This window comes from Rissa tridactyla, chromosome 9 (genome assembly GCF_028500815.1).
Source record: "Rissa tridactyla isolate bRisTri1 chromosome 9, bRisTri1.patW.cur.20221130, whole genome shotgun sequence".
Lineage (NCBI taxonomy): Eukaryota > Metazoa > Chordata > Aves > Charadriiformes > Laridae > Rissa > Rissa tridactyla.
Window position 1 is genome coordinate 10,115,924 of NC_071474.1, and position 288,358 is coordinate 10,404,281.

At 43.2% G+C, this 288,358-nt stretch overlaps 6 protein-coding genes across 8 annotated transcripts; 5 read left to right on the plus strand and 1 right to left on the minus strand.

Annotated features, from left to right (window-relative positions):
• The first annotated feature begins 21,261 nt into the window (after positions 1 to 21,261).
• ABHD17C (abhydrolase domain containing 17C, depalmitoylase) lies at positions 21,262 to 53,227 on the plus strand. Its single transcript, XM_054214661.1, has 3 exons — positions 21,262 to 22,236; positions 46,278 to 46,457; positions 50,330 to 53,227. The coding sequence occupies exons 1-3, from the start codon at positions 21,701 to 21,703 to the stop codon at positions 50,547 to 50,549; spliced, it is 936 nt and encodes a 311-aa protein (XP_054070636.1). The 5' UTR covers positions 21,262 to 21,700; the 3' UTR covers positions 50,550 to 53,227.
• A 2,034-nt stretch (positions 53,228 to 55,261) lies between these two features.
• On the plus strand, positions 55,262 to 113,505 carry LOC128914925 (cell surface hyaluronidase-like). The gene is made up of 26 exons (XM_054214642.1): positions 55,262 to 55,332; positions 58,007 to 58,281; positions 61,845 to 61,892; positions 62,525 to 62,605; positions 62,801 to 63,304; positions 63,481 to 64,042; positions 64,293 to 64,462; positions 64,776 to 64,964; positions 65,321 to 65,490; positions 66,341 to 66,550; positions 70,349 to 70,554; positions 72,155 to 72,224; positions 72,880 to 73,008; positions 73,967 to 74,052; positions 75,414 to 75,545; positions 75,666 to 75,701; positions 76,538 to 76,690; positions 78,790 to 78,967; positions 84,270 to 84,485; positions 92,480 to 92,688; positions 103,960 to 104,142; positions 106,067 to 106,280; positions 107,288 to 107,389; positions 109,627 to 109,787; positions 111,082 to 111,191; positions 113,263 to 113,505. Exons 1-26 carry the CDS (start codon positions 55,262 to 55,264, stop codon positions 113,481 to 113,483), a joined length of 4,686 nt encoding a protein of 1,561 aa, XP_054070617.1. The 3' UTR covers positions 113,484 to 113,505.
• CEMIP (cell migration inducing hyaluronidase 1) lies at positions 62,473 to 176,988 on the plus strand. 3 transcript variants are annotated; one of them, XM_054214722.1, is made up of 29 exons: positions 62,473 to 62,605; positions 120,967 to 121,074; positions 123,991 to 124,143; positions 124,823 to 124,961; positions 125,739 to 125,975; positions 126,359 to 126,538; positions 130,585 to 130,655; positions 131,385 to 131,480; positions 132,112 to 132,233; positions 134,463 to 134,604; positions 135,442 to 135,633; positions 144,482 to 144,657; positions 145,214 to 145,423; positions 150,983 to 151,188; positions 154,492 to 154,561; positions 155,431 to 155,559; positions 156,271 to 156,356; positions 159,158 to 159,289; positions 161,275 to 161,310; positions 161,402 to 161,557; positions 163,112 to 163,292; positions 165,015 to 165,230; positions 166,150 to 166,361; positions 166,833 to 167,018; positions 167,726 to 167,930; positions 168,772 to 168,858; positions 169,156 to 169,313; positions 172,297 to 172,397; positions 173,311 to 176,988. In XM_054214722.1, exons 2-29 carry the CDS (start codon positions 120,999 to 121,001, stop codon positions 173,436 to 173,438), a joined length of 4,083 nt encoding a protein of 1,360 aa, XP_054070697.1. In that variant the 5' UTR covers positions 62,473 to 62,605; positions 120,967 to 120,998; the 3' UTR covers positions 173,439 to 176,988. The 3 variants fall into 3 exon arrangements, with proteins under 3 accessions (XP_054070697.1, XP_054070699.1, XP_054070698.1); XM_054214724.1 differs by having other exon boundaries at positions 123,994 to 124,143; XM_054214723.1 differs by lacking the exon at positions 62,473 to 62,605 and adding an exon at positions 114,422 to 114,461.
• Positions 176,989 to 186,252: 9,264 nt separating this feature from the next.
• MESD (mesoderm development LRP chaperone) lies at positions 186,253 to 193,413 on the minus strand. The gene is made up of 3 exons (XM_054214272.1): positions 193,184 to 193,413; positions 188,864 to 189,096; positions 186,253 to 188,134 (listed from the first exon to the last, which is right to left on the minus strand). Exons 1-3 carry the CDS (start codon positions 193,346 to 193,348, stop codon positions 187,870 to 187,872), a joined length of 663 nt encoding a protein of 220 aa, XP_054070247.1. The 5' UTR covers positions 193,349 to 193,413; the 3' UTR covers positions 186,253 to 187,869.
• Positions 193,414 to 202,899: 9,486 nt separating this feature from the next.
• On the plus strand, positions 202,900 to 206,164 carry TLNRD1 (talin rod domain containing 1). Its single transcript, XM_054214271.1, has one exon. The coding sequence runs from the start codon at positions 204,305 to 204,307 to the stop codon at positions 205,370 to 205,372; it is 1,068 nt and encodes a 355-aa protein (XP_054070246.1). The 5' UTR covers positions 202,900 to 204,304; the 3' UTR covers positions 205,373 to 206,164.
• A 67,435-nt stretch (positions 206,165 to 273,599) lies between these two features.
• CFAP161 (cilia and flagella associated protein 161) lies at positions 273,600 to 278,971 on the plus strand. The gene is made up of 7 exons (XM_054215019.1): positions 273,600 to 273,662; positions 273,827 to 273,916; positions 274,090 to 274,325; positions 275,606 to 275,690; positions 276,479 to 276,637; positions 277,747 to 277,820; positions 278,785 to 278,971. The coding sequence occupies exons 1-7, from the start codon at positions 273,600 to 273,602 to the stop codon at positions 278,969 to 278,971; spliced, it is 894 nt and encodes a 297-aa protein (XP_054070994.1).
• Positions 278,972 to 288,358: the final 9,387 nt, after the last annotated feature.

The following is a 288,358-nucleotide window of genomic DNA, read 5'->3' on the forward strand; positions in this document are numbered from 1 at the left end:
GGAACCTGCTCCAGGACCCAGGGTCTCCCTAGCAAAAGAGGAGTCTGGGAAGGGCATGTGTTTGTGACACCGAAACGTGGTGCGCGCAGGCGGTGGCGGGGACCGGCACTGCTGGCACCAGGTGAGGAAGCCTCCAGGGGCTGGGCTGCTTCCAGGATCTGCCCGGCGGGGAGGGAGGATGTCGAAAGCTGCTTTGGGGTGCCCAGGGCTCTGGGGCACTAATGAAAACCCTGATGAACCTGAAAGCCCGCTGATGCAAAAACTGTGTAGGTGTTTAGGGTCCTTCCTGGATGGAGACAGCAATTTGGAGCTGAGCTGTGACGAGCTGTGCTACACAACCATCAGAGACAAGCCCAGCTTGGCCACCCCTTGCCCCCAGCTTTCCTGTTGTGGTGCTGGTGCGTAAGGCAGCACCGGACTGCGCTCCTATGGCGTGTTCATCCTACCCTTCTGCGTCACCTTTTTGTAAGAAAAGAGGAGGGAGTTGTACGTTTGTTGATGACAATATATGAGCATGGCAGAAACGAGATTGACGCACTTTCTGAAGGACCAAGGTCACCATACCAGTGTGTGGATTTGCAGGAATATACGTCTGAAGTAGGTGCGTGTGCATGTATGAATGTATATGCATCTGTCTGTCTGTATATAGACACTTGAGCAAAACATATATGGGCTGGAAAATACCTGAAAGGGCTATGAATAATAGGTATGGTGGACGAGAGAAGAGAGTCCCCTCCTTTCCCTGGGCTCCCGCAGCCGCCCCACCTCTGCCAAAGACAATGGCAGGAAGCCAAGGGGGAAGAAAGGGACCGGGGGGAGCTGAACCAGGCTGGGCTTCCTCTGTTTCACACTGAAAGTACGGAAATTCGAGGCTTAAGACTTTTTTTTTTTCATGAATGTTTCATTTGGAGCGAAAGGGCTCGTAGAGCGGTGCTCACTAGCCATGCCCCTGGGCTCAGGCTGCGGGATTTCATCCAGTCCTGCTGACTTTTCTGGGTGGGGATGAAACACCAATTTCCTCTCAGGAAAGCTCATCTCTTCCTGGGAATGGGGAAATAGTGCTGACAGCGCGTATACCTTCTGGGAGGAACAAGAGAGGAACAAACCCAGCCAGTTCAAGGTTTTGCAAGCGGTGCAGACATCGGAGAATAATCTCTAGTAATGAGAGCCTGATAAGCATTTTGTTACAGCCACTTAATGCATGTGCTTGCCTGATCCCGAGCTCAGATATTCCTGCCCTGGTGTCCCGGTTCAGGCCGGAGAAGGATGACAGATCCAGGCAGCCACAAGTCTCCGTGTGCTCTGGATCTGGCCCGCGCTAACGCTGCCCGCAGGGGTGGATCAGCAGAGACGGCGCCCGGCCTGGGGACAGCCTCCCTGTGCTCCTCTGCCTGTCCTTCCCCAATCCTCACCGCACCGGCCTGGCCTCAGCTCTCGGGTTTTTGATTCACGATTGATCCACGCCAACGCCACGCGGGTCCTCCAGTTACAGCTGACTTCTAGACGGCGCGCAGTCCCGTCGACACGCGTATGTTATCAGCATCGCAAGTCCAGCAGCGCGGGCAGCTCTTCACCACACGCACTTTCGCCAAGATATTCTAGCACAGTTTCCACTTCCTGGCAATCAACTTAGTCTTTCCCATTCAACATCAAGAAGCAGCACTGTGTTTGCAGACAGACAGGTCTGCAGGGTTCGGGAGCTTCTTATTCCAATTTGGAAACCCCAGAAAATTACTGTGACAAAACATTTTTCCTGTCATTTAAACACAAAGAAAAAGACTCCAGGAATATTCCATGAATATAGTTTATCTCCCCTCTGTCTTCTTCCCCCTTATCCCTCCTAAATATAAGACAAGCCTAGTATCATCCAAGCCAAGCATGTACAATGACTTTGAAATTAAATAAAAGTGGGATTGGTTATTGATGGTATCAATGGATACCTATGGATATCTGACAAAGCTTTTCTGTCTCTCTAGTTTTTTGCCATTTTTGTCATAAATGAAATACCAACTTAAGATATTGCTTTAGATGGAGAGATGAAATGCAACTGAACATCTCCTGGAAAAAAAACGCTGTCTTGTATAGCCCTGTACAGGTTTGAGGGGTGTAGAAGATATGAGTAAGAGGGGGAAGATACGGTAGAACCTAAATCAAAACTCTTTTCTTTGCCTTGTATCGTACCAGGAGAGTCACTGGAGCAGATGCCTGCATTTAATGTGAAATTTCTTTTAAGCTTGTGAGGAAGCTGCCAGGAGCACAGCTACAGCCAAATAACTCTTTGCGATGCCGTCATTACCAGCAACAGGTATTTATTGAAAAATCGAGTGAACTCTTTTCTAAATATGTAAATAAAAGACTTGCAGGCTGGTAAAGCATGAGAAGTGGTGTTGCTCAGGTGACTGGGCACAGGATTGAGTTTCAGCCCTGGTGTCCGTGTAGCTTTATCTGTGGGAATTACTAAAGCCGGTGAGGTTAAGCACCAAAACCATAAATCAGATGAGGAGGGAAAGGACGGCTGAAGGTGGCTGGGTTTCCTCCAGCTTTACTGCTGTCCTTCCAGGTAGCGACTCGGTAGCATCCTCCATGGTCAGGGATGGGTACGTTGGACTAGCCTGGGCAGGTTGCACAGATACAATGATCCCTGGTGGCCCTGGCTAGATGGGAAGAGCCAAGTCCCTTAGCTGTGGGTCTGCTGGTGGGGCAGGCCCTATTTATTCGTGTAGGTGGGTTCAATTGCAAAGTTTTTGCGGCCAGGACTGTTTTCAATCTGGTGGCTGTGCCCAGAATAACAGGAGCAGGATGTCAGTGGGAGCCTCCAGAGCTGCTGCAGCACAAATACTGATCAGTCCCTAACAGATAATGTTTCCTGTCTCCAGCTTTTAAGAGAGCCTTGTGGGACAAGGGAATGGAAATGTTCCTCACTGTTTTACTGGTTGCGATCTCCAGTTCAGGCAGGTATAACAGGGAAGCGCCTGTTCACTGCTCCATCGGCTCTGGATGTTCTCCAGATGCCATTGGGGAGACCTGGTGGTTCCTTAGGAAGAAAATATGCCCATGAAAGCTCATTTGAGAGATGACTAGCTCTCCCACACCTTGGGAAGCCAGTGCTATCTGTGGCTCTGCCCTGAGGAAACTAGGTGCCGACTGGATAAGAGCCAGACCTGGGCGAAATGGCCGGGCAGAGCGCGACAAGGGAGCCAGGAGGAAGGAAATGAAGTCAGCCCTGTGATCCACACCAGATGCACGCTCACACTTTGCTATGGGCTCATTACCCCCTCACCATGCGCTGCTCTGATCCGCAGCGGGGGGAGCCGCGGTGTGGAAGCATGGCGATTTGTAGGGACCGGCATGATCCCTCCTGGGCTTGTGTGGTGGCTGAAGCCAAGGCTGAAAATGTTGGGTAGGTAGAAATCGCAGGAAATATTTGCATTATTTATCAGGACGTGCAAAAGTCATGGGGTTTAAAGGCTATATCCACCCGGTACAACCAGTAAGTAGTTGCATAAGACAGCCTGCTGCTGGGACAACCAAATCATGGCCTCAAGGGCAAAGAGGGGAGAAGATCCGGTTCCCCGCAGATCTGCTGGCAGCAGCCCTGGCTCTGTCCTGAACTCCTGCAGGACCGGGATGACCGTGGCTCTGATCCCCGGGGCCGTGGTCGAGCAAAGAGGAGGCGAGCTCAGAGAGGCGGCTCTGCGGGAGCTTCTGACACCAGGAGATGAGGTGAAAGAGCTGGAGCTTGGCCTTTTCGCGACTCTTAGTAGCACTGATTTGTTTGAAGAAGTAGCAGTTGGAAGGAGAGGGAGCGGAGCAGACACAGCTGTGGGGTAGGAGGCCAAAGGAGAAAGAGGCAAGATGAGGGAAGACCATTGCTAGGAGACTCGTTCAGCCAAGCCAGCTGCACATCTCGTGGCGTGGTTGTGTTTTTTTTAATTGATTTTTATACTAACAGACAATTAAGCTGATCTATTTATTTTTTTTTTTATGTTTCTCTAGTACTGAGTCATTTCCTGGGGGGGTGGGAAGAAAATAGCATTTTTCTCAAGGTTTCAAAACAGTGTTTTCGGGTTTGGGTTGAGGATTCTTTCTTTGTTTCTTTCATTTCTTTCAATGAATCAGATATGTTTAAGAAAGCAGGAAAACAAAACCCAGAGGTTGACAACCCCTAAACTTCTGCCGGAGTTGCTCTTTGCTGGCAGAAATGGGTGTCCATGATGGGTAGCCCAAGGCAGGCCACGGGGTGAAGGATGGGACCTGCCAAAGCAGCCAAGCACCAGACCGCCTTGTCATCATATCCACCCGCGGAGCTTGATGCTTTTTCCAGCTCCTACACACGTCACTGGTGTCAGTGCCTGTCCGCTCTGCAGCACGCTGACCTTTCTTCTGGTTTACACATCAAACCGGACTGTTTTGGCAGTGGTTTCCAGTTCAGTAAGCCACATGCTTTTACACCATAGCGGACACAGGGCAAAGCTGCCTGTAGCCCCCAAAGCTTACGTGATAGTAAATGCTGTTGGGTTGGGGAAGCCAAGTGTGAAACAGTGGTGAGTCTGGATCTTTTTTTGCCAGAAAGCTCTAAGTGCAACGTGTTAGTTAGATCTTTGGCTAATAAAAGTGGACATCTGCAATCAAGCTAATTTGCTAGAGATTAGAGCCTAATTAAAACCAAAGAAGCAAAGGGGCTGCCAGCCTCTGAGCTAAGCGCAGGCACTGAGCAGCATGCACTAAGAAATGCACTGGCTTTTTGAAAATAAACAGCAGCTAACCGCCTTGAAGGAGAAGCCACACCACCCACATAACTACCAAGGACCAGCTTCGCTCCGTCCTGTGGGCTGGGGACAGGAGAACCACCAGGCATGGTGGATTGAACAGCAAAAACTTCCATCGACATCAATGGGTCCTGGGCTCACCTCGTGGCCTTTTTTGTTTTTTTCACGCACGTCCTGCAGTACTTGGAATGTTTTATGCGTAGTTTCTCAATGGAGAAGGAAGAAACCACACGCTTTCGGAGTTACTGCTTGTACGTCGCGTAGCTGGCGTGACCGGGACCATTGCTCGTGGTTGGGCATTGGCATAACGAAGCTGGAAGTCAGAGTCAGTGCAGCTACCTCAGATCCAGAGAGGCTTATCTCACTGCAGTATTTAGCCAGTTGTCCTCCCTAAATAGGATGCCGTGAAGCCAGTAGTGGGAGGAAAGAAAACTTTTAGAGGTGTGCTCATTGCCTCAGTGAATATAGCAGGAAGCCGCGAAAGGTATGTTGGGACCACGCGCAAAGCAAACTTGTTCCTGCTTCTACCCCAAGTTTCTCATGTCTGTCTTTCGTGGCGATGCTTTCTAGGACCCTTAGCGCTGTGTGATGTGCACTAACACCTGGAATTAAGCGCTAGCCTGAAGCGCTAACCCTTAGAAGTCAACAGGCATATGGTCAACATCAGGCGCTTGTAAAATACAGCCTGTCTGTTGAAAGCAGCTTGATTTCTTTTTCACAACAGATTGTATTAACCCGTTCTCAACTAAACTGGGGAGGGGCAGTGATTTAACGTTTTAAAACAAAGAGAAGAGGATACTGGTGACTAATTTCCTCCAAACAACGTCATGTTGGTCATCTTCCTCATATGTTGTTTGTTTTGCTGATTAGTCTTTAGGTAGATATTCATATATCAAGTATTATTTTCCGCTGTGAATTGTGGTTTTCTGCACAGCAGCAAGTCCAGTTTCCAGGGTAATTGGGAAGCCAACTCCTTTCTAACTACGCAAGAGATGAACTGTGTTTCCTGCAGCTTTAATGTCTCTCATGTTAGTGGTTGAGTAATAGCCGGACACAACTGTGTCTTCTGCAAGGAAATATGCCAACAGTTGTTGCTTAGAAGTGAATAAAACTTACTCTTTTTTTTTCTTTTTTTTTTTAAACTGTTTTGAATGATTTGAAGCTGCAATAACAGTCCTTTCCAGTCAAAGCTCAACCTTCACAACAACAGGATGCATTGCTCTATTTAAGCAAGTAATAATATTGGTTTTAGTCACTGCACGTGTTTCGCTTCCTGTTGGGAATATTGCACAGAAAACTAACTCATTGCGTATCAGACAACTAACTCATTGCGTATTTACAGATTTTATATACAGGGATGTTTTCTAATACCATCTGTGTGTAAAGAAATCTTTGCAATAAGCTAGCGTGATCTGTTTATTGGCTGTACGAGCGACAATAAAATTAAGGAAAGCAGCCTCTAAAAGACTACGCTGCTCTGTTAGTATTAGCAAAGCCATGTATATTTAGGGTCTCGACGCTTCTGACTTACAGTCAGAAAAATTTACTGTCACAAAACGTTCATTCTGGTTGTACAAGACCTTTCACCTACAAACTCCCGGGTGCTTAAAAGGCAATTACGGGGAGCAATGGCAAGATTTAGCCTAAGGACTTACTTCTGCATTTGCCCCCTGCTAATGATCTGCTGGGATTCTGTCATCTCCCAAAACATAAGCACAGCGGCAGTAATTCTGATGTCTGTCATTGCTTCCTTACTTATATTAACAGTTTATTTCATGGCTGACTTCCCATCTTGCTAAGTTAGTTTCTCCATGTCAGGCTGTACTAATGAATAGAGGACAGATTCTGAGCTCTCTCTCTTCCAGGGGAAAAAAGCACAAGCTGGGCTGACAGCAACGGAGTTGCTCTGCTTTGATGCTTTGACCCCAGCATAAGGAGGACCCTCCTCCGCCTCCAGGTATATGCCCTGGGGCTTTTCTTTCAGCCAGGCAAGCGCTGCTGCTGACATTCTCCTAGAAGCAATTAACATTTCAATCATCCTTGTATTTCAGCAATGCGGTTGCTGTCACAGCGCTGAAGCAATAAGATGCGACAGGCAACGTCCCACGCCTCCGGACTGCGAGGCCGTAATGAGATCTCAAGAACATCCCTTACGGTGGAGGACAGGCTGGATCTCTGCGCTGCACATTTAGTGAGATGCTGGGGAAGTAACCGCACATCAAAGCTGGTGACAAATTTTGGGTGTGTATGTGTAAATCAAGGCTGTGCTGTGGTCTCCATTTGTTTATAGCAATATATATATTTTTTTAATCTATCTGTATGTCAGTGGAGAGGTTTTAATCAAAAAACTATTGGGATTTGCAGATGCAGGGTTTCATTCATCCTCTGAAGTCAGGCTGAACATCTGCCAGCCCAGCTAATTGTTTTATCTTTTTCCTGCCGAGCTCTCCACTGCTGGGAAGAAGAAGGGGGTGTTAAGCCACCATCTAACCCCAAGGGCCGAGTTTCCTTGTTAGTGTAAATTGGGAGCCTCTGCTCAGTCCAGTGGAGTTAGAAATAAAATCGTGGTCAGAATGGACCACGTTTTTCCCCAATGCCAACAGCCAAAAGGGGAACTGGGTCACACTAAGCAGCGCGTGTAGAGGGGAAAGAGGCTCAAGGGGAACCTTGTCATTGAACTCCACCTTTATCCTCTTGCCATGTGAATTACGGTCCCTGAACACTTCAGCTCCAGCCGCGTTTAGCTCCTTTATCACTTCCACCCCTTTTCCATCCTGTTTGTTCCTTTGGCCAGATCTTTCACTGCGGTTAATTGACCTGGTTTCACGGATTTCTGTGAAGATCAGCCAAGCCTCCCAAGCTGGAGAAGTGGGTCACCATGCATTGCCTTCACCAGGGCTTCGGGGGGAGGTTGCCTTGACTCTCTCTCGACTGAGGAGCCTTTTTGCTGGCACGTGAAGCTCCATTTTCTCCTCTGTTTCACCAGACTATGACTGGCTTCCGTAGGAGGAACGCCTGGGAAGTGGTGTGAGGAAAAGGAGGGTCTGGTGACTCAACATCTGTGCGAACCGTGGGTACGTTGCTTCAGATAAATTTAACTCGGGACTTACGCTGAGAAGCTTCAGACAGAAACAGACAATCCAGCAGATTGTAGCTCCCCAGCAAGGGGGTTATTGCCAAAGCGCATCAAGCGCTTACAAGAAACAAATGTATCCAAGAGGGAGAAATAATCCTTCTGTGAAAAATCACTGCAAACAAAACTGCAAACGTTGCCATCAATGTTGAAATTTGAACTGGGACAGAGCGGAATTTCCATCCCTCAAAAAACTGCATTTTGGCCCAAAGTGGGAAGCAGAAAACTTTCTGTTTAAAAAAAAATAAAATTAACAGAAGCCACAGGATCTTCCATTTAAACCCATTTTCTTTTCAGACCAGGCTAAAATTATGCTTAGAGTTGTATTTCTCAGCTAAATGATCAGCTCTAAAAAGACCCAGTCCAGAAAAACAGGACAGTAACTTAGTGTATGTGGACAATTTTATTCATTTCAATGGATATACTGGACTATTTCAAGTTAAGCACCAGATTAAGTACTTAATCAGTTCAGAGCCAAAATTCATCCAATTTCTATAAGGAAAAAAAAAATCAATCCCATCCCAGTACAACTAAGGAAGCGCGTTGTACTTTAACCAGTTTCCCTTTTGAAATACAGAGTAATAGCAACTTGTGAAAACAGACACCTCCCAGGCTGAATCACAAAGATGCTTGGAAGTGAACAATAAAATTCAGGTCAGTGACATTTGCTGTACAACAAAAGAGCCCCACTTCACCCTGCTGCTCCCGTGTTCTCCTGTAATGCCGTCCCCTAGAGTACTGCTGCAAGTGGTTTTCTTAGTGTAGTGTGAATGACTCAGCCCAAAAGGGTTTTTTCCTCTCTTCCCCCCCGGAGTGACCGATGTGCAGGAAGAGGAAAATGTTTTTTCACACACAAAGTTTTCCGGTGTCTTCCTGAACTTACCAGACCTTCCTCCTCTGCTTTCCAACTCTGCAAGGCTTTTGCTGCAAGCTGGCTACGGTTAGACCGAAAAGGGATGGCTAAAGTGGGCCAGCAGATACACAGAGCGATGTACCATATCTTGTCCACCTATTCAACGGTGCCTTCACTGCCGAATAGAACTTCAGTGTCAATATGAAGCTAGCGAGCCCCTGGTCCACACCGCAGCTCTGGCATTTAACATGGTTGCCAAAAGCATGCTGATGTGAATCAGGCTGATAGTTGGTGGGAAGGGGTGTCTTCTCCTGATAACCAGAGCACAGAGAAGATCTGTCAGCGTGGTCACCACCCTGAAGGGTTGTGAGGCACCATCTCCCATGGCATCCAGTCTTTATTACCTGCTGACAGACACGAGCATCAAACTCCCTTTTATTGTTGAACAAAGTGAAAGCAGTGAGATATTCAGATTCTCATGGTCACAGGAGAATAAGGAATATGTGCTTAGCTGTACTATGGCACTCAGCAAATTGTGACCGTCACAGAACTGTTCCAATTACTCCGTCATTATATAGACAGTTAACACGTGAAAGCCAAGGCAGGCAAATATATGCTTTGGGTTTTATCTTCTGCACAAGCCTCTAATCTTTCCTCAGGAAATTACCATGTAGTTTATCAGTACCTTGGCATTAATTTTTAAAAACTCAAGACTTCCAGCAAAAGGAACTGGCCATTTACTGTTTTTCTTTCTTATAAATGTAGTTGTTGTTACCTCATTAACTATTTAGTATCCTGGCAGGTTACTGCAATGAGTTGAGCTTGGCAGAACCTCAGGGTTGTAACCCCTGAAGGAAAATGTCATTGCTCTCCTTATCTGATACATTTTGGTTAGCAGAGATTTAAAAGCAGCAATAACAGACCTTTAATAAGATATGCTTGGCAGGAAGATGCAAAATAACTATTAAGCTGGTTTACATCTGTTTCCTTTTTCATTCATTTTGCAGTATCTAATTGCATACTTAACATTAATCTGCTCTCACTGTAACTTGGGTTATTTTGTTTCTGGGTTTAGCCTCCACATCACTGTCACTGAATTTCATTACTGCTACTTCACGGGTAAATAATGAGTGCCTTTTTACCTACATACCCAGACTCCTGCCGTCAAAGTGATTAGCAGCACATCTCTTTAAACACCCCTGTCAGACAAAAGTATGAGGAAGGACTAGGCTTGCTCCGCTCACTCCTGTATTGCCAGAGTTCAGATGTGTAGAGACTGGTAATTATACAGAAAACAGTCCAAGATTTTGGAATACTGGGGGCAAATCTGTGGAAAGCTTTATGCACTTCAGAAAAAAAGCTATCTTTTGAGGAAGCATATCTCCCCTAAAGTACCTCATATCTAACAGCAGATGTTGCGCAGCAGGTTCATCAAAAAAAAAAGGAGAAACCAGTTAATTTTTCACAGGATGGTAAATAATTTTTATTATTTTTCCCTGGCAATGTGAGTCAAAGAGAAGACAAATCTTTATTCTCTTTAGAGAAGTGTGAGAGTTTGCTTCTGCCAGTCATTTTTCGACATTCAGGTGTAGTGAGCCGACTGGCGCGGTATGGCTTGGGTAGGGTCAGCGTTTTGCCACGCAGCAGTGGGCTTGCTGCCCACCCGTGGCGAGCACAAGTGGGTCTTAGAGAGACCCTGTCCGTCATCCTGGCTGGCCAACAACCATGGCAGTGCGTGTCATCCATAAAGAAGCGGTCTGAAAATAAGATTATTAAGTAAGTGCTTCATAAAAAGGCAGGGCTGACCTGAGCATGGCCCCTGTGTTCAGCGCTGTATTTGTTTGCAACTCTGCAGGTGCCGAGTGTGTTGATTGTGTTAGAAGTGGATAAATGCAACCCGATAAGGACAACTGTGATGTTCAGCGTGTTGGTAGGAATAATCAATTGCAAATAAATGGGGTAAAGAGCCAACAGAGTGAGCAGCAGTTGGCTGAAAAAGGTATGGGGGTTAGAGTGGCCTGCAGGCTCAATGGGAGCCAGCAGCCTCATGCAGCTCTTAATGAAAAAAAAGAAAAAAAGAGGAAAAAAAGGCAAACATCATACTGGGATAGATCAGTGAAAGTGCAGTCTATAAGCTGTGAGATCATCCTACTGTTCCACTCAGCATGAGTAAGGCCACAGCTGGGGTACCATATCCAGCCTGGGGCTACGCGCTCGAGGACAGTTGTGGGTCAGCTTGAGAGAGATGGAGAACAGGAATGACTCAGAAGGAGAAGTTACAATGAAAAGTTGAAGGCACTGCATTAAGCTGAAGAAATGACTGTAAGGGTAATGATAAATATGTAAATAGCTGCCGCGAAGAGGAAAAGAGACTTAACGTTGATTGTAGGAAAGGTAGTGGTGGATTTAAATCATAGAAACACATAGCTTCAAAATTAAGAAAAAAAAAATGCCAACGGGAAGAATGGAGACACAATGGACTAGATTGCCTGAGATTGCCTCACTAGAAGTTTTTAAGGACAGGCTGAAGCATGTTAGTTAGGCATGGCATGGGTTTGCCTCCAAGCGGGACTGGGAGACCTCTTCAGAGGTCACTTGGTTCTATTTTTTTATACTTCTGTGCTTGGATGTAATTGTATTGCTTTTTTAGACATTAGGGACAAATATAGAAGACTTTTCTAGGAAACTTCCCCTAGACTAGGAACATGAGGGTTTGATCTTTCGGAAACCACAATGACTACAAGGCAATGTGTGGTAATTCAGTCTGCCAGCAAAATGACTCTGAGACGGTGCAGGGGACTCTCTCAGCTCAGGGCCCCTTCTGCTGCTTCTCTCTGTTCCACAGAGTTTCTCTTGAGCTAAAAAGGTGCCATATATGGTTTTAAGCAATGGCAACAGTTGTAGGGAGCTGGTGAGGAACAAAGCCAGAATCCGTCTTTTCTGCAGCCTCCCATTGCTCTTCTCACAGAGAGGAGCGTCTCTGCTCCTCTGCTTCTACCCTAAACAGTTGCATCCCTCCTTGGTCCCATACCCATTCAGCCAGTGCTGCACACAGAATATACTCAGATTTACCGCAGCACTTTTGGTAGCTTCGCCTCTTCCCTCCAGATTCATTTTGCCAGCCTATCTGTTCATTCAAAGTTTTCCCCTGCTTGCTGCCAGAACATCAGGCTGGAGAATTCAAGACAAATATTGCAAAAACAAAGAGCAGGCTTGGGGTGGGCAGCAGCTCTAGATGGCTCGCTGTTGTTGCTACAGGAGGCGGAAAGAGTCCCACCAGTATGTAGGTAAAGCAACCCCCAGCAGCACCGCCAGTGAAGAGGGAATATGTTCCGCAGTTCCGTTCCCTGCTTCCTTATGCACTGATAAAAGCATATTACCAGAACAACGGGAGATCAACAGGTTTTATCCTGGTGTCCTAGGGAGAACAGGGGAGGTAACAGCTTAAAGAGAAGGGAGAGAGGAGCAGGTAATGCTTGAGAGTTGGGATATCTGGCTTCCAGCCTCAAACGCATGCTCCAGGTGAAAACACGTTACATGGTTTTCAGATTTACATCTTTCAGTGAGTCCAGGGATGGTCTCAGACTAATGGCTTTTTTTTTTTTTTTTTGGTTTGTATGATTTAAGAAAACAGAGTTTGAGAGATGTTGAGAAGAAAAAAGCAATACGTCTCTCATGAGAAGTGAAAATCACCCTTGGCCCTTCTGTGCTCGTACTTTTTAAAAATGAAATTCAAGCTATTTATAATAGGTTTATTCCAGCTGAAGAATATGGCTCAGGGTTTGGATGTGAAGATTGTTTTCATTTGACAGGCAGTTGGAAGGGTACACATGCTTCAATAAAGCATTGCTGATTTCCGCCAGACAGTAGTATGCATAAGCCTAAATGTACTTTTCTATTTTAATTACATGACCAGTACTCATGAACGGGAGCCTGAGCTTTATCTCCACTGACCTTGAAAATCCCCTGGAGGTTTATGATGAAATGAAACATATGTTTTCTGGTGATTTATGCAAAATGAGGAAACATAAAAACCACTTGTTCTAGCTTTGGGGTTTTTTTCAGGAAAAAATGTGATATACCATCAGAGCTTCCACATTATTGCAGGAGAATTTGGAAGTTCTCCACTGTAGTTCCCGTGACATATATGGGATTTGGCAGTTGCATGCAGACACTGAGATGGGGATTTCATACATGACAGCCTCTCCCCTGAATATCTGCATGAGCGTAAACCACATGAACAGTAATTCTGGCTCTTGCTGATAAATCAGATCATCTTAATAGATGAATTATTGTAATGAATGAAATATATGTCTGCACCTCGGTCACATTAATGACTCTGTAGTAGTGTAGACATACACAAACTAGCTTTACATTGATAGCTTGATTATTGGTCTCGCCACAGCGACGCAGAGCTCTGGCTCTGCCCAGGTTTTGTTTGGTGGCAATGCATCAGTGCTTACTCCAGTTTCAGACCTGAGCGAAGGCACTAGTTTACAGCCTACATCGAGAGGTCCTACAGAGTCTTTGCAGTGCTCGTTACACCCACACTGAACACAGGGATGGGAGTGGAGCGTGAATCAGCTGCTCTCTGAAGGTCACCACGGCTGCTGGGAGCCCAGCTGGAAGCCAGGGCGCCTACTGAGCATCCTGGCTGTATCAGCAGAATAAAAATTCTCACCAAGGGATAGGATGGAAAAAAATGGTGGATAAGGACATGAATGCAAAGAGAAATACATCTACATGAACGTGCTCAGTGGGAACTAATTTGCCTTTCACCCCAAGTATTAGATGACTGCAAGGTAAATAGATAAAGTGGTTTTGATGTGGTTTTCTACAATTAGTATTCCTTTCTATTTTTTTTTCCTATGGGTTTTCTATTGTTTTTCTCATATTTTTTTTCTCTCTCTCATGCACTGTCTTCATATCCATGTCTTACTATTTTTCACACTTCTTTTCCCTAAGGCTTTCACTATGCTTCATCCTATGCAGATTTACAACCCCTTTCATTTCCCATGACACTGCTTACATTCACAGGGCAAAAAAATCAGCCTTTTCTTGCCAGGTTACACAGCCATCCTCCCCGCCAATCCTGAATGACTCTAGACTGCTATTCCCTTGAGGACTAAACTAGATTGGGATTTATTAAACCCTTAGCCCCCTGTTTGAATGATATACGGCCTCAGGCAGTAGGCACTAAGGTGAATGCACACTGCTTCTTTGTAAAGGCCCAGTAAACCACGCTACAGAGTGCACTGCCCCAGGCATTCCTAAACTGTCTTGTCCTGTGTCAGCAAGATGCCTTAAGAACTCTCTATAGAGCTTTCACCGCTTCATTTTCCCTCTGCTCCCACCCTGTGCATTTCAATACAGTAAGGAAAGGATTCATCCTTAATTGAAATTCCTTTCATCAGCCCAGATAGAGCCTGAACAAAGATACTGACATGAAAAAGCAGTCAAGAACATATCTTTAAAATGTCAATTTGCCAGTGACAGGCATAAAATGCAGTCACTGCAAATCAAGGCTCTAAACCCTCACTGTATGTCACATAGCTGCCTCTACCCCCACCACCACTATCCCTCCCATAAGTTTTGATGTTCGTACATCTTTGTTTTCCTTTCCACATTCTTCTCATAGTGTATTCACAGCAAATCCGAGGATAGCTGGGTCTTGATTAAACTCCTGCAAACCTTAGAGAAAGGTCTTTTACACCTTGAATGGTGTCATTTATCTTAGACTCATGAAGAAATCGATCATTCAAGCCTGTGGGTTTTCTCTACTATTTTTTTCTTTTTTTTTAATTCATTCTGCTAAAGTAATTGATGCATTTTTATCCATATAGACCTGTAAGTTTAATGCTACATGGGTTTACGTGGCAGGAAATTGCTACGATCTTGCTCAGCTGCAGAAAGAGAAATAAGAAATTAAAGTTCTTCCCACTGGCACAATGTAGGGAAGGATACACCCAACAGAAAAAACATAAGTATGGGCCATCTACCCAAGGCTATATTTAGCCTACTTACCCTGGGTGACTAATTTAGGTGTTAAAGTCTTGACTCCACAGAGACCAGGATCTGGCACTCTGGCAGCTTGCGTGATCGGAAACATCCACCACCCTCTCGAGCTTCAAGGTCATGCTAAGCGCAAGGACCAGCTTAAGCTATCTGCAAAGGAGGCAGCGGTGTGGGACTGCCAAGGGTGGATGAAGAGCCATGGCTCTGGTGCCTGCTTGGAGAGGAACACAGTGTGCTGCTGCCAACAGGGAGGCTGGTCTCTGCGGGGCGGAGGACCAGTCACGTCCCAGGAGCAGCAGTTACTGCCCTGACTCTCCCTTCCTCCTGGCAGCAGAAGGAGCAGCAAGGCCAGCCCTTGGGGGCTCACTGCCTGGCTCCCCTTCCTTGTCCATCCCTTCCCTCTGCTCTCCGCTTCCCCTGCAGTAGTGGTTTAGCATTAGCCTGGCACTGGTTTGCTGGGGGCAGCAACAGTAAATTTTTACATACCTGTCTGAGAAACCTGAAACTGGCTCTCTGTTTCTAAAGAGCTGCTCACTTTAAAAAACGTAAAAGTTATCGACACCTTTTTATTACTCCTTATTAGTGCCTAGAGTTTTAGCTGTGAAGCTAAGAAGAAAAACACTAAAATGTAATTACAGAATCACAGAATCGTAGGGTTGGAAGGGACCTCTGGAGATCATCTAGTCCAACCCCCTGCCAGAGCAGGGTCACCCAGAGCAGGTCACACAGGAACGCGTCCAGGGGGGTTCTGAATGTCTCCAGAGACGGAGACTCCACCCCCTCTCTGGGCAGCCTGTGCCAGGGCTCTGCCACCCTCAAAGGAAAGAAGTTCCTCCTCATGTTTAGGTAGAACTTCCTATGGTCAAGTTCGTGCCCGTTACCTCTTGTCCTGTCGCTGGACACCACTGAAAAGAGCCTGGCCCCATCCTCCTGACACCCGCCCTTTAAGTACTTATAAGCACTGATAAGGTCCCCCCTCAGTCGTCTTTTTTCCAGACTGAAGAGACCCAAGTCCCTCAGTCTTTCTTCATAAGAGAGGTGTTCCAGTCCCCTAATCATCTTTGTAGCCCTTTGCTGTCCCCTCTCCAGCAGTTCCCTGTCCTTCTTGAACCAGAGAGCTAAAGACAAGCAAATGGAAGAATACATGGAAACAATGAGACACTGCTGGTCAAAGTGCATAATGGACGTATCACTGCCAAATCCCAATTCCCTACCAACTTTAGCTGCATCGCAAGTTCTTTCTTGAGGCCTCTCCAATACAGCCCCATCATATGATCCCTCTTTTCTTTTATTAACTCCACTGCCTAATGCTGTGCTGTAGCATGTCCCATACAGCATTGCTGACTTCACGGTGTGTCCTCATGCATCTTCTCACTAGCACCAGAGTGATACACATCTCCAATAAGTTCTTGATGCCATCATCTGTTGTCAATGCATTGTCTTCTTCAGACACACCACTACATCTTTTGTGTTTGGGAGGGTCCTTTATCCATCCCCAGAGCAAATTAATGTTTCTCTTTCAAATCCTTCCTTCAAGCACACCTTTGCCCAAAAACTGCAAAGAACTTGACAGTGACTTGGCTGATGAGAACACAGCCAAGCACGCTGATTAATATTGCTTCATTATTTCCCCTCCTCCTCAGTTTGGTGGACTCCAGTGTGAGCCTTGAGCTTCAACTGAGAGAGACATCACCTTTCAGTGTTGCTACTGCTTTAACATATTCTAGAACAGGCCTGAGATACAGATACTAACTTACATGAGCAGTAAGAAATACTACTTGCACTCTTCATGCACTGTTTGTCCAGGAAATAAGCAAAAACGCATTGAGGAACTTCCTGGTCTGACTTTGGCGTTTGTAACCAGTCCTGCAATCAGATGATGGCTGCACGTGTGCAGGTATTAGATGTGGACTGTTTATCCAGCTGTAACAGTCACACAGTTGGCAAGCGGCAGCAGGAAGTTAGGCATGGTTAATGTTTAAGATACATAATCTTCAGAGCGCTGCTGCCAGGTGTCATCGTTGGCTTCAGTCTCACCGTCTTCTCGCCTATTCTTTTGTCTATCTAGCGTTCAGGAAAAGGAAGTGGAGTGCAAAGCGCTCTGCCCTTGTCACAGGCATGGTGCGACTACAGGACATGGTGGAAATAATCAAGACATAACCAACCATTGTGTGCTCTATTTGTTGTATTTACCTTTTCGGTAGCTATTTGAAGATGTTTCCCTGGTCACCTGAGGCATCTTTCTAGGTTCATCAGCAGTTAATTAAAGGCTGATAGTAAAAGTCTCATAGATACACATTTTCCTGTGGGTTACTTCCCACCTCTTAGTAGGCTTGACAATTTGTTTATTATTAAATGCTTGCGTATTCTACCCTTGCAGGCCATATATTAACATTTAGTGAAGAAGCAGGGTACTGCACTTGAGTCTTAAGTGTCATGTTCGTTATAAGGCACAGCAGTAGGGACATCTTTATTTACAGATCATTAAAAAGATGAGTTCTGTGGTAACATAACAAGCAGAAATACTTGTTTTTCTTGAGCGTTTTCACAGTATTTGGTCAAGTGAAAACTATGCAGACGCCTGCTGGCTGCAAAATGAAAAGGAGAAGAAAGAGCAGAGGGAAGTACAGGGTTGGGGGAAAAGAGAGTTGAGACAAGAGGGACTGCTGGAGGGGAACACACAGAGGAACGATCCAAAACAGCCATTCTACAAGTAGCAACTTCAGATGCTGAGCATGAGAAATACTGGCACGCTCCCTATCTATTGTCCTTCTGTGCCCACCATACCTGGACACAACGATGTCAGAAGATCCTGGAAACACCCTCATCCCAGCGAAAGTGAGAGGTCTTTAGCAAAAGAGGTGGCTGAAGAAGGAGGGAGCAAGCCATGAGGAACCAAAGCTATCTATGGTGGTGGAAGTAGCCAGCACGGTTGTTTGGCGGGCTACTGGAATTAGGGCAGCTCTGAAACTGGTCTAAAATGTTAGAACAAACCAAGCTCTGGGCAGCGCCAGGGACAGAGTGCGTGTGAGAGGCACAAAGCTGTCTGTGCCCAACTTCTCACAGCCACCTCTTCAGCCCAGCAAGCTGCAGCACAGCCCCCCACAACTACCGTGAAGCCTGGGAGGTTGGAGATGTGGCCACCACTGAAGCAGCACACAAACAGATGGATAAAAATTCTCTCTTAAGCATTTGTTCATTACAAGTCCCTTTTGACAACTCGGGATGCAGGATACACATTAAATGAGTGCTAATTTCAAGTCCCGATTGCTTCACTTTCTTGAGCTGAAAAATCATGGCCATTGTGCTTTCAGCTTGCCATGATGGCAGCAGTGTTCAGGAACTCCTTTTTCTTTCATTTCCACTCTTCTCATCCAGCATCATTTCCATTTCAGTCACTCCCTCTTGCTCCTTCCTTCATTTTGTTCTCCAAGACTTTGGCAAATGTTATCTTCCTTGAGGAGACACCCACTGAGCAGGAGCTATTTTGTTGTATGAGAGAGGGACTGACATTAACGTGAACTACACAGAGTGTATGATGAGAACACTGAAGAAACTAATAAGGTTTGCAGGGCCCAGTTCACTCAAGGAGCAAATTTCATGACACTTCCCCTTGGATTCAAAGAGGACACTTTAATCTCATTACTATAAACATGACCTAAGGAAGGACCAGGGTGGAGCATGGGAAATATTGTCCTTTTAATTGTCTATTCTTTGGAGTAGCAATCTACTTATGATATAACAGGCTCTGCTGACTGGCTCCAGGCGAGTCATACTGCCTTCGAGAGGGCTCTGAGAAATGTTACTTTCAGTTGGTGGGGCATGCCCAAATTCCAGCTCTTATCTTGGTTTCAGTGTGTGTGCAGGGAGAGGGACGCGTAGCGGCAGCACTAGACAGGCTTTTCTCGGATCTCATCAGCCAAATCACTTCTCAGAGTATATCCAGGGTTTTCTCAGGGTTGTATCAGTCTTCCTGCAGAATGTCAATAGTGCCTCTTGTAACGGCGTAGGTGGAGCTCGAAGCCATTTGTGATCCTCAAGGAATTTCACAGGGTTCCTCATTTATCTGTTCTGTATTTTCCTTATCCAGATTTTTCTATCATATTCTATGGAGTAGGAGTCACTTTCATCATTTCATTGGATGTCTGAACAGTCTGTACATAGGGTGCGTTGGCTGTCTCTGCCACCTGAAGGAACCCAGCGTCAGTAGGTGGGACATGCTTCATTACCCTACCCGATCCCTGGGCCCTGTCACCCTCCGAGCAGGACATGACTGGGACAGATGTAATAAACTGGGTATTCTCTGTTCTCTGTAGGAAACAGTCTGTCTGTGCCAGAGGCCACGCTTTCAAGCTGGTTGGAGACGCACAGCCTTCATTTTCTCCCTTAACAGCATAGACACAATTACTGCTGGCTGAATTTAGGATTTCTAAAATTCCCATTGTTAGCAAAACTAAATGAAAGATTGATGTGGATGGGGGTTGGTCCTACTTTTGACATTCCAAAGACAAAGGAATATCACACATGACTGACTCTTTTGTATACAGGTTTTGAACTAACTTTCTTTGCACTGGCAAACATTAGCACTGAAAGAGAAGTTCATCTCAGGCTTGTCACTAATGAAATGACCTCAGCTCAACATTCTTCTTGAGTTTTTGAAACTTTGTTCCTCATAGGTAGCAAGTAGCAATAGGAGAGCACCATAAAGGGGTGGATGTTTGTGGCATTTCTGAGTCTGTTCAGCCTGGAGAAGACCGAGAGGGGATCTCATCGATGCTTATCAATGTCTAAAGGGCGGGTGTCAAGAGGATGGGACCAGGCTCTTTTCAGTGGTGCCCAGAGACAGGACAAGAGGTAACGGGCACAAACTGGAACACGGGAAGTTCTGTCTGAACATAAGGAGGAACTTCTTTGAGGGTGATGGAGCACTGGAACAGGCTGCCCAGAGAGGTGGTGGAATCTCCTCTGGAGACATTCAAAACCTGCCTGGATGCATTCCTGTCCAACCTGCTCTAGATGAACCTGCTTTGGCAGGGGGTTGGACTAGATGATCTCCAAAGGTCCCTTCCAACCCTACCATTCTGTATAGTTAGAACTTGTGTTAGTAACACAACGTTGCACATAAATACGTCGAGTTGTCTTTTACCCACCACCTTTTGCATTCTACTCTCTGGGTCGAGGAACATGTTAGAGACACAGTACCACAACTACTGATTCATGGGTTCTGCCATATGCCCCAAATGATTTGCTAATTTATTCAATAGATTATTTGGAATATGGATTAGCAGCCTGATTATCTAAGGAAATGAGGCTTCCGCCATTGCACTGTGTCTGGAAGTTTTCTGTGGTATCTCTTGAAACCCCTGACCAATTTCAGACAAATCTATCAAGAGATACCAAGGCCTCTACAGCTTTGATGGCTGGCCTGGACAGCACACTTGGTGCCAGGAGTGCGGTGCTGTGGATGCTGTCAGCTGAGGAGCAGCTCTATTCGCATTTCCCCACGACTACTTGAGCAATCCTCTGGGAGAGAGACTCAAGGCCACCGGGCAGTGCCCGGGGAACAGCCTGCCAGCCTGGCCTGACGAGGCAAGCTACCCCTGACGGCCATGCCACGCTCTAAGGGATGAACAGCAAAAGGCCCTTCCCTCAGGGTGACCCGAGCGGGGAGGCTGGGGAACGGCGCCAGAGCATCCCGAAGGCGGCTGGAGGCCGGAGGGGGCCGCCCGGAGGAGGGCACCGACCCCCGAGAGGCCGCCGCCTCCCCACGGGCGGCGCGAAATAGCCCCCGCCGCCCCCGCCCGCCCCTCAGCCGCGGCCCCCGGCCCCCCGCGCATGCGCAGGAGTGGTCGGCGGGGGGGAGGGGGCGCGAGCGCTCCTGCGGCACGTGACGGGGGAGGCGAGGGTGGGGGCGGGTCTGCCTTAAAGGGCCAGGCGGCGCTCCGCGTGCGGGTCGTCGCTTCCCGCTTCGGTGTTACGGGCTCCCGCCCCGCCCCTCCCCGCGCACCTGCCCGCCGTCCCGGCGCGGGGCCTAGGGGGCGGCCGCGAGTCGCGGCGCTGCGGGCAGGGCCGGGCTGGGTACAGCACCTGCGACGGGCGGGCGGGCGGCCCCGCTCCGCGCCCGTAACCCGGAAGCGGTGCGGCTGTGAGGAGAGGAGAGCGCCGGGACATGGCTGCTGCCCGCTCCTGCCTGCGCGCCGCAGCCGGCGTGGCCCTGCCCGCCGCGACGCGCGGCTGAGCCGCGACCTTGCCTTCCCCTTCCTCCTCCTCCTTCTCCTCCCGCCGCCGCTCGGACGCTGCCTGGGCCGGTAGCGCTGAGGGAGGGGGTCCCTTGCTGCCTTGCGGGGGCCGCGGGGCCGGTAGCTGGGTGGAGGCGGGAAGGCGCCGGGGGCCGCTGGGGGTGCCGTGAGGGGGGGGAGGGAAGGAAGGGCCCTGGCCTGCTGCGGCTGCATGAGCCCTGCTGGGGGGGGGCGGCTGCGGGGCGGGGGGCGTCCGCTTCGAGGTCTGGAGCGCTGCATCGAGCCCTAGGGTCTGGGGATTCATTTTGTAAACGCGCACATGTACGTGTGGCGTGTTTTCTTTGAGGGGACGGTGCTTTAGGGGGTTGCGTTTACCGTCGCATTAGTTGTGGGATTATTTTTCTTCTTAAGGGCTGGTTGGACTTCATTTATATTTTGTGGGGTCGATCTTTTTGTTGTTTTTTTTTTTGTTGTTGTTGTTCTCTTTTTTTTATAAGCACATCTTCAGGCTTTGAAGAGCTGCACTGTTCTTGCTGAACTGCAGTTCCTCCCAGGCTGCCGTTGTTTGCTTTCCGGGAGGGCAGCTGGCGGCCTTGCAGGAAGGTGCTGCAGGTTTGCGCTGGAGGAGGGCCCCGGCTCGGCGTGGTTTCACTCCTTTCCAGCCTAGGTTAGTTTTTCTCCGGCGTCTCTGATGCCAGAACAAGGCCCCAGAATGAACGGTTTCTCTCTGGGCGAGCTCTGCTGGCTCTTCTGCTGCCCGCCTTGCCCCAGCCGCATCGCTGCCAAGCTGGCCTTCCTGCCCCCGGAGCCCACCTACACCGTGCTGCAGCCCGAGCAGCAGCAGCAGGAGGCCGGGGCGGCCGCCGGGGCAGGGACCCCCACGGGATCGGGCACCTGCAGCCTGCACTTGAGTGAGCGGGCGGACTGGCAGTATTCCCAGCGGGAACTGGATGCCGTGGAAGTGTTCTTCTCCCGCACGGCTCGGGATAACAGGCTGGGCTGCATGTTCGTACGTTGTGCCCCCACTGGCCGGTACACGCTGCTCTTCTCGCATGGTAATGCTGTGGACCTGGGCCAGATGTGCAGCTTCTATATTGGCCTTGGCTCCCGCATCAACTGCAACGTCTTCTCTTATGACTACTCTGGCTACGGGGTGAGCACCGGCAAGCCCTCTGAGAAAAACCTGTACGCAGACATTGATGCAGCCTGGCAGGCCCTCAGGACAAGGTAAATGGATATTGGGGACAAGTTATTTCTGTATCTGCGTTTAAGCCTAATAAGTCCAGTGTCTGCACAACTAACCTGCTGAGAGGTGGAGGGGAAGGGTTTGTAGATGGTTTCAGTTATTTCGATGACCTCACCAGATGTTCCATCAACAGCTACAATGTGATTTGCTGGATGGCCTTCATCCTTGGCTTTTTCTAGGTTTAGGGGTTCAGTCAGCTGTACCATTGCACGTCTCCATCTTGAGCAGGATGTAGTGCACTGGTTGCGGTTTGAGTTTGCAGGATGGAAAAAAAACCCTTTTATTCAAGACTTGCCTACTACTGTCTATGCTTAGAGGTAACCCAGTTCAGCCAAAACTTTGACTGAATTTGGTGGTAGCCTAGGATAGTGCTTACCGAGAGGCTGCTGGTGGCCTGTGATGCATCTGGGGTTTCACGCAAGCTTGTACGACATAGATGGCTTTCTCTTTTGGCAACCCAATGACTGTTATCAAATTGGGTAGGGTAGCAGGGTGGAAGGAAGAAGTGTTGACAGGTGGAAGTAGAGCTGGGGCTTCTGCCAGGAGGAGATGCCGAAGTAGGTGGCATCCAAAGGGATGGAGCAGCAATGAGAAGGCTCTGCCAAGGCAGGATGGCATTAGGAACAGGGAGCCCTTGGCTTCTAGGAAATCCTGAACTGCTGCCTCTGGCTCCTTGCTACAGCTGATTTCCACCCCAGGCCTCTGTTGCTTCTTTCGTCCACAGAAACAATGAGCTCCTTTTGCTGTTGCATAAGTGGTTCTTAAAGTAGGACCTCACAGAATATATCCTGGAAGAGAGAGCTTTAAAAAGCTTAAATTATTGCAATGGGGCAAGAGAAAAGAATGATGAATGCTTTCTGTTCTTGGCTCTGGGGTTGTGTAGATGAACTTGGCTAATGTGAAATGGGTATTTAATGTCTATTTTAGCGATACGTGCCGGCTTCAAAAATAGTGACAGGAGTTGTTACTAATTTGGATAATTGGCTTTTCAAGGATCCGGGGATTGGTCAGTTGTGGAGTCCAAACGGCTTTTGACATCGGTCTGCCCAAGTCAACTTAAGAGCAAGGAGGAGAAAGGTGTAGTGGGAAGTTACTGTTTCATAGCATGTGTTCTGTCTGTTTGGTGAGCAAGCCAGATTCTGCGTTCATTTTCCAGAACACTCAAACCACAAAAATAAAACCAAACAAAAAAAAAAAACCACCACAACACAAATTTTGCTTGAATATAAATAATATGGTTTTATGTAAAGAAGTAATTTTTATATGGTGCATGCAGAAAAAAATATTAAATGCAGCTATTATGCATGTGGATGATGTAAATAAGGTTTAAGGGAGGAAAAGTGCTATGTCTAAGCTAATCATAGTTAATATTTGTCCTTCAGTTGCTGTGTTTTCTGTTTCACTTAATGTTTAGTTGATGATATTTTTTCATGAAAGCCTTGTAGACCTCTGAAAAAGTGCTTTCACATCTGCCTGGAAGTTCTCCTGTCTTGGCAGGCATGGAGTATGTGTTTAAGATCTACAAAGATTCAGAAGCAAGTGGTTCTTTCACTTAAATGTTTTGAGAAGCCTGACCCAGTGATGCCAACAGGTGCCCAGCTTGCTCTGAGAAAATTGGGCTGTTAAATTGTGACTGGAGGAAATTTATAGTTTTATAGTAGAGTCCTTTCTGTGGTTTATACAAGATCTAGGTTCCGCTTCCCTCCTTAAATTGAGGGGATGAAATTTGCCAACTCTTCCTTTGCCATGTTTGTAACCCCCACCTTGTAGTGCTACCTTGGGAGTACTTGGTAGAGTAGTTGTGTTATCATTGGTTAGATTTTCAGGAGCCAAAGGAAATACTACAGTATTCTGGGTGCGCGACAAAGAAATTGGTTACTGTAAAATGTAAGCTTAAAACAAAAAAAATGTTAATCAATTCTGTGTATTAACAGATGACTGTCTTCATAACAGGTATGAGCCAAAACAATAGCCTTTGTGGTGATGAATTCTCTAAGCAGTAGCGTGAACTTTACGAGACTGATAATTTCTTAGCCCTTTTTAATAAGTCCAAGTGGCTCACAATTAAGTGAAATGTTCTGCTGTAAAAATACAAGTCTGCCTCCTGAGGTAAAGTGTCATATTATGCCATTTCTGCTGCAGTAGTTCATTGGTAGCTTCCAAGAGTTTGTGTATGCGTTCATTCTTAATGCAAATTCCTAACACTTGGCCTATAGTCATAGGGTGGTGAACTGTAATGCAGAGTTAAAAGGGCAGTCTTAAAATAGGAGAGGTTTACTATGCCATCGAAAGCATTTAGTCATCTGTGCTAAGTTCTGTGGGAAGCTGTTGCTCTTCTGAATCCACCAGGCGTTCCACCTGGCAGCAGAAAGGAATCATTAAAATGTTGGAAGTCTAAGATTCTTTCTTTCTTTCTTTCTTTCTTTTTCTTTCTTTCTTTCTTTGTGCCTGTGAAGTACCAATGATACTTGTCAAAGGGTAATTTATCACTGTATTTTGGAAGTTGCTCGAAGTAAGGCGGGAATTAATCCTACACCTGGACAAAACAGGTTGCCTGTTTTAGAATTTTAGAAATGATGGTTGGCTGACTGGTTGCAAACTTGGCTGCAGATTTTGACTGTGTTTTTTTTCAAGGTACTGAAATGAGGATCTTGCTATCACATACGCATTTAGGTGTCTAACCTTACATAACAAATGATTATAAAACAATCTTATAAACAGTAGGTGAAAAATCATTGAGTTTTTTTGTTCGGTTTCAATTATCAGCCTGTCTTTGGAGAATCGGTGTCAACTCTTCTCCGTTCTTTTAGTCTTTGTAAAGAGTAACTTATTTTCCTTAATTTTAATCAAATGAGTATCTCTCCTCATGAATAAAATATACTCTTAAATTATAATTTTACTAATTATTAAGTTTGAATGCTAACTGTCTTTCAGCCCAGGTAAAGATGTTGACATATTTTATTCCCTTGAAATGAGTTTTTATAGATGTTCTTTCAGAGGTCTGACTGTAGCATTGGTTACTCTAGCTCCAATATCAAGTATTACTCAGTAATTAATTTGGGCTTTTATATATATTTATTTCCACTTGATTAACAAATTTCCATCTGGTATCTAAATGTTACTCAAAAAGAATCTTCTGTTTCATTGCTTCAGATGACATTTTTTTTGAGTGTTTTATTTTCGGCAGGTTGGTCTGTTTCTGTTCTGTTTGTTCCAAAACCAGATTGAAGAGAAGCTCTGTTGGACTCTGTCTTCTCACATGGTCCATATGGTTTTAAGTTGCTGCTTTTTATTGAGATGTGATTAACTCTTATCCTAATATCTGATAGAATTAGTACAACATCTGCACAGAATGACTTGATTGTCGTCCTCCTCCCCCCCGCTTTCCTGAATTCCATATGGAAAGGTTGAACTTTCTAACACTTTTACATTAAGACAACGTACAACACTTAAAAACAGGATACACGCTTAGGGTTTGGGTACAGTGCTTAAGCACAAAACCATGACTGCGTTGTTGATTGCATGCTATTTGTATTAAAATCAATTTATTTGTTCTCTAAAAATTTGGAGAGGATTTGTGAAATGTTTTAAAATCCCAGTCAAATGAAAGAAGACACTGCTTTCCTGCTCTCTCTGCTCCTCTAGTAGAGTATCAAAGAGGGGACCCTATTACTTCATCTTTTGGATATTGAAACGAGGTGAAGGAAATGTACTTAATAAATAGCTTAGAAGAGCTGTTGTTGCATTTAACAAAATATAGCTTGTTTTTTCATGGTGCACAATATCAACTAGTGTATTCTGTTTCTGTTTAAGCTTTTGATAAATGACAGATGTTATTTTAATGTTTAAAACATTCATTCTCAAAACACATACATTGGAATTTGTCTTGCAGTCCATAGGACAGCATTGGTTCACTTCCATTTTTCATTGAGCTTCTCAGTCAATATGGCGTGATGAGAGGAATTGAATTGTGAAATGATGTAGTAAAATGCAAGGATTTTTGTTCAATGGATAGCAGAGAGTTCAGAATGTTTACACAGTTTCTTAAACTTTTTCCTCAAATTTAATGTTAAAAACAAAAAAACCAAACTTTTTATTATATTGGGATTTTATTATTTGTGGTGCTGATTTAATTTAAGTCTCCTCTTATTGCTGTTTCCTTTGCAGGAGTTGATGGGAAAGTGTTACAGTTTTCATTTGAGAAAAATTAGGAAACAGACCTCACTGGATTAGACCAGAGTGATAACTAATGTGCTGAGGTTGTGTCAGTTTAGTTTGTCTCCATTCTGATTTGCTGAAGCGGTTACAGCTTTCTAGGTGAATGATAGCTCCAGGGGGTTTTACCTTGATTTATCAAAATAGTCAATTTCTACTTTAATTTCCTCTGCAACAGAATCTTCTTTCACTAGCACTGTGTTTTCTAATCCGAGTTCTTTAGATTGACTATTTAGAGGTTTTGGTAGCAAGTTACCAACTAAGTTCCTGTTGTGGCCAAAGGCAGTGCCTGGCAGAGGCACTGCTGTCCTGCAGTAACAGCGTTCCCCTTGTGCACGGGGCATCACTTGGGAGATTTTTCTTGTCGTTGACTTTGATAGGGTATTTCCCACTCCCACTTTTTTTAATGAAGTCGATATGGTGTCTGCAAAGGATTGTTTAAAGAGACTGTTCTCTAAAACTGAACTTTCTCTACCTGCCATGGTCAGTACTTAAAAAAAAAAAAAAAAAAAAAAAAAAAAAAAAAAAAAAAACCCAAAAAACCGCATACAACTTTGCTCAAAAATAGCAACGTACAGAATAGTCTCCTGTTGTTGTCTATGCAATCAGCAGAGATTAATTCAGATGATCAGCGTCCCAGGGACAAATACCAACAACTGTTTAAAACAGGTGCTCTGATGTTCAAAGTTATTCAAGATGTTTACTGAGCTTTGGTGTCCTATTTCATAGCATAGTCACCGAAGTAAAAGTAGTTTTGTTAAATATTTCCCTATTTCTGTCAGGACTGCCAGATCAAAGCCCGTTTTTTAAAAAAAAAAAAAGATATTTTTTTCTCTTGTCAAGAAGATTTTGCAACGGATGTTATTTGGGAAGAAAAATAAGCTGCGAAAGAGCCTTTGGCTAACAATACTTGTTGTCCTGGGTGTAGATAGTCCTGAAATTCAGCTGCTTGAACCGGAGATGGTGGTTTACCCTGCCGTACAGAGGTTGTAGGACCTGGTTCTCAACATCCTCGGAGCATTGAGCACAAATGTTTCTAGAGAACCATGTTGTTAAATCCTACAAGCTGAAGTAACTAAAGGTTTCTGGCTGCTTTCAGCGCTGCTAAATTGCGTGAATTGTATGAGACAGGGAAAGGCAAGGTTTTTCCTACCTCACTCTGGGTGGAGAAGTGTGTTGCCTCTTGAGACTCAGCCGATGGTTGTGACAGGGTGGCTGTTTGACCTGTCCGTGTTGCTGGTCGCTTAGATTTGTTCGGTTTGTTCCTAACAGCAGAGCATGAGCTGGACTGTGTAAACCTCAGTGGTTTTGCTCTGAAGCTAGGGTCAATCTCCAGTACATCGCAACTTCAAAAACAAAAAAATCCCTACAAAATTCAACCTTTATCCTTTGTTATTTTGCTGTTTTGGAGAGTTTCTAAGTGCTGAGTGAAGTTTATTACTTGTGAACATAAGTAAAAAGAACAAAGAGAAAAAATCCCAGACAATTAGCAATGCTATCCAGGACTTTAGGTACCTGTGAGTATAGGTGGAGAACATTTCAAGCTACAGAAGTGAGTTATCTGCCAGAAACTGGCTTTGTGGGGAAAACTGATGCTTCTTGAGCAAAAGGGTACTTATATTTCCATATTGAATGAAGAAAACAGGTTCGGTTTGGTTTTTTTGGGTTTTTTTTGGCCCTATGATGCTTCCCAATGTGGAGTTAGACTAGTACAAAGCAGTGCCAAGCAATTAGCTGTTTGGAGCCTAACTTTTGTAGCTTATGTCTGAATTTCATATTTTGTTTTAATATATTTGCCTGGTTGAGAGGGCAATGTGATTATAGTAACTGTTAAGCCCTGCCCTCAAAACACTTTTAAGCAAAATATCAATAAAATTATTTCCTCAGTTGCATTCTCTGTTTGCTTCTCAAAATTATGTAGCACTAATAAATGAAATGAACAAATAGCATAGCTTTTTTTTTTCCCCTAAAGCCAGTAATAAATTTAATGAATAACTAACAGTCTCTTCTGCCCTTCCTCACAAATATATATCAATTTCAAGGCTGCATTGGCATCAGTTGAAGTTAGTCAAATGATTCTATAAAATAAGCTGCGAATATGTTGTACCTAACTAACGTGCTTGTGCACATAGAGGCTTGCTTTTGGCAATTAGCCCCTAAACAGGGGCAGAAATATTTCCCTGTTGATTAGGAGATAGTTTCAGTTGCCACTGCGCTTGAGACATTGCAGGCACTTATCTGTGTGCAAGACGAGCGGTTCCTCGTGTTTTCTTGAGTCTAGGAAAGGCAGATCTTTACAATTTTTTGAACACTGGTGGCTCTTAAGTGTCTCTTCATGTTAATTTGAGTATATGTTGACTGTTTATATCGATCTCAAATAGAAATACTTAAGGATTGGGTTTTGTCTAACTCTAAAACCTTGGGTTTGTATGGGCTTGGTTTGTATATTACTGTATACAATAGGTGGACAAACTTTCGTTATCTGTGAGTTGGGGGATAGTAGTTAACTGAGCTCACTAGAGACTAGTACTTGTGAACCGAGTAGGCAGTTTCAGTGACCCATTTGCTACTAATTCATCTTGACTGTCCTGCTTTCCAGTTTTTAGACAAATGACTTAGGCTGAGCATGCAAGACCAGTGTTATATCTGATGATGAAGCTGAATTTCATTCCCACTCTCAATCTGAGCGTGTTGTTGGTGTGGGTTTTTTAATTTGTCAGGTTTTGTGAGCTATGGAAGTGTGTGATTGTAAACCCAGAAAGCCATATGAACACAGGAATAAAAGTGCTTTTAATAGGAGGCTAGGAATGTAGAATGGGATGAATAGTGCATAGTGTCAGCTTAAGGACTGAGGAACATCTTTGCATTCTTTATTCCAAAGGCTAATTTGAGAAAAATGGGTTATTGTGGCATGTTTGCACATGAGGCTGTGCCACCTGCAAACAATCTCAGAAAGGTGCAAATGTAGGCCAGTAGTATAATGGCAGTGTTATACTCGCATTATCTATATCCCTATCTTTATTCTATATTTTTTAACCACTTTGTTAGTTTCACAGAACAAAGCTTTTCCTATTGACGTTAAACACTGTGGTTGGATTTGCTGACCATGAGACCAACCAATACAAAGGCACAGAATTGTGCTAAACAGTAGGATCTGGCTCAGTGCCCACCTTCCCACTCTTTGTTTCATGTCTCCTGATGAGCACACGCATGTCTCTGGGAAAAATCCTGAAATCACAAAGTAAATCTGTAACATCTCAACTTTCAAAAAGGGGAATTCCACGTGGGTTCATAAACGAAGAATGATGTTGATGTGGAAAATGAGGTTTTAAGTTAGCACACTTGCCTCAAAGTCCAGAGGGAAGCATTTAAATTATAGATAAGCTCAAAGTAAAGTGTTGCCTCTGTTTTTGTTTTGTTTTTTTTTAATCAAAAATTTGTTAGAAGATCTTCATGTATGCTTTCCTGACAGTAATATTACTTACGGTAGAGTCTCTTGAAATTCTTTCTAGGTACACCTTTCAATATGAAAATGCTTTTTTTCAACTGTTAATTTGAAATTAATTGTTGGTTTAGACAGTTTGGGGTATGCTTTTAGGAAGACCTGTGTTACCACACCTGATTAAAAAATCCTCCTTACATACAAAAATGTTACTTTAGGAACTTTGAATCTTGTGGGCCTTGTTTATAAGCCAAGGCATGTTGCTGAAGCAAGCTGCATACATCAGTGTCTGGCAAATAACCCTTCTCAAGGAATGTGGTGTCAGATTTTTTTTTTTTTTTAACAGGATGCTGCCAAATTTCTTAAGATCCCAGTATGTTAGACCAGTTAAGTTTAACTTTTTGACATGGCATGGCCACTTCTTTTTGTGTGCAGCAAATGAACAACTCTGGAATAATGGATAATGGGATCCAACAAGTCTGAAAATTCTGAGACCAACTTCAACATGTTTCTCGGGAAAGCACCCTTTAAATAGTATGGTTTGAAATGTTTTTCTTGTGATAACATTGTTTAGAAAGGGGTTTGCTCTGATTATAGGATCTTTCTGGACATTCCTCCTCTCTGCTGGCTTTTAGTTAGCTTTGCTTTGGATGTTCTCATAGAACTTGAAAAATGGTGTTCAATATCAGCAAAGAAGCAAAAGCAGCTATATACTTTTTCCAGTGTACAGATAAACTGAGATAAGGTTCAGATTATTTCATCATTATACCATCCATCTTAATGGCTATTTATAGTAAATTAAACAAGGGAATTTATCCTAACTATTACACCATACAGTAAGTTGCAAGCCTTAATAATATACAAAATAAAAGAAAAGCCAACAGTAATACAGGGGGTAGACTTCTGTTAAGCATTTTGCAACCAAAATGGTGTATGGAACCATTTACGCCTTAAAGGAAATTTTGAGTAGTTAACTTGTCCCCTTAAGCATTGGACTGGTTTGTTTGTACAGATCTTAATCTCTGTCCCGTCTCTGTGTAGTCTTCCCCAACATCTGATGAATTTATTTAAGCGGGATGTTGGCTGTACGACAGTCTGGAAGTGGCACCTTTCAAGAAAGTTTTTGAAGCATGTTCTCTGGGGCAAATTTACAAAAAAAAATTTCTCCAGTGTTCTGTTTGTTCTTTACAGATCCATTTCTCACAAAAGTGTGTGTATGTTTTATGTTTTGGGGTGTTGTTTTCTTTTTTTTTCTTTTTTTAAATTGAAGTAGCTAATTTGGTATAATATTTATTTTGGAGGTGTTCCCTGGACAATTCTTACCTTGAGGCAGCTGGTCAAGAGCCAGTCAGCTTCCTCATTCCCTGAAGACTGGAATGTACCTTGACTTGCATTTTAAGTCGTATTACACATTTTCTTCATAGTATTTTTTTGTTGTTCCCTGCTGTAAAAAGCTTGTATATTTTTCTAGTAAAGCATAGTTTTTAGTGTGTCTTAATAATATTACAGAAAAAGTTAGTGTTTCAGTCTTGGTATGAGCATCTTATCAAGTTTAACCAAGTGTAGAAGTATCAGAGTTGTAGGAAGAGGTGGGGTAGTGTTTCAGCTACAGTTTTGCTGGTTTTATGCATACTAGTTCATGAACGTGTAACCTTTGCCTCAGACTGGTTAATAATTACACTGTGACTTAGCATACGTTGCAGGCATCTCTTCCTGATGCAAGAAGCAGCCTTTGCCTTTCAGGAGTCAGTACAGTAGTTGAAGATATGAAGTGGTGTTTTAACCTGAAGCCTGCCCAGCATGGCTAAAAGCTTTTGACTTTTGCTGAATCTCTGACAGCTGCCAAACTTCTGTTTCTCAGAAGGGCAGAAACCCTCTGCCCCCTCCTCTGAGCTCTTGCTAATTACCCACGTAGTGTCATGTTCACTTCTAAAGCCCCCTATGCGTAAAACCAGTACAAATAGTTCTTTATCCTGTTTTTGACATCTGTACTAAAAATCAATCTGATCATGCAGAAACTACTATCTGTGAAGGAATGCAGGCACAAATATAGTTGTCTTTTAAAAGAAGAAATGATTGTAATTTGTATTTGATTTAACAAAGAACGAAGATGACAATGTTCTTGAATATAACTTGGATCCAAACTCTTCATGTAAAAGATAAGATTGTCATAAATTCTCAATGTTCACCCAGTTTTGTAGAGGGTGAGAGATTGGAAAGTCTCCTTGGTTTGAGTTCTTTTCTATCCTTTATTACTCTGCTGAGACTAAGCAAGCTGGTGCCAAATATACTACCCTTCCAAATTGGACGCCTTTCTGTCAAAGCTCATCTAAGATCTGTAGACAGCTTTGTGTAGAACATTGAACAGACTATTGATCTAAATGAGATCTGGCACCTTCCAATTATTTAAGGAAATTTCCCGATCCATCCAAAAGTCCACTTAGTAACGCTCATAATGAGGAACATTAAACATGAGGATCTTGGATGTTTCTTACCTGGATGTAGTTCTAAACTTGTCACATTTCAGCAGCAGGCAAAACGGAACCAAATATCGTCTCTTCGGTTGGACATTCAGAACAAGTTTCTATTTTTCTTTTTTATTATGAAATGGGTGTTAATTTGGAATAAACTGGGATTTTGAGAAGGAAAGGAGGAACTCAATTTAGCAAGCATTGTTTGTCCTTGGTTACTCTTTTCTTCTGCGATTTCCAGTGCTTCTGGGCAATAGTCTAATGTGAACTGTGTTCTTTCCTGCTCTTCGTTGTAAAACTGATCAGACTTTAAATATTTTTAAAAAGTTCTCATTAAATATTTCTATTTTGCCTCTGTTTTGGAAGCTTTGTGGTACTAGGAGAAAGGGAAACACTGTAGCCAAAACGTTACTATCCACATTGGCATTTGGCCATAATGTAGACATTAATACACCTAGTCTTCCAAGCACTGCACTGTTATCTGTTATTTCAGAAATAGAAACTCCAACATCACAAGGCTTCTTTATGCTGTGCTGGTTTATTGGTAGGCTGTTAAGTGCCGGTGTGGCATGTACTGGAATTGCAAACATTTTTTCCTGCATAACCAGTTGTTCTCTAGTCATACTGCAATCAAGTGAAGAGCCCGCTTGCTTTACAAGGACTGCATCACAAATAGAGGCAAATAGAACACTGAATAACGTCATAGGAAGCTGTTTTGCTTTTCCCTTTTATTTTTATTTTTTAAATTTTCTAAGATTCATCTGCAGGTCAGTTTCTGCCTTTAACATCAGCTGAAATAATGCACTTAAGTGATGACATTAACAGTAGTCCTTGATCTACTGCTAGGTACTTCTGCTGCTTATGGAGTAGCTAACTGTTAATTGGTAAGCATCCTTTTTTGAGGGGAAAAAGTTGACTAGCATGAAATCTTTCCCCAAAAAGCCTACAAAAGCAATTGGCCCTGTTAACTAGGTATGTTGGCAAAAAACAAAGTGTGCAAGAGTGATGTTTGACCATTATTAAAACCTCTTGATTTGCAGTCTGGGCAAAAATGTCTTTTACTCCATAGAAGCTCAGATCATGCCAAATAAGATAGCTGGATAAACTGAACGTATGACCTGGTTTTAGGATCGGATTTTCTGATGTGAGTTTAGAAAAGTTATGAGAAAGTTAGTACTTTTCTAAATGTGCAGAAATACTGTTCACATTTCTTAGATTAGTGTCTGTTACTTTAAAATAGATAAAATCTACCGATACCTAATGTTTTGCATATAATTAAACACAAACATCTGTTTTGGTAATAAATTACTTTTTTTGTGCTATGTTGTCAAGTTCCTGGAGAGCGCAAAGCAGGTTTCATGAGCACTCCAACTGAACAGAAGTGCGCAGGAAAAACTTTGACTCTGTGCTAAATTTTATTGTTCACAATTCTAAGTAGTATTTACTGGGAGAAGGGATTTAGCCCCTGGGTTTGTGATGATAAAGGCTTTGGCTAGGAAATTTGATTTTTAAGCTCTGAACTAGTTATCTGTGGTCTGCTGTTTTAGAACATCTGGTACTGTTAATCCTGGTGATTGCTATATATTTTTTTTAATCAGCTTTATATTGACTGTTACTGGAGCCTGAACATTCAGCATCCTAAAAGTTCATTAACGGAACATGCACAAGAGGAAAATGAAGTATAAAACAGTGCAGGTTTAAATATTGGCTTGCTAATGTATAGATTTTGTGGAACAACAGATCTTTAATCCTGGTAGAGTCAAGTCAGCCCGTCTTTGAGCGACAGGAATGGAAGCACTTGAAGATGCTTAAGAAGAAAGGAATTGATGAGTCTGATTTAAAAGTCAGAGTGCCAATATAAAAATGGCACAGAGAAAGAGAGAACTGTGGCGTTTTCTCGTTTCTGAAAAGATGCTGGAAAATTCTTTTCTAGTAATAGATTGCTTTCATGAAACTACTGTTGTCTTCCATTTGGCCGTTATCTCTCCTGGTATTTTTTAGAATATTTAACGAATCTAGCTGAAAATGGATAATGAGAGAAGGCAGGAGAGACTCATCAGGAGAGTAGTGCTTCTCTGTGAGGCTGTGAATTCGCCACTACTTTGAAAGCAGACGCTTAAGTGCATATGGATTCACACTGCAATAAAGCTCAGTCTTTGGAGCAATTATAAAATTGGTGTGTGTTTTTCCTACTTATCTGGGAATGGGGGAAAAATAGAGGTTACAGTATCACTTATCCAAGTAGGATTTCTTCCTATTTATGATTCAGAAGATGTGTCAGTGCAGAGGAATCACCAATTGTTCTGTTTTTTAAATCAAAAAAAACCACTGCCTTTCTTCTTTAAATCTGTGGAAACGGTTAGAGTAACTCAAACATGAAATATTTCCAGAGAATTGAAGAGGACTATCCAAGCAGGATGTGTAGTCTCCTGGATAACATGGGCCATGACACTTCTTCGCTTGGCTTCTGCATAGAGCACATCAGTGTTTATGAGGTATTGCATATCTTTGAGAGGAGCCCAGTCGTATTTAATAACTTTGTTTGCCCTTCTGCAGTGCTTGAGCATATTAATATCAGTATATAAGGGAAGGAGAAAGCCTGCTGCCAGCTGAGTCATCTTCATATAATGCTAGCTGATAAAAAATTCATATACTGGAGACAGATGCAGTCATCTGCTGTTGGTCCTTTTTAGGAAATTGGACCGGTTCATTGGTACTAATGACTTTTGTATCAGGACCTCTCGGCCATTCTTGTCCTCCATCCTGCCTTTCTGACCTCTCGTCGCCTTTCTGTCGGAGACTCTCAGATCACTGCCAGGGCTATGCTGATGCTTCTGGATGGGAAGAAATGATGTATCCAGTTTGTCTGGCCTTATCCCCTCCAGCTCCCGTGTAATCCTCTTGGACTCTGGCTTTGGTGCTCTGTGGGAGAGACTGCGTTCAGATTTCTGGGGGTCTTGGAAGAACAGTGTGAAAATGGCTTTAACTTTGTCTGCTGTAATAGGATTTTGGATACAAGCACCTGCTGTTTGTTGAGACTGGTCAACTTTTTCTCTGTTCTCCTCTGTTAGTGTTATGAGCGTAATACTTGAATCTTTTTTTTTTTCATCAGCTTGTTTTCTGGATATAGTTACGAATGTCTGTAGGTGACGTAAGGAAAATGCTGTATCAATGCCACGCATTTCACATTTAATGGCTTGTAAGCTGTATCAAAGAATCATAGCAAAACTAGTCATTTAATGCTGTTAATCTTCGAAAACATTAGGTTATGTGTAAAACCTGTAGATGAAATAGCTTTTACTTAGAGACTGAGGCTTAAATAAAATTACAATAAATAGGTGGAAGAGAATGCAAAAGAAAGGCAAGAATGGAAAAAAACCAAAAAACAGCAAAACCAAACAAACCACAAAACAGAAATCCCACACACAAAAGAAAAAGTTAAATAGTTTCCTCTTAAGTCAGCGGTGGGAGGAGACCTGGGTAGTTCCAGGGCCGAGCCCTGTAGGTATCACAGATTTTTGAGTGGTCTGCTTTGAATTTTTTTTTTCATCTAGCCTTCCTAATGTTTGTCTCCAAAGGATTAATTCCAGCTTAGCAAACCATTTAATTCTTCTAGAGCATGTGGGCAATTGCCTTCAGCAGAATTTACATATACTTTTGTTTTAAGATTTTCAGGTTGGCAATACCTTTTTTATTAAGTTATAGCGTCTAGAGCTAATCAGCTGTTTAAACCTAGAAGTGTGAAATTTTAGGTGAGCTTTGCAGTTTGACTACAATTCAGGGTTAGTCGTGTTTTCTTTATGTGCTTACACAGTGAGAACTGTATTTTCAGAAACTACAGCCTGTTACATTTAAAGAAAACTGAACTGGTTCCGTTTCTTTTTGTCTTGCCTGTTCTGGTTTGTGCGCTGCAGGAGTTATTCCCCGCTTTGGGAGCAGCTGAGCTGTACCTGGTGAAAGGGTGGAAATGCAGGAGGTGGGTGGAGCAGGCAGCAGCTCGGGTCAAAAGCCACCGCTTTCCTTCTCTGATAAGTAATCCCAGCTCCTCAGTCAGAGGCTGAAGCCTTGCGTAGCTCATGGCAATTAGTGCTGCGGTAGGATGGCCTTAAACTATTGGGTGGTGCCATAGTATGTAGAGGTGAGGAAAATATATCGGAAAGAAGTTAATTTAGTTTTTGATGTGGAGTGCAGGGTAAGTGCAGTGCTCCAAGATAGAGGTGTCAGAGGCGCCGCAATAAGCAGATGGGAGTACTAAAAGAATAATATAGTGCTCCCGAACAAAAATGCTTTGAGAACTGTTGGAGAGCAGCAAGATCGCTTCCTCCAGGCTTGTAAACCCTCAATCGCCCAGTGCTGAGCCAAGGATGGCGAGGAGGGTTATGTGATGGGCTTGGGAGGTGAGCCAGAATGCACTGGCTCACTGTGAATTTTCAGCCTCAGGAGTAAGGCAAGGCTCTCCAGTTTGGAAATAACTGCAATCTGAGAAACAGCTATGAAAGCACAAAACTTGTGGGAATGCATAACCAGTGTTAATATTTGCACTCGGGTTTTTGACATTTCCTATGGAATCAGAGGACACTTTATTTCAAGCACAGTTTCTCTGTTAGTTGACACATACTTGTTTTACCCGAAGTCTTTATATATAAAGATACTGTGTTTAGGTACGTGGATATCGTGAAATCTTTCTTGTTCTTCGTAACAACCCTCATGGGAGTACAATTTTAGGGAATAGTATTCTGGTTTTGAGTGCAGGATATGTAAAGTGAAAGTGCAGGCTTTTTGCAACAGTAAAAGGATTGTGAAAGTTTTAATGTCTTGTTGTTAAATGCTGTGAGGAGCGTGCTCATCTGTCTTAGCTCTGCTGCATTACAAAATACAGAGTACGATGGGTGCAGCTGAAATAAAAATACCACAGCAGGTTAGAGATGAGATACAAGCTGGGGGTGAAGGTAATGAATTCCTCACTCCAGAAGATACTACAAACTGAGCTTCTCTGTGAAAGCAACAGAATTTTATCTGCTGTCTCAGGTTATTGAAATGTACCTCAGAGACTGGCAATATAGATTTTGTATACTGGTTACAGTAAAGAATATATAATAGAATGTAGCTGACTGAGTTTTTTTTAAATTATTGATGCTGTGGTCAATCAAGACAGATCTTAGTCGCCGGTAAAGGTTTCCTGTCTTTGATAAATAAAGCTTAAGACTTTTGTATTCCACGTTTATTTGCTAAAGAGCATCTTAATTAAATGCAAAATACTTTGTTACAGTTAACTCCAGTGCTCTACTTTTAAAATAACTGGAGTGAGAGATTCATTTTAGTATGCCATCTACCTGTTGTGTCTTGGGACTAAATGGTGTAAATCAAGATTGCTCTAAGAAAGTGCTTTGAGAGAATCACAGCATGGCAGGGGTTAGAAGGGACCTCTGGAGATCATCTAGTCCAACCCCCTGCCAGAGCAGGGTCACCCAGAGCAGGTCACACAGGAACGCGTCCAGGGGGGTTCTGAATGTCTCCAGAGACGGAGACTCCACCACCTCTCTGGGCAGCCTGTGCCAGGGCTCTGCCACCCTCAAAGGAAAGAAGTTCCTCCTCATGTTTAGGTAGAACTTCCTATGGTCAAGTTTGTGCCCGTTACCTCTTGTCCTGTCGCTGGGCACCACTGAAAAGAGCCTGGCCCCATCCTCCTGACACCCACCCTTTAAGTACTTATAAGTGTTGATAAGATCCCCCCTCAGTCGTCTTTTTTCCAGAATAAAAAGACCCAAATCCCTCAGCCTTTCTTCATAAGAGAGGTGTTCCCGTCCCCTAATCGTCAGAAGCAAGAAACTATGAAGAGTAGAGAGCACGTGTATGTCTTCAAAACCATAACCTTGTGACACAGTGCTGGCCTCAGAACTCTAGTTGATTTCTAAGGTTGCTAAAGCAAAGAAAGTTGGGGGGGTGGGAATTAGGTTTGAATGTACCCATGTGTTTAACTCCTGTTACTGCTACTAACTTCTTGTCTTTCAATTTACAGAGTGTTTGGATTGCTTTTGCCCCTGTGATTAGGGAAATAAAATAAACCCCCAACGTTTAGGGGGGTTTATTTAGGAATTCATTTAGGAAAGTGTTCCCTTCATCTCCTTGCATGAATGCGCACCGAATGTTGGAGTGTAATTCACCTCTTGTCATAAAGTACTGGTATGATAAAGGTAGGAGTGCAAACAAAGGCTGATTTTTGTTGGATGTCCTGCAAGCATCTGGTTTTGTTTGTCAGTGGCCTTCTTGCTAACTTCCACTCCCTATGAAAGAATTAATGAATGTAGAGGCAAAGTTACTCTGTTCTTATATCAGCATGCCCATGGCACAACTTTCTGCTTAAATTTCAATGCATGTTTAATGAAAACTCTTGTTTCCTCATTCCCTGCTGTCTGGAGGGAAAAAAAAAAAAACAGCAAACCCTCAGTCAGGCAGAAGCAACTGTTCCAAATCTGTTTGTTGTTTATACATATAACTGCTATTTCATGTGGTAGACAAATGAGCAACCTAACATAAACCAAACACCAAAATTTAGTGTTCTGGGTCATTGTGGTGGTGAAAAGTTGTGTTGTAAATACAGCTGAGCTCTTAGTACAAGAGAAAACAGAGGTGGTTTTACTTTGTCACTCCTTTTTAAAAAAAAAAAAAAAAAATTATCTGCAAGCACAGATTGCATATTTTCTGCCCATTCTGTCTTCTGTATGACAGTGTTTTGCTACTGTTCAGCTAGCTTGGAAGAGATTTCTTCCAGAACACAAGTTTGCAGAAGTCTCCTTTCCTGGCTGATGATGCGTACCATCTATTATTTTTGTATGCTCTGATAGCTCACTTCTCATTTGACTGTTAGTTCTGAAAAATGCTTGAAAAATTAGAATGGATAAGTGCATTTGTCAGACAGTCTCTGCTGTGAGATCACTAACTCCAAGTGGTTGTGAGGCTGGAGCCTGATTTATGAGTAACAGAAGATGGACCGCAGACCAGACCTGCTGCTTGGCTGTGGTGGGAAGCTGGCTCAAGAATGGGTGGTGCAGGACAAGCAAGGCGAAGTGCTGCAACGGTGTGGTATGAAATATCCCAACAAAACGGATGTTGAAGGGGCAGAAGAAACTCACTTGCAGCAGTGAAGCTGGGGAAAAAAGGAGGGGAATGGATTTACTGTTCAAGAGTGCTTCATTTTGCTTCGAGTCCTGAGCAGAAGTGCTTTAGTTAGAGAAGGTGTTTTTCCACTTTGAAACATGACATCTTCAGGAGCCGATGTTCAAGGCAGATGAACACAAGGTAATTTAAGGTGGCATTTGAAAAAGGCGCAATTTTTTTTAGATTAACTGGTATTTTTTGGATATTGTTTAAAAAAAAAAACCAAAAGACACTCAACCAACACTCCAAATCTACTCAGTGTAGGTTAGCATAATTCACTTAATTTAAAATGTAATTTTATTACAGTTTGTAGCAGAGAATGCCATGAAATAGCCTTTCTTTACCTGCCCTGGTTGTTCAGGGCAAACTCGCAGTGGCTTCACGACTCGACAGCATGTAGATCATCTGTTTTTTTTCTCATGGTTGCTTGAGCTCGCTAGTGATATTTAATATCCTTGTTAGGGCTTGGTTGAACTTTGAGCACAGTTCTCGGTATTTGATAACAGGTCGCTGGTTATCACAAGACAGTAGTCAAGAAGCAGTTGTAGTGATTCATGTTTTGGTATAATTAAAGTTACTGCAATGCAAATGATCATTCTAAGAAGTGCCTAGAAGTTGCTTTCATTAGTTCCATTTATATGAAAAGAAGAGCTGGTGCATCACTGGAATAGTGCTACAATCACATAGTCCAGCAAGGCTGTAGTAGTGTGGTATTTGCAAATAATGAACTTGCAAAATAGCCTTTAAGAGGGCATTTTCAAGAGTCATAGGTTCATTCTGTAACTCCAGTATTAGTTAGCCTATATTGATTAGCACTGAGGTTTCTCCATGGTGTAACCAAGTAACTATCAGGTGTGGCAGTAAAATAATAGCGTTATAAACCCGTGGCAGGTTCCTTGATTAAATTTCTCTGGCAGCCAGTGAAATTATTTTGAGTGTGAACATATTTGTGGAATTATTTGTCTGCTCCTGTGACAGTGTGCTGGGATATACGCCAAAAAAAATTCTTTTTTTTTTTGTAGCTTCATAAACCAGAATATGTAAACCATTTTTGGCTCGTGCTACAATGAAAATGCGAAGTCAAAGAGAGTCTGATGTACCTGAACTTGAATCACATAGTACTTGTAGACTTGGACAGGAACGAGGCATAGGGGGAAGAAGACATTGCATAATTTAAATAATCAGTGTCTAATGTGCTCAGTAAAACTGAAGAATTTTAGACCTATGCTTGTGTGAAATCAAGGAAACTGGAGTGAGAAACTGGCACAGGGACTCTTGCTGTGTGCCAGGGTTTCCTGTGAATCTTGAAAAAATTCTGATTTTTCTCATTTGACAGTTGATGTTATGGTTAACACCAAAAATCCTTAATCTAATGCCTTGCTCTCAATTTAGTGTTGGCATTTAGGCTGAAAATCTGCTGTGATTTCTGTGGTATTTTGGCTGACATGCTGGAGTGGTACTTGCTGAAGCACAATGTGAAATTCAGTGTTTTGTTCTGATACTGTAAATCACTTGCAATAATCCAAACTTCTCTTGTTGAGTTTTTTTTTTAACATGAAGGTCCTACAACATAAATTTTTGTTCAAGATATGCGGTCTCTGTGTGGGGTTTTTACTTTATTGGGGATTTTTTGGTTTTCCTTTCTACTGCCAAAATTAGATTTTTAGATTCATACTGGATTAAATAACCACTTATTTCTGAAAATGTAGACCCATATCTTATGGAAGAGTATAGTAATGCTATAGAAAAACCTATTTGTGTTTCTTAACAAGCGATCTAAATTCCCCTGGATTATAAATTTAGAGGTAATGCATTTTGAAAAGGAAACAAATAGTACGTTATGACAAATGGGTTTGTATAAGCAGGAAGAAACAGACTTGAAGAATAGCCTGTGAAGGTCATGTAACTGAGGACACATATGTTCTAGTAAAAGTGCTCTAGAAGTCACTACTGCCTCCAGATGTGGCGTGGTTTGTGTCGCTCTTGAGCATGCTGGATTTTCTGTGTGTCTTGAAAATGAATCGTTTCGTTGTGGTGTTTCCCTTGAGAAGGGAGTGCACAGTTTCAAACTGTCTTCTTGCAAGAAGGAACGAGCCAGTTACCTGGTTTTCCTGGCCTTTTACCTTTATATGCTGTGTTTTAAGGAAAACTTGACCCCCAGTAGCTGCCTTAGTTTAGTAGCAGTTAGACAGCAGGTCTTGACAGCATTATGAAATGGGGTTTCTGTAGTCAAAATGCTCTGCCTGGGTAGCTACAGTGACTGGTTTTGAGAACTGATTTGTTGTTGTTGCTGTATCCGTGCTGTTCTATCTGCTTTCCAGTTTAAGTAAGGGATATTGGAACAACAAATACTGTGAAACTTCAAAACTGAAAATATAAGCTGTGTTTAACTTCACTGATTCAGTAAGCCTGAAAAAAGAACTGGCCTCATTAATGAATATGTATTTAGCACCTTTGAGGATTGGCACAGATGCTGTAACTTTGGCCGAGAGCACTGCAGGGCTTCAGCTGTGTGACACATCTGTGGTCCCCGCAGCGGTGTTCCACTGCCGCTTTCAACAGAGTAAAAATAGCAACAGTAAGCTTTCCTTCTCTGTCACTCAGAACTGGAGCCTGGGGAGGGGCAGGGGCGAAATCAGTATCTTACGCTCATAATTAAAGATGTTTTATGATAATACACAGTTTGTACATAGTGCTGCCAGCCAGAAAGCTTTAAGTGCTTTACAAAGGCAGTTGATGCAATCATCTGTGTTACATGAGGAAGCTGATGAGGGACGTGGCCCAAGCCACAGCCATACGGCTCAGCAGAGGGAACTGGAAGTGGTTGTGTCCCATCCTCCTTCGTTGAACTCCCTGTCAGTGATATTCCCGCTCTCCGTCGTCCCGCTGAGCTGTTGTGTGACTGAGGTCTCTCTGTGCAGGAGTTAAGCAGAAAAGTCTGGGATATGGATTCAGAACAGCCAGCTTCTGTGCATGTAGTTCATGCCAGCATAAGGAGACCAGAACTACTGGTAAACCTAATTTGTATAAATTGACTCAGTAGCACGGGGTGTGGGGGGGAATAAAAATCCCTGTGTTACTATTAACTGTGGAGTGTGTTGGTGCCTTGGCTAGACCTGGCCTGGATGGGCGAGGTGCCGGTAGCTGTTGGTTGGGGTTTTTTTTTTTTTGCACACCTAAGAAATGTAATCCCTAATCCAGATAATCTGCTCGTGGGTTATTGAGAGCAGACTGGGCTGGAGAACTTTGCCACCTGATAAGTGTCTGTGGGTAGGAGGGAGTAGAAATGCTTGCATGGTTTTAAATGGCAGTAGCTTTGTGCTCCTCAGTAATTGACAAGAAAGCATGCCTGCCTTTTTTGTTTTATTTTTCTTCTCCCTTGTCAAATCAGTGTTTTACAGGTGCCCACGGTAACTGTTTGAATTGCTTCCTACTTTGCTTTTGCTGAAGGCTGGTTTCCATGTTGCAGTGTGGCCTTGCTTGCTTTGAGCGCTCTGATGGGCTCCACGGGAGAGGTGCAGGAGCAGACCGAGAAATTTAACTTGGGTCTCCTGCTCCGTCAGTGGAGCTCTGTTTCCACAGAGACCAGAGCTTGTGTGTTTCTAGGAGGATATTTTTAGGAGATGCTGTTTAGCTGGTGGAAGAACTTTCTTCCTTAATAGGAGAGGAGATTGTAACAGGATTCCTCTTTTCTCAGAATGTCCTTTGCCTTTTTCCATCATATTTGTTCCTTTTTCCTATATCACTTTAGCTTCCCTTTCATTGCCGCCTTCTTATCCATGTCTGCTCCTCCTCTCTTCTCTTTCCCTTTCTGTATCACTCTTCAAGTTGCACAAGAATCTAGAACCACAAGGGAGTTTGCAGAGTGAGGAAGGGGCCCAGCCTTTGCTTAAAGGATACTGTATTTTAAAGATAAAATCCCCAGGCCGTATCGTACCCCATCTGACCAGTGCCTGCTGAGTCCCCAGTTCCTGAAGACACGGAGAGAGTATCATGGAGCCAAGCCCTGGCCTTCAGCTTCAAGAACCTCGCGTGTGTCAATTATTCATGGCCCTTGCTTATGAGTTGTCATATGTCCTTTGGCCTCGCAATAAATAAATTTTACATGTAGCTGTTTCCGCTGATGTTTGCGGTAAGCTTGATATGTCTCACCTTCTGATTGATGGCCTAATGGTAAAGGGCTTACAAAGATATATCTGTTACAGTAGCTCTTCCATCTGGAAAGTTGGACTCTCCCTAACTAAAATGGTCCAAGAGATTCTTTTAGTTGTCTGTCAGTAGGAATACGAAGTAGAAAAGGCATTTGACCTAATGACAGGCTACAAGTGCACTAACTCAGTGTCCTAATACTTTTTTAAGATTTTTTTTTTCCCCCCAAAATTGGCACTTTGTCTTTCTGCGGAGTTAGACACTGGATAGTTGTAGCATTTATTTAGTGGTGGAAGGCTACTTTTAATTTAGAGATCTCGGTTGTGTATTTGTTAATGATGCTGTAGAATGTACCTGACTTTAACTTTAACTGGCATACTATGAAATGGAGATATTTTTTTTTCCTAGAGTATCTATTGCAACAGCAGCAAGGTGTTCCACTTGCAATATGAGCTGTTTCCAGAAACAAAATAGCATCAAAAGGCGTGAATCCAAAGCAGATAAACGTTGAAGAAAATATCCTAAGGCAATTATACATGTTGAAGGAATTCTCTTGCTACCCTATGGTGTCCTGTTATCCTGTGATTCTGATTCAGACATCTATTTCCGTATTCTGATTAGATTGTAAACCTTTTAGAAAGGAGACTTTACATTTATCATGATACTGGAGTTCAGGGTAGTATTGCAAAACCTACCAGCATTAATATAACTCCATCCCTACTTAAGTGCTGCATAGGAGATCTTGCTCCAGCCCCGTTGTCTTGCATAGCCCAATGTTGATGGATTTCTGCTTGTCTTTAATACGATGCTACTATGATGGTAGATCAACAGTTTGGTTGCATGTGTTGCCTTCAAAGGTACATGCCTCCAGCTCACCCCACTCAACAGCTGGAATGAAGTCCATGAGGACAAAGCTTTGCTCCAAGGTCCTGTTACCGTATATACCAAAATCAACTAGGCTCTACTGTGTGCTGGACTATTTCTAACAGTAAGGGATAAAAAATTCTCCTAAAAGAGCTTCACAACATCTCTTTAAAAACATCAGGCCATGGCTGTGGTGATAGACCACCAACGTGAGCTGCTGCTTGGTTACCAAGAGGGTAAAATTTTCCTCCAGGGAGATATTTTTATACAGTTGCTTATTCATACTACAGCAGATGCCAAAAGCACCCTTATGCTCAGCAGTATAGAAATATTAAGAAAATTCTAGTTTCACAGAGGCTACAATCCAGTGTCGTTTTACTTCATCATAAAACCCAGCAATCTTGACAGCCTGTAGTTGGATGATTAGTACTGGGTTATTCTTCTATTGTAACTTTAATTATTAATTTGATTATTCTTCCGTTGTAATTTTCGCTCTTTTGCCCATACCCAATCATTTAGCTGCGGGAAACTCAAGTAGTATCCAGGCCTGCCATACACCTCGCTGTCAGCTTGGCAAAGAAGTTAAAACCTTGTAGGTGCACGTTGGGTATAACCTACACCGTAGGGTTTGATTTTCATTATCGTAGCAGTGACAGCAGGACTGTAAATGGTGTAGACTGGCAAAAAAACCAGTTCTGCACAAATCTTCTACTACAAATGTGTTCTTTTCTGCACTTCATTATTCTTCATATAGCCTGCATTAGGAAGTATAATTATACATAGAAATTTCTGGGTAAATATTTTATAATTAACTGAGTAACAGCTTTGATTTTCAGCTTTCCTAACAAGTTGTGGCGACCAAATACTACTGTACTCGTCACCTCTTCCTAGCCACTGTCGCCGCTTCCTGTGCCCCTTCCAAATTCCTTTATATTTTGCGTACTTTAAATAAAAACTGAATTAGTATCACCCTCTTCCTGCAGCTGTGAAACAGCACATAAGCTATGACAGTTTTATAGAGCAGATGGGAATATTGTGGAGCCATCCAGGACTCCCTGTGAACCCTGAATTTTATGGAATGATGTATCTTTTTAGTTACAAAATAAGCTTGACATATTTTAAACTGGAAAAGAAAAATGGGGAATAATTTACACTGATCAGAAATTGAAAAAATTAACAGAACTATCCTCTCAAATTTTTATCGTCTTTGGTGTCTTTGCCTACACTAACAATTTTGTTCTAGTTTGGTCTTTTTGTTCTAGCTGTGTGGAAAGAAAGGTGGGCAGAGGAGTAACTGTCTTGTTTAATGGTGGAGAGGTTGTTAGCCTCTGGAATACCTAATTGAAATTCCTGAGAGTGACTCTGGGTAGGGGGGAAGTCTAATTTATAATTTGCTGTGCTGTGGAGTGAAAGAGGTGTTCATGAAGATGGTGAAGATTAACGAACAAACTGACGTTCCTTCTTTCAGGATAGCTCTCTTCAACCTCTGAAATGGTTTATTTACTTCACTGTATTGTTTTAAATTTTAGACTTGTAAAGTAATTTCTCCTAGGAACAGATTTTAAAGAGCTACAGTGGGCAGGAGGGATGCTTTGGTTTTTATCCACCCCCCCCCCCCCCCCCCCCCCCCCCGCCTCCTTTTTGTTTTTTTTCTTTGGGTTTGTTTTTTGCTTTTGTGATGTGAAATGTGGTCTCTTTAAAGCGATGTTTCTTTTCTCTACAGGTATGGTGTTAGTCCTGAGAACATTATTCTGTATGGTCAGAGTATTGGTACTGTCCCTACAGTCGACCTGGCGTCTCGGTACGAGTGTGCAGCAGTAATCCTTCATTCTCCCTTGATGTCTGGATTACGGGTAGCTTTTCCTGACACTAGGAAAACCTATTGCTTTGATGCTTTTCCAAGGTACGTATAAGCGCTGCAAAGAGGGTTGTTCTGTACTCAATATGCTCTTTAGTATTTAAAAGGGACTGGTTGTGTAACTTTCCAGGGGACTTTACTGAATTGTCACCTGCATTTTAAACTGTAGGTATGTGCACCTAAATCCAAGCAGAGAATCACCATGTAAGAAACAGGCTGATGTGAGTCTCAAACTGATGTGAGAGTCAGCTCAACGAACAAATAAAGTCTTCGTGTTTACAGCTAACTTTTTTTCCTCCTGGTTTTTGTGTTATGGGTTGTTAATTTCAGAATTTTTATGCTGTCAAGTTTGGAGTAGTAGCTTAACGACTGATAATACACTATTAAGTCCTTCAGGCTAACAAACTAGTAATTGTACACTCTTAACATGTCAGTCAGCTTTGATTTAGAAGGTAATGTGATACCATGAAATGGATGTGCTCTTTTCAAGCTGCTTGGTAAAATATTGCTATAGGCTTACCAGATCAGCAGAAGAAAAGGTATAACTAATTTCTGCTTTTAAAGGGAGAAAACAAGAGGGTCACAGGATAGAGTGTTAGACTGGTGTGGTTCACTTTTCAGCTTTTTTCTGTATTTCATGGATCATCTTGAGGGAATGCATTTAGTGTTTCTTTGCCTTTGGTCCCTGTAAGTAAAAAACACTTCTGCATCTTTAGTACGCTGTCCATATAAAATCACTAAAGATACTGAGACTTGTTCCTCCCTGATGGAGATCATGTAAGATCCTAATGTCTGTGACCAAAATAAAGTAAGTTACTGTCCCTCTTTTGGAAGATTTTAAGCCTCTTTCAAGCAGCTCTGGAATATTTTACATGCAGAAAGCTGTATACGAGTGGTTTCAAGATAAAGCAGTTGCCTTTATAGCCTAGTGTTTCATTTGAAAAGCAATTGCAACAGACCTAAATTAGAGTATCCAAATATTTGGGAATGGTATCGGTCTTGGGAATAGCAGATGTTCTAGGAATATTTTAAAAGTTCTCATTTCACCCAGTTTAAATTATGGGAGAATATGAGAGGGGAAGCCAGTCTCTTTTACAGCAGTGTATATAGACTTGGGGGTGGGGGGTAAGGAGAGGCACAGATAAAAAGCTAAGTGGCCTGTGGAAGGGACAAGACAAAGCAGAGGCTCTCTGAAGTCTTGTGCAAAGCTTGGCTTTGTTTCCGAAGGTCATGTTTGCAATAAATGTAGTAGGGCATATTCATAGCATTTATGTTTCCTTTATTTTAGTTACAACAGATTAAAATTAGAAGGTGGGGGAGGCCATAGGTATAAATCTGTATGCCAGACCAGCTAGAACAGTGACAAAGTGACCGAGTAATAGCAGCTCTCATGGTATCAGTGTCCAGTCCCCATGTTTAGAATTCTTCCAAATAAGTTATTAATTAAATAAATAATTAAATTATTGAAGGTGCAGATGGAATTTGAAACACACTCCAACTCGTTCATCATCCTTAAACGTGAAATCCAACACTTAGAAATGCTTCTGCTAGAGGGGAAAAAACCAAAGCCTTAAAAATAGCTTTGATTACAAAAGTAACAGTGATTAGCTGATATCAGCCAAATGAAATAAGAGTTTAAAAAAGAAAAAATGGGAGGGGGGAGAACAGTGACAACAGATGTACTGTGGCGCTTGAGTATTTTGTTCTTGTCCTACTGAGCTGTTCATTGCTGTCAGCCTGACTTCGCTCGGACTGTAAGCAGTGAAAATAAACAGCAGTGTACTTCTCTGAATGTGTGCAGCTCAACTGTCTGTCTTCGCGGCGGGAAACAAATAGATCTGTGTGCACCTACAGTGAATTGCTATTATGTGCATTTTATGTTGGGGCTCCGTGAGAATTTGGTCTCTGTAGATTTCGCTAGCTGCAGGGCGGTATGGCTAAGAATACTAAGTAAATCTAACGTGCAGTTTAAATACTGCCTTATGAGTCGCTGAGTTGGCAATGGGACGCTTTCCAATTTTCTGCAAAATACAAATATTATCTGGCTTAATGGTCTGTGACTATATGTGAAAAAATAGTTTCATTATCTGAATGCTGAAGTGAAAGGAGTTTCCTGGTTTCCTACAATAAATGAGAACTTAGTATCTAGCCACTAAAATTACATATAAACATCTCTGTAGCTGACGTGTCTGTCACATCGTGGAACTCGGGGACAGACCCATCATGGGCTTAAGACTTCAGTTTATATAGCTTGTTGATTATAAAGTATTTACGTTTGGCGATGTTATTGATTTGGGGATGAAAATTATGAGGAAAAGAAATCTGCATTATTCTGGTGTCTCTCTTATGTTCTTGGGATATTTTTCTGTATTCAGCATAGTTGCACACAACTCAAGTTCCAGACAGGAAAAATGAAATAGGCTGCATTTTAATTTTAAATAACACTTTTCCTCTTTAAATGACATGAAGCCTGTTTTTTTAGAGAAGTATTGAGACAGAAATGTGTTTACTCTCAGCTGTTTACTGGAATATCAATGATGGTTGTCTAGAATACTAAATGCTGAGATTTATATGTGTGAGGTTTAGTGCTTCAGCCTACATCTTAATTTTTAATTAAGTTTATATTTTCATAAAGCTTCTTTAAACCTGTTTTTAAGCCAATGTATGTTGGCATCCATATTTTTTAATCATTTTAAGCAGCCTGGATCACTTCGTAAAATCTCTAGTCTTACCAAAATTGCGTGCTTTCTTGTTCTTCAGGAGCAGGAAAATCCAAGCACCTTCTATCAGATAGCGTAAAGAAATAGACTTGTCCTTCTGTCAAATTGAATATTACTAACATTCATTTTTCCACCTACTTTATCCCATACTCTGCGTAATGTCCTGAGCCAGTTCCTCCATTTGTTGATGTAAGCGGAGCTGGTAGGAAACTGAGAGTTCATTAACGCGCTGTGCCTTTATACTCATTTGGGATTAGTGGTACCTACCAATGTGAAATGGCTGGCTGGAAATAAACGCTGGTGCCTGCAGGAAGGCAGTCAGAAAGCTGCTGCTGACCACTCTGAAGCTCCTGGGCTACCAGTATGCTTCGTAATTAGGGGGTTCTGGCCTGAACTCGGAGGTGTGAAGGTGTCTTTGTCACTCTTCCCTTTCCTCTGAACCCCTTCTCCTGGGAGAGGTGGCCACTAGCTATACCTGTCTGCTAAATGTAGCCGAACAAAAGGGGAAAAAAAAAAAATTTAAGGCCACTTTGCAGAAGTTGTTAGTTGCATGACTTAAAATCCTCTGTATTTCTTCTGGTTTGCAGTTAAATATCCTCGTGTAATGCTGTTCTCCCCAGTTTATTTTCTTGCCATCTGAACGCAGACAATCAGGACAAAGAACGAATTGTTTTTCTTGAGCTGAATCTGCCTTAATTTGTGGGGTTTAAAGACAGGCTCAAACCTCATGAGCTGAGGTTTTTTTTTTTTTTGCATGAGTCTTATGACTGGAATGTAATTAATTAGTTCCTAATCTGTTAAACTGGAAGTTGATAATGTGTGATGTGAAGAGTCCGCACTGGCAGCGCATCCTGTGGAATCTTGTTTTGCCTCTCAATGTTTTTTGTGATTCATATACTCTATGTTTTGGAGGGGGGGGGGGGGGGGGAGGAGGGGGGTTGGTTGTGACCATTTGAGCTTCTTGTCATTAGAACTGGTGGGATGATGGTGATGGCAGTGCAGGCTCCTGTTTCCACGTGCATTTGGGGAGTGAGCCTGGTTCCATGTCTCTTGGGCACAATTCCAACATTTTGCAGACGCTTAAAAACGTGCAGTGGTAACTGGGTCGTGTGTCGATAGTTAAGCTTGCTTTCTGTGATGGTGTGAAAGTTAAAGCCCCAAGCTGAGCTCTGTTTCTCTTTTTTTCCATCTCCCCAGCATTGACAAGATCTCTAAAGTAACCTCTCCTGTGTTGGTAATCCACGGTACCGAAGACGAGGTGATCGATTTCTCCCACGGCCTGGCCATGTACGAGCGATGTCCGCGGGCCGTGGAGCCCCTCTGGGTGGAAGGGGCTGGGCATAATGACATAGAGCTTTATGCACAGTACTTAGAGAGACTAAAACAGTTCATATCTCATGAACTTCCCAACTCCTGAAGAAGCCTACCTGATTTTACCTCAGTTACTGTGAACGGAAGAAATTACCTGGTTTTGCACATGCTTTAACTGGATAGCTGTAATAGCTTTATACTATGAAGAAATACCCTGTCTTTAGGGTGTTCTAATCAAACATCTGATGAAATTTGTCTTTTATATCTGGAAATTATTCTACTAATGCACACAAATATGGTCAACTACTGTAATTCCAACAATTTTTAGCTTCGTTGCCCTGAAGGAAGTGGGAATACTAGCTGCTTATGGGGACACTTTTTACCTAGTGCTGTATTAATCGAAGATCAGTTTTCTCTGTCTCGCTTCAGATCGTTTATAATTCTGTCCTACAAAGACTTTTTTTTCCAGTGTTCTCAGCGTGGAGAACACAACTGTTACGAGCTACAGCTTGTTCTGAACAATCAGTCATGGGTTCAATCTAAGGGAGCGCTTTCTCTGTGAAGTTTCTAGCTGTGGTATTGTAACTGGGAAGTTATTGTGATGAAGTTCCCCCTCCTCCCTTCTAGTGTTCTTTTGTTAACTTACTGATCTTCCTGAGTAAATTATTTAAATATACTTTTTCCTGAAGATAAACTACTATATGGGGCTAAACTCTGTAACGACCTCTCCATTACCTGTATAAACATAACTGGAATATTCTTAAAGGAACTAGGGACAAATTTGCTTTTGTTTAAAAATAAATGTGTAAATTTACTACTAGAAAACTCATTTTAATATTCAGATGGTCTGAATAATAGCCATAACAGACATTTCCTTCTGTAAAGCATTCCTGTAGACTTTTTAAAAGTACTGTACATATTTGAATTTACATTGTGCATAGATTCTTAATTGGTAGTTTTAATTTAAGTCTAGTTACAATAAACTGCAAAATTCTGGTTTGTATATGATTGAATACATTTTGTTAAAATATGTTTTTATCCCTATATTATTTTGCTATTAAAGTTTTATAAAGTTTCCAGGACAAAAAAAAAATTTACACATTTATGTTTTGATGAATTTATGTAACTAAATTTTCATTGAGCTGATCTTTTTAGTTTAGAAGTAATTTGATTCTTTGACACTGGAATCGCACAGATTATGCATCAGAAATGCAAGACACTTAAAAATTGTTACACTACTAGCATAGGTCTAATTTTTCCAAATTTAAAGGCCTTAAATGTACTGTAAGCCTCAGATTGTTGTATAAATTGATCGCGATTGATTGCAGTTTGTGTCCTGTTGCTAGAATGCAACACAGTGATTGTAATGGAATAAAGGATGCATGGATTAGAGCTTGCTGAATTTTTGAATCTTATTTGGTGCATAATTTTCATACACAAGGAAAGTGTAAAGTATGGATTACTGGATAGAGTAACTTGATTTTGATTATTTAATTCCTTCCTTTCAAGGAAAATTCTCCTGAAGTACAAAGCCACATTTCCATGAAGCTTGGTATGTAAATCAAATGTAAAAGAGATTCGTTTTAGATGGTGTTCAGCTGGTTTTAAGTAACAAAAAGTCATGATTCATTGCCTAGAAGAAATGCTGGAACATAGTTGTCATGAGTCCTTATAAGAGGCCTGTAGTTAATTGTCAAGTGAGTCTGTTGTCTTTGATTATTGACTTGGCCCTGTTACTGTAAAAGGAGGAAAACTGGTATTTTCACTTACAGCGGGGGGAAATGGGGACACCCGTCCTGCTCCACATCATCTGCAGCCTTAGAATTCGGGTCTGTGCATCTGTGTTGTCCAGTCGTGAGTTTTAAGTGCCCCAAGCCACAGGCTCCCAGCTCTTCTCTTGGTGGCTGTTCCAGCCAAAATTGGCAGGTTTTGCCTAATCATCAGCTCAAGTTTGCTGCTTCCCTCCTGTATGTTAAATAAATGTTCACATACGTGTCTCTCTCTGTTTTTTTAATTATGTTTTATTTTGCACCTTCATAAATCCGCGGTGGATTTTCTTCCATTTCCGCATGTGTTCTTCCTGAGACTGTAGCCCTGTGGAACAAAGCTGATGTCTATGGTGTAGGTGTTCAAGGTAACCTTGGAAAGTGTCAGCCTGTCCAGGTAGTGACTTGGGGAATTTTTAGTTAATTAGGCGATGTTTTTTGATACCCACATTGATCTTTGTGTTGCTTTAAAAACTTCAGCCTTCAATGTTTCCTCCCCTTGTAGCTACCCTTTTACTTCAGCAAACTGGTACTTTTAACCTTTTCCCTATAAATTGACTTATTATTTTTTTTAATTACTGCTTTTCTAACTCCTGCAGTCATTTTGTGACTTGTCTTTGCATTTGCTTTGCTTATTGTTGGTATTCCTCTGTTAATGAGACCCCCCCAATCTGAATTCAATGTTGTCGTGTGTCCCACAGTCTCTGCACATGCAGCCCGAGGTCACAATGTTCTGGCTGAACATGAATTTCCACTTGTGCTCTCTTTTCTTTGCCCAAATTCCTGCCGAACTAATTCTCAGAGTTCGCCTCACTGTTCTTCGGGCTTTTGTGTTGTCTGTTTTGCTTTGTGAAGTTCATCTACATTTAACTAACACAAATGTTTTGCTGTTAATTAAAATGTTACTTGACCTATCAGCGATCTACTGGTATGGATCTTCTTCCCACCCTTTTGAGTCAATAATTTGTTTAGCTGTTTGCTCCCTTAAATAACTTTCCTTGTATCCCAGTTCCTGTGGAATAGTTCTTAAATGAATTCTGAAATTTTCATAATTTTCTGACACTTGCTTTATACAAAATAAAGCAAATAGTACTAGTGAGCTGCTTCATGTTGTAAACTTGTATCAAAGTATCATTATTTCAGGTATTTACAAACACTACTGGTCAACATTAGAAGTATTATTTGAAAAAAAAAACACAACAGTGGCCAACTCATGAAACTAATAAGACAATGGACTTCAGCTCTCCATTTGCTTAAAGAAAAAAGGTTATAACCGAATTTTTAAATCACGGGAAGGGGGATGATGTGAGGTTACGAAGGAGAAACTTTGGATTGGGCTAAAAAAATAGTCTGTTCCAGCAAACTGCTGACATTCTGTCATGTAAATGTGTAATGTGGGCCTTTGCGAGGACTTGTTATGCATATATTAGAGCTATCAAGGTGTCGCTGTAAAAAGGGCTGGCTGGGCCTGAATAAATTATGCAACGGGTCTTCCAAGGGTGTAAATGATCATGAATATTTTTTCTTGATGTGGGTGCTCTCTTTGTTTTTCCTGTGTGACTTTGTTCATATAGTACAGCCATCTGGGAAGAGCGGCTTTTTTTCAGGAAGGTAAGATGTGGCACATCTGCTTTTCTGTCAGTAGTTGTTTAACGTTTGTGCTTTGAAAAGCCAGAGGGAAACATTTGTCACAGCTTTAAAGGTAGCATTTTTCAGGGAATTTGCTTTTTCAGTTTATGTAACTGTTACAAATTTAACTCGTATTCACATGGAGACCTGTTACCCCGAGTTGCCTCTGCTGCGTTTTTCTTCCTTGTTCTTCCTGTAACTTGTGGCAAGTCTGCTCTGGGTGCTGAGCCTTTAGCTTTCTAAATGCCCAAACCTGTGTTTCCACTTGGTATTGTGCACATCTTTTATAAACTCTGCATCGTATTTGCTTTTTCTGAATGATGCTGAACACAGAAGTCAAGAACCAATGCATGTTCTTCCTCTGGTGATTCCTTCAGCAGTAAACCTTGATTGTTCTCATTTGGAAAAGGTTTTCTTCCCTGGGTCTATTCTCGTGAATGTAAATTAATGATCTCGTTTAAGTCCATTTACCTTATTTCTCTGTATCCTTTGTGGAATTCACCAGCCATTTTAGCTCTGAAATGCCTTGAGTTGCAGACGTCATCGTTTTGTACTCCCAGCACTGGTTAAGGGTCCGGTGGCTGTTTGATGGTGGCCGATCCGCTCTGGGGGATGAGGTCAAGCACAGAAACTACCTGCTTAGTATTTATTGCTTTCCAAGCCCAGCAGTAATTCTTGGATCGGATTGGGATGAATTTCGAAGAGGGAGGTTATATGTGCAATATTTGGGTCTCATAACTGTTACAACAGTAAAAAGGATGAGCCGGTCCTTGGAGCAGGAGAACGAGCACCACTCCTTTCACATGCTGCCTCTGGCAACATCTGGGTTTGTAGCTGGGTGCCTGTGGTACTTTGCAGGAAGTGTTAGAGTAACATGCCTAGAAAATAAAAAAAGAAAAAAAAAAAAAAAAGAAAAACGTCAAAGAAAGAAGAAATCCCAAGATGACCCCTACACCTTCAGCATGTTAATTGTACAGTGTCTTCTGCTTCCTGTAAAGGTAAAAAACCTGCTTTATTCTGGATTGCCTTGTGCCCCAGTGGCGTGGTGGGCTACCTTGCTTTTATAAAGTAAAGCTCTGGGTTCCTGTAGGTTTGCTGGGGAATGGGCAATCTTCTGTCCCCTGGGCTTGTCGCTTTACCCGGGGCCTGCCGCACACAAAGGTGCGCTCTCCCTTCTGCTCTGTGTGGCACCTGGACAAAGTTTTTTCCCATTCGGCGGAGACCGGAGCATCTCTGCTCGCCCTGCGCCCGCAAGTGCCGGCTGGCGGCAGCTCCCGACATAACCAGCCCTTGTCTCCGGCCAGGTGGGGGAGAAAAAAATCCCTCCTGCCGCAGCCCGGGCAGCCTCCCAGCCCCCGGGCTCGGCGCCGGGGGGGAGCTGGGCTTGCAGCGGGGCCCGGGCACGAAGGGAGCGCCGCCGGCCATGCCGCTCCGCCGGGCGCCGACGGGTAAGGAGCCGCCGCAAGCCGCGGTGCGCGGGCGGGGGGCAGCCGGGTGAGGCGGGGGCGGCGTTCTGCGGGGCCAACCCCTCTGTCTGTGTTGCAGGTGGCCCCCCCGGGCGGGGAACCCCGGGTCCCCCCAAGGGTCCCCCCGCCGCCGCCCGGATGCTGCTCCCGCTGCTGCTGCTGGTGGGCGCCCGGCCCGGGGCGCAGGCGACGAGCGTCAACAGTCAGTAGCGACACGGTGACGGTCCCCCGGCGGTGGGGTGGGCAGTGCTGGCGGGGAGGAGGAGGATGGAGAAGGAGGAGGAGGGGGCCGGGAGCGGTCCGCCCTCCCCAGCTGGCCCAGCGTGGGCTGACGCCGCTCCGGCCGGGCCGGGCCCGGGGCTGCCCCGGCTGGGGGTGTCCCGGGCCGGGAGGAGGAGGAGTGTGGCTGGAAGGGCTAACCATGACTTTTATCTGACAAAAAAAACAACGGAAGGGTAACAGGCCTCTCGTTTCCAGTTTGACTCGGAGGCGTAGATAAACGGCGCGGTTTGACCGTGGCTTTGGAGGTGACTGCATGCAACGGGCCCTTAATTTATTTTTAATTAGTTCCTCAGGCCGTTTTTGGTTTCAGGGCTGCCTTGAAGACACGGTATTGATCCAAAGTTTTGTTTATTCTAAACAATGTTTTACACGGCAGTTTGTTCTGGAAAGCTTGCAGACGTACTTAAAGATTTAACATTGCTTACATCTCGAGTCGCTCCGCTGCGGCCGTGCCATGAGGTGCACTTAAGGACGCTTTGGGTCTGCCCCAAAGCCCTTTCCCTTCGGCTCAGACGGGCGCCAGTCGGATGGCAGCGGTGTGTTGGTCCTCCTCCACACGGACCATCTGCCCCGCAACACATCTGCGCAGGAGGAGGGGGTCATAGGGACCCCCCCCGATATTACTGGGGTCCTCCTCCCTCTCTCCTTGTTCCTCCAGAGGATCTTGCACAAGCAGTTTGCTCCCCTTCAGGTCAACCCATCAGTAAGCAAGTGGAAGAGCTCATTGATCTCTCAGGGGTCTTATGAATAGGGTTCTTGCAATGGCTATTGATTGCTCTGAATGAAAGATACAGTAAAGATGCAAAATGCTGCTTTCGTTATGGCATATTCCTGAGTTATCCGCTGCCATCTAGTCCTAGCAGTCATATTTTGCAGTTTCTAAGCGCTACAGGGTTATGTTTCAGGGATGAATTACAGCCATAAATGTGCATTTTGACGTGTAAAATTCCAACATAATAGTAGAACACTTAACTAATATGATTACAATATGCAAGCAATCCCCTGGACCGTAAGTCACAGCTACTTCAAGCTGATAACCTTAATCTTGAATCAAATAAAAAAAAATAATACCTGAAGCTTCTCAAACATGCTGTACTGGGATCCACCTCTAAGAAACAGAACAACATTCTTAAAAATCTTGTTGTCTGCTAAGAAATGAAGGGGAAGGCTGCAGGCACATTCCAGGGCTCCCGGGGACGTGACCTCCAGCCTTTAGCAGTGTGCCGTTACGTTAAAACATTAACTATTTCAAACACTTTTGGCAAGATGCAATTAAGTTTTGGGTTCCTTGTCCCTTTTAGTTATTAGAGCTTTCTTGTGTGTTTGCAGCCCAACTCATCATGGAGTCCCAGCCTCCTTACGTTGCGTTTAATTGCTTTACTGATCAATTCTCAGGGCACAAATTGAACCTTCAGGCTCAGCCCGAATGAAGGGGAGCTGTGTAGGGGCACTGCCTTAGAAGCAAATTTAAGCTTCAGAGAGTCTGGATTCTCCCGTAGCGGTACCTCCTTGTCCGCAGGATGAAGCTACTGTGGCCTTCGAGCAGGGGCAGCTTAACCCTGGTACACCAGGCTAATTAATGGCTTTAATCAGCAGGCGGAGTCCAGCGAGGTCACCTAGAAAGCGAAACTGAGCCTTTCATTGAAACCCAACCTTTATCTGTTGGAAACCTGGGGGCTGTGCTGGGCCCTGGGGCTGGACCCAACGTGCAAAGGGCCCAGTGGGAGCATAGAAGTTTCCTTTCTTAGTCATGCATGAAAAAGGCTTTTGTAGTCTTTAATAGGAATCATTATTTTTCCTATTTTTCAGAAAATGCATATGGAAAAGCGCATACTTTTTTGGTGATTGGCATTTTTTTTTTTAGGAATCTGGGTACCCTGGAGTGTGCGTACATATAACAAAGATAGTTTTCCAGAGCATTACAGAAAGCATTAATTTGAACAAAATATTACAAATAATCGTTATTACATTGTAGTACCTAAAAATTGCAAATCCATTGATTTGGCCTGTCGAAACATTCAGTAAGTTTGTCAAAGTAATGTAGCAATCTGCATTCTATCCAGGGCTACAGCAGAACATTGATAAATGGAAAGAAAGATATAGTTGAGGGTTGGTTTTTTTTGAAGAAACAAACCCACTGGGATTCTTTGCTGTTTATGTTTAAGAGCTTTTACTGTATTTACGATTATTTCAGAACGTAGCCTGAATCCCAACAGTTCTCTGTGGGATCCGGATTATGAAGGACTGTTGCACAGTCAGAAAACCCTTCCCGGGACCGTGGGCTCATACAAAGCCTCCAGCCTGCTCGGGAGCAGCTCCCTCCTGGGTCACCAGGGAAGGAGAAGTTTGCCAAGTCAGAATCTGGGCCAGAAACCCCAAGAAAAGCAGTTGTCCTGTGACATGCTCCTTAAACTTTCCAGATATATTTTGATGGACACCTTTGGACCTAGCTTGGCCTGGAATCTCTTTCGGTTTTACAACTGTGGTCGAGAAGTCAACCTGCCCAAAATTCACAACAGTCGTCTCAAGGTGGCCCAGCACAAGGCGAAGCCGTTCTTGCTCCACAGGGTGCTTCGGCTCCTCAGGAATATGGGAGTGTTGTCTGAAGCTCAGCAGTCCAAGGCCTTCTCTCTGCTCAAGAAGCAAATGCTTAAACCGAGGAAAACACCGTTAAAGCCCAAAGTGGAACAAAGTGGTAGGTATATAAGGAGGAGATGTGGGTTTGGTGTCTCAAATGCATTCTGGTGCTGGCTGAGTTGAAGGCGTGGGGCCGGGCTCCGTGCTGCAGGGCGAGGGGTGCCGGCAAGGGTGGACATCACAGGGTGCAGTGGGTACGCGGTGGTCCTGTGTGGTGGTCCCCATGGTCCAGGGCTCAGAGTGCTCAGCCCCCAGCGGGAGGTCTGTGATGAGGCAGGTGGGAAGCAGTCGGTGTCTGCGGGAGAGGAGACGCTGGACGAAGGCTGGTCTGGCGTGCGGGGGACAGTCACCGCAGATGGGCCATTGTAAGGAGACAGTCTGTGGGAGTCAATACAGGCAGTAAAAGCCATGTTGTGGTGAGGCAGTGCCCGGCTCGGTGTGGCCCCTGAGTGCAGCTCTAATGCCAGCGTTAGCTGTGTGTTCCTCACCGCTCCCCAGCACTTCCAGCTCCCACCAGAAGCTGGTGTGATCCATTCCCCTGCTCCGAGCTGGGGCTTGCCTGTGGGAAACACAGCTATGCTATATTGAAAACGTAAAATTAATTAAAAAAAAAAAAAAAAGGTTAAAAAAATAGTGGAGAATTACAGGATCTGTGGCTGGGAAGAGGAGCAAAAAAAAAAAAATTAAAAAATATCATATGCGTTAATTAGTATAACGTAGGAGCTAATGGCCTACGTCCGTCACTTCCAGGATGTGCAGGTTTGCCCAGACCTGGGGGGAGTGTGGCGGGCAGGGGACAGGCAGGGGACAGGCAGGACACAGGCAGGGAAGACAGCAGGCAGAGCAGAGAACAGGCAGGGGACAGGCAGGGCAGGGGACAGGCAGGGGACAAGCAAGGCAGGCAGCAGGCAGAGGAGGGGACAGGCAGGACAGGCAGGGGACGGGCAGGACGAGCAGGGCACAGGCAGGGCAGGCAGGGGGCAGGCAGCAGGCAGGGGGCAGGCAGCAGGCAGGGCACAGGCAGGGCGGGCAGCGCGGGCAGCGGCTGTGCAGGGGCGCCCCCCCCCGTCCGTCCGCGGCGCCGCAGGGTCCGGGCGCGCCCCGCGGCCGCTGCCCGTTCCCCCCCCCCCCGCGGTGTGGGGGCTCCGGGCGGTCGGAGGGTTTGGGACAGCCCGGTCCGAGGTGTCGCTGGCCCTGCTGCGGGAGCCCCGGGCCCCGCACGGCCGGAGTGAGCCCGCGGAGCCGCCCTGGGAAGGGGGTGCTGCTCGGGGGATGCCGACTCGGCTGCTCCTTCCTTTCCCCGAGGAGCCAGAAGGAAGCAGGAAACGGCGCAGGGAGGGAGCGTGCCCGGGAGAGTCACCCACGGAGGAGGAACCCTCCTTTCCGCGTTGGTGTGCGAGATCTGGGTCTCTGGGAAGAGGGGTCTGGGGGTCCATGCACCCCCCGCCCGCTCCCTTACAGCCGCTTTGCGTTGCGCCGTGGCCTTAAAGTGGATCCTCGCCAGCCATCGGTATTTGTTATTGACAAATGTCGTCGCGTTTGTAGGCAAAGTGTTACCGTCATTGCGACACGCCGAGACACGGTCGAGGTTGCCTCATACCTGGTAGCCCATTACGGAAAATGACCCAGTTTTGTTTGTTAGAAAGGTAAACTTCAGTTTATAACCAACAATAACACTCCAAGGAGGGTTTGGGTTGGTTATTTTTGCCAGGAAGGGTTGCACCAGCCGTATGTTTGAGGCGGTGAGCGTTAGTCATGGTTTCCCACTTGCAGGTGAGAGGATGTTTTGGGAATGCGCTTGTGCTGAGGATGCGTCCCGTAACCCAGTGCTGTGGTGTAAGCATCAAACCGGTGCTGCCGCAAAGAAAAACCGTCTCAAAAAATGAAATTTGGAGAAGAGTGAAAGGAAAAGAGCTTAGCTCCCGAGCACCAAATTCCAGATAACAATAGGCACTTCTGTGTGTTTCTTAAAATGAGATGGGAATCTTCAGAAAACCAGGATGATGTGTCCATTCGCATTTACTCTGAAATTTTCTTCCTCAGGCCACTGAGAACTTAATACAGGGGAAAACGGCACTGAAATCATTCACCTGAAAGTAGTTATTTCAGAAAAAGAATCAGACCAGTGTATTTATGTGGACCAGTGTATTTTTGAGGGTTACAGAGGAAAAATGGCTTTGAAGGATTTAAACAGTGCTCACACCTTAAAAATAATTGGGTTCTTGTTCGGGAAAAGTCCCGTGTAAACAGACGCGAGTTTGGCTTTACTGATCATTTCATAAGGCCTGCACAAAGTTTATCCCGAACCAAAGCCTGTGCCACATTTATTTCCACTATTACTGTGTTAGATTAATCATTGTTGCCTTTTATTTAGATTGCAAGTCCATGAAATCTTTTGCACAGAGTAAATATTTTAAAGAGGTACAAGATTTCTAGGGCCCCGACCAGTGTAAAATAAAGGTTCAAGGCCTCTTCTACCTCAAATTTTGCACTTCTAGAAGTGTTGAATTCAGAGAATTTAGTTAGTGTATTTTAAGACAAAATACTCCTATTTGTCTTGTCTTGCCTGAAACTTTTACTGGTAGATAAATCCGTCTCAAAAAAATTTGAGCCCAGCCTCCTGTACCTCTGATAACAGCTCAGCTTTCCCATGACCTGCATTCATGTGTGTCATATTCAGATAAGGAGGAGGCACAACGCTGACTAATGCCGCTTTTTTGGAAGGAAAATGAGAAAAGCTATTTGAGACAGGAATAGAAGTGCCAGCACTAAATGATAGATGAACAGCCGGTAGCAAAGGTGGCAGCTCTAACGTTTCCCTGTATTTATGGGGTATTGAAGTGAGAGGTGTGTTATCTGGATTTGTTTCTCTAGGCTGGATGCTTATCTTCAGATTCAGCAATACCCTGGGTCCCAGGACAGGCTGTAAGACAGGGGTTGGGTTTTGTTTAGCCCAAGCAAGTGCTGCTCCCGCTCCAGAGCTGTTGTCTGGAGTGTGGGGCACGGACGTGCCCCTTGCCCACCCCCCTGCTTCCAGTCTGTTCCCATATTTTGTCTGACAGCACTTGCTCCTGATTACCATAACTATAGCCTCTTTGTGCCCTCCGTCAGAAGAAATCCTGCACCAGAATAAATTTCAGAGGTGACAGATTGGAACGGTTTGACCAGATGATGGCACACAAATGTCTCTGAGATCGGCAGCACCTGTGGCTTTGCACCTCGTTGGCTTTGGCCTTGGGCAGGGGCAGCAGTTGGCACTGTTGCCTGCCCGCTTCTGGCTCGTCCTCTCTGGATGTCGGGCTCTGGAGTGGAGGTGAAGGATTATATGTAGACTCTGGGAGGGAGAAGGCAGTGGCCAGAGTGAGTAGTTACCTGTCTTTATGGGTCACCTGGAAGCTCAGTTATGCTATATTTTAGAACCCATAAAAAAATGTGATAGTTTGGTTCATGGAAAACAAACCAGTGTGTGATGGTCCTTCTGCAGGCAGTGCCATGTCCACTGAGACTGGAGTCTGGACAGGAACCTGCAAACCCAGGCCATGGGGCTGAAAGCACATGGGTTTCTTTGAGGCCGTGTCATGTGAGAGCACCTTCTAAGGCTTTTCCTCTCTTTCACCCCAGGCTCTGACTATGGGTTGGTTCAGCGGGTGATGAGAGGTGAAGTGGCAGGTACCTCTCTGCTCACCCAATGTCAGGGGAACTTTTGCAGTTGCTGGGTTACAGCGTTCTCCGTAGATCTGCCCGATGCAAGAAAGCACAGGGCAAAACACCGCTGCGGGAAGGTGCCGGAGCGTCCCTAGAAGGGCCAAGGCATGCCAAGCCCCAGTGACCACATCGAGGTCTGGGGGCTGGCGTGCCTCAGCCTTCTGCCTTTCTTGGGTGAGGCGGCTGGCCCCCAGCTGCACACTGCATGGGGCTTTTAAGCCCGACGAGGGGCGGGGGGGGGGCTCTGCTGGTCTCCACGGAGCCCCCAGGGCCCTCCCCGGGCTGGGACTTCCATGACCCCAGGGGAGAGTGGCGAGGAGCCCACAGCCCCCGGGGCTGGGAGCCGGGGAAGACCTTTGCGTGCGGGCAGCGGGGCTCTCCCCGGCCCGGAGCATCTGGGCGCCGGTCGCAGATATACGTCCAGGCTGGAGGGATCGTCCCCGGCTGGGAGGAGCCAGCAGCTCGGCTGCTGTAAACAGTGCGGGCACCGCCAGCGGTTGGAAGATGGATATAAATAGGGAGGCGGAGGGGAGGCAGCCGGAGCGGAGGAGCGGGAGTTGCCTGCGCCTGCCTGCCCCTGTCTCTGCCGCCTGCAGCCGGGGGTGCCCGGGCAGCCCGCGTCGGGAGCTCCCGAGAGGCGACGTGCAAAGTTTGCGGCTCGTCGCTGCCGGGGTTAGGTAAGGGGATCTTTGCAGCCGAAGTTTCAAACCCGCCGGTACTTCTCCGTCGATCTGCCGCTGGGCTTTTCTCCTCGCCGGCTCGTCTCTCTGTTCGTACTGCTGCTTGTGGTTGCCTCGCCGTGGCCGGGGATGTGTGGAATCGGGGAAAAGGGGGCGGGAGGGGATTTGTGTTTTCGGACTCGCTCGGTTGAGTGAAGGGAAAAAAAAAAAACAAAACCACCAAAACCCGTCAAAAGCAAAATGTGCCTTTGCGCCGTCTCCGTGCAAACCCGCGGGGAAGGAGCCGCCGCCGCACACGTGTTGCGGGCGGGGGCGGCCCCGCGGCTCCGCGGGTGCGGGCAGCAGGTACCGACGGCGACCGCGGGGAGCCCCGGGCAGCCGCGGCTCCTCCTGCCCTTCGCGCCGGACCCGGACCCGGTCCCGGTCCCGGCGCCGCCGCGGGACGCGTCGGGGAGCAGCGAGCGGTGGCAGCGCATCAGGTCGGTACCGCGCCCCTCCGCGCCCTCCCGCGCCCCTCCGCGCCCCGCTGCTGCTGCCGCCATCCGTCTCTTGCAGGGCCCTGCCCGGAGGCCGCCCCGTACCTCGCCCCGTGGCGACCCGGCTCCGACACCCGCCGAGCCGCTGTGGTGGGCCGGGGGGTGGCCCTGCGCCTGGAGAGCTCCGCCGCCTTCCACTCCCTCGTCATCCGCGACGGAGGTAAGCGGGGCCGCCCCCCCCCCCCCCCCCCCCTCCCCCCTCCCCCCCCCATCCCTTCCCGGGGCCGCCGGCTGCTCCCGGAGCCCGGACGCTGCGGGGGGCGGCCCGGCTGGGTGGCACCTCCCGCCCCCGGCGGTGCTCGCCCCCAGTCCTGCTCCTCTCCCTTCGCTCGCCAGGGAGGCTGGTGTTCGCCGACCGCCCCCACGGGCCGCCCATCACCCTGCGGGCCCGCTACATCCTCATCCACGACGGCGGGGAGCTGCACATCGGCTCGGAGCGCTGCCCCTACGGCTCGCGGGCCACCATCTCGCTGTACGGGCGAGCCGCCGAGGGGGCGGCAGTGGAGGGCTTCGGGCAGAAGTTCGTGGGCGTGGGTGGCGGCGGCGTGCTGGAGCTTCACGGCCGGCGGCCCCGCTCCTGGACCCTCCTGGACAAGACCCTCCACCCCGGCGGGCTCCGCCACGGCCCTTACTCCTCCGAGAAGCGGTGGGGCAGCCGCGGGCTCAACCTCCGCATCCTGGACGCCGGTACGGGGCGGGTTGTGGCGGCGGGGCGCTTCGACACCCACCTGCAGCCCGGCGAGTGCCGGCGGCTGCTAGCCTTCCTGGCCCTCCAGCCCGCCGGCAGGCTGGTGGCGGCCGCCGTGGGGGACTCTGCCGCCCGCAGCCTCACGCTGGAGACGCGGCTGCTGCTGCGGGACCGCCTGGGCAGCAGGTTCATCGCCCGCCTGGGCTACAGGTGAGGCGGGAGGCGGTGCGGGGCGGGGGCTGGGGGGGGCCGGGGGCGGTCCCGCCGCGCCACCATGGACAGCTCCGCCGCGCCGCCGCGCCCGCCCGGGGCTCGCCCCGACGGAGCGGAGAGAGCGGGGGCTCGGCCGGGCCCGGGGGGCAACCCCGGCCGGGGGAGGGTCGTTCCCTCCTGCCCGAGCTGTTTAGGGGATGGAGGGTTGGGGACGTCACTTGCTTTGCTCCTTCCCCGTCTCCTCCAGGCAGCCCTGGGCGCTGGTGGGGATCCTCGGAGGGGATCAGGGGTCCACAGCGGAAGAGAAGCGGGATTATCACGGGAATGGAACAACGGGGTTAGCCGTAGCCCGAAGAGATTTCCTTACCTACGACGGCACCCGTTTTACTGTTACCGCTTTCAGTGGATGGATAAAAGGTTTAGTCTTCCCCAACAATCGCTTGTCTTCTGTTGCTTTGCTCTGCTTTTTCTGGCCGCTGGGAATCTGAACAGTGCAATGACAATAATACCGTGGTCTTTTCTCATATGGACGGTGATCACACTAACGGCATTGCTCTCACAAAGTAACGTTTTAGCTGCCCACAAGGAGATGGCACTGACATATTTAACAGCTAGAGCACTTCTATCACACACAGTTATTTAGGTAAAAACTAACCCGATATGCTCTTTGGCTGGTTGCATCGTTTTGTCATGCACAACTGTAAAAATAATTGACTGCTTCATTTTTCAGGAGTGCCTCATAATGGATTTAAAGTGGAAGTGTCCAAAGGAATAATTCTTCATTTGGTGGATGAGGTTACAAGTTGGTTACCTGGTGACCGGATCGTCGTTGCCAGTACTGATTATTCTATGCATCAGGCTGAAGAGTTTAATCTCCTTCCTTGCCCTGAATGTAAAAGTAATCAAGTGAAAATCGACGGTATGAAGTAATTTTTTTAAGCCACTCATTTGTGGTAAATATTTATATTTTCTTGTCTCTATTGTTCTACATTTACTTGTCTTTTTAGCTAGTTTTTGTGCCATAAACACATGGATGCTTGTCATATGAGAGCTGAAAGCCCCAGTATTATATTGGGACTTTGAAGTTTGACCGAAGGCAGTAGTTCCTTGTCAAAGCTAGGGGAAGTGCTGATCTCCTCTGGGATCAAATACTGACAACTGGGCATGTCCCCAGACTTTGTGATTGCTTAAATGAAAGGCAAGTGCTTGCTTAGAACAATACCATGATGAAGATGCTGTGCTCGCCCTGAATGAAGAGGTTTCTGATTTTCACAGGCAGCCCACTTTATCTTCATATTGGAGAAGTCATAGATGGCGTCGATATGAGGGCAGAGGTTGGTCTTCTGACAAGAAATATACTTATTCAAGGAGAAATGGAAGACTCCTGTTATGGACAAAATCAATGTCAGTTTTTCTCCTTTGACACATTTGGAGGACATATTAAAGTGAGTGATTTTTAACGCATATGCCTCTAGGTGGTTTCAAATCGTTCCTTTCCTGGTGTGTAAACAAGCAATATAATGCACGAAACTACCATTGCTTGTGGGAAAAAAAGGTATACTTGTCTGTAAAGGAGGGAAACGTTTGTTGGCCTGTTTTGCAAGACTAGACTTGCGATGAGGCTATGCCGTTTTGGTCACCGCGTGTGCAAAACCGTACCCTTCCCTGGGTTAGAGGGGATTCTTTAGTGGCATCGCTGTCAGTAGGGTCAGTGTGAAGTGACACAGTTTGTGAGATGTTGCTGAAGAAATTGTGCTTCCTGCAGAGCAACCCTGCTCCCTTCATGGCTCAGAGAAGCGCTGGGTCTCACCCTGTTGTGCTTTGCCTCCTCTTGGTTGTCCCACATGTTCTTGGTGGACGTGCAAAGTCTTGCTGTTCCAGGGGCTCTGTGTAGAATAATTCCTCTACCAGTTGGTGGAAATCGGGGAGCTGTGCAGGTCTTGCCTGAAATCATTTGACAGAGGTAAAGTTGCCAGGAAACAGAGCCTGGTGGCAAATGTAGCTGACAGGAGGACCTTACCCATAGCCGTGTCACACACAGCTGTTGCAAAATGCCGCGCAGGGTGTTTGGCAGCTGTACGTGGCAGCCCCGTGCCCGTTGGTGTGCTCTGCAGGTGCTGCGCTGCCGTGACTCAGAGCAGGGAGCTGACGCTTCCTTCTGGGATCAGGCCCTGGCTCACTCTGCAAACGTATTGCCTAATGAGAGAAAGAAGAAGAAAAAAAAAAAAAAGCGTTTTTCTTTTTGCATGTGTTTATATTGTAATGCCTTATTTGGTTCTATGTTTGTCTCAACAGATCCTAAGGAATTTTCGCTCTGTTCACATGTCAGGAGTGGAATTAAAAAACATGGGGCAGCAGATCCTGGGCAGTTACCCTGTGCATTTTCACCTGGCTGAGGATGTGGATGAGAGAGGAGGCTACGAACGCCCGACCTACCTCGATAACCTGGCTATCCACCACTGCTTCTCTAGGTGTGTTGCCATACATGGAACTCATGGCCTTCTGGTAGGAGACATATTTTATTAGTACCAAGTTAATTTCTTTGCTTAGGCACTGCTAAACAGTAAGAGCCATTTGTGATGCAAAGAGAAAGCAGAATGTTGAAAGAAGGCATCTTTTCCCCAAGAAATGTCCTGACTTGTCAACTTCATTTGACTGGTGTTCAGGTTAGGACCATTGCTCTGGTAATGCAGCTCTTTGAAAGGAGTTTCAGCTTCTTAGTATTGCCTAATTAATATTAGTAGTGGTGTGATCAGATACAGTGGTAGCTTTGCCATGGTTATTCTGGACAGTTTGTGATAATAGGAACTTTCTTTTAAAAGGAAAACAATGGACCTTTACTGGACCTGACTGAAACAATGGACCTTTAATTTGCAGAGGAGATAAAAAAGACAGGGGTTGTTCAAGTCAGGGCAATGTGAAATATATCCCAAAATATTCACATGACAAAGGGAGTGAAATATGAGAGGGACAGACCCAAATGTCTGCTTCGGTGCCAGAAAAGCCCTCAGGAACTTGGCTTTGACCTAGATCCTCACAAGGGCGTTGTGGAGAGGAACGTAAAAAAAAACCAAAAAAAACCCCAAACCACAAAAAAGCCATACGTGTCCCAGCTGGAAAAAGACAGATTCCTGCTCCAGTCCTGACACGTCCAATTGCTGTGTGCTCTGCAGGACCCTGAACGGTGTTTTGGTGTCCGTGGGCATTTCCTCATCCACCCGATGTGCGCTCAGGCAGAGACACTCCCTGAACTACCCGTCACCTCCCGCCTTTGCCCTGACAACTTTTTATCAACCCTGGGCATAAAGCTGTGTAAGACACAACCTAGCTGCGCTCCGCTGGGCCTCTTGTGTGAAGGGCTTCCCCCAAAAGGATGCGTTCACAAAAACGTGATGTTGGGCTTGCACAACTGGGAGTACTTTTCATGTACCCTAAGCTGGATTTGTATTGTCCAGATGACTTAAAATTTCTCACTGCCTTCTCATATACATGATTTGCTCTGGCTGTAGAGCCTGCTTTTGTGTACAGAGCCATTAGGTGGTAGGAGACTTGCCCGGTATGTGCAGATATGGTTTAACTTGCTTTTTCTTCTTGTTGGTATTAAACCTCTGGAATTGAAGGAACCTGCCCGGGGTGAAAAATTAAGCCTTATGTTAATATTGGTCCTGAGAAGAATGGTGTATGCTCTTGCTCTTTCTCAGAAGTGAGGTTGTCAAGGGTTTATCTGGATGCGTGGGATGCACTAGTTGTGAAATCAAGAATCCAAGGGTGGGATCCACCTCCCCCCCGGCATCTGGCTGCTGAGGGCTTTGAGTCCATGAATCGGTGAACAGATTTTATAGCAAAGGTTAAATATGTGATTCTGCAGAAGCATTGTGTGGTTTCGATACAGTCATTAAGATAAAGAATGATTAAAATGTAATAAAAAGCCCTGCATTAAGAATAAATAAAAATAATTTACAGTTCCAGAGAAGAGCGTGTGTGTCAGCGCAAGGCAGTTAAATAACGTGGATGGCTCCCTCTTTTAGCATCGGGTTATGAAACTTCATCCCTTGAGGCAGAATAAATCAGATGGGTGGTTTTTCCCTCTCCTGTTTCGAGGGTTTAGAGGATGTAATTGTAGAAGTACGTTGCAGGAGTGCGGTGGTTTGTGCCTTGCTGTGTCCGGGCCATGTGGCGCTGTCTGCAAGGCCCTTCTTCCGTCTGCTCTTCCCGTGTGCCAGCCTTGTGCTGCTTTGCGAGCCGGTGGCACGCACAGCTTGGGCGACCCGCCGTGGCTGGGAAGCAGGCTGCGACATGCCGCTGCTGCCCTGGCACACACAGACCACTGTAGCTTCGTGTCTAACGTTGCAGCGCATAAAGGTCACTTATATTGTGTTGCTGAGCTATATATAATTCGGTGTTTGGAGGCACCTTCATCAGCAGGTGTCGGGCCCAGCGGCGGGGCTGTCGCCTGCGCGGTGGGCAGTGTTTCATGCTGACACGTACAGTAACACGCCGCTGTTGCCGTGCCGCAGGTGGGCTCTCCTTCCCAAGCTTTTAGTTTCTATCTGTGACATGCCAGAACTGCTCAGTGATTGGGGTTGTGATCTAATGGCACGGACCCTTATCCGTCAGTGCAAATGTAAGCGACCCATATATTATGTTATTTTTGGCTAGGAGAGGGCAATCAATATAGTTTCGTGTACTTAAGTTTTCTGGGCTGCCACGTGTTTCTGAAGCTGTGACAAATCACATGAATTAAAGCTAAAATCTGGTTTTGGATAGAAGGCTGGTTTTTAACACAGCTGTCTGAAGCACAGATTAGCCGAACTTCAGCTAAATTCAGAAGACTGAAACTCTACAATTGAAATGCCGTTTAAAACAGCAGGCGGTTTGCTGTTGCAGTTTCTTTCCAAAAATAGTCTCCCATGGCCTCCTTAGCGCAGCTTCTGCCCGTCATTTGGAAGGATAGAAGTAGCCAGGCTTACTGTTCTTAGCAGGCTGGCAAGGACACTTGCATTTTTATCTAAATCCATTTCCTATCTGTATTTCCAAGACTCAGCTGGTAGGGATGTGTTCCGTGTCGCTGCACGTGGGTTCTCTGTTACCCTCCTTATAGCTCACCCGAGCTACTGCACCTGCCTGCAGGGTCTGGGTGGCTTTCCAAAGCTGTATCGGGTAGGAGTTGGGTACCTGCTTGTGTTGTGCTTTATTTTTAACTCTTTCTTGAACGCCTCATTAGGGCAGAAACAAGAGCAGCAGGTGAGAAGTCTGAGGGGTGACTGCCAGGGAAACAATGAAATCCAGTAGGGATCTACCTATGGGGACTATACTGCTCGTGACTCCAGATGTTATGCACGGTTCCAGCCCATTAAGGGGAAAGCACAGGATATGAATCTGAAATGAATTTGGTTCAAGTGTCCCTCTGTATACGGAAATAACCAAGTAGGTTAATATCAGTTAATCTTGCAGTCTTACACGGACATACCCCTGACGTCAACAGGAATTTCGTATGCCTGAAGAGTGAATAAATACGCTGACAGGGATCACTGGACTACAAAGTTAGGTTTCCATAAGATTTAGTAACAAATAGCTGGTATTTTAACTAACCTGATTTAGTATTTACATTTAAAAGAAGGATTTCTGAATTTGTCTTCGTAAGACTGTACATCAAAGGAGGCTTGTGCTAAGTCCTCTTGGTCAAATTAGGGTTTAACGCAATATCCCCGTGCATGTCAGTTAATCTTAAATAGGCTGAAAGTGTGAAATACCATCTCTGCCCAAGCTGATCATTACAGGAGTGATGTGGCCCTGCACCTTCTGAGTGGAGGAGCAAGAACAGAAACCTCGTTAACATAAATTACTTCACATGATGCATTTTAAAGAATTTCTGATTTTATTTGGGAAGTGTTGCGGTCATGAAAATTTCTGGATTAACCAGGCTAACTCTTTATCATGCGAGACGCGCTTATCTTTACGCAGATATTTACTCCTCGACACTGAATCGAATGTTCTCTCCTAGAGCTGAGGGCAGTCTTAAATCCAGTATTTTGCAATTTTCCTTTAATTATGCATGCGACCTTCCTCGGAGTAATTTTAACATCAGTTTTGCTGTCTAAGAAGATCAGCCCCCAGTTATGCAAACCGCACGTAGTTTGAGTTACTCCAGGACGGGCGCCTACGGAGGCACTGCTCGCCGAGCAGAGGGGTGGCAAAACCACTCCATCAGCATTTCGGCAACTTATTGATAAGCAAAGCACGTCACTTATAGTCCCTACTGCTGTCAGCATTGCCATCTATGGCCTCTATACTTTTTTCCAGGTAAAAGACACCATTGGCTATGACACTCTGGGGCACTGCTTCTTCCTCGAAGACGGGACGGAGCAACGCAATACGTTTTATCACAACTTGGGCCTCCTCACGAGGTCAGGAACGATCTTGCCTTCGGATCGCAATGAGGCCATGTGCCTTGCCATCCGCAGCCACGTCTATGGGAACTACGTTCCTGTGCCGAGCACCGACTGCATGTAAGTGCTCTGGGAGCTGGAGTCAGGCTTCGAACTTACGTTGCTCTTTATAGCCGGGTCCCAAAGAATGCTGTGGTGAAACTTTTGAAAAGTGCCATTTGATATTAAATGAAAAATTGTGGCTTTTTCTACCATTTCTCATTTTAAGATAATTTAGCTACTTGACCATGTTTTGCATGTGAAGATATGTGTTAACACCTGCATGAATCCTAAGTAAGGAATATTTGCTGCTGGTTATTCCTGCTACTGTTTCCTGAGAATTGCAAATATGTTAGAGCACTTTGCTCGTTTCTGAACCCCTTTCAATTTTTATTTCTTTTTACGTTGAAAGCTCCATGAGATCTGGCCGATAAATGCAAGCTGCTTCAGCCCTGGTGTAGGCTGGCAAAAATATCACTACAAAGTGAGTTTTTGCCGTATTTCCCCAAGGTTGAATTGGGGCCGGAGCATCTAGAGTAAATTGGTCAATAGTATGTGAGTGGATGAATATCTAGAACACATCAGGAGATTTAGCGAGAATGTAGAGATTAGCGTAAACTACGGTGAGCATCATTTAACAATAAACAATATCCTGCTATAGCTGACCCAAGTTAGCCTCTATTTTGGAGACTGATTAGCTGTGACATGGGCACCTGGGGGGACGCAGGCACTTGACTGGCTACGATTTGCAAGCAAGAGCATAGTTTAGGCAAGGAAATTTCTATTTTCATGTTTTCTGGAAAAGGATCCAGTGGCCAAACCCTATATATTTAAATTTGTGTAAATAAACCTACAGATTAATTACAGTTATCGTTGAAATGCTAAGGTTGCCTATATGGTTAATACAGATTTATTTTGTGCCGATTTAGCAGTTCTGTTAATCCAAAGGAGTGTGGGTGCTTGACAATGTAATTGTTAAGGTGGCTAAAAAATTATTGAGATTTTCTGCTTAGAATGATCAAATTAATTGGTAGGGTAATGAGAAAAGATTTACAGTGTTTTTACGTGTGGTCTTTATTACTGCAAAAGATGTTATCAAATGAAGTAAGACAACAGATGATATTTTCATAGCTATATCTGGCTTCTGTTTGTGCCACTACTGATCTTCCCTCTAAAGCAGAAACTCCTTATTTGAACAGACGTCAAAATAATATCTCCTTAATCTCCTGCTTAATGAGCCATTTGTGGCTTGCAAGGCCAGTTGTTTTGTTTTCCACGTTGAAGCTTCAAAAATCCATAGAGATTCCCATACCTCCTGCCACTGCCCCTGAAGTTCCAAAAAACAAACCAGAAGTTCACTTTTCAGGTATTTTTCCAAAGCTGCCTAACTTTTTTTAAAAAAAAAAGTGACATCGGGTTTCCTTAAGCTGCCTTTAACAGAGCATGGATTTTGTGTTAACGGTCTCATATAATTTACAATAGGTTCAGCATGTGGCTCCATAAATGAGCACGTCTGACATCACTAGATGGTTTCTTTTCCTTAAAGAGTATCATTAAAAGGTTGTGTGGAGTTTTAAAGTCAATAGGAGAGTTGTGGCTCAAGTCCAGCGCAGTGCTATGAAAATGTATCCCTTCCTGTTTGGTAACTGCTTAGGATCATTTTGATTTTGATTTTTTTCAGGGCTGTCAGCACATTCTGGATTGCAAATCCGAACAACAACTTAATAGAGAATGCAGCAGCTGGTGCTCAGGTAAAACCATTTCACAGCAAGAGCTGTGCTTTGCATCCAGTTCCCATATGTTCGACTATTATTGATGTCACCAGTGTGAGGGCAATGAATTTTTCGTAAGCCATCGTAACATTTAGATATGTATTTTGGCAACCTTTGTCTCTGTTAAGAACAAGTTTTTGCCTACAGTTCTCACACTGGTATTGCCGAGACTGATTTCTCTTGCAACTGTGGCTGGAAATGGTGTGTGGTGCCTCTTAGCCAACGTTGATTTTTATTAGTAGTTAATAGTTAAATGCACAATAAAGTTTTATATTTGTATATATAAATACATACTCTCTCCTTGTTATTATCTCTGATGTTTACCCAAGTCATGTTTGTGTCTAATGTGCCTGTATAGAGAAGGCCGTGTTTTCTAATAAACCACCTGAATTTCACCCACAATATATGCATTTCTAAAAGCAGTGTGTGCGTGCCTTGGGGCCCATTGTGCATGCCAAAGGATAAGTCGGGAGGTGTAAGAGTTTGGGCTGGTGTGTGTCCCCTGGGACCTGCATGTGTTTGGCAGGCTCAGGTTAGGAATCTGGCCAGCACAGTGGGAAACCCTAAGTCCCCGAGATAAATTGTGCTATTAATTGTAAGTATCCTGTTTCTTGGACCTCCCTTTCTCCTTTAGGATGTCGGGATATGGTACATCTTCCACCGGGTTCCAACTGGACAGTCCGAGGGGCAATATCCAGAGGGACAGGCTGAACATACCCCCTTGGGAGTATTTTACAACAACAGAGTCCACTCCAATTTCAAGGCACGTTGGATGATTTTTATATGTTACTACCAATATAATAGCATGGCGTGGGGCTGGCTGTGTGTGGTGCTCTGAAATCGTGGGTATCTCACGCTTTGATAACGGTCTTTTGACACTGTATCAAGAGAAAATCAAAATTTGGGGATGATTATCTTTCTAATGGTTAAAGAGGGAGCTGAGCAGAATGGGGGCTCCCATTTCAGCACGTGTTAGAGGGGATGTGCCCAGGCCATAGATACACCTACTACTAAGTGAGATTTAAGGAATGACAAGCAGGACACTGAGCACTGCTGTTGGCCGCAGTGGCGCAAGGATATGGGGGGATGAGTTGTTTGTGCCAGGGCCGGCTCATCACCTTTGAAAACTGAGGGTAATTCCAAGAAAAACACTTTCCTCCAAATATACTGTTGACATGAAAACATAACCTGTAAGCTATAAAAAGTATTTTTAACTTATTTCTCAGGATTCTAGATTGAAATCAGTGCTTGTTCTCTGTGCCTTGCATATTTTACATCTCAGTCCATGACAACTGCTGCTCTAGCCCAAAGTCTTTAACTTGGCTACAGCAGCTCATGTTCTCTTTTGACTGTCGGGGGACTCGTCACTCTTTATTTAAAGCCTTACTCCTTAACAGCGCTCTTTTTCCAAAAAGTTATCAAGAGCTTGGCAGAGTCCCTTATTGCTTTCCGCGAGGGAGAGAGGGAGAGCGGGAGTTCGGTGCCTTGCTCTGGGTCAGGAGGCAGCCCAAGGTGCTGATGCATAACACATGGCAGGGCAGGCTCTGTCCTGGCTTCAGCCTCTGCTAATGTCACGCTGAGCCTAGGGATGCCGAAAGGGAAGAGAAAGCCCAGGCTGCAGGCGCTCGCTGTGCCTGCACGCACTGGCTGCCCGCGTCCATTGATAAAAGTCTGGGATCTCTGGTCTCTGTTAAAATAATTGGAGTCGGGTGCATTTTCAGGCTGGTTTGTTTATTGGAAAAGGAGTAAAGACAACGAGAGCCAGCGCTGAAGATCCCAGAGAGTATCTCACTGTCGATAATGCCAGGTAAGCGCACGCTGTATGGCTAAGTATTTTGGATAGTTGCGTTGCTTCTTGGCTTCTGCATTGTATTTAGCAGATCATTAATGTCTCATTATGGCTGGAGCATCTGAAAAAAAAAAACACCCACAAGCTATCTCTGATGTGCAGAGGGAAATACTGCATAGCTGTGCACTGAATTGTTTGTGTTATTGCTGATCAAACGCGATACACGTGCACTTGGGGTTATGAGGACTAAGCAGTGAAGCACGTGAAAGGGGATCCAGATCCATTAGCGGGTTTGTAAACTCCAGCATTTCTTATTAATTACTTAGAGGACTGTACATCTGAAAAATGATGTAAGAGCCTGCTGAGACTGCTCTTGGATTAATGAGGAAAATAAAGTAGCCTCAAAGCTTTCTGTCAGCTGCTTTAAAATATCTGAGCTTCCTTTCGCGGAGTGGAAGCAGATAAATCAAGGCCATTTTCCCACTCACTGCAGCCTGATGGGTTTATGTGAGAAGGATGTGTCAGAAATCAGCTCCTGGTGAAACCTTGAGTTTTTTCGTCCTCCATCATATCCTATCAATGCCACATATAATGCTCCCATATGGCTGGAAGGAAAGGGGGACTTTGCGTCCCTTTGTGAGACTTCCCTGCCAAGGTCACCCCCTTGGCACTGAAGGGGCACCTCCCTTAGTACATCGGCTGGAAGAAGTAGGAGGTGAGGGTAGACTCAGAAAAAGCAATTGTTTTCCAAACACGGCACAAATATCCCATTAACAGCCAGTGTGGCAAGAAATAGCCACACCACTAGTAACTGAATAGTAATTGAGAAGCACCCGGTTCCCAGGGCAAATCCTTTTTTCATATGACAGCTTCTCTTTCAGCAGAGACAGAGGCATATGGAGGTCTGGTCTGTACATGCGGGGAAAGCAGCTCCAATTACTCCCTTATCTTTGCGGAATGAGATTCTTGAAAGCACCTAATTGATTTTCTAGCATCAATCCAGGGATTCTCAATGGGCCTTGTAAGGACAATTACAAAAGGACCCAAGGGACTGGGGAAAAATGTTTTCTGTGCCTCTAAATCACACTGAATCAAATTAAGGAGTAGCAGTAGGCCCACTGAAGTCTAGTGAGAAATCTCCTGTTGATTTCACTGGGGCCAGAATTTCACTGTTATGAATGGTTATTGTTTTCTGCTTTGTACCAAAGCACAGAGATGAAATCAAGCTAATAGCCTGACTCTCATCCAGGGCGTATCACCTCTTTAGGCCCATCATGATGATATTTAGAAGCCAAACGAGGTCTGTGAGGCACAACCTCCCCTGTCTGAGGTCGGTTCCTATGTCTCTTGTGCCCCATTAACTAAGCTCCTTGCTTCAGGTTTCGCCCACATCAAGATGCTGATCCTGAAAAGCCGCGAGTTCCTGCCGTGATTGATGGTCTTATTGCTTTTAAAAATAATGACCATGGGGCCTGGGCCAGGGGCGGCGACATTATTTTCCGCAACTCGGGGTAGGTTACTGTAATTACGTGTTATATCACTCCCCTCGCTGCAGACATAAATAGGTCTGTAGGCCAAATTCACTGCAGACATTCCTCCTCATTTACACCGTTGTGTTTCTTCTGTCCCAGGTTTTCAGACAATGGAATTGGACTCACTCTGGCAAGGTAATTTCTTAAAATCGACCTCCTTCCAGTTTTTTTCCCCCAATGTGAGAGGCTCAAGAATGGAAGCCGAGACACTCCCCTGGTAATTCCTGTAAGACATGAGAAAACCTCACGTTTCCCTCCCAGACCACATCAAGTCTTGCCTGCACAGCCGTTAATACAAGGGGCAATTTAGCCTTTCATTCTCTTTGCCTCAGCGTGTCTGGGGAATACATCATAATTGCTGAATATTTCCTTTTGGACGGTAGGTGCTGAACCAGTAGACTAAACATCTGGTTCTGCATTCGGGGAGACTTTTCTTCTGCTCTAGCCCAGTGGACCAGCATTGCCCATAGCTCACGTGCTGCTGGCGCAGGGCGGCTGGGATGGTCCCACGTGGTGGCACAGCAGGTCTCCTGCCTCTTCTGCTGGTGTCTGCCATGCTCCTGCTGCTCTCGTCTCGACCCCTCTTGCAAAAGACCTGCAAAAATAAGCCATAGCCGAAGCCCACTGCAGGCAATGAGAATCAGTGATATTTGGTTCTTGCTTCAGGGATGTAGCCAAAAATTTATAAAGGAACTCAGTATACAGCGTTTATTTTTATATACATACATATATATATATGGTTGAGCTTACCCTGACTGAGTTACCTGTATTAGTGACGCCCGAGCACTAAGCTACCCCAGCACTAACTTGCTGGTTTCCAAAGAGATTTTAAGAGCAGGCTGTTATACCACCGCGTGCACTTTTTTTCCAAATTAAGAAAGAAATTCTAATGTGTCTGTGGTGTAATTAAAAAGTGTTAATTAATCGGTTGCGCTGTGCTGCACAGTTACCTGGTGTTTCTTTGCTTGTAGCGATGGAACTTTCCCGACAGACGAAGGCTCCAGCCTGGAGGTTACACGCTCCGTTTTTGTTGGAGAAAGCAGCAACTTTGGCTCCCAGGGAGGCCAAAACAGCTACTGGGGAAAAGGGGCAAATGGAGAATACAGAACACTGCCCAGAAACAAGTGAGTTATTCTTCTGCCATTTCTTCTTGGTGTTAGCATAAGTTAGAAGAAAAGCCTCAGGAATGAACGTGACTACCAACAAGTAATTTATAACAGGTGTTTAAATTATTGTACAGGCCAGAAACAATAAGCATCCGAATAAACTCACTCTTCAAGCCAACAGCTTGAGAGCATTCTTGACTGGATGTGTTTGATTTAATTTTCTGCTTAATTTATTAGTTGCTGGAGAACGGATTAGAGAATCTGAAAGATACCAAGTGGCTTTTGTTGTAGCGCTTTGGTGGCGCAGCTCCCATCCGCCATGCCACCGTCCCTCCTGCCAGCATAGCTGGGCAAACATGGCCAGTTTGACAAAGGAGAAACCATTTTTCATTATTGCATCTTATTTCTCTTTCAATACCTGTATGTTATTGTCTATTTTGATAGCAAATATTTGATTGCTCCTGCCGAGCAACCGCAGTGCCTACCCACATCCCCATAGCAAGGTGTGGCTTCCCCAAGCCTAAATTCTACCCTAACGTATGTTTTTGGTGATGCTAACCATCATTAACCCCTCTACGAGGAATATAAAATTAAGGAATAAGCAGTACTCAGCAGACATGCCCTGCACACAGCCCCGACTATACATGTCTCACCCATAAGTGACACAGGAATGGGATCTGTGTAGGGCAGTAAGATTAATCAGAGCTATCCTCAGTTATTATCAGTGTTGTTATTTTAATTGCAATTGCAGAAAAAGCTCCTTTGCAGTTCAAACAAGGTCTAATCATCTGCGATATTCTTAAGCAATGTGCTCTTGGAAAGAAGTATGCCAAAATGTCTCATATCCGTCCTTTCATTACACCTTAGTGCAAAATGGGATGTGGGGTTGTACCAGATCAAACTACTGCGATAACAGCTCTGGAAATTGAAGAAGAATTATTTGGTCAAGAAACACTGTTTGTGCCTGGTGTTTCCAATAGGCAAAGTGTTTCTGGATCTCTGGAGCCAACCAGCAATAAAAAACATCAGGGCTCGGGGGGAATCTGCATCTCAGTGACCCCCAGGCTGGAGAGAACCCGTGTGCCCATGTGATGTCCACTTTGTGGCTTCCATGCCTGAGCAACCCTTTCTGGATTCAGTAAGCATTGACCTACCCTTCCATGCTACTACTAGCCAGCTTCATTACCATCTACGAAGCCGCTGCAGGCCACCTTCTAATTAAACGCTACGAGGGACAAGCAAAACTTGGCACCTTCTCAAAACAAACCATGGAAGGCACAGGTCCTTACCTGTGACTCCAGTGGCGTCTCCTTCAACTCTGACATGTCTTGACAACATGTCCATGGACTGATGCTGCAGGAATTGCTTTCCTGTATGAAATGCTGTGGACTAGATCTTAGGGATCTCCCGTGACATGGCTTGTAGGGAGAGAAGAAACTGTGCTGCACCATTTGGTACCTGCTTCCAAGGAGACACTTGCCTCCAGGGAGTCTGACTGATGTTTTTTCAATCATGCTGATGTTTTTGTGAGAAACCCTTCCACCCTGGAAAAGGGAACCGGATGGCTGTGCTGCCACACAACCCTTTGGGTCTTCCTTGTGGTGATGAACCCTGGGTGGCTGGGGACAAGGGTTTTGAACTGCGTTAGCCCAGCTTACAAGCCTTAGGCAAGCTTACGAGTCCTTTCTTTTGGCTCTTGAACCTTATCCTGTAGAGGATGTTCGGCGGAGTTTCATCTTTCATTAACTGTGTGATGAGAGTCCAGATCCCAGTTTTGGGAAAGGAAAGGTGGTTTAACTACTTGTTAATATCTTTCTGATATCTTGTTAATATCTTTCAGAGCACTGGAACAGGCTGCCCAGGCAGGTGGTGGAGTCCCCTTCTCTGGAGATTTTCAAGACCCGCCTGGATGCAGCCCTGAGGGATGTGCTTTAGGCAATCCTGCTCTAGCAGGGGAGTTGGACTAGATGATCTCTAGAGGTCCCTTCCAACTCTGAAGATTCCGTGATTCCGTGATTCCGTGATTCCGTGATTCCGTGATTCTGCGACTTTAGGAGAAGACTCAGGGTTTGCCCAAACTTTTAATGCAGGACTGTATTTGTTCTTAAATCTCACAGGACATTCCCTATACGTGGATTCCAGATTTATGATGGGCCTGTCAGGATGGCAAAATGCACTTTCAAGAAGTTCACCCCGACTGTTGACAGATACTCAAGTGCCATTGGGTTCTTCATGAAAAACTCCTGGCAGATAAGCCCCCAGAATAACGTGTCACAGATCCTGATGGAGAAAAGTGTGAGTAAGAAAAGCAGGAATGCATGCTGTTAGATGTGCAAGTTTTTGAAGTTTTTAGAAGCGGTGAGAGATTTATCCTAGGGCAGGAATTTCCAGGTAGTGATGCATGTTACATTGGTGCATACTGCATACCATTGATTCGTTTGGCAACTTTTTTCTTTTTTTTTTTTTTTAACGAAGGCTATTTATAAGCCAGTGAAGTGTGAAGGTATCTTATGCCTGGGCAGACATACGTTAAAAAAAATCTGTGTTAGATGAAGATTTCTTGTAACCAGAAAATCCAGAACATGAGTCTCAGCTGGTGCAGCATTACCAGCTTCCACATGCTGAGGACCTGGTGACGACCTGGCCTCAGAGGTTGAGGAGACCACAAATGAGATGTCAGGAGGCAGTAAGCTGCAAAACAATTCTTACACAGAAATAAGCAAATGCATGGCCCAGTTTCTGGCGTCAGCATTGAAATTCCTGTTGAGCACAACAGGGACTTCCCTTGAGCAGTGACAGCAGAATGGGGCTCTCTATCTCTGCCTTGACAGGAGCTGTAGGATGCTGAGCAATTCCTGTCCCTGTCCTGGATTCCTGCAGGGATCGTGACCCCGCGTGCTTGGCTTGGGAAATGATAGATTCCACCTGGCACACTCCCAGGGATCACAACTACTCCTTAGCTTTTTTCAAACAAGGTTCATGCTTGTTAGGATGTTCATGAACTGTAGTAACTTCGGCTTGAGGTTTGGATTTTTTCTTGAGAAAAATTTCCATTGCTCTGGGCTTGACCAATATCACTCTCTCTGGCAAGCAGTTAGTTTGTCTGTCCCCTCTCTGGTACACTTTAGACCAACAACAGGAGGGTATTTCACGAAAGGATGACGTTGATTGCAGACACTTGACTGCTCCTCTAAGGAAAACACAGTGCATTTCAGTAAAGATATCTTCGTTACCTTAGATGCTTTAGGGAGCTTTGGAACACGAATAAAGGCTAATTTGCCATACCTGCTTTATGTCCTCCCTTGGGGAAACGGTTATAAGATGATCATGGGGAATATGAATGAGAAAATCAACCTGGAACCAGGGAGGGGATCTTAGAGAAAAATGTACGATGGAAAAAGTTCGATTGGTGGACTGGAAGAGAGTGGAAATTTTCCTCCAGTAACCGGTGTAGGACTCTGTCCAACAGAATGGTTTCAGACAGATGCTATCTGTGCACGTTAGCAGAGGGGATGATTACCTCCTGAATGGCTGAAAATGCAGCTCTTTAGTACAGTTGCACCGTTTGAGGCCAATGAGCCTGTTAAATATCCCAGCATTTTTCATCTGAGAGGCAGTTTAGTACTGCAATGCCTTTAAGATCTGAGGTTTTCAAGGTAAAAATGGTCAGAAGGCTTACTAAATACTTCTGCAAAGCAAATTAAAATAATACACTGTCAGCTTATTCCGAAAAAACTAATGACATTATCCCAATAACTAGTTCTTGCATGTACATTTCCAAGAAATACCCATTTCTGAAGTTGGTGTTTTGCCAACTTAAAAACCATTTATGTTCGTAACCACCTGCATCCCAGCACTTTTCACTTTGGTTCTATTTTGTCTGGATTGAACCCAGATGTGCTAAATCCGATTTCAGACTTGAAGGACCACGATTAGTTTATTGTTTTGTTGCTAATTGCTATATGGGACAATATGTCTTTGACTAGTTAAGATAGAGCCTGCAGACCGCTTTAATTAATTTTCCATCTCCAGGCTTCATTTTATTACTTTTTAAAGGGTAGCTAAGTACTAATTCCCTGAAGGACAATCATTTTACAGTTGTGTTTTAAGAAGAAATTAAACGTTACTGCAAGTTGTATAGTGATGACAAAACTATTAGTCATGCTGAAGGAATAGTTGTATAATTAATCAGACTAATCAGCAGATTGGTTAGACAACAAAATAATAAAGCCAGTCAGGTCTTGTTTAATTCCAGCATAAAAGTAACAGTCAAGTAGAACAGAAGACCTAAACATGATGCTGCACAAAACATATTCTAGTTGCCTTTCTGTTATCAAACCTAAATCTCACATATTAATATATCTGTGCATTTATCAATAGCAACATTATTGATATTGATATAGCTATTTTGTTTGTTTGTTTGTTTGTTTTTAAAAAGGGTGCTTTTTAAAAGTTATTTCGAAGCAGTGGAAGTGGTAGTTGGTCTTAACCCAGCCGAGGGCATGACGGATGGTTGTGGTCTCCTGTAGACCTGGTTACTGTCAGTCAGTGGGACTTGGAGAACCCAAAGGAGAGGGCCCCAGCCCAGAACAGAGCCATGCCCGAAAAGGACACTTGTGCGGCATTTCTTAAGAAGACCTCACATGTCTCTTTTAAGTCATAAAATAGCAACCCATTCATCCCTCTCCCTTTTTGATGCACAGCTCCTGTAGAGTGAGGTGAGGAGCAAGAGGTTGTACGTGCCCTTTTGGGCTCCCATGATCCAAGGCCACCTCCAGCAGGTGCAGAAGACTCACAAACTTTCCCAGTTCATATCCATTGCTAATAGACCCTCTGGTTATTTTTTTTGCTGCAGCCAGGAGCTTAGGGTGGATTCAAGCCTATTCTGCTCCTAGCTGTGCCAACACTATGGCATCTCTGAAATCCCTTGTGCCAATGAAATCCCAGCGGTCCGTGTCGGGTGGGTTTGTGGTCCTCAGAAGAGCTCAGAGGAGCCAGAACTGGCTCCTGGCTGCGGTCTAGAGACTCCCATGGGATTGCAGTCTTGCCTAGCTAAGAGATGGCGCTTCCTAATGTTGTCTTTACTATATTCAGCCTGTGTTGTCTTAGCGTGGGGTTTCTGCGTCAAAGCAGAAATTTGCAAACACTTCACGATGGGAAAAAGAAAAGCAGACACTGAGCTAAAGTGCAAGTCTGTTGTCCCCTGAAAAAGAGGGCAACAAAAAAACCCCAAACCCAAAGAGAGTCCTGACCAACGGCAACTTGCAGGATGAGGGCTTGCATCACTCCATCGGAGTAAAAGCCGTGCTAACGAGGGCAGAGTCCTGGGGTGGTAAAACAGAGGAAGATTTACACTGGTTGAAAGTGGTTTCCTTAAAATGATAACAGTGATATGGCGCTTTTTTGGCAGCTTGTGCCAATACTTGAATTTTAGAAAAGGTTGCAAGTTAATATGATGTTTTCTAGTGTATTATCAATTTTTAATATAGAAAGTGTTTTCCACTGCAGTCTTCAGGACTTGTCTGCAGCTGGGTTTGGTGTGCTGCCTTTGGACAGGTTGAGTTAGCACGTTCCTAAGAGATTACGTACTCACATAACCATCATCTGTCAAGTCCCCCTGTCAGGCTTCAGACAGGTAATTCAAGTAACCTTTCTACCATATCACTCCCAGGTAGTCCACACCTAATGAAAATTACGTGTCTGAATAGTAGTGTGGTAGCTAGACATGACCTGTCTCTGCACCCTCTTCTAGCTCCCTCCTAGCTCCGCATGGACGTACCTGACCAGCTGAGTCTTTTCTCTGTTCATGTGTATTCAATTAGAAGAAAATATATGTTGCCATAGCTGTAGCTGCGAACCCGGGGCACCCCTATCCCTCAGCGTACAAAAGTAAGGTAACCTTGAGACTTATAAAAGAAGCGACACTGCTCATTAACATTTCCATTTCATTGCTGACTTTCAGACTTTTTTCAGAGGAGGATGTTAGAGACCAGATTAGCGTTAGCACCAAACCTGTCTGCTGCTGGGTGGAAAGACTGAGAGTGACTAATGTAAGCTGCGCTGGCTGTGCCTTGGTTTGTTTTGAAGTACAGCTGACTTTGTTCTGCCTCCCCGGCGAAGTGCCCGTTCCCATATGCAACCCCAGAAGTGCTCTGTCGCAAAGTATTTACAACGGAGCTTTGAGCTGCAGCACAGTGTTTACATTTTTTTAATATCTCCTCTTTTATAAATTGAAAAGAAAGAAAGAAAGAAAAAACCCCCAGCTTTTGGGATCCTTCTACTTTGCCAAGTAGCCCTTTGGGCAAAAATTTCCTGCGGTGCAGCAAGAAAAGGTTTTAAAACGCTCAAAAATACACATTAAATTTCCATGTGTTTGAGCCTCCTTTAAATGAGACTGCTGCGGGTATTTGTTTATGGGACTCATACTTAGAAAAGAAGGTGGCAGAAAAATGGTTCTAGGCTGTAATTTAATTTTGAAGGAATAAAGACTTTTATTCTGCAAGTAGTTCTTGCTGCAGTGGTCATCCTTTTTAAGGCGATGGGACTTTCCATCTAACTCAGAATCACAATGACCCTCCTATTCTCCTAAACTGTTTATTATTGTTAAAATAAAGCCTTTAAAGCCCTTAGTAAACTTGCAGCCTAATCCTGCTGACCCTAATTCTTACTCATGTGCACAGTCCAATTAAAATTAGTTGGGCTAAATGAAACAAATTACAGTCCTTTGAGTCGGCGCGATCCAGCCGCTATTTATGCCGTCTGCTTTTATACACGTTGCTGCAGGATTCATTCAGTGTGCTTGACCTGGAGTAATTATTTTCTTGATTACTTCAGAACTTAATCGTCACACACTGTAATAATTTTCTCTGCAGACATTAAAATGTTCCATGCCTTTTTGCCGAACATCTGCAGTTTCCTTGTTTTGCTGGATTTTCATATCAGGACAGATTCTTTTGCTTAGCTGATGAAAAATCTTGAAAACAGAGCTGCGCGTAATGCGGATAATGCTGCTTCCTGCTACTTCTCTTTCCTAAAAAAAAAAATCTTCAGGGGATATATTAGAACGTGCACGAGAGCCAAGTCTGAGAATCGCTGTCGCTTTTATGAGTTTTATAAGGTTTTAGGGGAACAATTAGGAAAAAATGGCACTCTCAGAACCCTCTAGAACAGCCATTGCAAATATATGAGAAAATTCACCCAATATCTAGTAATTTCTGTTTCTTGATCACAGCTGTGATATTCCTCAGTAAATGTCATAATCTTCCAGTACTTCCCTACCCTTTGAGTCATCCTCTTCCTTTTGCCACCGCACGATTTATTGCTGTGTAATTACAAGGAATACATGGTTATGAGAGTGCATTTCAAAGAACTGAAAGTCTAATTTTTGTGAAAATATCTCCTGGGATTAAGAAACGAGGGGGAAAACCAATACAGCTGGAAATTTTTCTAAATAGATAAGGCAAAACAAAATTCTTTCCTCAGACAATAGAGCTTTCTAGTCCTAACCGTATCACTGCTTTGGCTGTAAAAAACACCGCAAACCCAAGTCCTTCCTTGGAGCTAAGCAGTCATTTTTCTTCTTATTTTCTCCTGCTAGGTTGGACTCAAAGTGTTTTTTGGCAGATCGGGAGAGTGGTTCGGAAACAATGATAATGATGGTGACAAAATGTCTGTCTTCCATGACCTGGACGGCTCGGTGACAGGCTATCCAGACACTTTCATAGGCAGAGCGGACAACTACTTGCTGCGTCATCCCGGGTGTCTCACCGTCCCGCGCTGGAACGGGGTGATGTGTACCGGGAAATTCGCACAGGTAACGGGGGGTGTCTGCAGGCAGCATGGCTGGGCGTGTTGGGGGGGTGTCTCACTCACTCTGAGGGGGTGATGGAGTGAAACCTACTCAACACTCCATAAGATAAGAGGTGAATAATAAATTGGGTATAATTTTACTCCTCTCGGTGTTACCTGCCTAATTCCAAGGGCTTGGTAAAGCTCCTGTTGTGCCGCTGCCTGCAGCCCATGGCTGTAAGGAGCCCCGTCTCTTCCCATTGCCCACAAGAAGCTGCAAGTTGAAATTGAGTTGGGGAAAGTCTGGTGTTTTCTAGTTCTTGCTTCCAGGCGTTTGTCCACTCTATCATGGGGCTCTGGTGGATAAGTCTGGTTTCAAATTTCAGTAACGGAAGATGTTACTCCTCTGACACGTCCCACTGCGTTCAGGATGGTGAAATGGGTGGTTGAGACACAAACTCACACTTCTTTCTTATTTCCCATGCAGAAATCACTGTCTAAGGGATGGTCAGTCTTAGGTCAGGGTGGTCTTTAACCTTCATCGCAGTTTTCTATAGCACACTTGAGTTAGAGACCTTAGCTGAGATGGCAACAACTTTGGTAGAAAAGGCTACAAATCCCAGGTAACCTTTCAGTAGGGAAAGAAAGGGGGAGGAGATTGTAGATGGAGGGAAAATATGACCTCAGAATCAGATTGTGGTTCTTTCTATGTTGCTCAAATTTCAACAAGGCCTTTATGTGTGGATAGAGCATACTGTAAATACGTGACTCACCACAGCTTTCACAGTCATCTGTAAGATACTGCAGACAGCTCTCCTTGCTCCTCCACTTCTAAAGGATATTACCATATTTACAAAAAAGATATCCAGGCCTGTTTTAAAACTCCAGTTACTTGGACATCCTGACAGGTCTCCTCTCTACTTGTGTTGAACAAGCCAAATATTAAGACTGTGTCTGGAGGGCGCACACAGCACCACGTGGTGTGAGGTTGGAGAGTGGGTACTGGGAGCCCTCGCACAAGATGTGGCTTTTAGAGGGACCATTATGTTCTCCTGACCCCTGGGAACAGCCCTGCACTGTCAAATAAAGACTGCAGTGGGGTGCACTGCTGGATAGGAAAGGCAAGAATGGAATACGAAGTGATCTTAGAATGAGATCAAAGTTTGTGAGGTACAGCAGGTGTTATTTATTTATGTATTAAGAGTCTTCGGTGCACTTGGGAGCATGCTGCAGACTCTTGCCCCATTGGGAGTCAGTAGGCATTGCCCAGCCATCAGTAGTTGTGGCCCAGGAGGAAACTCTGCCTGAAGTCACCGAAGACAGGGCAGCATTAAAATTGCCCCAACAGGAGCAGGCTGTCAGGTTTCCCTTTGTAACATGCAATTTTGTGAGCATGGGGATTAAGAGAGCCTGATTTCCTACGTTTGCACCTCATACGGGTTTCAAACGTGGACTCACGGATTTTCCACATTGGGAGATTTCTGAAGGCAGTTTCTCTGTGGCTTCTCTGATGTGTAGTAAAGCATGGGCTTGCACTTTGGGTGGTCAGACACAACGGTCTGCTCCCCTTTCTCCAAGAAACTTTCAGGTGTGCAATTATCTTTGAGACCTCTATGCCTACATAATATTTGCACAGTCAAATCCAGATTATGCACGTCTCTTTAAGCTAAAAAAAAAAAAAGTATGTGCATTTGCTTTAGCTGCACAGCAGAGAGCAGGAGTTGCTATTTCAGTGTCTAGACACTGGCCTTGCATCCCCTGGTTTGCCATTGACTCGGCAGAAGCAGGATTGGGCTCCTGTGAAACACTCCCAAGTGCTTGGCACTTACATTCTGCTCTGTGTCTCTAGAGAAATTATATTCTCTGCTCTGGCAACCGAACAGTTAAATTCAGAACTGTAAACAAGCAGGCATTTATATTTTTATTTCTATTAATACCCTCCCAGTTATGGCACTCTATGTGGTGAGGCGGTTTTTCCACCATAGAAAATTTCCTTGGCTAGGTTTAGGCAAGCATAAACATTTGCTTCTCTGGGATCCGTTACTTACCAACATTTTTCAACTAATCAGCATCCAGCAGGATGAGTAAAGCTCATATTAAATGCTTCATTTTATGGGTTTTGGGTAGGGAAATATATATATGTGCAGGGTAGAAGAAATTGGTCCCGTGCAGCAGTGTTTGATTTAATTTGGAGGGTATATATGTTGGAGTATTTCAGCTCAACCCTGGTTCTCAGCACCTCGACAAACCAATGATTTGTTTGTGTGCTAAATTCTGAGTGTCATATTTTAGATCAAAAGCCTAAAAGAGTGAATCCAATTATGGAGAAAGATGGTTTATTTGATCTTAGCAACTCTATTACAAAATCTGTTTTTCTTTTCCTTTCCATGCAGCTCTGGTAGAGAAGAACTTTTATTCTTCCCTAGCACAAGCAGGTGAAAATGTCCTTTCAGTTCAAGGAAATAGTGACTCTCGTGTTACTGCTGAACTGGGCCCAAGATAGTCAGCCTAGGGATGGGCTCCTTGGTGTGGAAAAATGAGATCCAAGTCCTTCAGCTAATATTGCAGGCAAATCCTTTTTGAGGAAAGTGTCTAGAGTTCAGTTAATTCCTTTTTGCTTGGTTTCTTTCATTCACTTTTCATGCTCATCTTCTCCTGGGTGTAATTTCCCCAGGAAAGGAAATGCCTGGGGAAAACCTATTCCTCTGGCAGCATATCCAGTTCCACAAAATCCTGGGGACAGACTTTCCGGAGGGCGTTTTAATCTGGCAACTCAGGTTGACATTCCCACCTTCCTATGGTTTGTTCATGGTCCTTCCTTCTCACCGTCTCCGAGAAGCATCATGCCACCTTCCCCACGTGGTGTCCGAGAACTTCCTTCAGTAGGGAGCACTAAGAAATGCCTCGTGCTTTGGCTCCAATGTTGCCTTTCAGTACCAAAAAAGGGTTCTGGAACCAGCTTAAAATGACGAAATTTACACATGCAAGAAGTATCAGGTCTTTTTGTCCTCCCCATTTGATTCTGAAGCCTGTAGGGTTGGTGTTGCCCAAACAAGACCAACCCCTTTTCTTTTAAATGATGACCAAAAGTCTCATGTTGGAATGTAAATAAAGTGAGGCGTTGAGGAAGACCACTAAATAGAGGGAGACTCACAGGGAAATCACAAGAGTTGGCAGCACCACATCTTCTGGCAATCTCTGTGAGTCACTCGGACTCCGTCAGCAGGGTGCTGAGGTCCCCACTGTCCCATCAACCTGACTTTCAGCTGTTGCAGAGGCCAGTAATAAAAGAAAAATGTAGGGAGAGGCTCGTCCTGTAGTTCTTGCCATGTAGGTGGGTAAGATTTCCAAATGTACTGAACTGGAGACTCCTCAACGCCTTCATTACTTGTTAAAATGTAAATGAGATTCCTCAACCATTTCTGATTTTTATATAAATGGTAAGACAAGTGCCTGGGCTCCCACTGGGCAGCTGAAGCTGTGCACTTACTGCTTCCTTGCAGACTTCACAGCAACTCACCAGGAGCGGCGGTGAAACTTCTCTTTTTTGGTATTAGTCTTCATTAAAATAAGCAGAGTTTTTGGCACTACGTGCTATTTTCTTTTATAAGCTTAAAAAAAGGTGTTAGACAGTCGTGACTGCCACATAGCTAAATTACTGTCAGTTTTGAATTAACAAAAAATGGATGCCTTGCTCTTATAAAACACTTTAGGAAATGCTCTTGGTTTTTCACCAGGTCGCTTCGTCACTACCTTACTGCAGGCGGCTGAAAGAGAAATTATTCCACTTCTAGTAATTCTGTTCTTGCAGTGAATGTTTGCAATTGCACTGATCCTGCATCTCCAAGTTGTACACCTGCAGCTGGTACTGTGTTTTCAGTGCCTGTGTAGCTGGTTTTGGTACTAACGCTTCTAAACGTGAAGCAAGAGATGCAGTGGGTAGCGAGCGGTGCTTTTCTAACCACAGGCAAAACTGTACAATCCCAGGGTACCTGCAGTGCTGAAGGACTGTCAGCACCTCACAGCCTGGGAAGAAGGAAAAGCCCGCAAGATATTTTTCAGCTACTGGTGTCCACGTTTGGACAAAGAGGTCCAATTTTGATCCCTGGTGTACACCAATGGAAAAATCAAAGTAGTCAGTGACATCCTAGCATGTCTTAGAGAAAGAAAGATACATATCTTTTTCTTTCCAAAATAATTTAAAAGTCTTCACTTGGAAAATTTCATAGAGAAATGTATTGCCCTGGGAAATTAACCTTTGTTGAACAGTCAAACAACCAGAAGGGGAGAAGGTATGTTTTGAGCGTCTCATTTTTAAGGTATTTTGCCCCAGTTTGACAGCTGACAGCACAAGCAGGACAAAAGCCACGTTAAAGAAACTAGAAAGCAAGCAAACCTTTTCTCAGAAACCAAGATTTTCTGTTCCGATGCTTTGCGTGTTGCTTATCTTCATACTCGCTATCCAGTTGAATGGCAGATCCCCCATGAATTGTAAAAGAACTTATCTTCTCAGTTTCACAATCTACTTGGGAAAATTGCCATGTAAGCACAGGGAAATCTGACACATCTTTTTAGCATGAAGTGTTAGCAGCTAAAATGACAACTATGTCCATTAAACCATCCAGGCAAGTGGAAGGCTCGTGCTTTATAACGTTTTAACTAGCTCTTCTTCTCATACTACATTAAGCTGTCACCACTTCTCATATTTTAAAGTATCTTTATGACCCACTTTCTTCTCTTAAATATTTTGATAGAGCTAACCAAAAGTTATGGAGGTGTTGCTAAGGAAGATGTATTTTTCATTGTAGAAAAAAATTCTCTTGTTACCCTCCTTTTCACTCCTATTCACAAGTGTTTACCCCTGCAAAGGTTAGATACAAGGAAGAAAAGTGATAAATTTTTTCCAGTTCAGTTCAAGTGAGTAAACATGTCACAGAGTAAAGGCTGAGGAAGAAAGAGGCTGCATTGTGACATCCTGAGAACACTGCGCTAGGACAGTGGCTGATGTGTCACCTACTTGGGGCCAGTGGAGCTCAAAGGGTTCTTTTTACTTCATTCATCTCATTGGGAATTAAAAGCAGCCTTTTGGTGGATGACTCTTCTGGGATTGGATTCCTCTCTTGTCCCTTGTTCCCCCAATTGAGGCCCAGAGGATGAATGGGAAAATGTAGGGTGCTGCTTTCTGTGCAGCTTGGTGTGCTCAAGAAGGACCAAGCCACCAGGACAGTCGTTCCAGAGATGAGCCCAGTTGCTGCAGGAAACATCTCAGCCAGTCCTTGCTCCCAGTCCAGAGTCCTGTTGACTTAGCGATGGTCCATGTGGGCAAAAGAGTCTCTTTGTGTAGGATCTAGATTGCTTGATCAGGGCATTTACCTACTGTGACCTCCTTTAGTGATAAACATTTTGCAAGGTCCACTAGATATACTACTCTGTTTCTGTGGGACTGAAAATCACATCCTTGGTGGCTTGCAATTCTGGAAGGCGTTCACTCAGTGGCCACTGTTGCTCATTGCAGGAGACAAAGTCCATTTACAAATATTTATATCAACATAGAAGTGTCATTTTTCCTTGTTCTAGTAATTACTGTTTCATTCTCAGAACAGCTGTCTCCATTATTCCTTAACGTCAGACCTGTGACTTGGTCCCTAGTCACTTGGGGAAAAGTGTCTCTGGCACGCTTTCCCCATTATCTTATTGAAGCCCACTGCAAACTCTTCCGGTGCTTTCTTGAACTCATTAACACTCATTGTAGTGAGCAGCTTAGGCCATGCACAGCCTTCTCTCTCCCTCTTTCTCTCTCTCTTTTATTCCTTTTATGCAAATACCTTAATGTATATGGGAATCTTTTGTTCTTGGTAGTCTGTAGTTTAGGAACTTTTGGGACTGATCGAATGCTTCCTTTCTTTCTTGGCTTATTTTATCATTGGTACATTTAATTTTGTAGTAAGTGTACAGCAGCCACTTTAATATTCAGTGTTTGGCTGGAGACATATGTTGGAAGGAAATAATGTCAAAGTTTGCAGTGATAGGACAGAAACTCTTGCCTCTTATCCAGAAAGACACAAGTGGGCTATTATTTTGCTGTATTAGAGTTCATTCCAACTGTTCTTTGTCAGAAAATGCTGTTTTGATTGAGAACAATTAATACATTGATGGGATTTCAGGTCCGAAGGGACCTTACTGATCACCTGCTCCAATCTCAGCACTTCCCCATGCCGGTGGGGACAAATGAGATTGAAAATTGCTTTATTGCATTGCATGTTACTGACCTTCCAATCATGGTTTGAATGCGAAGGGAAAATAGGTTTTCCTCTTTGGTTTCATAAATAAAAAAGGTCTTTTATCAGACTGTAAAAATAATTTTTTCTTCCTTGAACCATCAAGAATGAGCAAATGGGCTGCTGCTCAGAGATTGTTTGGGGTGAATTACTTGACCAATAGCTTCAGCCATCAGGAAAAATTTCCATTTAATGCAATTCTGGGATCCACTTTAATCTTCAAGGATAGGATAGGATAAGTTTTCATCATTAAAGTGCAATGGTGTGAAAGGAGGAATGGACTGAATATCCAAGAAACATTTACAACCACTTTTGGATTACTTCTTTGACGCAAGACCCAGCGTGAGGCTGCTGAATTCAGGGGTGAGGTGAGGGGTAGGCAGAGCCGGCCTGTCTTTTGGAGGTCTTGAGGAGCTCAAACTCAACACTGAGAGCAGGCCCAAGCGTAGAGTTCTGCTGAGCATGAAACTGGAAATGGGAGCTGAACTGGCTAGAAACCACAACTAAAATAAGCCTGTATATAAACCAGTGAGAGACAGTCTGAGACAGTCTGTTTTTGCAGAGCTTTCAATCTGTGTAGACAAGAGGAAGAGAAGCAGATACAGAGATGTCAGGGGCCAAGGTCTCATAGCCCTGCCTTAGAAGGTGGATATCCTGATAAATGGAGTCTCCCTCTCTCTGCTAGTCTTGGCTGTGCTTGTATCCTTGCCTGCAGTCTTAAAATCTGTTAAGAGACTACTGCCTCCATTTTGATCTACCTCAAAGACAGAAATTGAGTTTAAAAATAGTTTTGCTGGATGGATGCTCATGTAGAAGCTTAGACTTTTCTGAGCTAACATGGATTTTCACGTTGGGTCTTTTAAGTTCTTGATGCAGAGAGTACTATTCTACACTGCAGGAGAGTGAAGGAAGCAGGATTAAAGGTGTCCTCACCTGTCCTCAGTGCATTTGGAACCCTTCAGGGGATATGACAAGCTGTCTGCTACGACCCTGCGTGCTGAGACAGATCTGTATGACTAGCTGTGCATCCTCCTTTTGCACTGGAATTTCACACGGGGCAAAGCAGGTGAACATCATGCGTTCAGCCTTAAAATCAGTGTTTGCCACATGACTTGGTCTTCATTTGAGTGATAGCAGGACAGAAAAAGCATATAACAGGCGTGTAGTTTGGAGTTGGTCTGTAGAGTTGAACTAGGGGCCAAGGGCATCTGTTGGTCCCTGCACAGCAGAGCTCTCTGTTGAAGCTTGTGGAATGTGGTACTTAGTCTATAAGATTATATAGTCAGGCCATCAAGTTTTAGCCCCCAAAATTACTTGAGCGCAAAGATGTGGATTCCATTAGATACCTGGATCTAATCCAAAGCCTGTTGAATTAACTTAAGAATTCTCTGTATTTTCAATGGAATAAGCCTGTTTTTAAAGCGTAGTTATTTGAATTCATAAAATAGAGTTACTTTGCGATATTTCCTTGATTACCCTTCTTCCATAAGATTTTAAATACTGCATGTTTTTATGGTGCTGTACAATTCATACCTCACTTCACGGTGTCCCCATGAATGGTTGCGGATGCTATTTCTGTTTTACCTTTTTATTTGAACTGGAAATGTTTCAGTGACTTTCCAAATGTTCTGAGCTCTTCATTGGCAAAAACCATTTACAGGCAACGATGATCAAATGCACATGTTATGGCTGAGCCTGGCTGCTTTAGTGGATATGTTTGTCATTTTCCTTTCACCCTCAGCTTTATATTCAGGCCAGGCGCCCTGAGAATCTGACCTTATCCATTGCCAGAGCAGCATACCATTCCCATCCCTTGCGGTTGCAAGGCGTGAACAGAGGAGCACCGTACCAGCAGTACCAGCCCGTCGTCATGCTGGAGCAGGCTTATATCATCCGGTGGGATGGCAGAGCACCTGAGGACGTCATCCTGTACCCCATCAACTTCAACAGGTACTGCCCTATGTTGTTAGAAAAAAATGTTCTCTTTCCAAAAGGTCTGGGGCTATTTCCGAGGTTATTCGCAAGTGACCTTTCAAATGCCTCAGTGATTTCCAAGAGCGCGGAAGCAAGGTGTTAATGGCTGGCACTTACTGATGCAAAGAGATGCCTCTGCTTTCACTTTATTCCAGCTTTTTTGATGTGCAGAGGCATTTCTCTTTCCAGAAAGTTTTGAAACGGAATCCAAGTGAGTCCTGGCCTGCTGTCCCTGAAATCCCTCCAGAAGAGCTCTGGCTCTTGTTCGTTTGTTTGTACTAGTTGCTGCACACATAATTTATCTCCTACATATATAAAGTGCAGAAATACATCAGAATGAGCACAGAGCTTTGCATCTTCTGTAATCCAAAAGGCACTACAGTCACTATTTCTTTTTACATAAAGTTTTAAAATGTTAGGACTCAGTACAGCAAAATTACAGGTTGTGCTGTGTTTATTTTTACATGTTTTCTTCTAGTGTTATATAAAAGCAGAGTTTATCCATCTTAGATACTACTTTTTTCCCTTGCAGCCTGTTTCATTTTGCATAATTTTATTTACGGTTTTCAGTACTGTTTTTTCTTACTTCAGTGAAACTAGTTGTGCTTTGCACTGGTACACTGTTAGACTGTTAGGAGACAGTCCTGCAATCCAGCCAGTTTAGCAGTGACAAACATTGCCACGGTTTGCACAGATGTGCCGACAGAGATGAGCGCCGCAAAAAAAATCTGACCGTCACCTTGGCCTCTCCGGTTTGTGTGACTCCTCAGTTATTGATAAAAATGCGATGCTGCAGAAGGACAGAGTTGTGCAAATGAAATTTTCCATGATTACACACAACCCAGGCACGCACAGGCTCAGATTTGCAAAGCAGGTTTCAGACAGCTGAGATGAAAGAAGTCAGAGCCCCTGAGGGCATGAAGCAGCACGTACCGCTGGTAAATCTGGTGGGTTCCCAAGTCCCACCAGTGTTACCCACCAAACCCCACAGCCACCTGCTGCTCCTCCAGCAGAGCATCACTGCCGTGGGTTTAGCTTAGGATAGTTGGCAAAAGCTTGAACTCTATTTGGTTCCCCTTAACTTTGGAGCTGAAGAAATCTGGGGAAAAATACTGTCCTTAGTTCCCATTAAGAAGCCATGGGGAAGGCAGCCATGGAGGGCAATATATCCTCTTTATAGATGCCCATTATAGCAAGTGCTATACCTGGTCCTCTTGATTTAAAGATGTAGTAGCTGTAGGGCCATGATTAAGTCACTGGAAGATCAGTGTTTTGACACTCTGGTCACAGAGTAATTACTAGAATTAAATCACTGTTTTCCATATTAATACATCTTTGTACAATTTAAGGAAGAAGAAGACCCATTAGTCACTCTCAGACAAGCTGAGCTTTGCAATTATTATCTGTCTTAAAATGATTAGCTGTTTCCTTGCAATTGCAGAGCTAAATCTTCTGCTGGGTAACTGGTGGTTGCTCTGTCGTTGTGCCGATTGATACTTGCCAAAGCTTTGGCCCTCGGCCTTCAAGCACAGATTCAAATTTGAAGGCAGAACTGGGTCTTTGGTCAAGCTGGGCTTGAAGTTTAGCTCTTGTTCTAGCAGCAACTTAACTACATTTTGCTGTTGAAAACCACAACGTGGTTGTGGTTCTCTTTGTCTTGTGTGAAAGCAGTTATTTGAACAGGGCAAAGGTTCGTAGCTTTTTCTGATCCAGAAACAGTTGGCAAGGTGTGCGTTTTGAAAGACTGTAAACAAGAAATATACTGTAATGAAGGAAAACCACAATTGTACTTCATTTCAGTTGGAGCATCTTGCTAAGAAATAATTGGGAATGAAATGTGTGGTTGCTCTGCGTACACCTCAAGTATGCTGGATGCTAACTGATGTGACTCAAGGCTGATGCAATGGCAATAGTGAAATGTCCAGACTGCCTGCAAAAACATGGAGAAATGAGACTCCTGTGGAAGGGTAAAGGAATTGAGGTGAAAAAGAGGATTTAGGAGTTTGAAGGAAAACAAGCGCCTGCCTAAGCAGTGCCATGTATGACCTTTAGTAAACACTCTATTCCAGTCACTTCTGGAATGGAAGAAATCTCCGATTGTGGAGCCCAGAGTAATCAGTTAGAAAATCAGGGAAGACTCTTACCTGTCTCAAGTGGCTTTATGTTTTGTTTGTTCTTTTTTAATCCAAAATACCAAATAATCTGCCAAAAAAACGAGCTCTTAACATAGTAACATCTGTGCAGAATATGCGATGTAAGCCAAAAAATGTTTGATGAACTTTAATAGAAATATTCTAGGATTAATGACTTCAGACACAACCTGAGTGAACAATTAAACTATTTTTAGTCTGGTCATTGTAAAATGATGGATAGATATATCCGGGATGCTGTCTGTGCAGCTGGACAGCCCTCACACTTCTGGAGCGATTTGCTCCGCTCTGGCTAAAGGAAGGTCAGCGGGGAAATAAGGAATTTGACGGGGAGATGTGTCAGGATTTGGATTTCTGCGGAGGTCAGGCATAGCACTGATGTTGAATACTTGCATGGTTAACGCTTTGCCTGCCTCTGAAGCACTGCAGAAAGGCCCAGGAGAAGTCATGCCAGTTCAGATGTCTATTAAAAGACTGGAACGTCCGGATTCCTGGGGTGGGCAGGAGCTGGTCGGGATGAATTCCCATGACTCAGCTGAAATTGGCAGCGCTGCTTTCTGTGAACCGCGGATCTTGTCCAGGGAGTTCAGAGGCACCGCTCGGGTGGCTTTAAGTCAGCGGAGGGGGACACCAGTCACAGCACGGTCACTGGGATCTTTTTCTTTCTGTCGTGGGCACCTGAAGGGTCGCTGCAGTATTTGTGTCTTCTTCGCACTGATTCAAACCATGTTTAGAGTAATTCTGCAGTTTCTTCACTTCCATCAAAATCTGAGGCTAAAGCAAGCAAAACTGCTGTGTCTCCACATGCAAATTTCCGCGTGGTGCAAACGAGCTCTTTAACGCACGCCAACTCCCCTTCCAACGCGAGGTGTACGTGTTTGCGTTCGGCACTAGCTGACTGATGGGCAAATATAAAGCCACGCGGAGACCCGCAGGCTGTGTTTTCAGGCTGCTGGGGGACGTAGCTGTCTCGGCAGAAATGCCCTTATTAAGCCATAGATAGGGCTGTCTGTGGAACGGCTGGGAGTTTCCCTGTCAGGATGGGAAGGCAGCTGGGTATTGATGCTTCTGCAAAGAGGTAATGCGGGACAAGTAACTTGGGAACGTTTTGGCAAGCCAACAGAAGGAGAGGGCCGGCTGGAATTTTAATGACCGGGAATAAAGCATGCTCCAGATCTGCCGAGGATGGCTCTCATCGGGCATAAAGCATGTGCGAAACCTTCATTGAATGGGGACCTCAGACCCCTTCTCCATGGGCTTCATCTCTTTGTGGGGGCGGTTTACGCCCCCTCGGAGCTGTTTGTATGTTTTCTTGGGTGGGTTTTTTTTCTGCTTCACAGAAGTACGAGAATTGTCTGTAAGACTGAGTTAAGGGCTTTCCTCAAAATTAGTCTCCTTGAAGCACACAGGCCCACAGAGAACACTGAGCTTGTTCCGGGAGGGGTGAGAGGCTGGCAAGCCAGGAGGAGAGGATGGAAAACATTATTTGGTTGCAAGTGCGTGCCTCCTTTCAGGTGCTGGAAAACAGTACAAAGATTGGCACTTCATACAGTAAGCAAAGTCAGAAATGAAGTCCTTCAATTTAACGAGCTAGGCTTTGTGCCTGTGCAAATTTTCTAATCGCAGAAGCAGCAAAGGCAAATACTGTTATCAAAGGCACAGCGCTGTTCAGTAAATGAGCCAGGCTTCTTTGTGCTATCAGCAAATCTAAAGATAAGAATTAAATCTCCTCAAAGCACATATCTGAAGTATAGTGTAATAAGTTGTGTTGTTGAAGCAGCCTGAAAAGCAGTGGCAATTAGACGAAACATTCCTTGCTTTAAATGAGCCCAGGCAAATCTCTATACTTGGCCTGCTAAGGCTCAGAGGGAAGGGTTTTCCCTTATTAGGGCTCTCTGCTGTGGCTCAACAGAGAATTCAGGGAAACGTGAGCAGCTAATAGTATAAAAAGGGTAATTTTTGTAGGTAGATTGCCACAGTCCTGCCTGCAGGGGCTTTGCTTTGTACTGCACCTCTCCCGACAGATGCTGTCTCCAAGGCCAGCCCAGGGCAGCCCTCCCCAGGCTCGCTTCATCCTCACTCTCTTGCTTCACCTGGAGGGGTACAGTGAGGCTCGCAATATTGATGTTCTTTGGTGCCTTGTTGCAGGAGTTGGATCCTTAGGAGAGCCTTTAAAAAAAAAAAAAAAAAAAACAACACAAAAAATTGGCAGGGGAGGGCCAAATTTGTTGTCAACCGCAAGCAAAAGGGCAGATGTCCATGTGTGTGCCTGGGAATGCGTCCAGCCTTTCCCCTGCCGCGGTGTTTGTGCAGGGATGGGCACAGGTGTGCTGCTCGACTCCTGTATTTGCCAGGCTGGAGTTCTGCGTAGGGCTTGTTGTCATATTCACCAGTGAATAATCTAAATTATCTGAAAATTCAAGGGCCTGGAATGAGTTTGTGTCTAAATTCTTCATTTAAAATAGTGGAGCCTTTGGGCGTTGGGTGATGTGAAGCCTCCAGGATGCTGCAGCCCATCCAAAAGCGGAGATTTCAGTGCAAGCAAACTTACGCAGCCCATGTCTGCCCTGAGACTCTGGGGAACTTGTTATATTTGTATTTGTTGGGGTTGTGTAGGTAGGTGTTTTTCCTACGGCTTCTTATTCAATGCCAGTCTGATTCATACTTTCAGCTACTTGTAATTTTTGCGATTAAATTCCTCAGCGGTGATAAGGTCTGGCGGAAAACAAAGATAATGAGACAAGGCTAGAATGTGCTTGTTGCAGACTTGCCCGGTTTATGGATATTTCCTAAATTGTTTATTTTTCAGATTAGTTCTAAAGGAGCTTTTCCTCTTGCTTCCCAGATTGATAAATGCACAGGAAGGCAAAATTAGTATTTCAAAGGGGAGCTAACAGTTTAAGGCTGTGACTGCTTTTTTGTTCTTGTACGTACATGAATTCTGATCTCGATCCCCCAGATCTGGATGTAATACAAGTAACACCAGCACTATTTCCAATAATAATAAGTAAAGTGCTACTTGGGTTTCATAGCCTGCCCCTTCTGATAACATCTGTAATTCAAAGTTAATCATCCACACGACACAGAAGTCAGCAGATACATTTGAATTCCCTTCTGTCTATTTAAAGCCCTTAAATTACCCACAGGTCAACCCATGGATGAAAGCCACGGGGTTTTTTTAAAAAAAAAAAAAAAACAGGAAAGAAGCTAAAACGTTTGCCAGAGCACCAGGTTGCAGATTGCACCATTTTAGTACAGCTGGGCCAAAGCAGGTGCTGGCATCACCCTGTTCGAGGGATCCTGAAGCCCCGTCTTTGCCTCCCCGCCTGCAGCCCTGGCTGCTCCCTGTCCTCCGTGGCTCCTGCTTGCAGCTGGCCCCGTGGATTACCAAGGTGACTCTGAGGAGAGACGTCCTTCCCCAGCTGATCATTTTACAGCATGAATTAGAGCAATCTGAGCATCCGACAGTCCCCAGATGGCCATGGCGAACTGGGCTGCTTGTCACTTTGAAGCCTGGCACATGAAACCCGAAGGTTTTCCCTTGCTTTCAGCCTTCTACTGGTCCATGGAGCGGGGCTTGGGGCTCCTCAGGGCCACCAGCCGCTCCTGACCTGATGTGCATCCAAGGCACAGCAGCAGGAAAATACAAAATACACAATAGTCAGTGATAGAGTACTTGGAAACGCGTTAAAAAAAGATACAAATTGAATTGGGGTGCGATTTCTCCATGAAAGCATGTAGGGTGGGAAAAAACATGATAAGATGATGTACTGTATTTAAATGCAGGAAGTTCTTATTTTTGCTTGAATCCAATTGTCTGTGAGCCAAATGCTGTCTGAGTCAGACCCAGGTTTCATGAGTATCAGCAGAAGTGTACCTCAGGGCAGGATCCCTTTTATAATTTGTTGAGCTTCGCAAAAGCAAGAATCATTCTTTTTGCCTAAGGAGGCACATGGGTAAAACCAAAAATTTTAATTTATATTAAGAGATGGCCTATGCTTTTGAATTTTTAATGGCATTTCCTAAATGGCAACATTTAGGAAAGGCATTTAAATCCCAATACACACAGCTCCAGTTAGCTACACACATACCTAACTTGTTACTATCCCTGCAGCAAGCGGTCTTCCAGAAAAGTCAATCCTTAATAACAAGGTCTTGAAAAAAGTTGCTGGATGTTTGCCCAGTAGCCGTGCTTGTCATCGCGGGGGGTTTGGATGTGTTTAATGGACTTGAGTTGAAGGCAGAAAATTAAAAAGAAATCTAGAAAAAGAGAAGGAGCGAGCAACAGCTGAAGGGAGCCGGTGGGAAACCCGGGTTCAAGGGAAAGATCTTGAACTGAAAGAAAGTGGTGAGGATGTGGCCAGGTTCCTTGTAGCTCTTTCTCCACTCTTCCCAGACCCTGTAAGGTGTGTGGGTATTTCTCGCTCCATTTTCCCCACCAGGGATGCTGGTTGGAGAGGAGGTGGCTTGTCCTGAAAGCAGGTTTTGTGCCAGAAGAGATTCATCCCGGTGCTGGGTAGGTTGTTGTGAGGTTGGGAGACATTTTTGGAGAGAAAAAACAGCTGTATCCTGACTGAGAGCAAGGAGCGTTGACCTCCTGTGATTTGTTCTTGGGATAGGTTGGAGGTTGAATGGCGGCTTTGCATTTTTTTGTCTTTTGAAGTTCAAAATTCAGCCTGTGAGAGACAAACTTACCAAAGCAGCACGTGGGAATTTCTGCTTAGTTCCCGTATTATGAAAAGGAAAGTTTCAAATTCCCAGTTGTCTCACTCGTTTTGAAAGTTCAGCTCACGTAGTTGTTCACCAAAATGTCAGAGGGGTTGTTTTTAAATAGGAGTAATAACAGTTGGGGGAGACTGACTCACTGGATGAAAGTCTCTTGTTTTTTCAACCTCAGGAAAAAATAAGTAATTTGTAGTTGTACTCTCCGGCATTCCCTCATTAGCTTACCCCAGATTTTCATCAGTGAGATCAGGATTTGGACTGTGCACTTCCATGGTCATCAGCTACGTGACGCACCATGTCAATAAACGTGGTGGAGATGTTTTCTAGAGTAATATTCATCAGCCTAGAAGTTCCCTTAGAAAATACAGCCTGGATTGATGTCCAGCACAACCAGCAACCCCAGCACTAGATCATACCCATTTGCCCAGGACTGATATTCCATCCTGTGCAGTCAAGGGGTACGTTCACAATATTGACCGAGTGTTATTTGTCCTCTCCCAGGCGGTGGGAGTCCCAGGCATGCACTCTTTCTGTGCTTACTCCGGCCAAATCTCATCTCCAAGTTACATGACTCACTTCACATCCCACCATTCACAAAAATCTCCCCTCCTTCGCCTGCTTGATCGCATTTCTCTGAGTGGCTTTGCCTTTGGGAGTTTGGGGTTGAGCTGGGGGGGTTGCTCTGAGGGTTGTGAATGAGGTATGTATGTGTCTACGTGCAGATCTGTATCTACCACATGTCCAAGAACAGGAAACCTCTTGCCTGCTTTTTTTTTGCCTTTCCCTCGTCCTTTTTTGCTTTTGCTTATCCCAGGAAGCCTGCTCATTGCCAAAACATAAGGATAGTTTTTTAACACTTTGCCTTATGTTTTTGCTTCACCTGAAAGAGCCAGAACTGCAAGTGCCAATATCCTGGTGAAAAAAGAAAGTCGTTTTGGGTTTGTTTCACCCAGTCATTTCCAAAAGGATATAAACAGGCTAAATACATTCATAAAAATGCATGAATCACACTGTGGGGATTGTTGAATGACAGTAGCAGAGGGGCAGAAGTGTCAGGTTTTATACATGCTGGTGTGGTCAGACTCTCAAAAATTTTCCAAGTGGTGTTTGAAACCGTTAGGACCCACCAAACGCTGACTTTTTGCTAGTGCATATTTAGCTTTTCTCCTTCAAATGCCAATTTTTCTTTTGTAAAAACACATAGGAAAATGTTGGCCTGATTAAGAACAAGAATGAAAAAAGGAAAGAAGAGTGTTCCTTACTTCAAAAATGAACTGAACTTTATCACGAGAAAAGGCTGTGAACAGAGTTACTTAGTTTGGGGATGAAAATATCTTAAATAGCTCAAGTTAGTTTCCTACACATGTGAATATGGCTTTCCCTTAAACCGACAGCTAATTCCAATGTCAGACTTTCCACCTGAGAATATTTTTATTTGTTTCTCTTGCAAGAAACTCCTAAGAATGAAAGTTTAAAACAAAAAACCAGTCCTGCATATTGCCACATTGGAGAGCATTTTGTGTATCGATAGCCTGACTTCTACCCCTTGTGTTTTAAATTATTTTTTTCCCCGCTTTGTGCTGATCTTTAAGGATATGAGCATCTAACAGATGTTCCCACCGCATTCAGGCAAGGGTCTGAAATTACTCTGAATTTGTAATTTGGGAGGTACTGTGAATTCAGTGTTTTCTCTTCTTGCTAGTGCTGCGTGTTCCCCCAAGCCTCCAGAGCACCTGCAAAGATCCAGGCTGACGTGCCGGTACTGAGATCGGCAGAATAAGGACTTATATTTTTCTTATTCTGTCTGCAAATATTCACCCCAGGTTATCAGCTGGTAAATAAGACAGAATGGAGAGGTCTAGGCAGAGAAATAAAGCAGGAGCCGCAGTTTATTGACCACCCTGAAAAAGACGAAGGCTTCCTGCACTTGAGCCCCAGCCAGGAGGTCCTTGGTGGCCAGTGCAGTGGCTGAGGAAGGCACACGCACATCTGTTTGACTTTGGACGCCCATGTCCAAGCCCTCCCATGCCTGATTACTGCTCGTTGCCTGCGGTTGCGTTTCTCCCTCGGTTTTGGCGGTGGCTGGAGAACAGGCGTCCGACCCCCGGCCGCTGCCAGCGGGGAGGCAGAGCCCTGCCGACCGTCCCGCCGCCGCCGCGCTGCTGCTGCTCGCTTTGCTTTTCCCGGAGCCAGGTCCAGCCACACAGCCAGGTATTTGGGAGGGCTTACGGCGGATTTTGTACAAGCTGAAGAAACAGAACTGAAGTAAAGAACTAAATAGGAAGCTGTTAAAATACTACTAAATTAAAGAGAAAATAACCACCTTATTCTCTCCTATATTTACAAAAAGGATAACTTCTAATGCCTGCCCTTCTCACATCTCCTCCCAGGCCCTTTGTTGTGGGAATGCACTTATTTCCATCTCTCTCTCCACAAACTCCAAAGTAGGTGCTTTTCATTTGATCCTTTCAATCTTGATATAATTTATTGCAGCCTGCTCACATGAACGATAGGCTCTAGCACTCATATTCCCAAATGCTCCAGCGACTCAAGATGGTCACAGCTGTGGGGTTTTTCACGCTTTTTTTTTTTTTCTCTCTCTCTTTCACCCTCCAATTGCCTTTTCTAGTGCCTTTCTTGTTCCCCGGGGAGGTGGCAGTCAGCGTAGCATGGCACCGAAGCTGGTTCCCAGCATCTGAGGGAGATGACAAGCCCTTTTTGTGATGGCGTCTTCAGGGGATAAAATGTGCTAACGCAATGCAAATCACCCTTATGAAACAGCCAAATGTCTTGGGACTCTGTCCTAAAAATATTCCACAAACATGGCTCTGGTGCATTTCTTTCATTTCCTCTAGTCGGAGGCCAAATCATCTGAAAATATATCCGTTTTCTAGCTGTCCTGTGTTATGACACAGCTGGAGTTGGTTAAAATCTAGAGGGCAGTATCTGGCTTACGCTGATGGGTCTTTGTGCAGCTTTGATTTATTATTCTAGAACAGCCTGTCCCCTCTTCCATCCTGTAGATAGTTTTGTTTTGTTTTAATGAGAAAACCAGAAAAAGGCTGAAATAGCTTTGCTTTTGTGCTCTCCATGTGTAATGCAAAGTAGAGGTCTAGGCATGTAGATTCCCAGATTTCTCCAAATTGAAGCGGTTTCCCCCCATTTATTGCTCCGCGGGCAGGGATGGTGCAGGTCATTTCAGGGGAGCCTTTGGAGAAACTTTGTCTTCCTCAGCTTCTTAGGGCCCAGAAAGACAGCTGATGAAGGTGCTATTTGTCTTTCTCTAAGCCAAATATATATTCTCACATTCTAACCAGAAAGCCAGCTAATTAAAAGAATACATTTAAAGCCTGGATGGTTTGGGTAATATAAGGAAAGCTAACCATGGTACTGGTTCAGGCCCTTTGGTGTGGTCCACAGAGCCACTTCAGAGGATGGAAAGAAAAAAAAATAATTAAGCTAATTATCTTGGTATTTGGTTTTCCTTTTCAAGTGTAAACTTCTTGCGGCTTCCTGCTTTGTACAGCACAAGTGCGTCCTGCAGACAGGAAAGGGTGTCGGGTTTTGTGGAAGATCCTTCCCATCAGTATCCCGAGTCCACCGCAGCAGCATCTTTCGCCTCTGAGTCGTGTCACAAAGGTTTTTAGTTCGCAGCCAGTTTTTCTCTCCATGAGGGTGGCGATGCAAATCACGGGATAAAGGAAGGCTACAGGGGCAAATTTTTGTAAACGTGCACGCTGAAATTGCGATACACAAGGGTTAAAAGATGATTGAACTTTACCCTTAGTTATTCTAAACTGCCGTTGAAGAGAGAGCAGAGGAGAGGGAGATTTTAATGGGAACCATAATAATAAACTTTGCTGTAAAGTGGAGGAAGCAGGTCTCTTTAGACCGTGGCTCTGGTTCAAGTCAGAGATTACTTTCTAATTCCTCAATCTGTGCCCCCGGTGAAACGTCTGCTGGATGCCGGTTCCCTCTCCCGCAGCAGCTCCGGATGAACTGAAACAAGCCCCGGCTGCCTCGGGAGAGACGAGTGGGTATGTGACTGGTTGTACCGCAGCCTTACGGGGCGAGGAAGGGAAAAATCTCTGGTTTTAAGCCATCCTGGCACCTGACTCAAAGTCCTCTGAGGTCACCCGGGGTCCCTGGATCAGACCTTCGTAATAAGCAGCCGTTGTTTCCAGACAAAGCAAAAAAAATCTGATTTTCTTTGGCTTTGAGGATTTGTTGTGTTTTTTTTAAAGGAGGAAGAGAGCCTCAAAGGACGTTTTGTTGTTTTCCCCCGAAGACTGTACTCTTGGCTGCAGACCATCTCTCCCGTACTCAAGCCCTTAAGTGCATTTTCTCTGTTTCCCCCCCTTTTTGCCGACAGAGGAGACTGGCTGCGCGTTGCCCTCTGCTATCCCAGGGAAGCTGTTTTCCAGGTGGTGGCTGATATCTACCAGCGCCGGACGGGGACGGTACACAGCGTGAAGCACTACTTCGCCGCCTCTTCCCGGGCCAGCGCTCTCAACGGGACCGGCCAGCGGCTCTTCTTCTTCGACAGAGCATCGGGGTGAGCCCTGCATTGCCCCCCCAGGGTCCCTCAGGGAACGGGCAACAAAACCCTCGGGGCCTTTCTCGTGCCAGCCCCAGCACCTCCTCTTTCTTTCTCCGGGTTAAAATTTGGGCCCATCCACCCTGCGTGGTCTTTGCACTGGTTTCAGGTCAAAATGGATTTACAGGCTGGAGTACCCGGGTTAGGTCTGGGTTTGTATCACCAAGCAGCGATTTTCATTGCCGTTAAGAAAATGACTGATTTCTTGCCTGGATTTAGCTCCTTTGAGGCATCCCTGCTGCTCAGATTGCTGCAGCTGTGGGTGCAGGGTATTTGTCAGAATCTACTTTACCTCAAAGGGTCATGGAAAAGAGCCCTCTCATGACTGCTGCAGCTCCAGCACTGAGATAGCCTGGGAAGTTTCAACTTCTTCGTATTCCCATAAAGACAAATTTCTAAGATCGTCACACAGTAAAAATTAGCTTTTTGTAAATAAAGGAGAGCACCATAATACATGTCTCAGTTTGAAGGCATGAAGAGAGTCCTAGAGATGTTGCACTACCTTTATAAGACTCTAGAACACCTTTGGTTAAAAAAACATATTACGAAACTCTGTTTCTCAGTCAGCTGAAATAGGGAGGAAAAAAGTGTTTTGTGGTCTAACCATGGGTCCCATGACGCTTCACCTGACTAAGTAGCTGCTTCAGGAATCAATCCACAAGTGCCAGATTTGAAAATAAGATGGGATATATTTACTCATTCAACCAAACACATGAGCAATCGCATCCCGGAATGCTTTCCCTGCTAACCAGGCTCTTTGCTGATGGCCAGGTCTCTCTCATCATAGGAATTGTGAAATAACAATTCGCTAATTAATCCTCCTTCCTTTTTTTTTTTTTCTTTTTTTTTAGAAAGTTGCCCAGATTCTGTAAATAGGTTGTTTACTACTAAATAGTGGGGAAAATGGTTACACATGTGGGTGTGGGGGGGAAAGAGCCATTAGCTGCCAGCAGCCATCTGGACCTGGTAGATGAGGACTGATGGGTCTAACCTAACTTAATTCTGGCAGTATCAGCCTTTTGGTTCTCTGTTGAACTCAGCAGTGATTTTTTTTTTAGCCTTTCAGAACACAGAAGCTAGGGGATTGGCTTTTTTCTTTTCCTGTTGTTGTTTTTTAGACTTTATTTCATAATAAGTGGGATGTTTCCCCTTCTTTTTTTAACCCCACACGCTGGATCCTTGGAAAGGAACCAAGCTTACTCATTCTTTCTTCCAGACAAATAGAAACAAATATTTAGTTTTAAAAGAAATAGAATGAAAATTCCCTTTAAACCTCGTGTATCTTTTTGATCCTGGAGCCGAACTGAGCTGTTTATATAATTTCCTCAGCCTGAATTGCAGAACGGACACGATTGAAAACATACTTAGAACAGCTAGCAAAAGAAAAAAAGAAAAAAAAGAACTCCAAAGGCTAGAAGACCTGGCTGATTTCGGGTTTTAATCGTGCATGTCTAAGGCTAAGCTCTGCCTGGGGGCCAGGACGGTGTGGGAGATGCTGATATTTCCAGGCAAACCTGTCTCCTCCTGCGGAGCAGCCTGAGCATCGCCGCTGCTCTTTCTCTGGTGGGATGCCACCGCGCCTGGGGGCGACACGGGGTGCCTGGGGCTGGAGGGGGTGTCTGCCCCACACCACGATTACCTGGTGAAGGCAGCTGGCATAGGGGCTGCGAGTGCCGCAGGTCTCGTCACGCCAGGATGAGAGGGGAGCTCGTCCTCCATCCTTGCCGGACCCGTTTTGCAATGGCTGTGCCGTATTGCACCGGTCTAAGACAGAGCTGGTTGGTGATGTTGGGCACTGGGAGGGATAATGCAATTTAGGAAGCGGAGACCCTGCCTCTAGGCACACGGTGGCTCTGATCCATCTGTTTGCTCTCATTTGTAGGTACCTCTTTGTTCACCTGCAAGCCCGTGAAGCTCGGAAGGGACACAGTTACTGCTCTCAGCAAGGCTGCGAACGTATTAAAATCACGGCGCATATGTACCCGGGGGACTCCTGGAGCTGTGACCCGAACCCCTTCCCGCAGAGGCCAGTGTCTGCCCAGCGCCCCGTGTCCCAGCACCTGGCAGGGGGGTGCCAGGTGTGTGGGGCCCCGCAGGTACCCCCCGGCCCCGAACAGCATCTCGGGTTCTGCAGTGTACGCGCAGCCCCCTGAGGTCAATTCATTTTCACAGCGTACAAGGAAAAGCCTTAGGGAATTCCCCCTCGTGACTCTGCCTGGCATCACGTAACCTGTGTAGAGGGAAGGGTTTTGCCTGGAATTCCTGCAGCTTTTCCTAAAATCATAGAACGGTTCAGGTTGGAAGGGACCTTAAAGATCATACAGCTCCAACCCCCTGCCCTGGGCAGGGACACCTCCCACCAGACCAGGCTGCTCCAAGCCCCATCCAGCCTGGCCTTGAACACCTCCAGGGATGGGGCATCCACAGCTTCCCTGGGCAACCTGTTCCAGTGCCTCACCACCCTCACAGGAAAGAATTTATTCCTAACAGCTAATCTAAATCTCTGCTTTTTCAGTTTAAAACCATTACCCCGTTATCTTTGTACTATGCTTCAAAGATAGCCTCAAAGAAATTGCTCACCTGGAAGCATGTGAATGCACATTCATGGCACCTTTTCTCGCCCGTTTCTTTCTTTTAAACAAGAAAAATAGTACTCTTGAGAGGGCTCGGATTGGATTGGCTTTGAATTCCAAAATCCGACATTCCTGCTGAATTTCAAACTGGGAAGTAATTCTGGTTAATAGGAATAACTGGAAAATTAGAGCCAGGTTCTCTTCTCATTTACTGTAAATTCACCCCACTCTAAATCCTGTAGAATTGTTTCAGGCTAATGGCTTGAGTTTACAGCCAGGCAAAATATATGAAATTCATATTCAGGTCTTAAACTTAGTGGCAGAGTGACCATCGGAGGTCCCTTCCAACCAGCGTTGCCACGATCCTTTGGTTAGCGGTGCCTTAACAATAGGCACTTACTTGTGAACTAGGATCACAGTTTGAAAAAAGAATTCTTCAAGTTTTGTGATCATACATGTATACATGAGCATTGGTGTCATTTTGTTGTTGAAAAGCAGCTTTTAAGTTTCTGTCTCTGGTGTCACTGCAGCTTGCTATCACCAGCACACCCTCAGTCAAGTACGTAAGGATCCAGATCCAGTCTCTCAGCAGGGCAGACGTACAAAACCGCTCGACATCTGCATTCATTAAGGTACGTTGTGTTATACCGCATTTGAAATGATGATTAAACAGGGGAAACTTTATCTCCAAGGAAAGTTACTGCAAAATCTCGCTGAGCCTTGGCAGAAGGAAACGGGAAGTTCCCCTGGAAGAGGCAAGTGCATTGTTCTCCCTTACAATTAACGCCATTAAAGTCATGGGGAGTTCGTATTCTATTCAGATGAGGATTTGAGCCCTCAGGGAAAAAAAAGGCTTTTTATCACCTCAAAAGAGAATTAACACCACCACTCTAATGTAGAGGAAGGTGGGGGGGAAGCACACCAGAAGTCATTGTTTACAAAGGATGTGGGGGGAAAAAAACAAGTTTGTTTTTCTGATTTTCTCTGCCGGCATTGCAGTAAAAGATAAAAACAACTATATTTCACTACTGAAGGGGTTTGGGCTGTCAGGTTGTCCCTGCACATGCCTTATATGTCTGTCCAGACGGTGAAGGGTGACTGAAGTCATGCTTGCAAGGACACTGTCCAGGCTTTCATGCCTGTGTGCTACTGAATTACAATTAATGCTAACAAATGCCAAGCAACACTGGCACAGCATCCTTAAGGAGCCTGAGCAGCCAAGGTCTCTTGCCACGTGCACTGGCTGCATCATCAAAAATTTATCCAAAACCATTAGCAAGCAGGTGTTACTGGAGGCAGCATCCTCACCTGCGGTGAAGTGCAGAGACTTGTGTGTGTGCAGCACTCGTGGGACAGGCATGGGATCCTCAGACCTTCTTTGCCTTTTCTAAAGCTTTAATGCAAAGCATTGTTTTTCAAAGGGAGTTTTATTTCTGACGCATGTACTCCTCGCTGAAGGAAAGGCTGGGCTGGGCAAATGATGAAGATTAATGTCTAAAGGAGGATTTTTACCTTAAATCTTAAAAGGTGGGGAAACTTTGGAAATAAAGAATTGAAGCAGAGAAGCGCCCACCACCAAAGCACAGGTTTTGTTCTTGTTTTGCTGAATGGAATGCCAAAGCCAGAAATGTTTGAAATTTATAACCCAAGCTGCCCAAGGACTGGGCGCCCTGCTCCAGCCCCCCGTGGGGCGGTGCGAGCCCCTGTGCTGGCTCCTCAGCGGGTCTGCAGCATGCGGAGAGGGGCAGGACACACTGCCGGGCTGGTTCTTTCGCCAGCAGCTCAGGTTTAGGTTGGTTTGCAGTGGTGGTTTCTCTCTGCTCCACGTGCATCCAGACTTTGACACACTTCCCAGGCTTAGGAGTGCGAGACAGCCAGGAGCGGGCAGAAGATTTAGTCTGTCTTTGCTCCTCCTCACTCCCCTCTGCCCACCCATGGCTGGGACAGTCATGTTTCCCTTACCCTTGACCCCCTATTGCATTCAGCATCCTCCGACATCTTGCAGAAGCCACTTTTTAACACTTGGCTCCCTCGTTCCGTCTGGCCCTATATTCCCTGGAGGCGTACACATGTCTCAGATTGATGGGATGTATCTGAGCTCCCTGGTGCCTGCAGGCTTTGGACGGTGATGTGTGTTGTGTATCCTGGGCTCAGCTTTCTGATATCCTGACCTTGGTGTGTTGTTTCTCTCCTTGTCAGAGGTTGTGTCCTCCCAGCCTGGATGCTGGGGAGATCCACCAGAGCTGGGCACCTCAGAGAGCCTTTGCCTTTCTCAAGGCAAAGACTGTGGAGCACCCTGAGGGGTGTAACCTGAGGAAGGAGCCCTTGCTGTAGGAAAGGAGAGGTGTAGGAGCCATTTGTGCTACAACTTCTTTGAGGCATTTGGAACAGCCCTACCAAGAAGGGATATTTTGGTTTTGATATTTACATTTCCAGGGAAAACAAAAAAAAGTCCATGTGTCGCCTCTATTCCCTCATCTGCTGTCTCAGCACCTCTCCCTTGCTCCGTGGTCAAATCTGCTTTGCCAAGCGACAGTAATTTCCCCCACATGGAAAGAAACTGTATGAAGACTGCACTAAGCATTTTACTCCCAGCTTCCCGAATGTATCTTCCTAACACACGAAAGATACCAATGACCTCATTTCTCATGTTTTTGTACCCCATTGAGAACTAAGGGGTTTGCTCCCTCCTGCCACTGACCATCTATCAGTGATGTCACTTTGTCTGTACTAATTATATATTTAAAATTACAGGGTGTACGCCCTTGCTATTTTCCTTGCTTGTAACTCCCTTGTACGGAGAAGCAGGATGAGAGCCTGCAGCTCCCCAGCCTGCCTCCATAAAACCTACCTCTGTTCTTTGTTGCAGGTAAATGACACGGTTTTCCTCTTCGATAGCCGTGGGATATTCTTCCTGGTGCTGGATGCATGTTCAGGAGCAGTCATGAGTAGGTGGCACTTTGACACAGTCACTGGTGAAAACGCCACCAGTGCAGTAGCTGATTATGTTCTAACGGTTATAAAAGAGAGGTAAGCAAACTGCTAAAAGCCCAGTTCACGTAGCAACCCGTGGCTGATAGACAAAGAAAGGAAAAAATCACCCACTTTCATAACCAAACCTGTGCTCTGAAGAAATCTGGCCCAGATTAAATATGTACAAATCCCAAATATCACCCGGATAATAAGAGAAGCAGCTTGTCTCTTCCAGGATTGTGCACATTAGAGCAGAAAGAAACAGATTTTCTGGAAAACTGGCAATTCCTTCTAAATTAACCATTCATTTTCCAGCATGGAGTAGATAAGGTCCTGGCAATGACATTTGCAGTCCTGCGCACCCATCCCGGTGTCCAGTAATTTCCTGGCAGCTGATGATTCAGTTTTCCATTTCTGAAATGAGTTGGCTTCTGTTTACTCTTACTGATTGTTTTTGCCTCTTGTGACAGATGAAAATCTTAGGTGTGCCAGATTTTCCAATAGGACTTTTCTTGGGCAAGCCAATGAATAGACCTGCCTGCCTGCGGGCTGTTACCTTGCATGTGTCCTGGCACTGGTCTGGATCATCTCTGTTTGTGTCTGTCCCACATTCCTTGTGGTTTTATGTGTCGCCACATAAACATGGAACAACAGAGATTTATAGATAAATTCTTGGCTGCTGGCAGAAGCAGGTCAAATAACCAGAAAACAGACTTTCAGTCCAAGACGTTTCTGAGCAGTTCATGACCAAAGATTTGAACACTCTTGAGCTATTACATCTGTATTTATGCACGTTGAGTATGCACATGTATAAAACGTGCGTGAAGTGACATATATCCATACGATGCCTGTACGTTCGGTTTGATTTTCTGGTAGGATGTGTATTTTGCAAGTCTAGGCACTCAGCTAAACGCAACCAGCTGTGCAACCTGTAATTCATCGCGGGTACAGTTCACTGGGGGCTGAAAGCGCATCTGTGAGGACCAAGGCTGCACTGAGGCTTGACTGAAAAATCAGACCCGGGACATAAATAGTTTCAGAGGCTCAGGACTGCACAGCAACTGAATTTCTTCTGCGGCTGAGTGTCCCTCTCCCATAAGAGATGCGCTTGCAAATAGTCATTTGTGCTTGTTTTGATTCCGTGTGAAGCACAGGTTTAATTTAGGAACGCTTAAGCAGAGGCTTAAACTTAGGAAAGCTTACGTGCGATTGAAATCAAAGGGATTTAAGCATGTTCTTAAAGTTAAGCAAGCTCTTAAGTACTTTTCTGACTTGGAGCTTAAAGGTCTTGCAGATTCTTAATGAAAGTAATATTTTGCAATCATGCAGTAATTACTGTCCTTCTTTTCAGATCACTTGTTCTCGTCTGCTCTCGGGATATTGCGGAGGTGTTGGGGAGCTCTGAAATGTCTGTTTTTACCAGGTTAGGTTCAGCAAAGCCTATTGTCTTCCATAAGGAAGGTAAATGTATTTATTCTACCAGGTTTCTTTTGCTTAAGAATTACCGGTGTGTTTCCCTACCAAAAACGTACATATCCTTATATAGTGCTTATCAATATATTTCCTACCACAATATGCCAGTGTAACCTAGAAAAAACCTCTTGGCTTAGGGATGGTGAGAAGTAGGAGAGTTATTTTGGGGCTTTGACTGTGCTTCACCACTGAGAAGCTGCATTCTGCAAATCTTTCATCTCGAAGGGAGCTTGTTTTTCTAACAATAACAACAAAAAAGAATAATTTGACAAAGATTCCATCTCTAAAATTCAACTGCTTTGCAAGGAAAAAAAATCATAAACTGAAAGGTTGATGAAAAAGAAAACAGACTGAATTGAAGTAGGAGCTTTTTTTTTTTTTTGGACGGAAGGAAGGTGAAATCACCAGTTTTGGAAAGTTCTTTTTGCATTTTCACCTTGGATTGCTGCAAGAAACCCATTGGTATCATTGGTCCAGGAAATCCATGCTGGGTTTCCTACTGGAAAACTAGGGGCCATTGAGTCCAGGTTTGGATGAATAATTTGGGTGATAAGGAAATTGGGAAAACAACCGGCCAGCTTGATTCAGATTTCATTTGCAATCTCTCGAGCAGAGATCAGATGGAGAACTGGCTGTATTTCCAGCTTCTTTTTTTCTTGGGGGTTTGGGGATTATTTTTTTTCCCTACTGCTTTACTGAAATTTATATCAATTTCTGCTTCGAGTTTCAAAGCTCATTGCTATGACCATGCCAGGGGAGGACAGCACAGTCTTTACAGTAGAGTCAGTGATTTCGCTTTTGTGCCTGTTTGATTCCCGAGAAGCTGGTTTTTGTTTTTCCTTTCATCCTTTTAAAAGCAAAAATTTGAGCTTTTCTTTTTTGTTTTTGCCCTGCAACTTCATTGCTTCATTCTTTCGTCAAAGCCCCGAATACTTTTGAAAGGAATTTTTTGATTAAAAAGCAATCTTTTTTTGTTTGTTTTGTCCGACTTTTGTTCCCTGAACCACCTGTGCCCCTCGCTTGGGCGCAGCACTTCCAGGTCATTTTGGGAGCTCGGTTCAGCCTCCAGCCCCGACCGCTCCCGGGGCACAAAAAGCAGCGAGTCCCAGGGGCACGCTGGTTGGTGGCCGTCTCCTTGCCCTGCCACCTCAGTGGGATGCTGGTGTCCGGCGGTGGGACTAAGCCGCTTCTGGCCGATCACGGGCCACCCCTGTTTTGCTTTTCCTGAGGGCAAAGGGTGTTTCACCCACGTGTCTGCCCTGATTTCCAGCCTGCGTAATTATGTTCTGCTTCACGAGCCTTTCTCCCGCTGATTCAGGTATGCGCACTATTTGACTTCACAGCTCCAAAAGTCATCGCACGCAGGACTGAGGCATTTCTCCCAAGCGTGTATTGCTTCTGCCAGGGATAATGCCAAAAAAAAAAAAACCCACCCCGATCCCCTCGACCCCAGTGGGATGAAGGTTTAGGGTCTTGTTGCCTGGTTTTGCAAAACCTTATTTAAATGAGAAGTGTTTACAGGAATAGTCTCGATCCAACCAGCTGCAAATAGCCTTGGGAGTCTTTGCAATGAAAAGCATAATATAAACACAAGACATTATTATTAAAATGGAAGAATACATAATGCCTTTGTACTTTGTGACAGCAGAGGACCGGAGCAGAGTCGACATGGGGAATGGTTTAGGCATAACAGGAAGAAACTGATGTAAACTAATAAAAGAAGGATTCAAAGTGCCTAACCATTTTCATGTCGTCAAATATGAAAAAGTACCAGTCCTATTTAAAGATAAAGAGTAAACCAATATTCCTGCTAACTGACATCTGGGAACCTATCTTAGCTTATTGAAATACCCGCGGATCTGTGATGCAGTGAGGTTACGGCGAGGCTCCTTCCCTCTTTCATCACCTTTTTTCTCTCCTAAATGTTCTGTTATTTTAATCCAAGGAAAAAAAAGCAGGGCTAAGAAGTTTCTGTGTTGTGTGGAGAGAGTCCACGCTGCGCTGCTAATAAGTGAACCGACCCATCCAGAGGATCACTCTCTTTGTGTCTGTTTTCCAGGGAGTTTTGCCATGCTCGGCTATAAAGGACAAGCCAAACCCTCCTGGATTAAAGTCCTTAATCATGCTGGTTATCAGAAAGCCGCTTCTCTACAGCATTATGTTCCCTTGAGGCTGAAAGAATACCAATGTCCAGCTGATGCCGACGAGTCGCTAAAATTCGCTTTTTCTCAGAACCGCTGGGAGCACATCTCTGCAGAGCCCGCGGCGCCCCGGGATTAGTATCCCTGGGGTAACACCAGCCAGGCAGAGCCCGCCGCTGTCACCAAAACCAGCTCTTGTTTCTACGGGATTGTACCAAACCGATGGGGTTCACTTGTATATTTGATAACTAATAAATATATTCTCATCTTACCCACTGTGGTAGAGCTTTTATTTTTCAAGCAGTGCCTCACAGGGCAGGATAGGAAAAGCCTGTGGGCTGCCCTTCCCAGGGGGAAGTGTTTCAAAATGTCTACGATTTGGTATCAAAAGGTAAGTTTCAAAGGCAAAAACCTGCTCTCTGATATCACAGGGGCTGGAAATGAAATTTGGCGTGGAAACTTTAGCAACGTCCAGGGAAACAGATGAACTTCAGCAGAGGTAGGAACCTCTCCCTTCAGTGCTGTTCTCCCTCCATTCGTGTCTGCTTTTAAAAAACCTACGTGTCCATCTGCAGTGGCGTCTTAGTGAACTCAGTGACGCCTGCTTGGTAAGCATGCAGTGATCTTACGATGATATCTTCCAATCAAACTGAATATATAGGGTGCAACAAGGAGTTATAAATGTGTTTCTGTCTGTAGCTAATGACTGGTGAAATGGTGTTTGTCCAACTGATGTGAACATTTAATTAAAGACCTACAGGAATAAAACCCAGGATAAAGTATGTGCTGCCTAGGGTAAAGTCTCGCGTTCCTTTCAGACACTGCTCATATTGACTTTCTGCTCCCATTGAGGACTGAAATACTGCCAGTGTTAGCGGATAATTCTCTTTGATTTTTTTGTTTATGCTGCTGCTTTTTGAAGTAAAGACAGAAACAGAGCTTTGTGTGCAAACTGAGAAACAACTGCTGACCTCACTGACTACAGTTTAAGTACAAAGCCATCCTGAAGTGACGACAGACTCACTTTGGTTTGAACATGATGTGACTGGGTGACAGCAGGGAAGGGAAGGGCGATTTCAGGCTATCCATGCCTTTGTCACACAGATTACTCAAACAGGTAGGTGAAGGCTTTGTTACTAATGTCCCGTCATTTCTTTGAAATTCTCAGAAATGGCCAAACAAGTCACTACAGGGAAAGGTTAGTGTTTTGTTGGCCAGACTTTTGCTCCCTGGTGAGTTAGTCGCTCTGGCATCCGCGCGCCGGCCAGCTGATATTGTGCCTCTGAGCGGGGACTGACCTCCTTGGCTGGGACACTTGCCTCCACCAGACAGATACCGCCCGGTGGTCCTTGGACGTGGGGTGAGAGGACACCTGAAAGATTTACAGGCAGAGGAGGAAGCCGTGGCTCCATCCCCACACCAGGTAGGAGAGGTGCGAGTCGGGTTTGGCCAGGGGAGAGGTCCTGGATGGCTGGAAAGTGTGAAGAAATCACTGATGCTGCTCAGCAAAGGTAGCACAGAGAGTGATGCACAGGACATCATGGGCCTGAGCCAGCCCCCACGGGGAATGATGGAGTCTGATGTTCTCGGTGGAGATGAGAAGTGGTACGAGGGCCTGAGCGGCTGGGAGTGACCCTCCGAGGAGCTCTCTGAAGTCCTTTTGAACTCCTGTTAGTACCTAATTGTTATGATTTCTGAGGCTGCGCAGGGCAAGAAAAGCAAGATGTTTTTGGCTTGTGAGCGTAAGCCCAACATAGGAACAAGCACTTACAGAGCAAGCTTTTAGCTTCTTGGAGATTTATTTGATAATCTGTGACAGGTCCAGACCCTGGATCCCAATAAAACTTTGCAGAGCTCTAACCCCGGGGTGAGACTAAACAACTGGCAAAGGAAGAGCCTAGCGAAGGAAGGAGAGGAATGTGCCTAAGCCTCTGAAAAATCTCTATTTCTCCTCCCGCCCCAGAAGGAGAGCAAATGGCAAATGTCCTGGAGAGGAAGGCATGGAGCCGTGGGCGAGCCAGATGCAAACACTAAAGTACCACAAAAGCAAAAAGAAAAATATTTACATCCTGATGCAGCTATTTGGGTAGTTAAAAGCAGCAGTTCGAAGAGGATTGAGGATGCTGTGATCCTCTTCAGCCACTGCACACACTTTCCTTACCTTGGGAGGGGAAAAAAGGCTTCAAAACCAGAGACGCTCTGCAGAGGGTACAGCTCCTCCACGGACCCTTGGGGACATTCAAGACGATGTTTTCCAAGGCTACTGCTAACCTGGCATGCACCGCAGGCCCGGGTGTGTGAAGCTGCAGGGGGGTAAGTGTCGCGTGGGCGTTGTGTTGGTGGGAAGCTGTCATATTCCTCCCCGGGGAATTTCCTGAGCAGGAGGATCTCCACCTGCATGCTGGAGGCCACACAGACTCTGCATGTCCACAAGGACATCCAGGCACGTTCCATACATCTAAAGCAGTCAGGAAACACAGCTGTCCTGGTTATCCCCAGGGTGTTTCCGCAGTGGGAACACAGCAGCTCTGGCACTCCCCAGAAGTATTAGCTTGGCTATACCTTGAGTTGCTGTCAGCAGGCACAGCACATTCAGTGCACCCTCAGCCTCCGAAAATGGGGCTCGGCTTCCCACCACTTTGATGCTTTCAAAACTTGGTGCAGTGGATGAGGGTTTAATTCAGTGAAATGCTGAGCGCTTCAAAAGCATGTGAAACTGGGAGCCAGGCAGCCTCGGATGGGTGGAGTGATGTGCAAATGATTTTGTTTTAGCTGAGCCAAAAATTGCTTCCTTTCCTTTTCAAGGTCTGTAAGCCTCTGCAAAAAAAAAAGTTAAATCTTAAAAAAAAAAAAAAAAAAAAAAAGCATAGCTTTAAAATAACTCTTTTTTTCCCCCTTTTATTTCTGTGTCAAAATACTTTGCCAATATTACAACAGATTTGCAAACATCTTAGTTTCCGTTAATTTATTAATTGTAAAAATTTCCTCTAACTCCTGCTCCTCATTCAGAATCTGTTTTTATGAACATTGGGAATCAAGGAAGTCGCAGTGATGTTTACATATGGAATACCTGAGCAGAACCTTCTTCCTTGTAGGGAAAGATATTAGATAAATTCATAAGAAACCAAAGTTTGTTGGGAAGAAAGTCGGAGTGCTGCTTTTGACTCCAGTATTGACTTCCTTGAGAAGTAAAGTCTGTTCCTGAGTTTAATCCTCTTCTGCTTGCCAGTAAAAAAGAGCAGCTAACGGCTGGGTGGCAAGCACAAGATCAAGCTGAAGAGCAGAGGCAGCTACGGTGCTGTCACGTGCTGGGACAGGGAAAGCTTTTTCATTAGCCATCCCTAGAAGTGCGTTCGTTTGTTTGGAAGGCCACCTGAAGGCTGTAGTTGTGCTTGTGGCTGGGTGTGCGAAGGCTCCCCCTGCACAGGAATGTCACTGCAGCAAGAGCTGGTATGTCCTCGGGTCACAGGCGCAAATGTGCTCCTCGCATCCATCTTCCCAGCTGGGGCTAAAATGTAAAATTCCCCGAGCGGGGCGAGAGGACAGTCGGTGCCATGCCATGTCAGCACGGAGGTAGCAGAGGCACTAATTAAACAGCTCCTCCCTCTCTCAGGAATCAGCTTCCAAATCGATGTTGGCAGCTTCTTTGCATATGAATGAAGAAACATGCAGCAAGGTTCCAGACCCACCATCAAGCCAGTAAAACCTCAGCATCAGCAGTGGCAGCGGGAGGGTCTGGGTTTGGGTACTGGCAGCAAGAGGGTGCACCACCGCCCCGGCACCGACCCAGCGGGCTCTCCCGGAGCATCCCGCCCTGCAGAGAGGGTCCCTGGGGAGCACAGATTTTACTCACAGGTCCTCTCAAGTGCAAATTAGTGTCTGCTGAGAGTTCACTCTCCGCCAGGCTAAAAGGCGCTTTTTCCATGTGAGCTTTTCCTGCTCTTCTCCGGGGGTGTCTCCGGACCCCTGCTTTGTCCCCGTGCAGGTCTGTGGGCTCTCTTGCTGGGCAGCAGCAGTAGGAGTAGCTGTCAGGTTTCTTGCTCCTCTTTAACATCTTTTTCAGGGGAGATCAGGTAGCGGCTGCTTTTCTCCCGTCCTTGCCATGTTTGTAATGGACGGTCAACGCTCCCGTTATGCCTGGCTTGACATACCAGAAAGGAGCCTCATCTTCAGCAGATGCTGAAGGTACATCCTCCAGAGTGTGTCCAGCCGGTCGTAAAAAGCATTTCAACATACCCAATATCATGAGTTATTTTTTTTAAATTTTGGTGCTGGGCTTGGGTGGTTGGCGAGTTGAGGTTGGAGCCTCCTGTGGTGCTCTGGAGAGCTCTGCTCTTCCCCTTCCCGGGATTTGGGGTGTCCCTGTGACACCTCAAACCTCAAGGTTACCTCAAACCAGGACACACCACCACGATGCCTGTGACGATCCAGCTTCCTCAGAAGCTCTCGGGATTGTCTGTCCTGTGTTGCCACCAGTGTTAAAACTGCAGGGAGGGCGGTGGATGGGGATTCCTGTCCACGCAGTGCGCTTTCGAGTACAGTATCCCTGCCGACACCTGCGGTAGCAGCCAGCTGAGGACTTAATGATTTCCTGCATCTACTTTTAGCATTGTCTGCTGCTATTGTTCAGTTTTTTGGAAAGATCCAGCAGCTGGGAATCATTTCAGAAAGTCTGCCTTGCCAGATCCAGGGATATGAGTCCCACTTGCTATTGCCAGGCAGCTTTTAATGGCTAGATGAAAAAGCTTTTCTCACCCGAGAGAGGAGTCCCAGATGGTATTTGAGAAACGTTGGAGATGATAGACTTAGGAGGACGCTCGCACGGTCCTTACGCTCTCCGAGTGCCCGAATCTGCAGGGAGATGTGTTGACATTGCTGGTTACATCAGAGCTGAACTCAGCCACGTGGCGCCGGTTCAAGTGAGATGTGGTGTGTTGCTGTATCCCCGCGCGGCTGAGCCCTGAGCTAATGACACGGCCGGCTGGCAGGAGATAACTGCTCCCGAGTCCACTCCAGCGGGACACAGTCATGAAAAGAGTTGCCGTCTCTTCCTCCTCTTATCAGTAAAATCAAACATGTCACTGTTTGCGTCTAATATTTGGGAAAGATGCTTAATTGAGAGTCTTTGAAGGAAAATTCCTGAGATTATCCTCCGAGCAGCGTTTTTTCCAGCAGTGTGTTAGTCAGAGCTGAATCAGAGGAGTCGGATCCTCTTGGCCCTCTCGGCTCTCAGCCTTTCCAAGCCCAGTGCCAGTTAACGCTAACACCGCAATGAACTCGGGCTCGCCGCGAGCCGAATCAAACACCCTACCTCAGCCACAAAATAAGCAGGATATTCTTTGGACCGGGGCGGATCAGACACTACAAAAACATTGGAGCCTGGCACACAGCTGATGCCTCCAAAAATGACCTGACTTTCCAGTGTCTGATTCCTTGTTTTGATCTCTGCTGATGAAGATGGATGTAATCAGGGACACGGTCCCCGGTGAGCAACTGGGGGTATAATACCAGAAGCCATTTTGCACAACGCGACGGTAAGTAAAGTGCAGCTCTTGGCTTGAAAGAAAGCAAAGGCTGTGAAATTTCTTACACTAATTTCCTCCCAGTTTGCTGCAGGTTCCTGTCAGAAACGAGGTCGTGAGCTGGATGGAGCAGAGACGCTCCTCTGAGGTTTTAACGGGCCAGAGCAGAGAAATTTCTTTGCTACCTATGAAGCAACAGGAGAGCAAATGCGTGCCATCGCCGTCAAAAATGCAGTCTCTTCTTGTTACTTCTGTGAGCTGCTATGTCATCTGATTGTTTTTATGATCAATACCTTACCAGTTGGAACCTACCTTTATGCACCACTCGCACACGGCTGTGTCCACGCTGCCAGAACCCCTCTTTATCTGTAGTGACCATCCTGGGGCATTACCACTCCTTTAGTTTTTCCTCTGTCGTTAAAGCAGAATCTAGTGATGGGGTTTGCAGATTAGGCTGTGTAATAATCGCTAATAAACCTCGACATTTTAATGGTGACTGCTGCACTTTGGGCGTACCTCTAACAATGTTCATTTGGAAGAGCCCTGGCTTATCAAATGTTGATGGTTAATGCTGTTAAAACGTCAGGCACATGCAGCCTGGTTCTGGCACAAATTCCATGGCGACGTTATTGCTCTCTGATAAAGTATAGCATTCACGGTTATAGCATTACTAAGTGCATTCCTCTTTTCTGCTGCTCTGTAACAGCATTTCAGCACCTGATAGACTGTACCGAACCCCGAGTCTATGCCGTTTCCAGAGCTCACGGCTGTCAAATACACTACACCAAAACAAGCAAACATTTCCCTGCTGGAATATTTCCTGACAAATCTGGTTCTAATGCTATCTTTAATACAATCACTGGATTACATGTGGTTTGAATGTATCGTTGCACTTTGAACTGTATCACCTTTATGAACAGTACAGACATGTGTTTTGCGTATAAACACTGTTGAATTTGCTCCAGACTAAATCCCGGCTTCTTGCATATCTTTTTCTTGTGTTTTTTGTTTGGTTTATATTAACAAGTGACATGAAAAATAACATGTGTTTTTTGCCCTGAAGAAATTGGGGCACCCTGGAGTTTTTTTCAATTGGTTTTGTTGTGGGTTTTTTTTTTTTGGCGTCTAAGCTGTGCGATGCGTACCTTTATCCTGTTTCATCGTTGTGATGTGACATGACAGCTACAAATAAATTTCTTCGATATTCCTCAGATACTGGCTTACGTGACAAAACTTAATGGCTCCGAGGACTACATATGAATTTTAAACAGTGCCTTATGACTACAGAGCACTGACACCTACCGAAGTGGGTGTCCTTGCCCCAGTGTGAATATGCGTGTCAATAAACGGTCACGAGCACGGGGCAGAGCTGCAGAATCAATCACTGGAGAGAGAATCGCATTCATTCTAACTTTGACTTTCGTGACACCGCTTGTTTGTTTTTGCTGGGGGTTGGCTACGGAGGAAATGAAAACAACCTTAGGTAGACTGGTTTCAAAGGCAGCTTTTGGTTTTGCAAGAAAATTCTGGGCTGGCGCGTCAAATAGGCAAGGTTTTCTTGGATCTGAAATCTAAGAAACTGCAAGCTTCAGGCTGGAAGCGTGAGTACGGTTTATCTTGGGGGTGCAGAAAACACCATTGCTGGAAATGTGTGGGTAGTATGGGGAGAGAGAGGTGCCACTGAAAGGTTACTTCATGAAAATCTGTCACTCCGCAAACGCCTTCTCTGTTGTGTTTCATTACTTTTTTGCACATGTGACTATTCAGCCCTAGAGAGTCTTGACACTGGATGTGTTTATACTGCATTCCTAAGGCGTTTTTGGTTACATCTGGTGGTTGCTTTCTGAGTGTCTATTTGGATTCCCAAGTGGGTTTATCCTAAACCAAACAAAGGCTGAGGAGCTGCCCTTGGTTTCTTGGTCTGTTCGGGTTGGTCCCGCAGCAGCGTGAAGGTGTTCTCAGCCATAGAGCTGAATGGGAGTGGATGTGGGCTGCCATAAAGCTGGATATAACCTTTTTTTTGTGCAGTGAATGGTTTTTGTGCGAGCTGTGAAAAAAAAAATAATAAATTGACATTTGCCTGATATTCTTTCTTCATAGGTATCCATCCAGAGAATTAAAAATCCTGAAGAATGGCTCTACCTACCTCCAAGTATCTAGGCGAAAACTTCATTCTTCTTCTGTTTGTAATCTCTTCTGTAAGCACAGGTAAGTTTTCCTGCCATGGGGAAAAAGGGCCTTGTTTGTAGCGCTATTTTTAAATAAAGACATTGCTGGTTTAGATTGAGCAGCTTTTCACTCTTGTTCATATAAGAAGAATCAAGGACAGAGTGCAAAAACTCAGGAGAAAAGCCATCTTCTGGTGTGCCGATAGCCCAGTTGCGGGCAGCTGGAGAGGCAAAGGCTGAAATTTCTGAGCAGGTGAAAGTACCCTCAGGAATCCGTCAGACTCTGCCACACGTTCTTAAAACAAACCCAGATTCAACAAACTGCCGCAAAAGAAATAACAAAAGAAACCTCAGGTCCTCATAGCCGTGGCTGTGGGAGACGAAGTCGAGCCTTTTGTTGCATTGCCCAAGCCCAGATGTGAAGAGCGCAAAGCTCTGGGGTGGGACATCCCTGCCCCTTGGATTTTGTCTCTTCCAAGCAGCCCTTTTCCTACGTGGTTAGGGAAAGGGGGAAAAGGGAAGCTGGATATGTTCTAAATAGAGCTAATTTGAGCATTAGTATTTGTTTAAAACAAAGAGACTCTATGTCTTGCCCCAAATGCTGCTGCAACATTTAATTGCCGTGCTCAGGTCCTTTTGGTCAAGAAACAAAACATTCATTTAATTCCTTGTGCTGGGTAGAAGTTGCACTCCAATTTAAAAAATGACAATGAGAGTAATAGTCCAAGCTGGCAAGGTAGCTGGACCAGCTGGCGGAAGATGCTCAGCCCTCCGGTGTCCTTGGCGCAGCGGATGCGGGTGCTGTGCACGGCTCCTGCTCCCTGCTACAAATTGGTTAATGAAACTGGGAATTTGGGTCCTTTGTTCTGGATTGTGTTGGCTTTTGCTGATTGTCATCCCAATCATCAGCGTAAATTCCCCTTGATTTCCCCGTAGGCTTCACGGTCTACCTCTCTGTTTCCAAATATGAATTTTGGGGGTACAAGTCATCTTTTGAGACTGCAGGAAGCTCTTTTGGACACTAGCACAGCCAAGTAAATGGAAAAATGAACAAGCTTTTATCTTGTCCACTTAATCTAGCTGATAAATTATACCTCTACATTTGAATCAATTCTTTTGGTTTTATTTAGCTTCTCATTATGAGCAAATTTTTTATTATCCTTATTCCTATGGGAATAACAGCTCTTTTTTTTTTTTTAATTTGTTGTCTGTGTGTATTACAGTTATATTTGAACATCTATTTACAATGCAAGTCCCATTTCCTGCCTGAAGTATTTATCTTTTCCAACTCTTATTAATTCTGTGTGTCTTCTGGTAGGAACCCAGAAACTCCTTCTTATTTTCCTCAATTACTGTAAATCAGAAAAGGTGCCTCTGACATTACTGATATACTTCCAGTTTCCAGCTGGCACAAGTGGTATCAAAATCAGGTCCTGGATGTTTACCAGTATTTGCCTTGCTACCTGGTAGATTATTAGCCCTGTCTGATTTGATCACTTCGTGTATATGGAAAAAGTTTGCAGAGAGCCAAGGCCTGTGTTGCCCAACATGAAATATCCCCTGCTTACCTTGACTAGCTGGTATTTAATGGGTCTCTGGAGACTTTAAGGCAGTGGCTGGACCAATTCTATTGTTTTCTTAAGACATGAAACTGGTGGAGGTATCTGAGAGGCAACTGAATGCAGACAACGTGTTTTGTGTCTATTGCTGGGGAATTGCAGGCGTCCCTCAAGTTTCACAGTGGCAGCACACAACAGCTCGCTGTCACCTACACCAGCACCGGGACATGTTTCCTTGCATGGATTCACATTGTTGTTCTTTCCATTAACTGAATGCATTAGTATCTGTGGGGCAAAACCCACCCAACTCCACCATAGTAAGTGCCAGAGACATAACCCTGCTGAAGTCAAGGTGTTTATCCCATGCCTATTATCATTGATTTGTGGGTCCCGTCGTTTTCCTGCGGTGTTTTTGTTTTAAAGGATACAAACTGGAGAGCTGGTGAGAACTCCCAAGCCTTTCTGATGGCAAAGGTCTCATTGTTCAAGCCCCCACTGACCTCAGCTTCCTAGGATTAGAAAGGTTTCTACCCTCAGAAAATATGCATCACACATGGGAGTCTCGACTGGCAGTTCTGTTGATTAGAGTAAGATGTGAGGCTCGCATAGCGAGTGAGATTATATCACGGAAATATTTTATCTTAAGTAAATACTTATAACATGAGTCTCTTGGATTTGGTGTGAGAGCCGTTTAGGCTAACACGTCATGGCAGCCTGTAATCAAATGTGTGTGTAGAGACTGGTGATGTGTGAACCCAAAGCGAACGAATCCTTATTGCTTCTGCCTGGAAAAGCTCACCAACCCAGAGTCTCTCTCTTGTGAGATTCCTGTTGCTCCCTGTTACTGGGTGGACTGGCAGTTCCTGGGCGCTTGGTGCTTTTGCGTTAGTTAGAGCACTTTTACTTCCCATCTACATTGAAGACTCAGTATGCAAACATATTTTAACATCTTTACAATAAACAAAGCTTTCCAAACCTTGATGGTGTTTTGGGGGCATTTTTAAAGATAGTCATTGTTTTATCCTTTCATCAACATCTTCCCTGGGCTTGTGAAAGGCTTTGTGTCTGGATGGCATGAACAGAGCTGAATGTTGCTGCAGGAAGGGCTCAGCTACAGACTATTCTCAGTCGTTTGCTGGAAACTGCCTCCCTCGCAAGGCTCCTTTGCACCGGGTAGTGGGTTTTTCCATGCTTCCAGAAAACCATACAGCTTAAGCTGTTGTTTCTTTTCTTTTGGTCGTGGCCCACATATACTCTGCTGCACTGAGATATTGCTGTGTCCCAGGGAGTCAGCAAAGGGGGGTACCAAGAACAATACCTTAAAGATGCCCAGATATGGAGCTTTCTGCCTTGCACCGAACAAACAGTAATTGCCTTCACTCTCTGTCTCTACCCAGCAGAAGGAGCTGTGACATGTCCTGATAAGGATCCTGAGCTAGAAATCTGGAACCCAGGTCACAGTGAAGACAACCGCGTAGAAATCCGTAATGGCAGGAAGCTCCTTCTCTCCTCTTCCGCGACTGTTCACTCCATCCACATCACTGAGGGAGGTAAAATCTGCTGGTGGCAAGGCTGGCTGAAGTGTGCTTTCCACTGTGGCTATTTAAATCACTCTGTCTCAGGCTGGGAGACCTTCCTGCTTCTTGCTGAGAACTGGGTGGATACTGGACAAACCCAGCTTTAATTTGGTGCGAGGGTGGGTGGTAGCTGAGATGCTATCAGTCCCTTAGACGTTATAATCAACCTATTCACTGTCCCTTCTGGACAATTTACAAAAGTACCGCAGTATACTCATTAGTTCTATTTCTGCAATTTCCTTCAAAAACATTTTTTTACTAAATTGTTGTCCCGATAACATCGTACTGCAATAGTTGTGTTCTTGGGGTCTCAGGACAGGGCAGATACGTATGTGCCTCTTTGTCTCTAAGGACAGAGTCATAGTGTTGCTGGTGACTGTAGCATGAATAGCCTTTATTCATCTTAACTCTGAATTTTGGTCTCAGTTTTGAATGAGTCCTCTCTCCCACAAATCTTAATTGCATTCTTCAAGAATTGGACTGAACAAAAAACATGTAAAGTCTTCAGGATTTGTATTGAGAGCTGTTTTGGGGAGGATGGGCAGATTTCAAAAATCGAGATGAGAGCCCAGCACTGGGTTAGCACAACGGTATCACAACCTCTGATGAGCCGCTGTGTGTTAAAGCAAATGCCATAACCTTTTCTACTTAGGAAAACTGGTCATTAAAGACGACGTGCAGCCCATCGTTTTGCGTACTAGACATATACTCATTGAAAATGACGGAGAGTTACATATCGGCAGTGAGATGTGCCCTTACCAAAGCAATGTGGTTATCATCTTATATGGGCGGTACGTATGCACGATAAAATACTATCTTAGAACTTCCTAGGATTTCTCTTCCACATCAGAGAATGAAGTGTTCCTTAAAATTATATTTTCTCAGGTATACTTATCATCTGTGGTCCGTGGAAAGTTCGGTAGCTTCTTAAACAACTTAAATACCCTGAGAAAAATTGATGCAGTTTTGGTTCTGGTTTCAAATACTACTGGCAGAGGAACATTGGGGTATTTGGGCATGCCAGAAAATCAGCATGCACCTTGCCACCACTCAAACTGATTTTCCAGAATAGGCTTAAATCCCAAAGAGTTATTTTATTCTGAAAATTGTCCCTAAACATCCTTTTTTCATGAAGGTGATGAGCCAAAGGATAATACATGTATGTCTTGCAGATTGCTACAGGATCTCTTAGATTTTCAAGGATGTTAAACTCATATTATTAACCACTCGACCTCCTAGCTCCTGGCTAGGGTCCTAGCTTCCTCCAGAGTTCAAAAGCACAAACACGTTCAGTCTGGGCTTCAGGCCTCTTCTAACCTGGATATAATGAATATAACATATATAACCTAAGTTCCAGATTGCTGCTGGTCTTCAGTAGTTGCTACTATTATTTAAAATAATTTGTTTTCTGTACAACGTGAGCAGTTGCTGATTCTTGGAGTATTTGGAAGAAATACACTGCAAATCATGACACTTCTTTCTCTGGGCCATAGCGGAACAAGGGGAGAGGCTCATTGACTGTCAGATACAAACCCAAAACTTGTTCCTTTCCTCTCCTCCTGCTGCAGAGCGGATGACGGCAGCCAGCCGAATCCCTACTTTGGGCAGAAGTATCTAGGAGTAAGTAAGGGTGGCACTCTTGAGATCCACGGAAAGAAAAAACTGTCCTGGACTTTCTTAAACAAAACTCTTCATCCTGGTGGCATGGAAGAAGGTGGATACTACTTTGAAAGGAGCTGGGGCCATCGGGGTGTCATTGTCCATGTTATTGACCCAAAGACGGGGGCAGTTGTCCATTCAGATCGGTGAGTGACTTTTCAGCTGTCTAGATGGGAGGAGCTTTGGGGACGGGTTGGGGACAGTATCACAGCAAGCTCAGAATCACGCATTTTAGCATCTTGTTCAACTGTGTGTTATTGCATATATATACAATTCTTTCTAGATCAGTAGCCTCCAAAATCGAAGAGTGAGTAGTCTTACTACCTTGCTATTCTGTCAACTAGAGTTTAATCAACGTGGCTTAACAGAAACCCCTAATATACCCTGCTAGACAAGTGCTTTTGCAACGGGGTAATATCATTACTGTAAACAATACAAAAGACTGATTTCTTTATAGCACTTGCTTTTCAGAACATAAAGCTGCAATGCTCACTGAAGTAAACCTTTTTGGGTGGTTTTATCACTTTAGGTTTGATACCTACAGAGCAAAAGAGGAAAGCATACGTCTTGCCCAGTATTTGGGCAGAGTTGCGAATGGCATGATCCTGTCGGTTGCAGTGAACGATGAAGGATCTAGAAACTTGGACGACTCGGCCAGGAAAGCAATGACCAAACTGGGCAGCAAGCATTTCCTCCACCTTGGGTTTAGGTATGTGCCAGTCCTGCCAGTTCTCCCAGCACAGAGCCTTTATTATGTTCCTGAGATGTCCAAATAATTCCACTCTCTCAAAGGCACAAAGTTCTTTCACATGGCGGGGGGGGGGGAAGAAAAAAGAGGGAAACTTCTCAATGTGAAGTTTTAGCAGTTAATTAGATACTTTAAGATGCACTCAGTGTCTATATTGGGTATTTTTACTAGCAGATTGAGGGATAGCGTATGATTCACATTAAAAAAGATGTTTTTCCAAGACATTGTTCCCACAAGTCACTTATTCCAATTTATTTTCAAGCCATCCCCCAAAGATTTAAGAAGCATTTCTACATACACACAGTGTATTGTAGGGGCTGAACATTAAGGAGGGTAGAATAATAGCCATGTCACCCTCACTAAATAAATATAGACACATATACATCATATTCTTCAGCTTGTCCAATACATATCTGGGGACATGTGCAGCACAGAAATCTAGCATGCATGAATTTATGCTGTGGACTGTAAATAATTCTGTGGCCAATACAGTGTCTATTTTGGCACACACACTGTTGACAATACTTGCTATTTACCCGACCGTAGCCATTATATTTTTGTGTGTTTATCTGTATTTATGTAGGCTTTTTTTTTTTTTTTTAAGAGGCACTAAGAGGGTCACTGCAGAACATGAAAAAAAAATAAGTCTGCCTTGTAGGGAGAAGTGATTCAATACAGCAAGTCTGTGGGAACAGACAAGTGTCAGCTGGGAACATGCAGATGGAGTAAGATTGGGTGCGGTTGATGAAGAGGTTGTGTCAAATATTACAGGGACTCCTGTGCACCAGATAATGCATTTCAAACAATCAACAATGGTTGCAGAAATAGTCTCCCAAGCCAGGCTATCTCCATCAGTGCAATGCTTGCTCTCAAATACCCAGAACCCATATTAAAGCCCAATAGCCTGCTGGGATTCTTGTCAAAGACTGAAATTAGGGAAACAGAAAAAGATTTTTGAACATTATACTTTTTTTTCCCAACTGTGCAACGAGAAGAAAATGATGGGTTTCGCATATGTTTATAAAAGTAAATTGCACTTGATGTTTTTAGGCTGCTGTGGTGTTTAAATGCTAGTTTATCGCTTCTTTGCCATAAATGCTTATAATGGAAATACCATAGAAATTCATCCATGCAAGCTAACCCTTGCCATGCTATTATCCGAAATACCGCAATATTTCCTTATATAAATAACAGGGATGTTGTGGGTACCAAAATGTGGTAGTAGTTGGTAAATATTTTCTATCCCTGGCACAGTGCTATGCGGAAAAATACCTGCATCTTGGTGCATTCCTCAAAAGATTATGTTTTCAGGAGCGTTCTCAGTGTTTAAGTTCATCAACTTTAAAACCCCCACCATTGTCAGGATGGCAGCTGGATGCAAATTTACAAAGGCAGTTAGATGGCAAAGTGGAAGACAGGCAACTTCGTCAGATGTAGCCAAGCTCTTCACCTTACACAAACTGAGCTTCTACTTCACTTTAGTGTAGCAAGATTTAGACACGTTAGTTTATGTTTCAGACGCATCTATAACTATGAATAAGGATGTTTGTACCTGACAGGTGCTTTTCAGAAATTTTTGGAAGATCTTAAAAAAAAACCTGTTGGGGATGAGAAAATTACACATATACGTACGTACTTTAACCCATATGGCACAGGGAGGCTCTGACAGAGGAGAGTGGATGTATTTTTCTTTCTAGCATGCCCACGTACACGCTCTCGCCGCTCCCTGCCTGGCACCCAGGGTTTGCTGGCCAGTCCTGTGAATCCTGGTTGTCAGATCTTCCCAGCTCCCTGCTGGTGGCTGGGGCTGACCATGGCATCACTGAGACAACCACGGTGTAAGCCCCAGGTGGTAATTTGGCTGCGGAAATTTCTATTTCCCATTTTGTGAGCGTGCCACTTGAGTCAGGCTATTCAGCCGTAGACTGGGTTGTTTTCTGACTGGGGGGTGTGTGGGGGGGTTATGGACAAATTCCCATCTCTCTCCAGTTGCTCCATATTCAGCCAGATTCTAAAGTTGTGCAACTCCCCCTCTTGCTGTAGAAGAGCCAATGAGCAATGCCGATTTATCCAAAAATGTTTCCGTGCTCCTGGCGTCTCTTTCAGTTGCCTATTTGCTGAGTCCAGAACATTAGGAATGAAAGGAAAATCTTGCATTCCTCCTCTATTGTAGTCCTTTCAAAAAGTGAGTTTGCTCTTTCAAGCATGAGCTTTTTTTTTTCCCCCCTTCTACTAATAAATTAAAAGAAAGCCTTTCAGCACTTGATGACAAAGTTGTTCTCTTTGGAATCCCACCCAAAGATCACTGGTTTGTCTCTGGATTTACCGGTCCCTTCATTTCGTATAGCCCAAACAGATCGCATGTGTCCTTATGTGTTAGGGTTGAATGACTTCAAAACTATTTTTAGTGATAAAATAACTGGGAGAAACAAGTATTTTAACATATGAAATCAGGCCAAACCTTGAGTTGCAGAACTAGCTAGCTTCTTATTCTTTAGATTATTTTCCAGATTATTTTGGGACCACCATCTTTTTTGTCATTTGTTTCAAATTTGATGACCAAAATAATAATAATAACAATAACAATAAATAAAAAAAAGTATTTTGCCTGCTGAGTGATAACGCATCCTTCCTGCCCCCATCCCCCTTCTCCCCCTGGACGGAGATCACAGCCCGGCAGTGCCTTCGGCAGTTGGCGCACAGGCAAGTTTTCCAGCAGGAGCATCTGGCTCGTTGGCAGGCTCCCGAGGCGGTTGAGCTGGCAGCTTCTGCTGAGCCTGTCCTACGCTGGGGCTGAGGACACGCCGCTGGAACTGCCTCCCACTGAGGAGCCGTGTCCGGTGCGTGCGTGGGACCTCGGCACGGCATGGGGTGCACCAGTGCTCCCCAGAGCCTGCTCCCGCCGACCCCAAAGCCCAGGGCAAAGCCCAGCTCACGCCAGTGGTGATTTGTGCGTGTTTTAGTGGGTATCTGCCAATGTCTGTCCATGTTCTCTTCTGAAGTCCCAGAGGGGTTTATAACTTCGCTTATGCCAGCAGACGATAAATGTAAGGTGACCTGCAAGACTCAAGGGTGAATCTTGATACAATTGAAATCCCTGGGTATTTATACCTATAGAGACATGATTTAATCTGTGGGACTGTTTGCTAAATTCAGGGTAAGGGTGACAGTATCCCTACAACGCTAAAAGCATATTTGTTATTCTGTTAGTCATTAAGAGCAGATATGCCTGAACTACTTCTGTTTCGAAGATAAAACGCCGTCCTGACCCTAAATAATTGGGTTCACCTCCAAGGCTGGAAGGCTCTTTAGTCCCTGTCTCCATTGCTTACTCATCCATGTGGTCATTCTCTGGTGTTGCTGATGGCTATTGAACCTACCCAACCAATACCCATCAGCCGGTAATGAACTTACTTCTGACATAGGATCAGATTTGAACAGACAATTCAGGCTCATAAAACTTTATCCCCGTCCAATGTTCAAAATGAGGAAACTAGATATCCAGAGGCTATCTAGGTATTTTTTATTGCCCTTTGCCAGCCCGTCTGTCTATTAGGAATTCTCATGGGTCATTCCAAAGACAATTGTGATATACAAGGTTTCAGCGTGAGCTAAATTTATTTAAGCAGAAGTGGCCTCTCTTCATATTCTTTAGTGTGCGCACACACACACGCACGCACACAAAAAAGATTTCAGGCTCCCCAAGGAATTGTCAGTGTCCCTTGGGTCTGTCACACACAGCCTCTTTAAACACTCATTTAAAAGAGAAACACACTTGTTATAGGAGTGTATTAAGCAGGGGTTTGTCTTCGAACTTCCTTCTCTTTTGATATATTTACTGAAGAAATACAGTGTTGAGATATTTTAAAAATTGACTAAGATGCCTTTCACATTAATCAGACTGTTTTGAATAGGATGCCCCTGAGAAATGCAAGAACATTGTGCTATAAAAAAATATGCACCTCAGACATGGCATAACTTGATAATTTCTCATTTTCATTTTCCAGGCACCCATGGAGTTTTATTACCGTTAAAGGAAATCCCTCCTCTTCTGTTGAAGACCACGTTGAATATCAAGGTAATTCATGCACAAAATGCTGGCTTGACCTTATCTCTGGAAGTTATTGGAGTTATGGCTGAGATTAATTTGGTCAATGGTGTTTTCACTTGACACTGCATTACATCGAAGCTGTGAGCAACTGATGGTCGGACGTATTTAATTGAATGCTCTCTGTATATATTGCTTCCTCCCATTAATGCAGCTGAGTGGGGTATAACCTGGGTTATCCAAACCCTGAGATAAAAGGTGTGATCCTGCACCAGTGTAAATCCACATAACTCTGTTGAGCTCGGACTCTGCCTCCCTGACACAAAACTATGGAACAAACCCAGTTCACACCAGCTGAAAATTTAATCAGTGGATCTTGCATTGGTAACCTCAAATACTCCTGCAAAACCATATTCTTGCAAGCTGAAGACTTCTGAGGCTATGTCTTTTCATGACATTTTCAAGAGCAGCTAACTACATGGATTGCTACAACATCAAATACAAATAGCAATATATTACAAATACCTTTTTTTTTTCATCCTCTCTTTGTTTTTGAAGATTTTTCCTCCTGCTTACCCAAGCAGTTATAAAAGTGTCTGAAGCCTCATTCCAAGATCAGTAAATTTTTCTGGAAGATGTGTGAGGCCAATTCTGGATAATGTAGCCAAAATATGCACACACACACGTGGACCATTACCTTTTCAGTTCCGACTGTTACCAACTGCGTTCAGTGATTTTACCGATGTTTGCTTTTTACAGGTCACAAAGGGTCAGCTGTGGCCAAAGTATTCAAACTATTCAAAGCTGAGAACGGAGAACATTTTAACGTCTCTTCAACTAGTGAGTGGGTTCAAGGTAAGAGGTCTATGTGCCATTTAACTCGGTGGTAGACAGTTGACAAATAGGGTGAATCATCCTTTTTATTGCAATACTTTTCCATTTGGGAAGAGTGGACTTGCTAGCTGCTATTTACACCACCGCTAACCTAAGTGAAGAACACGCACAGATTCTTTCCCCAATTGTCTCCAGGACTCTCTGAATAACTGGGATCCTTTTTCCTTTACTGCACTGGGTATGAAATTCCATCTCTTATGATCTAAGAGATCACACGCAACCTCGTACTGCTTTTGACTGCATAGTCATCATGTCCATGTTTCAGACAACATACAGTAACTGGTCGTAATTTGATCCGAAGATCAGAAAAGGCAGCTAAGGTGGACACAGATCCAAAATCCATACCTATTAATAATGCTCATACTGCATACTCCAATTATGTAGCTTTTAATAACCCCGCTCTCCCTTGGCTGGTTACACTTCACAGCATCATTAAAAGCGGCTGACAGACTGGCAGGAAGAGGCAGGAATCAGATCATCAGTGAAGAAACTTGTGAATGATATCTGAGATCACATTATGCTTCATGCATTTTTGCTGCATTCATTAAGCTTGACTTTCAAATGACTTTTCTTGTTTGCACTTGTTCCCCAGATGTAGAATGGACGGAGTGGTTTCAGAAGCCTGATAAAGCAAGATCTAAGGACATGGAGAAGCTTTCTGACTTCAAAGCTGCTCATCCTGATAAAATCTGTAGGCAACCCATTGACATCCAGGTAGGCTAGCTGACCACTCGCTTTAGAGGGGCGAGTCCTCTTTGGACTGACACTGAACCCCAAAATAATTGTGTTTGTCCGTAATTTTTGTTTCTAAATAGAAGACACCCATCATTTTACCGCTCTAATACATAACCGAGAAGATCTGGTACCTATTCTTGTATCATTCTGGGACAAAAGTTTATCGAATTGAGCTCCTTTCAGTAAATTCTGGCTTCTGGCATGAAAAGGAGTACAGATGGGATCATGGACAGCACAGATGCTATCATGAAATATGTGGCTCCCTGATGGAAGATTAAAAGGAAAAAACACACGAAAACTTCAAAGTTTTTAAATGGTCCTGGAACGGACCCTACCTAAAAAATTAATCACAAAAAGTAATGAGATGGTAAAGCTACCAGCTGTAGCAGATTGGAAAAAATATTGGTGAGCTTGCAGCCATTTATTGGAGTTAATTGTTTTTTCTCTGTCGAAAGAAATTCGAATTATGTTTGGGGCTAAACATTGTAATTACACCATCAGGCCAGCATGCTGAGGAGAAATCATATAGCTTTTCTGAGACTGAAAAAGCCTCTTTAAGGACACAAAAAAAAAGAAAAAGCAAAAACCAAGGGGTTTTTTTTGCGGACGTTCACCATATACTTTATATGCCTACCTGGTAAAACAACCAGAGCAGAAGCACTGCCTAGTGAAAGAGGATAAAATACTTCATACCTGTGGGGGGCTGAACCTAAGGTTCCTGCGTACTCTGAACCAGTGGAGTTGTCCTTATTCACAAGAATGCGGCTATTGAAGCAAACGGGAATGCTGACAGTATGAGCGAAAGTTTCCAGGGCTAGATGTTATAAAGAATCTCCTCTTGGACTGACAGGAAAAAACTGCCCTATAATTTTCTGCCAGGTCTTAGCAAATCCACATTCATTTCTGCTTCCATATACGTATATTAGAAGTGACAAGCTAGTTCAAAACAGGGGTCAGATGTTTGTTATGATCCAGCACACGTACTAAAAGAGCACACGTATTAAAAGAGAAACAAGAAAGATATTCTTCTGTTCAAGAAAACAAACCTCTTTTCCTCTTCTATTAAATGACAGTTACTTTTTTTTCCATGCATAATAAAAGCGAGACAGCATTTTTCAGTTTATCCTGCAGATCTTAGGGCAAATCCTCAGGTAGCGTAATCTGGTGCTGCTCACTGCTTTCATAAAGTTACACTGATTTATAGCAGCTGGCCTGCTCCAGCTATGCTACACACAAGAAAAATTGAAGATATGATGATAATAACCAAAGCGCAGCACAGCCAGAGGCACATTCCTTCAGCTGACGGTGCTAATCCTATACGTGGCAGCAGGGCGTATGCATTAATAAGGAAGCTCTGCATTAATAAGGAAGGTGCGCGTGACTGAGAGAATCAGGAGCAGAGCCTTCATTGAGAGCTGGCACATCTCCCGGTGCCTTGGTAAAACGCACGTGGTATTTGGATTGCCCAATGCAGCGCATCGCATTTTTGTGAAAGAGAATTGGAAGCTATAGAGCTGGCTTGTGAAATGTAACATGACCCTGAGGGGTGACATTGCCCCGGCAGGAACGCAGGAGAGGCTACACATCGCACTGCTTCTTGGTATGATACAGCCTTTTTTCTCAAGGCATCCCTACAGGCTGGTACTTGTACGTGAGAAAAGGCCACCTCTTCTTGTTCCTTTTGGAGCAATGGGTACTGGAGCAGCTTTGTTTTTTTCTTAGAGAGACACGGATCCGTGCAAAGAAGAAATAAGACTCCCACCTCTTTCTTCTGCAAGGTTCGGACATAGCCTAGCCATGAGCAATACAATGAGTGCAGTGAGGAGGCTTGAAACCACGAGTTCGTTTGGGTACACGCATCTGTATTCGGTGTTTTCATCTGCCCTCAAACCTACTGCAGGAGAAAATCTAGGGCACCAAGGCAGATGTTAGAGGAGCTCTGAATACTCCTCCCAAAAAAGCACATGGTCTTAATATAGATACTGGAGAAATGCATGTACCTAGCAATAATCTGTGCAGCTTGTGGATAAAATAGCTGTGTCTGAGCACCAGCTGGAGTGCTGGCTGGACAGTACACATAACAGTCTCCCTGTTTCATTATACAACTGTTGTGCAGCTCCCAAAACAAAGCAGAAGCCTCTTCTGATGGCATTGATGAATATCTTCACCTGAAGGTATCACCTGTTTATGTTTCTATTCTCATTCCAGGCAATGACGCTCGATGGAGCTAATTTAACAACGGAGGTTTTCTACAAGAGTGGCCACGATTACAGGTTTCTGTGCCACGGCAAGGACCAGACGGGCGAGGGCTGCCAGAACTACAGAGTACGGTTCCTCTGCGGCAGATCTGGTACGTGCCCCACGTTTGAAAGCCGGACCAGGGAAAAGCAGACATACTGTCTTCCAATGACTGGTTCTTGTTCAGTGTAAGAACAACTTGAGTAATTCCCCAAGCTAAAACTTCAGCTGGGCTATTGACACAAACACAGATAAAACAGCTGAAGATTTATCTCCGGAAAAATTCCTGAACGCTAACAGACGCAACAGGGTGGTGGCTCAAAAACCCAGCAAGGCTATGGCAAATACTTGGCAAGCCCCTTCCTGTAAATATCTTGTCTTTTGCTAAAGCATTTTGGGATGAGGTAGGATTAGTCAATCAGAGCGTGCGAAGACAACAGGTTTTGAAAGTAATACTTTGTTTCGTAGTTATTAATTCCAGCACCGTTGTGCCTAACCTGGTCATTAGACAGGTCATTAGGATTCTTTGGCTCACAGCTGGCGGGAAACGGAGGGTGGAAGACGGGTGTTTTGCTGGAAAAAACAGTCATTACGCTAAAGACCACTTGGCTGCTGTCAATAACAGTGCCCAGCGCCCGCAAGCGCTGCTGCTAAGTGGGTGTGGTGAAAATGAGCCACTAAGAGCTACATTTAAATTTAGTCCTGGGGTAGTGGAAAATCCACCTGCCTGCAACTGAAGGAAAACACTTTCTTGTTTGCTTGCTTTCCAAGCCAAAGCCAGTAAAAAGCATATTTGGAAGAGTTAACTATTTTTTGTTGCATGAGGAAATCATCATTTTTGGTGGAGTTCCAGGCAAAAAAAAAAAAAAAGAAAAAGAAAAAGAAAAAAGAGCAAGCATTTTCTGATAAGATTAACTGAATTCTCCACCCTTCCATTTTGGCTTTTCAGTGAAACCAAAGCTCACGGTAACCATTGACACCAATGTGAACAGCACGGTCCTGAATCTGGTGGATGACGTGAGCTCATGGAAACCCGGAGACAGGCTGGTGGTTGCAAGCACTGACTACTCCATGTACCAGGCGGAGGAGTTCCAAGTACTGCCCTGCACGGCCTGCAGACCCACCCAGGTCAAAGTAGCAGGTAAGGTGCTTCATCTTGTCATGCTGGTGGTGCAGTACCCGAATTCTGTCATTTGCATTGAGGTAACTCCATTAAGAATTGCAAAGGTTTGAAAGACGTCTGAATTTGATGGCTAGTTTTTAGATGCTTTTGGGAAACATACGCCTTTCGTGCTTGAAAGCCACCTAACTTGAGTCTGGTTCCTTTCCGCCTTCCCTTTTCATAGCTGACTCCAGTTTTTTGTACCCAAGCACACTAGTGAATGGATGTATTTATTTAAGAGAAACTGTATTTGAAATATCCATTTTTACGTGACTGTATTTGAAAACGTATCACTTCCTAGAAAGCAGGAGATGAGCAGGGCTGATGTGAAGAGTGAGCTAGGGCAGGAGCAGACCATGAGATTGTAAGGCTATGAAGTAATGTGCAGCTGGCTATCTTCCTACGGAAGTTATATTTAACAAGAACTGTAATCTTGCATTTTAGAAATACTGTTTTGTACTACTGAAGCTACTGTTTCTCTTTTACTGTGTCTCTAGACGGCATTGCTTAGAGGTGATGTATTAACCAAACATTTCTGGCGTCAACGTGGCCAGCGGGTTGTCCTGAGCCACAGCTCTGGGAGAGATGGAGTCGGTGGGGCGCTGCCTGCGTTAGTCTGAGCAGCTTTGCAGAGCCACAGCGTTTTTCTCTTGAAGGTGACCAGAACAAATTGCTTTTGATGAAAAGAGATTGCAGACTAATGATCGTAAAGTGGCCTTCAGATACTAAGTCCAATTCAGTAGCATAACCATGATGAAGCACAGACTATTACCGATATGAGCATACAAGTGAAATCCAGGGCGGGAGATTTCCATCTCCGCTTGAGAGTGTGAAGTGGTCTTTTCCTTCTAGAACTAGATTTTGGCACGATGAAAAACAGAGCGTGGAAATACCACATGAACTGCCTCTTCTGTGACTAGATCAAGAGCTTTTAATTGCTATAATTTACAAAAGCGAAAGTTATTTTCCAAGATAAAAGTACGTAACAGCTGAGACCGTATTTCAAAGGCAGCATCTGCCTGGTGTCAAATCATCCATGTTAGGTTACCTTTTGCTTGTGCAGCGGCGATTGCTCTAGGCAGAGGTTTTGTCTGCATTTACAGTAAGATCTTTCTCAGTAACCATGAGGGCTCTTGGAACATCCAATGCACCAGGGAGTTTGCTCAGTTCTGTGAAATGAGCTACTTCGCCATTATCTTCCTTTGGCAACTGCCTCCCCACAAATCTCTAGCCATTCATTGTTGGATGGCCTGAAAGAGATGTTCATCAAGCCAAGAAAAATGTTATTCACAGTTTGAATGTATCATAGGCGTATGACTTAAAATGACTAGTAATTTCAAAGAAGACACATGTCCAAGTTGAGTATTTTTCTTGAGCAACTTTTGAGCTATTGGAAAAACTGTACCAGACTAGTGTGATACAAGTCACATCATGAAGATGATCTTGGAAGATTGTCAGTAAAAATAAAGATGACATAGGAATCTTTCTCTTAGGCTTCCCATAATCTAAAGGATCTCCGAAGTTCATGTAATTACATTTATCTTCTACAACAATGGCAGCTAAGTTAGTTCAAGGAAATTAATAAAGGATTAAAACCAACAAAAAAATTCATGTGAATTTCAAGTAAAGAAGCAGTGGAAACACTTGTTAAAGTAATTGTGCTCTTGGTCTCCGATTACTCTCTAGGAGAATTAGGACATTCCTTTTATTACCACAAATGACATGAACACCAGGGCCAAAGTCTGCCCTTACTTATATCCAGGCAACTCCATTGACGTCAATGGGATTTCACTGATTATATAAATCAAGGCAAAATCTGGTCCAGTAATAAAAATCACATCCAACTTTCTTGTAACAACAGCACATTCATTCTAGAAAATAAAATAATCTGCCTGATTCTAAGTTCAGTCTAGATGAAATAAAACCTGGGCAAGGCTGAGATCTCCCCTGTCTTTAGGAGGAGGTGCTTCCTGAGCTGCTCTATGCCCAGCCATGGTGTAACTTCATCCGTTTCCCTGCGCCATGACATGCAATTAGCCAGAATAAGGAGCACTAATGAGCCAGGGGGTGGGTGCTCTCCATGCCTCCTCCACTCCATGATGCCTGTAGCCTGCACAGCTCTGCCGGTGCTCCCCCGGCCCTGCCAGGGGGGTGGCAGTACCACGGTGGTGGGTTCTGAGGTGTCCTCATCCCTGGAGGAGGTGAAAGCCACCACGCTGAGATCTTGGCTCGCACTGAAACCTGCCTGTGCACAGGCATGCGTGTATGAACCTCCCATGATCCAAGCGTTGACTTTGATGAAACTTGTTGGGAATCAATTAATTGCCCCACCATTAAATAGGGCTTTATTTGTGCCAGCGGCTCAGACGCTGTGGCAAGCAGTGGGCTGGTGTCCAGCCTCAGCACAGGTGGGCGGCCCGTGCACAGCCTGCGCTCACGCGGCTGCATTCAGTTCTCGACTGCCTGCAGAAGACATTTGTGATAAAGGTCTGCCCGCCTTTCCCTATGTGACACAGTCAAGATTGCTTTGCTTCTTCTGAAAAAAATGACTTCCGCACAGATGCATCTATATACAGCATCTCGGAGGGATATCACTTGTAGTAAGTGGAATGGCCTAATTTTCCTAAGAGCCTTAGCTTAGCAGCTGAAAACTCCAAAGGTCTGCCCTTTGAAAGACAAATGATAAAACCATTCCTACCCGTGAGGGTTTATTTCCCTTTTTATCTTTTTTTTTTCCTTTCCTTTTTTTTTTTTTAAACAAAACCTAAATGTCATGTCTGAACTACTTAAGAGTCTCTTTGTTTAAAAAAAGGCAGAAAACCTCCGCTTTGTGGACAGACAATTTGGTGGGGCAGCCACTTGGCATACCAAGGTTTAATTATAATTGATGCTCTCATCGTTTAATAATATTTTAATAGACATGGTTTAGTGTATTGTGCCAAATAAGTCAAACTCATTAGTTAGCTCATGTCCTATTTATATTTGATACTTCCTGCTCAAAACTCATACTTGCTTTACGTGCTAGAAATGGATTGATTAGAGGCCGGTCTTTTCAAAACAGCTTAAGAGAGTTAATACTAAATTCCCATCAGGTTTTAGTAGGATTTAGTTGTCTGACTATGGACTTCTGCAAATCTCAGTGTAGAAAGCGAGGGAGGGCATCCAGGTACTCATCATGTGCAGTCCTTTATTGGAGTGATTACACTAATGTCAAAACTGCTGCTCCCATGAGTAAGTGTGGTTTGTGTGAGGACGCGGCTCTGCAGGTCCTGCTCCCCGTCAAACGGTCGCTCACTTAAATGGAACTTTTTTCTCCGCTTGCCTCCTTTGTTTAACTTTTTTTTGCTTGTCATTTTTGTGCCTAGATTATTTTCTCTGTGGGAACAGATTAAAACCGTTTGATCTTCCAGCTTCACAAGGCCTGGGGAGGGACGACGGCAGAGGGCAGAGGGAGGGAGGAGGAAGGAAGGAAGGAAGGGTTGTGTTGTTACGATAGAACTGGATAGTAGGAAAGATCAAGTATTTTGTCTAGTTTCCCTGGGAAACAAGTCTTATCTGCATCTTGGTTGCTCTGTATGAAGTTACTACCAACGCTGATAAGTTTCACCACGGAACAAAAATGATGAAATGCTCTTTTTTGCTTCTCTGTGCTCTTGATGTAGTATGAAAAAGCTATTTGTGCCTGGCATAATTACTCCAATTATCCCAATTAGACTGGTGAATCCATGATTACAAGCACACATATCTTAAATCCTGCTTATTGGGTAGTAAATACGATAGAGATACGGAGTTTACTGTGATCTTGTTCATGCAGAGAACTTTGAATTAAAAATGTAAATCCTTAGTTGTCTAACAACTTCCCAGCCTGTCTCAACATTCACCTTGTGCTGTGAGGGTGGGAGAAGTCAGTTCACTGTCAAAATTCAGATACTGTTAGAGATTTAGGAGGTTTCGTTCAGAAGTTGGCATCATTTTGTCTGGAACTTGACGGAAAGTCTTTTTTTAAGGCAACCCCGCTGCTTGAGGGCTGGGCAGGAAATGTCATGAAATGGCCCTTTCTAACAGTCTTTCAGAGCTCTTTCTTCTACCTTTGGGCATTGCCTAGAAGCAGAGTTGAAAGAAACGTGCGCAATTCTACATAGTGGTTCGGAAGGGTTGAGTTTAAGCCTGATTTAAGAAAGGATTTGACCTGCTTGTCCACCAGACCTGCCTAATCTTCCCATCCCAGCTGCAAGAACTTGTATGTCAGGATAAGGAGAGGAAAAACTGGAAGGCCAGCGGCGTAAAACCTAGCATTTACAGAAGTGTGTTGGTAGATTGCTGAGTAGCTGCTGCAGAAAGAGGGCATGAGGTGGGACAGGAGTGGGCTTAGGAAAGAGTGTGACACTGCCATTGGGGATAAAACACTAATAGACCTTGCAGAGACCTCTCAGTGCTCAGTTAAAGCCAGCGTGAGCAGATGCACTGCCCTCAGTCCACATCAATCTTCCTGGCGCACCTATCTGCAGCAGCAAGGTCCACTCATTTCAGCCTTGAAACCAAACAGCTACAGAGGCTTTGATCCAACACAGCATTTAAGCATACACTTAATAATATCCACCTGAACTCAAGGCTCTTCACACTCCTACAATGGAGGGTGTATTTCCAGCCTTTGCGGGACACCGTGCAGGATCTTGAAGGAGAAAAGGGTTTAAGGGCTATAATAGGATGAGTTACCCAGCAGGAAACTCTCTCAAGAAGGCTTAGTTAGCTCTGAACTCCTTGTAAAGTTGCATCCTTTCTGCTCTATGTCTTTTTTACTGGAAACTTAATTTTCCACGTAAAAGTTGTGAATTTGAGGAACATTTGTTCGTTAAGACATCAGGTTGTACTGCGTGACTCAAGAAGCCGGTCAGCTCACCCAAACCGTGCTGGGTTGCGCTACAGGCTTGCGGCTTAGGGATGCAATAGCAAAGCCCGTCAAGATAATTCAGAATAATGAGGATTTGACAGGATCCCTGTGGGAACATTTGTTGGTTATTAAATATAAGCAATAGGGGCATTACCACCAGTGATGACAAATGTTTGGCAAAAATGCGAAATCTGACAGAGGTCTGGGCTGGCATCTACAATGAGTTGCACTGATTTTAAAGATGCCCTGAAGGATTCACTGTCACTGGATTACATGGTTTGAACAGACAAGTTTGTATTTAATGTTTCTTTAAAAACGCTTGTTTAGGAAATGTTAAAAGACCATGAGAGAGAAGGTCTTAGCCTTAGAGAGCCTAAAGGAGAACAAAAGCCTCTTTAGAGAAAAAAAAAAATAATCCAGGAGCATCTTAGCTCCACTTTATCTTCACCAAACCCAGACCGTCTAGTGCCTGTTTCACTTCTGAAAGGGAGATTTAGCAGTTTGTGTCATTTAGAGCCAGCGCATTTATGAATGCATGAGTGTACCTGGGAGGGTTTTGAGAGACATCTGTGTAACTCGCCAGAGCCGAGCACCCTTCCACATCTGTAGCAGCTGAAATAGTTTTAAAATTCCACCCTTCCTAGGTTTGATAAGGCCTGAGACCCCAGGTTTTATGACTAGGTTCAGTTATGGCAGGTTTTCCTGGAGCTTTGTACAGTTTGGAGAGACTCTGCTTTGAATTGCTGTGTTGACATAAGCGTGCCCTTGATTAGTGGATCACCTATGTTTATCTTAATGCATACTTTCTTTTAATAATTACCTTGTCCTTACCACCAACTGGTGACTTTAATAGTCACTGTCTTGAGTAATAAGCATGGAAATGTGATCATATTTTGCTGAATCAAGACTTCTACCAGGCAAGCCCACACATTAGTGAAGTTGTTTCCTGTGAATTTACATTTTGCTAACAAGAGGCACCGGTATGACAAATAGAGCAGCAAACCCAGGGCATTTTTCCTAGTCCATCACACAGGCCTGTTGTGGGAAGACGTAATGCGTGTCACTGCAAGGCTTTGTTTGGTTGAGATTATAACATGGCACAAACCTGGCTTTCTGGCGAGGCAACGTCTATCCGTGAGGGATGCAGGAAGAATGAGCCCAAAGGAGGAGATGTTGAATCAGTGACCCCTGGGCTTGTTAGTGGTTGGGCAATCACAGGCATCGGCTTTGATGCTGAAGCAGCAGACGCATTCCTCCTGCATTCAAAGCACGGTGTTGCCTTTTTAGTATCAAACCACTTCAGTGCCGGTTTGCAAACCCTTGGCTTGGGTTTGCCCATGGTCAGTGCCCAGGGTCTCAGATGCTGCGGCTGCTCCCTGGGAAGGCTCCACGTGCTGGCTGTGAGCAGCCTAACTTCAAATTTGCAGCTTCCGTCCCCGTGTGAACTCCCTGAACTCGCCATGGAGCTGCCTCTTTTGGTTTTTTTTTCATGGTCATCACTAAACATGCCCCAGCGGCTTCCTTCAAAGTGCCGCATGTCTATCATGGTGCTCCCGGCCCCGTGGGATGTGCCCAGTGCTGGGATGCTGGTTTCCAGCAGGCATTTACAGCACCTGGGGGCTCCCGTGCCAGGGTTTGTCTCCCGTGAGCGACCTCAGGAGCACGGCCCCATTGCCACGGGGAGCTTGAATGTCTGGCTGCCTCAAGGAGAGATTTGGTTTTCAAAACTCTGTTAAAGGAGCTATTATTCAAAATCCACTTTTACGTTGGAAGGAAATTCCTTTCCATCTCTCCTTTTATCTCCAAACAAGTCAAGTCAGCAAAAGCACAAAGTAAAAAACATGCACCCAAGAAGTTATATTTAGAAACTGGTTAGTCCGTATTTAACATTCCTGTCAGTGCTTACACTATTTTGCATGTCTGGACTGGTGTTAAATTAAATTAAATACGTGCAAGCATGACATTTATTATTCTAGAGCTCAGCACATGAATAACAAAACTGCCTATCTAATTTCACTGCTACAAATCCTGGAGATGTGGCTTGAAATAGGATGTTCTTATGATTATCTGAACTCCTTCCTGCATTTCAGTAAATCAAGGAAAGGTCAGCTCCGGGGGAAACTGAAAAATAACAGCTTAGAAACAGTTTCATAATGAGACGCTGTGTTGCTTAGCAGACTCCCCCAAGGGTCCAGCATAGAGTATCCTCGTGTGGGGGACACTCACTGCAGCGGCTTTTTAAATGTATGTGAGTAAGGGAAGCGAAGCTGCTTTTTGGACAGACAGGGTCTTGTTTTTGGCCACACACCTGACGAGGCTCGCTGGCTTCAGAGCAGCAACCCAGGGAAGCCCAGGGTCTTTCTAGGGTGGCAATTGCAAACGTGGGCAAGGTGCAGACCCCTGGCCCCACACAGCCCCTTGTTTCTGGGGCTGAGCATGGAGCTTGGAGGACCCTCATCTTCCCACCACAGCGCCGGGTAAAAGCATCCACCTGTCCTGCCATCACCACTCCTCTAGTTAACAGTGTATTTTCACATGATCACATTATTTTGAAGGCGGAGGTGCCAAGGCAGAGGGCAGGCGTAGCAGCATGGACACAGCAGTCTTGGAGCAAGGCGGAGCACTCACCCTTCCCAAATCCCAGTATTACCAGCGAACTACACTGCTCCCAGCTCCAGGAGAGAGAGGGAGGGAATAGTGTGTGCTTATCTTTGTTACAAAGTCAAATCATCGTGTTTTGGTTAAAAACAAGACTGTTTCCATGTTCAGAATCCTCCCCTCGGCTTGGCACCTCTGCTTAAGCATAAAGCACTTCACAGCAATAGCCAGGCTTCAGGCTTGCCATTTGTTTCTAATTACTGCTTTGAACGATTCCATTGAAATTAAATACATGCAAGTGTAGCATTCCTTAAAGCTCAGTGTTTACTTAAAGAGTTTATTACTTATTTTTACTGGAATAATACAGAATGTAGTCAGTAAGATGAACCTTTTCCCAACTGCATTCTCTGCAGAAAGCCGCGGAAGGAAGGAGGGAGCGTGAATATGTTTGAATGAAATTACAGCAAAGAGATTATTTTGCTTTCTAGACATCCGCACTGCCTGGACTTCACCCCTTTCTGGTCAGGCCAGGGAAGGCTTTCGGTGCTTTTAACCCTTTATTGGAGCCAGGTGTGCATGTGGAGGAGATTATGAGCAACCTGTCTTGGCAAAAGGAGTTGTGGCATGAGGTAGATGGAAGATCCTATCAACTCTGACTACAGCAGGGCAGAGGGAAGCCTTGAGAGCAAGTTGGAGACATGCGGGAGGATCTGAAATTGCAAGGTTTGGGAGGGCAGGCAGCGGGAGGTTTTGCAGCCCACGAGCTGGATAAGGGATTGCAATTGATCCAAGCCACAATTTCCACAAGGCTTTGTGCCCAGTCCTCTCCTTGCTTAGATTAACAGCCACGGCGTTAGCAGGATCAGACCGACGTTGGCCTGTGAGCAGTGCTGTAGGATCTGAGCAGCTCCCCATGTCTCGCTATAGGAAGTGCTGTGCTAACTTTGGGGATTTGGACTCCTCCGTAGCTACATCGTCATTTTTCTTTGTACTGGATGTTCATACATGGCTGATTGTTATCCAAAGTAAAAGGTTCTTGAGTGATCGCAGTTCCTTTTCAAGGTAGGAAACGTGTTTTGTCTAACAGACCGTCAGTTTAACTCCCTGGATAAATCAAGCAACCTTAAGAGCAAAAATCCCACTTCCTCTGTTACAAATATCTCAGCAAGACCTTGGGTGGTACCTGTGCTGCAGCCTTCCCTCCTTTGAGGAGTCGGCCAACAGTTTTTGCTGACTCAGTTACTGCTTTCATTATCAGGCCAACTCCACCGCAGGAAGCACAAGGGGAAACCAGCAGCATTGGCAGAGTAACCCTGAAACTGGATCTTGTTCTTTTAGGGAAAGCAGCATACCTCCACGTTGGGGAAGTCGTTGATGGCGTTGACATGCGGGCAGAAGTGGGGCTGCTGAGCCGCAACGTCATGGTGATGGGCGAGATGGAGAGACAGTGCTATGAGTACAGCAGCAAGTTATGCTCCTTCTTTGATTTCGACACCTTTGGGGGACACATCAAGGTAGGGCTGGAGCCCTCTCCTTGCACTTGCCTTCACCCAGCCACACCTTCACATACCAAGGAAGCCAGGAAAGGAGAAAATCTCTCGTGTCAGCTGCTGAGCAAACAGCCTCTCCCCACAGTGCAGCACATCCACCCCGCTGCTGCTGCCTGGCCCTTGGCTTTGAAGTGCATCTCACGTCCCTGCAGACGTTGCTCAGCCAGCCAGGCTGGTGCTCAGCCCAGCAGAGATACAGTCTCCACATCCCAATCCCAGTTTTCCCCAGATTCTGCTGGTGCTCAGCCCAGGGAGTTTGATTTGAGCCCAGCTCACTGAATCTCATGGAAAACATCAAATGCAAATGGTTTTCCTTCTAAAATTAAGTCAAATGTAGCCATGGCAGCAGCGGTGGGATCACAGAGCATCTATTGTCCCCTTAGCCACCACGACCCTCTTTCCCTTACCCTGCAGCCGTACACTCCCTTCCACACAGGAAATCTCTCTGTCCCTGTGTTCCCCCTCCTTCTTTCCCTCAACAGTCTTTTGTGTTTCTTGACTGATGTTCTTTGTTCTTCAGATTGGTCTTGATTTTAAGGCTACCCATATTGAAGGTCTAGAATTGAAATATATGGGCCAGCAGACAATGGGACATTACCCAATTCACTTCCATATGGCTGGAGATGTGGATGAGAAAGGAGGCTACAACCCTCCAACGTACGTGAAGGATGTCTCCATCCACCATACCTTCTCCCGCTGTGTCACAGTCCATGGATCCAATGGTTTACTGGTAAGAAGCACCAATGTCTACCTTAGCGATCAAGGCACCAGTCAAAATATTTCCTCATAGCATGAATACAGGTCAATTATTGCAGGGTGATGTGTTTTATTGTTAGAGCTAGTGTCTGACTCTTCGCCCCGTCCTGATTATGTGGTTATATATTCCAGGCGTATTTCAACCTGCATTAAAAAGGAGGAGGCCAATGTGGCACTGTAGGCTGTGTGTGACTCAGAGCAGGCAGAGCTTTTGTCTGTGCGCAGCAATGTCTGCAGACCAGCCCGTCTCTAATGAGTAGTTGGATCTATCTATAGACAGACAGCTTGCCATTTAAAGAGGATAATCAGAAGGTTTAAGTGTGCTTCATCTTTCCCATCATAAAAGTTTGTGTTTGTGATGCTGTTCACAACGTTAAGCACTCACAGAGCTCTGATTTGTCAGAGTGGCTCTCCAAAGCAAGAAATCCTTTAGGATAAATCTATAAAATTACCTATGCTTAGGAGACAAGTTGCAGCACATCAGTGACGGTAAGAACACATTCAGGTTCTCCCCAGATGTAGGGGTGCCGCCTTCTTTGGGGTAAGGATGTAGAGGGAAAACAACACTACCTTCCTGAGCATCCTGGAGACTGGCACATGATCCCAAAAGGCTTTCCTCATCCTCACTCTTATCCCACCTCTGATGGGTTCTCCTTACCCATATTCAGGAAACGTGCAGAAATCTATCCCAAAAGCAGAGCTGCGAAAGGTGTGAAATAAACATCAGGTTTGACTGTTAAAATGACAAGATTTCTGTAGGCAAAGGACTCTCACACAGTCAGTGAGATCGCAGTGTATTCCAAAATGAAAAAAAAGTGCATCAGAGCCCTGAAGAGGAGCCTTTGTACAGTCAAGAGCCCTGCTACCACATATAACAGAGCTTTAAGAGAAAACGTATCATTGGCAGTTTTAACCTGGATGGTCACTGTGCATTAGGAGTTCATACCACTGTTTTAAAATTGCCGTACGATCTCATAGTAGGAGCCTGTAAGAATCTCTCTTCCTTGAACTTATTTGGGCAATAGCATTTGCTTTCAACACCTAGCTAAGACATGATTTTTGCCCTTTGGTGGCTGATGAATGCTTCCTCCCTCACTGACTCTAGCACAGGGAGGGCTTCGTCTTACAGTCTTCCTTTTGGCAAGGACTGCAGGCTACAACCTCTAAAAGTGGCAACATTGGAAGGGAAAGTCGCAGGCATAATTGAAATGCACAGAAGTTGAAGGGAGGGCATTGAAATTGCAGCCCCAGAAGCAGAGCAGCTTTTATCTGCTATTTATGAATCTGAGGTTTTGGTTTTGACCTCTGTCCTTCGAAGTTTATAGCACAATCCTAAAAACCTACCAAGTGAACACGGCTTCTGAAGAAAGAAGACACCCTACTATATGAAATTATACAAGGCGTTCAGGGTCATATGGCATCTTCCCAATTCGAAGTCTCCAGTACGGGGGCTCAGGGTACGATTAATGTGCAGAGTGGAAGGGCAGCGTCGCGGCATTCATTTGTCACACCAGCATGGGCTGTTACCAGTGGCACCATAAACACGTTCTGCGGCTGCACAGAGGTTGCACCGCTGCGGATGAGCTGCAGACCAGCTAAAGCCCTGCTTCTGGAGCTAACGTAATTCCCTATTGATTAATGCTTGCCAAACCAAATATCCAGAGCCTGGCATTTTTCTTACCGGTCAGATGGATGGGTTCATATAGAGCATTTGGAAATAGTTCTGTCTCTTGTGCTTTCTCCAAGTGACAACTGTGCCGTAGGGGATCCATGTCATAGGGATCCATGTGCTCAGGCTTTTCCAGCTGAGATGGCACGATGAAATTTAGACAGGCTGATGTAGTTGATGAAAGCAGCTTGATTCTCTTGCTGTTACTCAACAGCCACAAATCCCTAAATGACCGTGCTTTGCCTCTGTGACAAGGCACCCAAGAGAAATCTTAGGATTTACAATCTGAAATGTTAGTCAAGAATTCAATCCCTGTTGATTATAGTTTATCAAAATGTGTGAATACTAAACTCTATTCCTACTACTTTACCCGTTTTTTATTTTAACTGTGTAATTATTGCTGACAGCTGAAAAGAAAGCCCCAGTGACACAAAGCAATCTGACCAAGTTTGTTCAGTTGCATCACAGAAGATGTGCTCCAAAGGTTGCATCACTTAAATGTTGTTTCGCTGCTCTGTGATAGACATCTGCCGTCAGCAGCTCCATGCCTTGGTTCATCAGGTGATCCCACCACAATCTCCTCATCTGCTTTCTGACTCTGTTTTCCTTCCTTTCCTCTTCCGTCTATCCCAGATGCATTCACAGACACCCACATGGGTCTCTGAGGATTACAATAGTTGTTCTATACATTTCCTAGTTGCCTATTATCTTTTTACTTGGGCAACGTTGCCTGTTTCTACATGCATGGGCACCATTTGCGCAAACAGCAATGAGCTCCGTCTTTCCCCAGGTAACATTCATTCCCTCTGAGATCAGGTAGATCCAAAGCATGCTTGACTGAGGGAAAATTTGCCTTGATGATGTGCACAAACCACACTTTGGAAACAGCCATACAAAAAATCTAGCTGGGCTATTAAACCTCAGCATAGCACAGCACTTAATGATGTCCTTAACATTAATCCATTGATTTTAGAGGGGCTTCTTGCGTGACCATGGTTGAGCACCTGTGCAAATGCTTCAAAAAATGGGAGAGGGATGTCAGTTATTTTTAATTGTCATTAAAGCAGGCTGGTAATTTACATACAGGCTTCCCTGCTTGCTTTGCTATCACTTTTCTCATGTCACTTCAGAGATACTCATACTGAAAACACTAGGAGATAAGAGTATCCAGTTATTCCTGATGACAGAAATGTTCTTCTATGGGCCTGTACAGTGTGCTAAAAGTCACTATCTCAACATTACCTCACTCCCATTGATGGGCTATTCTGCACTTGTCTGCAAATTCATATTCACTGGAAGGCACAGAGGGTCCTTCTGGAAACAAATCTGTAGAAATTCTTTTCTCACCATAATTATTGTTTGAAAACGCAATAATTACCCAATGTTTTCTTTAATATATTGGCCATAAAAACCACCTAGTTACGCCACTGCAATCCCAGGGATGAAACTTTGCTCTGATTCCCACTCTCTCCGCTGGGTCCCAGGGTGCAAGCTAAAATGGAAACAGCCATTGGGGAGGGAAATTAAGTGGAGGTCAATGAACAGTCTGGCAGAATTCAGGGGAGAGCTGTGCTTCATGGAATAAGAGGTTGGTATCTAACTGCTTCAGTGGTATCTGCTCTTAGTAACCCAGCTCTAATACACAGCAGTTATTTTACCATGAAGGGCATTATCTGGCCATAAATTACTCATGGTTAAAGTAAGATTACGGACTATTAGGAATATTTTAATCAGATCAAAAATTGAATCCATTGGAAAAATGATTTTGGAACAAGCATCTCATTTGCTATCCAAACATTTCAGTACTGGGCTTATGCATGAAAACACACACAGGAAACTAAGTCAGAGCTGACCGAGAGATGAGATATGGGGAAAGAAATTAATCAAACGGAGGGCAACAAATACATTAGGGACCAGGTCCCTGGCTGATAACTCCGTGCTGTTCTGTGGGCTTTCAGGCATGAGTTAGGAGCACAACGGGCATTTGCTGACCCTGAGCCCCTCTGCCAGGGCGCTCTCCTCTCTCTGCTTCACTCCCCTCTCGCCGTACCGGGAGGTGCGTTCCCCTGGGATGTTCCTCCCCGTGCACAGAGGTGGGCTTTGCCCCCGCTATAGTCTGGTCGCTACAGGTTTTCATGTACCAGTCTTGGTGCAGTGCTGTGCTGGCTGGGAAGACAAATGGTCATAGAAAGTGGCTAATACTTCTCGAAGGAAACCTTCTCCATCATCTAAATGTCACAGCACCATTACTTACGTGTCTTTCCGATATTACTGTGTGTAATAGATTTCAGTGGCATTTTCCGTGCAGTTCTCACATCTCTGTGCTTAAGACTTTCTCTACATGTTGGAAAACTTCTTCTGAAGATAAGTCACTCTTCTGAAATGTTCTCCTAGCCTGCAAACCTTTACAATTACAAGGCTGGGACAGCTCGTGCTTACAAGGAGTACATACATAGTTTTACACCTAAATAAAGAAGCCTCAACCTTGCAAAAGCTTTCATCTAATTAGATGGGGGAAGTTAGCAGTAAATTTCAGTGAGGTAGTTTAATGGAATGCACCACTTTGCAGGTCGTTTTAGCTGTGTTTAATTTACTGTGATGACTCGTGTTCAGAGATTTGAGTATTTACACTGGAACATGGATAATACATAATAGATGTGTGTGCAGATGTAAGCTTGTAATAGATTTGGCAAACAAAGTGTTCTTTCTTATGTGAAAACATATTTGTAATCATTTCAACACTAGTCCTGGAATTTTTTTTGAAATTGGTGCTCCTTGCCTTGAGGATGAGGCATGAAGATGACAGAGTCGTCTCAGGCGTGTTTAAAAAAGTAATTCAGGTGCTTGAGTACCCAGGTCTCTCAATGGCACCATAAAGAATAGGTCTTCTATCCACTTTAATATTGTCTTTTGCCCCTTGGCAATTGCTATTTCATCAGAAGCATTAGTAAGAACACATTGGTGTCAGGCTAAGCTTTGCCAGGAAGGTTTCCTAAGTCCACGGTGGTTGATGGGTGATGGCTGATGGGAAGAGCAAGGAGAGCGCCCAGGAGAGCCAGCACTTCACCTGGCCAATGGAGACCTGAAATTAATTTTCCACATCCCAGGCATATCCAGTAACAACTGATTTGCTGGACACGGTGTGTTTGAGGGCTGTTGTTTCCCAGCCAGTCCTGGCCTTAGGCTTCGAATTCACATATCTGCTCCTGAAATTGTTTTCTCAGATCTTTCAGTGGGGTGATGGGTATTGTTCTGTCCAACACAACAGTGTCCCGATGTTAACAACATTCAAACCAAAACCAGAACAGCCCTGATTAACACCAGCTGATTTGTCTCAGGGTCAAGTAAAGCTTCTGTCAACAACTTGGAAAAAAGGATCAGGTCAAACCTAAAACAAGCCAGCCTGTCTGGAAAACAACTTGCCGCCTCTCTGATAGCCTGAAAAAATATTTTTTCAGCTCAGCTGCATTTTTCAGATGCATTTTATGTAGCTGCTCATGTAACTCCACGTGAAGATGAATGAGCCCAGATGTGATTTGAACATCTAACATCCTCCATTCATCCCCCACCCCATGTTTTTTCCAGCCTCATGCTAAGACAGCCTCTGATTTCACAGGCAGACAAAAGAACAGAACGAGCATTTCCTAGGTGATGACAAATTCTAATTAAATTTAAGTGTTGGAGTTATTGCTTAGACTATAAGCTCTTAAGAACAGAGAGTGATCTTGCTTTGGTTTTTGCTTATACACCCCGAGTTCAAAAGGGTATTGAGGTTCCTGTGTGCCATTGCTGTAAAGTTTCTTTCTTATTTTGCAGTGGCTGAAGCATGAAACCTGAACACTGACCTTTGTTTTCTACATGCAGGTGAAGGATGTCGTGGGTTATGATGCCCTGGGCCATTGCTTCTTCACGGAGGATGGGCCAGAAGAGCGCAACACATTTGATCACTGCCTTGGACTGCTTGTTAAGCCTAGCACTCTGCTCCCCTCCGACCGAGACAGCAGGATGTGCAAGCTGATCACGGAGGGTGCCTACCCAGGGTACATCCCTAAACCCAGGCAGGACTGTAGGTGAGTGGGAGCCTTCCTTTTCTTCTTTCTTTTCTCTGCAGGATTTAGCCATATAAGATAGCATTACGTGTGTATGGTTGTGTAGTCCTCTGTAGAGGTCTGGGCTGCATGCCCCAAAGGTTGGGAGAGCAGTCTCCTCAGGATCTTTATACTTGTGCTATTCCGATGCCTGCACACCTAGAGTGTGATTTTAATTTTTAGCATAAAGTCAGTTGAGATGGTTGCTACCTCAGGCGCTGAAAATCTCTCTTTCAAAGTACATAGTGATGCCTTGTGCCTTATGGAGTCTTGATCCCAATGGCTCAGCAAAAAGTTGCCGAGTTCAGAATGGGCTGGGTTCTGACATTCGTGCTCTTGTCAAATGGTAGCTAATTTTGAAAATATTCCCATTAATTTAGAAGTCATTATTAGCAAAGAACGGATACTGTTTAATGATGTGGCATTGCCGTTATGCACTCATTTGGTACAGTCTGCCCAAATTGTGCAGTGAAACCAAAATGTTATAATAAATGCAGTTTAGCACAGAATTGGAACTTGACAATAAAAGATCAAAGACTCTATACACCCATTGGATCCCTAATAGTTTGTCTATACGTGAGCTCATGAAAATGTTTCCAGGAGAACTTCTCCAACCTTCTATTTGCCACAAACACTGTATTAAATTTGAAAAATAATGAATGCCTTTCATCTCCCTTTTTGAAGATCCTTTCCTCTAAGTGTCCTTGCAGATTTGCCAACGGAGGTTTAGATGAGGATGACAGAAGTATTTGCAATAAGGGATTTTACAAGTTCTTTTTGCATTTCTGTTGCTTTGTAGAAAGAATTCAGGTGAAGTATAGAAGAAACGCAACCAGTTTGGCCATGCAGTTAAGCATTAGGTTTTTTTTTTAGAAGAATTCATGGTTTCTTCATTAGCAGTAATTTTTAAGCACAGGTTAGAGAAATGCCAGTCACAAATACTGTAGTTGTAGTTGATTCCGTCATAAGGCAGGGCATGGACTCATTGAGCTCCTGAAGGCCATTCTTGCCCTTCTTTCCATGATTTTCCAGCTGGTTTTCTGCCCCAAAATCGAAGTGCATAACCTAGGAATATGATTTCATTGACAATTACTCGCTGTTGAGGGAACCTACTTATTTTGATGAGTATGAGGCAGCTAATTATCTTTCTTTTTCTTCCCCCATCCCCCAACTCTTCTTGAGAGAGTACTGAACTCTTGAAGTCAAACCTGTGTGCTTAGCAGCTAGGCGAGCAGATGCCCAGCTGTAGTCCAGGGAGCGCAGCAAGTGGTTTGGAGCAGATCTGTGGAACCACATTTTTTTTTAGAGTGTTTTCCATTAAAAGCTGGAAGTCAAGCCTGCCTTTAAGAGCTTAAAATTGATGGTGGATCATCTTGAGGACAAGACCCCTGTGCAAGAGAATGGGAGGTCTTCCACGGTGAAGATTTGTCTTGAGACCGTGGAGCATTGGTGCTGTGTTGAAGCTGCCGGGAGACAGGAACACTTCTGCCCATGGCCCTTATTTTTCTCCAGGATTTTATTTGGCTGTATTTGGAGGGAAGACAGAAATATACAGTAAAAAAACACTAAATTTCTGACCCACAAAAAATCAATGAGGAAATCTCTGGAGCCAGACTTCCATCCTGTAAATGAGAGAGTTAGAAGCTGATTGATGCCTAACAGCTAAAAATCTTCAGGGGTTTTCTTTTATTTGGAAATACTCTCAGTCTGCTGAGACTGTATCAGTATCACCCATTCTGTCCTCGGAACAAACTGGGGTTTTGTCCAAAGAAACGTATTTTTAGCTTTTCATTTTGGCAAGGGAAAGAGATGAATTCATGCAATGCTCTTTTTAACATCTGTGTTTGTTTATAAATTACACTTAATGTCTCCATTCATAAAATAAGAGTTAATCAGCCATTGTCCTCATTTTCCACTGATAGTCCATTTAATAGTCAGAGGGACATATTTTGTGTCATTTTGAAGATTGTTATATGAAAAACGGCTAGGAATGATAGGTGGAGGTCTAATGAACAGGTCCTACGGTACTTTCATCTGTGATGTCTTCCTTTAGAAAAGAATTCAAGGTTCGATGAGAAAAATAATTTATTTTTCACTGGGCTCATCCTGCCTGCAAGTGCATGAGTATGCTAACGCTACCCGTGGGGCAGGGACCAGGGCCCCCAGCGCGGGGACGAGGGACAAGCACCATCTGCGCTCCATTGGCTTGGAAGAGGCAGGCAGGCAGCCGCTGCCAGAAATTAAGACAATAGGATTGAGCCAAATGACACAGTGAGCTGCCCAAGCCCCGTGGCTCTGAGGAGCAGGATTGGGCCGACAGACAGGTCACTGTGGAAATACAATGTCCTCGCCCTTGCCTGCGCAGCAGGAGGTAGTCGATAAATAAATAATTTCCAGTTGTTTCCTTCTAGGCCCATGCCCCATGCCCAAAATAGAAAAATTTTGGTATGTTTTCATGATAAAGTCGCACAAATGGAACTTCATCTTAGGCCAGCAAGATCAGTTGGCCTAAAGCCCCCGTGAAGTCCTTTGTAGCAAGGTTAAAATAGACGTAAGGGTTCTGTAGTTTTGTCTTCTGCAGGAGGGTGGATCTCACCCAGCAAATTTAGGGATCCGGTCTGCTGGTTGTAAGTGCTGGATGTTTTCCTCCCAAAGTTCATGTGCCTGTTGGTTAATGAATGCTGTATGTCACGGGACGGGCAGTGATGGATTGGTCTTTCCTCCTTGATGGGAATCTTTCAGTTAAGATTCTTTTATGTGCATTAGACAAATGGAGTCCTTTTGTCCCAAAAGAAATGCGTAGGAGGGTGGGAGCAAATAAAGTTAATGAATCACAGCAGCTCTTGGAAAAGGCAGGTATCGGGGTACACTTGGAAAGCCCTTAAGAGGCAATTCGTCGGGTCCCTTGATTAAACGAGTCTCTAATGAACCTGAGGGCTTATTTGGGGGCAAAGTTCTTTTCTGTGACTTGTGCAACAACATATTTACCTTATCATAAAACATGATTGACATCTGACAGCTTCATAGCAGGCTTGGAATTGCAGTCAAAATTCCTCATTTAATACTCAGGGTTTTAAAAGATAAGGCCATGCTCTCTGTCAAACCACAGAGGACACATGTGGTATGAGAAGAGAAAGAAAAAAATAACCCGTTCCCTTTGCCCCCTAGGCAGGACCCCTTATCTGAGGAGTTATCGGTGGGAGTTACTGGGGGGAGTTGATCGGTGACTCTGGTGTGTGCTCCAAGTGTCATTTTCATGTTATTCTTTGTTTTCCTGACCTGCAGCGCCGTATCCACCTTCTGGATAGCCAACCCCCACAACAACCTTATAAACTGTGCAGCTGCGGGATCTGAAGTGAGTGCAGAAGTTTCTTATTTGGTAACAACTCAGACCGGTTACAGCCCTGCAAGGCTGAGGCTCTTGCTGGAATAAAACCTGCTTCTGTTACTCAGGCATTTTTTGAAACTGCTAGATCGAGACGTATATTAATATGGCTAGTGCCGCCAATAAAATATAATGCTTTTCCTCTTGCTCCACACTCTTGTCACTTGCTGTTTCTAGAGCTGGATGGCTTTAACAAAAATTCCCAGCCTTTGCACAGTGCGCAGCCTGAATAAATTAAATAAATGTGGCTGTGGAGTCCCAGTGAAGTCTTTGGCAATGATTCTGTTGATTGCAGTACAGTAATGGTGCTCTGAAATTTCAATCAGCGCTGATGCTAATTCCACAGGAATTCTTGGTCACATCAGGAGCCTTTATTTTCCTACTAGGACAAATAAACAAGAAAAGCAAGCTTTAAACAAAGAGATGTGGTCTTTCCGAAGCTTCCAAATCTGAGTACCTAGATTCGGGCTCCTGGATACATTTTTAGGCAACTAAATAAAAATGATCTGATTTTTTAAGATCCACGCATGCAGTGATAGGAGGACATCAGTGTATGTGTGTGTGTGTGACGGAATTCTAAAGTCTCACTTATAGCTTCAATAGAGACGTCAGAGCTTGACTTGAGGCACCCTGAAGATGCTACTTTGGGAGTGTGAATGTGAATGTATGTGTGTGTTAAACTCTCTGCTACGTATAGTTATACAGGTCGAGGCTGCTAGCTGTGATTTGTCCCAAAATCTTCTGCCTTATGCCTTGTGGCTTTACTGATAAATCCTTAGGCTAACGTAGACCAGCAAAGAAGTTGAAGCAAAGGCTCAGATGTCCGTTCTTTTTCTCAGGAAACAGGCTTTTGGTTTGTTCTGCACCACGTGCCGACGGGGCCCTCGGCGGGCATGTATTCCCCCGGCTACTCCGAGCACATGCCGATGGGGAAATTCTCCAACAACCGCGCGCATTCCAACTACCGGGTGAGTCTGCACGCAACGGGAACGCTGCCCTCAGAAAAAAAAAACAAAACACCGCCTTCTCGCTCCAGCTCTTTGGGTCTGCAAGCTATTAATGCCTGTGCTTTCTGTTTCACTAAAAGTTGCTGCGAGCTTGTTTGCGTCTGCGGATGAAGCAGCTTTGCTTGCTGGCGTAGGAGCTCCGCACCCGCTTCTCTTGGCTCTTGGGCATTCCGAGAGGCTCTTCCCTCTGCTCAGGCTGCTTCTCTGCTGCTGTGATCCTAAAATAGTGCCTCCAGGAGCATCTATTGGCAGCTTGTCTAATTATAGACCTCGACTGCCAATGTTAGCAATTAACTGAACAGCTTCTAGAGGGATAAATACGGGCCGCTGTGTCTAATCGCCTTCTCTTTACTTATTTACCCTTAGTGTGCTGTGCGGTGGGGCGGTGCATTACTGTCACCGGGTGCTTAAGGCTGCAGCGGGGTGTTTCTGTGTATGGGGATACATGCAGTTACAAGAGAGGTGCAGTTTCCGGAAATTTGCGGCGATTTTGGGGGGTACATGCAAGTCTGGATAGCCCTGTCAGCCCCATTTCGCATGCTACTAGAAGAAGCAGTTGTTAGGATCGTGTGACTGACTTGGGCTTAGCAGACTGGGAGGCAGAGCCCGGAGATGGAAAGACCTGTAGATTATATAAATATACTGTAATATTGCATTTCTCTTTTCTTTTAGGCTGGAATGATCATTGATAATGGCGTCAAAACCACTCCGGCCTCAGCCAAGGACAAAAGACCTATCCTGACGCTGATTTCTGGGAGGTAAATTGTTTTGCACAGTTTGGTTTGGAAAAGACTTCTCTATAGCACTGACTGAAAGCGATGCAATTGTCTCCAAGGAAGCTGACAGGAATCATTGCAATCCCTTCGGGGTGGCTTTTATTGAAGAAAGGTCTTCACTTAGATTTACAGCTTTCTAATTTCATCTTCTCCATTCCCTTTCCTAAGGGACCCCCAGCACCCGCACCCTTCTGGTTCTGTCCTTGCACTTTAGCTCTGAGCGGAGCTGGCGTGGATGTTACAGCTGCTCTAGGGTGTTCCACTGACTTTTTATTTTTTGTACATAAGCAAGAAAATTAGATGCTCTCCGGTCAGCAGCCCCACTGGGGAGAACTTGTCGCAAGGGTTTCCCATTAGAGAAATGAGAAATTAAAGTATTTCCTGGGAATGCTGTTGATTCTTTCATTTAGGGCCTACTTGAACAGGGAGAGCTTATGTGATGGAGCTCACACTTTGATTTCAAATTTCTGTCCAGTTCCAAATCTGACACTGCAATAATAATTACAATTAAATACGCAGAGCGACCCTTCCTCCCTGCTGCCGTGCACAGCCCCTGTGTGGCATAATGGGGTCATTTAGAAATACTGGAAAGTCCTCTAGACAGCGCCTCGTATCGGCAGACCTACCGTGGTCCCGTGGCTTCTGAGAATCCCCACTCTTTCCCCAAAGCTGGCCCCAGCGAGGAGGCTGGTGGAAGCAGAGGGCTTCTTGGGGGCAAAGTGTAATAGCATAAGGGCTGCACGTGCACCCTTTTATCTCATTAGAGGTTGAGTCTGGCTGTTAACTTAGTTACCAACCCCAGGGAGAGAAAAAGACTTAAATATTCCCAAGTTTCATAGTTTTCTTTCCTGACAGACCAATTGCCTCCCGTTGCGCCCAACCTGCATTCGCCCATGACTGGGTTTCTTGACAGAAGAGACCATGTAGGGAAGAGGAACTTGCTGAAAACCTCCGCTCAGCAGGGGAGAATGACAGCGTTTTCCTTTTGTGCTTTCCACCTCTGGGGTGCGGGTTACCCCGATTGCTGTAGTCACGTACTGGGCCAGCATTGCAGGGGTGGGACCGGTCCTCTGCCGCAGGGGAACCCAGCCAGCAGCTCAGCCACCGCTTGCCCTGTGATCCACATCCCCCCAGTGCCCTGCCTAGCAGCTGATGCTAAAAGGTGTTCAAAAGTGAATATTATTTACATTAATTGAAATTATAAATTCAACGATAAAAGTAACTGCTAAAAAAATAACTTATTAAGAGCAGTGCTTGCTCTGCAAGTACCTCCAAATTCTCTTGGGAGCCTGATGCTGCCGTATAGCAGCATATGGAAAACCATATAGCCGAACGCGTGCCTTGGGAAAGTGCCTGCTGCCACAGGCGCAGTAAGTGATTACAGAAGGCAATTTGTCCTTTGCCATACAAGGGCAGGAATGACCCCTGGAAGCCAAGCAATTCATAATGCAGTCATGTTTATGCTCGGGGATTACCCACCAGCACAGGCCGCAGCTCAGATTATTTATACCGTTTTCCACTTTTCATGTGTCAGGACTGAATAAATGATTATAGCTGGAGTGGCTGGGGCAAACTTTGAGGTAGACTGGGCATATACAGAGTTGGAGAGATTATTCTGCATTCTGTTACAGCGTTAAATATCTGGGCCAAATTCCGCACTCTGTAGTGTTTCTCCAGTTACACACGGATGGGAATGAAACTGGAATCTGTCTTCAAATATCTGTATTTAACAATGTCTGGGGAATTCACAAGGGCCGATACTAAATCTCTTTCTGAAAGCAAATGCACAGTGATGAAGCTGCCAGAGCAATATTCATTTACAGGAACCCTATCAGCCTGATGCTCGGTTTTAGATTGATATGATGGCTTATTAAGCAAAGCAAAGTGCTATTGAATATCTGTTAGCGATTTGACAGCTTGGCCTCGCTACTCATTGTTGAGGCATGAATTTTAATCTCTGGACCATCCGTCGCTGGCACTGAGCTGGATACTCATCTGTCAGGTTCCCTAAGCTGCGTAGTGTGATGGAAGATGCTCCTTCAGCAGCCAAAGGGAGAGCTGTGCCTCAGGACCGGGTAGATGGCAGCCGAGCTCAGCATCACCCTGGCGAGCCAGATCCTTGCTCACATCCCGTGGCCCGAGCGGTGTCTGAGAGGCAGCAGCTGAGGGCACACATTGCTGCAGCTCCCACTTGTGTCTGCTTTTTCCCTGCATCAGGTCAATATTTCCTCATACTTGAGAACTTCAGAGTTAATAAATTTTGTACGTGTGTCCTGGGTAATGCAGAGTGGGAATAGTAAAGGACATACTCTCAGCTCCTCTCCAAGATGTTTTCATTCCTTTTCACAGCAAGGAAAATTTGGCAGTGGTACTTGTTACCACAGTATAGCCAAGTATAGGAGATAAGAATGCTCAAAAGGGAAAACAAAAAGGATATTTATCTAAATAACAGGAATATGCGAAAGGATAACAGTAAGGGATTAAAAAATATCTCAGACTTTTGGGAGCAATAATAAACTTTCCATGCTTTCAGCAGTGTATCAGCAATACAATAATGGAAAGGTGAAAGGAAACTTGGAGCAGGTCTTTACAACTGCCTCGCCTGGACCGTCCTTCCCTTGGCAGTTGGGTCTGGCCATGGCTGCTCGACTAGACACGCTACTTGGATGGACTGTTGTCCCAAAGCTGTTCCCGAGTTAGCAGAAACCAGATGTTTAGCAGGGCCGTGCACCGAGCAAGGCTACCTTCCCTCGCCAACCTTTCTTCTCTCCTTCTGGTTACAGATACAGCCCACACAAAGACGCCGATCCTTTGAAGCCCAGGGAACCTGCAATAATTGAGCGCTTTATTGCCTACAAGAATCAGGATCACGGGGCCTGGCTGCGGGGTGGAGATGTGTGGCTGGACAACTGCCAGTGAGTTTTGCCTTATTTCAACTCTAGGAGTTCAGCCTGGTGTTTATGGCGAGCATAGCTGTGGTTCAGACTATTTATATTGCTTTGCACCTTCCGTATGGCCAAGATTGAAATAAAGATGAAACGTTAAGTAAGCACAGGCATTATTTTACACAAACAAAACCTGCTTTGTCTGATCTGAAGATCCCTCCGATTCTTCCTCTGTGTGATGCTAACCAGCATTCAAGAATGGTCATATACACGCACAGAGACATAGACACATGGATGCAAATAACTAAAAATAAAACTTAATTTGTGTATGAAAAATGAGGTGCTTTGAAAAGAGAGCAGCAAAATCCATCACCTTCCCTGGCCTGGTCACAGATCAGTTTTATGTGGTTCACTGCTATGCTGAATAAGTGAGTACTGACAAAGCAGACATAAAACTATGCATCATACCAGCAAGGGAGAGAGACTGGGCAAGTGCGGGTTGTGTTCTTTGAAGGCTGTTTCCTGCACTGGTCAGAACAGATATTTATTTTGCACTTGGAAACAGATGATCTTCTACAGTTTCTTGTGCTGAGCCAGGCTCTTGATATCAACCTCAATGAAGAAAGAGGAGAAAAAGGAAAAAGCTACTTTACAAGGCATATTGTGATAACTCCAGTAGGAATAGCTGTCACACCGTTCGTTATCTGGTGTCCAAGTCCTGGGCAGAGCTGCCTTACTTTCAAGCCACCCAAACCTCTAAAGCACCCCATGGTATAAGCTGGCTCTGGTGACCGGTCAGGTTGGTGGGAGTGAGACTGTAGCAGAATGGTCAGAAATGTGATATTGAGTAATACGGTTTCTGCTTCTTATGAACTTATGAACCAGAAGTATCTAGAGTTGTCTTCACAGATCACATTCATGTCATTGAGACATTTACATTGCTTATGGAGCAAACGCAGCGTATGGAGGTTGCTAAAAGACCGAGTACTTTATCAGTTTCCAGCAGTGAGCATATGTGAATTCGAGGAAGCAGCCATCAAACTGTAATTGTCTTTATAGCCACAGTAATTTCCTTTTCTATTGCTACAGAAAGACTTATGTATTACATTAACAAAACAAATGTTAATGTGGCATGCAGTGTATAAACTTCGGTGTGTGTTCATGGGGCTGGAGGAAGGCAAGGGGAGGCGATGGCGTGTCAAGGGCTGCCACCTACAGACAGAAGCGGGACAAAGCTGGGTCTTACTCCGCTGCGGGCTCCCGACTCGCGTTTTTGCTGAGATCAGTGACAGACGCGTTAAGAGTGACACCGATGTGAAGACACCATCGAGACTTACTCATGCTATCATATTAATTGTAGTCTTCCTATAAGCAGGAGTCACGGACCGGCGGTTGTGATTTATCTCATCTAAAAGCTTTGGTATTTCAGCAAAATGGAAAGACATTTTAATCTTTTTTTTCTTTCTATTTTTTTTTTTTTTAATAAGAAAGATCTGATCTCTATCTTCCTGTCAATGAAAGAGAAGCCAACTTCTCTGTTTTAATAACAGTTCCTCTTGTAAAGTTATTTCATGGAAGCAGTGTGTGATACATGAACACGGGCAAGCACAGAGGTGTGCATAAGGCAAAGCACTATTAGATAATAAAAGCGAGTTAGACTGAGAGATAAGCATGATCTTTTTACCTAACAGTGAAAAGAGCATGGTCATTAGACACAGGGAAAAAGCTTTATCAGACAAGTAAACTATGCCCAGTAACCACCGGCTTAACCTTAGCTCTGAGCAATCAGGTGAATGTCTGCTGCTTCATATGACCTGCACATACTGCAAGATGTGCCAAAGAAGACCTTCCAAAACTTAGACAGGGAACAAGCCTGGAAAAGCCTGACCCTCCCCAGGGGCACTGCTCAGTAGTTAAGCCCTGCTGCCCTCTGCCTCATTGGTTTGGTTACTTTAGTTTGACATGAAAAAAAAACAACCCAAATCTCTTCTGACGCATCCCTCTTCTCTTTGCAGGTTTGCTGACAACGGCATTGGCCTGACCTTGGCGAGGTAAGTGTGGGGCGGCCTGTGCTGCAGCCGGGGGCACCGCTGGTGGGGGTGGCTGTGAGCAGCCCCTTCACCTCCAGCCCTTCCTTCCCAGCGGCGGGACTTTCCCTCATGACGACGGCTCAAAGCAAGAAATCAAGAACAGCCTGTTTGTTGGCGAGAGTGGAAACCTGGGCACCGAGACGATGGACAACGAGATCTGGGGACCTGGAGGCCTGGATCACAGAGGAAGGACCCTGCCCATCGGCCCGTAAGTTCAGCTCAGCACATCAAAGCACCCTCTGTTCCCACTCTCAGTGCAAACTCCAGCCCAGTGCGGTTTCTTCAGCGTTGTTCAATTTAATAACCATGACGCAGAAAGGATTTGGTTTCATGTCTGCCGATCCCAAAGTCCTCACTGTGCAGCTGCTGCTGGCAGGTACATACTTGCGGACTGCCAAGACATCATCAAACTCCTCTTTCCTTCCCCCTCCCCTTTGCAAACAGAGATGAGAAGACAGCACAAAGACTGTGCGCTCCTTGGGCACTTCTCTATATGTGGCTGGGCAATGTGGCAGTCTCTCTCCAGGTCAGCAGACAGGGAAGCTCATAGAAGCTCTTCCCTGGGCTTGGACTGGCCCAGATGTGGTCACAGATGTCCTCAGAGCTGCTGTCACTATTGCTGCTGGGCTACAGGGATTTGATGCCTTTGTTAAATAGTTTTGAAACGGCCAGTGAACGTCGTGTGTGGCCTCTTCCTAGACCTTAGTCCTGCAGATTGGTTTGCAAGTGCAATGACGTTCTGTTGTTATTCCTAAAAACACAGTTATCCTAACGGTAGCTCTACAGTGAACAAACAGCTCAGCTGATTTTTTTTCTGCCCTATTACCCGCCTCAACTTCGCTTATCGGTAGAGATAGAGGAGGCTTATTATTAACTATAGTAATAATGAAAACTCAATCTGAAATTCATTATAGTAATAATGAAAACTACGACACTCTAATATCCTTTACATATATATATATGGGCATATCTCGTCTTGGGTGTTGTGTGCAGAAGCTCAGAGGGACAGAACAAATGCACAGAAGCAGGCAAGCCTTGTCTATAGGAAGCCATTCATAGGAGGAGGGGATCAAATTTATTTACCATAAGTGAAATTTGAAACATCTTATCTTAGCCTTTTAAGAAGTTTAAGCATCTTGTTCACTTAATCAGTTTGAAAAATAGTGTCGTCTTTACCTTGCAGATGATATCAGAAAAAGCTATTAATAAAGGTTCGTTAGTCTGCCCCTTCACCTCTTTTCAACCCTATAGATTGTAAGACCTCTCCTTGTTTTCAAATCCCTTTTTTATTGCAGTTGAGTTGCACTGTTTCTCTCCAACTTCCTTTGAAAGATGTGGTGGGACTTCTTTTAGCCCTGCTGTTACTCAGCCCAAGGAGCCTGCACGGCTCCGAGGAGTTTCAGGTTTCACTGCTGCAGAACTCATTTCTGATGGCAAACATGGATTTATTCACTTTTAGGTCAATGCTTTGGCATTGCTCTAAGTTCCTTCCCTGGAGGAGCACAGACTAAATAAAGATGATCTGTTCAGACACAAGAGAACTTGAACTGAACTTGCAAGGATAAGAGGACTTCACAGACCTAAAAAGGAGGGAAATCCCTTCTCTTCCAAAACATGAGCTCAGGAGTCATCTTAAGGGCTGTCAAAAATGAAAGCAGCTGAGAAACAAATGCTGCTGGACTGCACATGTCTAGAATACATTCTCATCCTCATGCTGATGTGTCATGACCAAGTCTCCCTGTCTCCTCCAAATGTGTTTTAGGGATTTTCCCATTCGAGGGATTCAGTTCTACGATGGACCAATCAACGTCCAGAACTGCACCTTCCGCAAATTCGCTGCCCTGGATGGCCGGCACACGAGTGCCCTGGCCTTCCGGCTCAACAACGCCTGGCAGAGCTGCCCCAACAACAACGTCACCGACATTCATTTTGAAGACATCCCGGTGAGTTATCCTTCTAAGAAAGGCCTTTTCCAGTTGGCTTGGAAATGGGGCTGTGGGCAAAAAGGGTGTAGCAGCCTTTAGGAGGAAACAGGAGATCTTCAGGAGGTTGCCCATTGACTTTGCCAGAAGCTTAACAGAGGGGGTGGCAGCTAAGAAAGAGAAAATTGGATGGGAGAAATAACAAGAAAATCCAATTCTCTGACAGGTTTGCAGCAACCGGAAGCAGGCATCAGTTTCAAAAAAATAGTGACATTCAGGTGGAAATCATTTCCATTTCTGTGTGTCTCAGAAACGGTTGAAATAGGGAGAAGAATCTGCCCCCTTATTTTCAACAACAGTATAATATTAAAGAAACAACAGAGCGAAGTCTGTTGTGGAAGGTCTAACTCACCTAGAAGCGGAAAATACTGATTTTTGGGAAACAGCCAGTGAAACTGAGCCGATGCAGGGTAGTTCTGCAGCCCTGCACACTGGGGTAATTCCATGGACTCCAGTTCTGCAGACATAAACGAGAGCAGAGCCCAGCCAAAAAGGGTCTGCCAAACTTTGAATTACAGTATGAACTCCAGGGTGCTGGTCTGAACCTGTCCCAGGGTCTGTGCTTTTGAGTTATTTTTGTATTTACTTGCACACATATGTGCTAACTGGTTTACTGAGGTTCACCTCTAGCAGCTGTTAAATCCAACTGCCAAACACTACAAACAAATAAATAAATAAAGCGGTTGGGACTGAAATGTTTTGGGTTGCTTAACTTTCAAAAAATTAGCAGACTTGCTCGCACGTCAGGAAAAGTGCTGACTAGCAATCCTCGTGCCAAATGGGATGGGAAAGGCAAAATTCCCCTAAAAGTGTTGGTCGGTCACTCTCTCACATTGCACCAGGCGGGCTGGTGGCATGACATTTATTTATGCTGGATAAAAATATCAGTCCGAAGTTGCCTGAGCAGCCATTTCCCAGGGGAGGTCGCTGATTGTTCCCAGCATCAGTGTGACTTTATGTGGCTTTGGAACCTCAAAAACATATTAGCAGACAATGAGTGAAGTGGCTCTAGTGAAATCTCCCCGTCTCCTGAACCTTCCTCCAGAATTTTAAAACAAACCTTTTCACAGCTGGGGCTGAAATTCTGGTTGTTTTAGCCTTTTCCCCACGCTCAGCAGGGAAATCTGTGTCTGCTCTGTCTGACAAATCAAACACACCTTTTAAGTGTGTGACCCAGCTCTGCACTGACTTCAGGCTTAGGGAAGAGGGAGTGCGCAGGCAGAGACAATCCTGATATGGCTGTCCCAAATGGCACCGATGTTCCTGCCAACTAATGAGACCAGCTCAGCTGAAAATTATTTTGGTGATTCCATCTTTGGATGGTCAGTTTCAGAAGCTTATAGTTTTATTACCACATAACTGCTATCTCAAAGGACCCGCCACCCCAGAATCATCTGGAGTCATGGGGCCCCAGAGCTGTTGAACGTCAAGCCTACAATGTCTCAAGCTGAGTGGCCAAATTCTGTGGCCATTTAAAGAACGGTGCTGTTAGTGTGTACACAGATTTCTTCACGCACAAATTGACCCACAAATCCAACACTATTTCTTGTCCAAACTACTTTCCAATGACAAATAAAGAAAGAAAATGGGTCCTTTGAGCCACTCTATTGACCATAGCCACTGTGTACTGTAAGTGATTAATTCCTTTCCGGAGATGTAAATGTCTTTCACTGTTTTGTTTAGATTACCTCAAGGGTCTTCTTTGGAGAACCTGGACCCTGGTTCAATGATCTGGATATGGATGGTGATAAAACATCAGTTTTTCATGATGTAGATGGTTCTGTGTCAGAATATCCAGGCTCGTACCTGATAAAAGAAGATAACTGGCTAATCAAGCACCCTGAGTGCATTGACGTGCCTGACTGGAGAGGTTCCATCTGCAGTGGACACTTTGCACAGGTAAAGCTGCTTACCTTGCCGTATCATTATCGCTTTATTTTACTTTAAATTTCTTGGCGCTGTAAAGCTCGACCTTTAGAAATGGACTTTCTTCAGGGTGCTCAGGGTTTATTTATCTGCATGTCTGCACAGGTGGTTTTGAACACGAGGATGTTGTGGTACATTTTCAGATACTTTGGCCTTGACTGTTAACAGCTCTAACAACTTCTGCCTGAAGTCCCCTAAGAGCTCCATGAGCATTAACAGATTAATATTCATAAATCTATGGGCTGTCGGCTAGTTATTTTTCCTTGATTTATGGAAGGAAGTGTTGCCCACAGTGTTATGGGAAATGTGCTGAGGAGTCAAAATTAGACTTCAGCTGTCATGATCTTTCATCCTGTTGTGTAACCACCAAACCATTCTTCCTACCACACGAGCTCCAAGTGCTGCTGCCTTCAGAGAGTCCTCACTTTCCTCTGATGAGTAGCGCCTGTTTTTGTCTTAGGTGTTGCAACTGTTGTTTTTTTCCATGTAGTGCTACTAAAGCCAATTTGTAACCACTGAGCTGGTTTTCCTGCTTCTGAAATCCAGACAGAAGGGTCCTTGTTCTGTAGGAGTCAGATGTCTGAGGTAGATACGGTCCCACTGCGGAGGGTTGCCACAAATGCTGTGAAATACTTCAGCCCTAATGCGGGCCTCTTTGAAGCCTTGACTGGCACATAGTCTTGAACTCAGTGAATGAGGAAATGACCCTTCTTTTTTCTGAAAACAGTTTACTTTGTAAAGGAAGCCTAAGAAATCGAACGTAAGCGTACGGCGTACAGGTCACTGCTGAAGTCACGGGCCTCACGCCAGTTCACGTCTATTGAGTAGCTGTGCCTTTAATGTCTTCCTGTCATTCATTAAACCCTGGGTGATATTTTTTTTTTTTATCTAGATATACATCCAGGCCTACAAGCCAGCCAACCTGAAAATGAAAATAATAAAAAATGACTACCATAATCACCCACTCCATTTGGAAGGGGCTTTGAGCAAGAGCACTCATTACCAGCAGTATCAGCCAGTCATAACTCTGAGGAAAGGCTACACCATCCACTGGGACAAGACAGCCCCCGAAGAGCTGGCCATATGGCTCATCAACTTCAACAAGTGAGTGATCCGACCGAATTCCAACATTCCAGCCCAATAATGTAACAGCACATTTTTAATGGGTGAGGTCATCGCCTTATGAGCTCTTCCAGAATGAACATGCTTGTTCCAGGAAGTCCATTGAGTTCACCATCTTTCCATTTGACCTCTCAGATTCCTGTTTCCTCCCCTGGGCAGCCCAGCAAGATAACACGGTTCATTTTTGGAAGCCTAGAGCTAATTCATTCCTGGTGCATGGAAGTCACAGGTGTAGAAGTCAGGAGCAGATCTGACCCACATTGCTTAACTAACCCATGGTTGTTATGTCTAATTTACATTGCATTGATTCATCCCACACCATTAAAATTTTAACCGGCCAGGAAAAAATTAAGTTACGTTTCAGAGTGAATTATTTAGTTTGGCTTCTAGCATGCCCAGGAAAATAACAGTCATGTGTCAACTTATTATAATGTGGGTCTTTGCTATTTTTAGGAACGACTGGATCCAAGTAGGGTTTTGCTATCCTAAAGGGACGACATTTTCCATTCTCTCAGACATCCATAATCGTCTCTTGAAGAAAACGTACAAAACTGGAACCTTCTATAGAACCTCTCAAATGGAGAAACTGGAGCACAGATATCCTAGCAAAGGATACTACTACTGGGATGAGGACACGGGGTAAGGAAGCAGGTCTTGCCGATTTGGACACTGCTTCGAGAAAGCTGCTGGAATCGTGAACCCTTTGGCTAATGCCGTTAGCGGGCATCACAACAAAACCAGAAAGTCATTCTGGGAATGTGACCAGCGTTTAATTTTCCTGGGACTCCCACGGCTGCCAGTCATTCATAGCCTCTGCTGCTCTGCCAGTTACTCTGGGAGATGCTTTGCCGAGTGAATACAAATTACAAAAAAAGACAAAAGCAAAGTGCAGACCATGAAACTGAACTGGGGACACACCCAACCCTTTTCGTTTTGAACAACAACCATCTGTAAACACCACGACAGGGAAGCACAGGAACTAAGCGTGTAAAGCCTGTTACGTTCTTTTAAAGAATTAAAATAATGCGAAAGAGAGAGACACCTAAAATACAAACCATGTATTTCTATATAAATGTATCGTTATAAAATAGAGCTCCAAGGGAGTTCAGGTGTCGTCTAATTTCTCTGTCTTAAATTCCCTGACCTGCCCAAACCATTTCTGAGATGTGTGTCCCCTATTATTTGCATGTGGTATGTTGAGCACTCTAAAATCCAGACATTGGCACTGAGGGCTTGCAAAGCACATTATTGCAAAGCGTTGGGAAGGAGTCCACCAAAACTGGGAGTCAGTCATTTTTTGTACAGAATTCTCAAGGATGCTGTTGACTCTTCTCCCCTCCCTGCAGGCTACTGTTTCTGAAACTCAAAGCTCAAAATGAGAAGGAGAAATTTGCTTTCTGCTCTGTCAAAGGCTGCGAACGAATAAGGATCAAAGCTGTGATCCCAAAGACGGCTGGCGTCAGCGACTGTGAAGCCATGGCCTATCCCAAGTACATTGAGACTCCAATAGTAGAGGTGCCAATGCCCAAGAAGCTCTCCAGTGCACAACTGGTAAAGTAGTTGGTTTCTTATCACACAATTATTGCCAGTCTAAATCTGTAGTTCTGGCACATACTGTGCCCACAGACATAGAAGGACTTTGTAGCAGGTGCAGTATATCCTGTGCCTGATTTTCTGAAAAGGTTCAGGTATGTGAAACAGTATGAAACAGATTCTTACACGTGTAGAGAGTGCAGGTCCTCGAAGGACAGAGCCACCCAAGACTTCGTTTGAAGTTAGACGCTTAGTCTTCTGGGGCTCTGTTGTGAAGTTCTGTGCTTAAAAAGCACAGGGTGAAAAGTAATGAGGTGGAAGACAGGTCGGCCCAGGGAATGTGACTCTGGAGGGACAGAAGGTTTCTTGCCTGGCCTCTGGCTCCTCCAGGCTGTAAGAGCAGCAGTGTCAGACAAGGGACTGCACAGCCGAGTGTCTCGTTCAAATAAAGGGTTTTGTACAACACTGTCTCCTATATCCGATTCAGTCTAGTTCTGGGGAAGAGATAGGGATATTTGTCTATTTTGGGGTTTTTTTTTTCACTCGTCACCCTTGGAGCAGCAATGCACAGCAAGGTCTCAGTGAACCATGTGTCAGCTCTGCAAAGTGAGAGTCGCTTATACGCTGCCATTTGGTGAAACAATTTAAACGCTGACAGGATGAGCAAGAGGTTACTATTGTGCCCAGTCTCATTAGCAACGTAATTTGGCAAGTCAGTGCTTATTATGTAGCTTTTTTGTTGATTGAATTTCAAGATTTAAAATGGTTTCTGGAAATGCAGCGTTCAGGTAATGGACATCCTCACTAGAATAACTCTTTTCTTTCCTTTTTTTTTTTTTTTTGTTTTTTTTGTAAACAGAGTACCAAGGACCACCTACTAGAAGTGAAAATAGAAACTTATAAGAAACAGTACTTCCACCTAAAGGACGACTTTGCATACATTGAGGTGAGCAGGTCTTCTCAGTGAACTTTATGGGATACTTGCTTCATTTTTATGGAACACTTGCTTACAAAGTTATCATAGATAGTTAGATTCAGGTCACTTTTGCTTTGTATTTTGCAAAAAAAAAAGAAAAATAGCTACAACTTTACCATATTAGCAAAAATGCAGGACATCTTGACCTCAGAGATCCGGAATTTTACCCTTTGATAGAAAGAGGAGTCTTGTCACTGTGCTTCGTACAGGTGGTTGTTTGCAGTTGTGTTACTGTGAGAGATCAAGAATGTTTTTCCTCCCGCACAGGTTGACGGTGTCAGGTTTTTCCTCACTGATGAGGGTATCCAACTGGTTGTGATTGATGGACATCACGGAAAAGTTGTTGATCGAGTAACATTCAAAAACTCAATCCTACAAGGCATCCCAGCACAGATAGAAAATTATGTCAACAACATCAAAGACCAGTAAGTAAATAATCTGATGTTACTAAGGTGCAATGTACAAGAATGCTACACAATACTCATCTTTTTCCCGGTTTTTGTCACCCAACATGGGCCAGACAGACCCGGCTGTGTGCTTTTGTACCCGCCGACTCCCAAAGGTGAGCGGGATGTGCAGGCAGCAGAAGGACGTGAACTCTGTGATTTAGGAACCGATCGAGCCCCAGATAAACCGCAGAGCTTGATTTGATTAATAAACTGCAGATCTGCGTTTACGCTGTGGGCTACAGACAAACTGCAGACTTAAATTCACGAATAAACTCTCAGCACTCATCGGTACAGATGTGCCCAGTTGACATTTTTCTATTGCCTGCATGCTCTCTCAAATCGCAGAAAATTCCGCTAATGAAATACATTCCTCTCTGCACACGTTCCCTGCCCAGGCCTAAGGGTTGGTTGCTTTTATTTTTTAAGTATGGGCTGCCAGAAAAGCAGAGTTTTGCAAGTGGGTGGTAAGTAGCCAACGTGTGTCCCTGCATCCTGGAGGGCAGCGGGTTCATCTGCTGGAGTGGGATTGGGAACAACACCAGAAACCCTTTAACCAAAGGGGTTGTTCTCATATTAGTTTCTGGAGTGCTATTGGGAACTGACTATTTCATTGTGATTAAGTCTGTTTTGATTTGAAATCTGGTATGTAACATTTCATACAAATGTGATTGCTTTGTTGATGAATCATTCGAAATAACTGATCGACAGGATATTGTTCCGGCATTTATTCCGGAGGCTTGGGGGAAGTCTCAGCAGGTGCCATGCAGGTTCATACAGATGTGTTTCTACTGTCTTAAATAATTCTGAAGGTTGCAAAAAATACAGCAAGTAGTTACTTCAGAGAAGCATTGTAGTTGCTCACGTTTCTTTCACAAAAAAAATAAGAGAGCTTTTCAGACACGGCCCCATCCTCCTCTGCAAAAAATCCAATCTCAATCCTGGCTAAATCCAGCTCCTGGATTTTTTTTGACTTTAGAGGATTGATTCGTCATTAGACGTTTAGGTTTATTTAAGTCTTTCTGAGCCTCATTGTCTTCTTTGGATTAGTGTTGGAACCCAATTAGGATTAGGATTAAGACTGGAAGTTGACCCAACATGGTCAGCACCTTTCAGGTCTCACTCGGCTGTGCCTTGGCAAGGATTCAACCCCCAAATTATCGTCCTTCATTCACCAAAAGTTTTCCCAGCCCATCCCCTGCAAGCCTTTCCGATCTGATCAGGCAGGGGCTGCAGCTACAGCCACGAGACACCTTTTTTCCATTTGCTGGGTGAAAGAGTTGCTCAGAGTCAGATGTGGACGCTGCGCAGACGGCGGGACGGCAGAGCCACCAGCCTCTTGTCCCCTCTCCCGCCGCAGTGCAGAGAGATGGTGCTCAGGGAGGGGAAGGGCCCCACCGGCCTCCCCAGCCTCTCGTGGAGAGACCAAGAGAAGAACTTTTAGATCTATGGATTTGGGGATGCAAGAAGAGGCATTCCTAGCAAGGGCAAGCCTCTTTGTTCATTTAAGCAACTCTCTGCAGGCCAAATTCCTTTTTCTTTTAATAAATCTGCTTTTCTGATGAGCTTCCCAGGGATAAGAAAACAAAACGTGTGGTGGATTTATTTTAAACTTCCATAGCAGGTAAAGCTTAATGGAAAGGACCAATTTTAGTGAACTGAAGGAAGAAAAAAGAGGTGATTCAGCATTCACAAAGTACAAAACCAGCCTGCCAGCTCAATCCACTCTCGTAAGCGCTGGAGTATTTTAACACCTCGGGTTTATTCCAGGAAAAGTCCTGATGGCTCTTAACTCTTTTGCTTCTCTCATTCCTCTGCTGCCACCCGTTGCTATTTTCCCCTGAACAGTTCCAGTTCCAGCTGAGGTGTTAAGATGTGAGCGCTGCGCTCAGTAGCTCAGGGCAGGAGCTCTGCAGGAGCTCTTGCCTAATTAATTTTAGCGACTGATGTCCACCGTGCTGCGGGAAAGCCGACCCAGCAAGGCTCTCCTCCTGCAAGACTGCAGATGCCGTTCCAGTCAGGGAAGTTTCACTCCTGGAAACCCTGCAAGGTGGAACGAAGTAATTTCATCTAGGGCGTTTGCTCAATTACGCCGTGATGCAGCTTTAATTAGGAGCTGACCAAGGGTGATATCCCTTGAGCTTAATAGCAAGACTTCCACTGAACTCCCTGGAGCAGAGCTCGTCCTCCGTATGCTTTGAGATAACCATTGGAGGTGTTTGTGTGTCTGGTGGGAAGTAAGGAGGTTAACATGCTTCTCTGTGGACGATTCTCACTATAAGACTATCCCCTCATGTTTAATTTGGGTTTTTATTCTACCCTTTTAGAGTTAAGCCGAGGCAGTTACCGACTTCTGCCCAAGCATTTACAGATTTGCATTAGTTTAACGCACTTCCCTCATGTCTTTTCTTTATCAATTGCCATTTGTAGAAGACCCTGAGAATTTTGAGGTGAAATACAGTACATGCAAGTAAGGCAATAATAATAATAATAATTATTATTATTATTATTATTTTAAGCCAAAGCCCAATGAAAATGAAGGAAAAGCATCAGGTCAGCAAAAATCTCAAAGAAGTGAATTTCTTCAGGCTTTATCCTGCAAATGATGTAAGAAAATAAATTATTTGAGACTTGCTCAGAGCATCCCAGGGAGAGCATGTTCCTTTCTGAGCAAAGCAGGATGGAACTGCTGGTTGGAAACGTTTAAATCATTCTAGAAAACAGTGTTTATTAAAAAAAAAAAAAGTGTCTTGTCGGCTTCCTAGTGGGTTTTGCATGATTGCAAAAGTGAATATATGACTAAGCTGTTGGAAAGCATTGGCAAAAGCCATTAAAGCAGAAACCACTGTAGTTCATGGGTGTCCTTGAGTCACGCAGGCAGGAGTTACCAGTGCTCAAGACAGAGAAGCGAGGAACGTGTTCTGACTCTTCATCTGTTTATAAATGGCTTTGTTTCCTTCAGCTCCATAGTGCTGGTGACATCTAAAGGAAGATTCATTTCAAGAGGGCCATGGACTAAAGTACTGGAGAAACTTGGAGCAGAAGAGGGTTTGAGGTTAAAAGGTAACCACTTTTCTAAAACACAATTCTAAACCCCTTTGATCTATTCCCCCTCCCATGGCTCCAGGAAAGGGACCTTTTTTCCCATGTTCTAAACTTTGCCTTGCTTGTTTCTATCAGCGTGTGCTCAAACATCCTGGGACCAGTCACTTATCTATTCAGTGAGGTTGTATCCACTGCAGCTTTGGATAACAGCGCTCAGTTTAATACTGTAGGTGGAAAAAGTGCTTTGGCAGTTGTCCTTGCAAGTAAAGAATTTAGGGGGTTTTATTTTCTGGGTTCGTTTTAACTAAAAAGGCATTTTAACAATAGGAATGCTGGACTTTTTTTCCCACTTAATGCCCCCAAACAGGATTCTTTTCTTGTCTGAACTTATTTTTAGCTGGTTTTCTCCTGAAACAAAATTCCGACTTGATGGCACAAAGCGTATCAATTTCAAAGCATCACGTATTGCACTAGACTATCGCTCTGTTGTGCACCTTGCTCTGAGCAGCTCTTACTGCGAGCTTTTGGCACACTTTCCTCTTTTCTGTGTGTGTTACACTTGCTAACGTAGCAAGCTGTCGTCTGCTGTCCCGTCCCTCATCATCCCACCTTCCCTGAGGAAAGGGTTTTGAGTATAACCAGCGTGCAAATAAAGATAGCTTCAGCAGATAGCTGCCTGCTGGGAAGGGGTTTTCCTTCTCTCTTTCTCCTCTGCTATGTATCACGCGTTCTTAATTAATGGAAGCATGCAACATGTAAATAAAATTTTAATTAAGCTTCATTAGGAAAGTATTTCTTTAATACCTGGAGAATACATGATTGGCGAAATTTGTGCGCACATGTGCCCTTGTCCACCTGCATCCATCCAGCCATTGGGTGTTTTTCTGGTGCAGCCCCAACACAGTCCTGATATATTTGCTCTGATTTGCAGAAAAAATGGCTTTTGTCGGCTTCAAAGGCAGCTTCCGCCCTGTCTGGGTGAAGCTGGTCACTAGCGAGGACTCAGCTAAAATCTACCAAGCGCTGCCAATTCCTGTGGTGAAGAAAATGAAATTATGAGGACACACTGTTCTGCCTTCTTGGCCGCCAGCACTGCCCGCATGGGACGGACTACTGACTGCTCGCCGCAGGCACCTTGCCAGCCTGCCCCAGAGGTGTAGCGTTTTGTTGTTGTTGTTGTTGTTCTTGTTGTTGTTGTTCAAAGAGAAATCTTACTGTAAGTAGCTAGAGTGGCCACATGTGACAGAAAAGCCTTCCTCTCTGTCATCAGCGTCGTGTTCTGTGATCGCCAGCTCCTCGCTGGTTGATTTGCTCACTGATGCAGTGTTGACTCTCGTGTTTCTAAGCAAGGGTTGAGCTGTTCTACAAGGTGCTGGTTCTATCGGCACCCCTCTCACAGACTAACTTACGTGCCGCCTATCGAAGGGGGAGTTCTGGGTCTGAAGGCCATCGAGGATTATTGTTTTTACCAGCCTCTAAGTTGTCCAAATGCTTTTTTTTTTCCCCGTGGTGTAACTAGCTGCTCACATAAACACAGAATGACAATTCAAAGGCTGGTTGAAAATCTAAGATAGAAAGAGTATATTTGAATGAATCCCCAGATGCTGGGAAACATAACTGGACAGTAAGAAATTACCCTAAAGCTTTTATGATGTTTTGTCAAGCTCCTTGGGATCTGTGTTGTACATGCTAACCCATGGCACATAGTTAGGGAAGAGATGAGAGAAGGAGAAGATAAAAGGTGCCAGCGGAGCTGATAAACCACATCTTTCTGGTTGCTTAGAAAACTGCGTTTCTCCTATGGATCAAGGGGTTTTAATGGTGGTTGCTCCAATAGGAAGTTTTCCTTCAACAAGCAGCTGTAGGCTAGAAGGACAGCAATGTCAATTAGCACATATAGTTTCTCAGCCTTTCCCGTAGTCCCTCCATAGAATAATGTTCAAGATCAGTCTAGAGGGTTTATGATAGACAGTCAAAGAAAGCATCCTGTTCAAGGCTTCCAGTTTTCAACTGGGAATACTGGGAGTCACCTTATTCAGCCTCAAATAGGGTGAGCAGCCCTTGGCTTTCCAGGGAGGTCAGAGGGAATGGCATCAGACTGCTCTGCTGTGTGTTGCTTTCTGATCCTGTCTTAAGGCCGTGAGCGTCTTGGTGCTCCTGGAAGAGTTACATGAGATCTGGATGGAAGGTGACAGAGGTCTTACCAAGTAGCTGAGGAATTAGAGTGGGAATCCCCATACGCTAGTTGGATGTCTTGTACCTCCTTTCCCCCTTCTTCAAAGCAATGTCTGGGTAACGAAGGCAGAATTGGGACTCCTGCGGGGACATCTCTTGAAGCTGGGAAATTAAACATTGTCTTGTAAAACGCTGTAAGCACTTCCAGTGTTCAGTGATAGTCCTGTCTGTTGCTCAGAAATGCCATGAAGGCGTCTCCGGAGGCTGTGGCAATTCTAAGAGACCTAAGAGGGGATAAAAGACAAGATGAAGAGCTTTTCAAAGCACACAGAATGTCAGTTTTGCCAATAACGTCTGGGTTTGTTTCTCCACTTTTGTCTTTGCCTGCCCCCATTGCTACAGAAATTATTCTAGTTGCTGATGGTTATTTCATTTTGCTCTGTTTTAATTAGGGCTCATGTAATTAGGTATGTTTGGGTTTTTTTCCATCAAAAAATGCTATCTTGCAGCTAGAATGAAAGACCAACCATTTTGTGTGTCATTCCAGAGGCTGGGCAGATGTTGCACTTGATAAAGCCCGGTTTAGATCGATTGCTCTGAAAGTCAAAGCAACCACGAGCAAAATGAAGGTAGTGCTGTAGGTTACACTCCCCTCAAGCCTCTCCTGGGTTTTGAAACTGGAAATGTTCTTTTCAGTCTTACTATATACTTGTTTTGAACTTGCTGAATGCCATGTGTATTGTATTTAAAAAAAAAAAAAAAGGAAAAAAAAAGAAGAGCCAAGCTTTCCCTCCCTTACTTCTCAATTAGAGCCCGTTAATGAATGCTCTTTAGGCATTTGTGCCATTTCCAGAATGAATGGGCAACACTTGCAAAAGGCAGGTAAGGTGGTTGGGTTTTTTTCCCCGATGTCTTGTGATGGTTTGGGGATTTCACAAACTATTCCTTGAAAAAGCCAGCCTCACCGTGATTAACCAACATTTTATCTGCCGTTCTCTGATAGCCAAAACAGAGCCAGATCCCTGAAGTCGGGCACGTAGACTAAAAAAACAAGGTCCCTTGAGTACGTTAGTCTGGGTTACCTCGACCTCCTCACCGTCCTGAGGCAGTTCTGGTGATATCGTTGCACCGGCATTAGTGCGAGACAAGAGGTGGACCAAAGCAGGAGTATTTCTTTCATGAGCGCTTGACAAATGGAAGGCTGGGCTCAGATTGTGTCTGGTTTGGGATTTGGCTTTGGCGGGGCAGGGGTTGCCCTCTGTGGCACACTGCTGCCCTGGCCACCAGCCATTGCCCTGCTCCTGCTCTCGGTGAGCCTGTGAACGCCCGGGAGGATCGTGCCGGGTGGGTCTGTCCCCTAGACAGGTTTGTTCAGCTCCTACAAGCACGCTGCCTTTGTGCTGAAGTATATCTTCTGATTTTACAATTTTGGGAATTCTCAGGGTGAAATCATAAGACTTGGCTCTAGGAAAACCTTTTTCTGTTGTTTTGTTGGGGTTCTTTTCCTGAAAAAAATTCTTATTAAGAGAAGAAAACTTCTAAGTAGCTTATTCTATCATGCAAAGCTTGTCACATGGGGCCTGTTCTGGAGCTGGGAGGGGGGGTCTCACGCAGTGAATACGGAGTGGGGGCCCCGGCAGCCTCTCAGCCTGGGGGAGTCCAGAGCATCGTCACGCCATGCGAAGGGCTCCCATCCACCTTCACGGGACGGAGACAGTGTGTTGCTCCGAAGACAGAACGAAGCCTGGGACCATCGCCGGCCGGCCATAGTTTTGTGCCATAGGATTACTTTTTAATCTCCGACTGTTGTAGAAGTTGCACGCGCACATTTTGACTAGTGAATGCCCTGACTGCTTGTCCTTTGTACATCCTTTTAACAGTCCCCGCACAAGCTGCAGTTACCCTCTTTGTAAGGTTTATTACTGCAAATGTTTCCGTGTTTGCCTCCGCAGTTGCCATTGGTAGAGTGGGTTTTTTTGATTGGGTTTTGTTTGTCTGTCTGTCTGTTTGTTTGGATGTTTGGGTTCTTTGCCTCTGTTCAAATGCTTGTTTTACCTGTCGCCGAAATAGCTGGTCCTTTTTCGGAGTTAGATGTTTGTACATTTTCTTATAGACTTTCCAATGAAAAAAAGATATATTTTCTATTAATTTATTACAATGGCACTAAGACAACTAAATTGCAGACATATGAAGCATTTTTACTGGAGTTTAGCATCGTCCAGGTTGTTAAGGAGGTCGGCAATATGTCTTTTCTGATAATCTGCTTTGCACTTGAAAGCTCTCTATGTCCGCAGACCGTGGTAACGCATTGACTGTCTGGTTTATGATGACAAGAGCTCTTGGGACGTTGGTTCCAACAGATTGTGGCTTACAACTGAAATAACACGTAGTTGTTTGGAGTACACAATGTTTATCAAAATAAATATCCAATGCAAATTTCTTATTTTATTTCTGTCTCTTGTCTCTTCGGTGTCTCTCTGTACCAATGAGCTGCTGGAATCGCTGCTGTTTGTTCAGGCTGTTGTAACCAGAGCATCTCAGCGGCTCCTCTCGGAGGAGCTTGCTTTGCTATGAAAATACGGCTTATGCCATTACACTGGGTCTAGAGCAGAGAGAGAGACACACACACATACGGAAATAATATCTAAAACCTGTTTAAAGTTTTTGTAGTGGGCAGCTTCAAGGCTTACGAGAATCTCACTATCAGGTCAAGTGTGATGTTGACTCTACATTTTCCGCCCTGGGATGGTGCCAGCTGGGCAGACTCTGCTATAAATCTGTTTGGAGGCTCCAAAACTGGAATGGGCTTTTTTGGTGGCAGCAGTCAGCGTTTCTAACATCCAAGCACATATTTTTTAATCAAGTATCAAAATAGTGGTTAGTGCATTAGAGGAGGTCACCCTGATGCCTTCAGGCCAGGAAACTGAAAACACACCCCTGCCTACTCGTGGCGGATTGAAATTACTGATACCTTGGACTTTTGAAGGTTAACTTCATGGGGAAAAAAAAAGAAAAAAGGTGAAAATCAAGGCAGAAATCTCATGCCACACCACCAGCGCTGGGAAAAAATGAAACATCTATTTAAAAGTGCTGTTAGATCAAAGACTTCCATGTTGAGAGCTACGGAGGCTGCTCTGTGGTGGGGGGGTAGAGCTGGACTTTTCGCCTCTGACTGCGACAGGAGAGTAAAGGACAGGGACGAGTGGCCCAGGGAGAGCCCAGGCCCTGCTAGAAGGGCAGGCATGAGCCCAGGCACCGGGCGGCCCTGCAGAGACACCCCCCCGGGGGGGACTCTAGGGCAGGAGTCATCGCACACGTACTCCTACACATAGCTTGTACATACACGTACGCGTATCTTCTACACATGGACACACGGCTTTTATGTACATGCACACACCTCTTACGCGCACACATGCACATATATATGTACACATCTTACACACACACGTAACTATAGATATACACACACCCCTACACAGATCTTACACACACCCCTTATACACAGACTCTTTTATGTTATTACATTTTTGATTTTTTTGATGGCATCAAAGGCAGGTGTAGAGGATCCCCCCCCCCGCCATGACCCGCAGGCAGATGTTACCACCATGTTGCTGTTGCTCTGTGTGTGTGCGCTCACACACGCGTATATGTGTGTATTTGTGTATATGGAGGGGGTGTGCGGCTATGTACGTGTGTGTGTATACGGGGAAGGGTCTATATGTGGATATTTATGTCTGTGTATTGGTTTGTGTGTGTATAAGGGGGGGGGTGTATATGTGTGTGTGCCTATATGGGGGAGGTGTATTTGTGTGTGGTAGATATATATGTGTGTATTTGTCTATATAAGCGTGTGGGTGTGAATATATGTATGTATGTACGTGTGTGTAGGTGTCTATGTACATACAGCCATTAGAACTAACTTAACAACAAACTATATCTAACCATATACAACTCATTACATTAGCGCTAAAATTACCATGTAATTTTTAGTTATATGTATATATTTAAACACAGACTGGATGCATTCTGTCCACGAATACATAAAATACACTGCACATTAGACATATTATTTCCTATATGAAAACACGCTTAATTTGTTAAGCATGTTAAAAAAGCATTAAAAATATACAAATATGAAATATTTATATATCGTACCATAATATAAAGTAATACCATCCCACCCCACCCCACCCCACAGAGAGCAGCTCTGTGGAAAGAGACCTGGGAGCCCTGGTGGACAACAGGATGACCATGAGCCAGCAATGTGCCCTCGTGGCCAAGAAGGCCAGTGGCATCCTGGGGGGCATCCAGAAGAGTGTGGCCAGCAGGTCGAGGGAGGTCATCCTCCCCCTCTGCTCTGCCTTGGTGAGGCCGCACCTGGAGCACTGTGTCCAGTTCTGGGCTCCCCGGTTCAAGAGGGACAGGGAACTGCTGGAGAGGGGACAGCCAAGGGCTACCAAAATGATTAGGGGACTGGAACACCTCTCTTATGAAGAAAGGCTGAAGGACCTGGGTCTTTTTAGCCTGGAAAAAAGAAGACTGAGGGGGGATCTTATCGATGCTTACAAATACTGAAAGGGTGGGTGTCAGGAGGACGGGGCCAGGCTCTTTTCAGTGGTGCCCAGCGACAGGACAAGAGGTAACGGGCACAAACTTGAGCATAGGAAGTTCCACCTAAACATGAGGAGGAACTTCTTTCCTTTGAGGGTGGCAGAGCCCTGGCACAGGCTGCCCAGAGAGGTGGTGGAGTCTCCGTCTCTGGAGACATTCAGAACCCCCCTGGACGCGTTCCTGTGTGACCTGCTCTGGGTGACCCTGCTCTGGCAGGGGGTTGGACTGGATCATCTCCAGAGGTCCCTTCCAACCCCTGCCATGCTGTGATTCTGGGACTCTGATCCCAATCCTCCCCCGGATCGTGTGTCCGCCCCCGGCTCCCCCCCGTCCCGATTCCCGGTGTCCCGTCGGCGCGCGCCCTCTGGTGGCCGCAGGTGGCGCAGCGCCCCCCCCACCACCACCACCATCCGCCCCGTGCGTACCGCGGCGCCCCCGCGGGTGGCCGGAGCGGCGGCTCCGCGGCCGGGTGTCCTCCCCAGGGCCCGGCAAGCGCCGGGGGGGCCGGGCGGGAGGGTGGCTTTGTGCCCGGGCGTCGTGAAGCGGGGGAAGGGCGGGCTCCCCTGTCCCCTGTCAGCCAGGGCCCCGCCAGCACCCCGAGAGACGATGACAACAGGAATCTCGGGTGACACGGGTGTCAGGGACGAAGTGGCCGAGTGGCTGGACTGGGGAAACGGGGAATGGGCGGCCTTGCAGCGTTCTCCCAGCCGGCAAAGCTTCAGCCCTGTTTAACGCAGCTTTTTGTAAATCAAACGCTTGGCAAAACTGATGTGACCTGCGTGAGCTGCCACGGCACCGGGGGGAAGTTCGGCAGTTGGTCTGGCACTTCTGGCTCCAGCCTCTGCCTTTGAGAGGGAAGTGCCGCGGGAGCATTCAGGGAGGAGTTCGGTTGGGGTTTGGTGTTGGTTCGGTGGGTTGTTGGTTTTTTGTTGGTTTTTTTTTTTTTCTTTTAGATGTTGCTTTGGACAATGGAAAAAAGAGGGTATGGGTTGAATCACAAACCAAGAAAAACCCAGAGATTTTTGGCTCTTACATAAACGCCTCCTTATCCCAGCATGACGGTAATGATCCCAGCTGAATGTCACGCTCATATTTAGTGTCTTCCGAGCAGCAAGTAGCTGAGCTGTCACCATTTCTGCTCACAGCTACAAGATGTGGGGATTCTCCCTCCTTTGCTTCACAGGGCTTCCATTCTCCCAAACCTGCTGGACATCAAGGAGCGCTGTTTGTCCCCTTCCCCAGATGAAATGCTCTTTACGCAGCCCTGGCAGATCTTTGGCCTGGCCAGGCCCTCACCTCCACCAGGCGCTGAAGCCACTGTGGCGTGTCCAGGCTTTTTCAGCTCCACAGGAGCATTCCAGCAGCTGGCTCAGCGGCTGTTTTGTCACACCACCTTCTTTCTGACCAAAGGATGGGGGCGGGATGTGTAGAAACCACCACTGCAGCTACACCCTTCCTTCCTCTTGCATGTCTTCTTCACAAAACACACCTTCGGAAGCTCCTCCCTGCAGTGATCCCTTGGCCATGGAGCTGAATCCAGCTCGTACGCTCACTGTATCGCCTTAAAAACAAAACCCAAGGGAGAGTTCCACCACTTTGCAAATAGAAATTTGTGATTTCCGAGTTGGAGTCTCAGCTGGAGTATCATCTCGGCAGTCAGGAGCGGCACCAGGACGCAGTAAGGGCCCTGCGATGAGGCAGCAGTGACAGGACTCAATGGGAAATTGTTCAGGAGAACTGTTCTGGAAAAAGCCCCACACAAATAAGCATCTTCTGCTTTGGTAAAGGGTGTGACATGAGCTCCGGGTGAAATTCCTAGCAGCACTGTACCCTCCCCTCATCTTCTGTCACATTTGTGTTGAATGAGTAGTACAGGATCATGTTTCTTAAAGCACAGATGCCTCACCTAAAGCCCAAGGGTCTGTCAGTTGATAGCGTCACCTCAGGAAATGAATGCAGCTGATTCGACTTTTATTTCTCCTTTCCTGTAGTCCACCTCCAGTATTCAACCAGTACCACTACTTCATTTGGGGATCTCTTGAGCATGGTCTTTGCTGTTACAAATCTGAAGTTGATTTTTCTCATCGCAGAAAGTGAGACTGTCCTGGCTTATCTCTATGGACGTAACTAATAATGTGGCTGAAATATATATCAGGCCTTACTCGGCTTATTTGAAAATTGAACTATAATGTGGCTTAGACGGTGATGCTATGTGGGACTGGGGGTTGGGGAGGAGCGGTGACAAGACGGAAAGTGGCCATTCCCTGGTTCGGTTACACAGCTCATTAGAACCCAAAAACATGCCTACCTCCCACATTAAATGAAAGTTAGCTTTTCAAAATCTCCTGCTCAACTGCTGCCTTAAGTGCCAGAACACTTATATGTCTTTGCTTCCATTAAGCTTCCTGGCAACTCCAGTTATAACTGCAATTATCTAACGTTATTAACACGTTTTACAGCACCAGAAAGACAACAGCTGACTATTAAGGATTGAGAAGTCTCAGGTATTGCTGTGGATACAGCGGGCAGGATGAATAGTAAAATATTCATACAAAAGTCTTGTGTGAGTTAAAGTATGCACTGTTCTGGACGCTCATGAGATTTCATTTTAGATGAAGGGATGAAAACGGACTGATTTTTTGCAAAAGAAGTTGCATGAAATAAAACTGTACTGAAGATGAGTTAAAAAACAATGCAGGATGGCTTGTAGTAACGGGTCTGGCAAATAATAAGCAATTATCACACGAATACACATCTTAGACTTTTATTATATTTATTTGTTTATTGACTTGGCGGGTGCTCAGCCACGATTTTTTTTTTTTTTCCAATGCAACTTTGCAATACAATTGTTTGTGTATAACGCCACCTTTCTCATTAGAAAGAAGAATTTATTTCAGTTACAGCAAGATCCAGGTTACTTCATGGTGCTCTTCAATAAACAGCCACTTGTCCTTGCTAACGGCCTCGCACCTCGCAAACAAATGCCGGGTCCTTGTTCTCCACCTCTTTCCAAAGCACGCCAACATGTAACACTGCCGGCAACGAAGGCATCTGAACTGGTTTAAATATTAACGAGTTCGTGAGTACTCAACGCTCCGGTCAGTGGTTTCCACAGAATCAGCTGCCTTTCACCAAAACAGAAATCCAGCCAATTGTAGACACTACTGAAAATTATTTTTAAAAGGAGTAGGCGTTATAGGTAGTGAGACAGGCCCACCTTTTTTTTTGGAAGTACCACTGAATTACAAAAGAATTTATAAGCCCAAAAAAGAAAAAGAAGTTTTGGTTATAAACCTCATGGATTAGAGCATTCTAGTCCCTGTTCAGTAAAAATTAGAGTCTATTCTGTCCGACTGCAACAGAGCGGAGGCTCTGGACTGAGAATTCTGGAACAAGAAAGAAAAGATGTTTCTGTTTCTGAGAATTATCACAAAGTGATGCGCGCACTTTCCCCATTTCATTCCACATTCAGGACGAGGACATTTCCAACAGGATTGTTCCTACGGCCTCTGCGGGCACTGAGCCACCGCAACATTGGGAACCCCGGCACAGGGCACCTCCCTGCTGCTGTTTCGGAGCGGCGGTGTCTGAAGGCATCCGAATGGGATGAATTATAGCCCTTCACAAGACGGGAAGATGCTGCTGTTATCATGTTATCACCATCCTCTTCTCATCAGAGAGGCTGCGTAGCAAGACCATGTGCTGTAGGAACACGAATTTGCTGGCCTTTGCCAGTAAGAAAGGGAAGAAACTGAAGCTCCTTTAGCTGTCCCATTCCTCCATCCCAAAATACCAATGTCTGTGTAGTGATTAAAAAAAAAAAAATCAAAAATATTCCAATTTTTTTAAAAAAAATTCTTTATTACAATTATCGCCGTCAATTTAAGTGGTGGTTAACAGAGCTGCTTTCGGTACTACAGAAATCGATTGATAAAATGCCCCTGATAGCTGATCGCCAGCTGACACCAGTATCAACATTGAAAATACTGGTCTGTTAAGTAGCACCACATGGGAAGGAAACCGCATTTACTGTGGATAAAGGCTGGTGTGCCCCGCAATGCTTGATTGTCATGGGTTACATCAACCTTTCAAATACGAATCAGAAACTGCACTGCACAGAGCTCTTCTGCTGGAGGTAGATGGTGTGTCCAATGCGACTTCTCTACTGGAGGAGAGAAACCACCACCTCCAAAAAAAAAAAAATAAAAGCAGAGTGGTTTTCCTTCATAGATCCAAGCGGTTCTAACCTTCTGGCAATTTATTATTACCTGAAAGCAGTGGGTTTTGTCCCTGTTAAAAGAGCACAGTATGAAAGATAGAAAACAGTGATGTGCAAAAATAGTTCATTTTATCCCAGAGTAAGAATTATCAAATCAAAACGTACCAACAGACGTAGCAGGATGGCAATCTTCAGAGTGAGAAACACGGGAGTACCAATGGAACGGGTATTTGTAAAAACAGGCATCCCCGTTATCCAGGCACGGGCTCTTTGAATTTCTAGAAACATCCAATGTGATTTTAAAAAAAACAACCCTCTGGAAAAAGCAAATGCTGTTACTCCCTGGATAGGAAAGGAAATGAACCACAGATAGAAACTGGAAATCATTTCCAAGCTTCACTATAAACCCCATGAGAGCAGTGGCCAAATATCCGACAAAAGTAGGCTGTTCCGTAGCTTAACAAAACGGTATTTTAATTTATGATTTCCTTTTTGCAAGAAAATTGAAATCAAGTTCAGAAACAGTGACAGGAACGTGGAGTCTTTTTGAAGCCAAGGCTCATCTGACCGCTTAGAGAAACATTTTGACCACTCAAGTGAAAAAAATCTGAAATCCTGCCACGGTTTGTGACTGCGTCGTAACAGACTTCAAGGTGGAATTTAAAAAAAAAAAAGTGCGCTTCACCTAGGAATAAGTGCAGCAACAAAGCTCAAGACAAACTAAGAGAAGCTGCAAAAGAAATGGGAACCATGAACTTCCCTGCCAGCGAAGGGAAAGACGGTGCAGCAGAGACGGACGCGGCCTTACAGCAAACTTCATCACACCATCACCTGTAAATCTCAGCAGCGTGACAGCGACCGCGCCTGCAAGTGCCATCTTTTTTAAATTAACCTCGACAGTGCATTAAGTAACACAACGACCATTAGTAAGACTTAGTAGTCGGTGAGGACGTTATAAACTCAAGCATCAGCATTTATTCATTTACTGCACACAGTGCTTCGCTCAGGTCTTAGGGGCCCCGGTCCCAGTAATTTAAATGTCAACTTTCCTACTTTGCTTGATGAGGTTAAGCCCTCAAGAACAGGCGATGCACTTCCTGCCTTCTAGGCAGGAATTTAAATTTACTTTTTTCTCCAGTAAAACAGGTAAGGCACACAGTATAGATTAGAATTATCTTTAAAAAAAACCTCCAAATAACAAAAAAAAAAACAAAATACAAAACCAACCCCCAAGATATCTGTTCCAGTATTTTATTGCATAAAAAGTTGATTGTCTGTTGGAAATTTTTCACAAAGTGCAACCACATCTTGTGTAGTATCATTGACAAATTGTTTTTTCTGAGAAGGACAGCTGGGTTAAAAATATAACGGTAAGTTAGAAAACTTAGTTATGGCACTAGAACAGAGAAACCACGAAGCTGAGGAGAGAAAGGCAGCAGACACTTAGCCGTCATGAAAGCAAATGATTTTCCACATATCTCTGTGTAGTGCCGAAAAAAATAAGGAAATAATAAGAGCTATAATCACCACCTTACTTGTTGAAATCAGTTTTAAAGGCTGTATCCGAATTGCCTGCATGTAGAGCCAAAAATCTGTTATTGGAAGTCTGATGAGACTCAAACACAGAATCTAACATCTGCTGGGGTACTCAGAGAACATTATTGACGTTAAGTAACTGTTTTAAGATATTTGGGGTTTTTTTATATATATATATTTTTATATATATAGTGATATATATAAAGTTTTTTATATATATATATATATATATGAAGTTCAGGCCCCTTAAATCACGACAGACCAACATCCGCTTACGTAGCGCCGCACCAGCACAAGTGCTGGGGTCTCACAGACTTACTAGTTTTAAAAGGGAACATCAGTTGTTCCGGAGTAGGGTTATGAGCTGCGACACTAGAGAGAGACTGGCTGGTGGAGAAGTTCCTGCCAGACTGCCACATTATACTTACTGCCATATTTAATTATTTGTTGAGCGCAAAGCATGAAAAGGGAAGAAGACAAAAGGAAGACAAAAAAAAGACACCTGGAGGCAGTATTTTGGATTTTGCATCAAGAAGCAACCCTCAAGTCATTGCTCCTCTTAAAAACCTAAAAAAAAAAAAAACAAACCCAAACCCCAAACACTTTAAAAATCTAAATAAACTATGTGGCAGAAAACACGCCTGCGTTCAGCACAGGCAACTTAGTGACTCAGAACAACCAAACAAAAAGCCCTGTCAATCGACAGGCTGAGTTTCAACAAAGCTGCCCCCTCCTTTTAACTACACAGGGAAAAGGCCCAGCCTACTGTAAACGTAGATTTATGAATGACTAAAACAAGTATCTATCCTCAAAAGTCAGGCTATAGCTATAGTGTAATTGTTTCTCCTCCTTGGCTAATTTGCTTTTGTATCTCATTTGTATACTGTTTTGCTTAATTAGCTCAGGAATAACCCAATTTGATCAAAAAATAAATCATGTTTGTGTTTCGTAACTACAGAAACTGCATTTCCACACGTTTCTGATCATAATCTGAACTGTCATCTGGATTTAGGTTGTAAAAAGAAAAACCTCATTAATATTTCATATTTACAGCTTCATCTGACCTCTGTTCATCTCTGGAGACAAGAAGCAATATTCTTTAAAAAAAAAGGGAGGTGCAAACCCAGAACACTTGACAAAACGATGAATTAGTTATGAACAAGAAATGGACTGCACGTCTCTCCTCAATGCAATGTGAGACCCAAGTACCTCCACAGATTCTTTTCAGCTCCACTACACATTTGGATTAATAGTAGAATACAAAAGTAATACAGAAACCTGAAGAAATACATGATTTTCATTTTTCCACTCAGACAAACAGGCAAAGGCCTGTTTAATGAAGCATGGCAGGAAAGGTTTCTTTAATCCTAAATTCATACAAATATAATTAAACGAAATAAAAGCAGTCACCGGCAACCTTCATCATCATCATTTAGTCCTTACGTACAGAAACCAAAGACGAGTTAGTCTAACGAATGCGCAATTATTTAAAAGATTTTACTACTCAGTGAAACAGTAAGCTTAGTGACATCTTTTTTATTTTCAAACAAGCACTCAGTAAGTCCGTTTCCCACTTTTGCTACTGAAGTATTCCACAAGATCAACCATTATGGTTCAATTAGGACCTTTTATCCAAAACGCTTGGATTTTAGCACCTTAAATAAAGACTTAAAGTAACATCTTAGTAGTATCGAATGAAGACAGTTGATACTGTGCTCATCCTCTGGAAAACAACGTGGACCATACAGACTAGGTGCATTTAGTCCTTAACAGATAGTAAGGCAGAAGGGAAACAATTCTAAGCAATGCATTTTACTAAATACAATCTGAATAATAATAAAACCTTCCAAATTATACAAAGCTTTTCAAGGAGAAATCAAATTTGCTCCCATACATCAAATTTCATAGTATTTAAATCAAAAGTTCGCTGACGATCAACCACGTCAGTCAGGAATCTGTACCCGAGATAGAATCTGGTTATTAAACACCATTAAGCGAGAGGTCTAACTCAAAAGTTTTAACTCTGTACTGTAACTAGTACTTTTTCAAAGATTTAAACAAACCCTTAAACCAGTAAAACGAATTAATTTCAGAGTTAAAGCTATTTCTTCTAGCTCACTGTCTAGATAACGGGGCATACGTAACGCTTGCTTCCACAGGCACAGTTCTTTGGCAGCAGTAGCAACCCCCATGGCATGAATTTGCCTTTCCCCCCCAACACTGCTCATGTGGGTACTGTAATTCCATTAACACCCCGGCATCACTTCTGATGGGCACAGGATCTCCTTTCTGCACTGATTTGGTGTCGATTAGCCAAATATCTGCCTTAGCTTCTATCATGCTTCTACGCTTGGTGGATTTCTGGGGACATACAGAATAGGTTTTATTTATTCTGAAGTAACAGGCAGTCTAACCAGACATGTCCCAACCCCTGCAATTTCAGGCATCTTTGGCCACTGTAATGCTATTCTTTGCGATTTTAGGCAATTTTGCCAACTGAGTCGAGCAAACTGGCTTCCAAGAGAATCTTTTAGCGTTGTACCTTGCTACCTAAGAGCAGCTGTGAATCAATGACCAACTTGCATACCCAAGATGGACGCAGCTACTACAGACAAACATCAGTGGATTCTGAGACTGTATTTCTTCTTTTCCACTTAAGTTTGTGATGTTAGACACACAGATTTGTATGTTAATTTTAAACAACAAAAAAGCATAAAAAAAATATTACAAACTAAAGTAGTCAATCGCTGGTATTAAACATTACCTTTCCTGTAACTAAACAAATGGACAATATTAATAAGTAAACTGGTGAATTTCAACATAGAAGTCTTTTAACCTCAGTAATCTCTGCTTCCTTTCCCCCCTCCCCAGTAAAGCCAGGAACTGCATGGAAATTTAGTTTCCCTTCAAGGAACAGCAGAGGAGTATTCAGTCTGGTTAACGCATCTGTCATAGCTCCTCTCTCTGTTTGGTTGCTCGGTTGTCCTCTTTGACGCTATTAGATTTCTTATCCACATCTTTTTTCTTCTTTGTTTTTTCAGGTTTTGTTTTGTTTTTCACTTTCTCACTTTCTCCTGCTCCTTTGCCAGGATAAACCTGACCTTCCAGAGTAACATCTGCACACCTTTCTTGGTTTATCAGAAAGTCTTTGATCTCCCAGGCGTAACCGCCATCACGCAGCATAAAGATGGCACGATTGGAGCCAACAATAAACCTAGAGAAAAGATCTAAGTTAGCTCCATGCCTTTCAAACGCTACAACGTTTTGCTTAATTCAGAGCACCTCCACAACTGAGGGATACGTTTACGAGCAAGAAGTTGGAATTGTTGTTGCCTGGGGATGGGGACAAGAGAACAATTTTCTGGCATAAGTAATAATGAAATATATTAAGTTTTCAAATAACCAAGGAGGACTAAGAATACAAAGAAAACTTAAGAACTAATTCGGCACTATGTAAAATCCACTAATGGGCATTAAACTTGCTTTATACACTTGCTGCAATCCTTCTCAGCCTCAGTTCAAGTGCACAACAATCCTCTGTTTCAAAATAATCCTCTCACTCTGAGAGAAAAATCACTTTTTTTAGCCAGGGGAACAAAAAGCCTTTTGTGGTGAGAAGTCTTCCAAGTGCGATGTTTTCCATCAAGCACAGAAATGCAAACTACTGCAGCAAAAACTGGTAAATAGCTGAAACGTAATGAGATAAAACGAAACTAGGCTGTATATACATCAGGCATTAAGTGTCAAAAAGAGTTTTGCACCACGCCAGAATTTTTGTAGCATGACTTAAAACAAATCGGTATATAAACCGATATAGAAACAAAGGAATAGTGATGGATGATGGAGGTGGGGAAGGGGACAGGATGGACAACTAAAAATATTTTCAGGAAGAAGCAAGGGTTCCGTAAAAGCAAGAATTTCATCCTTGCATACAACAGCTTACCTTTGCACATCATAGTTTGCATTGAAGAGACTGCCCTGCCACAAGCTAGTTATTTCTTCCGTCTCCTTTTCTGTGGGATTTCCCGACACCGTGACAAACATCATCAGAGTCTTCCCCTTTTTCGTCAGCTTCAGGATACTTTCAGGCTTGCCCGGATCAATTTTTGAGAAATCTATTGGTGCTGGAGGCCTCTTGTGTTCGGGAAGATCCCCCTCTTCAATGTCATCATCTTTCTGTTTTGAAAAGGAAAAGAAGGCTTTAAACTCCACTGTTCCACAAAGCTGTTCTTTTCTGAAATTACCCATCGTATAGACAATAACTCTGCTTTGATAAAGAGAAATTCTTTTTTAGTTTAATGATGGAGATTCTCAAACCAAAAGGAACAGTGAATTTTGTTTCAGGATACTTCACTAAGCGTGCTCTTTCCATTTATAACCCTCCTCTCAAAATGATGCACATTTTCATACCGACAGGTAAAATCTGAGAAGTATTTCAGCCTCAAGGCAGAATTCAAGTACTGCATAAAATAACACTTTTTCTTCACAGTTTTACAGAAGTTTATTAAGTATACAAGATGAACTGAGAAAGTTGCGCTTAAAAAGCCTCACACACACATAAAGAAGTCGTTCATCTGCATATTGCTTTCAGGGGTCAAAACTCACTTCTAAGGGTCATACAATCACTTGAGAATTTAATTTTCCTTACTTTGTGTCTCTACACAAATAAAAACACAAGAGTTCAGAATTTCAATGCTCCTGCCACAGGAAGACTTTTATTAAAGGTTTCATGACTTTTCTAGTGCACAGATGCAGCTCACAGTCTGACAACATAATCACCATGAGTAAATCACTCTTAGAATAGAGAAAAACTCTTGATTCCTCTGATGAGGTTGACAGGCATTCAAATATTTGGAAAGGCAGAATTCAAGCTGCTGCCCCTTAAAACAGCTCGTGGCAGAGAGGAGTGAATGTAGTGACAACTTACATTGAGACAGAACTTGATTTATTAAACAGTATGTGTATCATAGAATTAAAAAGTATAAAAGAGAACAGAAAACCCCTGAAGTCTTATACTGGCATCGCATCCACCCAAGCACTAGTAAATCAGCAGGAATTAAGGCAGACATTTTAGGTGTTGTTTTGTCTTCAAGCATTTAGTGAAAATATGCATCGCTCCATTAGGAACATGAACTGCAGCAGTATCTAAAGATACTCCCTTCAGAAGCCTCAAAGGTCAGGAGCTGAGCTTGATTTTTAGATCCAAGTATGCATTACCTTCTCATCTCTGCACAGGCATCAACACAAACACAACATCACCCTCGTACAACATCCCACTACAAGGAGCGTCCCGTACCCGTTAAGGTTTCATACAAGTGACCTATGTTCTTTTCCCATGTCAATTACATGGAGTTTGCTGTCTTTCTGACAAGAGAGTTTAAGATTTAGCTACAGAAGCCTTAGATTTAATCCTTTCTTTCTTTATTAATTACATACCTGTTTCAATTTTGCAAGTCTGAAACATGCTTTCAAGTAGTCCACATGCCTTGGAAAATTTCACATTAAGTGAACTGGGCGCAAAGGAGAGCCCCAAGAAAGTCCCTCTGCCCTCACTAAGTGGGAACAACACTTATCTTAGAGGAAGCTGGAAAATGCTCATATTGGTAAAATACAGTGAAAATACAAAATCTTACATGATTGAATGAGAAGTGTTCTTCAGAAGTAAGAGCAAATCAATCCTAATTTTAGACTGGTTTGACTAGTGCAAAACCAGCTTATTTCACAGTCTTGAAAATGAAGGGCAGAAACAAGTGTTTCCAAATACTCCTTAGTCAATACAGAAATTGGCTTTGGATTTAGTGACAACACAACCTAACATATATTACCTATTTTTCCCTTAACTATTCAAATAAATGCTCATAAAGCTGTATTGCTACAGTTTGAATCGAAATATTATAAGAAACAGTCAAAAGTTCCCCTACACAACAATTCTTTTCTTGATTCTGTACAAACTACCACACAGTTTTGCATTTATAAAGCTATCTACAAAGACTGGAAGAAAAGTGTTAAGCTTTTGCTTTGAAATGTCTAGCAGATTCATTCATTTAACAGTAACAGGAGGCTTCTGAGGGAAAGCATCACACAGACACAGTAATAACTATATATTCCTTCTCTTTCTCCTCCCCTAAGCTCCCATTTTCATACATTTCTCATCAATGCCCTGGATTTTTATTTTTAAAAATATTAGCAACACATGTCACCTAATTCCTTAGCCTATTCAATAGCCTTAGCTCAGAGGCAAGCCTGAGAAACCCTGAGCTTACAACAATAAGGAATTATTTAAAGTATATGACATTTCAGTAACAGAAGGACCTCCAGACCAGAATCTCAGTTCTGTTTCTGGCTCCTGTGGACTCAAGGCTGCTGGAGAGTCCCTTTCCATGAGGGAAATCCCTCATGGGATAGTGCAACTGAGCTGCTGAAGTAACCTCTCTCTCTCTCTTCCCTGTTCCCCATGCTCATTTTCCACCAGATACTCTCTCAGTTCACCAGGCAGTGGTGCACATGGTCACACCAGTACAGTGCAAGGGGCAGCACAAGAGCCTGAACAGAGAGGTATCTGACCCCAAGGATGTTACAGACACCAGCCTCCAAGGCTTTTACAGCAATTGCCAGGGAAATAAAAAAATATTAGAAGTCATCTCACTCAGTTGAAAGTAATAACACGATTCTGTACAGATCTGTGCCCTGTAGCCCTCACTCCCAGGCATAATTCCTGCTCTCACCCAAATTCATAATGGCCCCTTTGTTTCTCATCCCACCCCATCAAGTCCACTCATGCCCTTTCTTCTCCTCTGTCCTCCAGCCACCACCCCCTCAAGTCTTTCATGTTCCTTATATGGGTCCTGACTACCATCAGGCAAAATGCCATACAGCTGACCATCGTGAAGAGCAAACAACCATTACTTGTTGAGCTCCTGCTTCAGTAACTTTTTTCTTCTAGGGCTCTGGCTGTCTGTGCATTTCCTCGGCAGCAATGCCAGCCCCAGGAGCCAACTCCCCAGCTGCTCGGTCACATCTGCACGCAACATGGCTACAAGCATTTGCGCAGCACATGGCGAACTGGAGCAGAGACCGGCTCCAGCACAAGAGGAAAAACCCCAAACAGGCTCCTCACCCTGCTTGCCACATGGCTGGAACAGAACACACAGCCAAAGAGTCACGACAGCATTAACTTGAGGCTCCCTTTCCTCCAGGCATCTAATTCACAAACTCATAGATGCTCATCTTTTTCCCACAATGCCAAATTAGGCTGGTCAATATTATCATTTAAGCCTTGATTTTTTAGTAGCTGGGACTACCCAGTCCTTGGCTGATAATACTAAAAAAAAGGTGAACTTTGAGGTTTTTTATGTATTTAAAATTTTAACTCGATTTTCTAAGAATCTTCCTTCCTAAAGGGAGAGACACAGTAACAGTCCATGGGATAAACAAGTTCATAACCTGCCAAGCAGGTCCAAGGCACACATCCTTACTTCTCAACAAAGTTACTTTATCTATATTACACATACAAAACCTCCTGCTCCATCTTGACTTACAGCTGTATCTGGTGTTACAGGTGAGAAAAGTTTTCACTCTATTATTTCCTCCAGTTTTTGTGAAAAACATTCCGGGGAACAGCCTCATGGGAAAGAATAAAAGACACTGATGAGTGCTCTGGCATTTGTCAGATGATGACTCGAGACAAAAATAGTGAGAAGATCCAAACAGTGGCATGACAAGCACACGCAGAAGGGAGTGATGGGGAGCTGTCAAAGAAAGTTACAGCAGTGGGGTGATGGGGATGAAAAGGGGCAAGAGAGCCGGAATTAGATGGAGTGACAAGGAAGGAAACACCAAACCAAAGACACAACTACATATATACTCTGTAAAGGCAAAATGAGCATTTCTCCTGCTATCCATCCTTCTCTCACAAAACACATATCCCTTAATAGTCCAAAACAGCACACGTTTAAGTCAAACCAGGCTGTGGACGTGCCTGTGGGGCTCAGGGGCTGGGTGGCGGACAGGGGCCGCCGGGTAGGCTGTGGGGGCCGGGGCCGCCCTCTCGGAGCCCGTTCTGTGCCCGGTCCCCCCGACTTTGTAACCTTCCCACACACGGACCGTCACCGGTCACCCTAAGGCCACCGGGCCCCAGGGAAAAGGGCAGCCGGGCCGCGGCCGCCAAACCTCCCGCCTTCCCCCGGCGGAGCGGGCCCCCCGCTGCCGGCCACGGGGTTCCCCCTGCGGGCTCCGGCGGCGGGTCCCCGGCCCCTCCCCGTACCTCCCACTGCTCCAGCAGCCGAGCCATGTCCGCGTCGTTGTAGTCCCGAATGTCCTTCTTCTTGGCCGGCCCCGCCCGCCGCTTCCCCTCCGGCTCGCTGGCCCCAGCTGCCGCGCACAGCCACAGCACCAGGCCCAGCAGGGCCCAGCCAGCGGCCGCCGCCATCTTCTCCCGGACCTCACCGCCGCGGGAAGGCGGCCCCGGCTGCCTTAAGGGGCGGGGGCAGCGGCGGCGGGGCCCGAGGGGAGGAGGAGGAGGAGCAGGAGGAGGAGCTGGAAGGGGTGAAGGGGCAGCGGCAGAGACGGCGGGGCGGGCTGGGCTGGGACCGGGGGACACGGAGCGCCTTCCTGGTCCGGCTTGGGGGGGAGGTTGTGCCGCTCCCCGAGCACTGGGAGCGAGCTGGGGGGCCGGGGACCCTCCTCCTCCCCCTGTTCTTCCTCCTCCACCTCTTCCTCCTCCTCAGTGCCCCTCACGAGGGGCCGTTCGAGGAGGCCCCCGGCCGGCTGCGGTCGGGGCCGCACTGGGCTTAGACTCTGCACGTCTGGGCCCAGGATATCGAATAAAAGATGCATATTGTGGGCGTTTTGTTTTGATTGGTAAGTGGTTTTTTGTTTTTGGGTTTTTTTTTTATGTCCGATGGACCAGCTCCTGGAATATAAACTATGCGATTTCTTTTTGTTGCCCCCCCCCCCTTTTTTTTAAAGACTCCTGGTCACTAATCTACGCCATGGGAACTGGGCTTGCTGCACTGACTCTGCTGATTTTAACTCGTATCTCAGCAATGCTAGGTTTTTAGTCGGCAGCTTTCAAAAATAAAGCCGTGTCATTACTAAAATACAACTCCAGAACATCTGAACACCACAAAGAATTAAGAAACAGGGCTTTTTCTGTGTATAGACTACTGTTCCGTTATCCAAAATGAACCGAATTACACAGAGTAATGACTCTATAGCCTTATTTCACTCTTCAGTCTTCATTTTTTTTCTCATGGGAGATGTTTTAATTATAAATAGCGCTTTGCCTTCTCTTTTACCTTTTAGACTTGGGCTCCAAGAAGTTTAAACGTGTGACCTGAAGGACACATCATGTCGACTGCTGCTGGCAGACGTTGTCGATGGCCGGGCGGATGAGTGACCGGGGGGCTTCTCCCTTCATGTGGAAGCACTGAAGGGAGAGCAGGCTCAGAGCAGAGGAACTCATTCCACAAAGTGAACACTTCAGCCCAAATTCTGTTGTTGTACATAGTCCTCTAATCAACCAGGAGCCCACAGCATGCAAATACAGAAGAAAAGCAGTCAGTAGGCAGGGGAGTGGGTTTGGGAGGCTTTCCGAAGCCAGGACTGTTGAAATGAAAAAGACACTGAGGGGCTACATAGCTTATGAGCACCAGGGAGACGCGCCACACAAAGCAGCAGGTTGTCGAGTGCACGCGTAGCATGAGAAATAGCAGAGGAGGATGTGGGATCCAAAATTTCAGCACCCTGATAAACCACCAGCCTGGTCTGCAACGTCCATTCTGAGGGTTGTATCGTTTTATGGCATGTCAGCCACGCTGCCGGCACGCCTAAGGAACAGGAAGCAGTTAGACCATGGCTAGCAATGGGGCTTGTTAAACGTACAGTAACTGGAACGGGGGTTTAGTCAAGTACTTTCCACAAAGCTGTCCAATAAGTCACTAATGAGCACATTTGCTCAGTGATTTCTCATTAAATATAATGAACATCAGGTATACTGTATCAGATTGCCCTGATTAATGAGGTTTTACTAAAATATGTTTCTGGTAACTTTTGTTATTACTGGATCATGCATACATTCACTGGGAAAAAAAAGGCTAAAGATTCAATTTTGGAATGCTGGACTTACAGCATAAAGTATTTTCACTGAATTTCTACTGGGAAATACTTTCTTCAATTCTGTTTTCTCTTACTAGGACAAACCAAGCCAATTTTGACTTTCTTTAATATCTGGTGCTACGTTCAGATGTAGATCTCAAAAGTAATCCAGTTCCCTTTGGTAAGTGAACAAGTCCGTCAGTATATCCGCCCCTGCACCAAACACTGTGCATTTCCTTGACACGCATATAAAAGCTTTAATTTGAAAGGGAGATATTTTTCATGCTTGGCTCTGAGCTTGCAGCTCTCTCTGTTCTGGCGGAATTCTGTGTCCAGGAGGAACTTGTTCAAAGTGTGCTCTTTGTGGAGCCAGCTGCCGGACAAACACCTATTCGGCCTCTTGCCGTACTCTGCTGCTCTTCTTTCCCATGCAAGAAACAAAAGCAATGCAGCTAGAAACACCTATCACTGACAAGGGCAAATTAAATTGGATTTTCTTTTTATTGAAGCACATTGCATTTTGTTTAGAGTATCTATAGGATCATACCAACAAGCTTTTTATAGCTTAAGCATTTTTATATTCCTTAACAGTTTTTATAGGCCTAGCAGCTAACACTACTATGATTACAATACAGAACATACCCAATAACAGATGTCTACTTTCATTACGGATTGCAAAAGTAAGGTGTTTAAGGCTTTAACGTGTAAAGTCCCACCCAGTCATGCCAGGGAATGTCTAAAGCTGTGGCTGTCATGTTTACTTCTGCAACACACAAATTTTATTAGTAGTATTTTCAATTACAAAGTTACACCTTATCAGAAAGGCAAATCTACCTTCCCCTGTTGATGTAAACTCTTTTCATTATTGAGTAGGGTTGGGTCAAGCTGTAATAGGAGAGGATTCAGGATGGTCCAGCTTTCTGTTAATGAAGTTTGGGATTCTCTCTTTAATTTTTTTTTAATATAACCTGCATTTTTGGAACTATATTTGTGCAAAATATCCTTCCCATACCATTATTTCTTATGAGCTAGGGGAAGAATGTGCATATATTTTTAGTTGCCAAAAGCTGTCTCAAGTCTTTGCTGGTGATGGTGTTTTTGTGTGCAGTTTTCTATTTTAAAGCGGATTCTCATTCGCCACATTTTACTTTTCTTTGCAAATATAGTACAGCAGGGTCTTAAAGCTTGTCCCTTGATGTACATTGGAACGAAACCTTGGAAAGAACAAAGAACTTGACTTCATCAAGGAAAGGGCAGCACCTTCTTGGAAGAACATAGAGACAATTTAGAGATTAAACTATCAGGATCAGAGGATCAGCCCTAAGCACGCAGAAGGGGGAATGAACATGCAAGGGTTACCCACTATCAACATAGCTGTTGCTAGCAGGTAGTTCCAGCTGTTCCAGCTGTGTCTGGAAGAATTAATGCATTTTAAGAACTCTGCTAATACAAGAGGATGTTTAATAGTGGCTCAGATGAGTGAGGTGTTGCAAAGGTAGCCTTTTAGTGATTACTTTGAATATTTCGTAGAATCATAGAACCATAGGGTTGGAAGGGACCTCTGGAGATCATCTAGTCCAACCCCCCTGCCAGAGCAGGGTCACCTTAGAGCAGGTTGCACAAAATTAAAAAAAAAAAAAATTAAAATGATTGAGGTCTGGTGTACGGCTGTGCTCTTTATACAGCATGACAGGCATGAGAACCGCTTTTGCACCCACCAGCTTAGTAAAGGACCAGGACAATATTGCGTTAAATAACACAGAAGTCTTGCTGAGTAACTGATCCCAGAAAACTTAAAGCAAGTCTTGAGATGACCCGGCATTCAGAGTATTTTCACCCTGTTTAAAAGCACTGTCATACATTTTATGGAATGTCAGGATATTCTGAGTTACTTTCAGTAAAACATACAAAATTAATGTTTTCACAGGTCAAATTATCTTAAGTACCCTAAATGTTCCCCTGCAGAGACAATCTAATGCATGAGCTCTCATGCAAAGACAGTGCATGTATTAATTCAGACCTCTAAATACCGTCACGTTCAGGGAAAAACTTGAAGAATCAGACCTGAACATGTTATCTTTAAACAACAAGAATATTTCTAAATCTCAAGAAAGAAAAGAAAATATGCTTTTTAATACTGTTACTAGCAGCATAGCAAGCAAAATATGCTGTCATCTAGAGCATACAACATTTGAATGAATCAGAATCATTTCAGTCCTCAAATTAATTTCATGCATAAAATAAGCACGCTCGCTTGCCATCTATCAAGAGAATGCAGATTTTTGTTCCAGAGCTAGTCAGACCTTGAATTCCAATTTGAAAAATTAAGTCTTTAATTCAAAATTCTCCCAAATTAGGGGTAAATTATTGTGATTTGGACAGGAAATTCTGATTCAGGTACTAACCTTGAAATTCAGATTCTGAATTTAGTTTTGAGCACAAAATAAATCTTTACCCTAAATGTATGTTATCCTGTGCCCATGTACTTTATAAATTAACACTTACTGACTGAATGGAGATGCCTGGCAAACAGCACGTCAGCTCCGTAGCGTTACTTACCTGGTGGGGCTTGGGGAGGGGGTATGATGCCTGACTCTCTAGTCAGCTGCAATAACGCTATACACTGTAATCCTTAAATTCAGAAATGCCACGGAATGTTCCTGTTAATACTCATCTTACTGCAAAATTTCCTACGGATCTGTGCTGGTTAGACCTATGTACTGGTTACACAATTTTTTTAAAAGTTACCCTATTAAGAAAAGAATTACATTAAATCAATGTCAAAGAAAGTTTACACAGTTCCCACAGGAATTCCATTTATAGTCTAATTTCCACAATCTAAATGAAATTAATTTTGTAGTCCCAATTTAATTTTAGGTTTACAGGTCAGTTTTGGCACCTACATCTAATGTAAGTAATACGTTACACGAACTGCTGATGAATTAAAGGTGCTAGACTTAAGCTGGTAATGATCAACAGCTCTCCTCATAGAGCACACAGGCACAATGAGAAAAGGGCAGGATCAGAGACTCCTATAAAAACATCTGTTAAAATTTTCTCATAATATATATTTTAAAAAAAAGGGAGAAGGATCCAAACCCTTCTGAGGAGTTTCACAGCTGCAGGACGGAACACCCTAGCAAAAGTGCAATTCAGGAAGGGTGGGCCCTTGCATGTTTTGTTCAAAATACTGTGTTCTCCTTTGATCTCAAAAAAAACCAAACCCCAACAACAAAACGAAGAGTCTGAAGGGAGGGTCTTGGATTCCTGTTTACGCCGGACCGTTCTCATCAATAGCATTTACCACCCTCGGAGTTCCAGTCCAACTGACCTGCAGACCTGCATGGGGCCCGTCCCGCCGCTCCCGGGAGGGAGAATGGACGCCAGGAGCCATGTCGCACCTCAGGCTCTCCTCGGCACCAACCTCCTAAAGCACGGGGCACGGGATGGACAGCCAGCCGTGTAGATGGTGGACAAGAACACAAAGCAGAAAGGCATTGTCGGCTGTGCCCACAGAAAACATGGCACGGCCTTCCGCTCCATGCAAGGGGAGCTTTGTAGCTGCGTTTTCCTCTCCATCAGAAAATGTCTTTTTTCCATGACAATGTATTAAATATCCATGGTAACAGCAGGGGACAACCAATCAATTATATATGGTAAGTGGTGAAAACAACAGTACAATAAACTGTGAAAAAAAGGACAACAGAATAAAAACCACTTTTGCTGTATTATGTTTCAGTTGAGCGACAGGAGCTAACCAGTATTTTAGATGTCACTGAGACATTACTGGTATCTACGTAATAGATCTTTTCTTACTTTTGACACTGTGTTTTTGACTATGCCATATTAAAAACAAACAAACAAAAAAAAAACCAAACCAAAAAACCACCCACACACATCAGAACACAAAGGTTAAGCCTGTCTGTGAAGGCCCACATATTATTCTAAAAGCTACTCGTTTCATCATTTTCAATCATTTTCAAAGAAGAAAAACCAAAACTTGTGACTGTGTTTGTGTTTTCCTGTCACAAGTGACCAGTTAACTGTTCCCCCGGATCTCTAGCTGTCTGTTTTCGCCGCGCGCAGCCCAGCTCTCAGGCTGCATCCCCTGTGCGTCAGCCATGATTACCCCCGCAGGCCTCACACAGACCCAGGCCTCGCAGTTTCAGCCTCTGATGAAGTCAAGGACTCTAAGTCCCGACTACAAAACACTTACTTACCACCAAACTTAAGTCAAAATCGATCTTACAAACAATAAACCAGGCAACACACTCACCTCTTCCTTCTGTATGACTTCCTATCCATTGCTGCAGAGGGGAAGGCCCAGCTTCTTCCAGCCTCTTCTGCAAAGTCGCCTCTGGGTTAAATTACTTCTTCTCTCAGTCTCTGCCAACTTTATCCTCCTCTGATTTTTAGTTCTCAGCCCGACAAACCAGCTGCATCCCTTGGAATCGGAGCTATCGTCTTGCAATTACCACCTCGTGGGTTTGGTCACATACAGCTGACACAGGGGAACCACTGAATTGCCTTTTATTCCTTCATCAGCCAGCTCCCTATTACGTTAGATCAATACATCTATACAGGAAAGTAATATAAAGTAGTCTAACCCATTGTATAGTAAGTTCCTCTCACCACCCTGGCCACATACAGCGTTCATAAAATTATCACAACTCGGTATTCTTCAGTTATTGCTCAACACCAGCTACGCTGGCAAAAATCAATTCCTCCGTCACAAAAAAAAAAAAAAATTTTAGTAAGCAATAAGAGGGCAGAGACCTGTCAGATGATTCGGGAAAGAAGACTTCAGCCTCCACTTTCTGTTGTACTAAGCACAATGCAAAATAAAGATCAATGTGAGGAAAGAAGAGCTCATACAAGTAAGCCAATCTTCTGTACACTACTAAGCCACATTAAAAAGCCTTTTAATCCTTTCTATCTGGAAATGCCTGCTGTTTTGAGCCCCAGAGAGTTATTTCATTCAGACTCTGGCAGTGAAATCTTTTTAAAGCCAAGCATGCCCACCTGATTTTCATGTCTTCTAAGTCTGTACACCAGTGCACAGAGCTGCCCAAGTCCTGTGGGTCACCTTTGGACTCAGCAGCCGTGAAATACATGGGTACACACCCACATTCTCCTTGAAAGAGATGCGCAAAAGGCTTACGAGGGAAATACGCACCCCAAACATCACTGAGCAAAAGTTTTCTCCAAAACCACACAGACACGTCTGCTGGACTTTTAAAGCATGTAACTAGCAGATCCTCAATTCTACTCAAATTACCAGGCCCAAGAGACTCTGTCGTCAAGGCTCCCTTTTACAGTAAGACTATGTGTTGATGGTCAAATAATCACGACGGTAAACCCAGACTATGCGTGATCTGGAACCCAGCCAGGCCAGGCATGCTAGTGAGGCAGCACCGCAGTCTGTAGGAAGGATCTAACAGACAGCTGCTCCAAGAAATGCCTCCTTCCTGGTGAAAATCACCACTTCAGGTGGTGTCTTTTACATCTTGTCCAAACAGCAACCAAAAGGGATGGTCAGGTCACTCTTCATCATACATTTTATACGTAGAAGAGCTGGGCACCCAGGGCTGCTACTGGTGGGAAATGACTGTGGTCATTTGGCAGTGACTGCCTTGGAGACAGCCTGTCCGAAAGCAACACCCACAACGTGACAATAATTATGGGATTTGCCCCTTGCGGCTAATAAGCAGTGGCTCAGCCCTGTGGACGGATTAAAGGAGCTGGAAGAATATTTGCTGTATATTCTAGCAGTTACTAAGAGCTTTGGTGGCCCTGTGAGCTGCTAGGAGCTGCCACGGGTTAGAGCCCAGCTGCGTTCCAGGTGTGGGCGGCTGGGAGGAAGGCTGGTGGAGCAGCTGCAGCAGGAACTGTCCGAACCAAGGACCTCTCCGCTTTGTCCTTGGGGAATGGCACAGATCATACGCAGCATCATTGGTGGGTGGCAGCATCTAAAAATGGAAGAGATTATTAGGTCATTTAACACCTCTTCTAGCCAGGGGTGAGACCTACGCTTTCTAAAATGAAATCTTTCAAACCTTAATTAAATGTAGTCGGTCCTCATTAAAAATAAACTAGGTTAATATTTATAAGAGGCATTCCTTGTGCTAAATAATACCTCACTGCCTCATTTAAGGACATATCTGGAAATATTCTGAAATACAATTCAGCTGGCTTCTTCTGCCCATTGATTTTTTTATTTTTCAGAGCATTCTGAAATCATTCCTATTTATAGTTTAGAAAAAGAGCTGCTGGCAGCAAGCCAAAATTGTTTAGGCCCCAAATCACGACCTTCCTTTAAAGTGCTATAATCTGACTCAAGTAAACAGCATTTCCCTCTCACAGTTTCTGTGGGGAGGGGTGGGTGGAGAACTGCCCTGTTTTAGACACACCCAGGGACCAGTATCTGCCCCTTGCCTCAAGCCTGGCTCTAGGGCAAAGGTCCCCATCCCCCCCCCCAAAAGCTGTCACCCCCCCCACTTTCACGCCTGTATTCATCCTGCTCACCTTCCTCTCTGCAAGTCAGGGGAGAAGGCTGAGGGTTCCTCGGGCTAATAGGTGAGAATATCTACAAATAAACTTGTCTGGAGCTCCTTAAGTGCATGCAGGCCATTAGATGGGCTCTGTTTGTGCCAGGACATTGTTGGATCTGGCCCGCAAGCGAGCAGCCTGGTCTAGTTGTCATTTTTTTTTTTTCAAGGTCACTTACACCCCTGCAGTAGTACAAACGCAGCAGGACGCTAAGGGAACTGTGAATTGGGACAAACGTATTTCTGGATTTCTCTAGCCGGCTACATGCATTCTAAATGCCTAGAATTAAGAGGCTGACTTTGAAAGGAAAGTCTGATAGAAAGGAGCAAAAGAATGTTATTATTTCACTGCAGCAAAATATGTAACAAATGTAAGAGGTAGTTTCAACATAGACTCTGATTATTCAGGATTACATTGATGGAGATACTGCGTAACAGGAGAGAATCCAATGTGTGGGACATCAATACTCTCATCACCATCATTTATCAAACTATATATTCCCTTTGGGTGCATCCCAGGCAGCATTAAACCCATCTTCTTATAACTTGTTCTAGCCCAATTAGTAATTGTAATCGTATTATTGTTTAATGGCATTTACTTGGATGCCTCAGATTTACTGAGTTTAACATCTTCCTCCTGACAAGAATCGTCTAATAAAGTTGTTGATGTGCTGCAGAATGGAAACAGGCCAGAGGAGAACGGAAGCCTTTGCAGAGGCTTCCCATGCGCAGTTAGCATCGGAAGGTTCACACTTTCCCTGCTAAATTCTAACAAATTGGTGACCAGTCTTCAAAAACAACGACAGAAACCTGAGAAACATCCCGAATTCACTTTCATTGGTTTAAAAAATTGGGTCAGGACCAGCGCCGAGGGAAATACTGCTATGCAAATCCACGTGCCCCGTACCGTATTGACAGCACCAATTATGGCCAGCAAGAGGTTGGGCTTTTTAACCAAATCAGAGCAAAGCCAGCCTAACTCCCCCCCCCGCGGCGGACGTGCGGGACCCCGCTGGAGTGTCCCTGACCCGTCACCGCACCGCCTGAGGCAGGGGGTGGGTTCGCCCCCCCTCCAAGGGCGCAGGTTGCGCGGCCGCGGCCACCCCCGCCGGGCGCTGCCAGCCACGGGAGCTCGCCCCGACCGGAACGTCCAACTTACCGGCGGGCGGCCCGGGACGGCGGGCGGCTTTCCCGTCCCCCCCCCGCCCCGCCTCGGCATCTCCTCCGCCGGCGGCCGCCCCGGCCCACCCGAGCTGAGCTCATCCGGCTGCCCCCTCTCCCCGCCCCGTCATTTATGTATTTATTCCCTCTTTAATCCCCCGTCCGGCGTTGGAGCGGGGGGAGGCCCGGGGCCGGTCGGGCGGTGCCGGCCGCGGCAGGGCGCTGCTGCCCCCTCCGCCCGGGAGGAGCGGGCGGCGGGGGGAGGGCAGGATTTAAACGAAGGGCGGTGACACCGCACAAAAGATTTCGATAGGCTTAAGTGAGGTTACAGCGAAGGCGACGGGGAGGGGGGAGCCTCCCTCAGAGCCGTGCAGCGTCTGGCTGGCAGATCCGCCGCAGCCGCCTCTTCCCAATAGTTTGTCTGAAAGCCTGAGAAAGGGAATTTAAAAGATTTCTTCCCCTCTCCCTTCTTTTTTTATTTTTTTTAATTTTTTTTTTTCCCTGGGAGTTGGCGACTCAGCCAGAAAACATGGCAGGAGGAGCGCAAGGCCGGGCGGGTCGCAGCATCCGCAGCTGTAGCCCGGAGCCACCACCCTTCTGTGCGGGAAGAGCCTGAGTTGGTGCCGGCGGCGACAGCGGGAGGCGGGCGAGCAGGGCCCGGCGGCGTCCAGCGCGCGGGAGCGGGACATGGACCGCGGCGGCGCGGAGCCAGCGCGCAGCGGCCGCGCGAATGACCGAGGCAGGAAGGAGTGAGGCAGCGGCAGAAGGAAGGGGAACGGATCCCGCCCGCCCCCAGCGCCCGGATCCGGTGGATCTTTTTTTTTGTTGTTTTATTTTTTTTCTCCCCTCTTTCTTTCTTTCTTTTTTTTTTTTTTTTTTTTCCTCCCCACCCCCTCCCGCGGTTCCCTCCCTCCTTTCCCCCTCCCCAGTCCCGGTCCCCCGCGGTGCCCCCTCTCCCCTCCGCGGCCCGGTGCGGGCCACACCCGCGGCGGCGCTTCCTGCGGGGCCGCGGCGGGCGCGCCGGGGGCGGCACATGGTGCGCAGCCGCCGCCCCTCCGGCCCTGGGCGAGCGCCGACCGGAGGAGCCGGGGTGCACGGTAGCGACTCGGAGGGCTGCGCCCCGGCCCCGACTCCCCGCCGGGCGTCCCTGAGGTATTCCGCCCGGTGAAGGGAACTTCGCGCAGGATCCCGCGGCCGGAGGAGGTGGTGGAAGGGAGGGGAGCCAACGTGCGGAAAGGGAAAAAAAAGAAGAAAAAGAAAAAAAAGGGAAGGAAATACACATATTTTTTAGCTAAAGGATGCCGGAACGGGGCCCGGGGGCTCCCGGCGAGCGCCGACCCGCCGCGGCAGCGCCGTAGGAGCGAGGGCTGGCGCCGGAGTGGGGCGGGCGCCCCGGCGGAGCGCGGTCCCCGCAGCAGCGGCAGCCCCGGCGCCCAGAGCCCCTTCTTGCCTCCCGGCGATTAATGGAATGATGTTGCGGAAAAGGCAGAGCGATCCTGCCGGGCTCAGTCGGGACTGCGCGGGCGGCGGCGGCGGCGGCAGCGGGGTAGCGAGCGGCATGCGAGTGCCCCCCCGGCGCTATGGCTAGCGGTGGCTCTGGCAAGTCCAGCAGCGAGGTGTCTGGCGGCGGCATCCCCAGCAGCGGTTCCCTGCAGAGGAAGAAGCTCATCTCTATCTGCGACCACTGCAAGATCAAGATGCAACTGGTGGCCGATCTGCTGCTGCTGTCGAGCGAGACCAGGCCGGTGAACACGGAGAGCCTGTCTGTCTTCGGTGAGTCCTTCGAGAAGTGCAGGGACACAATCATTGCCAGGACCAAAGGACTCTCCATCTTGACACATGACGTCCAGAGCCAGCTCAACATGGGACGCTTCGGGGAGGTGGGGGAAAGCCTGATGGAGATGGGGGAGCTGGTGGTCTCCCTGACGGAATGCTCTGCCCACGCTGCCTACCTGGCTGCAGTGGAGACTCCAGGGGCCCAGCCTGCCATGCCTGGCTTGGTGGATCGCTACAAGGTGACCCGATGTAGGCATGAGGTGGAGCACGGCTGCGGGGTCTTGAAGACCACCCCTTTGGCAGATATGAGCCCTCAGCTCCTACTGGAGGTTTCTCAGAACATGTCCAAGAACTTGAAATTCCTGACAGACGCCTGCGTGCTGGCCAGTGAGAAATCCAAGGATAAATTTGCTAAGGAGCAGTTCAAACTCAGTGTCAAATGTATGAGCACCAGCGCCTCTGCCCTCTTGGCGTGTGTCAAGGAGGTCAAGACTTCACCCAGTGAGCTGACCAGGAACCGATGCGTCTTGTTCAGTGGACCTTTGGTGCAGTCCGTCTATGCTCTGGTGGGCTTTGCCACTGAGCCCCAGTTTTTGGGTAAAGCTGCCACCATTAATCCAGAGGGCAAAGCTGTGCAAACTGCCATCCTAGGAGGAGCCATGAGTGTGGTATCTGCTTGTGTGCTCCTGACCCAATGCCTCAGGGATATAGCCCAACACCCCGAAAGTAGCACCAAAATGAGCGATTACAGGGAAAGGTTGAGGAACTCAGCTTGCGCCGTCTCCGATGGTTGCAACCTGTTATCTCAGGCACTAAGAGAAAGATCTTCACCCAGGACTTTACCGCCAGTGAACTCCAATTCTGTGAATTAACCCCCACATCTTCTGTTTAGATCCCAGTCATTGCTAAAGGAAAATAATATCCCACCTCCTCACCCCTCTTTTGTATACCAAAGAATTTGCTTGGATGAGCCCAAATCCTTTGATTTCATGTAGTGAAGAAGCAGAACGTACTCAAACTATACGTACTAATAAAGGTAGCCAGTTTGGGCTTCTTTTTATTTTAAAGTCAAGCAAGTATCTGCAGATAAATTTTCCTTTATTCAACAAGGTCTTCACACAAATGGTAATAACAACTGTTTAAAAGTTTCTTTTTATATTTGGGGAGGTGGGGGTATCTTTAAAAAAAAAAAGGAGAAAAAAAAAAAGCTTTAATCGCGCTGGGTGCGGTTTTTAAAGTCTGTCTTGTCTTGTCTTCCGAAATTTCCCTTCTAAATTTTACTGTTCAGTTGTGCAGGAAAAAGGTTACCTCAGTTCTCACTCATTTTAAAAAAAAGAAAAAAACCCAACAACACATAGATGATGGATGTAGCTACTATTTTGTTTGGTTTTGTTTTGTATGACTTTTTTTTTTTATTTTGCATCAAGTGTTAGGTTAGAAGTGCATTTGGTGTGTAGGAGTGGAAGGACTGGAGGTTGTGATTATGTTTTCCATGTGTTGATTTCCAAACTGGGGGAAAAGCTACTGTGAGTGTTTAAACAAACAAACAAAAAAAAAATTACACTATAGCAAAAGTGATTTTTAATTTTTTTTTCCAATGTCAGTTTTTATCTTGCATGTACTGGAGTATTTATTTCATCTATTAAAATGTTATGTTTCTCAGATGTCTTTCTGTGAATCTCTTAATACTTGAACAGTTGAACAGCGAGGCCTGTTTGCATTGTATGTCATTTTCCCGAGGGAATGGGTGGTACAAAAGTAACTAGTTCTAGACAGCAGCATACAGGCTGCAGTTCAGTTCTTTTATTTTTATAAATACTGTCCCTCCTGCAATACCACCCCTCCTCCTCCTCAGGACGCCTCCGACAGAGATACTCTGTGGTTGTATTTATGGAAAGCTGGGCAGTGCTGGATGCGCCGGCAGGGCTCTGGCTGCAGGCGTAGGCTGGCTCTGGCTTTATCAGCGTTCTGTCTTATCTTTGGGAAGTTTGTGTATTCTGACTTGTGCAGATGTAGGCCATCGGTGTTAAATCGGTGAGTTTCCATACTAATTTATTAGGGGTTTCTTGAAGAACTGTACCTTGCTGGACAACTCTGCTTGTTCCCCGTGTCTCCTTAGGAGTGCGGAGATTTGCTGGACTGGGCCCCTCTCGTTCCTTGGAGGTTCGCGTTGGAGCTCCTCAGTACAGATTTCTGTCAAAGTAGTTTTAGATTGATGTTGCAGATAGCGGGAAAAGTTAGCTGACTTTTGAGGCCTAGTTCACCTCCAGTTGAATTCCTTGGGAACTGTGAGTGGACCTCAGGGTGCACTGCAGTAGTTCCCATAATTGCAGTGGTGATTTTTTTCAGCCTGGTCTTTGTGGACCTGTGGGATCTGTTGCCTTCTATATGTTCCGTGAAAGGTAAATAGAGGAGCAGGTCTTCTGGCAAGGAAGCTGTGTTTGTCTGCCCGGCTCCATTGCCTAATGGGATTTTTTTTTTTTTAATAGGTCTGCAAATTGAACAGTGTTGCAAGCCATTGGAGAACATACCTAAAAAATGTTGTTACCGTGGTTTAAACCTCTACTGTGCAAGTACTGTCCTATTTATTCCTTCAAAGAGGTGAACCTTTTGGTTTTGGAGACGGAACAGTCCTGCAGTAGTGAAAGGTCTTCCTTCTATAGCAGTATTGTTTCTCTTGCACGTGATGCTTTTACTTAATTTCGAAGGGGAGTGAAATGTTACTGGGTAGTGGACAAATACATCCTGTTGAAGGGGATATAAGCTGAGCTTATATATCCGTATCTTTAAGGTTAGAAAAAAATAATTCATTGACTTCAAGTATAGTGGGCCACAGTATTAGGTTTTGTTTATTTTTATGTGAAACTTTTCCGACTGCAGTGAATTGTATGATTAGGACTTTTCTTTGTGAAAAATCCGCCCAAGCTGCGTTCCTCTGGGGTACGATTTTCTCACTGTTCTCTCTGATGCAATATAGGCCTAGCAGTACGTGCTATTTTTTCATAAATAAGTAAATAAATACACATGCTGTTCTAGCTTTGGCTTAGATGCCTTCACAGGTATTTCCTCAGAGGCTCTCTCGCATGTGCGTGTGCGCACATTTTCCCATCTGGATGGCAGGAACAGCTGTAGGACTCCGGAGGGATTCATAGGAGGCCAAGGCCATCTTCAGGGAGGTCCCGTGCCTCTGTAGTGTTTGCGGTTGTCTGCTCAACTCTCCTCTGTATCTCCCTCCCATGTGGCATGTCTCCATGGAAGTCGAGATACCGTCCCAATCTACCCTTCCTTCTTTTCCGCAGTTGCACTGAGGGGAAGGAGGAAAAAGGGATTGTGGCAGATGTCATGCTTTCCGGATGTACTATCTTGTGTGGCTGCAGACAGGAGGCGAGGAACGGGCTCCACCCTTCTTTTGCGTAGATCCTGGATGGTGCAGAGCTTGTGGGACGCGCGGCGATGGTGCTGAGAGGGCTCGGGGCAGCGCTGCTGGGGACGGGTGCAGGGGCTGGGGCGGCATCCTTTGCTCCAGTTCTTTTAACTTACTGGGACCTGGATTTGCGAGGCCTCCCTCCAGATACAAACCAGAGGATTCTGAAGGGCAGCTCTGCAGCACGTCTGACCAAAAAAAAAAAAAAAAAAAAAAGTAGCGTCCCACTGCCTCTTTTGATGTTTCAACTTAATAATTTTTGGCGCTGCTGAGCTAATTAGATTCTTTTTGGTTCATTTATACATTATTGAGGTTATATGGATCACAGCGCAGCCTCTTTATTACCTCTGCATATGAAAGGCAATATATTATTAATGATGATAGTGCTGATTTTTGTTGTGGTAAGATTTTGTTTTAAGTGGTTCAGTGCAATTTTTGTTTTAACAAGGATGCCGCAGATTCTTCACACTTTTCTGATTATATTTTGAATTGAAGTACATGCATACATATATAAATAAGTATGTATCTTCTTTGTCCTTTTTCAGCGCTGAGGGAAAACAAACTGCTCTAGATCTCCCTTTGCTTTTGAGGTGTGTGAGTTTTTGGGGGATTCAGTTTTATAAAATTAAACGTGAAATGTAGCCAGGCCGTGATTTTAGTTAACAGGCTGATTAAAATATATATGTACACACAAATAGTAAATTCACCAAAGTAACTTACTGTAACATTTAAAAATAACAGTTCAATCATTTCTTTCCAGAGAACTCACACAAAAGGGGGCCATGCGCTCCCTGGCCTCAGCTCGAGAGAGTATCTGTCAAAATCTGTGCTGTTCGTATAATGCGCACAGCAAAGTTCAAAAAAAAAAAAAAAGGCTTTTGATGCAAACGAGTAAACACGTACAACTATTTTTATGCACTCTGAGTAAATGATTAACAGGAAAAAGTCTATATATATACATACGTGCATTCTGGCATTTTCTGAGCTGAGTGAGTGTGGTTCTAGTACTGAGCGTGAACATACGTATATTTTAAATGCTGCAGTGCCACATTTATAAAGACTTCATGTATATTGTGATAATTTATTTGGAATTTATTCCTATAGAATATTAATTCTGATGTAAGATATTATTTCAGTGAGTATATTCATGTTGTTTGTTACTTTGTACTTTCTGGGACAGAAAAAATACGTAATGGACTAGTTTTCAGGGTGCAATTGCAGGCCACATTGAGGTCACTGAGTGTCACTTGACGTCATACTTTAGGCTGGTATTTCCTAAATGCGAACACCATTTAGGTCAACAGGTAGTGTCGCCATTGCAACATGGGCTCAGACAAGCATGAAACGCGTTTTCTGATCTGGAACATTGGTGATTTTGGCAAAAGAAAACTTAGTATTTCAGGGTGCTTATCGCATGTCATAGATCTACTCTAATAGTGCATTTAATAAAAGGGTTAAATTATTTCTAAACACATTATGCAATGCACAGCTTTAGCCAAAAATAACACTATCCCCACCAAAAGTGAATTAAGCTTATTTTTTAAATGTAAGAATTTCTTTAACAGGGAAGAAGCTGTTGTCACTTTTATATTGTCTGTGAATTTGGATATTACCGTTTGGTTGCTGCTTCATCATAGCAAAGTTCGTTATTGATTTAATACAGCCACTGACTCTCGGAATTTGAGATTGGAGCAATGTGTTTTCTGATTCTAAAAGAAATAAGGTCTGTAAGACAACCAGTAAACTAGCAGCAAAATGCTACTGAAAAGCAAGTACACTATTTAAGGGAACTTGCAAATGTAAATCCATGTTATTTTTCAAAACTAAGGGGGGAAAAAAAGAAAAGAACCATGGGTCAGATAATTCCCTTCACTTTTTACCACAGGAAATGATCAAAGTAGCAGAAAATCTGCTCTTTTTGGCCAAACTTCTGTCAGAGACAGAAGGGGTCGAGCCAACACATGGTGTATGCAGCCTTGCAGCAAGAGGGGATGTGGCTGATGGGAAAGGAGGTGGAACCAGAGAAAATCTGTAGGGTAATACCTCCTATTAAACCCACAGGAATTTTCCTATTCTAGATAAAACAGAGGCTGATCCAATAAAGCAAATCTCAAACAACGCAACCTTTCTTCCCGGGCTGTTAGACGCTTGTGAATGAAGATGTGGGGCGAGGAGCGTTTGGGATGCTCTGCGTCGAGCAGCTGTATTGCTGTGGGGAACCAAGGGCCTCTAGGGCTGCCCTAAAATAAGAAAGAAGCACAGGCAAAAATGTGTACCTGCTAGAACAATCCGGGGGGAAACAAAGGGGTGGCTTTGTTGGTTTTTTCCTTTTTCTTCCCTATCAGGCTCTTTCTAGACTTTACAAGCAGAAGCAGATGGTAGAGACCAGTACATTTTACTTCTTTGTTCTTGCTGCGTGTGAAAGGTGCCAGATGGGCAATAATAAAGATAGAAATTCTCTTCCTGTAGCCCAGGGATAGCAAAAATGCAGAGCTTCAAGGCTGCCCTATCCTCACAGGATCACCATAACGTGTCTTTTTGGGGCCCACAGCTTTCACTCTTTGACATTTTGCCAAGAAACTGACAGAAAATCCCAGCAGCAACTTGAGAGGGGCATCAAGACCATTAAAATATTTCACATAGGACACAAAACCACCGCCAGGTTTGGATCAATCACAAACGGCCCAAAAACCATACATGCTAGGTATGAAGTGCAAGGCCAGATCCTTTGTATGAGTAACTTGGAAAATCAAATAGTGTGTACTCCAAGAGGTGTTTATTTACTTGGGAATCATGAATTTTCAATTTTTTTATAAGAGTAGATCAAAGGTATATTTGACTAACGTAATTAGCAGGAGTATTCTGAACCATTTCTTAATGAAGATACATCTATGGATATGAAGGGCCTCATCTGTGGCTCTGTGAAGTCTGTGTAATTAAGTATTTTCCACAAACTATGTTAAAATGTTAGGGGTCATCTTGTGTTGCAAAGCAAAGAATTATATATTGATTTTCATTAATTTGAATCTTTTCCTAGAACTGTTTTTATTGTGCTAGAGTCCTTTGAACCTAAGGGTTTTTTTGTTTTGTTTTTTTTAAAACCACACGGTGTATGATGCTATATTCCGACAAAGTCAAAAGCAGCGTTTCAAAATTAATGCGGAGATTCCTGGGGTCTTTTGTCAGTTTGCCAGACTCTTGTTCCTGTTCTAACTTAATTTTTTATAATTTCCTTTTATGTTAATAAAGGCTTCTTGTGGCTGTAAAAGTTGAAGTTGTCTTACTCCATAGACAGCCTGGTTCTTATGTAGATACTATTTAGATTATTTAGAAATCCTGCTGGTTGCCAGATGGAGCTCTTTTGGGTTTTATGTTAAATACTTGGAAAGCTAAATAGCGTGATTTTTCTTTCCTCCCTCCCTGCCTCCCCCAACAAAATAAATAAATACTCGAAAAGTGATTACTAACAAGTTGCTTAACTTCAGTTTTAAAATCAAATTAGTTTGAGGTGAAGTGACTGCAAGTATGAGATACCTCAGAGTAGTCGGGTTTTGGCAGGGTTTAACTTACCTACTAAGACTTTAAACCAACAGTTTTTCTCCATGTTTCTTTGGGCAGGAGGAACCTGAACTAAGGATAGAGAATCCTGAAAAGCGTAGAACACATCCCTGAATCCTGCAGTAGCATTCCTTACAGGTTCTGGACCTGAGATGGAAACCCCAAGCCGGTCTTAGACTGCGGCGTCTGTTAGGATTGCTGGAAGTGGCTGTGGTTGGGTGGTACGCTGGGCTGCTGCGAGCCGCTTGTGTCCCTCAAGTCGTTTCACCAGCCTTCGGGTGACCAAGAGCCCCTGTGCTAGCTCCTTTGTCTCTCGCCTCCCTGCTCTGAACACTTAGGTGAGCCACTGAGGAGGAGAGATTTGACATCAGGTTCTCCATCACCAGGATGGAGCCTTGAGGTTGTTTACGAATCATGCCATTGGCACCAGGAGCCTGTGCAGAAGCCAGGGTGGACTATAATGCCAGAGTGGTTTTAAACGGCTTTTATTCCTTTGGGGTTCTTCGCTCCTCAGCCCGTTCAGTCAGTTGAGTTCACAGGGTCTCCATTAGTGCGCAGAGCATCATCAGCAGAGCCAGGCCAGGTCCGGTTGGCCCCTGTCGGGATTTTAGCAACTGTGAGGCTTCGTTTGGTTGAAATTCAGGCAAACTGCTGAGTCTTAGAATGTTTCTCAGAAGAGCAGCACCTGTTGGGCACTGTGGTGTTGATAAACTGAGGGACCTTCTGTTCGATACTCTTAGAAGGTGTTCCTCCAGTTCATGCAGAAGGTGCTTGGGAAACACTGGGAGTCAGTGTCCCGCTAATCATAATTCTGTTGTCATCAGTTGCCAAGTGGTCAAGACAGTAATTTTGGCTTCCAGGGTTATGTTTTTGAAGTATAGAGTAAAAAAAAATACCATTTCCTAGCCAATTTTTTTAGTATGTATTGATTCTGTCTGGTTCACATCAAATATAGGAAGTCTCTTGAATTGGCAGGCATGCTGTTCAGGTGTACTTTGGCCCCTGCTTGCATTCTGAACGCGCACACTATGGAAAAAAGTGAGAAAAGTCAGGTAGATCTATATGTGCAGTGTGACAAATTATAGGCCCTGTAGCAGTTATGAATTGGCATGTAGTTAATGCTCTGGTCTTATTTAAATGCTTCAAATTTAGTCGATGTTTAAAAATTTACTTTCTGTTTAAAAATTTACTATGGAATCAATCTGTTCTGGCAATGTCAGATTCATAGTTCAAAAACTTTCACCCCTTTTATCATCTTAAAGTAGCCATTAGTCTGAAACTTTTCAATCTCTGTGTCTGGCTTAAAAAACAATAAGGAAATTGAGCCCTATATTTCAGTTTTAATATTTTTGAAAGCTTTAAAGCTAATGGGTCGACCTATTTTTAAATTGCAGAGCATGGAAAAATAGTGGGTGTATTCTTTTTCATGTTGAAGTGAGCTATTGTTTCTCTGCTCATAATTAAAAACTCGCTTTTTTAGAAATGCAGATTGGCCCTAGGCATTGCAAGAAAATCTGTGAGCAAAACTAGCTGCATGAAATTTCCTTGATACTGACTTGAGGCATGAACTCGCTCAGAATCTGTAATCTTGTCTTCTCTTGTGACTGTCATGTTGTAGGAGTTTGTCCCAACAGCCTGTAAATGGAGCTGGTAGCATCTGAACAGGCTGAAGGGACGTTGTTGAAGTGAGTGCTAAAAGCTCCAGAGACACGAGTACTATCTTTGAAACTTCAGAGATACGTGCTGCCGGCTAGGGCACTGCAGGTTGGAATAACACTCATGAAGAGTTGCAGTGAAATACAGGACTGAAAAAAGCTATGAGCAAGAGAGGTTTGTTTGAAAGTGAGGGCACAATTTATAGTTTTTAAGGAAAAAAAATATATTTGGTCAGAACTGTAAGAATTTAGGGGCTTAACTGAATTTCAGTGGAAGGTGTATGTCTAGATGCTTTGTAGACCTGGTCATTTGTGATGAAGTTTGATTGCACGTGGTTTTAAAATTAATTCTAGGATGTTGTGGTACTCTAGGTTGTTGTGAAACTCTATAAAGCTAGGAGATTTGCAGTTGAAGTATGAACATGGGCTGCAATTCTGTTCCTGCCACGGTGACCTTTCCGTATGGGCTAAAAGCTCTTGTTGCCCTTGCGTACGCCCTGGCTGGCAAGCAGCCAGTGGCCCAGCTCTACCTCATTTGTCTCTTCTGGTTGCCAGATGCCAGCATCGTGCATCTTACCTTCACCTCAGAACCACAGATTTCAGCTCCCTCCCTCCACCCTCTGCTCCTGGTACAACACCCAGATGTGGAACAGAGATCCCTTTGTACTCCGTGCATGTTATCCTCATACAGGCCATATTCGTAAAGACAGTTCATGCTAATTGAGGTCCAGATTGCACTAGAAACATACCTGTTCTCTCTGTATGCAAATTCCAGCTACCTCAATGCCACATACATCCTCTCAAAATACGTCTTGAAGAGTTGCCTGTAATCCATATTCCCTGGAACTGTGTTTCACGCACAGTTTGTCAAAGAGCTGTAACGCTAGTCAGAACGGCTAATCTGATTTTAGGTATTTATGAGGTGTTTTTTAGTTGGGGCGGGGTGGCGAGTGAGCTGGATACCATGAGGTGTAGGTTAGTGGCTAACTTAAAAGTTGTAGCAGCTCTAGGTGCCAGTTTCCCAACAGAGTGGCATTTGGGCTTTGTGTGGCATTTTCTGTCTCTCTTAATTAACTATACTGTTCTGCTAACGTGTACTGAGTTAATCTGCGATTTTGAGTTCACTAAGAGGGAGGTAGCGTCTGGATTTACACTGCTTTGTAAAATCTATTTATTGATGAATCTCCTGTAACTTTTCTATATTGGACCCTGAGGCTTTTTTTAAAATTTCTTCTCTTGCCACAGGTTTTTTTTTGTCAAAATTACCTTAATTTTCCCTCCAACTGGAAGAAAAACCAATAACCCAAACAAAAATTCCCTGCCTATCTGCCTTGTATGGACAGTTTCAAGATAATTAGTTGCAAATCACTTTCTTTGAAAAGTAATTTTACTCCTAAATTTCAAAGTCATAATCAGAAACTTGTGAGCATTTTGTTTTGTATGTGATTAAACCCACATCTGTTCATGAGGGTAGAACAGAGGAAAAGGCATGCTTTTCTGTCTTGGTATGTAAGATAGCAAAAGGCCAAATGTTCTCCTTTGGTTCACTGATATGATTGTACTGTAGTACACAAAAATGCCTGGCTGCATCAATATTTCTGGTTTGGACACCGAGTATGCTTTTGATTACAGGCCTGGCACTTTGCAGTCACTTGTATTGGGAAAAAGAAAAAAAAAAATCTGTCAAAGGACCCTGTTAGTACATTATAACGTTCTGTATTAAGTTTGGTTTTGTTTAAGACAAGAAAGCATGTGCCAATTCTTTATAAGATCCCACTCATTTGGCAAAGGAATTGCATTAATTACATCTTGTTTTCTGTACTGTGTCATTACAGAAGAGAGAGCACATGCTGCACTTGTAAGGGGATGAAATAATTCACTCACATCTTTGAAGCCTTTGCTGTATTTTTCCCTATTCCTTTGAAAATAATGGTGGTCTGTAGAAGACTTTCCCTGGGTGATAAATATGCTTTGTGGTGATGCTCAGAAGCTTGAGGAAAACAGATGTTTAAAAACTAGTAAATCTGTCTGATAAAAACAAAGTACTTTTTCAAAGCTTTTCCCCAAAGTGGTATTTTAGCCATAATTTTACCTGGTTTTGTTGTTACATTCATTTAATATTAGTTTGATGTTTCCTCCCCTATGAAATAATTTTATAAGTTGGACTGATTTCACTTACGGAAGATGCGGTTGCTGACTGGTTTTGGATCCTTTTTAAGGCTGTGATCTGTGAGGTGTTGCGTGTCTTTCCTTGTAAGACTGCGTTCCACTGAAGGGATCCGGAGTTCACGTGAATCACGAATGTCCAGGGAAAATCACTCCTGTCAAGAGAATAAAGAATGTTCAGAGCACGTCTATAGGAAAATTCTGTAAGATGGACAACTCCCAATAACTCTCTGTCTGAAGTAGGCCCTCTTCCTCAAGAATATTAATGTAGAAGTAATGAGAATATTTAAAGAATTTCAGCTGCCAAAAAAATCGATAACCTACATGATGCGTGAAAGCCTTCCTTCATGTTTTGCTTCTGTTCGTAGCCTGCCTATTTAAAAATAACAGTTTACATGTATTCTTACGCCAAAAAAAATGGGGAGAAGACAAAGTGAAAGCCTCTGTTTTGGTTTTCAGAAGTGGACTGCAAAACAATCAATATCCCTTTTGCTCAACAGATCCTGTGTAACTAAGTTATTCCACTGCTTATTGCACCCTAAAATACCTTTTTACCGTTGATTTGCATTGACATCCTACAGTTTTATTTTAGAAAAGCACTCAGCTTCTTTATGTGCTTCAGTCGTATCGACTCTCTACAAATTCTTCCTTGGAACTAAATAATCCTGGTTAATGATCGAGTGAAACAATATTACATTTATTTGTAAGGGGAAAAAGCTAGCGCTTTGCTTAAGTCAGACTGATAGTAAGTTCAACCTGGTAATTTTAAAGGCTGTTGCATTTCTAGTACTGTGTTTGAGGGCTCTTGCAAGCCTGAAGCATCTTATCTTCAAACTGTTTAATTTTATCACCATTCCAGAGAGTACAGAATTATCTCTTCCAGACCAGGTTATTTGGGAATTAAAGCCTTTTAGAATACGCTTAGCAAAAATGATCCAAGTTAGATCTGGTTTGCGGGGTGAGTCTTACCTGCAGATATGGAACTGGCATGTACAGGTTGAGCATGTTGTGAGGGGGTTATTTTAAAGCTAGTTAAGAAAGAACTGCATTACCCGAGATTGAGGTATGTGGGATTTTTCAAAGAAACACAGTTTTTTATTTTCATAAGTGGCCTTTTAAATTTGCTTTTGTAGGTGAAAACCCTAGAAGCTTTTTATGGTGATCTCACCTCTCTCTAATTCTTCTCAAGTGCATCCTTTAGGCTTTTTGGGGGGTATTTTCTAAATACACAGCAAGTGCCCTGTGCAACTATGACCCACTGACGTTGGTAGCAAATCATCTCCTGTTTTCAGTGGGGATATAGTTTATATCATGATTCTCTTCACTGGGTAAATGCTTTGTCTCTAGCATCCTACCTGTACTGTTAGTCTCGATGGATGAACTCTGAAAACAGCTGAACTTTGCCTTGATCTCAATAAATGGTGTAGCCATAGGGATTCTTTCAGACAGATGAGGATCAGGTATGGCAGATGCAGGTCTGAGGTGTACAGATAACCACACACACACACAAAAAGGACTCTTTCCTAAGACTTCCCCACATGCTTCTCTACAAAATAGTACGTTTCTTGCCTTCAAAGAATAGTAAGTACTGTTGGGAAGACAGAGTCTGCTGGAAAGGCAGTTAACCATTAAAGAGGGGCTGTGGATAGTCAGCAGATCTACCAAATTACTACTAAATACTTATTATATACTAAGTACTTATTAAATTGCTAAAAATCTTCATCAGAATTAGCAGCTAGATGAGAACTTGTGCTTATAAGCAAAGACCTACATGGAAATATACTCAGCAATAAGGTAAATGCTTGACACCATCATGCCTTGCCAGCGATTTTTGGCCTCTGCATGTAAGGACTAAGGAAGAATGTGGAAACTGAGTTGGTCAAAAAGCACAGATCAGCTCTCAGGAAAGAAAAAGGCCCTTCCAGACTTAGCTTGAATTAAGCTGATACATAGGGACGTAGCTCTGATAATTAAGGGATTTGTAGAGCACTGTGAGTCACAATACCTGTTAAGGGCACTTGGGCCAAGTATACTTATGGTGAAGCTTTCTTCTTCATCAGAATGAAAGCTTCCTCGTTTGCCCCTAGGCTGTTATCTTCACCTTTCCATATGCAGAAGGCTGTGCCTTTTCTAAAAAGAAAGATTAAAAATAATGCACCTCTTTCCCATGAAGTGTCTCCCACCAGTCATCGCTTTCTCGTTGCTGTCTTTGTCCTGAGCATGGTGCTGCGTAATACTGTCTAGTGGTGCTTTACTTTTGTCTTGCTTTTTGCATTGTCACTCACATATTCCTTGGTGTACATCATCAGACTAGGAGCCATATCCTCACCTCTGTTTCTATTTCTCCTCTAATGTGTCCAAAAATCTCTTGTACTGACTTACAAAAACAGCTGGAAGTGCAGCATCACTCCATTTTAAGCTCTGAATTGTGTTAGCCATTACATTGGTTCCACATGCTGCTTGGGTGGAGACATCAGTTAAAATTCCCAACACGGCCAGTCAGGCCAGGAATTGCAGCTCTGTGTAAGTGGTGGTGACTTTCTAATTCTTGATTACATTATGCTAGAAAAGAGGATTGTTCCCAGAGCAATTTACCAAGAGGGCAAAAATGGAAATAGTGTTCAAGGATGACCTTCCACCCCAGTGATCTATTTGGCTGGCGTCTGTTATTGCTCAGCTTCTCCGTCATGGGTTTTGCAGTAGTCTAGTGCTTTGTCATCGCTACTAAGTGGAAAACTCCTGAGCTCACTAAACAGTTTGTGAGGGGTTTGGGTAATGGCAGATGGATTTATGAATGCAACTTCAGAAGAGAGCATTCATCAAGGTTACCTGAAATAAACGTGGGTCCTATTTGAGCAGACTTTGAATGCAGTGATTCTAAAAATTCCTTCAATCTAAAGTGCTATTCCTGAGCCCAAGATCCTGAGATGGATAGGAGAGAGGGAAAAGAAGGGAATTACTTTGCACTACTCCAGCATGGGAGCAGGAAAAGTGTTGTTGCGATTGTCTCCAAGAGAGAGGCAGTGCTGTAATCCTGTTTCATTTTCGTACGCAGAACTTGAAAAGATTTTTCCTAGAAATGTGTAATGGGACTGTCAGAAAACAGACCACTCCCCTTCCCAGTAGTTTCCTGCTGAAGTCATTTAAGGCCTCTCACAGCTTTCATCTGTGGAGGCACTGAGAACTCATGGGCCAAGATTTTTTTATTTTTTTTTAATGGAATACAAGCAAAAATGAAGTGCTTTAAAAAAAGTCATTAGGAACGAAAGTTGGAAGTTTCTCTGCATGTGAAGCTGGCTCCCCACTTAATCAGTTTCTCATTTCCGTTCTGTTGCCGTCAATCCCAGTGAAGTGGGTCTAGGTGTTTTTCTTGTTTTAGGTACTGCTAAAAGCACGCATGTGAGCTGCCCAAAGGGGCGGAGAGAGAAGTTGTTCCTTACTTCACTTCTGGGACTGTCTGTTCAGGGCTTTACACAGGAGGTGACTTGGAAAGGCTTGTGAATTCCATTTACTGTGCACTCAGACCTGATGATCGCAGTAGGCTGAACATATAAAACCTGCTCTGCAGGCAACAGCCCTAGCGCAGTAGCTATTTAAAGAAAAAAAAATCCCTTTGTGGAGCTGGCAGATGGCCTGCATTCACAAAGATGGGGATTTTTGTTGGTATATATGCCATGTTTAACACAAATGATCGAGGCAACGTGCCTTTAAAAGAAGCCATTACTACCCTGAATAAATGGATGCTACTCAGCACGCATTTTCTGGTTGGACTGAATTCAAGCCTCCCATTCTGAAATGGATAGCTTTTTTGGATTGCATTCACTTGTCTCTCAGACAAATCTGTAGTGTGGATTTGTTCCATCAGATGAGTGATACACATTTCATCCGGTTTCTTTCAAGTTGAACTCCGCCTGGCACAGGAATGATAAATGTTTTTTTCTTTCTCCTTCTGTCTAGAAGACCATGTTGTACTGTGAAAGATGAACTTCATTCACAAGACAGATAAACTGCATTCAGAGGTGTATTTACTGATACACGTTTGTAATGCTACAGCAGTGCCGTAGGTACCGCATCAGACAGATGTATGTTGTGGTAGTATTGAGCCTTAGTCACATTCCACACATCAGCCCTTTTGTAAAGCTTTAATTAGGAGTTATATGTCCTTAAAGCCTAGAGGAGTCTTCTCTATAGGGCGTGAATTTTCCTTTTTTCTTTTACTATTAGTCTTTGGGGGTAGTGATGTATATACAAGTATTTCAGCCTTGGAGCATGAGGAACTTCATGAAGTTAGCCAGCCATTATAAATTACATATCTGTTTAAGAAAAGAAAATGCTAGCATTTAAGTAGGCTGCCAGCATACTATGAATGCAATCCACTGTACTGATATGACATTTAAAGTCTGTATTTGCATTTGCTATGAATTTGTGCATACCTGATGTGTAATTTTTTGGAGTTTCCTTGATCCAGTGGATAGGGAAGCTTGGTGAGATGAGAGTACAGCCTAAAGAACAACTTCATGACTGCTTTGAATTAATCTCCCAGTCAGGTCCCAGGATCAAATTTGGGACTGATGAGCTAACTGTCATGCTCGGAGAAATCTCGAGTTTGCTCCAAGTATCTGACCCTTCTTCTGCAGTGCTAGCAGGCTCTGAGCATTACCTGTCCCTGTCACCTCCCTGCATCCCCCATCTGCCCTTGTGATGAGACCATACGTTTGAGGCTAGACAAACAAGATGTCCTGTGGCTTTTCTGATAAGAGCTGACATGGCGTGATGTGAGGACACATGGCCCTTTTAGACAGTCTGGAGTCAGGTCGTCTGCAAGAGCTGCCTGGAAAGGAGAAGCTGGGTTGTGTCTCAAAACCTGTTTCTAGGAGTTGCCACCTCAGGTGCAATTTAAGCAAACCTCCAGGGCTATAGCTACGGTCCCGTTTGTGCTGAAAACTTACCCAGCCTTTCCTTAGATCCTGACTTACTTGCTAAGGTATTTTTGTTTGTCTGTCTTGTACTGGCATTCTTCTTGTTGCTTAACTACAGTGTAGACAAAAGTTCTTGTCATACTGAAAACAAGATTTGAACTGAATCCAAAGACTGTGGAGTCGGTGCAGCTGTGTGATGGGGAGGAGCTGGTACATGCTTTCAAAGATTTGAAACTATTAAGCATATATGAAAGGAAATAGCATCTGAAATGCTTTTATTTCTGGTGATAACCGATGATTTTCACCAAGTACAGCTTTGATTCTTATTATAACTTCTTGTGTCAAGAGTCTAAGGCTAGCCAACCCTCCTTTTTGTGAGTTAGCGATGGTAATTAAGAGATGCCTGGTCTATTTTATTGTGATACGTACATACACTAGTATTCGTTCATAATAGGAAACATGTAATTCAGAAGCCATTCTGCCAAAATCTCTGTGTACTGTTTGGCCCCTTCTGTGACGGATGGCACCAGTCACCACAAGTCACCGGTGGTGACCTAATGACCAGTCACCACTAGTCACCACCTAGTCTTCGTGCAGCAGCATTTTTATACAGAATCCCTTTCTGTGTGTGAGAGCCCTTCTAAGAAGCAGCAGCGCACAGCTGGCTGAGCGTTTGAGGCATGCAATGTACAGAGGTGGTAAAAACCTATACAAGCAGTATAAGCCTTACTTCCCAACAATAAAACAGTTAGAGTTGCTGGCAGAAAGTGATAAGAGCGTCAGTGGCTGTTTAGATTAGGGAAGGATCGGGTGTGTGGATAATGTTTGTTTAGGTTTTCCCTCCTGGGACTAGTTTAGTATTTCAAGCACGTCTGGGAACTTTTTTTTCCCCCCAAGTGGGCTAAGATGTGAGCTGGACAGTGTGTATGGATCTGAGAGAATAAGACTTCACAATGCTTCAGAAAAAGCGACTGCATATCCTGTAATGCTAGCTTTGTTTCCGGGTGCCTGTATAGATTCTTTTGGTATTTGTTTGCTGGCTTTTCTTTCAGCTTAAAATATAGAAGATGACGCCTGTTTCAGCCTGTTGGGGCTGACAAAATACTAAAGATAGACAAAACTATAGAGTAAAATGCAGCTGAAACCAGTCCTGTACAGCGAGTCCCTGTGTGTGCTGTATCAGAGGGAACAGCTGGGATCTGCTACTGACAACACTACTAAAGCCACGTTTTTTTCCGTCTGACTGTACGCTCAGTGTGCATGCCCTGTCCAGCAAACCGGGGAGCTGAGACTTGTCTCCTTTTTATTCACTGTCTGTGGGAAGGTTATTTAGAGCAGCATGGTCTGAGTCACTTTGTCACAAGCTAGTTGAAAAGGCATATGCTGCATGTCAAACTGCTCCACGAAGATGAGGAGCCGCCAGAAAGGGACATACTCGTACAAATCACTATTCAGAGATCTTGAAACATAAACCCACATAGCTCTGAAAGAAAAGGCCAGGACCCCAAAAATAATTGGCCAGGGTAATGGAAATTGTTAAAAGAATGAATGGGAGCAGCCACAGCCATTGCCAAAATCATTACGGTCATCAAGCTGAAAAATGAGCCTGGCAGTAGCAGTACATCCAGATGGCCAAACAACAAGACTTATTGGTAATCCATCCATTTGCCTGATTGGAATCTCGTCCACCCACCAGCTCAGGGAAAGACTCCAGAGTAGTCCCAAAGGGGCTCCCAAAATCACAGGCACTGAGCTCCTCTCAATCTCTGAGGACTCAACCTCCTCAGCAGTTAAACAACCACTGATGAAGCCACAGGTTCAGCGGAGCCCTGTGCACACACATTGCATCGGGATGTTAAAATGGATTATTTTTGAACACTGCAGATCCTGTATTCCGTGTGGCTGGGCTGAAGTGCTGTGTATGCTGCCAGTATGGCTAAATGCGTGTCAGCAATTAAGGACCCCAGGAGGTCTCTCTGAAAATTGATGTACAGGCTTGTGTAGCTCACCTTGCAACATAACTTTTCCCAGCAGAATGTGATTGCTGTAATATGGAAGGGAGCTTTGCTCTACACATGCTAAGTACCCTTATCTCTCAAGTGGCCTGACTAACGTAATTAGATTAAACTACGAGGAATTGGGCCTAACCTTGTCTCTTGGATTTTGCCACTCCTTTTCAGACCCAGAGAATGGACTTTGCGCCCAAAAGCCTCCCTGTTCTTTCCAATTGTATTAATTGGCCTAATAAAAATTTTATGTGTATGTTCTCGTCCTACAAACTCTGCTTCTCTCTTGCTACAAATACAATTATTAGTTCCATCCTGGACTGGTTGGCATGTATGTAAATCAGAATAAAGGGATCTGACCTGAACTGTGCGGGGGAAAAAAAAAAGCCAAAGCTGCAGTGCATTAGTGTAAGAGCCTTTGGCCAACTGACTGAGGAAGACACCCCCTCCCCAGCAACTGAGTGTTAGGGTCGGGAGCCTAAAGTCACTGTCACACAGAGGATATGGGAGCATAAAAGACACGAGTCCTTTCTCATAAGTCAATCCGTGGCTACAACTGTAATGGAATTGGCAGCTTTTTGAGACCAGCTCTGACTTCTGTAGGGTGGAAGCAAACCTTATTCTACTTTCCAGGTAGAATTCAAGGAGATTGAAAGGGGTCTTAGAGTTAGAATACAAAAATCACTAGTTCACACTGACATAAGCCAATTTGATGGAGGAAATTCAGATTAAGGAGCAGGCAAAGGAAATGCAATAAACATAGAAAAATGAGGCTTCTACTTCTCAACATGTCTTTTTAGGATGAGAGTAAGAGGCAGAGTTTATTTCCAGAGATGGAATTTTTTTTTACTTTTGTAACAGCTACAGTTTTTGAGTTCTTTTTCTGAAAGTTGTCATGAACGTGGCACTATTTTTTAATACAGTTAAAAGTCAAATCCAGGTGGTTACCATAATATTAAGTTATCCTCCCCACAATTCGCCAGTCCTCTCAAAGAGACAACTTTCTCCATGAAGCATCTGCTTTATTTTTCTACAAAACTGTGGCTATTTTATGTCTAGCTCATTTTAGAAACTACTAGCAAGGTACAACCAAATGACACTGACATTCCAGCAAAACACACTATTTTTCTTTATTTGTAACCTTTTCTGTGATACTAATATTGCAATATTACTTCTTTACGCTGACCAGCTTCCTGATAACCAAAGGCAAAGACTCAATGTGGTAACAATAAACACTAGAATAGCTGAAACTGTCCTAGCTGTCCTTTTGCAAGACATCAGCACTGTAAAGCGAGGTGTGTGTCAGCTGCATTCGCAAAGTAAAGGTGCCAGGGACTCCTTGCTTCCTCTCCTTTTTAAGTAAACCTTTAAAAGACAAACAGACCTCCCCTTCAGTATGGAACTGGAACGTAGTACAGAATGATTCACACCAAATAAATAAATGCTTTTCAGTTGCAATCAATCCCTATTGAGTTGAAGTGGTATTGTGCTGTTTTAGTCCCATCAGTTTCAGCAAGCACGCACAAATGAAAAGAAGCAATTTTAAGACTTTAGGAGGGGGAACTGCAGCTTGCACAGAGATTCCAGCCAAAGAGACAGGAATAATTTTACGATGACTGAGCTCAAACCTATGCCAGTTTACAACTTCCACTACAATTAATTTCATTCCTCCACTTTTTCTGAAAAATTAACTGCACGATAACCCTCACGCCTTTCGTCTATCAGTATTTGCCACTGAAGAACTCGTAACGCTTATAACCCTTTTCCAGTTTAATCTGATTGCCACTAAGGCTCCTACTGGCCTTCACAGGGAAATTCAACTTTTACTCCCATCTGTAACACCAATGTATCAATGAACACATGCAAACAAAACTTCTGAAGTGGTCATTTTGAGCACAAATGCATAGGAACACTCCCACCTAATGCTGAAACACAACCACCTCTTTGGTGAGCAGCATAAGTAATACGACAGCTTGTAGCAACACTAAATAATCCTCTACTTAGCCTAGAGCAAAAACTGAAGCAGTGGGAACGTACAACATTTGAATCCGCATTTGTTGGGAAAACATTTCTCTTGTGACATAGAAACCTTATTGACTGCAAATATCCAGAACTTTGACAGTACTGTACTTACAGCTGGTAAATTCAGCAAAAAAGTACTTCAACACTGGGATTAGGACAGAGATTTTGTTAATAGCTGGAGTGAGCAAGCCACATGAGAATGAGCATTGTTCCTGCTGATAGTACCTGTGCACTTCTGGGAAGAATTCTTCTTATAAACACCAGACTACTACTCTGTGAAAATCTTTCATGTGTACAAGAGGAAGCTCCAGTCCTGCAAAATATATATATATATTCAGATGAGATTGTAGTCTGATATGGTGCAACAGTCATGACACTAATTTGTCACATACAGTTTCTATGTTCTGCCTGAATGAATCTCTCCCTCTTTAGACTCATCTCTGTAATGAAAACACTTTGTTTGAGGTCTGAATTTGTTCTTTCCTTCCGTTCTTTAATATTCCTGGAGAGGTGAGGTCTGAAACTCCTGTTCATGTGGAATAGCATGTAATGTCCCAAAATGTCCTATTGATTTGAACAGGATCACTTGGTATTAGACACACCATGCGGATGTTGCAGTTAACATTTCTGAGGTTTGTCTGTGCTGACAAACAATTCTGCCAAGGAGTCTGCTCATTGAAACAGTGGTAAAAAGTAAATCTAGGTGAGACCTGAATGCATTTAAATTTTTTGGTATGCCCAAATAACAACAACAAAAAAAGTTGACAATTTTCCTGTATTATTGTTAATAACACAGAGATGTATTTCTGACGTTATTTGAAGTTCCATTTTTCATTGGGTTTGGGATCTATGGAAATCTTACCTTAGTAAAAAGAAACAAAGAAAAAACTCTCTGTTTTCCCAGTGGTGCTCGTTACTGATGCAGGCTCGCTGTCCAATTGCCCCTACGCTGCAGAAAGTTACACAGATGAAAAGCCTTCATGTACTGGAAATTTAACAATTTAGCAAGCAGAATATACAATTCATATAGCTAACAACAGAGAATAGGCACCAAAAAAATGGAAATATCTTGTCAGTTTGAGGGTTTTTTTAAATATAAGAAATTTAAGAACATTGTCTTGAAATATTATTTAAATATACTGCCAGATTTTCTGAATTCAGTTCTACCACCGTAGCTGCCTTCTGCTTGGAAAAAAATACATGCTAAACCATTGTACTTATCAATTTATTTTTCCTTTTAATTGGAAAACTGCATAGAATTAGTTGCAATTATAGAAGTTCACATCAAACAGCTTAAAATTTAATTGTGTAACTAAAAAACAGATAAGTATAAAATTAGTAATGTTTAAAAGTCTAAACACATCAGTTTTTATAGTAGCCAGTTGTTCACTAGTAAATATGCTCCACCTCTCTCCTAGGAAGCAGCAGATGAATTCTTGCAATTCTCTTTGTAATTCTGATCCAAGTACTTCTGAAGCCAGTGGAAAGATTTATATTAAGACAGCTTATTAGGACTTCATTTTACATGTGTTTGTCTCGTGGAGATGAGTGCTTATTTCATCTTGTTATTGCAGGGCTTCCAATCTCAACTCTTCAGTCTGTAAAGAGCTGGTTTTGTTCTTGAAACTGAGATCGTATATTAACAAGAGCACTACAGGATAGCAACAGGCATTTGTTACGGGTCCATGGCAAGATTCCAAATTGTATTAATTCTAAGAATATGCTTTCAATAAATTTTGAGATAACAAATCATACTGACCACAAAAAATGTCCTTAGGTGACACCAATAATGAAGGAGAGTCACTTTTGACAGGCAATTCTTGCTCTTGCAGGTGTGCCCTCACAAGGCTGGGAAAGTCTTTATTTTTGGGTGTTTCCATGGTAATGTTGGCAGTCCTAAATGGAAACAAAAATATTTAAAAGGAGATGTTAAAAAAAAGCGTGATTCAAATGTGACTGAAGTTTGTATTTTTCTAAGAGTAGAAAGTAGAAACATTGTTGTATACGGTTTTAAAAATTCTATCTAAATTCAATCCAAAGACAAATTCAGGCACATTTTTACGAACTATTGTGGGTTTGGCATCATTAAAAACACTTTAAGGAAGGCCTTTTAAGAATCAGCAAACACCAAGTGACTCCTTTCGTGTTTTGTTTTCTAAAATAGACAGCCGTTTTCTACAACTTGAATTTCCATACAATCAAAATAACCTTTGTCAGGGTGAAAGTGGTTGCTGCCAAAAGGATGTAACACAAAAATCCAAGCAGGCTTCATTTCTTTTGGAAATAGCCTTCAAACATTTTGAATGCTTAAGGTGAAATGTGCACCGCCATCCTAAAAAGAAGTCTCCAGCACTGAAGAGAGATTTCTAAATTTACTTTTTTCTTCCTGAAAATGAAATCCTGTAAGAAAGTCTGCGCTTGCATTGCAGGACAGAGTTTCAGCGAGCGCTCCCTGCCGTGCCTTGCCGGCCTCCAGCAAAGGAGGGCGCAGGCCCTGCAACGCCGCCATTGCTTCGTCTTTCAGGAGAAAGGGTCTAAATGGCCTCTGGAGCTATCACCAGGCATGAGGCATTGGCCAGTTTCGTATTGTTCCCTCAAGAGAAGAGCCAAAATGTCTGAGACACCGATGGCGAAAGCGTGGGCAGCCTTGGCACCGCCTTAGCAAGCCCGAGGAGGTGGCACAGGTCCCCAGGACCTCAGGGAAAGACAAGGGGAAGCCACCTCCTTTCTGCTCTCACAACAAGCTGGGAAGAAGGCCCGAGGCAGGAGAACGCCTCCTGTGCCTGTCCCTTTGCTTGCTTTTGCTTCGGATGGAGGACGAGCCGCCAGACGGCCCAATGCTGAGGCGGCTTCAGGGACCTGCTGTGCTATTTATACACCGTGGTTGAAAAATAGCACTTGAAAGTGCCTCTCTTGTAAGGTCCTTGTTGAAAAAAAAAACCCAATTCCGCATCTGTGAAAACTTCCAAAAATTGCTTTCCTCAGTGTAGAAGCCGGATATATATTTGTTGAATCAGGCTCTTAATTAGGCAGGGCACAAAGGGCTTTCTCCCCCTGCTGTACTTCCTGCTCAACAGCAGCGCCCCCCCCGCTTTCTGCTAACCCTGCTAAAATCTGATATGGGATTTTGTTGTTGTTGTTGTTATTTATTTCCACAAAGACACTGTAGCAATCAGCGACGGATCCCCTTTCTCCTTCCCCCCTCCCCCTTTTAATTGCAATTTCTTTTTCAGGCTCAATTTCTTCCCGCTTACTTGGGCTGGTCTTTTCATTAAAACAAGTTCTTCAAATGACCCCCAAACATTTGCCCTTCCTGTCCATTCTTGGTTAGGCCAAAACTGTTAGTGCACAACAGGAAACCAATAGCTTGTGCTATCAGGAGACATTTCCTTCACAGCACAAAACGTCTGAATAATAATTTCAAGCAAGGCTTCACCCATTTCCTGTGAAAGGAGGGAAGTTTGCCTATCCCAGTCCCTCAGAGCTCTTTGTTTCCATCCCTTCGTGACGTAATGCTTTCTGCGGAGGGAAGATGGATCGTTTTCCCTGAACAGCACTAAATTCAATATCCTGTGTAAAGTCTTGATACTGCTCTTCAGCAATGAAACATGTAACATTTACAAATAATAAAAAGTTATGCTCTAGTTTATACTTGTGGTGTCTCTTTCAAAAAATAAACTGAACTTCTGGTGTCTGGAAAGTAACTATAATGAAAACATGAAGGCTAAAGACAGTCTGGTTTACTAAACCTTTTCCTGGCAGGATATTTAGCCCCGCAGCTCTAACTACTGCCTCTCCGCCCAGCAGAGAGCGGAGCGCACCTGGTACCGGCTCTTGCGGAGCACCAGAACGCCCCAGACTGGGATGTCCACCGTGGCACTGCATTTTAGAGGAATAGTGCAGATAAACTGCCTCAGACACTGACTCAACGCATCAATTAAGCACATGCTTAAATTCATCCCTATATAGCAAAACATTCACTTAAGGGAATACTGAAGAGTGACTGACTTTAATTTAAAGTGATGCGCTACATCAAAGCCTTACTATAATGGCAATGCTAAGTTGTTAAAAAGGGAATTGGCAAGCAATGTACATGTTCGCTCTTCAGTGCCAGAACATTTAGGATGCATAATTTTAGGCAAAAAATGTGTTAAGCTATTCTTTATCCATAAGCAAAGTAGGCATAGAAATTGATACGTATGAGCTACTTTTTCCCATTGAACCCTACTGTGCTGTTTCTTAACCTATTTTTTAAATGATACAACCTTTTTTTTTAATTTTCTACAATTTTTTTTAACAAGCTTAATAAGGGCGCGTGAACGTGTTGTGGTTTTTTGTTAATCACCTGTTGCAGGAAGCAAGAAAGCTTAAAAGGAGAACTTGTCAAAGAGTTTGAGGACCTTAAAAGTAGCTCTTGTTACACTTGTTATTATAGTGCAGTCTTAATTACGTTATATGCTGTCACACAAAAACCGTAATAAATCTCTCTCTCCACTATTCTGAAGACAATAAAATTTTTATTACATTTGTGTCCTCTGTGTGTTTGTAATTTGAAATGTTTGAGCCAACGTGAAATACTACATCTCATTCTAATTCACTGGTTCCGACCAAGAGGCCCAGCAGAGCCAGCTTACCGTTTTCTTCCCTCCTTTGACAGGCGTCGTGCGCATTTCCCACTGTCTGCCTCCTCAGCTGGGATGCCGCAGGTAGTAGGCACCTTCCTTCACACAGATTCTAGCCATGTTTGTGTTAGCTAAATAAACCATTTTAACACCTCTCCACTAGGAGCTCTGTTTAAGAATAGCAGCTTTGTGTTTCGACGTCTCTTGCTTGAAAGGCAGGAGGAATGTGGTTTTCTTGCTGAAGGTCGGCAGGACCTTTGCATTTCGTGTTTTCCAGTCCATTTCCAGAAGTACATCTGTCAGTGCAGAGAGTCTCTGCACTAGGCAGATTTCACTCACCCTTACCACCTTCAGCCCTCATTTTCTCCATCAGTGTCTGTAAGATATGAGACAGTGTCGGTCTCCTTAGATTTGTTTCAGAGGAACTGTAAAAATGAATTTTGTTTCACTTCAGTTGGGGCTGAGGAGAGTGTTTCCCTCTCGGTGTCTTTCACAGATCAGAAAACTGTTTCTGAAGCAAAAAATCCAAATCTGTAAAATATAATTCAGCCCCTTTTCTAATTGTTCACCCTTAAATTGGGACATCTTGTCGAGAACCTTCTTTGAAGGTGATACCTCAAGGCTATTGTTGCATCTTGCTTTTCTTTTTTCCCCTTCCCAATTTTGAATCTCCTTTCATCTCAGCATTTGAGTGTGACTAAGTTACATTTCATTGTGTTACAAAACCCCAACTGGTTGTTCGTTCAATGTTTTTAAGGCCAGATCCGGAAGCCCTTACTTCGTTCCAGCCATCTGTCTCCAAAGCAGAATAACGGGTGAGCTGGAGGATGTTCTGAGAAATCAGTGCAAACAACTGTGCTATTCTATTGGCTATTGGAGAAATATAAATGCCAATGTATAAACATGCATACTCAAGAAATAAAAAATCAGGCCAACCATCAGAGAAAGCTTCCTGTCAATCCCATGTTTTAATATCACAGAAAGATCTTTTATAGCAACTGTGGGAACACAATGTCCTTTTCAGCTTGTAAAACTACATTTGCATACCACTCTGAAAAGGTCTGTGGGTAATACCACAAACTGGCAAGAAGTGACATCTAAGTCCCCTTCTTCCTATTATTAATATGTGTATATGTATAATACTGTATATACTTCAGTAAACTTCACAAAAAATCCCACAAGAATGGGAGTTTGTGCAGAGTATTTATATTTTGCTATGGAATAGATCACAGAACTCTGTCAATCTGTCAAAACACGCAAGTAAATCATGCTTAAGCCTGATTCTTTAGTTGGTGAGCTGAGACTCAGAAAAATTAGAAAACTTGATGAAGGCTGTGCAGGAATGAATGAGAAAGAAGAGGCTCATGTGGCACAGTCTGTTAGCCATTACAGAGGCTGTAACTGCATGTACCAGCTTCTGTGACACATCACCCAGTGCTAGTGTGCAGATGGTTCTAGACTTCTCTGTAATATACATACCCAAATTGGCAGAGAAGTCTAGAGCCCGCACTGCGGCAGCAACGATGGTCTCTGATATGGCTGGAGGGGAAAGGAGAAAAGGTGGTGCAGAACAACCCTAACAGACCAGGCAATGCCAGTAGCTGGGAATGATCAAACATCCCTCCTGAACTCACAGAGGCACAAAAGGAGCTAACAGCTGACATTTTTAACACTGGAATTTTCAGGCAAGTAAAATCATAATTTTATCAGAATGGGGATATAAACATTGTATCATATATAACTCTTGGCTTAAAGTCCTGTTAGGCAGCAGGGCAGTCTTGGAAACTAGATACCTTTATAATCTATGCCCCTTAAATAGGTTAAATCCCTCTAACACCTTTCATGCCAACATTTCTTCTGCATAGAGCTCAGGCTCTCATTACGTTTGACATTTTATTTCCACTATTGAATTGTCTTTTTCTTGTTTTGCTCGTTCACAGTGCATACTGGCCAACCTACAAAAATGTAATTTGAATGTTTTAAACCAGACTAATATATTTTGACTGTATCCTCGCTGACACAGAGGAGTGTAATGCAGCCAGCTGTTCATTGTTACTATGTTAAATAAAGTAGAACTCCCTTGTGATATTCTATATACTAACAAACGATGTAATGAAATTCTGGCCATGTGAAAATTCTATCATTATACCACCCAGCATCCCCATGAGCAGTCAGAGGCTAAGTCACTTGTCTGAAAAGCCCCGTTAACACATCATCCTTACAATTCGGAACTGTAATTTGTTTAACCTGACGTGCTGCTCATTTTCTGTGTCCCGCATGCTCCACTTTTCTTTTCTCTGTAGTGGTGAAAAGGTGTTCAAGACAAAGACTGAAGACTTTGCTCTGTTAACATGATATATATAGACCTGTACGCACAGGATGTGAAGAGCTGATTACAAGAAACACGGTCTACAAGTGACAGTGGGACTGCTCAGGTAGGCAAAGATAAAGAGGGAGAGAAAGCCATGCAGAGAGAGAAGGCAGGCGTATCCTCCGAAAGAACTTGGTGAACCCAATTTAACAAGTTTCTGCCCTCTTCCTTCCCCCATCCCCACCTGTGTAACTGTTGTATCATGTCAGTGATTCAGTTTCTAACGCAAGCCCACGCACAGTTGTAGGATCACAGCTAAAAGAAACAGAAATGCAGAGTGGGAGTGAGACCAAATGCAGACTGTTTAAGTCTACATCAGCACTGAAACCAGCTTCTCATAGAGCTGTACCTGAAAGTGTGAAAAGAAAAGAAGCAGGGAGAGGAATGAAGGAAAAAAGGTGGGTGAGCTTTACCTTAGACACAGTCTGAGTACAGACAGAAATTTAAACCTTTACTTAGGTGGCTATGGGTCACCTCTGCAACTCACCCACATGCAAGAGGTACAACACACTGGGGACGCTGGGAGCAGTGAACAGCCTGTGTGTCCCCACTACACTTGAGCAAGCAGGAAAGGAGATAAAAGCAAGCGCTGCTTTTACCAGGGGAATTTTCAGGCAAGAAAAACCAAATCAGAAATAGCAAACTAAATTTAAACTTTTAGAATTTACAGATGGGTGCCCAGTTCTCCAAAGGAAAATTTACATGTTTGGGGTACCATCCTGCCAGTCACACCCTGCGTAGGAGACTTGGTTGTGGAACTGAGACCCTTAAATAAGGCAATCAGCTATGGATATTGGGCACTGCAATACAACTGTAGCTGAATTCAGTTGAAGATGTACAAAAACAGAGTCCTGTGAATTTTGTACTTCTATGAGATTTGAAATATTTGTCTTTTGCCCTTTTTAGAGCCTGTACAACACATTATTGGTGGAGAGCAGATGCAAGTGGTAAGGCAGAGAGGAGAAAGTTCTGGGTTAGTAGGGTTCCTAGGGGGAAAAGGACTGAGAGCAGCCATTCCAGTAGATGCTGGCGCTTGCAGGGCAATCCCGCGTGATGCTGGTCTTTCTGGACTTTCATAATAGGACCTCTAGAGCAAGAATATGAGCATTGCACCATACCTGACTGCAGGATGTTAGTTCTTTTATTGGAAAATGAGTTACTGGGAGATCCCCAACTCTTCCACTGCACGACACCATAATTCAGCGCTGCTAGCAACAGTGAGGGCTGATTTCTCTGGTGATGTTGTTCTCTGGTGATGTTGTTCTCTGGTGATGCGGATGTGAGTTTGTCTTCTGTTGAAATAAAAAGCAACAATTAGCTGAGGCATTTGCAGAAACTGAAGTTAGGAGAAATCCTAAGAATGCATGAGGACAGCAAAGCTTTGTGCTGCACAAGGCAGAGCTGTTTTGAGAGTTACCCCCATTTGCCTGAACGAAGCAGGAGGACTGTGCTGCCCAGCACATGGCTACACAGACGTATCAGCACATGACAATTACTCTTATGCAAAACATCACTGACACAGATGTATTGCTTCTGTCTCTGGAGAAAGCTTGCTTGTAGCCAGAACAGGTATCTCTACTATGCAATGCAGACATACCCCACAAGCTGCTATAAACAGTTTAAAGCAGCCTGGATGCATCCCTGAGAGAACTGGGATGATGTTCTTTCGATGATTCACAAAAGACAGACAGAAACAGTAAGTCTGCAAACATCAGTCCCGCATAAGATTTGCCTGATTAAGGCTTTCAAACGAGGTATAAACTCTTGTCTGAGCTTGAGCCTTGCTATGCTGCAGTTTTGCCTAGGTGCCTTATCTGTTCTCTCCTAGAGGATTCACTGCAAAAAATATCAGTGGGGTCTTCACTAGCAAGGATGGGGAGGAGGAACACCACCATATGGCATTTCCCAAGGGGTTTCATATCACACACCTTTTACACGTTTACATTTCTTGGCCATGGTCTGAGACGAAACTCAGGCTAACCTTGAACCTTGCAAACTAAATACAGCCCTGCTAGTGCAGCTGGAACAGGTGGGAGAGCCAGATAACACAGAAAACACAATCTACACTGTCTTACGAAAAGAAAGAAAAAAAATACTCCCCAAAATCTGTTAGAGCTACCCTTCTTGCTACACTGACAATGTTTTATTTTGGAAATGGCATCAACGTATGTTCACTAGCACATATCGTGAAGCTGAATGCAAAAATCTTACGGTTTTATTACCCAAATAGTGTACAGGGTACTGACACCTTAAGGACAGAGACAGGCTGCTGACTCAGGCACCCTTGCTTCCAGCTGAGCAACAGCCTTGGGGAACGATGGAGCAGAAAAGCTATTATCCAGATCTGCTCCCACTCCATAATCTGCCTGGAGAAAATAAATAGATATTCCCTTCCTGTGCCCTGGATGGCGTCTGCTGCGAGCAGGGCTAAAGCTGTCCAACTCCCACAGAGCCACGTCTACGCTTGAGCTCCCAGGAGAGCTGCTGACCCAACTGTAGCACCTGGGGGAATATTGTGCTAAAATTCCCATGAGCAGATACGACTGTGAAGCTGTGGGCTGTGATTCAGGATCTGAGGCTTCATGAAACAGTTTTATTTCTGCAAGATAATTAGCAGTGTAAATGAATTGGCAAGAACCATTTTATATGAAAGACCAATTCTTAATTCTTAACATGGCCTCTAAGATTGTCTAATCATAAAATACATGTTCCTATATAATATTTATTTTATTTATTAACTAGCTTCATTTTTAAACAAACAGAACTCCCCTCACCACTCCCCCTGGAAGATAGGTAACATTTTATGAAGTATTTTGGCAGAACACACAGATTATTGTATTTATTGGCGACATCATAATGAATTAAAGTAAAAGGGAAAAAAATTAAAGCTATTAGAAAGAGGTCAAATTCCAGCCATTTCTCTAGAGCAAGGTTCAGTTTCCAAGTCATTTTTCAAAAGAGGTTTTACATTTACAAAATCTAATGAGGTTAATTTGAAACTGAATGAGCTAATCATTGGTTTGATACTCTGGACACTGCAAATGTATTGCTTCCCTTAGTGTGATAATGTTATTTATCATCTTTCTTCTGCTACACTGTCAAAAGAACCATTTCAATTTCAGACTTCCCTATTCATGAAAGCTTTTGCTGCTCCATTGTTTTAGCAGTGGAAAAACCATCTCTGGAAGGGTCACAACAGTTTGAGTTGGGAAGGGTGAAAAATAGGATGTTGCCTGCTGAACACTACCTGTTCAGGATTGCTACGCATAGTTTCCAGAAAACTGAGCACGAATTCTCTCTCATCTAAGTTTTGGGGGTTTTGTTGGGGTTTTGGTGGGGTTTTTTTGGTTGTTGTTTCGTTGGTTTTGTTTTGTTTTGTTTTTCCTATGGCCTTTCTGGCATCATTTATAGACCAGCTCCCAAGAGGAGTTGAGTTTGAATATTTCCCAAATTTGCAGGTTTCATCCTGTGGCTTTGAAGCAAGTTCTACAAGACAGAAAAAGTGAAAATGATGGCTTGCCTTCCACCTCTAGGCCACTGAGCTGCATCATGCTGCCTTGTAACAGTTGTTCAGTGGCATACCTGGCTGCTGCTCACAGTTTCAATACATTTCCTAAATGAGAGATATTAATATCCAAACTCCCTTCCTGTCTAGCCCTACACAGCAAAGACCTCTGGCAGATCTTAAAAAGAGAGTGAGAACTGAGAGGGGCAGCAGCCCTAACACAGATGTTTACTACTCAATTAACTCTGTCTTGGTGTTAATCACTTGCACATTCAACTCAGCAGAAACATACAGGAGGAGGACAATATAACAGAAAAAAATTCTCACAAAAAATTTAATCCATCTCAATGGAGGAATAAGAAAGGAAAATTTCAATCCAAACCCTGTGTATTCTGCCCACAACTCAAAACTGACAAAACCACCCTGCAATATTGCTGGTTTCCCTCTTTGCACGGAAAACCAACACACAGGTAGGCAATACTGTGGAGCAAGTCCTGTGAAAGTCCAGGGTAAACAGTTCTACACTCATTTCACAGCGTACGTCCCTTATCACAAGGCTTCTCAACTACACAATTTCCCCCTTTTCCCATTCCTGCCCAAGACACAGGGCCCTGTGACCACTCATGAATTAGCCAACATCCCCTTCCACCCATCTCTTTTCAGAGTCCTGGTGAGACAAGTCAGCCTGCATGAAGGAACTGCTTTACTGTTGGATACTTTTCTGTCTGGGCCACAGTGTTTTGAGCTCCTACTTCTTAAAGTGTGAGAAAATAGCTAATGTAATACAATGGCTATCTCCACCCTAGAGCCTGTGGTTTTCCGAAACCACAAACTGGCTACATGGTAGCCAAGTTCCCTACTTTTTTATATACATATTTATACATATATGTATATATTTATAAATTTATATGTGTATTATAGTATATTTATCATTCTTAAATGGATAATGAATGAATCTACTGTTTACGACTTACACACAGCAGATGTTGGCATAGGCTAGTTTGGATGCAGGCTACAGAACTCTGAGAACTTTGTTGAGAGGAAAAACCATCAGAAAAGATCTCCGTTACATGGTTAAACACACTTATGAAACTCTGCCTAACCAATGACTTTTGTACATTGGCTTGAAACTACAGCTGCAAGCTGTACAAAGGAAATGACGACAGGATATAAAGGACTAGGGAATATTCAATATTTACTAAACAAAGATCTTAGTTGGAGCATGTGTCCAGTCATACCATAAGTATTTGACAGAAACAGCTCTCTGTGCTTGGACAGTTTGGAGAGTCATTGCTGTCATTTTGCAGTGCACATGCAATAAATCGCCTTGCATTAATGTACTTGCAATAGACGAATTTTTCCTCCCCTCTTAAATTATGAATTCAAGCTAGAAAGCAAGCCAAAATGCATTGGTAAATACTTGAACAGAACCTGAAACCCTGAAAGACCCATGATCATTTTGAGAAGCTCATTTCACACCACAGTTGTTCAAAGGAACTCTCTTCAGAGAAAGCATTTCCAAGCTCAGACCTGAACTCATGTTAAAATCACACCAACTTGCTGAAAGGGATTTTACAACTTCAACTGACTTCTGGGGTGACTAGAGAGAAGTTTGGAACATTTTTAATGTTACCAGATGAGAGCTTTTCCTTTAACACAATATGTTATGTCTTCTCCTTGGGAACTGAAGAAAAGGGCTATTGTAAAACATAATTTATGAACTGCGTTATGGTGTTTGCCAGATGACAGTGTGCTAGGGGCCCCATGTCTAAACAGGCTGTACAGAGCAAGGCCACCTTTAGTCTGGAGAGACTTTAGTCTGGAGAGACAACAGAGGCAAAAGGTTGGAGATTATCAGCCCGATGTTGGAGATGGCCAAAAGAGATTAAATTACTTGCCCAGCTTGAGTGTGAAACCTGTGGTAGAGCAGGAAACTAAGCTCAGATCTTCTTGAGGCCCATGGTTGCACCCCTGATGTGCTGTGACTCACAGATAACTCATGGTTGATTAACGATAGTTTAGATTTCAGTTATCGGAGATTACCCATCTCCTCTCCCCTTTGCATTAAGTTTCTAGGATCATTTAAGTGGTCACATTTTACTGGCACTCTTGTTTGTGGAAATTAATTTTGAGGCCCAGATACCTAAGCATCTGCAGACACCTTGGTTCACAAAAGACGATAAATGACCTAAGAGAAAATCTGTAATTCCATGCCACTCAGATGAGTCAGTCGCAAGCAAGCAGCAGTCCCAGTTCTGATAAGATATATTTCAAAAGACCTTTGATTTGCTAGCTGTAAATTCAGGGGAACTGTGATCGCTTTGCAGTTAGTCCTTTACAAGAATAAGAGCTATAGTCTTAAAATAAATGATTTGTTAACACCTTCAGAGTAGACTCCATTGGAAGGGGGAGCCTCAGTGGCCCCACGTTATGACTGGCTTCTGATTTCAGGTTTTGTCCTCTCATTTTATCAGGATTTTCTGTCATCATTGCATTTCCTGAACTTTCCCATCATTGATTTACTTTTTTGTTCAGATGTGTCCCTACTTCTTTTCTCAGGTGCTGCTTATGCATCAATTTGAACAAACTGATATGGAAAAATTTGCTGGATCAGTGTAAAAAAAGGTTTGCTTGATTCCTAGCTGCTAACGTGGGTGTCAGATTGAAAAGGACCTGAAAGGTCAAAAGGATTGAAAAAGATAAAAAAATAGTGTAATCAAGCTTTTGCACCTTTTGAACACCTTTGAAATGCAACTCATTCTCCTTTTACCTTCATAGTTCAACTCCTATTGATCTCTGAAACAGGTCTCTTCTTGTTCAAGTAAAGCCCGGTTGCTGTCTAAGATTGCAATAGGTTTTATACCCCTGCACTCACCATTCAGTCCCGAACCACTATAAACTTCTCTCAGCTGGCTGCAGATAATTCCACCCCCCTGCCATTGGGAGCTGCAGGGAAAAAAAAAAAAAGTTGTAATATTTAGTTTCGCTACAAGTTTCTTAGTGCTGCTTATCTCTGGAAAGGGGTTTGATCTTTTCCTGCTTTGATTATAAGACGACACAGATGGGAAAGTAGTGTTATTTGTGCCATTAGCAGCATTGCTAATTTTCTTAAGTTGATAGCCCAAGGCTAAGGGTGAGAATTTATTGTAGGAGGCCCTTTTTTTTTTTTTCAGTACCCGGGCAAGGTATAGAAAGCAACAGAAATAGCTGCATAGTATCTGGCTAGCAAGCCTTAACCAAGTCGGTTACTTCAGGTGAGCTTGATGTTGCTGTACAGGGAGCCCAATCATTATTTGGTAATTAACTCTCTCTTTTATGATATCATTTTTCCTTGTAACTGTGAAAATGAAAGAGTTCTGCTCAATCCTACCAGCTTGTTCCAAAGTCAGGGGAGACGACATGCAGTATTGAACAACACAACAACATGTCAGGAAAAATAAATGAAATGGCTTTGTGGTGTCAGCTTGTGAAGAATTGAGATGAAATATTTTTTCCATGTGCTGAATGAGCCCAGAGAAAAATCTGTCTAGATACTAGGCTCACTACAACCTGCTTGTATCATTTTTGGAGGAGTGAACAGTCTGTTTTATGGCAGACATTCAACTATGCTACACACTCTGAAAAATACTCCCTTTTCTTAGAATAAAATTCTTCATAGCTAGGTAAGACAGAGTGGAAGTTATTTGGTAGAGTCTTCTGGAATAGCAAAGCACATTGGCTGTGATTGTATACAGCACTAATATTTTTTCTTAGGTTTTAACTCCTCTTTAATCAGAACTAAATGAATAAACCCTAATAAAAGGAGAATTCAAAAAATTAAGTGCCTGTTCCAGGTGACCTCATATGTTGGAGAGCAAGTTCTGGGTGATTGTGGGTTACTGGAAGTCTATTCTGGGTGGAAATATATATGATTTTTTTTCCAAGGCTTGGATGCCTCTAGCTTCAACTAAGTTGATTTCAGGTAAATACATATTATTTAAGCCTTTAAGTTTCAGTTCACAGAAACTTCAGCGTGTTACTTTCTAATTAAAAAAAAAAACCACAACAAAACCAAGCTTCCCAAAATCACCAAAACATCAATGACAAAAAAACACTGCAAAAAACCAAACAAAAGTTTTCACATTATTCCAGGGAGGATTATCCATGTGTAAAATGTGCATTTTTCTGTCTCTGACCTACCCACATTCCTGTGAATTTCATTTACTATCAAACCACTTTCAAATGGGAGAGCATTTTCTGTAAATAGCAGCTTGTAAGTCTCATTTTAAACACTGAAGGTATCACAGTGTCCTGTTTACGTACAACAAAGTGGGCATGAAGAAGCAGCTTTCAGGATAAGCTTTATGTGAAGAGCCTCACAGTGTCCTTGGCGGGGCAGCGGGGCAACAGTGCAAAGGCAGCAACCTCCTTTTTTTTTTTTTTTTTTAAACATGCAGGCGACAATTCTTGAGTTTTCATTCACAATTTCTCAAACATGAAGCATATTAATGCCTGTAAAACTTCTTATTCCATGGCTACATTCCAAGTCCTAGCAAGACACTATATTCATTGCAGTAACTGAAAGCACCACCCATTCTCACTGTATCTTTCAGGCCACAATCGCGGGTGTCAGATGTGTTTTTACTAACGAGACTGTGGAACTGGTAAGCAGAGAGCTTTCCCACCCTTCCCTTCTCCCAAGCATCCGACAAGCCACGGTTTCAGAGTGACCACACCCTGCTTGTTATTGTTGAATTCAAATATTAAAGGTGGGTTCTTTTATATTTTCCTTAGCCTTTCACCTTTATTTAAAATAGAGTGCATTCAAGGGACATCTGGGTTACTGGCAACAACATCACATGAAGGAGCTTTCTATAAATAACATCACTATTAAATAAATGGCTGGAGCACAGCACTTACTAGCACGATGAAGTCAGTATTGTATTATTTATTCTTGGTAGATCTGTTAGTGAAGTAAAGTACACGTTTATTTTCATTTTGAAACAATATGTTTAAGGTGCAAATAAAATTGAAAAACAAGATTCAGAAGTTGTTTTGCCAAAATTGCTAAATTTCCTAGGTGACACTGGCAAAATATCTAACATCCAAATTCAAAAAATGGCTCCCGAATTTTTGCACTTATGTTTTTTAAAGGTCATTTTTGAAAATGTGGTTTCTAGTCTCTTTTATCTCTGTGTTTTTCAGCCTTAAAATGGGGTTAATAACACTTAACAAGTTCACAAAAGTATTATGTTGGTTAAAACATTCATGTGAGTAAAGTACATTCAGTTTCTCTGACTGAATGAGTCACTACAATACAGAAATTATTTCAATTTGAGACGTTTGGCATGTGAAGGAGCAAGGTAAATACTAGATCATTTTCTCCTGTTTTCACAACTGAAAAAAATGTGAACTCTATAAGGCCAGACTTTCAAAGAGCTACAGAAAATCTATCCATTTATAGCATCGCGTAGACATACCCCAAGCCAATCCTAAATTGGCTTGCTAAGGGTTGGTCAAGGTCTAGTCAAAGCTGTGATTTGCTGTGGAAATTCAGCAAATTAGCCTGACAAACTCCTTACTCTGTCTCTAAACTATTACTCTTAAATAAGCTAACTAGGTAAACCTAGTTTGAATGTTTATGCTCTGAAGAAATGACTGCAGTGAAGACAATCTAATTTAGGCAAAAAACAGGGACAAGAAAAAAGAACATAAAAAGACAGAGGAAGTGGTAATAGATGTGATTTCAGCAAGGGGGCCCAGTAGCAGCAAAGAGATTATGGAAAAAACGCTATAAAATTGATTAGAATAATATATTGCTTTCCTATTCCCAAACATCCTGTGGAATGTAATGAACATGATAGAAGAAAATATTGATTTTTTTTTTTTCCCCATTACATCAGGGAGCTAAAAGATCTGCATAAGCCACACATTAGCCAACATTGAGTACACAGATTTCCCAAGCAAAATGTCTACAGTCTACGTTACATTTCTATTTAATGCTAGAAGTTTAAAATGTATATGACATTTCTTTAAGGGAGAAGTCAGTTCAGCTGAAAGTGAAGAGCATTTTGTTAAAGGATTTGTATGTATCAATGAACCGACCTTGGAAATACGCATATTCAAGTACAAATGCCTGTTTGAAAATTGGATTCCAAGTAAATTATACACTCCAGAAAGAAAGCTATGTGGTTTCCGAAGAATATATGGATAATAAGGGTATCTAAGTCTTACTATGCTCCAAGATTTTCACAGTAGGCCCGAAATACTCACCAGTTTTCTCACTTTTTTCTTTGCAAAACACTCAAATAACCTCTCTCTTAGAATAAATTTGCATAGAAAACCTAAGAAAGAGGAATCAAGAATGAATAGGACACAAAACAAGAAGTATCTTTTGGCCACCATATAAATAGATGACTCGTCCACACCCTAAATATTATGTGCAGTTCTGATGCCCTCATTTTAAGAAAGATAAGCTAGAACTGGCAAATATTCTGAGAAAGGTAACAAGGTTGATTAAGATTTGTAAGAGCTTTCATATAAAAAATTAGTAGGCAGGCTGGGAATCTTCAGAATGGATAAAGAGGAGAAGGCTGCAAAATCATTAATGACATAAAGGAGTTAGTTGCTTTCTCTTTGACCACAAGAACCAGGCATGAACAAAAGAAGATACAAAAAGCCAGGTTCAAAAGTGTAGATTTTCTACATGCAACAGGCAGCGGTGAAACTCATTTTTAAAGGATATCATGGATGCAAGAAATTTATGTAAGTTTGTGACAAGTATGAACAAGTACCTGGAAAATAAATCCTTTAGGATTCCTCTACAGACAAACCACCACAGGTTCAGGAAATCTCCTGAACTAAAAATAGCTGAAACACAGGAGAGTACATGGCAGAATTATCACATATTCTTGCTCTGTTCTTATTCTTCCCTGCTACTTTTTTTTCAACAGGTCTCTGTCACTGACACTGGACACACTGATGTTCAGTGACACAGCTCCTGAAGTAGTAATGTTCTCAACACTCCTGGATTCTCTCCAGCTGCTTCAACTCTTCTATTCCCTACCCCATTGGCCATGATTTTGTTGTTTCTGCCATCCTTGCTATTCTTCCACCTAATGTGGCACAAACTAGGGATCCTGTGCTGCTGGGAGTTCTGCCTACTGCTGAAAATATGCTCATCCTCATCTCCTGTCAGCTCCCCTGCTCTTCTGGTAACATTAATCTTTTTCCCTCAGTACATATATATCTAACAGTGGCCCACAACCTTGGATGGCAAAACAATTTTATGCCAGCTTTTGATATTGCTGTTTTGCACATCTAGGAATCATGACAGATTTGTTTGGAAGGCTCAACTTTTGGAGACAGGATGTTGGACTTGATGGAACCATGGGTTGTAAGGCCATTCTTATTTTCTAAGAAAACTAAATCATGTGTCACTTTACCTAAAAAAAGTGCAAACACAAAAATGCTATGTGAGCACAAGGGCATTAATTAATGGATACAGCCAGTTAATGACTGATATTTGATACATTTTTCATGCATCGATTGTGGAGACATGAAATTAGATCTTCATGGGTCAAGTGTATTGCAAAGGAACCTTTTCTTCTGGGCCAGTCACTGGGAATAATGCCACATGTCATTAAGTGGAAGTGATATTTGTATTATTTTGCACGACTGTGACTGTGCTGTTAGGTATCTTTTATGGAGATGCAGCATTAAAATATTGAATGCTGAAAAACAATAAAGTTGGAGGAATACAATCGCCAAGTAAAACACAACAGAATTAAATGTAAATTTCCACCGTAGAGCTCCCATGTGTTGGTATATGAGCCTTAGGAGAGGAGTAGGCAGGTTAGGTCTAACAGACTTGTTTTCTTTGGCCTGTAAACAGCTAATAATTTTTTAACTTCTCTCTTGTTTCAGGTATCACATTCTATATGACTGATCTTTTGTTCCCCTCTTTTAAGTCTTTTCAGTTTCTTTAATATACAACAAAGTCTTTTAATTCAATATCAGCTTTTGCTTAGAATAAGAAGGCAATCTACTGTATAGAATATTAAAGGGAAGCCAAATTTTTTTGGTGACAACTCAACACCTAAGGGTTCAGTTCTACCCTACGCTAATGTTGGTTACCCTATCCTGTCTCCCTCAAGCCATATGGACTTTTGATTGCAGTGCAACCACAGACTTGCATAATAAATCAGCCACTACAGTAAAACAGCAGTAATGACACATTCAGAAGTGTAACTTGTGGCATCCAGCCATCAGTTAGGGGTCTATGGAGAGCTGCAGTACCCCAGGGAAGGAGGGTGGAGCAGACACCATTTCTTCCAGAACAGTTTCACAAGACTGTGACGCTTGCTCTCTCTGTTTTAAGATAAGCTGACTGACTGTCAACTTGTTAACTGGCATGACTGCAAAAACTGATTTAGAGGCACTCGGCAAAGTGGCTGTTCAGGAGAGAACTTTCACGATTTACCTCAGGCTGAGAGTACGAGCTCCGGCTCTGACAGACTCTTGCAAAGTCCTCCAAGGTGCTGGACTGTGTTGAGAAGCTGGTTCTCCTTAACCTTTCCCAGCACTGTGTGCATTTTCCAGCATGCCAGTCTTCTGAGGGGCTTCAGTGGGATAAGTCTCCAGTGCCAGCTATGAAAAGAAGGTGCCAATCGTTTTACAATTTGTTTTTCAAATGACAATTACCCTTTGATTCTTTTAAGCCCTGGCACCTGGAGCCTTTTAAGACTCCTGGCACCTGTGCAGATTCAGGCTGGAGGCAGGCCACTGTCCTAACAGCAGCACTGCTCACTTGGGAGACCATTTGCGCAGACCCACAGTATTATTTTCCGAATTTTGTTTCTCATAGCCACCCACTAAACAAAAATCAATACATCCACACAAAAATACCCAATACATTTGTTTAATACCTTTACCCCGCCATCCAGGTTCCATATGGTATTCCAATGAGTGGTCTGGATTTGTAGGGTACTACCTAATTGCTTCACACCTACCACACCTATAAAAAACAGTAACATGGCTGTAACTAAGCATCTCATACAAGCAGAATGATTAATTCAGACAAAGCACTGTGGATGTCTAAAATGCAACCCAAACGCTGTATTTTCTTTACAGCTATGTGCCTGTTCTAAAGGCAGATGCTGAAATACCTCAGATATGTCATAGCTAAATATACTAACACTACTGGACGGTTGCATAACAGGTCAAGAGATGCCACAACATTTCTTGAGATACATCATTAAATGGTAAGCTTTTAGTCAATCATATCATGGGAAGGAATATGAATATGCAGAACGCTTTAAAAAAAATCAGCATTGCAGTTTTAGGAGAAATCAACTAAGTTACACATTTCATAACTGGAGAACTGTCACGATTTACAAGTGTACAGTAGAAACCAAGACATTTAAGAATTAAAAGAGCAGTTCAAACTTCTGAAACTATATTTAGTGTTCATAAAACTTGCTACAGTTCATAGACCTGTTTCTTCCATCAGTTAAATTAATATTACTTTCAGAGAATGACTCCCTTTTCTTAGCTTTAATAACCCTGGTTTTCTACTAACTAAACTTTCATTGAAACAGAGCAGTCTCTAAAAAGTAGACTGGCACAGATACTTATTTGCATTACAATTTTCATTTTCCCACTTTGCTTCTTTACACACAGGCTTCTGTTGATTCATTTTTTATTTCGCTCTTACTTGGCTCTGTCCACATTTTCATTGATTTTTTTTTCTCTTTTTTTGCAATCTCTCTGAAATGTAATGAAAACATGCTGCGTTAAAGCAGACTTGGAAACATCACAACAGGATTGCTCATCCCAAATATAAACACATACATTTTTCTAGAGTTATCTGACACCTCCTCATTTCTAGAAAAGAAAAGAAAAAAATCCATTAAAAAAACCAAGCATACACAAAGAAATAGACTACTTAGAAGTGGCTGTCACTTTGGTCCAGTAGCTTTATTTTAAATTGTAACATCTGACAACTTTACTGCAGAATTAACTTTCTATGTATACACAGAATGTTCATTGATGTGTTTATTTATTTAATCATACACGCATGAACACACACACATGTATTAGGAGCTACCTGTTAACTGAGTATAGCTGCTGCTACAATCTTGTGCCAACAAAAATTATTGCTAAAAAATTAAGCTGACAAGTTCAGAGTCTTCACATGGGTTTCTTTAGCAGAAAATACAGATGCTTGCAACAAGCTCTTCAGACCTAGTGCATCCTGATGGTAGGAATTACATTTTCAATGCACTGCTCAGGAAGTTGACGGCACAAATTGCGTTCATAAATCACAGTATTAGAAAGAGCATTTTAATAGCATTTTGAGTGTTTATAACTTAAAGTAATGAAAACCAGCCTTTGTTGTGGAGCAAGAACAAAATATTACATTCTACATATATTCATATTTCTTGATTAAAGATAACAAGGTCAGATTAATGTTTGGCTACTGTCCTTTTACAATGGTCAGAAATTTATGTCAGAATTTAAGTGATGTTGCCCAGATCGGATTCCATACAGGAAAGACAGATGTTGCAAAAGGAACCAAGTGATTGCTCTTGTCAGGGCAGTCAGGTTGGAATCCCAGACAAAAATGCAACAGGAGAACTTTGGCTTCAACAGCAGTCTCAGATCGTTCTAACTGCAATCACGCTTAGCATCAGAAGAAAAGTAGACCAATGACAATATTATGCTTGGGGCAAATTTATTTAACCTACTTATACCAAGTCTTTGTGTTTGACACTCGGTGTTCTAGTAGACAGCATTTCATTAATCACATATATCTGACACCATTGTTGAAGATTCTCAGAAGACAACTACCACCAGTGCATAAAGTACATTCACTTTATCACTCACTACAATTTGGAAAACAGCAAACTGGCTTTGCTGATGTTATACAGCTATTTCTGCAGTCTAACCTTTGGACAATCCCCCAAAATTTCACATAACTGGATCACAATATACTTACAATCAAGTACTAGCTCATCTTGGAACTACTGAAAAACATTCTTTCAAATAAAGGCATGCAGAGCTCAGCTAATGTTTGTCAGTCTATCAAAAACAAACCAAAAAGAATTCTCCGAAGAATGACAGAACGTTAACAATAGTTGGAATATTGAACACCAGCAACCTCTGGTTTTGTTCTATCTTCTGTTTCTAGCACAAGAAAAGGCAAAACCACACTACCATAACTGCAAAGACTGTTTTCTCTCCCATCTAAATCCAACTCCAGCAGAAGATGAATGGCGTTTTTCGACTGTGTCAAAGAGGTGAGTAGGGAGGAAGTGAAAATAGCCGCTCTGGCTCATTCACTGAACTTGCTATAGGAATGGACAAGAGCCACTTTTTCTTAAACAAGGTGATCCCCTCAAAAAACCTGGCATCTAGTAGCTAATCTGCAAGCAGCCAAGTTAAACACCTGTATGCCAGACAAAACCAGCTGTCTATGTGTCTCTGCCAACCCATCTGCTCAATATACCTCCTACTAGTGGGTTGAGATCTTTCAGTAAATACACAGTTCAAATACAAGGTTGTGGTTTTTTCCTGTTCTCTAATCTTCCTTAGGACCTCAATATTCAAAGCACCCACTGATTAACTACAATGATATTACCGCCTTTATTATGACCAGCAGCTGGACATCAGCTCAGTTTTAATTGGCTACTATTGATACAAGTAACACACACGCACTAAATGACTTACCACTACACTACTGTTGCCTTCATCACCCATAGACATGCAAACACTGTGTTGCTCAAACTTTTGCCAAAAGAATTAGAAATGTAGGATAAGATTATATTTCTAAAAGTTAATCTTTCAAAAGATTCAAGAAGGGGTTCTATAAGGGACTTAATAGAAAGCTCTTTTGCAGCATTAAGTTAAACAGTACCTCGTGGAATGAAAATACAAGTAGGCTGGCTACTATTATAGCATACATATATTTCAAAAGGGATTGTATAGCTGCTGGACTTCAGGAAGGAAAAGGAAAACATATTGAAGTTGCCTTTCATTTCATCTGTAGCAGCTCCACAGTTACACATGCAGCTGGTACTAACAATATCAGAAGCTGAATTTGTATCCAGGGAAAAAACGCCTGGATACAAATTTCAAATCCACCCTCACAAAATGAACGTTTTCCAACTAATACAAGAAATAGGTGTCTTTATTACTCACCTTAGTGTAACAGCAGCTGCCGAGAACCCCCAGCAAAGACCCACAGAAACAAACCTTGTGAGAAGTCTGCGTTATCAGGCATGAGTGTGGCCCACCATTTGTTCTAAGCACACAACAGCATTTATTTTCACCTCATTGCCTAAGCACCCACTTTCTCCTTAGTTCCCAGGTCAGTTTCTCTGTCTGTTTCGGGAAGTATGTCAATGTTTTTCTGGATGAAGCAGGTTCATTTAGAAAGACTATTTATAACAATTTTAATCTCTTTTATCTCTCATTCTTCTCTTTACCGTGTTACTATTTTGGAGGAGCAGGAGCAGTTGAATTTGTACCAAAAGAGCACTGACCAGTTTGTGTCTGACGAGGAATGACTGTGCATCCACCTTTGAAATGTTCCTCACAGCTTTGCTCTCTCTTTGCTGGCTGCAGGGAAGCTTCTCTCCACAGTGAACTCTTTGTTCACTCTTTGTTCAAATAGACTATCTGTCTATTTTCAAACTGGTAAAGCTTAACTAGTGCTACACAGGATGTGCCTGACCAGGGAAGCTAATACAAACCAGCAGGACACTTTTGGCATTGTGTACATTCCCTTTATATGATGTCACTCTTACTGCTGACTTGGGGTGGGGGGGATGCATTTACATGATTTACTTTTCTAAAATATATAGGCAAAGTACAGAAACTATTTGAAAATTGTTAATTTCAGTATATTTCAACATTTTTTCTGGTGCAAAATACATTAGTAGAACTACACCCTCAATCCTTTCCCAGCTAGGAAAAGTTGCTGTAAAGTTTGTGGCTATCCATGAACTGCAATTTAAATCTGGAACTCTAGCTTTAATTTTAAATAAGACGATGCCAAAAAGATTTTGGAAGTGCCTCATTGTATTGCCTTGTAAGTAGGCACATATCATTTGGTTTCAGTATAATTTCTGTTAAGTAAGATAGTATTTTTCTTTGGATGGGATAGCCTGGAATAATAAGCATATTATCAGGAATTTATCACAGTCAACTCTTCTACTGATATGGATTCACATGTCTTTCAGCCTTCCTGATTCAGTTTCTCCAAATAAATGAAGGGGTGTGCGGAAGGAACACTCACATTTTTCTGAAGGAAAAATTTATATGGTATTTTTAAGTTTTATACATATTATTTCATCATTGCGTCTTCTTAGCAAAGAATGGAATGTGTGTCCCGTGGATGTGCACCATCTTTCAGAGCTATTAAGAGAAACTGGATTTTTCCAGAGGGAGAGGAGGAGGAGGAAGGACATCACAATTGCTGGTACAGCTTGTCTTCATAGAATCACTCATGGCAAAGTCAACAATTCACTGAGCTCAGTCTTGAGCAGAAAACTTAAGACAAGAGATTGAGGGATTGAAGTTCTTATCCACAGGGCTGTTTCTTTGTGAGTTTTGGGGTTTGCTTTGTTTGTTTGTTGGGTTTTTTTGGGGGGTAGGGATGTCATCTTCATCTTAGGGCTTGGATTCTATGAAAGCTGGTGCCTTATTTTGGGACAGCTGCACTATTTCTTACTCTGGCTTCTCCTCTCTCCAAGATTGCCCTCCTAAGCAGGGTCACCTCAGATTCTGGAAGAGATGATGTTGAATGGCTATTTACGACCAACCATGCTCAGAAAAGGTAGCATCAGTTTCGTGTTCCATCTGGCTCTAAATGCTGATGGTTCAGCAGCTGCACCATACATCGACAAGGAAGGACAGCAGCCATTCCAATGCGAGCTGTGCCCCACATACTAAAACCTGCACTGACTTTTATATGGATATCTAAGCCTGGATACATAAAACTTTATTTTCTTCCTTTTATTGTTGTTATTTTTACTTAAAAATATTTTGGGTTAAAAACATATGAATACATTTTATAGGAAATTGTTTATGTTAGTGGTATAGAACTGCATTGCTTGCTTAACTATGGATTGATTCCATTAAACTTGAACTGGCAGAACTCATAAGAGTAAGGCACTTTTGGGAAGTTCCGTCATATTTAACTACATACAAACCAGAGGTAAAAACCAAATTATTTTCAATTTGGACCCAAAAGCAAAACTACACTCTTGAATTCAAATCCAGAAATGTGATTCCAACCTCCCCTCATCCATCATCAAAAACGTGGGATGGAGTAGTTCTAAGTAGGAAGATACATCTCAAGCTTCTTTCTATTTTTAAGTAATGCTCGCCTTACTTGCTACTGTCAGAGTGTCAGGAACTCAAACAGAATATCCACATCAAGGTCAGAGTTCACCCCTCTCTACTGATTTGTGTGAGGGAATGTGAAGAATTTAATACAGGCTGCAAATTGTTCCATTTCCCTTAATTATTTTCTCTGTGTCACATACAGTTCTTTGGTGGGTGTTTGTTTTTGCAACCATAGTGATGAGATATATTTGCTGGCTGCAGTCAAAATAATTCCAAACAGTTATCTACTGGCATCATTTTTTATTTAGCAAATCCAGACATTTGCCTGCTTTACACCCGAAGGGTAGTAATTTGAAGACTATACTCCCAAAATAGCTCTTAAATTATTTTTCTAAATCAGACGACTAGTTTATTTTTTTTGATACATTCCCACAAAAAATCAAGATCGCTCCTCACACCAACACAGAACTGCATCAATTCAAAATTTTCTTATTATTCTATTCCTGAGAAAAAAAAAAAACAACAGATGATCTCATTTAAATCATACATATTCTTCAGAGCAACTTCCTTTATAACATGTGTGCAATAAATCACTTTTCCCACAATGCTGCTCTGCTACTACTCCTCTTGGTGTGAAAAAAATGTCAGTATATGATTTGACTAATTGCTGACAAACCCAACTTGATTTTAGAACCATATAGGAATCAAACACTCACTGGAAGATTTTAGTCATCTGACAGCACTGCATTTAAGAGCATGTGTGTATATGCATATCAATACGCATTGGCTACTTGACTTCTCTGACCTTGGATGTAAGCAATGATTTTGACAGGCCCATACTGCTCACAGCTTTGCAGAACAGAGTTTAACCCCTTGTGATTCGATTGCAGGCTCTGATTACAGTTTTTCTTGGAGTCATGAGTGATAGTGGGATAGTAACCTTTTCAGCCGTTGAAATCAAAATCCATCAAGGACTGTGAATCAGAGCCCTCAGCAACTGCCGCTCCCAGGAAAGTAAAAACTGAACTTCATGGCAGTTTGCTCTGCTACTCCAGACTGTGGCTTCTCAGCACAGGAACACTGTCGAGCTCGCCACCCCTCCCACTGGCCCGATAGCATCTAGCAGGAGAACAGGCACAGAGCTGGAAGCAGGAATCTCTTTAGCCGTGCCAGCATGAATTGGCACAGCTTGGGATTCCAAGCACGTATTCACATGAGCAGGCCTTGTTCTCAGAGCTGGAATAGCCCCATTGATTCAGTGTATCCAAAGTAATTGGATTATGAAACAAAAGTAAATTCTATCCTCATGTTTTCTCTACATCATTTCCTGTTGATATGTGGTGCTTTTGCTTCTATTTTCAAAAAGAGGAGGCCATGGCTGCAATATAACTACATTTACAGTGTAACCAGCCAGTTAATGGTGCTAGGAAGCCTGTGGATTGCGAAGAGCTGAATATCCTGGTAGGAAAGGTAGGAGGTACTTGATCTGGGGAACCACGAGCAGTTAATACTATTTCTAGTAATACGGAGCACGCAGTTAATTTGCTAACGTTTGCTGGCCACCCCCAGGAGCTGCTCTAAGCCACTATTGGAAGTAGCAGAGGATTAAAGTTCAATTTAATTTTTTTTGAGATTACAAAATGAGATTGATTGTTGAAAGGAAAATAAGGCATAATCTTCCTTGCATAAACTGGAATCAGCAAAATACTTTTTGTCTCTGACACACAGTTTGAATCCAATCTGAGAACAGAGATGATTTTAGGGGCTTCAGCCTGTTCCCTGATTGACAGCTTTCCAACATGAAGATCACATTGTCACAATGACTGTAAGGAACCCTTTGTGCAGGACTGAGTTTAACAATACAGCATTGTAGGAGCAATTTGTTTCCCTTTCATTAATGAAGATGTATAGGACATTAAGTACTAGCCACCGGCTTTTCATCGTTTCTGTCAGAAGAAAATACATTTGCTGTTCCTAATTTAAGCAGGAGTTGGGATTGCTGTCAGAGTAGTTGATGTCCTCCAGGATGGGTGTTGCTGGTGAGTATTATTGTTTAAAAATAAAAATAGTTTCTAAACAAAATGTTGTGGAAGGATAAAAGTTCAGTTAAAGTTGGGCACTGGCCAGCCTGGGTTTCATGGAGTAACTGCTAATTGTGTAAGCTCTGCCCCATGCTCTGTTTACCAAGGATGTTTTGCCCATTTTAGCAGAGGTGGGGCTCATTTCCTTAACAGACACAGAACAGAGCTGCAGTCTGCTCTGTATCCTGCTCGACAGAGCATGCTCAGATCCTTAGGCATTCACAAAAAGTAAAAGTAACTTCCCCCCCTTCCTGCTATATAGTGGGCTCAGATAAAAGGATCAGGATGTCCCTCACGTTCAATATTTACCTTCTCTTACTTGTATATTTCAGAAACATTCAAGGTCAAGTGTAATTCAGTGTTTGCCCTTGTTAATCCTCCTGGCAGACTCGGTTTAAATGCAGCATTCCCAGTATTCCATTTTGATCATTAGTGCATGCGAGAGCAGCATAAGAAACTGAATGCACGGTCCCTGCCTCAAGCTTGTTCAGTAACTCCTGCTCACAATTAATAACAGTACAGCAACACATGTGGTGTGCTGATACTAGCAAATCTCAGTCCTGATTGCAGTCAGAAGAAAGCTAAAATGTATTTATTGCAAGAACTCGCTGTGGGTTACAAGCTCTACAATGGATGTTCGTGCACTCATGTAAGTGATTTACCTCTCATAAGAGCCATCAGATGGAAAACCACAGAGTATAAAAACATTGCTTTGTTTGTTAATGAGCTTTTTTCTCCTTCATTATAAAATTAACCCAAGACTTAATCAAATAAAGAAGTCTTTTAAATAACCTAAAACTTAAAGTATGTGGTGTCTGACTGAAGGAATGGTGTTAGGACGCACAGAATTATCTGCCAAGAATTCAGAAACATCAGCCACAATATTTCTACAAATCAGTGCCAGGTCAGAGGATTATAATTATCATTTTACTATGATTATTCTTCTCATGCCACATTACACTGGTCATTTCTCCTACAGTTGTAGTCAGGGCAGCCACTTCTACTTTGCTATCTTGTAAATCCACAAGATTCTCTTTTCAGACATTGTGAGGTATTTACATAGTCCTGTGCTAAATCGGAACACTTGAACCAGTATTCTGAAGCCGTTACACAGAACCGGGCAGGCACTGGATGGCCCATGTGGAACTGGGTAGATGTATTACACGTATCGGCACTGGAGTTAATTATGTCTGCAACAGCAGTCGTAACTCTGGATTCCTCAGCCTTTGCCAAGTTACATCTAGAACATGGAAAACCTTGTATGACTCTATTTATTTAAGAGGAGTATGATCCACATACCTCACCCTTAAAAACAAGGAGGAAAGGATTGAGTACATCAATCTTTCACTTTTAACAATGACACCGCACTTGAGAAGGCAACAGATACCAAATAAAGCAATTCCTTGCACCCTTGTCCCAAATCTGAGTCATAGCCCTAGGGACCTCAAGGCCTCTGAATAGTATTTCCTTTGCCTGTTGTCTTTAGCTTATTAGCACACCCATCTGACTGAAGGAGACTGCTACTGACTATGTACCACCTTCAACAGTAAGACAGGGTGGGTCCTGGGGGGAAGGATGTGTGAAGTGCCACAGAACAGAAACTATGCAGGAAAAACTTTAAGCAATATTGTTCCCCAGGGTTTAGACACACTGAACCACATACCAGTGCTTGATAAAGTGGTGCACCTGCTGAAAAGAAGGGACAACCAACTGGGCAAAATTTGTGGAAAAGCAGAAAAAAATCCTGCCTTCCAGGAAAAGCTGCTTTCTGTTGAATTGGTGTTCAGATCCTTCAACATACCCCTGGCAAGTTCTATTTACATAAAGTGGCACGTTTTGTGTTTTGGCCAGGCACATACTGATACTACAAGTTTTGTTTCCACTCTTTCCTATTCCTACGTGTCACACTCCCACAATTCTCGACAGCAGGGTTTGGCTGTCACATTTCGCAAGATTTCACGGACAGTGGAAACTAGATGCTTATTATAAAATACTTAAGTCCAGCGCTTCTGGATCATGTTGGAATTACCAAGAATACTCATATTGGCTCCACAGCAGGCTTCTGCGATGCTGCCCAAAACCCATCTGACTTACTGCAAATGTGGTCTGTGTTTGTTATGAACATGTAACATGAACATATCTGGAATTTCCAAGCTGCACAGTGTCTCTGTCTAATCTACTGAACATCCACAAATCCTGGACAAATGTAGAAAAGGCTCAAATTCCTCCAGCAAACAAATTTCCAGATGGAAAAAGAAGACAAACATGGGGAAGTCAGACCTTAATTCAGAGATTCCTTGCAATTCCAGTGCTCTCTCTTGTCAAGAAGGATGTGGGCACACATTCTCCCCTTTTTTCATGCCTGCCTTCTGATCCTTCCATACAGAAGTCAGTGTTTCAAAGGTATCACGTGACACACACAGAAATGCCATTGAGTTGAAGAAAAGACTTTGCCTCGTTAGCTTGGCACCTATTTAAACAGGATGTTTACTCTAAATAGGGCAAAAAAAGAAGCACACATACCAACCCAAAGCATTCCCCTCCATACTCCACACTACCTTTTGCTTTCCCTTTAACAGCAGAGTATTTTCCAGTTATCTGAATTAACCCTTCTATTTTCCTCCTCAATAAAAAAAAAACCAAAAAACAAATAAAGAGCTGTATCTCATTGTGCAGTTTCACAAGAATCTGCGCAAAGCCAAACAAAGGGGAAAGATTCAGTTTCTATTTTCCCTTATGCCATTCCTCCCATCTCTGCTGTGGTCCCACCCCTGCCCCTTGCACTGACCATGACACTAATCAAATATTTGCATGAAACAATTCAGCTTATTCACTCAAGTAAATCCTGCCCTTTTCATGCTGGGTGAACAGGTTGAAGCGGCTGACAGAGGAGTCTGTCAAGGGCTAGACAGACGCAGAGTAAGTGCTGGGTGTGGTTAGCTGGGAGCAAAGGAACGAGATTACCCTTTCAGCAGTGGTAAACTACTAGATCAGCTCAACTTGCCTCATAGAACTGCAAGCTTAGAAGTTTACCTCTAAACTCTTGCAGCCATGTAGGTAATCCACTTAACCCAGCGTCTTTACAGGGACTCTGGGGAAAGAATGTGCTTAGCCAACAGGATAGGACTGCTGTATGGACCCAGAAAACTTACCAGCAGTTCAGAACTCCCTTCTCTGCCACTGAAGGAGAACACCATCTTGATAGCACCTCTTGTCCAGATCTTGAGACACAGCAGCATTTACATTCCAGACATCGGGGGGAATGCTCCTTTGGTAGATACCTAAAAGGAGAAGAAGGAGAAAGAGGGAATTAAATGAGAAACTGAGTGCATCTACTTCTCTCTTCTTGCTTTCTCTTTTTGTTCATCTTTAATTCACATTTCAGCATTGTAAGTGGTAACAATGAAGCAAATTTACTTTAAATAAATTGTGAAAGAATTACTTGAGGGTTTCACTTCTCAATAGCAAGAACAAAACAAAAAATAGCCCTATTTAGTAAAATGGGGCCAGTTTAGAGTAATACATCACTGAACAGCTATTCTCTGGTTCTCCCACTCCATTCAGCTCTCTCTCCCCGAAACAGGCAATAACTAAAATACACAGAGATGCTCACAGAGAAACTATTGTGATTTCATGATATTGGGAAGTGAATAATAGCTGAAATCATAATTAAAAAACGGGAAATAGATGTTCTCCGGACTTCTGGGAGAATCGGTGCACTCCCAAGAACACCATAGCGCACAATCTCCACACTGTACTGGTTCTGTTGGTCGCTTTCATGTTTGTCTCACTCTATGCCATACACTAGGCATACAACCCAGCGTTGCAGAAGAACTGATGTCCAGACAAATGCGCCTTTTAAAAGTATTAAAGAGCACAGCTTCACAGAAAAGAGAGTAATTTCTTTTGCATGCTGACAGAATCTCACTTGATGCTGTCTGAGGTCTTTGGGTTTTTTTAACACAGACTCACACCTCAGGAAATCCTTTCAGATGTCAGAAATTCATCTATTTTAGTTAAATTGAAAGCAAAGCTGTCTCACAAAACTTTACTGAAATCAAAATTTATGGAAATAGAAGATTATCTTTCAGCTGAATTTAGGGGGAAATTCTGCTTTTGGCCATAGCCATGTAATATATTAGTACAAAGTAAGATTTAGAATATTATGAAATGTTGGAGCAAGTCTGAATGTTTCTAATATAACTTTCACTACTTGTAGTTTATGCAGAGTAACAGCAGTTATAGGCCTGTACACATTGCTACCTGCCTTATTCCTAAAGTTTATAATTTCTAAAATTATATTCCATAATTAAACAAAACAATACTATAATATAAGAGCATTAGTTTTAATGAAAACCAGTTATGCATTAGTCTCCAGCTTAATTTGCTCTTCACAGATCCCATAAATAGAGGGATTAACTATTGCAAATCCTCCTGGTACTTTACATTTAATCACAAGCAATTTATGATAATTTATTCCACATGTCTGATACCACTGAAAAAATTTGCAAATAAAGCTTTCTGATGCCTCCAGGAAGTGAGCTGTTCATTCTGTTCTAATATTAGCATGTACATTAACCTGTAACGTTCATTCCATACCCCCAAACGTTGTGAGACATCATTTTATGCACGTACAAAACAAATGAGTCTCTGATAGTGATTGGGCTGAGGATATCTGTCACGTGAGTACTGAAGGACTGTCAAGAACTGAAAAAGAAACTTTGCTGATGTTTCATTCCATTAGTAGAGGAGTATCACAATCAGTTTGCTTCTTTTTTTATAATTGAAGGAGGTCTCAAAGTGAGAAAGTACTTTTAATTATGGCATAAATTTTCGCTTCTTGATATTGCACACGCCCATAGTGCTGGGGATTTTGGTTTTCCATCCCCCCCCCCTTTTTTTTAATCAGCTAGATTTTTGAAAAGCAAAGCTTTCATTTTAAACCCAGATGCTGTAACAGAGGGGTTGTCTTCTGGGGTACTCTCACCGATGACTGGCCGACATACCCCTTGTATGGCAATCAGGGGTTCGCAGCTCCTGCTGAATTTGGCGGCAGTGAGATACTATGGACTCACTGATTAGCTCTATCTTGACTCTGGATGAGGCCAGGGCACCTGGCTCTCCCTCAATTTACAGTTCAGAATTAACCAGGAAACCTACTATTGGCACACTCAACTTCTAATTTGGGAAAAGAAAATACCGTCTGGCAGGCTTGCCAGGCTGCTGACCCTGGAACAACGCAAATCATACTGCTCTGTGCTGCATCCTGAGCTAATCAGCCTTTCCTTAGGCTTGCACAAATCCTTTGAAACTGGTCTGTGTGAAGAGGAAACTGCGTAACAGATCCATTGCGTCTTCTCATCATTCTATGTCCAGCTTTAGGCGTATAAATGGGACATTCTGATGTGATTTTTTTTCTAAGATTTTTTTTGCTTCCATGTGAAAGCATAACATGGAAGCGGGCACAGCATTTTTGGGAGCTTTCAGGTTCCATTAGGCAAACTAGCACTCACTAGAAAATGAAAATGCCTGTCTAGCAGCTGCCTCAATGGCCTCCAGTTCTTATCAGCAGACAAAATACAGTCAAGTGAGTATTTAGACTGCAGAGAGAGGCCAGGTTGGCATTTATATTTAGATATTAATTAAGCTGATAAATTAATGGGTATTTTCAAGCTTGGCTTTTTTTTCCTCCTTCTAGAAGCATTTGTTCTCTATCTTCCTAACCATAGCTCTTCCCTGAAGGCTGCAAACCTAATTATGAGAGGACTAAAAGAATTGATTAATTTCCCAGTAGCACCACGTCTTCAGTCACCGTTTGTATGTCATTAAGTAATGGTTAGGTTTCTTAGCTTGCTATCTTTTTAAACCCGTATTCTGGCCTGCAGAGACCAGCAGTACCAAGCACCAATAGGTGTTCCAGGCACTAAAAAGTTCTATTGACCTTGATATTCCGATTACTAATTCACTTCCAGTACTTGTTGGAAGCATTATTTTTCAGAAGATATAACATCTTGCTATGTGAGGTGGTAGGATCCAAGCTGGCAAAACGCAGAGAAATCCTGAATTATTAAATGTCTTGAATCGTTAATAAATAAATCAGTTTCTTCTTGAAACTAAGTTAAAACTACAAAACAGGTTTAAAAGGATAGAAGTACTTGTGCCACTGGGTAACAAAACATGAATTCTGAAAAATTAAAAAAATAAGTTCAATTTTCTTTTCTACAAAGATGGCAAAGAGAAAAACACAGATAGTCCTGGAGGCCTTGGTTTCTTCACAGTAATTCTCATTAACATAAATTTATAACAATATGTATGTGAAAACTGAATGATTAAAAAAGATCTCCTAAGCAAAACTCAGTCACACGGAGTTTTCAGACCTTTGGCTGACCCATGCATGGCTCAGGTGTGATTCTGGGCAATCTGCTGATTTACCCGTTCCAGGGCTTTCATTTCAGACATTCGGGGGTTTTTTTCGTGTTGCTGTCATCTGTCACCCAGAGGGGTTTGGCCAGTTCAGTTATTTCTGCAGTAGCCAACGAGAAAAGGCAGAATGTTAATAACAATATAGCACTGCCAGGAAATAGTCATAATGGTGAATTCGAGGCTATACTAGAAAAGAACTGTAAGCAGATTTCAGATGAGTAGTTTTAATGAAAATAGATTGCATATCCTAAGTATTTCAATTAGTACCCAGAGAAAGAGGGAATTAAGATTTAACAATTAGAACTTTTGCTCATGCCACTGCTGCTGTTTTGACACAAACAGATTACACATCCAGATTAATTTGGGGAATAAGATTTAAAATAATTATTAAATTTCTTTAGAAGTAAGAAAGAACGCTAGCCCCTTGAGACCCGGTTGGTATGGCACCTCTGTAGGGTTCATTTGGCTTTGAAAACCGGAAGCATTGTTACACATCTGATCAGGGAATATTAGAGTTTAATAGATCTGAATGCAGTGGGTAGAAATAGAAGTTTCTGTAGCCCCTGCAATCAGATTAGGTAGCATTTTATTTAAGTTTTAAAAATAAAATTCTTGCTATTTTTGTCACCAAGGAAAGTTCGCAGACATGTAAATCACTAAAACTGAACCACATGTTTCAGTAGAATTCATGCCATGTTTACAAGCAAATATAAAATAAGGAAATTCTTCCCAGATACAAAAGCTCTTACTGCCTATTGTTTTTCCCAGATTTAAGCATCATTTCCTGTTTTATACCAGAGTTTTTAATGTTAATCCACTACTGACGTGTCAATTTTATGGGCATTTGCAAGAGTTCAAATGATAGCATATTGATCATTTTACTGATTCTTAGCTCTCAAGCAGCTCCTGTTTTCTCTGAAATCCAAAATATCAAACCAAAATTACATAAGCACACACACCATTCTGTCTTATGAATGATGAGCTTTGAACACATTTCAGGAAAAAGTGCGTGCTATTCTAAACAGCTTTAAAAATAGCTTCTGTGCAGACAGATTGATTTCTGCCTAGTGGTATTTTGTTCTCTTCTGTCTGGTTAAATGAATCACCTTTACATCATAAAATGTGAGGGAAAATGGAATGATAAGTAGGAGAATGAGTGATTTGTGTGGGAATCTCGAGGATGACACAGCTCCATTGTATCTTTGCAGCATTTATGTTTCCAGCTGTAAAATTACAAAACACTTAAATCCAGGATTTTACGGCAGGTTTGGTATGCCCTTTCCTGAATCTATGGTTGGGTGGGACACTCAGAAATCTTTCTACTGAAGACTTCCTGTTAAAGAGCAAATGCATGGCCATCACAGTTTGCAGAAACAGCTGTAGCTGTTGCTTTTCTACCAGAAAGCACTAAAGCAGAGGTTTGGAGTAATTCTCAGAATAAAAGATAAAACCAGAATTGAATAACCGCCAGTTTGTCAACATATGTTATGTCTACATTAGCAAGTAATTTGGGCACAACTGGAATGGATCAGTACACCAAAACAATTTGTTCTCGGGCCTTTATGCTTACACAATCTACTTTTCTAGGGTTTCACTTTGGACTAGATTTAGTCTGGTCCCCAGATTAAATGTCTCCCACACGTATGGTTTTACATCAGCCAAAATCATTGGTACAGTCATTGGTACAGACTGCAATGTCCTCATCAGGGTTTGGAGCAAATGAGGTGCAAACCTAGAGTGAAGTTTTTTGATTCATTTTCTCCAAGAGCAGTCTAGCTCATGTGCCAAAACTATTCTGCAAACTGATCCAGTACACTGGGATTTGCCTCAAAACAATGCTATATCTTCAAACTAGAATGCTAACGTAGATAACTCTCTTCTTAGACCCCTTTGTTCTCACACACTGTATCATGACCTAATGGCAGTTTCCAGACATTTGATTTCCATTCAGAAACCCCTATCAGTTCATCTCTTATCACATCCTCTCCCACAAGGCACTCTCACAGCTGGCACCTCCATCTTCTCCAGTAACCCTCTTCCTGGGCAGTAGAAACCCCCAGGAATGCACTTCCTTGATTGACAGGTCTCTAATTATAACTTGGCTAGACCTTGCCATCCCTTGCAAGAGGCTCCCTTCAAGGGTTCCAGGTCAAAGGATGACCACTTGCTTGTACTTTTTCAACCTAAACTATAATTTATTTTTTTTAAATATAAAAAAGTAAATTGCTGTGCAGCTTTATCAAATCTGTGCCCTTATAACATGATGTAAGATGAAAGGTAAACAGTAATTTTTAAAATTGGTTTATTCAGAACTGTCTGTGCTTTCACCTTTCCAAATGAATTAGCAGCTGCTTTAAGTTCACGGCTGTATAATATTAGAAGCCAAGTCCTCTTTTAACACAAGCAGAAAAGGCAACAAAGTTTCTTCCACATCGTTCCACAAAACTCCAGTCCTGACCCGATGGGATTGTACCTCCCAATCCATTCTCTCCCTCTTCACCGAGATTATCATCAGGAACGCAGGAACTGACGGTGTTTGTTGCCACGGTTCCTCTCCACGAAGTGAACCGTTCACAGCATCTCATTTTACAAAACCCACAAATTAACATGATCTCAGCCTGAATTCTGTCTTTGGACTGGACCCAAATCTGAACTAATGACCATGCAAAGACTACCAAACAATCACAAGGAGCTGTGACAATGGCACGTGGAATTGATGTTTGAAGCATGTAGTCTGCTGTCCATCCTATAAATCACTTTGGTTTTAGATATGGCCTCACAGTACAACTTGCTGGCACAGCTATCACGCTTACACCTGAGTCAACTGGATTGTGTGCAATTACAAACACTAGCAGGATAACAGGCCTACTGTCTAGCTCATAAATTAGTCGGTCTACAGCAACTTTATTCCAAAAGCTGGAATTAAAATACAGATGGTGCATGTAGGACTGGAACTGGTTGATAGAGACACAACGAATGGATGAATTATGCATCATTCCCCTACATGAAAAAAGCAATGGACAAAATATCTACAGGAACGTACCTGAAGGATTTAACAGAAGATATTGCTTGCACTCAAGTTATTTTATTATCACTAAAAGCAGCTGAGAAGGCTCAAAAATCCTAGAGTAAAATGATCTGCAAAAGGAGAGGCCTGTTAGTGAATTACTCCAGGGAAAGCTCAGTGGTTTACAGAAGTTTTACTAAAATTTAACAATATCATGGGTTTTAAAACTCTTATTTTGTTCAGTGCTCATGCTTATCAAAGGGTCACTGATGCCAGCATTTTCAAACTGACTTAAAAAACAATGACGTGAAATTATTTCTATTCCCTTGCTCTGCAACTTTGAGAATGTATGATTTTGACATTACAAGTGAAAATTTAAATAGAAAAACAGAAAGGCATAATACAATTCAGAGTCTGCAAGTCTTCTGGTTTTGTTCTTTCTTTTCTGAACACTCAGGTCTAACTCAGGTCTCAAAAAAGAACACCTTAAGAAGGAAATCTTTTTCCACAACAAGAAAAGGCTGAAGATGCTGTACTCAGGAGTACAAGAAACCAAACTCTGCATAAAAATTGACTTATTGCAACAGTAATACATGAATTCGGTGTCAGCAGATATAAAGAGATAAATGAATGAACTGAAAAGTACACATGGAAAATGCATGAAGTAGCTCAGTTCTGCTTTTTGGAGGCTTGAAACAAATGTTTATTTCACAAATTTGCAAGTCTAAAAGCTTTAAAGATATTTATGCTCACTTCTTACTTGGCTAGTATACCTTCACTGCTTGTAAGCTCACTGAATACAGCCTAAGACTCTATGTGCTTTCAGAAAATAAAATATCACATTTAAAGGAGTACACACAGTAAAGAAAACATGTTGATTACCCATAGCCCCAATTTCTAAGAATCATTGAATGCAATGAACGAGTTATCACTTTTGAGGGAGAAAAAAATGAAGGGATGCAGGATTAATATTTTTATATTCTAAAGGTGGTGTTACCACATCAGACTGATTTGAGATATGAAAGAAAAACTTCCACATACCTCAGACCTTTTTCATTACCCACCTTGCCAACCTCAATGAAGCCAAAGCTGGTGCAAACTGAAAGGAGACTGTGCAACTGCATACGCTTCACTAGCTTACCGAGGGTCTAAAAGACAGAGTAAAAATATTCACAGGCAGAGAAGCTTTATCTACAGTGGACCTCCTACCAGGAACTGCCCTGGCATTAACAACGATGGGAAACGTTTGCCCATAATGATCGCCGAACAAAACTACCAGTTATCCATTGAAGACAATGGCACATTGAGTATCTGCATTGCTAGCTACTCAACAGAACTTGTTTCGCACTTGATCATACAACAAAGAATTAAAATCACTGCAGATGGATGCTTCTTCTTTTTTTTGTGTAGAATTTATTATATGTTCTGTTCTCTTTGTCACAATATTGAAGGAGGAGGAATTGTTAATATAATTTAACCAGTGTCCTCAGTAAAAATGAGTCTAATTAGGGTGAAATGGTATTTTATTCACTGAGAAACAGGCATCCATCCTAAATTCCTTTCAGTGACTAAGGCATGATGACACATTTGGCATTAATTACATAGTGGTGCTATAACCCTTATTTGCAGGACTGGCTGCCACTAAAAAAATATTTTCCTACTCGTACCTTCAGCAAATCTCTAGACGTAATCAGTGTAACCTGCAGCACAAATACATTTCCAAGAACCAGAGCGCTTTGGAATATCTGCTGTTACAAAAAAGCACCGAGGCATTATTTGCTCTTGACCACATTGAGAAAAATCATTCTGTCTCACTGCCTCCTCTTCCTTCCTGAAATCCTTGCTTTGCTCTCCAGTGTATCCACAAGGCTGCTGGAATTATCATTTGCTTTGCCTGACATTCATCATATTTCATCTTCTCTTTGAATCTCATTTACAGGTTTCAACTTCCCTTTCCAAACTTCCTGTCTTTACCCTTCATGTCCATACAACATCTCTGTCACTGCCTCCAGTGCCTGCTTTGTCTCTAGACCTTTGTGCTGTCTAGACACAGCTGGGGTAAAAAATGCGCCTCAGTACTTTTTTCAGAAAATATACAAATTATTACTCAGGATACTACCATGTCAAAGCCTAGTTATTCGGACAACACGGGAATATATGAGAATAACGTGTTGCTGAAAAAAATGGTAAGACCACTGCAAAACTCCATCTGCTACCAGCAAGTTTATTCTAGTGACAAGCATGAATACGGATAACAGTCTGGACAACAAAAGTTACTATAAGGATGATGACTTTTAATTCCAGTGCTTTGAATTGCTTTTTTTTTTTCCTTTTTGCAATAATGACTGGTATAAGCATATAAGCAATGTTACCCTAGCTATAACACAACAATCTGGACAACTCCGAGTACCACTTAGCCATCCTGTATTGAAATGCCTATCTTAAATTGTTAAGCGATTATGAACTATGCTGGAAGAAAACTGCCCTTAAAATCTCTTTTCTCAGAAATTGACTTCCGTTTCCAAGCCTGCAAGTAATCCTAACAATGAAAATGGTAATATAGAAGAAGTTAATTTATTATACCTGACCAAAAATTGCAAAATTTATCAGCCTGTCCCAACAATCATTGTAATAATTGCTAATAAAATCAGCAAAGTCCACGTTTTCACTTGCCTACTGGGGATAATATGTATTATCCAGTGTACCAAATATCCTGGTTTTGTCTCAGATGTGAGGAAGGCTGAAGCTCGTGCTGGAAGTTTTTTCCAGCTGTAAGTTCTGACCTAATAAGTAAAGATGACAATCCAGAGTTGGTCCCCTATGCTGCCTGACCTCAGTTTGAAAACATCAAAATGGCTGAATGCTAAGAGAACACTCAGTGGAGTTTGGTAGCTTGGTCTGTGGTCCCCAAACTCCTGGAGTTTTCAATATGCATCACATTTCCTCCCTATTTTCCAACTTGTAATTTTTGGGTTATAAAAACTATTTCCCCACAAGATTACACATCTCACTGGTATGTTATTGTTAGAGGAAGACACAATAAAGGAGGACATGTTATGAAAAACATAGGGGAAAAGCTTGGAAACGCAAGGGGAAAAAGAACACTGAGCACAGAACTAAAGTGAAGTATTTATTAGTGAGAAAGGAAAACTGAGAGAATGATTAAAATATTATTTACATATTTATATTTCCACAGACAATTGAAAATTTGTTTATAACTGCACATAACAGAGTGATGCAAGGCATTGCTGGAGAGTTATAATTGACTGCTTTTATCACTTAACACACTGAGAAGGGAGAGAATCTCTATTAGCTGGAGAGCCTTCAAACCCTATTGGGCCACTATTGTATTCTTGAGCACAGACGCTGAAAGTTCATGATCAATATATATAAGGGTAGCTGCTCACCTTACCTTAATTTCTCTACCTGTAAAGCACAGACACCCTATTTCAATTTCTCTACCTGTACAGAACAAATAGCTGCTTTCCTGAACTGCTGAAGTTCCTCTCGCTAATCTTGAGCGTGCTTTGAAGTAAACACAGCTACGCAATATAAGCAGATTATTATTAGATTTATCAGTCATTAAAGTGAGAAGGATATTATAGAGTAGTTAAATATCTTCTGTACTAGTTCTTGAAGAAGAATCTTGTTTAATTTTGGCACATTTGATAGCCTTTGCTAGGATTACCAGTTCACCATCTGGATTTAGGCTAACAAAGGAATAAATTAAATGAGTGACTGTGTCCATGCCAGGATATGCGAAACCATGAGAACAGTGAACCTTAGTAGTAAGTTAATCGTGCTAAATTGGCATGCAAATATAAACATTTTACAGGAGCAGAAATTGTTAAAGCAACGAAGCTGTCCCCCAGCTTTCCAAGTTTAACTAGAATCGTGCAGGATTCCTAACAACACAAAATAGGACATGCAAAAAAAATTAAGAAGTAACAGATGCTGCCAGGCTTCCAGAATATTTTCCTGCTGATGGGAACAGAATCATCCCTCATGATGTTACAGACTGAAGCTCATCACTTTGACGAGCTGCTGTTAGAATTTTACAAGGGCCAGGGCTATTCCTAACAACTTCTTTTGCAGGTCTTAGTTTTGCATTTCTTAGGTAAACACAGAAAGAAGAATCAGACACATTCTATGTTGCCACTATTTCTTCTTTCAGATACATGCTATTCAGTTTGTTTGCTTTCTCCTTTTTTTTTTCTTGGCAAGACTTCACAAACATTTTTGGGTAAGAAAAACAGATTTGAAATTCATTTTAAGTCAGTGCAGACTGTATATTAGAAAGACTTTTACTGAAAGTAGGAAGGTATCTAATCTTGTTATGAAAAAAACTAGCCAAACTTCACCCAACCATGGGATGTACCTGCAACTTGTGAAAGGCCACTCCTAATTTCCACAACTCATCGTCTCTTTTAGTCACTTTCATGCTTCATAATATGTAAGATGCAGCCAGCAGAAGACACTTGCTACTGAAATAATGTTATAAATACGCTCTCAAATGGGATATATTTATAAAATATATGTGAGAAACCACAGGATTTTCAATATACCTTTCAGAGCAGATAAAGCAGTGCCCTTCAATTTTATTGTGGTCTACATTTTAGACAGGGTATAACAAATGAGCACAAGAGGAGAGGAGAAGAGAGCAGTCATTACAAAAAATAATGGGTAAAATAACGAGAATATGTATGATACTCAGTGAGTACCTGAGGGAATTCACATCAGCAAAAATACCTGTAACGGAAGAGTCTCATCGGAAGTGCCTATGAACTTTCAAAGGACTAAGCAGCGTTGACAGATTCTATAAAATAGGTGATTAGGAAACAGAAACTAAGTGAATGAAGAAAACAACTTGAGAGGTAGCAAAAGTAAATAAAATGGAATTTAAGAGGAGCAGAACAATGGAAGAAAAGAGAAGGGGGTGTGGGGGGGAAATGTTTATTCTAAAGCTTCCTTCTCTGTTATGATAACACTATTGCATCCCTTATCAACCAGAACCACGTGGTCAGATTTGATTTTTTCTTCATGCCCTCCATCTAAAAGAATCAGAAGAATGCCACTTATTTCTCCATCCAGCCACTAAGAGGCAAACTTTTCTCTCTCCTTACTGACACTGTTCAGATCCAGCTGGTGTCCCAAGGTTAATTCACCTTTCTCCTCTCTGAATTTATTCTGTTTCCCAAAGGCATATCATATGCAAGTGGCCTAGATTGCCACAGGAAACTTCTTTGCTAACCTAACTAGTCCTTTGATGTTTCTTATTTTGCACATTCACTAATATTTTGATTTAAAAGTTTGCATCGTTGCCTTAATTGCATATTTGTACTCTTAAGCCTTGGAATTTGCATTCCTGCACGACCACCTCTATTCAGAAATTTTTTATCTCAAAGTTGACTCTACTGAATCATTTACATATCCTGTTACATCATGGGAAATCATGCCAGTCTTCTGTAGACACCATTGCTGCTTTAAGTTTTGCCAACGGCTGCTGCCAGGATCAACAGAGATTAAAAAGTGCTTTTTGGATTTCGTGATTGTTCTCTGTAGAGAACTCCATCCCCACATGACTTCTGTAAGAGACAGAACAGTTTTTCATGTCAAAAGACTACGTAAAATGGAGCTAAATGCAAATGTATTCCCTCTTTGATTATCATCTTATGCAAATATGTCCATTTACTTCAGTGGTGTGTCTTGCAACAAGACAAAAAAATCTATCAGCTTTTCCTCTTATTAAATACAGCGCATTAGTTTTTATATCACTAATTTTGTTCTTTCATTTCTTGTTTCCTACAGCTAATACTGGTTAAGGCTGTTCAAAGACTATCGGTGTTTCACTTTCCATGTGAAAGCACTAGTTAAAAAACCTAAATAGCCTTGAAACTTCTGCATTTATTTGACATTACTTACTCCTCAGTAATTCCTACAAAGATTAAACAAAGTTTCTTAGGGACCGTGTAAAATATGAATAGATTGTATGGATTAGGATGACTCTGTGCATTCTTTTGTATATTTACTTCCTCCCTCATAGACAGATTCCCAAAAGTTTAAATAATGGCAATGGATGTGGCCTGGTGATCTTCATAATATATCTTTACCTTTTAATCAGCTCTGCATGTATTATTGAAAATAGCTTTCTGCTATTGGAGACATCGTTGAAAGAGGCGGGAAAGCTGCGCTTTCATTTTCTCAATGAACATAAATAACACATTTTAAACACCTTTTATTCTGAAGTGAACCCTAATCCGAAGTTCCCCATATAATGAGACAGAAATGCATTTCAGTGGGGCTTTCGGGGCTCCCTTTACTCAGAAGGAAGTACAGACACCCCCTTGTGGGAGCTGCCCAGGCTTCTATTTCTATGTGCACAATACAGACACCAATAGAGCAGCGCTCTCACCCCAGAGCAAAAAGTACTATTCCCGCAGACAGATATTCTGCCTCCTTCCTGAAGAGCCCCAATGCTTGCTTTTACACTAATCCCCCCCATTTTTATTTTTTTTTCCAGGGGGATTCAGGCAAAACTTGGAGAAAAATGGCCAATTCTGTATCATTCCATTCCACTGAAAAGAGCAAACAGCAGGACGCTTACCAATACTTAAAAGTTATTTCAGCAAGAAAGTTATTTCTCCCAAGAACAGGTATTCAAAGAATGAATGGTCTAGCTTACCATTTTGGACTAGCAAATACACTGTACCTTTACAATGGTCATTTTAATAATTTTGTTATTTATTACATTATTTGTGCTCTGTCTGTTCCTTGAGTCCTCAGCATTATATTGAAATAGCATTTCTCTCCCGCAGCTCAAAGAAAAGCTACCAACTACGAAGTGCTAATTTACTAACCAACAGCGACACAGAAATACTGAAATGTTCAGAGTCTCAAATTAGAACAGTTGCCAGGGTCTTCAGACGTATAAAATATTTTCTGTAGGCCGTGATGTCTGACATAAATACACTGCCAGAGTAAGGTCATCCAAATCAAAACCATAAATAGTGGAATGGTGGCAGAAAATGTTAAAAACAGTTACAATACACATGTTCTTTTCCCCTTAGGACAAAAGATTCTCATCATGTTCCTTTTTGTTATGCCAGAAATATTTAACTGATTCATGTTTTGTGGTATAAATACTTAAGTCAGTTTCTGTTCCTGCTTTTTAACAGTTCATTTTATGTAACATACAGATTCATTTGAACCAAAGTAAAGTATTCTGACATTTCTTTATGTCTAAACCTTGACTATCACAAATAAACTTCTGATGTGGGAACAGTGGGATACAGCTTCTAATAAGCAAATTTAGCAAAGGTTTGAAGACGGACTGATATGCATCTCTAGCGGTATTTGTAAACGTGATACTTTGCTTCAAGAGACTGAAGCAGATATTTCCACTATGTAAAACTAAGGGAACAGACTGTTTTCTATCTTGACACTATCATCACAGGGAGAAGTAAAACCCAAAAGGAGAGAAGCGACACAACCGGGCCATGATTGATGCACACAGGCAATTCACAATAGAAGATAAGGATCACGCTGCAGGCAAGGCTAAACAGGGAAGCAAAGGCAACCTTAAGCACTATCTATAGTTAGCCCTGAAGTGGGAAGAAAGAGAATGAGCGGGGTTCACAAGAGGTCATGCAAAACCGTTGCTTTTCAGTTTCAGGAGCAGTAGGTTCACATTGGCAGGACTGCACGTTTGAGCAACTCCCATAGTCAAAGTCAGCTAAAGTCACGGAGTTTAGGGCTTTTATTTGCCCTTACAGACAATCACGCTTTTTATATGCAAAAATTGCTAACAAAAAGCAAATTTCAAAATCTCAAGCATGAGTATTCATGGAAACCAAAGTTTAAACAGTTCAGTAAACAAGAGAGACAATGACCTGATTTCCACCCTTTATAAATAGGACCACGCCTCACCCACAATGATTTTGTGTCAGTGCCTGTGAGTGATGACAGAACTTTGTAGTTCAGTAAATGCAATGCACTCAATATATTGGAAGTAGGGTGGAACATCTCTTAACAAAAGTCTCTTCAAGTAGGTCTCTGGCAAGTAGTGCTTCAAAGAAGTCAGCTGAGATCATATCATGTACATTAAATGCTGCACATTAAATATCAACCTTTCACCTCGCCAATGACGTGGCCAGTCTCATTGTTCTGGTCATGATACCTCAGATAAATACTCTATAGCTTGAAAAATAAGAATTTTTAAATTGCGTGAAGGTAGACATACATAGTGCACAGTCCTGTGAAGAGACAAACATAAGAAGCAAATATAGCTTTGTTAATAGTGTTTCTGCTTGTGCTAATAAACAGCAGTTCTCAGCTGAGCTATTTATTGCTGATTAAAGTGTTCTAGCTTCTTCAGAGTTAATAAGGATCTCTTTACAAAAGACAATGTTATTCCTTGGAGACATACTTTAGTATTTCTATATTCTTTTTATAAGTTACTGCTTCTGAAATGACCTTTTTCTGAGAGATTGGGAGCTCTAGTGTTTTTTCGAGCCCACCTCCTGAATAAGATTCAGACAGGCAGAGGAGAAAATCTTCAAATAGCTAGCATGGTCAGTCATGATGAAATAGCTCAATTTGAAGAAAAAATATTCCATTATACAGCAATTTCTCAAACGGGCATGCTCTGTACAAGTCTAAATTAGAGACCAGTAGAATGAAAATACCATGGAGATGTGGATAACTCAATACAAACTTTAATTGGCAAGTGTTTGGTAGTCTTAGACACATTGCAAATTATTCCCTCTCCCTTCCCTCTCTCTCTAGCAGAATCTTTTGGTTATAAAACAACAAATGAGCAATCATGGCCATTTTGGATGTCTTCAACCAGATCTAATATTGGGAAACTTTCCACTTGTGTACATACATCAGCAAACTTACTGCCAATACAACACACAAGCATCCTGCTCCCCTTTCTTGCAAAAAGTAGACTGGGAGGCCTGTTTAATGGATTACTACATTTCAGAAATTACTATACCGTGATCAGGTTGATTGCTCCTCAGCAACAAGCATTACAGGAAAACTCCACACTGAAATTCACAGCCAAAATGGGAGACATCAGTACAAGCGTCTGGCAAAACAATAATCTTTAAATCTTATCGCATAAACTACTTAATTCTTTTTGTGCTGTGAACAGATGAGTGTTTGGGGAATAGGTTAGAATAAGAAACTTAAGTTAGATTCTTAACAAGCAGATTAATCACTTTAATAGCCAGAAACCTAATAACAGCAAAGAAAAATGATAGCTATGCTCCGATTCATAGCATGTGTCAGAATAACGCTAGTGTGAAATAATAAAATGAAAGGAGACAAATCATCCTGAAGAACATATATTCTACTCCTATGGAGTATTATTTATTCTGTACTGTTAATCAAATTTGACACATGCATAATTTTCAACAGGAAAAACAAAGGAAAACAGGAAAAAACATAGATACTCTCCCAATGCAGTAAAGGCAGGTATTAAAAATATTCTCATACAATCTGCATATGATTAAACATTGTTTTAGGATTTTTTTTCAGTACGAATAGAATTTCATAAATTGCCACAGAGCAGATACAAGTAAAAATCATGTTTTCCACCATGAAATAAGAAGGTATATGAGTGGAAGAGCTCGCAGAAAACTTAAAGCTCTGTCACTTCTTCTAAATAAAGATGGCATACCTCTTTCTTGGACTTAATTTATGTTCACATCTACTCAGACCCAGCCCTTTTTGCCATATTTGACTAAACAATGATAATTTGTACTACTGATACATACCAATGCATTTATATACTACAGTATTTAAAACATGCTCAATCTCATACATTACTAACAGTCTTGAGGCAATTAAAAGCCTAGCCATCCCAGCCTTTTATGTCAACTAATGGCCTAGACAGGTCTATATGGTATTTCGGATCTTTTCAACCATCTAGTTCACTTTCGTTAAAAAAAGAAATGAGAAAAGAGAAAGGGGAAATAGCTGTAACTATAGAACAGTAGGGGAAGAATCTCTGAAAGGACACAGACTGAAATTGTATTTAACAAAGACTTAAAGAAAAAAAAGGATATACTAATGTTTCAAATAAATCACATATATCTTTAAGTCTGGTCAGTTTGTATGCTGGCATAAGTTAACACACAAAACACAGACCAATTCTTTCACAAGTACAGCGTTTCTTCACACTATTTAATAACGCAAACAACTGTTAGGATAAACATAGATTTTTATCTGCTCGAAACGAAACTGATCTGAGTTGAATAGGCCAGTAACCTTTCCTGCAGGAAAGATGTTCAATTTACACGTTTATAGACGTCTCTTTTTGTTTATTTTAATGGAATACTATGCAATCAGAAATGAAAACCTTTCAGGTGACACATTTAGCCACAGCATAATCCTACTAAGAAATGCATGGAGATATTTCTGTACACAATTACATTTTGAGTACAAATACCTCTTTCTATGTAATATTTGCATCAGAGTCTGTAAGTAACTAAGCATAGATGGTGCATAAGGCTACAAAAGGATGGACGTTTTCTGTGGATTCTATATATTACCTACATACACGGCAAACCAGAGTGTATGTGTTCTTCTTAATGATATGGCTAAGTGTAATACATAGTTTTATAACAATGATTTATTACTGAATATTGATTTAAAAGTAGCTTCATTCTGAAACAAAAAAAAAATCAGAGATTTGAAACTTCTTAGACATTGCACATTGAGATAAGCAAAAGTAAATTGTTTAACTTCAAATATATTATGCAGTTTTGAACAGAAGCGTGATAAATCCACTTTATCATTTATATACCGGTATGATTAACCAGTCACCCTAATCAAAACCTTAGCTCTGTGAAAAGCATGAATGTACTTTTAAATGCTAAGTAGATATTACTAGCAACAAAGGAAATTATTAAATCTCTTTTCTGAAAACACGTCAGATTTCAAATCATATCTGAGACTTCCAAAATGTGTTTGGTTTTTGATATTCGTCCATGATGAAGAAAGTTTCTTCCCTATTTCAATTAAACAATTTCAGCATCACTTCTAACATGGCTAGGTGTATAAAAGTGTCACTTACCAGAACTGACCACAAAGTGGTGCTACTTGAACAAAAATGGATTGCACTTAGTCCTTAAAAGATTCGGGATGTGCTGAATAACTTTTTTGTGTAATAACTTTTGGGTTGAAAAAACCCAAAACCAAAACACAAACGAGACAGGTTTCATGTGAATTGTTGCTCAAACAGTCTGATGATAACACATAGCCCAGCTGTTCATACAGAATCCATTTTCTTTTAAGTTGTCCAGCATTGAAACCTTACAATATTAAGCTTACAAGAAAACCGTGACACTTGAAAAGGGATTAATGTCCTGTGGAAGGATCTACACCATCATTGAGAATCATTGGCTTAAGCTATTTGGAAAGTATACACATAGCATATTCTCTTAGCCTATCTTGCCATAGTAGATTTCAAAATTAAAATAATAAAACCCCAAAACACTTGTAATCAAAACATTCGCCTAATGCATGCACTCAGACTAGATATAAGGAAGATTTTTTTTACAATGAGGGTGGTGAAACACTGGCACAGTTTGCCCAGAGAGGTGGTAGATGCCCCATCCCTGGAAACATTCAAGTTCAGGTTGGACGGGGCTCTGAGCAACCTGATCTAGTTGAAGATGTCCCTGCCCATTGCAGGGGGGTTGGACTAGATGACCTTTAAAGGTCCAACCCAAACTATTCTACGATTCAAAATATTAACCAATACTGTAGTGTTAGTGTCATGAATTTGTTTGTTGTGTTAAGCTGATGCACCTCTTTGACCAATACAGAATGTAAAAGACTATTTGGATTGTAAATAAAGCCCCATGCTAAGACTATAGCTTGCCTCAAATTCTTGAGTTTCAGCATCTTCCACTTGTGCAACTACACCGTCACATGACTGAACCAGGACCAGAAGTATTTTCATGTACACTGTCACCTGAAAAGGCATAAACATTAAGCCAGGTGACCAGAAACCCCTTAGACAGGCATGAGGAGATGAAGAGATGCTTTGGGCCCAGGAGCACAGCCACCCTCTCAGCACACCCCTGCAGGATTTGCTGCATCCCAGCATCCAGCTTTGGAGTCCTCACACAGGAAGAACATGGACCTGTTGGAGACAGTCCAGAGGAGGCCATAAAGATAATCAGAGGGTTGGAGCACCTCTGCTGTGAGGACAGGCTGAGAGCGTTGGGCTTTTTCAGCCTGGTGAAGAGGAGGCTCCCAGGAGACCTCATAGTGGCCTTTCAGTATCTGAAGGGGGCCTACAAGAAAGCTGGAGGGGGACGTTTTACAAGGGCATGTAGCGATAGGACGAGGGGTAATGGTTTTAAACAGGAAGAGAGTAGATTTAGATTAGATTAGGTATCAGGAAGAAACTTTTCACTATGAGGGTAGTGAGACACTGGAGCAGGTTGCCCAGAGAAGCTGTGGCTGCCCCATCCCTGGAGGTGTTCAAGGCCAGGCTGGATGCGGCTTGGAGCAGCCTGGTCTAGTGGGAGGTGTCCCTGCTCAGGGCAGGGGGTTGGAACTGGATGATCGTTAAGGTCCTTTCCAACTCAACCATTCTGTGATTCTATGACAAGTGCTCAGCCCAACCACCCCAGGGAAAAGCAGGCCCCCTGCTTTCAGAGCTCCTGTCAAACTGGGCAAAACCACAAGGGAATCCAAATGGAGTTTTTTTGTTTGGTGGATTTTATTTTTTTTTCACTTGCCGAAGCCTGTCCCTGCTAGACCTTGGTCTGCCACCTGTTTTTAACATTTATTGCGTTTTTTTCTCCCCAAGACCTCGCTCGCCGCGCCCCCTCCCTCAGCTTTTGGGCCGCGCCGCCGCGGGGCATTAAGAGCTCGCCCCCTCCCGCCCGCCCGCTCCCGCTGATTGGCGAACTCTGCCTCTCCAGCGGCCAATCGCTGACTAGAGCGGTCGCCATGGCGACGGCGGACGCCGCGCGGCCTAGGCGGCAGCATGGCCGCCTACAGGGCCGGGGTGCTCATCGGGAACTGGGAGGAGGACGCCTGCCTGGAGGAGGTAGCGGTGGAGCCGGGGCCTTCGCTCCTCTCTGGCTCCCGGGTGCCTCGCCCGCCGCTCCACCTCGCGGTGTTTCCCCCTGGTTCTTTAAATTCGGTTTAAACGTGAGATTGTGAGTGCTGGATAACATGTCTGCCCCCTCTCTCTCTCTCCTTTGCGAGCAGGACCGCTTGAGGGATTTTATGCATAAAAGAGAACGAGGAGAACTTTTGATACAGAAAATAAGCAAACTTCAAGACAATCTTTTCAAGAAGGTAACGTTTTAAGCAGGTTATATCAGTCCTCTCTGACTCCACATAGAACGGCATAGCTGTTATTAGTGTTCTTTAGGCATTAAGAGAGCTATGGATTAGCATTTTATATGCTAAAATACTTCTGTTATTAGGTTCAGATAATTCTGTAAAAAATTACGTGTATTTTAATTTAGATACAGCTTTCGGTGTCGAAGGATGGCTTTGTTCATTTTGGAGACACTGTGATGCTTCTGCACCCGGACAGCAAATCCTGGGGGGAGCGTTGCCCTGGAGCCTGCGACAGTCTGACTCTGGCAATTAATCTGGATGAAATATCCCTGTATTCGGCCGAATCGTTGCAAGCCCCTTGCGGAGTCAGCGCAGTTGAGAGCGTGGACCCCGTGGGTCGAAATGCTTTTTGTATTTTAAGGTTTGGTACTTTATTCTGAGTTGTTTTCAATTATTATGTTAGCTTTCAGTATCTTGTTTTGAGAAATATGGAATGAAGTTTGCTAATATAGGAGTGAATTCGAGTGAGGTTAATTTATTTAAGAAAGACTTTAACTTGGGTCATGCATTAATCTTGATTCTACTCTGCATATTACTGTGAATAATTACAAGGAAGTTTAAATCAGCTTAGAACTCGTGTGAAAACAGAATCGAATTCACTGTATCATTTGGTAAATGCTGCAGCTGTAGAATAAAAAACATGTCCAAATATCATTTAGTATTATTGTTCATTTGCCTGCAAATAAGGTCTCTGAAGCAGAAATTTGTGTCAATGCTTTTGCTGTAAATGAGTGGGCAGTGTTTCTGTTGTCCTAAAAAAAACCCCAACCAAACAGCATATTCTCTGTCTCAAAGACCTGTTTAATTCCAGCTGTTTGTGGGAGAAGAAACAGAAGAACAGGGTCCTCCTCAACGGTGGAAGACTCTGCCTGGGCGCATGCACTTAACAGTGATGATAGTGCATAAGACTACAAACTAGCCCATATAATCCTCAGCAAAACACTTTGGATTAGACCTAAGGAAGAATTTTGATGCCAAAAGTATAATTTAGGCCTTCTAGAACTGCAATGAAAATATCTTTGCTGAGCTGCTGTCTGATCTTAGAGTCATTGGCATTGAACACTATCAAGTCTCCCTCATTAATTGACTGCTAAGTTCATCAGCAACATAAGTGTTTTACTCTGAATACACTTAGAAAGTTAATTTAGTGATTCTTTAATGTAAAATACAGAAATCATTCTGTAAATAGGGGTATACCAGCATGTATGTTGATGTAATGAACTAAATTATTGAATATCAGTTACATAAATTATTAGCAACATATTTTAAGTTACAGACAATGAAAAACATGCACCGTTCTGCTTTTAGTCTGTGATTTTTCATATGCTTCTATTAAGTATCTTTTAAAGGGTGCCTCAGTGCTGAATTCTCATTGGTTTTTCATTGGACATTATCTTTCTACCCTGCATGTTAATGAATGCATCACAAAAAGTAATCAATACAGTCTGTTTCTATTCTGTTAAATATTTTAACCAGTGAGTCAAGTATGAAATGTCTTTTCAGTTAAGATATTTTGCCTTTTTTTAAAAGTAAACTTAATACAAAGTGTTGCCACAAGACCTAACTATAGACCAAAGCAAGCAAACAAAAAGAATAGTAAAGCCAATTATTTGAATGTCTTTCTTTTTACAATTTTAACAGTGTTGATGGAGGTGCAGTGGGTGAACCCATTAGATTTGGACAAAACTTTCGTCTTGGAACAACAGGAGGGTTTTCTGACCAAATGGTAAGGCAATAAAGTTGCAAATGGCACTGGTAGCATATACTGATAGTGTGCATTTAATCACTATATATAGGCTGTACAGTGGTTCAACATCAGCTTTACAGAACAGATTCAGAATCATACATAGATCAAGATAAGCAATACCTATTCAGAAAGTTTATGCAACTTGCCTGAGATCAGGTGTGCAGGCCAAGGGGGCTGTCAGCCAGAATGACTGGATACAGGAGATTTTAAAAAAGAAAAAAAGGAAATTAAAATTAGTTTGTGAATCATGAAAGAATTCATCAGGGGGAGGAGAGGGATATGTTACTTTTTCTTTAAATAAATCCAGACTGAGAAGATTTCACTTCTTCTGAAGATAAATCCATAGTAGGTATAGAAATAACATACTATTCTGTCATTCTGAGGGAGCAGATTTCTATTAAATGTTAACGTTGTTTCCATCTGCAAGTTAGAAGCAAATACGACATTACGTGTTACACATGCACTTAAATCACCGCAACTTTGAAAAAAATTTCCCTCTCAACAACCGCTTCAGTGAGAGAGAATCTTTGGAATGTAAATTCAATTTTAGATTAGTATTAAGCAGTCTGTTTATGGAATAGCTCCTCAATAAGTTTATCAACAGTATAGGATCTATGTTACGGGCTTTGTATGTCTAGCTTTAGCTTGGCAGACTGATTTTTCTGGAGCCAAGAGAAAATTATTTGTATTGAAAAATATTTTTTTAAAATTACATATCTTGTTTTCTGTATATTTATACTGTCCTTAATATATATTTTTATTTGCAGTTATATCTAGCAAGTGACCATAAATCATTCATAAGATTTGCTAAAAAATCTCACCTTCAGCAAGTGTTTTTGACAGATAAGCTTTCCTATTTGACTTGCTGGCAAGCTACCTTCTTGGATCCTCAGCTGCGTCTTGAACATGAAGGATTTCCAGTTCCTGTAAGAAATTAAAACTATAGAAAATGTTATGAAGATTTAATTGAAACAGTAGATGGAGCACTTAGAAAAAATGTTGTGTCCATTTTTTTTACATATTTTCCTTCTGTAAGTTCTGACCAATAATATTAGGAAGGAGAAGAAGGAAGGAACAATCTCTTTAACCAGGGAATCTGCGTATACAGTTATTAGGTTCTGGTGTTCGTTTTGAAGTTGACTTGCTCAGTTTTTCTCACCAGAATTTTTTTAAAGGTTGACGTTGTCGTGTTGTGAGGATGCAGTACTCGGAATCTGCTTTTCAGGACTTCTGAGCACTAAATTGCATTTCCAATATTGGGAGCTGTGATTATGTAAAAACTCCTGTACATTAAATTTAAAAAGTATGAAAAAAACCCCAAGGCATCTGAATAAGGGGATATACTTTTCCAAATTTTGTTTTTAACCTTTTGTAAATACATTAAGCAGATGCCGTACATTCCTGTTCCACATAACTGCTAAGCTTCCTGAGTGCTGGTGTATAGCAAATATCATAAATATTCCTCTACAGCCTTGAACTGTGACTCATTTACATGAATCAGCTTACCAATAAACACAGTCAAAATTATGTAATTGTCAGAGACAACATTCTTTATTCATAGTATTGGTAAATGGAGGTGACTAAAATTTAATTCTGTTATACGTAAAAAACTGCAAATTGGTAAAATACAAAGGTCCATATTTGGCTGTGTCCCCACACCGTTTGGGTCTCTCGTATGGCAAATATCAATTGTAAGAGGAATTACCCTGATGGCACAGGCCACTGGAATGACTCTCTACTACTTGCTTAACTTTATTTTTTGAAATGCCGAGGACAAGGGAGTGGAATGGAATGTATTGGACAGGAGAATGTGTCTGACCTGAGGGCTAAGCATTTGGCTGGTCTGAGCTGTTAAGACAGTTGTGTTGTGAACTGATAGGGTGTAAAATGTCTCACTGTCAACGTACAACAGTCTGAGTGATGCAGAGCAATGCAGGCTTACACTAACAGTAAATAAAAGCATTTTATTTGAATAAGAATAGTTAAAATCAGTGTAAAAATGTCTGTCAACTGTCTTCCCTTGTTTTATTTCCAGGCAAACTCTAAAATGATTATTACTCATTGCCATACTAATCGGAGCTTAGCCGTTCCAAGGAACTTTTGGACATGGTAAGAATAATTTATAACTGGCAGGGATGTGCGTAATGATGTGCCAACATCAAGAATTACTGTAAGAAGCAAGATAGTTGCTTTAGGAATGCACTGAGGAAATGGAAAAGAACGAAGAATGCATATTCTCCTTTCTCTTATTTTATTTCTGGGCTGTAACATGTGCCTACTGTGATACTGCAGACAATCAGCTCAATTGTATTTGTTTGTTCTTTTTTTTTCTTTTTAATTCATATCATATCATGCTTCTAGCCTTCCCTAGTTTCTTGGTGGTTCTCCCTTTGAGTATCTTGAGCAATTAGTTTTTTGTTTGGGTTTTTTTTTAAGAAAAAAATTATGTACTAAGAAGTGTAAGGAGTAAGAAAACTAAGTAAAAGCACACTGCGTAAAACTGTATATTGCTTATGTCCACATGAATCAATCTCTCAAGAAATTGAAGTTAATCCAACGATTCAAGTTAATGTGCATGCATTAAATTAATATTGATTAAGCATTGTTAGAGTATACCAATTGTTTCCCATTAAATTCTGAAGATCTGACTGAGGACTTGTATCAGGTTTTTGAGAATGAAACAAGGTCTGAAAGTTTGAGGCCAAAACAGTTATTAAGTAGCCAGAAGCTTCCTCAGTCACAGAGAAATGGCGATGTGAATGGTGATGAGAACCTAACCAGCTGTACGTACTGAGTTGGTGTGTCAGTGCCTTATACTGATGGGGTTGCTTTAGCTCTGAAGCTAGAAAGGTGGCATTTCCCTTTGATTTCAAATTCCTAAATTATTCACAGGAAACAAAGTGGGCTATTGTGTTTCTTCTAAGGGTCTGATATTTGAAAGTGCATGGTGATATTTCTGAGTAAGCCAAGAGAAACACGAGAAAACTTTGAACAATTTGCAGATAATGCAGATTTGCAGAATTTCGGTATATATTAATTCCCCCTGCCTGTCCCCTGTTCTTTGACTTTGCAGGTCTTATTTTGGGAAAGAATATGAAGTAATTTGTCACACTTATCTGGACTCCCATAAAGCTGAAGAAGATAAGAATTACTGGGTAATAGTTACAGGGAATCCCAGTAATGAGGATGGTACAATGATCGATAGACCCCACCCTCACCCAAGTGGGATCAGAAAGAATGAGTTTTGTGAAGAGACATAGAATATAAAAATCCCAGACTACAGCCGACAGAGGTTGATGCAATTCCAATTCTTGATTTTTCTTTTCAAATTTTAGTTTTAGACATTTTTGTTTTAAAAAATGGAAATGGAAGTCTACTATTAGTAATATTGCATAATCTCATTAACTCATCGAGGTTATACAGTGGGCAAAAACTAATAAAACTTGATGAACTATGCACAACATCAAAAATTCTTGAATCAGGAAGGGTTCGTTTTCCCATTTTCATGTGCACTGATGGCAAAAGATGTCAGAATCCAGGAATTCTAATATATTTTCACTATATTACTAGCCTTCAGAGTGCATTTAACCAATTCTTCCAAAACCAAACCAGTGTCACACTTTTTTAAGACGATGAGTGTACGGTTTCCAAAACACTGAAAACCAAACTCACGCAAGCTACCATGGGATATTTTGACATTTAAAGTTCATCTGAAAGAAAATTGGTTGTTAGTCTTGTTCCATGCTGTGTCTAGCACAATGTTGCCAATTATTAAAAAATCATGAGTGACGTCTCTATCTCAAGATTGGCTTCAGATTTATGAGAATTAATTTTAAAAGGTATAAATTGAGTTTTTTACCTTTGTCCATGTATTCTAAACATTTAAATGCCAAGTAGTCAAGAATTTGAGCACAGTGATACAGACTAGAGACTTCTGACAGCCTTATCCATGGGTCACCATGTTCCATTTGCCTCCCGCCCTCAGAATTTTTCAATCCATAATCATTTCTACCAAGTTTGACAGCAAGGTAAAATTGCCAGAGAAAATTGAGCCTCCACAAGTTTCATGAAAATAAATGCCAAAGTAGAAAAAGAATAAGAGACACTGTGAGTTTATCCAATAATAAAAAGATTGTAGTCTATGTTCATACCTAATTAGACACCAGAGAATCCACAAGAAAAAAAAAACGGTCCAAGAATGGTAAAAATTTCAGCTGGAACTCACATTTTCTTATACAACAAAATAAGAGCAGGAGATGAAAAGGCATAGAAAACAGATGTCATTATTTCATAGTTACCTGTCTTTATATGGAAGCTGAAACAGCACCACAGAGAATCTTCTTATGCGACATTCCATTGTATCCATTTAATAAAGATACATGTATACGTATTCCATTTCTTACTGTACCACAAGAGCGGGCTCTTTCTGCACAAAGTAAGTGAATTGCATGCAGGGTCTTGAAGCAGGAGACGCATTACAGTTCTGTGACATGCAGGTTTGCTTTGGGGGAGTGTATCACAGAGGACAGTTTTTGAATCAGACTTGTGTGCAAACCTTCAAAGGTCAGTTATAGATGAGGTATTATAGAGGAAATTAGGAACTTTTCCTTTCACTTTCTACATAAAGATACAAAACCTGATGTATGGCAAATAACGGATGTTTTTATAGAGGCACTGTTATTACTCCAATTTACAGAGATTAAAATTCTGCACATTTTCACAATTGATTGACATAATTCTGCTTTTATTTGGTAGGTATTAAACTAGAAAAACTTAGGCTGTGTGAGTGCACAGCAGTGTTTGTAATTTGACCGCTGTGGACATTTATTGGTATTAGGGATAGCTATTTTGAATCTGGCAAAGTCTCTTTCCTCTTGGTTAAATGTAAGAAACAAGAAGAGGCCTTAAACCAAAACCATTGCTGAAACAAAGCTTCGTGTGAACTCATGCAGGAATGAGAACTGTGTGGGCAGAGTGCCTTGCCTGGCTAATGTTATGGATAATAGTGTTTGTGTGAGTGTGTGTGCGCAGCTGTGGGGGAGAGAAGCAACACAGGCTGTACAAACCCAAGATTTGTAAAGTCTTAGAGATAAACAGATACAGAAATGAGTCTGTATGGACATCAAATGTTGGAATTACGTGCTTATTAAAAGTGGCTTGGAGACTCTTGTGTGTGTTTTGATCAGTCTTTACTCATCGGAAGGGACTTCCCGAGCTGTTGGAAAATAAACAGGATTGAATCAACAATTCCTGATTCCATTATTAATTTTTCTTCTTACCTAATACTGTTTTAAACGCACAGATTTTTACATAGCTTCTTATATCATATAGTACATATTTATAATTCATCTGATTTGTGACATCAAATACAGATATTTATCTGTTACCCAGTTTTTCTTTTAAAAACTGTATTATACACTTCTTAATATTGTCCACATGATGGCACCATATTTTTCCAAACAGCACAATTATTGCTACATGTGTAAACTGACCTGAAATGTTTAAATCCAAATGAGTCTCTGATGCAATGCCACAAAAGCTAACCAAGTTAAATCAGGCTTGAATTCTGGGCTAGAAGATACCATTGATGTTTTATCCTGTTTTTTGGAAAATAAAGTTAAGCAACAAAAGTAAATAGGAGAATGTAGAACATTGTGTATTGCATACAATCAACTTCTTAAAGCTAGTTGGAATATTATTTAATTTTTAACCAAAACATACTTAGAGGAAATTGTCTTTAGGAGCATTTTCTTTCACTTTGTATATAAAGATATGGAACCTGATGTGTGACAACCGATGCATGTTTTTATAGGGCAATTGTTATTGTTCCAATTCGTAGAGATTAAAATTCTGCACATTTTTCACAGTAGGTTGACATAATCCTGCTTTGATTTTGTAGGTATTAAACTAGAAAAACTTAGGCTGCGTAGAATACCCTGCAGTGTTTCTAATTTGGCCATTGGGGACATTTATTGATAAACATAAGATTTAATATCAAGAATTATGTGACTGAATATTAGCGCAGAATCTGAACAAACCTGCAACTGCCAGTTAGAGACTAGTGGATAGGGTAACGGAGATCTGAACCACACTCCAGACCTGGCCATTGCATAGCGAAGCACTAAGGCCATTGCGTAAGCTAAGCACTGTAATTTTGCTTTTCCTAGTATTGCATATCATGAAATATGAACAGTGATGCTTGCCTCATTTGCAAAGCACTTTGACATATACCAAAGAAAAGCAAAATCATATATTAAGAAAGCTTTTAATGCTTCTTCCAAATTAGACCCAGTATGGATAGCTCTACGAAGTACATTGTGGGAAGATAAAACTCACTTTGCCTCCATTCCAGGCAGCTCAAAAGCTGTTAGCATGAAGCTGATCCTGAGCTATTAGTCCTTGCTGAGGGACAGGGTGCATTAGTTCAGATTTAGTGCTGTGCTAATATAGCTTTTCATAGGCCTAAGGCACAGAGAGAACTCACATCTGCACGTTTTGTTGTGCAGATGTGTGTTAACAGCACAATATTGAAGTAAAGGTACAGAGAATTCAAAGAGTCAGCGAAGAAAAGCATCTTCCTCCTAATAAACTCACACATTCGTAACAGAGGAAAATGAAAATCCAGTTTTAAATCTGCCTTTTTTACTTTCCCTGTTTTGCATGCTTCCCCAACTTATATTTCACGTCACTTCTCCTCTGCCATGTCATCGAGCTCAAACTTACTGATTTGCCGTGGTTATAAGGTGCTCTTCTAGCACTCAGCACAAGTCCCTGTCCCCTCTGCCAAATCACATCAGTATCTTCAAAGGCTGCTTTTCTTTCCAGTGATTGTCATGAAGTATTGTTTAGCTCAGACAGCTGATCAGAGGAGGAGGCCATATGCAGGTTTAGTAACTGAAAAACAACTGAGGGGGAAAAAAGCAGCACAAAAAAAAAGCACAGAGAACATTTCAATAAGAAATTCCATGCAGCGGTGGAAGAAAATACCCAAGTACTGGAAAATTTGGTGGAGTTGGCAGGTAAGAGGGTAATTTTGATAACATGTGTGCCCACTCACCCTAAATTAATATTGCATGTCTGTTGTAATTGGGGGGGGGGGGGGGAGGAGGAGGAACGTTCTTTTAAAAGCATAGCTGTTGCTTTAGAAACACTTTTTAATGCATGAAAACTAAATTAAGGGGGACACAAAATAAAAATGCAGATATGAAATGCAAAATACATTAAATACAAGTGGAAATTAGAAAATCTATGCATCATTTTGTCAGCTACACCTCTCTTCTAATTCTGTTCTGGTTTAGGCTTTGTCCCCGGTCTTGCCTCCATTCTCTGCCTGACCTGCCTGATTTCCCTGCCTGTACAGAAGAGGGCAAGCCACAGTTTGCTGGCTCCTCTCTTTGTGCTGGTTTGGCTTCACTCTGGAAGCCGTAAAAGTGAATCTAATCCTCAATACTGCATTCCCCTGAGTAACAGAAGGAGTGGAAAGACCTGTCACCTTGCTGGATGTGTGCTATTTCAGCTGGGATATGAGCAGCCATATTAATGTCAACTACATGATTTGCATGGTAGGTTAGCATTTCTTATAATGAGAGGGACCACTTGCCAAGCTGACAGCTTGCCAAAGGAGACCCACCCATTTTGGTTTGTTTGGTTTTGGGGTTTTTTTTGTTAACAGTCTGTATGGAGGTTATGTAATAAAACAATTGACACTTTTCTTCAGTTTTTTTCACTGGTGGCCTTGTACAAGGCAATGTCTTTTATGCAAGAGAACAAAACCGTCAGCGTTGCACTAGAAAGCATTCCTACAACAGAGTCCCTTAGCTTTCTCTAGAGAAGTCTCTACATTTTCTGGCAAGGAAGACTCAAAGCACAGTAGAATAGGCACAAACATTAAAAAATGCCTGATGACATTAATACTCACATTCGATGATGAAATTAATTCATACACATACATCTCTGCTGTGTGTTTATATGAGAAGCTCAGAGAGTTAATTTCCCAACATCTGTTAAATGCTGTTTCATACAGTACGTCAAAACAAAACTAAACAGACCATCCAGTTATAGGCCAGCTAGTATATATGTTTCTATAATGCTGGTCTTGTTTTAATTATAGGCTCCTTGGGGCAGGGACCATATCTTCATATTATTTTTCTTAAATACGAAGAACTACAGCAGAGAAGTTCAGTAAGTAATAGCATAAAGCTGTTGTTAAAAATGATTGTAAGACAACAAGAAATTGAAGCAGATCTGGTGCAAATAAGCAGAGATACAGACACATGAAATCTGCACATAATACAGCATCATCTAGTAAACTCTTAGTGTGGGGTATGAAGATGGAGCTGCCCAAGTAATTCTGACGTTAATAGCAGTTGCTAGGAGAAGAGCCCACAAACCACAGTCCTGTCCCTGTGGGTCTGACAAACCCACAGAGGGGCATAAGAATTACACATGGCAGTATTTATTTTTATATATATATTTAGTTTTTAATTATATGGCATACTAGTTAAAAATACCTAACCAACTGTTAGTTTAAGTCCCATTTGCGAAAGTGACACTGGTCCTGAGAAACTGAAAAGCTGTTTCTGCAGCTTGTTCACATTAAAACCGTTAGGAATTAGGTTGTACGTACCTTTGGAGATCTTAGTCTGACTAAGAAAATCACTTTCAAAAATGGAATTTAGCTGTTTCTGAAAATGTTACCTGTAGAATTTACAAAAACATTGAATCCCCAAGCAAAATGAAAGCAACAAACTAGTGAATAAGCAAAGCACTGAATTAAAATTGTTATGTGAGTTATATTTCCTTTACGCGCAAAACCTCTTAACACTCCTAAAATGTTAATTAGCGTGGATTATTGTTATAGGGTCTCTAAAAGATTAAACAGCAGTTTGTGAAATCCCCATCAGACAGCAATTTCTATCCTTCCTCCCTGGTTTCCTACCACTTGTCTTGCTTGGACTTTCTGCCTCTTCTATATCCTGAAGAAACAACTGAGCAGTTGTTTGGGGAAAAGTATAAGGTTCATCAGTTTTTCCGGTCTTTTTGCTGACAATTTTGGCAGCATCAGTTTACCCAGAACACCCAAGATGTATTATAGTTTTTCAAATAATCAGTGAATTTAACTGACCATGAAAAGAGGCATATTTTGCCATATAAATACACATATACATAGAAATAAAAACGAATTGGCACTATATACACATGCACGCACTGAGTACTTTAATGCTGATGCAGAAATAACATGCAGTTCAACATGTGCATGAGAACAATCTTTCCTCATCTGAAAATATCGTTTTCTTTTGAAACTACCTGAACTAATTAGTTCTTTCAGTGTAATATTTAGTAGTCAGGGACATATTCAGGTCTGATTATAAATGGCCCCAAGGTAGAATCATAGAATAGTTTGGGTTGGAGGACCTTAAAGATTATCTAGTTCCAGCCCCTCTGCCATGGTATCTCATAGTAATCCAGAATAACAGTCTACCTACGCTTAATGCTTCACCATACCCCCTTTTTTCTTATCCATCGCCATTCGCCTTTCTGCTTGCTGCACAACTCTGTCCTCAAATCCAGCTGACCTAAGGTTCTACTCAGTGTTACAGGGAAACTAAGAAGTTGCGTGGAGATGTGCTATTTTATGAGCTGCGCTCTTTGTCCCTCCTAAACCAGTCAGTGTGATTGATAATTCTTTCTAGAGCATGTTGATCAGAGGACCCAGATCACTTTACTGTGTGTTCAATAATTCATAATTGTAATAAAAGCAGCTTTTAACCTCGGTGGCGTAAGTTCTGTGATAAGGTCCTAATTAGGACAAGAGGAAAAATTTTCACAATGAGAACAATCAGCCATTGGAACAATCTCCCCAGGGAAGTGGTGGATTTCTCAACATTGGAGACTTCTAAGATTCAGCTGCACAGAGTGATGGGCCACCTTGTTTAGATTGTGCTTTTGCCAAGAAAGGTTGGATCAGATGATCCTTGAGGTCCTTTGCAACCTGGTATTCTATGATTCTGTGACTCTATTTTACTGAGTTTTCTGAATTTTCTGCCAAAAGGGCTGTTGAATTCTGCTCTTCAAAACTTTCTTATTGAAACACCAGTTTTGGATCAAACCAGGAATTCTGGTGGAAGTCACCATATTGTACAGAAATATTTATTATATTAATAGAATAATTGTAATATATTGTACAGAAATATTTATGAACAATAAAGCATTTTTAGGCCTTAAATTGAACAAACATTAATAATTTGAGCAGGTTGCTGTGGTATTGGTAAAACGTTTTTTGGGAGTCCCAAGCAGGCATAGTTGAATCCATGAGCATTCGAACTCTTTAACAGAATGTGCAGCTTGAAAGGTAATTAGAGAGAGCCTCCAGCCTTGTTGTCTGGAGAAGGGAAGCAGGATAAAGGGGAAGGTCTGAGTACAAAACTGCAAACCTTATAGACTTAGTGCAGTTAACTCTGGCCTAGCAAGCTCTTGAAGAAAGTGGTCAGCTACGGTAAGCCCCGAGACCAGCATCAGAGGAAGAGGCAGTCACCCAGTGATTAGGTGGTCACATAGCTGCCTGGCGTTACAAGTTCATGCTTATCCCTGTTGTGAAGTAAAATGTATAACAGATCATAATTACAAAAATGAGGGGTGCACTAATTTCTTCTGTACATGGTAAATAGGTGCAGCTCAAGTGAGGGGCAATAGCTAACTCTGTCTTGGTTTTTGGCACCATCATATATCAGTGATCATAGTACATAGAGGTAAAGAGCAATGAGATTACCCAGGCCAAAAATCCTCTGTGTTTGAACTATGTACCTCTGTTCACTGTTTCAAACAAAGACAAAACTCCTTCCATTTCCCTAGCTAAAACAGATAATGGTAATGATAATTCTGCACTTTGTCACACATGTATCATGTGCCTTTTCATTCCTCATTTATCATATCTGCGAATCAGCATCCCTCCCTGTTAAACGGACATAGATCTTTCCTAAAGGAAGATAGTAAGAAGTATTTTAGGTACTCATAAGAACAAGATAGAAATATTACAAAGAAAATGTTATCATTGTTCTTAAGTGTCTTGGAATTCTAAAATTTACCATAAAATTTGTCTGCATATATTTGATCCGAAATGGCACCAAATTTTACAGGTTGAATTAATAAAGTTATCAATTTTGATTAAGTTATTAATTTATCCCTACAAAAATCCTCTGGATCTATTATCTTTCTCCACATTCCTTTTTGAGACACAAATGACAATTTGTTTAAAAGGGATACATGTAGCTATCTCAATAATTACGATCTATGGCCTTGATACAACATAGCTTAGTGTTCTCACTGCTCACTGAAAATTTTGATGCTTCCAGAAGTACTTGTAATTCACCATTTTCCTCTGTCCCATGCTAATTAATGTCTAACTGCATATCAACTGAGTGTGCCATGTTAGGCGGTTATGGAATTTTGTCCTTAAGTGCTAACTGATTTTAAACAGTATCACACTTTGGGACTAGTGAATGGCTTCTACTGAACACTAGCCTTTATACAGCATTCAGGAACACCAACACAAATTCCTGCTTCCTATGAAATTAGCTTAACAAGGATTTGGGGAATAACCATTTGCACTATATGGTTGATGTGTGCAACCTTTTCATCTAAGCAATTATTTCTGAGAACAGAACATTCATTCATCACAGAAAGAATTGAGGCAAAGTCGATTTATACCACATATTTGGCCTGTTACACGACACAAACATCAGCTGTTTGGTTTTAGAAGTTAAGCTTTACATATAAGCCAAAAAGTGGTGAGGGTTTTTTCGGTCAGCCCATGTAATCTATAGCAATTTTAGGTTTTCTGCAATAATGCAAGGTTCATATTGTAAAGAAAGATGTTGTCAGAATTGGTATAAATGTGCAATAATGATTTGTCAAACATATTTGAAGCTATTCTATGAAAGACAACTTATTAACATGCTGGGGTAGGGCAGCAACTTTTCCAAATGAGCAGTGTAATTAAGTGAGCACAATCCTCCTGTGTAACTGTCATAAAGAGAGTATTCATCACCTAGAGTTCTTGTGCCTGCAACATAACAGTATTGTTGGCTAAGACAGGCTTCCTGAGGGTGGGACAATGAAGTTGATACTGAACTGATAGGCAATGAAAGGAGTTCTTAAAGGGTTCAGAAAACACATCCATGAAAACAAAATTACAGAGAAAAAGAACACTAAAAAACCTAAAGCTGTTCAAAATATATTTAAACTTGCAGAGCTATCTGTACCTGGGGAGAATCCAATATGATATTAAGCTTCTGCAGGAAGCAGGAACATAGGTTATTTTCCCCACAGAAATAAACAATGATCATCTTTACAGTTTAGTAGTAAAATATAGCCATAGTTATATTCTTCAATAACAGTCTATGAAGTTTTGTGTTGATACTTCCTTGTTGATCAAAGTTGAAAAATTTCACCTGAAAGAGTGTTTTAGAGATAAAAAAAAATATCTTTGCCATAGTTAAAAACAATTTGCCTCATATAGTTCCTGTTGCTGCAAAAGGATGCTGGTATGACAAAGCCACTGGTTATAGAATAAAAAGCGTATTGGGTTTACATCTCAAAATTCATTAATCTATGTAACATTTGCATGTTGAATAGAAATCAGGGCAACA

Coding starts and splice junctions, on each gene's coding strand:
- ABHD17C (XM_054214661.1), top strand. CDS start 21,701: ATGCCAGAACAAGGCCCCAGAATGAACGGTTTCTCTCTGGGCGAGCTC. Junction 22,237..46,277: donor TGGCAGGCCCTCAGGACAAG/GTAAATGGATAT, acceptor TTTTCTCTACAG/GTATGGTGTTAGTCCTGAGA. Junction 46,458..50,329: donor TGCTTTGATGCTTTTCCAAG/GTACGTATAAGC, acceptor CCATCTCCCCAG/CATTGACAAGATCTCTAAAG.
- LOC128914925 (XM_054214642.1), top strand. CDS start 55,262: ATGCCGCTCCGCCGGGCGCCGACGGGTAAGGAGCCGCCGCAAGCCGCG. Junction 64,043..64,292: donor ATCGCCCGCCTGGGCTACAG/GTGAGGCGGGAG, acceptor CGTCTCCTCCAG/GCAGCCCTGGGCGCTGGTGG. Junction 84,486..92,479: donor GTACCGGGAAATTCGCACAG/GTAACGGGGGGT, acceptor TTTCACCCTCAG/CTTTATATTCAGGCCAGGCG.
- CEMIP (XM_054214722.1), top strand. CDS start 120,999: ATGGCTCTACCTACCTCCAAGTATCTAGGCGAAAACTTCATTCTTCTT. Junction 159,290..161,274: donor GTGTGGCTGGACAACTGCCA/GTGAGTTTTGCC, acceptor TTCTCTTTGCAG/GTTTGCTGACAACGGCATTG. Junction 172,398..173,310: donor AGAGGGTTTGAGGTTAAAAG/GTAACCACTTTT, acceptor TCTGATTTGCAG/AAAAAATGGCTTTTGTCGGC.
- MESD (XM_054214272.1), bottom strand. CDS start 193,348: ATGGCGGCGGCCGCTGGCTGGGCCCTGCTGGGCCTGGTGCTGTGGCTG. Junction 189,097..193,183: donor GGCTGCTGGAGCAGTGGGAG/GTACGGGGAGGG, acceptor TTTTCAAAACAG/AAAGATGATGACATTGAAGA. Junction 188,135..188,863: donor GCAAACTATGATGTGCAAAG/GTAAGCTGTTGT, acceptor TCTTTTCTCTAG/GTTTATTGTTGGCTCCAATC.
- TLNRD1 (XM_054214271.1), top strand. CDS start 204,305: ATGGCTAGCGGTGGCTCTGGCAAGTCCAGCAGCGAGGTGTCTGGCGGC.
- CFAP161 (XM_054215019.1), top strand. CDS start 273,600: ATGGCCGCCTACAGGGCCGGGGTGCTCATCGGGAACTGGGAGGAGGAC. Junction 274,326..275,605: donor AATGCTTTTTGTATTTTAAG/GTTTGGTACTTT, acceptor CAATTTTAACAG/TGTTGATGGAGGTGCAGTGG. Junction 275,691..276,478: donor GAGGGTTTTCTGACCAAATG/GTAAGGCAATAA, acceptor TTTTATTTGCAG/TTATATCTAGCAAGTGACCA.